The sequence below is a fragment of the Artibeus jamaicensis genome, unplaced genomic scaffold (genome assembly GCF_021234435.1).
Source record: "Artibeus jamaicensis isolate MK-2021 breed Jamaican fruit bat unplaced genomic scaffold, CSHL_Jam_final contig_64, whole genome shotgun sequence".
In the NCBI taxonomy this organism is placed as follows: Eukaryota; Metazoa; Chordata; class Mammalia; order Chiroptera; family Phyllostomidae; genus Artibeus; species Artibeus jamaicensis.
In genome coordinates, this window is record NW_026521911.1 from 13,099,554 (window position 1) to 13,302,954 (window position 203,401).

At 39.1% G+C, this 203,401-nt stretch overlaps 3 protein-coding genes, 2 long non-coding RNA genes and 2 pseudogenes across 8 annotated transcripts; 4 read left to right on the forward strand and 3 right to left on the reverse strand.

The window, feature by feature from the left end:
* Positions 1–4,825: 4,825 nt before the first annotated feature.
* On the reverse strand, positions 4,826–26,535 carry LOC119065555 (uncharacterized). The gene is made up of 5 exons (XR_008392572.1): positions 26,394–26,535; positions 25,867–25,916; positions 22,740–23,287; positions 8,250–8,385; positions 4,826–5,004 (listed from the first exon to the last, which is right to left on the reverse strand). It is a non-coding gene; the product is annotated as an uncharacterized LOC119065555 (long non-coding RNA).
* A 2,564-nt stretch (positions 26,536–29,099) lies between these two features.
* LOC119065544 (ATP synthase subunit g, mitochondrial-like) lies at positions 29,100–29,956 on the forward strand. The gene is made up of 2 exons (XM_053670735.1): positions 29,100–29,129; positions 29,627–29,956. Exons 1-2 carry the CDS (start codon positions 29,100–29,102, stop codon positions 29,954–29,956), a joined length of 360 nt encoding a protein of 119 aa, XP_053526710.1.
* A 37,019-nt stretch (positions 29,957–66,975) lies between these two features.
* Positions 66,976–68,082, forward strand: LOC119047380 (iron-sulfur cluster assembly 1 homolog, mitochondrial-like; annotated as a pseudogene).
* Positions 68,083–74,758: 6,676 nt separating this feature from the next.
* On the reverse strand, positions 74,759–85,402 carry LOC119047386 (uncharacterized). The gene is made up of 3 exons (XR_005082136.2): positions 85,321–85,402; positions 84,544–84,661; positions 74,759–74,812 (listed from the first exon to the last, which is right to left on the reverse strand). It is a non-coding gene; the product is annotated as an uncharacterized LOC119047386 (long non-coding RNA).
* On the forward strand, positions 85,284–118,958 carry EED (embryonic ectoderm development). Of its 3 annotated transcripts, XM_037142813.2 has the most exons (13): positions 85,469–85,816; positions 91,739–91,891; positions 94,298–94,390; positions 99,196–99,261; positions 100,533–100,658; positions 101,463–101,544; positions 104,354–104,445; positions 106,009–106,142; positions 108,894–108,999; positions 110,138–110,212; positions 117,270–117,428; positions 118,150–118,223; positions 118,621–118,957. In XM_037142813.2, exons 1-13 carry the CDS (start codon positions 85,703–85,705, stop codon positions 118,745–118,747), a joined length of 1,401 nt encoding a protein of 466 aa, XP_036998708.1. In that variant the 5' UTR covers positions 85,469–85,702; the 3' UTR covers positions 118,748–118,957. The 3 variants fall into 3 exon arrangements, with proteins under 3 accessions (XP_036998706.1, XP_036998708.1, XP_036998707.1); XM_037142811.2 differs by lacking the exon at positions 110,138–110,212 and having other exon boundaries at positions 85,284–85,816; positions 118,621–118,958; XM_037142812.2 differs by lacking the exons at positions 106,009–106,142; positions 108,894–108,999; positions 110,138–110,212 and having other exon boundaries at positions 85,603–85,816.
* Positions 118,959–141,916: 22,958 nt separating this feature from the next.
* Positions 141,917–180,117, forward strand: HIKESHI (heat shock protein nuclear import factor hikeshi). 2 transcript variants are annotated; one of them, XM_037142816.2, is made up of 5 exons: positions 141,917–142,152; positions 146,277–146,514; positions 174,556–174,707; positions 178,677–178,795; positions 180,038–180,117. In XM_037142816.2, the coding sequence occupies exons 1-5, from the start codon at positions 142,123–142,125 to the stop codon at positions 180,090–180,092; spliced, it is 594 nt and encodes a 197-aa protein (XP_036998711.1). In that variant the 5' UTR covers positions 141,917–142,122; the 3' UTR covers positions 180,093–180,117. The 2 variants fall into 2 exon arrangements, with proteins under 2 accessions (XP_036998711.1, XP_053526832.1); XM_053670857.1 differs by lacking the exon at positions 141,917–142,152 and adding an exon at positions 142,301–142,549.
* LOC119047393 (NADH dehydrogenase [ubiquinone] 1 alpha subcomplex subunit 3-like) lies at positions 156,580–159,030 on the reverse strand (annotated as a pseudogene).
* Positions 180,118–203,401: the final 23,284 nt, after the last annotated feature.

Consider the following 203,401-nt stretch of genomic DNA (forward strand, 5'->3'; position numbering starts at 1 on the left):
AGGGACTCTGAAGAGCTGATAAAGAAAGCTTAAATGAAAAAAAAAAAAAAAAAGAAAGCTTAAATAAGGCTGCAAGGGTAGAACGCTAGTTCAGTAGGACCAGTGCCCTTACAAGAAGAGAAAGAGACACCCAAGACATCTCTTCTCCTTGTGAGAACATAGTGAGAAGGCAGCTAACTGCAAGCCAGGAAGACAGCCATCACTAGAAACTGAGTTGGCCAGAACTTTGATGTTATCTCCAAAACTGTGAGAAAATAAATTTCTGTGGTTTAAGCCTCTCAGTTGTGATATTTTGTTGTGACAGCCCAAGCAGAATAATACAGAGACACAAAGAATGTATTCAAAAATGCCTCCATTCATTAAAAAAAAAAAAGTCCCAGGAGAACACTGAGAATTGTGGGAAAGCAATCCACCAAGAAATAATACAAGAAAATTTCCCCAAACCAAAGGAAGAGTCAGGACTTCACAGGACCTGCCAAGTGTCATGCCACGCAAATTTTTTTAAAATCTTTACTTAGACAAATAATAGACATATTTCAGAGCCAAAAAGACAAAGAGAAAAGCCTAAAGCTATTTAGAGATGAAAAACAGCTTACCTACAGGAGCAAAAATAAGATCCCCTTTCAGACTTCTGAAAGGTAACTGAATGCTGTGCAGCAATGAAGCAATAACTTCAAAAATTTGAAAGACAATGATTTTGAGTCTAGAATTATCTGCCATGCCAACCAAACAAGCATTCAAATGAGAGAATAAAATGAAGACATTTTCTATTTATGCTTTAGGTTGTCCAAAATGGGTAAACTTGCTACAATCCAGGCACTGGCAAGGGTCCAGGGCATCGGCACTGCCAAGCGCTGGGAGTGCTGGTTGCAAGTAAGCATCCAAAGTTTCCATGAGCTGCCTGAGCTGGTGTAGGCAGCGAGTGGGTTCATCAATGAGGATAGTTTTCAACAATAATCTAAAATCAATAATAAACAGTAATAAAATCTTCGTCTGCTTTTTATGGTCGCCATGAGCAGTGAAAACAATGTCAGTGATAAAATACTACTTCCTGCCAGGCAGCCCATTCCTCCTTTCCCCTCAACCCCTATCCCTGTATGCAAATGAATTTTCTTAAGTGTCTAAAAAAATTATGACAGAAACTTACAGTACTTACTAAACAAGAAAATAATTTACGGAAAGAAATGGTGGTATGCGAGTAAGGGTTTAACTTTTTACTAGTTACATGGTTTTTTTTTACAGACTATATTTATTTATAATCACTTGCTTGTATAGTTAAATTTTTTTTAATTTGAAAAAAGAAAAAAACATGGTAGGCAGCAGGATTTATTCCAGGAAGTCTGAAAAATGAAGTACAGTAACACTATGTAGCCATTCCCCATTATAGAGTTTAGGTTATGGAGTATGGGTTAGGTATTTTCAGAATGAAAGATCAGAACCCAGTGTCTGCCAAAGGTTTTTGGAGCAACTTCCGAGTAGGAGAGACAGCCTGGAACGTCCAATCTAAATGCCAGAATAATGGAATTTCTGGGACACTCTGATGGTTTATTATTACAAATAAACTACTTCAAACTGAGTCTGTCCATAAATCCCTAATACCACTCCATTTTGGATCTTGTTGAAACTGAACTCCTCCTGATATGATATCAGCTTAAAATCTAGCATACAGTGTGCTTTATTCTAACTCCCCCAAGTCCAAGGCCTTGCAGTCTTTGCTGCCCCTCAGATCTGCCAGGAGCCCTGATAGAGTACTTTGAACTTCTCAGGTGCCTCAGCAGCATCCCCAGGTACACCGTCTCCCCTTGCCTGAGGGAGTAGCTATTTGTCTGACTCTCAAGCAGTCCCTGGTTCCTACTGGCCTCCCCTACTTGCAGCTTGGTCACCTGCACCTGCCACACACCCCTCTATCCCTCCCACCCTCCCCTCCCCCATGCCACCCCTTGCGAGCAGCTGAGCCAGCCCTGCCTGGGCCACTGATACCAATCATGCTGAGGCCAGCACAGACAGTCACAGGCACAGGGTAGGCTGAGGCCATGGAAATGACATTGCTGTGTACAGAAAGGACGAGGGTGTGACTGAGCCAGAAAAAGAGGAAAGAGTTTGCCAGGAAACCAGACACAGGCTGAGTGGAAAAGAGAAGTTGGAACAGTACTCACAGACCGTCTTGGGGCCAGTAAAGGAAGTGGGAGAAAGGTAAGAACTTATTGTACCCAGTAGTTTTAGCTCTCAGTGTGAGAAAGGGTGCAAGGTAAATGCATGGATTGATCACGGACGAGGAAATGAAAGGCTCTAGCAGGCCCCAGGGTGTTCTGCGGGGAACAGGGAAAGAATGCGAGTCAGGGAGACCTGCTTCTCGCCCTGGCTATGTGGCATCAAGCAAGTCGTTAGCCTCCTGAGCATTGCCTGTAAGTTGAGGGTTCTTCTAAACATTAGATGAATTCAGATGAGTAAAGCTTTCAAGTCAGTGTTCAAGAAATCTGAATTTCTTCCTCCTCCCATCAAAATACAAATGGTAATGATGATGAAAACCCACCTGTAACCTCTGCTACCCACACACTCTGTTCTCGGTGTGAACAGTGGACACGCCAAGTAATAGCTAATTATGAGAGCTAACATTTATTGTGGGCGTGTTATTTGCAGGCCCTGTTCTGAGCCTTTTACGGTATTAACTCAATCCTCACACAACCCAATGGAGTAGACAATATTATTATTCCTAGTTAACAAGTGCGGAAAGTAAGGCCTAAAGAAATTAGGTGATTTGCCCAAGAGGTATAGCTAATAAGAGGCAGAACCGGGATAAAAATCCAGCTCTAACTGCAAAACCTATGCTCTTTTTCATTGCACTATGTTCTCTCCCAGTACTAAGGCAGAAAATAGAAAAAGAGTTAAACAAGTAGAAGTCCTATCAGAGGCTTCGATGGCAATGAGTGGGCAGGCTCCTATTATTCTGTCTCCCTGTGTGAGAGAGCAGCTGCTGTAGGAGGCTTCTTAAAGACCTCCCATTTGACAGTGGGACCCAGGGGAAATGCTGCTGCAGCATTAAAGACATAACCCCCTCCCAACTGCCAGAGATGGGTGGCGGCACCTGAGAGCAAGCCCATCATATATGTAAACAGTGCAAAGAAAGCTGTGAGCAGGGGCATGGGCTCATGTTATAAAGGTATCTTGCAATAAAGGATCTGGTAATAAGCCCAAACAGAATGGCGGTGAGTCGGCAGGCAGTCTGAAATAAGTAGGGTCAAAGTTCGTCCATGTGTGTACAATGCAGTCCACTCAGAAACCACGTGTTCCATCTGCTGCTGTAGACAGAAAGCCTTGGGGTGAGGAGAGACGCCTGAAGGAGATGCTGTCTGGGGGAGGTCAAAGCACCAAACAAGTAAAAGAAATGACTACTGTTGATTTAGTAGTGCCAACGATTTTAGAGGTTTTCATTAAGTTTATAGTACTCACCACCACTTCATGTATTTACTCACTCAGGTACTTACCCAGGAAACATTTAAAGAGTATTTAATATTGTATTGGCCTACTGGAATACAGGCCCACTATGTTCCAGACCTGTGCCAGGCGCTGGGACATGGTAAGGAATCCCCAGCTACTGACAGGGTAGTCAGGAGACAGTTGAAACAGGCTCTTCCAAACCATCAGGGTGAATTCTAAACCATTCAGGGTAAATGTCTTCTCTCAGTGAGGGCTTTCAGTGTAAACCATGGCTTTCCCTGAAAGGAGGTGATTGGGTCAGTGGGGAGTCAGGAAAATACCTCCTATGATGTACAAGCCAGAAAGGACCTTTGAGGATGGGTCCAACTCCCCCCCTGTAGAGAGAAGGAAACCATGAACCCGAGTTATAAAAAAAACTGCAAATCAAGACCGCATATAGTATCAGCTGAACAGCACTATCACAAATACCCCAGGAGTTTAAAGGAGAAGATAAGTATCACTGTGAATCAAGAAGGCTTCCTGGAAGAGGTGGGACTTAAGTTGGGCTTTCTTGGAAAAATAAGATGTGTGCATGTGTGCTTGTGTTTTTAGATAGTAATAAAATTTTTCCTTAGAGCTGTCTAAATTTTTTTTATCTGCTTAATCACCCGAAGTGCTTCAGCTGTGAAAATTTTTATTTGCTTGAGAAGATCTGCTATCAGATGTCATATGATTTCTTGCATAGGCTTTGGATTCTGACAGTCCTGGGGCTGAGTCCAGACTCTGCCATTTTCTAACTGTGTGACCCTGAGTTCCTCATCTGTTAATGAGGATAATAATGCCTACCATATGATTGCTGTGAGTATAGAGAAAGCAATGCATGTAAAGCATGTAGTATAGGCCATGACACTCAGGAAACACCTAGCATGGCTCCTTAAAGGTTGTGATAATGACTTACCTGCATGGACCTATACACATTAAGTTCCCATGAATTTTTTCAAACAGTTAGGACAGTGGCGAGCACCATGCTAGATGCTGGACACAGCCAAGTACCAGACAGACATTCTCCCTGCCTGCTCTGGGCAGTCTAGAAGAATGTCAGACACGCAGACACATGCCGGTGGTACAGTGGGAGGTGCACTGCTAACACGGATAGGCAGTGGTTATTGGTGGTCAGCTCTGGGCACACTGTGGACTTGAAGGCTCATACCAGGGCCTGTGGGGCCTGACCTCTCCAGGGCCCTACAGCTGCCCTGAGACCCAGCTGGAGGATGCTCCCACCAGCAAGTCATTATCACTTCTTGAGAACACTTAACTTGTTCTATATTATCTACAGTATAATTTCTATTTAAAAGCAGAAAAATCTGAGCAGAAAATAAAGTTCTCTCTTATCAGCCCAGTATCCAAAAGAAACTACAAGAAGCAGACAAAATGCATCCGAGCTTATGCGTCAGCACAATTCCCTGGCTCCTCTTTTCTTCCAGTGTGCATCTGAGATGGTCAGCATCCGAGGTGGCTCCCAACGACCCCCACCTCCTGCAGTTCACACTCTTCTGTAGTTTCCTCTTTCATTGCACTGTGGCTGGTCTTTGTGGCCAACAGAAAATGGCAAAAGTGACATCATTGCTCTTCTCTTTTTAATTTTAATTTTATTTTTCAACTACAGTTTACATTTGATATTATTTTGTATTAGTTTCAGATGTACAGCGTAGTGGTTAGACAATCATATACTTACCATAGCACTTCTAAGGTTAGGTTATAATCCTGAGTGCTCTCTCACGTACACTCTCTCTCTTTCAGATGACTTGCTTTGGGGAAAGTCATGACTTGAGCAGACCCATAGGGAGGCCCACATGGCAGGAACTGAAGCCTCCTGCCGACAGCAGTGTGAGTTAACTTGGAAGAGGATTCTCCCAGCCCCAGTCAAGACTTCAGAGACTACAATCCTGGCCAACAGTTTGAGCCCATGAAAGGTCCTGAGCCAGAATTACTGAGCTAGATCATTCCTAAATTTCCAACTGTCAGTGTATTTGTGAGACAGTAAGTGCTTGTTTTAAGCTACAAAGTTTTGGGGTATTTGAAGGCAATAGATGATTAATGCAGTGCCTCTCCTCTGTGCTTCAAGAGTTCTGTTCCTCCTCTGTCTTGCACTTACCACACCATGTTGTAATTACCTGTTTACATGTCTGCCTCTTCCTCAGACTGTGAGCTTAATGGAGATCTTGTTTTATTGTCTTTGCAACCTCATCACCTGGCCCATGGAAAATGGCCAAAAACTTTGTTAGGTAGAATAACTTGCATTTGTGTAGCACGTTAGAAGTGGCAAAGCAATGGAGCATTCATTCTCTCATAGCCTTCATGAGAACACTAGGATACAACTACTAACATCATTCTCATCTAGCAGGTAAAAAAATTGAAGCTCAGTGACTCACTTAAATATCTCACAGCTAGTAATTCATAAAATCAGTACTCAAATCCAAGTCATCCATTTCCTAGTCTATGCTCCTTCCAAATTGCTCTTCATTTAGCTTGGATGGTGGGAGGGTAGGACAGGGATGAGAGGAAAATTAATCTGGAGAATGGGGTGCTGTCCAATGATGGTGGAGTTCCATAGAAGGGGAGTTTCAAAGGCGTGGCTTGTTTATAAAAAGGCCGGGTCTCTGTGGGCCTTCTGTGCAACCCACATTCATTATTTCGTTTAATACACACACACACACACACACACAACCCTAAGCTAGGAAATCAATTATTTTTGTTCTCACTTTACAGGTAAGAAAACTAAGTCAAGATCTCTACTATGAGATTACATGGAGAGTTAGCAACAGGGGAGTGGGAGGGGGAGAAGGTACAGAGAATAAGTAGCAAAGACGGTGGGGAGAAAATAGACAGGGGGAGGGCAAGAATAGTGTGGGAAATGTAGAAGCTAAAGAACTTATGACACATGGACATGAACTAAAGGGGGAGAATGTGGGCAGGAGATGATGTGCAGGATAGAGGGGAATGAAGGGGGGAAAGGGGACAACTGTAATGGCATAATCAATAAAATGCATTATAAAGAAAAAAGTCTCTTCTATGTTAAGTGATGGAGCTGGGACTGAAGCAAATGTATTCAAACTCCTAGTTCAAGGCTCTTTTAAAAACTCAGACCACTTCTTTTTTCCAGAACCAGACAGTAGGGTTTTGAGAGCAGATAGAATTCCTGATTCCAGCAAGGGCCCACACAGCAAGATGTCACAGTCTTAGACAATGAGCAGCCATGACTAATGCAAGGATTCTATCTGTGTGGTTATGTCTCACCTCACCGTCATGCTGAGTTCTAGTCACTAATTCTAGGGCCCAAGGTCAAAGGTTTCATAACACTCCTTTTAGCAATAAAAGCAAATATGCTGTTGTAATTACAATCGGTTTCAGTTTGCACATCCTTAAAATGGGAAAAATAATTACATTGATGGTTAAATGTGATGATGTATGTAAACCGGCTGGCACAGAATAGGTGTTCACAAGCATGTAAATACTCTTCTCTCCTTTGCTCTCCCTTCTATTCCTATGAGGCATTTTCAGGACAGGAGCACACATCCTTTTGTGAGTCTTTCTTCTCCCCATAAGCTGAAGGCTTAGTAGTGGCAGTGGAAAGCGGAGGGAAAAGAGGAAATTTCTGAGAGCTCTGTGCAGTCTCCAGCCTGAAGGGAGCTCACAGTGGGATTTCTGCTTCATGTCAGCTGCACAGTGGGGCAGGAAGACCTCCATCCTCAGAGGGCAGGTATCATGCAGAGGAGAAGAAGCCCCAGCTGTTCTGTGGGTCCTAACGAAATGTGGCTCGGGGCTGTCTGACGCCTGGCCGCCCTGATAAAGTTTGGATAAACTTGGCCTGTTCACTTCCATGCAACAGACCTTTCCCCTTGAGAGCTCAGTGACCAGAAAAACATCCCAGAGGCCAATGATTTCTCATTCTCCAGGGATCTGGGCAGCAGACAGTTTCTGGGCTGAACATCAGGGACAAACCAATGAACTGTAAGGACCTTTGCACTGAGGGCTTCATCTGATCCCAGGAAATGAATTGCCAGTTCTGTGTGCTAGAAGACAGCTCCCTGCCAGTAAGAGGATCTGGGCTTTGTCTCTGTGTGCACCAGCATGTAGATGTGGCTGTCTGGCCTTTCATGGATGGCTGTGGAGATGGCTGGCCCCAGCTGTAAGAGTGAGCCTTACTCGTGTGGTCCTATCCAATGCAGTTCATAACAATTAAATAGCCAAGTGAGAACCTACCAGGTCAAGCCTTTGAGGAAGCAACTGATGTTGGGGAAAGGTCATGGGCTTTGAAGTTTGAGAGACTTTGGTTTAAATCCTAGCTCCACCACCTACTAACGATGACTTGGGAAAGATTCTTACCCTCTTTGGGCTTCAGTTTATTTATATGTAAAGTAATAGTAAGAGTTGTACCTGCTTTGCAGGGCTGAGATAAAAATTAAATAAATTTACTGTGTATAAAGGGTGTAGAACAATGCATGCTGCCTAATCAGGGCTCAGAAACCAATTTTCATTATCAGGTTCCATGGGGAGATGGAGAAGAGGTGAATAACAGACACAGTTAGGGAGATAGAACATGTAAAATTCAATATAATTCCTTCGATTTTTTTTCAACCGGCACATATTAGAGAACCTCCTACATGCTAGCAACTAGAGGGAAGATAGAAGAATAATGACCCCTGACCTAGAGGAACTCAGAGTTTTGCAACTGAGATTGATGAGTAAGCAAATAATTTCTACCAGGATTATAAGTGGTCTGAGATAAACAAGTTAAAATTCTATGGAAGCAGGGTGGAAGAAGTACTTACATTCTCTGAAGGAGTTAGAAGAGGCCTTGCTGAGGAAGCAACCTGGGGCTCCATTGGATGAGACTTAAAAGATGAACAAACAGAGGCTTAGCAGGTAAAACAGGGGTGGAAGGTCACTGCTGATGTCAGAGACAGTCTGTGGAAAAAAACCACGGAGACATGAAAGAGCTTTGTTAGGGGAATTGGCACTATGGAATAACTGGATATGAGATATGATAAAGGGCCATCAGTCTTGAGAGATACTAAAAACTCCTTGCTTGTTTGCTAAGGAGTTGGGGATTCATTCTGCAGGCAACAAAGGGGTTTTAAAACAAAAATAAGATGATTAATTTGTTTTCAGGAAAGGTAACTGGGTCGAGTATGGAATGCAAAGAAGAAAGAGTGGAAGCCAGGAGACTGGAAGCATGTAGAGATAAGAAGCTCATCTGGGTTACATAATCAGGAAGTTGGTGGTAATCAGAAAGAGAGGCTAGACCTGCTGGCTCCTGGTTTAAGGTTTTTGATTAGATTGCTCCTCCTTTCACATCTTGGAAACCTTCCTACTAAGCGAAACGTGACCTAAAATTACACCGCTCATGTGATCAGGAAAATAAAGCACACAAAATTGCAACCAGGTTTGAATTGGATTGAGGCACTTGTTGTTTATCTGTGCTCTACCACAGCATTAAGTATTTTTCTGAGCATCCACTCTGTGAAGTCTATTTCTAAGGAGAATGCAAGTCCTTACTGATTTGGGCCGATCATTCATCCATTTGTTCAATCAATCCACCATCCATCCACCCACAGAAATGCATTGGCAGTTGCTACATTCTTGTCTGGCTAAGTCCTGAAGATATAGAGAGAAAAGGCAACCTATACTGTCAGAGAGCTCACAGCCTCTTAGAGCAGGAGACAGAAAAACAGACAGGGACAACCCAATATGATGAGTGCTAATCCAATGAGAAGTCTGAGCTGTCACAGAAGAAAGGGACACTTGGTCAAGACTTGAAGGGGGAAGAAGAAGGTACAAAGGTACTCTAAGTAGAAGGAAGAGCTTATGCTGGTCAGGTTACATTGCAATGATGAGACTGATTAGAATTTGAGAAAACAAACATCTTCCTAGTCCTGAAGCCAAATACTTACTGTGCCTATTTTTATCTACATAAATCACATGAATCCAGATATAATTTATGGCTTCTCTCTGGTATCTCAGTATACAAGACTAAACCAGTTTCCACTTTCCCTAAAACTATCAAATAGGCAAAGTTTGCTCAACATTTTCTGACCTCCTCTTTCAGCACCTGCCTCAAGGTACCTGGACCTCTGCTGGCCTCAGTGCCCTAAGTTGTTCCTCCAACATACAAAAGCCAACTCAGCCCCTCCTGGGCACTGGCCCAGGTTCCCAGTCTCTGTTCATTCTCCCTCACTTCCCTATCAAGTCACAACAAATATCTACATATTTGTTCAAGTCTTGTGCATCAAATTCTGTCAGGTTTTTAGAGGGCTTTACATTGTTCCTAACTATATTACTTTGTTTAGAACTACGGACCAGCTTAGAGCATTACCCTGTCAGAGGTGTCTGCACTCAACATTCTTTTCCTCATCTTACTTGTCCTCTGTGAGGTGCATAACTTCATCATTTCTCCACTCGTGGTTTTCAGTGACATCCCGTTGTGTGGAGTCACCTCTCTACCTCTCTGGCAGCCCCATAGGTAAAGCTGAGTTTTAACTATCTCCCTATTTTGGTCTTCTCTCTAGACAAAAGCTTTGTATCCTACTCAGTTTTTCTCTCCCTAGTCCCTTCACATACTGGCAATAATAAACATCTGATGGATGAATTAATTACTAAAGGAATGGACTGAAGTCTCTGGAACAAACTTCTGCCAATAGAGTGACACTCTAGTGGCAGGAATGGCAGGTGTTTGGAGAACCAATGTTTGAGAGCTTCAGCATAGGCCTCTGCCATAGGCCAGCGCCTACTTTGCCTGTGTCTAAGTTTTGTTGAGAGAAGAGAAATGCCGCGCTTGGGACAAGAAGAAGTCAGTATCTTACACCTTAATTTTTCTGAGCCCCGTCTGGCCTAATTTCTCCAGGCCCATTTCTGAGGGCCTGTGCTACTTTGTGTGGTTCTTATTCATAAACTAGGATCTATTAATGACACACCAAGAGCTGATATTATACTTGACCTCAATTACGTTTTAACATTAATGCTGTGCAATTTCACAGAAGAGAAGAACTAAATTGAAGTTAATGCTCACTAAAAAGAAAATGAGTAGTCCCTGGTTTATTATTTTTAAAAATCCTGGCTTTCAGTCTAAATTTTTCTTGCTTTCTTTTTTTAAATTTTTTTGTATTAAGATCCAAAAATACTAAAAAGTCTGACTGACTAGCCATGTAAAACATATGCTGAGAGTCCTCAGCCAAAGACAAATATGAGAAAAGTCAAACAGTGTATAGAAAACAAATCAATGAATCACAGTGTTGGGTAAACTGCTGTTTGGCACAGACCCATGAACACAGACCAAGAAGTGTCTCTGCAAAGATGTGAGAAATATCTGTGGAAAATATCTCCAAAAACTGATCTGCATTTGCCCTGAAATCTTGTCTATATCTGACCTTTGTTCTGCAGGAATAATCCATAGTGGGTTTTTTTTAGTACATATTTGTTCATCGACTTGTCCATGGATCCTGGGTGAGGCTGGTCCCTGCAGGGTGAACTACACCCTACAGTGGCCTTGGTCATCGTTGTCATGCACGGCCAGCTGGAGCCAGGCTGACCCACAGCATGGGAAGCAAAGGTGATGGACTCTGGCTGCTTGGAGATATGGCACAGGGCCAGGATTAGGATTTGGGGCCTTGGGTCAAATAGCTGTACACCACATGTAACATTCTTTTAAAAGCCCAGTCCTTAGCATGCAACAGCCTATAGACTGTTTAGTCTAATATCCAACTTGACATTTAATTACCACAGCTTCTTTAGTTTTTGAAATTCCTTTTTTACTATTAAAAGCATCTTGTGAATATTAGGGATGAAAAAAGAGGAAGGGCTTAAGCTTAAGTGCCCCAAAATCTGTCCGATAACTACTTCTGTGTGCTAAGTTCTAGGTTCAATGGGAGCTACAAAAAAAAAAAAGAAAGAAAAGAATAGGCACAAATCCTCCTACTCTCAAAGAATGTAGAGTCTAAGAAGCAACATAAGACAGAGGTATTATATCTGTAAAGTTAGATAGAAGGAGCAAAGTAAAATGATAGCCAGCATTTATTAAATACTGTGAGTAAGGCACTATTTCAAATGCTATACATTTATTTCATTTACCCCTAACAAAAGCCATATCGGTACTACAAGTAGCTCCATTTTAAAGATGAGGAAGCTGAGGCATGGAGAAGTTTATAACTTGCCCAATATCACCAGTAAGGTACCAATAGGGATTTGAACTCAGGTGGTACAACTGCAGATTCTGTACGCTTAGCCACTGTGCTATTCTGCCTGCCAGGGACTTTCTGAGAGATGCATTTCAAAAGTGTTCTGGGAGCTCGCTGAGGGAGATATTCCCAGCACCCAAGGAGAAAGATTACTGGCAACTTGTGGAGAGGTGACATTTGCATTAAGCCTTGAAGGATGGAGAGGATTTGCACATACAAGTACTGATGGTGAGAAGATCAGTTCAGAGAAAAAGAGAGAAGTGTTTCCAAGTTGAAAACAGCATTAGTAAAACATGAAGCAGTAAACACAAAGGATCTAAGGAAACAGTCAAGATTGGTCTGGTTGCAGGGGTGTCCGACCCACAGCCCATAGGCCACATACAGCCCAACACAAAAGAGTAAATTTGCTTAAAACCTTTTTTCTTGCTCATCCGTTTTTGTTAGTGTTTGTGTATTTAATGTGTGGCCCAAGACAACTCCTCTTCTTCCAGTGTGTCCCAGAGATGTCAAAAGGTTGGACACCCCTGGTAGAGTGTACGAAAGCAAAGTAGTGAGGGCTGGGAGGGGTAAGCAGGAGCTAGACCTGAACGATTTGCTCATAAATCTGATCCTTGCTAATTCCCAGGTTAAACTCACTAACTTATCACCAAAATACACTCTCAGAGAGAAACTTTGACAATACAAAGGAACAGAAGAGAGAGTTTTTTTTTTTTAAGTCAATTTCCCCCAAGGACCTGCAAGTGCATGGGGACTTAATTCTGGTTCCAGTTTTCTGCTTGTCACGTGTGACTAATGTTCCAGATGTTGCAGGTCAGCAATACCCTGTCAAATCATCAGGTAAATAAGTGCAAACATCACATGAGATGGTAGTCAGATTGTTGGCAAGAATCCTTGATAATCGTGTAGCATTCCTGAGCTTCTCCAGAAATAATTGGGGTTTGAATTACTCTTACAGCTATGCAAGTAATATATAATTAGGGTGTAAAGTAAATCTATGTAATTATTTTAGAATTGGTAGGGTCTTTAGAAACCAAGTAGTCTATTATTTTGCAGAGGAAGCAAAAAAAAAATAGCTAAAAAGGTTAAGTGTAGTTATTTGAAGTCATCCAGCAAGTCAATAGTGAAAACATGCTTTGAACACAACATTTTTGGAAAATAAAACAAATGCTTTTATTGCACATTATAAAATCTGCTTATAGATGTATTCAGTGTTCTGCTCTTCCATCATTCTTTCATGAATCTTTAAATTTTGGTTAAAACACAATAGCCAAAGGGGAGACTTTAAAAGAAAATTGAACACAATTTTTTTAGACTTTTATTTATTTATTTTTAGGCAGAGAGGAAGGGAGAGAGAAAGAGGGAGAGAAACACTAATGTGTGGTTGCCTCTCATGTGTTCCCCACCAGGCACCTGACCTACAACCCATGTATGTGCCCTGAGTGAAAATCAAACCAGCGACCTTTGGTTCACAGGCCAGCACTCAATTCACTGAGCCACACCAGCCAGGGCTGAACACAATTTTTTATGTTCACTTAGAAAATGAGCTTTTAAAAAATACGCCATGCTGCAGAATAATTCGTTAGAGTTATTAAAATTAACAACAGCTGACACTGCTTGAGCGCAGTGGTGAGCGCTATGCTGAGCACTTAAAAATGCTTTATCTCAGATGTTAGGACAAGGACCCTCACAATGGTACCCTTATCCCCACTTTATGGTGGAGGAAACTTAAAGACATTTGATAACTTGCTCAAGGTTACACAGCTAGTGAATAGCAGTCTGGACTCACACCCAGGACCACCTGACACCAAATTCCACATTATTAACTATTACAGTACATGATCTTCATAGTGAGTAGTGAGTGAAACTTAACTTTTTACCAGCAAATATCAATTATCCAGCCAAACTGTAGAAGTAAGTCTTAATTTTCAAGAATTTCTACCCTTACTGAAAGCCTCTAGGTAGGTAACGCTTCTAACAGTGTTCCTGTGTGTCATAACCAACCATCCTTGCTGCACTTTTTCAAAATCTACTTAAATTTTTTAATTTTTAATTAAATTTATTGAGGTGACCTTGGTTAATAGGGTTATATAGGTTCCCAAAGCACATTCCTATGATGCATGATCTGTACATCACACTGTGTGCTATACGCCACCCAAAGTCAAATCATCTTCCATCACCATGTATTTGACTCCCTTAACTGTTTACTATCCCCCCGCCCTCTTCCATCTGTCTGTCTCCAAGTTTCAGTTTTATATCCCACATATGAATGAAATCATATGGTTCTTAGCTTTTTCTAGCTGACTGATTTCTCTTAACATAATATTTTCAAGGTCCATCCATGTGGTTGCAAATGGTAGCAGTCCATCTTTTCTTATGGCTAAGTCGTATTCCACAGTATATGTACTATGTCTTCTTTATGCGGTCCTCTATTGAAGGACTTTGTTGCACTTTGCTGGGAAAACAGACAGTCTTAGTTTATCACAAAGTCAAAATTTCAGTGACTGTTAATGACCAGTAGCAGCCACGGGCCTGCCTGGTGCTTGGCCATTAGACAGCTGCCCTGCCACGAGTGAAGCCTGCGTGGTTTGCCTGGGACCTGGGCGGGAGTCCAGGTCATGAGCTTCAGCGAGCCTAAGGCCCAGCCTTCTGCTCTGCCCAGTTTCACCTGTGGTTCCACTGACCATAGACCTCATTGGCAGCATTAAAGAAAATGCCTTTGGGTCTCTCGCTTCCTCCGTGTCCTCACTGTCACCAGCCTTCTTTACATCTCCATCAGTCATTTCTTGCCAAGACTACTCTAAAACCCCCACAGCCTTATGCATCTAACCTGACGCCTTCCTATCCATCCTCCCTCTGCTACCAGAATGACCTCTCTAAACTGATCCTGTCAGCCCTGGCCAGGTGGCTCCCTGGCCAGGTGGCTCAGTGGGTTGGAGCATCATCCCATACACCAAAATATTATGGGTTTGACTCCCAGACAGGGCACATACCTAGGTTGTGGGTTTTATCCACAGTCTGGGAGCATATGGGAGGCAACCAATCGATGTTTCCCTCCCTCTCTCCCTTTTTTTCTCTCTAAATTCAATAAACATATCCTTGGGTGAGGATTAAGAAAAAGCCTGATTATGTCAATCCTCTACTCTGAACTCTTTGTTGGCTTCATGTTGCTGACACAATAGAATTCACAGTTTGGCCTTTCCTTACCTTCTGGGGTTCAACAAATATTTGGTGAACTAGTGAATGCTCTCCTGTTTAGACATCTTTTTATCAAATATTTCCCCCACTTGCTCTTCAATGATTGGATTAATGAATGTCTACAACATGTTGAATTTTAACAATCACTATTTTTTTTACATGGTAATGAACATAGTTATGGACATAGAATCTAGAGACTTGAGTTTAGGTGCTGTTCTGGCCCTTTGTCTCTCTGTGGCTTTGGGAAAGTCATTTCTCTCTTTTGGGCCTCAGTTTCTCCATCTGTGTAAAAGAAGGTAGATTTAAACTATTGCTAAGGCTCTCACAGGCCATGTCTATGCTGGTTCCTGATCCTAGATTCCCCTTGAGGAAAAACCAAGAATGTTAACCTCTAGCCAGCCAAAGAGGTGCGTCCCAAAGCTAAGTCCTGTGCTAAGCAGATTGGAGACATCCTTGCTTTACCCACCTCACCACTTCAGCACTGTCTCCTGGAATCTCATGACCAGCCCTGCACTGAATCACTGCACTGGTATTTTCATCTTCAGTGTAATAGACCCTAGAACTGAGACAATGGAGCTCTTAGAGCCTTCAGCTATGATCTCATCGACTGATCAAGATTTTTCTTGGCTCAGCTCTGCAAAAGCCCCTACTTCAGGAAGTGCTGGTATTGACTCAGCATGCTCTAGGTCTAGAATTGGAACAGGAACTTGCATGGACCAGCGGGGACCTTGTAGGCTCCAGTAGTAGACAGAAAAAAAGCCAAACAACCCAGGAGAAGCCATCCTGAGGGCAAAGAGACTTCTGAAGGTGGAAGGCAGCGGGGCTGATATGAGAGGAAGAACTCCTTTCTTGAGAATCGTCTGTACACCAGGCACTTTCAGTCTGGGCTACAACTTCACAAGGCAGGAATTATCCTATTTCCCAAACTCAGAGAGATTAACTAACTTTTCCGAAGTAATCACATGACTACCTAGTAGCCGTGGAGTTTAAACTTTGGTCTCTAAACACCTGCATTCTTTCCTTCACGCACCAAGAGAAGCACCTGGGAGAGATTTAGGAAGTCTTGAGAGTAAAGCCAGATGCATAGGAAATAGTCACTGGATGCTTGTTTCAAGGAATCGGACTAAATACTAACAGAATAATACTGAATCCAAAATCACCAACACTAACCATAAGAAAAACTAGAATGACATTCAGGATCCTAAATAGCTTGAGGTCATAAATAAATGTTGTCTTTGGGGGTGCATGAAATGATGTTAATTCCTTGAACAGGCATGTGACTAATATGTGGGGTGTGGCATCAGGCATCTTATCCACACAGCTGTCTGGGCAGCTAATCTGTGGCTCAAGTCTCTAGCTGCTGTCTGCCCAGAGGCATGCTGAGCTCTAATCTCTGGTCTTCCAGTTAGCTTGACATTTTTGCTGAGTCTCGCTCACTCACTCCCAGCCTCAATTGTTCTGTGCCAATGCAGACTTCTTTTACAGTTGGCCTACTTAGAAACACAGGATGTTAGTGTTGGAAGGGAGCTACCTTAGGAGTTACCTAGTATAACCCCTTCATGTTACAAATGAGAACATGGGCCCCAGACAAGTTTTGGTGGTGTCTGAACGCAGGTGGGTTTGGGTGTGAGGCACTATGTATGAGTGAGACCTTGTCAGGAGGAGGAGGAGGAGGAGGAGGAGGAGGAGGAGGAAGCTGGGGTCAAGCCGTACTGGAGCTGGCAATACTAACTCCCCTGCAGGATTACACAGGTTGTGGTGAGCTCAGGGAACAGACCCAGCCTCCGGGGAGACTGGGTTGGGATAGGGAGGCAGAGTTTCAGGACGCCAGCCAAGCAGTCTGGAGTTCAGGGAAGGGCTTCTGTCCCCACAGGAAAATGCAGGGCTGGGCAGGGGAATTGGACTGAAGGTCAGCTGCGAGGACTAAGCCAATATACCCAAGCAGGCAATGGGGTGTAAAGAGAAAAGTCATAACTTAGAGTCTATCGGCATGTGCAGAGTTCACCAGAGACACAATAAAGTCCAGACTAGTGGCAGTATTCTCCACCCCCAAGGTGGGTTGTGGTTGATGCACTCCTCACCCTTTTTTGAAAGGCTCCAGCCTGTAGCTGGAGGGAGCAAGTGACCCTAGATCATAGCTGGGGAGCCAGGGAAGACATCACTGAAATATTCTATCCATTCTGCCTCCCAAGTGTCTCCTGAATGCTCCTTCCCTCCCTTTCTGTTGTCATCGTCCTGAACCCCGGTCACCACCCACACAAATTATTGCAACAGATTTTTGGTTCATCTCCTTTTCTCTCACTCTGCCTGCAATAATGCATTCTTCTCACTATCACCAGAGAGATTTTTATGATACGTGAGGGTGTCACTTGCTTTCTATAAATGTTGGATGCTTTACCATTCATTGCCTAGCAGCTTTTCTCAATGGGGCTTCCATGGGAGAATCAAGCTCTACAGAAAATTATTTGAGTGACTATTTTGTCAGTTCTTTCAAGGATGAAACATACCTGGCACCGCTCTAGGTATACAGAAGAGAAATTGATTTGCATATGAATGCCTGAAGTCAACAGGGCTTAAAACCGCATGTCTAAGCCCAGCATACTAGGTCCCACACATCCTTAGCCCCGACTTTCCTCTAGTCTCACCTTCTGCCCTTCCTACCATACATCTCATGCCCTTGCCACACCAAACCCTTCCCATTTCTTCATCATGCTTTTTTAAAATTTATCTTTTGTTTTCTCTATCACCATTTACTCCTTATAACCTCTTCCACTTCTATCCATCCCCCTTCCCCTGCAATCACCACACTGTTGTCCATGTCTGTGGTTTATTTTCATTTACTAATTTTTTTTTTAGAGAAAGGGAGGAAGGGAGGGAGAGAGAAAAAAACATCAATTTGTTGTTCCACTTATTTATGCATTGATTCTCACATGTGCCCTGACTGGGGATCAAACCTGTAACCTTGGCTTATCTGGATGAGGCTCTAACCAACTGAGCTACCTGACCAGGGCCCATCATGCTATTTTTTTCATGTCTTAGCATTCTTCCTTCTACCTGGCCTCCTCACTGATCTTGTATCCTCAGTCGTCCCTGAAGGTCTTGCTCAGATGTTACCTCCTCTTTGAAGTGGTACCTCCACAACATGTGAAGGTTGATTAAATTGTTCCTTCCTCTCTGTACCCATATTATTTGTGTGTGTGTGTGTGTGTGTGTACGAGCCACTGTATCACTCAGAATTGGAGGTTTACTTATATGTGTGATCTATACAATTTTGAGCACAGCAAGCAATATCCCCTCCCTGTCTCATGACCTAAATAGATGTTTCTCAAACTGAATGGTCCAAAACTCCCTGAATAATCAAAAAACAATGCCAATTCTGGAACACAGGACTCTAGACATTCCATCCATCATTATTTAGGTTTCTACATGACTGCAACTAGATCAAACATTAAATATGTCAGTGTCAGATACACAGGTATGCATGGTGATAGTGTGTGCTGGAAGAAACCGTCTTGAATTATTACAGACAAAATGAGGGGGTAAGAGCTGATAGGGCCACAGGGAAGGGAGACTGGAGCTAGAAAGATGTTTGGTAAGGTGTTGGAGCAGACTCCTTCAGGAGTTTGCATAGAACCAACTTTATAATTTTTTCTAGGAAACAAGAAAAAAATAAGGAGAAATATTTGGTAGTAGGCTTAAGTGAAGGACACATACATCAAGAACTGAAGTCTGAAATGACTCACTGAAGCTGAAATTTGGTTTAAAAAAAAGAACTTACATTTGCATCGTGCAGAACATCATCATTTACATGATCTCATCTAATTCTTAGAATAACCATGTGGCAGGGGTTGGGTTGGGGCTGGGACAGAAGTGGAGTGGTGTGAGTGAGTATGCGTGTGTGCACACTGTCATTGCAGTTGTTTCTTTACAGAGGAGGCGACTAGGGCTCAGAGAGGAGAAACGATATGTCAAACACACACTGTCCTGACACTGAACTAAAAGGCAGGCCTGCCTGCCTCAGGTCCAGAGCCACATTCACTCTATTTCAGAACAGGAGGCAGCGCCTCTGCTCTGAAAGCTGAAGGCCTTTATAAAGTCAAATAGGATGACATGTAGAGGTCGTTCTGAGTCATGACTCAGAGGGACTCTCCACAAACTCAAGACTTTTCTAGACGGTTGTAAAAATGAAGATAGAAAACCATTAGTCAGCCAACTTGCAGGGAGTAGCTGATACAGAGCAATTCTCCGCTTGAATTGGGCAAAAGTGTGACGTGACTAAAGAATCTGGGGCAGGACAGAAGAGCAGAGAATTTCTTTTTTTTTAAATTTGCCTGCGGCTCTGGGGGCTCTATAGGACAGCGAATGAGTCCTCGGCTGCTGCACTGTTTGGTCTGCTTAGAATGAAGAAAAAGTGTCGGGAAGGTGGAGAGGAAGAGCGGGGACCACAAGAGGTCACTCAGCTGGTCCTCTCCCTCTTAGATTTATCCATGAAACTTGGAAACTATGGGACTTTAGAATAAAAATCCACTGGCCAAAAAGAAAAACAAACAAACAAACAAACAAACAAACACACCACTCTGCATATGATTCCTTCTGATTCCTTCCATGTAGCATCTTTGGTACGCATTTCCTGTCACCTGGGGGCACAGAGTTGGTTTAAATAACTTCGTATTCCACTGTCTAGTGCTCTGAATATATACAACAAATTTCAGAAAATGACAGTAACTATTTCAGGTTTATCAAAAACATCTTTTAAATAATTCCACAGAGCAGATTTCTTGATTTCTTTTCCCTCTTCTTCAAAAGTTACCTAGATAGGTTTTTTTTTAATCCTCACTCATTTATTTATACTAATATTTATCGGACCCACGGTGGGCTAGGTGATGCTACATGTTAGGCCCTATGCTAGTACCCAAAAGTAAACCAGAGCCAGCCCACCCTCACAGAGGTGAGAGTTTAAGGTGACATGGACATGGAAAGAGACCATAGAGACTAATTCAACTACCTCACTTTAACAATGAGAAAAAGAAGGCCCAGAGAAGGGTAGCATCTCACTGAAAGTCACACTGTGAGTCCTTGGAAAAGCCAGATAAAGAAAATAGTTCTACTTTTCAATTAAGATTCTGATCTGAATTTATCCAGGAGACCAAAAAAAGCATTATCTTCCTTCCCTCCTTTCCCACCTCAGTAAATCTCTTTCTTGGCTTCTTGATTACTAGAGAAAGTAAATGTTTTCCTACCCTGTCTTTTCTGGAACTAAGCATGCTCTGTTAGTAATAACCAGTTTCCTCATTCTCTGGAACTCTGTCTTCTCTATCCTTTGTAAACCTCCCATCTCCACAGAGCCTCTCAGTCTTATAACCGCAGCCCTGGAACCAGAAAAACATGCTGCCCGTTTGATTTTTTTCCACAGGAAGCAGAATGTTAACTCTCTGTCAGAAAACACCATGAAGTTCAATTTCACTGTTGTCTAAAAGATTTACGCTGTAATAAATACTGATAGTATTTGTGTCAGTTAGTGTTCTGCAGAGGAACAAAACCAATAGGAGAGAGAGTGGTGGGGGAGAGAATGTGGGGAGTTGGCTCATGCAGTTACGCAGGCTGGCGAGTCCAAAGTCTTCAGCGCAGGCCAGCAGGCCGGAGACCCGGTGTGGAGCCAATGTTGCAGTTCATCTGCTGATGGCGTCCTCTCTTGCTAGGGGATGGTCTGCCTTTTGTTTATTCAAGCATTTGACTGATCGGAGGAGGCTCGTACATGTTCTGGAGGGCAATCCGCTTTATTCAAAGTCCACTGATTTAAATGCCAATCTCATCCGGAAATGCCCTCACAGAAATATCCAAGAATAACATTGGAACGAATATCTTGGTGCCATGGGCCCAGCCAAGTTGACACAAAATTAACCATTAAGATACCATAAGCTGAATTTTTTTGCAACCCCAAGAGTCATACCAGATTTCTGAGGTAGCCACATGGATGGATCTAGGTGCTGTGGGAACCATGGAGATACTGGAGATCAGCATCAGGGAAGAAGGAAGGAAGCCTGGCCGAGGGGGAAAAACCACCAGGAGGACAGCAACGGTACCACTGGAAAAGACCATAAGAAGAGGGTTTTCTCTCGGCAAACTTAGAGACTCCCTAGCCCTAATGCTTTTTCTACTGTTCTGTTTCATAGATAGAAAGGGGGAAAATTTAAAGACCGAAGACCAGACAGGTGAGACATTGCATTGCTCTTCCTTGGGATATGCTTGTGGACCAGATTTCAAACAACCAAACCTTTGGGGCTGAGATATTTCCCCTCGTGACTCCTCTGTGTGGGGGACAGAGGCAACTGGCTTCGTGCTACGGGGACTAAAGCCTGTGGCTGTAGAAGATCTGCGGAGGTTCTGACCCTCTGGGAAGCAGCAGCAACCTTAGAGCGCCAAACACACCCCACGAAGGGCTTCAGAAGGGAGGGTTTTTAAAAAATTAATCCTCACCCAAGGATATGTTCACTGATTTTTAGAGAGAGAGGAAGGAAGACAGAGACAGAGTGAAAGAGCCAGAGAAACATAGATGTGAGAGAGAAACATCAATCAGTTGCTTCCCACGGGGGCCCTGACTGGGGATCGAACCCACAACCTTTTGGTGTATAGGATGACACTCCAACAAACTAAGGCATACAGCTTGGGCCAAAAGGGAAGTGCTTACATACATTCAGCAAACATCTCTTGTGCTAGGCACTGTTCTACAAGCTGGAAATGCAGCAATGGACAAAACCCACACAAATCCCTGCTGTCCCGGAGTTTACATTCCACCGAGGGAGGCAGACAATGCGCAATATAATGACATGAAAGTCAGCATATAGTATGCTAATGACAAATGCTAAAAAGGAAACTAAAGCAGGGAAGGGGACTAGGAAATGCTGGGAAATGGATGTTGCCATTTCAAATAAGTTGGCCTTGGAAGTCCTCACTGAGAAGGTGACATTTGAGTGAAGACCAGAAGAGAGGATGAGAAATGCAGACTCATGGGGGAAGGGCATTCCAGGCAGAAGACCATTTTTGTGGGTTGAATTCTGTCCCCCAGAAGACGTATTGAACTCTTAATTCCTGGTGCCTGTGCAATATGCATGTCCTTATTTGAAAATAGGGACTGATAAGAGGACACAGACACAAAGATATATAAGGGAGACTGCCACGTGAGGACAGACAGAGATGGGAGTGAGGCAGCTGCACACTGGGACCGCCAAAGATTGACAGCCACCATCAGAAGCCTGGGAAGGAAAGGCAGGCTTCTTATGGGATTCAGAGGGAGCATGGTCCTTCTGACACCTTGATTTTTGAACTTTTGGCCTCTGGAACTGAGAGAAGATAAATTTTGTTGTTTTAATCTATCCACTTTATGGTACTTGGTTATAGCAGCCCTAGGAAAAGTGTATTTGTACATTCCTCCCATCAGCCCCGCTCTCCCACGGGCTCTCTGAAATGACCAATCTCTTTCACACATCTGTGCATCAGTACCTGCTGCCCTCCTTGCCTGGGTATACTTCCTCTTCCCCACATTTATCTCCTAATAATGCCTGCCTATCTGTCAAGCTCCACCTAGGGTTGCTTCTTCTAGGAAGCATTCCCTATTCTCCCTTCTTCCTCTTCTGTCCACATCACGCAAAATCACACCCTAACACACACACACTTGTGACTTGCAAGGAGGGCACCTAATGGAGGTGTGCTTCTCGTTCTCACTGCGTATCATTAGAACTGTAATTATTTGCTTTCTTACCTGCCTTTTTTACTAGACTGTAAACATCTCTGTGGCAGGGGCTGTATCTTTTATTTCTACATTCCTGGCCTACCCTAGTCCTCATCTAAAAAAAAATTAAAATTATTTTTTAAAGTAAGTCGATGAAAACAAACCTTTGAAGCAGGGGTATCATCTCTATTTCTTCAGTTGAGGAAACAGGCTCAAAAACTTGTGACTTCATTTAAGGTCATGCAATTAATACAGAGCAGAGGAGGAGCTCAAAACTGATCTTTAAGCTTCAAAGTTGGACATTTCTTCTGTAGCTTCACAGCCATCGCAATTTCTGAGCTAGAGATGCCCAAATTCCTCAAAAGTAAGATGAGAATCAAGCGTACTCATTTTCAAGGACAGTTGTGGGGGGTGAACTGAGATCAGCTTTGGCATCACTCAGGTGCTGTGACCGCTGGTTTGAAGCAGTTCTCTGCAGTGCTGGTGAGGATGAGGGTGCCTCTCTGTCCTTCCCTTTTGGCCCTAAAAGGTTTCATCCATTGGCCAAGGAGGAGATCACAAAAAGGAGTTGTCTTCCAGGACAGAAGAGGCCCACGGATTGTGCCAAGAATCTTAGAATCATATTGGCGTGAGCAGAGAGTAGATACAAAGTTCATCTTGATCTGAGGCCCTTTCAAAGCCTGACTCCATGCTGTGACCAAGAACCTGGCCCCTGGAATTGAAAAAGGTTTGTTTTTTTTTTTTCCTTTTAAATAGGTTTTTTAATCCTACCAGAATGATTTGAAAAGCAGCCCTCCTGGCACTAGGGATACTTGCCTCTGCCATTCTGAAGGGAAATGATCTACCCAGATGTGGGCCTGACCAGGCTCCCTTCTCTATCAAGATCAAGACCTAGGTAGAGCTCAGAAGGGTCGAAGACAGCACATCCATTAACCAGCCATTTTCACATACTGTTCATGCACAGCATTTGGAATTGTGTGCAACACAACAGGTTGAATAACACTGGTGGAGCAACACTGTGTCCTTTCAGGATAATAAACATGATGGGGAATTTGCTACAGGCTGAAACAGTTTAATAAATGGGGCTGATCCAGATGTGAAAATGCTATGTGGCTTGGAATAGACACTGAATTATGTGAAGTATGAATTTATCCCCTTCCTGAAATTCCTGGTATACAATTTATTAGTCTCTTCTTACTAATTAAGTATGGTGTTCTATATCCAACCTTGGACTTCTAGGTAAATTCTGACCATTCGTTCATTACACAACCATATATTGAGTACCTGCCAAATGCCAGGCCATGTGAAGAGTATACAGGATCTAGGTTCTGATTCTGAATGAGGGAGAGGAGATCATTTTATAAAAATTCAGAGGGCTTCTCCATTTAAATGTCTTTGTGGGGGAGTGAGAATGTCTCCCCTATCTGCATGTGGAGAAAATAATTTCACGTAGAATGGTTTAGTTCTGCTGTTCACTGGACTCATCACTTCCTCCGGGCGTAGTTCAGAATTGGGAAGGATAGAGCAGCAGAACACGTTGTTATGGAAACTCAACATTAACACACCTTGGCTCCTTTGTGTCACCCCTAAATCACCTTTATAACTAGTATACAGTTTCAGAACATGGAAGCTTCTTTTAATTTCCGCACTGCCAGTCATAAAGCATTTTGCAAGGCACATAGAGAAAGGAAGGGTCCTTTGTGTTTGAAGCTATAAATGCTGTTTCCTAAACCACGAGTATGGAATCGGGGTCCAGACAACCTTATCTTATTCTTTTGTGGAAGATTTCACTTTCAAATCCCTTTGGCATGTTATCTCACTTTTTATTGCCACATTTTTTAAACTCGTGGTTAAGCAATCCAAAAGGGCAGAAACGAATGAATTTACAAACACTTAGTTATGCCTGAAAGTAATCATGTAGGGTGGGAACAAATATCCCTATTGTTTGAATGGAAGCATTAAGGTTCAGAGGGTTTCCATCATGTGACTGAGGTCACATGGTTAGAAATGGCAGGTTAAAGAATGGAACCAGGCCTTTAGATTACAAATTTGGTGTCATCCTGTTATACCTCCACTGATCCCCAGTCTTTTCAAGCCTTTGCTATTTTACAAAACTATAAAGCTTTTCTTGAAAGCTTTGCTTTTTAAGAAAACAGCTTAAAAACAGATGATATTGATCTTAAAAGAAAAAAGAAGAGTTACAAGGCATTAAACCTAATGCAGGGCCCTTCTAAGCTTGGGGCCTTGTATGATCCAAAAAACCCATGAAGTTGGCCCTGGAATTAGAGTTAATGTATATAAAATACTTTGTACAGAATAGATATTCATTAAATTGTGGCTATAATAATTGTACTAGTTTTCAATTGCTGCTAAAAAAAATATTACAAACTCAGTGGCTTCAAACAACACAAATTTATCTCTCAGTGCTATAGGTTAAAAGTCTTGTGGGGTTAGTATCAAAGTGTCAGTAGGCCTCCATTCCTTCTGGAGGCCAGTTTCTAGGAGCAGCCTGCATTCTTTGGCTCATGGCCCCTTCCTTCATCTTCGAGGGCAGCAATGTAGTATGTTCCCAACTCTCTTGCTTCCTAACTCATGCTGCCTTTGACACATTTCCTTCTCTGACTCTGACCCATTTCCCGTTTGAAGTAACTTGTGATTATATTGGTCCCACCCAAATAATTCAGACAACCGCTCTAGCACAAGATGCTTAATCACATCTGCAAAGTCCTTTTTGCCATGTAAGGTAGCATATTCTGTAATGTTTCAAGAATTAGGACTTGCACGTCTTTGGAGAATCATACTTTAAGCTACTACAATAAAAATGTGATGACGGTGATCATGAAGGTGACAACAGTGTTCACCCTTTTTGATCCTTCCGCAATTTCAGGATAAAGTCCAAACTCTTTTGCAAGTCATGGCTGGCCTATTGTGATCTGACCTATGCCTACATTTCTAGCTTCAGCTCTTCTACTGCCCCACATTCACAGAACATTCCAGCAATTCTTCTGCTGCAACCTGCTTTCACTTGCTGACGACCCTCTTCACTACTGTTGCTACTGCACGGAACATGCTCTCTCATTTCCCCTCTTCGACATCCTTCCTCCCTCTCAATTCTCTTTTTTAAAGTATAGTTGTCATATAAGATGATATTAGTCATATTAATTTCAAGTGCACAATATAGTGATTTGACATTTTTATATCTTACTATGTGATCACCCCACTAATTCTAGTAATGTTTTTTAGCACTAAACCCAAGTTTTCTTCTTGCAGAACCATTAATCCACCACTTACCTGAGATCTTGAGTAAGTTATTTCTCTTCTGTAAGTCTCAGTTTTCATACCTAAAGAATGAAGTAATAAAATATTACATACGTTATTGTAAGAATCAAACGGCAGACTGCCTGGCAGATGTTGAGTGCTCACACATAAATCATCTATATTTATCATTATAAATACTTCTTGACCATTCCCTCTAATATGATATAAGAACTTCCTTCTTTGTCCCCTTTAGCAAGCAGTGCACAGAAGGTAGAAGCCTTTACTGAAATTGTCTGTTCATTCTGCTGTACTGACCATTCTCTAAGATCAGGACCTAATCATTCATGTCCATGTCCCTAATGCCCTAGCACAGGGTTTGTACCTGTAGGTTAGCATTTATTGAGGTTAAATAGGAAAATAACTCTTAGGAGGACACATGCTAATTCTATTCTCAGAATATTTCTGTAACACATTCTTTCCATTCTGATCTTCCTGCAGTACCAGTCTAAAAATATTCCATCTGCTTATTTAAATAAAAGTGCATCATTAACAAAACTGACCCTGTTGTGCCAAATTTCTTCTTGTCTTTCTTTGCTCTAGCCACTTCCTCCTTTTTTCTTTCTACTTCCTCCTCGTAAAAAGTCATCACTTTCTGTGTCATGATCCCATCTTTTTATTATTTCTTAAGAGTGACTGTCTTTTTCCCAAAATCTGAGTTGCTGCAAGCGTTGCAGAAAGCTGCATCATGTTGCCCATAACAGGGGAAGTCCCACCCTTCCCTTTGCACCTTGTACTGCAGCCTTTAGATCACCAGGATATCTGGACCTTGACCACAGAGTCAGCATGTGCTCCTTGTCCCCTGCAGGTTACAGCCAAGCTAAAGCCAGACTGAGAGCTAGAGCATCCCTGTCACACACTCAGAAACTATTATTAAACGTGAAGTCACTTGAGCCTGTGTGCTCCTTGAGCGCAGATTTGAGGAGGCCATGGGGCTATCGAAGGCATTCATGAAGCCATCCACTTGGCAGGCATCACAGAGATCCCAAACCCACCCTTTCACTTGGAGAAGAGACGCTGCACAGCTTAATGGAAAGAGTGCTAACTTTAGAGTCACGACTTGGCTCTGAGCCCAGTTCCTTCATTTACCTGGCTGGCTGCTCTTTTGGCAAGCCACCAATACTTGTAAGCCTCTCTATCCTCAACTTTAGGGTAACATTAGACCTGGTTCACTTATCTTACAGGGTAGATATAAATCTTTTTTTTAAGATTTTATTTATTTATCTTTAGAGGGAAAGGGTAGGAGAGAGGGAGAGAAACATCAATGTATGGTTGCCTTTCGTGCGTCCCCTGCTGGGAATTGGCCTGCAGGGAACTGGCCTGCAACCCAGGAATGTGCCCTGACCGGGAATTGAACCGCGATTGTCTGGTTCGCAGGCCCGTGCTCAATCCACTGAGCTACATCAGCCAGGGCGATATAAATCTTTTTAAAGAATGGAAAAATACTGGTACTTATTGGGCACTAACTATGCACCAAGCACTGGTAGGTGCATTTTCCCCTATTTTATACACGAGAAAACCAAGGTTCAGAGAGTTGTCACATAGTTATTCTGCTAATACACTGGGAGCCAGGATTCAAACACAGAGCTGTCTGATTAAAAAATCTCTGTGTGTTTGTTGTTGCTTTTCATTTAATTAAACCAGACCAATACTCATGAATTATGCATGTGAAAACGTTTGGAAATAAAAAGTAAAGTTTTGCACCACACAGGAAATACTATTTGATAGGTGAAGAAACTGAGGCCCAGAGCAGTGCAGTAACTTCCCTTAGAAGCTACTGGCGTATTTTGAATCCAGCAAGTACTCAGAGGGCTGGCGTGTGTGCAGGTCACTCAGGAGTTAGGGTGTGGCTGCATCCAGGCGAAAGAGGAAAATCCAACGTGGCGGGGGCATGTGTTTAAAACTGTTTTCACATATCTCCCACTTTGTGCTGACACAATCTCAGTGAACTGTTTGGGTCACAAGCGTTTCCACATTCCTTGTTGTGGACACAGGAGGCCCTCTGGGACTTGGCCCCGGCATAAATCCCCAGTCTCACTGTTGCCAGGCCTCCACCACCTACCACCAAACTTCCTCTTCTGTCATAATGAACTACTTGCAGTTCCTGGAACACACCCAGTGGGTTGTGCCTCAATGCTCTGGTCCCTTTGCCTGGATGGCACTTCCCCTTCTGAGAACTAGTGATCACCTATACTCCTTCATGAGGACTGCTTAAATGTTGTTTCCTGAATGAAGTCTCACCTAGAGCTAGCCTCCCCCCATCTCTCCTCACTTTAGCTAGAACCAACCATGCTCTCCTTTGGGCCTCTAATATCTGCTCTACATAGTTTTGTACCAATTTTACTTTTTTTATTGTACCAATTTATGCAATAAAAATGTCCATTGCAGTGCACTCTCCCTCCTGGGACCACGCCCATGCCTTTCTTCCCTCTTGGGAGTGCATCTCCTGAACACTTCAGGGTCCATGCGAGATTGTAACCTGGGGAGCAGCGGGCAGCAGTGGCTCGTCTGGGGCTGATCCCCTGAACTTCTCCCCAAGGCCCCCTTTTCTCTGACTTCTCAGTGAGCCAAAGCAGCTCTGCCTAGGCTCTCCTGTTGCTTTTTGTATCCCAAGTCCTACCTCGTTTCACTGCCACCAGCTTTCATAAATGTACTCTCAAAGTAAAAAAATGTTTATTGCAATAAAATTGTTTATTTACATGTCTTTGTTCAACTGATAACATGTTAAAATTAAAACTACCGCATTTCTCATTTTATTTTTAGTCTTTAGCCTGTAGTATGGTGAGCATTTGGTAGCAGAGCCTGGTACCTTGCTCACCCACCAGCTACTCCCAACTTGCTTATCTTTTGCCTGCCTCTTCTGTAAAGTCTGGAAAAAAGTAAATTCTTTCTCCAGTCTCCATTACAGTTATTAGGGACTGTGTGGGAGAAAAATGGTATGGTTGTATAAATATATATATGTGTATATATTTATATGTATATTTATATTTACATACAAACATAGATTCATGCAGGGGATTCAGCACAAACAATGCCCCTTTTTTGTGAGTTGATAGTCTATACCAAATGATTTATTACAAAATCACAAGCATGTAATTCTGTAACATAACAATATCATACTCAAGCACACCATATAGCATTTTAGGTGAAATGTTCAAATTGCTGTCCATCTCATGTGAGACATTCACATACCCCACCAACTACACTCAATGGCGTTACTTTGGCCGGATCCATTATACGTAGGAACGTAAATGCATAGAAAAATGTCTTGAAGAAAGACAGAAAACGTTAACAGTGATTACTTTTGGGATATGATATTGAGGCACGGAGAACATTGACTTCTTATACTTTGTAAATTTGTGCATTGTTTGAACAGTTGGAGTGTATTACTTTTATTATGTAGAAAATAGAAAATAAAACCTCACCAAAGAAGATATCCAAGTGGCAAGTAAGCATATGAAAAGACAATCCACCTTATATGTCACAAGGAAATTGTAAATTAAAACTACAGTGAGCCCTGGCTGCTGTGGCTCAGTGGACTGAGCACTGGCCTCTGAACCAGTCAGGGCACATACTTGGGTTGTGGGCCAGGTCCCAGGTTGGGTGAGTATGAAGGGCAACTGATCGATGTTTCTCTCACACATTGCTGTTTCTCTCCCTCTGTTTCTTCCTCCCTTCCCCTCTCTCTAAAAATAAATAAATAAAATAAAATAAATCTTTTTTTAAAAAGTGAGAGAATTTCCATCCTGCAACCCTGGCCCAGTTGGTCCATAACCTCACAGAGAAGGCTGCAGTGCTGGTAAATGCTGCTGTGACTTACTCAAAACCTGCACTGGCCACGTTTTGGCACTATGCTAAGGTTGAGCTGATTCCTCCAACTTCTGCTGTGATCCCAACAGCTACTCAGAGCTTGAAAAAAATAGTTGATAGTGCTCAAACTAGTAGCTTCAAACAGCTCACCTTTAATGAAGCTCTGCTGAATGGTTTGGTGGCCACTGAGGTGTGGGTGTGGTTTTACGTGGGCAAGATCATAGGCAAATGTAGCATCATTGGCTATAATGTTTGAAGATCGATCTTTAATATCTATTTCTTTTTGGTTTATTACTCGAATGTTCTTGGACAATGAGTGATCAGAAAGGTATTTGAATTTAAAAAAAAGATATATTTTAAAAAAACAGTGAAATACCATTACCTACTAGAATGGCAAAGATCCAAAACACTGACAACACGAAATTCTGGCAAGAATGTGAAGTAACAAGAAGGCTCGTCCATTGCTGGTGGGAATGCAAAGTGCTACAGTCACTTGGGAAGGCAATTTGGTGATTTCTTACAAAAATAAACAAGCTCTTACCATAGGAACCAGCAATCACAATCATTGGTGTTTACCCAAATGAATTGAAAATTCATTCTACATAAAAACCTGCACAATGATGTTTAAAACAGCTTTATTCATAATGGCAAAACTTGGAAGCAATGAAGACCTGTCTCAGTAAGTAAAAAGATAAACTGTGGCACACTCAGACAATGGCATATTATTTGGTGCTAAAAAGAAATGCACCCTCAAGCCATGAAATGACATGGAAGAAACTTAAATGCATAGGTGAAAAGGCTATATACTGTGTGATCTCAAATATGACATTCTGCAAAAGACAAAATTATAGAGACTTTAAAAAGATCACTGGTTGCCAGGGGTGAGTGGGGAGAAAAGAATGAATAGGCAGATCACAGAGGATTTTAGGTGGTGAAACTATAATTGTGAACACATGTCACATGTATTTGTCAAAACTCACAGAATGTATAACACCAAGAATGAATCCTAATATAAACTATGGACTTGGGTGATAATGATATATCAACATAAGCTTACGAACTCTTATAAATGTACCACTCTGGTGCAGAATGTGAGTAGCAGGAGAGGCCATGTGGTAGGTGAGAGGAACTCTCTGTACTTTCCACTCAATTTTTCTGTAAATCTAAAACTGCTCAAAAAAGTAAAATCTATTTTTAAAAAATAGAGGTTAAAACAAATGACACCAATTTGAGACTTAGCTCAACATATTTATTCAATTTTTATTATGCCCAACACAATGGCCTGGGTACTATGAAGGTACAGTGGTAATTAAAACATAGTTCCTGGTCTAAAAAACAAACAAACCATAGTTTGTGTTCTCAAAGAGCTTAAATATAACATGGTGAAGATATAAAACTATACCATACTGTAAAATAGAATTGCTAAAGAGCTACGAAAAGACACAAAGAACTGGTTATGAGACTTCAGAGAAAGGAACGATTTGCTCTGTTCTGATAAGTGGATGTTAGAATACTTAACCGAAGCAAGAACATGTCAGTTAGGCCTCCAAATGTAAATAAGATTCTGTAGGTCAGATATGGTGCAGCAGGAGAACAGGAAGAGCACCCTAGGCAGAGGAAACAGCATAGGCAAGACATGGAGGCATGAAAGTGTATACTGATGTGAGAAATGGTGGCTGCCTGTGTGTCTGCGAGGGATACAGTGGGAAATAAAATTGGAATGGAAAAGTGGGATAAGTGTTCAAGATCTTGTATACTCCATGCTAAGTTGTTTATGTTAATAAGACAAAAAGAGTCAGCACAGGTTGGCAAAGTCTGGTACACCGGTTTGCTTGTCCTGCAGCCAGGATGGGATAAAGAGGCACAGGCTTCAGTATTCAGGAAGGATGGGATCTGGCACAGAAGCCCTCGGGAGCCTGCAGTTGGAGCTCTCAGGATAGAACCAAGACTGGGGTGGCACCAGCAGCCAGCTAATAACTTCTACTGCTTTTGGGGGCTGAGCAGTTCTGCCCTCCCTGCTCAGCCTCTCCCTAGCTAGGCAAACCTTCCATAAGTAAAAATCAAGCTTTCTCATGCCTGGTGTCCTCATTTAGGGTCACCTTCTCTGGGCAGAGAGAAGAGATTTATGGAGATTTCTGGTTTTTTTGCTCTTTCTCCTTATTCCCTCTATTCTAGTGGTTGAGCACGGCACCTGTCACTTGATCCAACTCTCTCTGATCATCTGTAATACAGGCAAAGCATTGGTACTTTAGAATCTCTCTAAATTTTCCTGATTTTAGTCTTCTAAGCTCCTGACCTTATGGTATACTATCTTACTTTTTCTCTAATGTTCCATTTGTGTCCCTGGCTGATTCCCAGTTGTTTCAAAATGTACTGGCTTAATGGCTTGGCTCTGCATTTTTCTTTCATTGGAACCTCACCTGAGAAGCCTAAAAATAAAGGCTTGTCACCTAATATGGATAGAACTCATTGTTCCAAAGCTATTTGTAACCTAATCAGGAGTGCACAATTTACAAACATTAAACAAAATGCAAAAAGTAAGGTATAGTGAGAAGAAAACTAAAATCGAGATCTAGTTCTAGCAGTCACTAACTGGTTGAAGGACCCACCAGGTCTCTGACCCTCAACTATAAAATTGGAGGATTGTTAGAAATCATATAGAAATCTATATATTATTTCTAAGAGAACTTAGAATTCTGTGACTAAGGACTGCATTGAGGGAGACAGGGGGAGATCTATTTGGGTGGTGTTTGTTGGGTACATTTTCCAGGGAAAAAATGAATTAAAAATGAGCCTTAAAGATGGATTGGATTTTTGATTGAAAAAATTGCAAACGCTTGCTGAGTTGGAGGTAAAAATCATCAGCCAGTGAAGAGACAGTGATGAACAGAGTGGTTTATAGCACAGCAAACACACTTACCTGCACGCAGCGGCTGGGAAGCGGTGGGGGAGAATTGGATGGGCAGGTTACAAGGATGCTGGCTGCAAGGATGCTGGGCAGTAGAGGATCCTTGCAGAGGGAAGAGTGGTCTGGGAACTGTGGGCAGGATGGACAGGAGGGAGAATATGCTGGAAAGGAGATGAGATTGGGACTGTGGTCCAGGAGTGAGTTAGGTAATCCGGGCAAGGGTAGGTGAAGTGTGAATGAAGAGGAAGTAGAAAATCTAAGAAGAGGTTGAATAAAGAGGGAAAAAAAGAGGAAGCCATCTAAGTTCTCCCCCAAAGGTGGAAGGTATTTCTTTGGGGGATAGTTGGTCTGCTGGGGAATTTCATAGACTCATTTTTAGACCTGAACATGTCTGAATAGTTTTACTGGAAGTCCTCTAAGATGATCATATCTCTGTAGGCAGTTAGAAATGAAAATATGATTGTCAAGAGCAGATATGTAGGGTTTTTAATAATGCACACTAAGGCAATAGTTGAAACCATAAAAATAGATACTGTGTATGAAGAAGAATATTGCAAAGAGAAAGCTACACAGATAAATTTTTAGAAGAAAAAAGGAATAATAAGGAATAATTCCCAGATTCCAAGTTAGCTTTCATTGTATTATATCCATCTCTTAGAGTGTTCCTTTGACTTGTCTCACAAATCTATCTACCTATCTATCATATATATATATATGCATGAATGTTAGCAGTCTTTTCATCTCTACTTGTATTGGTAGATAGATTAGTGTATACTCATACTTACACTCAAAATCTCAATGGCTGAAAATTAGTTCTGATTTACTCTATCTTTTTCTCATTTCAATGTACATTTTATTGGCCAATACAATAGAGAAAACCACAGAGCCACATCAATCTTCAAAAGAGGTGGCAAGTGCAATACTCCTGTTTGCATTAACTGAGAATAGGAATATTTGTGAGCAGTTCTAGCAACAACCATGATAACAAAAATATTTCCTCAGACTCCTTCTATCTGCAACCATGCCTGCTCCACCCTTCTATCAGTATCATCCTTAAAATGTTTCTGGTATCAGCATTTTATAACCAGTGGCAATACAGCATAATTCCTGTGTAAACGTGTTTCAGCTTCTTTTCTGTTTTCTCCTTATTTTGATGCCAACTATTCCTTTGGTTCCATGGTTGGCTCTCTTTTTTCCTTTCTTTCCCTATTCTTGAAACTGAAGACTCAAGAAAATGCTACACCTACAATCAAAACAATCTTTGCCCCTCTTTCTCCTCCCTCTAGTTCCCACTTCTTTCTTTCTCAAGAATCAATTACTTCCCTTTAAGCCCTGTCACACTTCCTTCTTCTACTTTCCCACTTCCTTATCGCTCAGCATGTAAGGCCACCCCAGAGCAAAATACCCAGCTGACAAGTTATAGATATTACTCAACCCACTATTCATTCTGTTCAAGATTAATTAACTGGTTGCCCTTGAGTTTCATAGCTTGTACACATCCCAAAATTGTTGACTTGATTAATTCTAACCAGAATTCATCTTTTTTCCATCATAATCTCATAGAATATTGCTTGAATTTCTAATATGATTATCACAGTCTGCTCTACCTGAGGATTATTTTTGTATATGCTCCATCACTAAATCGTGACACCCTTATAGTTTAAGCTGTGATCTGCTTGCACATAATGTACAGTCAATCATTATTAACTCGATGATGAATTTTATTTTTTACTTAACTGACCATTGGGTTTGGTAACATTTGGGTATATCTTAATTCAGCAAATGGCACTTATTAGACTCTTGTTTATAAGAGTCTAATAAGGGAACAGAAAGGGAATATGCAGTATTTTTCTATTGATGACCTCTTTTCCTTTTACCTCTCATGTTAGACTGTAGTATTATTGCTTATTTACTATTCATACTGCACCTACCTCCCAAAGGGATATGAATAGATATGAGGCAATAAATTGACTTATTCACTCATTCATTCATTCATTCACTGATTTATTCAGTAGTTGCCTAATGAGTGCCTATTATGAGCTAGAGATGGGAAAAAAGTCTAGCAAGACAAGGTAGCCTCTTTCAAAATCTGGCAGCATGTGGGAGGCAGACAAGTAAACAATTGCTATAGTGCAGTAAATGCTATGGCACAGAAGTGTCAAAATCACACTGGAATTCCATGAGCGAAAGGATCCCTGGAATAGCTTTGAGATTAAAAGGAGATAGGTAGGGAATTTAGGTGAAACAAAGGCTTTGTGAAAAAGAAACAAACATGCCATGTGCAAAGACACCAAGATAGGAAAAAGTTACAAGCTCTAGGAACTGCTCAAGAAATTTGATATGACTGAAGCATAATATACAAGTTGAAGGATGGTGGATAAAGCTGGAAAAAATGACAGGTGTCAGATCTAAAAGAGGCTTGTGTGCTAAGCCAAGGCCTTTTAACTTCAAAGCTATGGCACATGCCTGAACTCTCCCAGTGAAATACAGTAGGCCATTCTGGGATATAGTTCCAGAAGCTGGGTCTGGTTATGAATAGGGTGAGACTCCCCCATGAGGTACAGGGAATGGAACTAAGATTATCCGAACATGAAAGCCCAGGGGCAAATCCAAGATTTATTCAAAGTTAAGAGGAAAAATCAGGAATAATGAATATGAAACATAAACCATAGGGCAGAGCGAAGAGGCTGAAACAGAGAGCCAGAGGTGTAATTTCTTTTTTTAAGATTTTTGTTGATTTATTTTTAGAGAGAGGAGGAGGGAGGGAAAAGGAGAGGGAGAGAAACACTGATGCTCATACGCCCCCAACTGCGGACCTGCCCTGCAACCCAGACATGTCCCCTGACTGGGAATCCAACCGGTGACCTTTCAGTTCATGGTCCAGCACTCAGTCCACTGAGCCACACCAGCCAGGGACAGAGGTATGAACTCTGAGAGCCTCCTTTCCTCTTTCCAGGCTCCTTAAGCCAGGTTTCTCAGTGGCAGAAGAATATTCGGAACTAGTTTGGACCTGAAGCCCTCCAAAGATTTAAGCAGAAGAGTGACAGGGACTCTCACTCTCTTCTTAATTCTAGGCGCACAGCATCTTGCTCTGTCCTATGAGCACTCCCCAGCACGCATCAGGACCAGACCAAATCCTCAAGAAGTATCTGGTGAATAGTATGCATTTGCTGCTAATTGGTAAGTACAAGAATGCTTTTGTTTAGTCTATTCATATGTTATATCAGTATAATGCCATGGGAAAATTAACTTCATACAAACCCACAAGAATTCACCCTTTTGTTTATTTTTAATAAATGTCAGCTGGAATCATATCATCTAACCAGCCATTCAAATGTAACACTAACCTCTTTTTCCAACAGTGTCCCAGGCATGCAAATTTAAATCATACGCATTAAAATCATATGCAAATTTAAATCATATGCATTGAGAAAAGAAACTCCCTTAGGAAGAACTAAGTAAAATATAAGGACAATATAACACAACAAATTTGGCCGTCGTGTGGTATAAATCGCTGTAAAAATAGGAACCCCAAAATGGACTGAGATGATTGTAAAACATGAGTTGAAACAACACAAAGCCACTCACAAGTCTCGCGTGGATGTGTGTGAGTTGCTAGTCATAACCGAGTTGGGTGGATACAAGTCATGATGACAATAGCAGAAGCTAGGGAGAAGCTTCACTGTTTGCCTGGTATTCTAAAACTGGGGGAAATGTGCACTTTGGCACAGTCCCTAAGGAGAGAAGGCTTTCTAAATAAATATCACTTGAACAGGGTGTGACCAGCTTGTACACATGTCACAATGGTGCCATCATGAGACAAGTCCATGTAATATAAAAAGGAAAGGAGGAAGTACAAAATGCTAAGAGCTGCAGAGCCTCCCAGATGGCATTTTTCCCAGCACAGGCATCAAACACACCTCGCAGGTATGTGCATCATAGGTTGTGTCAACAGGCATTTAAACCCACATAATGATTTCAGTTATTTATATGAACTTCCTGCCTAGGATTTCAGAATAAATTTTTTATATTTAACATCAGCAGAGAACAGAAAGCAACATTATTTTTCTGCAAAGATAACCCTTGTGGTGTCATAACAAGTAAGTGTTTGGCCCTGGCTGGTGTGGCTCAGTGGATTGAGCACTGGCTTGTGAACCAAAAGGTCACTGGTTTGATTCCCAGTCAGGGCACATGCCTAGGTTGTGGACCAGGTTCCTGGCTGCGGGTGCGTGAGAGGCAACCACACATTGATATTTCTCTCCCTCTCTCTCTCCCTCCCTCCTTTCCCCTCTCTCTAAAAATTAATAAATAAAATCTTTTTTTTTTTAATTAGTGTTTGGTTTTTGTTCTGGGTTCCTGGCACACAGCTCCTAGAGCCCTTGGAGTGATGAGTGTCTTTTGTATACTAATAAGATGACTGGTGGCCCTGTAGGTAACCTCAGGATGGGGGTGGTGACCAGAAAGACCAGGCCTTGATTAGAAGCCTAAAATTTTCAGGTTTACCCTCCCCACTTCCGCCTGCCCCCCACCCCCGGCCACCTCCAGACAGGGGAGAGAGGCTGAAGATTGAGTTCCATCACCAGTGGCGAGTGATTTAATTAATTGCACCTGTGTAATGAGCCCTCCATGAACACCCCCAAATTGTGGGTTTGGATAGCTTGCAGAATGGTGAACATGTTGAAAGTCTGGGCGGGTTGCATAGTCTCACTCCATGAAGACAGAGACTCCTGCACTCAGGACCCTTTCAGATTCAGTACTATGTACCTCTTCACCTGGCTGTTCATTTGTATCCTTTACAATAAACCAGTAAACATAAGTGACTTCCTGTGTTCTGTGAGCTGTCCTAGCAAGTTATTGAACCTGAAGGTAATGGGAATCCCTGATTTACAGCTGGTTGGTAAGAAGCACAGGTGGTCTAATACTTGTGTCTGATATCCAAAGTGAGGAGTCTCCTGGGACTGAGCGAGCCCTTAACACTGCGGAGTCTGCCCTGCCTGGTGTGACTCAGTGGACTGAGTGCTGGCCTGTGAACTAAAAGGTAACCAGTTCAAATACCAATCAGGACATATGCCGGGGTTGCGGGCCAGATCCCCTGTAGGGGGCGCTCAAGAAGCAACCACGCACTGTTGTTTCTCTCCCTCTCTCCCTCCCTTCCCCTCTCTAAAAATAAATAAATAAATAAATAAATTTTTAACAAGAATGAGTACTTTTCATGGGGGAAAGAGCATTCTAAGAAAAGGAAAAGTGTAAATTCTAAACTTAAGGTCTTTGAGTTTCCCAGTATAATTATTATTAATACATTAGTGCAGGGTGTCAAACTCATTTTCACCGGGGGCCACATAGGCCTCGCAATTGCCTTCAAAGGGCCAAATGTAGTTTTAGGACTGTATAAATGTACCTACTCCCTAACTAGGGGCAAGGAGCTCGGCGTTGCTGCCGGGTAGAAACAAGGCGCTGGGCCACATAAAACAAGGTGGAGGGCGTGAGTCGGCCCACGGGCCTTGTGTTTGCCACCTGCACATGAGTGGAAAAATGTTAGAAGACTCACTTATGAATAATATTTATATTTACTATAAATTTCTGGGGGAAATGACCTTAATCTTGTCCATCCATGGACAAACATTAGTATAGTAACTATTAGTATAGTTACTATATAGTATAGTAACTATTTTGTTTTTATGATTAGTTTCTTCTACAAATTACAAATCCTTTCAGGAGAAAGACATGTGACTCAGTTTGTAACCCCACAACTCGTACACAGTAGGTTTCTCAAATCATGGTGATGAATGAATGAATGATCGTCTCTGTGTCATGATCTTAATAATGCTATTTTCAAGCCAAGTGAATTAGAAAATACTTGGGAGCAAGCTCGCCTATCAATTTGACTTGCAAAGCATGAAAGTGATTACTACAATGAAGATTAACTTTAAAAAACATAAAGTGCTTACTTCTTTTTTGTCTGTGTTGTGCCCCTGTTTAGAAATATCCCAAATTTCTCCATGTACCATATTTTTCAAACTATAAGATGCACCCCCCCAATTGGGGGGAAATGGGGGTGCATTATAATCCAAATGTAGCTTTCCTGGTCACTGTAGGGAGGGGGCAGTGGAGTGGGGTCACAGTTTATTAAATATTTTACCACATTTTTTGCTTCAAAATCTTTTTCTCCTCTAAAACCTAGGTGTGTCTTATGGTCCAGTGTGTCTTTTAGTCCTAAAAATACAGTACTTGACAAGAATATATTGAGTTTCTGTTATATACCAGGGCTTCTATTTATAGATTTATTTTCAAAGAGAAATACATTAACTTCTTAGTTTTTAAATATATATATATATTTATAAGTTAATATTAGGGAAAGGAAGTTTGCACTTAATTAATACCAACCATATTCTTTCCATAAAGTATATTTACACATCTGACTATACAATATCATGTAATTTTTAGTCCTCACGTTAATCTAAAAAATAGTCTTCCCCTTCCCACCATTCTTTTTACAGGTAAGAAAACTGACATCGGAAGGTACAAGGTCCAGGTCACGTGCCTAAGGGGTGAAGCACTGGAATGTAAACAGAGCTTTGTGCCCCTTCAAAGCCCAGGCCCTTTCCCTCACATTGTACTACCTCTTCGGTTTGCCTTCATACGGCTAAGCAGGTGGTTACTAAAACATTTAATGAATCCATGGGCAAGACCAGGTCTGAATGACTAAAAAGTGACCTTTCAACAAACAGCCCACATGGCACACATCTAAACGTTTATTTTAAACTAATAGATTGGATCAGTGGCTTGGGAGTCATCCTGCAAAGCAAAAGGTCTCTTGGTTCGACTGCTGTGCAGGGCACATGCCTGAGTTGCAGGCCAGGTCCCTGGTTGGGGGCACACAAGAGGCAACCTATTGATGAGTCTCACACATCAATGTTTCTCTCCCTCTCTTTCTCTCTTCCTTCCCCCCTCTCTAAAAAGAATAAATAAAATCTCAAAAGTAATAGATTGCCCTGAAGATAACTGTGGTAACTTAACCAACTTTTCAGCACAAATTTGCTGCTCTTGGAAATACAGTTTATGGAGTCTCTGAGCACAAAATACGTAAAAGTTTATCAGTTTTATTAATGCAAATGATCCAGCTTGATAACTCAGTATGGATTTTTTTTTGTCTTCTTTTGTTTGACTGATTTTTTTTGGGGGGGCCATTTCTTCAATCCATTGCTTCTAAACAGCATGACCTAGAGTGTTGGCAATGAATGATTAATTTCGCCAATCCAAAGAACTAGCTTGGCTAAGAATACTAAATTGACAACAGAAAGTAAATCAGGATCGAATTCAAAATTAAATTCCCAGATTGTTAGGTTATGCTAAAACTAGGCCAAAAGTCTTCAGAAACTTATGGAGGTAATTCGCAAATATCATAAGTAGATACAGCAGTGGAGGAGGAGGATGGGAAGGAAAACTATCCTGTAACCATCTCAGGAATGAGAGGATTGTATGATGCACACCCTATTCTGTACAGGATATGAAGGTAGCACTGGCTGGGCTGAGGTCCTTAATTGGTTCTGGCAATTTGGATGGATTCAAAATGCTGGAGTGCATGTGGAGTGATTTCTTTGGACTCCTCTTCCTTAGAGACTGTTCTTTAAGCCCATCTCTTGGCTCCCTTTGGTATCCAGGAGCATGTCAGACACAAGTGCAAGGTTTCTGTATGTATGACATCATAACTCCCTACCTTGGGGAGTTAGCAGCAGGACGTATTAGAAGCCTAGGAAGGTCTTACCTCTCGGGAATGATCCAGATAGAGGCATTCTACCCAGGATTGGAAAGGCATCAGATGTTTCAACTCAGTTCCAGGACAGCAGCTGAAGATTAATGAACAGATAATCTCTTCAGTCAGACATTCAGTAAAACTCAAATGTTCCCTAACTTGGGAAGGCCACACAAGTTCCTTGACAAAGTTCTTTAAGAAACTCGGGAAATGGACCTAATAAAAATTTAACTATAGGAAGACTGTGAAAGCCGAAGGGCAGGATTATCCTATTTGGGAGACTAGTAGTCTTGGCTCCGCCTGCTCAGTCCTCCCCACTACTTTAGGGCAAGTAGCCTCAGCAAGCAGGTCAGTGTGGCTGAAGACAGGAGGCCCGAATGCAACTGGTCCGCGCTACATCCCACAGTCTGAGAGCATCCCTAGGAGCCACAGCAGGGAAAGGGAGCCAAGTCTGTGAAACGAAGAGAAGAGACGGGCACTCCAGCTTCTGGGCATTTCATGGAAATCTGGGATGGGAGAGGACTGCCTGGGAGGAAGGAACCTGGGTGGGGGCCAGGATTTCTGATTGTAGACTGGGTACCATTTTGCTTCCTTATAGTGACTTTGCATTGATTTGTTCTCATCCTTCGCATACTGAGTTGTTGTTACTGTTGTTTTTAATCAAATCTTATTTCTGATGGTGTCTGTTTTATCTACATTTACTCTTATGTGAGAAGGTTGAAAACAGTATAGCAAAATGGTTAATAATTTGGACTCTGGAGCTAAAAGAGTTCAAATCCTGACTCTTATCATTTACTAATTTATATGTCCTTGAGCAAGGTCCTTAACCCTAATTTTCTGAAGCCTTGATTTTCTCATCAGTAAAATGGGAATAATAAAATTTATGTCACAAAATTGTTATGAGGATTAAATGAGATAATGTATATAAAGTGCTCATATCATTATGTATAGTAATTCTCAATAAATGTTATTCTTTATTACTATTATTATTGTCTCTATAAAGTTAACAAAGTATAGTCATATGTATTTTCTCATTGGAAGTATTTAGTGTTGACATACAATGCAAGTAAGGATGCAAAAATGGATTGATAAGGGAAGAGAGAAATTGGTAAAGCAGAGGTTCTTCCCTTGTCCTTTCTCTGGTATCTAATATTACATGAACTTTATAAACCATCCCAAAGCTCTGGGTTCTGTGTGCTCTCCTCATCTCAACCTTCCAAGAGCTATCAGCTCCCCACTCTCAACTTCTTTGTTGGAAAGTCCCGCCACAGGGCCCATCACTGTTCCAGCACAGCCCTGTCTCCACTTCACTGAGTCATCGAATCTTTTTCTATTTTACTCAGGAAGCAGTTGAGCCCCTTGAGGGCAGCAAAAGCACAGCCCACGGTGCTCACTCCCTAAGCAGGGCCTCTCTCCAGAGGAAATGCCTAGTGCCATGGTGGCAAGCACAGGCAAATACCTCGAGGTCACCCACAGTGTTTCCGCCACTCCTCCTCCTTGCGGCCTCTCCTCCTCCTTGCGGCCTCTCCTGTATGTGGCTGGGAAAGTCCAGTTCAGTCATCTCTGAAAACCTTTGCTATGAGAGCTCAATCTTCCACTGGTTGCTTTTGGTGGGGAAAGGCACCTGAAATAACTGTCCCCACCCACACCCAATATTTCACACCCCTTTACTCAAACCCTCCAAAATGCTCTATCTCCTTGGAGAAAAATACACCATCCCCATCCCCACCCCCTGTCCTGTGTGGCTCAGTGGGTAGGGTGTCTGTCCAGAAATGTGAAAGGTCACAGTTCCATTCCAGGTCAGGGCACATGCCAAGATTTTGAGCCAGGTCCGGGTTGGGACTTACAAGAGGCAACCAACTAATGTTTCTCTCCCTCTCTTTTTCCCTCCCTTCCCCCATCCCTGAAATCCCCCAAACTAATCAGAATGACAGACTCAGCCAGCAGAAGGGTGTGCACACGGAACACTTATTTTTGGTGTGCTCTTCCAAAAAGGTCCTCTAGGCACTAGTCATCTATTGAAGATGATCACACCATCAGCGTACTTCCTCTCCCACACTCCTGAGAATAGCACAGGAAGAGACAGGCAGGTCTGGCTTGAACATTTGCTAAGCCACTTAAACAAGATTATTACAAACCTAATCAGTAGAATATGATCAATAACTAGCGTTAAATGAGCAGATAGATTTTAAATTTTCTAAAATTCCCCTAAATATTTTCTGTGCTACTAAAGTCCTTATCTTTTGAATGCCCTCCAGCTCGCTCATGTCTGGTAAAAAAAATTAGGAATCTTTCTATCTACAGCCTCCACCAGTGTTCTCTGATTCATTTGTGCTTCTGGCTCTAGCCTTGGAGCTCAGTTATGGGCTTCGCTTCTAGTTATACCATTCCCAGCTGCATGTTCAGCACCTTAACATTTCTATAATCCAGTCTACGTGTCAAACACTCAAACTCCTGACTGACGGGAAATCCAAATCTATACTTCAATTCCTGCAGCAGTTGTCTTTTTCTTCTTACTGAACCAGTGCACTGACCCTGGTTATCATGATTTCTTCCCTGCCACCCCCGACCCAAAAATGGAACTGACTTTAGGGTTGGTGCCCTGAGAAGATCTTCCCCTAGCCCTTCTTCAGTGCTTCACAAAATATTCATCCCTTCCCAGCGATGGCAGCTGCAATATGCTGAATAATTGCCCCAAAATATCCCCAGAACCCGAAAATGTTACCTTATTTGGAAAGAGGAGCTCTGCAGCTGTGATTCAGCTAAGGATCTTGAGATGGGCAGATTATGCTGGATGATCTGGGTGGGTCCAAAACGCAATCACAGCCTGGCCAGGATGGAGGCGTAGGTAGATACACGTTGCCTCCTTGCACAACCAGAAGAAGAACAACAACAAATTTAAAAACAAAAAATAACCAGAACTGCCAGAAAAATCAAATTGTATGGAAGGCCGACAACCAAGGAGTTGAAGAAGACACATTCATTTAGACTGGTAGGAGGGGCGGAGACAGGCAGCAGAGGTGGAGAGGACTCACAGCAAGGTGGCAGCTGGGGGACCAAGGCAGGCAAGGAGGTGGCTGCTGGACCAGTTCTCCCACATTTGTGTGCGGATAAACTGGAAGGAACAACTGGGGAGTGAGACAGACCATGTAACCCAGGGTTCCAGCCTGGGGAAATAAAGCCTCAAAACCTCTGACTGAAAAAACCTGTGGGGGTTGACACAGTGGGAGAAACTCCCAGCCTCACAGGAGAGTTCATTGAAGAGACCCACAGGGTCCTAAAACCAACACAATACCTAGGAATCACCCACCTGGGAATCATCACCAAAGGGGCCTAATTTGCTTGTGGGTAGCAAGGGAAGTGACTGAAAGCTGGCCCAGAGCTGAGTGAGTGGTATTGTTCCCTCTCAGACCCCTCCCCGACACACAGTGGCACAGCGCTTCGATGTGGGTTGCCCTGCCCTGGCAAATAACTAAGGCTCTAACCCTTACTACAGAATAGGTGTTCCAAGACAAAAAAAAAAAAAAAAAAAAAAAGGCCCAAATGAAAGAAGCTCCAGAAAAAATACAACTAAGCAATGAAGAGATAGCACTTATAAGATGCAGAGTTCAAAACACTGGTAATCAGGATGCTCACAGAAATGGTTTAGTATGGTCACAAACTAGAGGAAAAGTGAAGGCCATGAAAAGTGAAATAAAGAAAAATATACAGGGAATCAACAGGTAAAAAAATCAAGATTCAAATCAACAGTTTGGAGCAGAAGGAAGAAATAAACATTCAACTAGAACAGAGTGAAGAAACAAGAATTCAAAAAAAACGAGAAGAGGATAAGGAACCTCCAGGACAATTTAAAATATTCCAACATCCAAATCATAGGGGTGTCAGAAAGAGAACAGAAAGAGCAAGAAATTGAAAACTTATCTGAAAAAATAATGAAGGAGAACTTTCCTAATCTGGCAAAAGAAACAGACTTCCAGGAAGTTCAAGAATCTCAAAGAGTTCCAAAGAAGTTGGACCCAAGGAAGCACACAACAAGGAACATCATAATTAATTACCCAAGATTAAAATGAAGGAGAGAATCTTAAAAGCAGAAAGAGAAAAGGAGACAGTTACCTACAAAGAAGTTCCCAGAAGACTGTCAGTTGATTTCTCAAAAAAAACCCTTGCAGGCAAGAAGGGGCTAGAAAGAAGTATTCCAAGTCATGAAAGGCAAGGACCTACATCCCAGATTACTTTATCCAGCAAAGCTATCATTTAGAATGGAAGGGCAGATAAAGTGCTTCTCAAATAAGGTCAAGTTGAAGGAGTTCATCATCACCAAGTCTTTATCATATAAAATGTTAAAGGGACTTATCTAAGAAAAAGAAGTAGATAAAAAATACAAACAATAAAATGATGACAAACTCAGTTATCAACAACTGAACCTAAAAAAACAAAACAAAAAATGAACTAAGCCAACAACTAGAACAGCAACAGATTCACAGAAATAGAGATCTCACGGAGCCTTATCAGCAGGGAGGGGGAAGTGGGAGAATGGGGGAAAAGATACAGAAGATAAGAAGCAAAAATGGGGCCAAGGTGGAGACGTAGGTGGAGGAACCACCTTGCCTCTGTGCACAACCAAATCTAAGAACAACTATTTTTAACAACAATCACAACCAAGCCACACGGAAAATCGACAATACGGAGTCCAAAGACACCTAAATGCTCAGCTAAACCGGTAAGAGAAGCGAAACCAGCAGCGGAGCAGGTTAGCAAGAAAAAATTCCCGGGTGGTGCGCAGAGCGCAAGCAGCCGAAGGCGCTGATTGAGAGCTAGCTACGGGAGCGCACAGGGAAGAGGCACGGCGGGCTGTCTGCGGTTGGTCGGTGGGTCGCGCGTCTGCGTGCGGAGAAACCAGTGAGAAGGGAAGCCTGCGCAGGGTGGCAGGCTCGCACGATTCCGATCGGATAAACCAGATCGGGGCGAGTGCTGTGACTGGACGGGCTGGGCTAGTGGAGAGGACCGCCATTGCTCCTTCTCTGACCACGCCCCCACACACAGCGTCACAAACCAGCGACCTGGGTTGCCCCGTCCCGGTAAACAACTAAGGCTTGGCTCCGCTTACTTAACAGCACGAATAGACCAAAAGTGGCTCTAGGACAACTCAGAGCCCCAGAACCGATAGACCTAAGCGATGAAGAAATAGCCAGTCTTTCAGATGCACAGTTCAAAACACTGGTTATCAGGATCCTTACAGAACTGGTTGATTTTAGTCACAAATTAGAGAAACATATGGAGGCTAAACTAATTGAAATGAATGGTAATACAAAGGAAACCAATAGTAATGGAAAGAAAATTGGGACTCAAACCAAGGGAATGGACCAGAAGGAAGAAAAAAATGATCAAACAGAAAAGAATGAAGAAATAAGAATTCAGAAAAATGAGGAGAAGCTTAGGAACCTCCAGGACATCTTTAAACGTTCCAACATTCGAATTATAGGGGTACCAGAAGGGGGAAAGGCACAGCCACCAGTGGAAAACTTATTTGCACAAATAATAAAGGAAAATTTCCCCAATCTGGCAAAGGAAATAGACTTCCAGGAAATCCAGGAAGCTCAGAGAGTCCCAAAGAAGTTGGACCCAAGAAGAAACACACCCAGGCACATCATCATTACACTAGCCAAGATTAAAATGAAGGAGAGAATCCTAGAAGCAGCAAGAGCTAAGGGGACAGTCACCTACAAAGGAGTCCCCATCAGACTGTCAGCTGATTTCTCAAAAGAGACCTTACAGGCAAGAAGGGGCTGGAAAGAACTATTCTAAATCATGAAATCCAAAGACCTACCTCCAAGATTGGTCTATCCAGCAAAGCTTTCTTTCATTTAGAATGGAAGGACAGATAAAGTGCTTCTCAGATAAGGTCCAATTTAAGGAGTTCATCATCACCAAGCCCTTATTATATGAAATGTTAAAGGGACTTACCTAAGAAAAAGAAGATAAAAAAGATGAACAGTGAAAGGACAGCAAACTCACAGTTAGTAACAACCACACCTAAAACAAAAGCAAACCAAGAGGACAGCTAGATCAGGAGCAGAACCATAGAAATGAAGATCTCATGGAGGGTTAGCAACAGGGGAGTGGGAGGAGGAGAAGGGGGGAGAAGGTACAGAAAATAAGTAGCATAGACAGTAGATAGAAAATAGATGGGGGGAGGGTAAGAATAGTAGGGGAAATACAGAATCTAAAGAATTTGAGACACGTGTGCATGAACTAAAGGGGGAAATGGGGGGAGGGGTATGCAGGGTGGAGGGGAATGGAGGGGGGGAATAGAGCAAATGTAATCGCATAATCAATAAAAAATTTTTTAAAAAAAAGAAGCAAAAATGGTAGGTACAAAATAGACAGAGGGAGGCTAAGAATAATATGGGAAATGGAGAAGCCAAAGAACTTATAGGTATGACCCATGCACATGAACTAAGGTGGGGGAATGATGGTAGGACCGGGGTACAGGGCAGAGGGGAATAAATGGGAGAAAAAAAATGGGACAACTGTAATAACATAATCAATAAAGTATAGTTTTTAAAAAAGCAAAATACAATCACAAGTGTCCTCAAACAGAGAGCCAAAGGGAGATTTGACCCAGAGAGAATGTGATGCAAAGCTAGATAGAACAGAGAGATTGGAAGATGCTGGCCATGTGGATTAGAGCTGCACAGCCACAGCTCAGGAATGCTGGAAGCCATCAGACACTGGAAAAGGCGTGGAACAGATTCTCCCATAGAACCTTCTCCCAAGGGACAGTGGCCTTGCTGACACTTTGATATTACCCCAGTGATATTAATTTCAGGCTTCAGGCCACCAGGGCAGGGGCGGATGAACCTCTCTCTGGGTGGTTCTTTTAAAACACCCAGATTGTTGTGATTTTTTGTAGTAGCCACAGGAAACTAGTACAACAGCCATGCCTCACACATCTTTCTATGGTCTTTCACTCACTGTTGCATAGTCAGCTTGATTTCAAGTAACTCTAATTACCATCCCCCTCCCTCCTCTCTTTTCCAGGAAAGAAAGCCATTTTTGCAAACGGTGGCATAATGACATTTTTCAGAAGTTCTTTCGAAGATTTAGGCTTCTGATGTAATACTGTCTCTTCTCTCTTTTCTTTTACTCTCTCTCAGTAGTTAATGGCAAAGAAAGTATTATAAAACCTAGTATATTTGGTATTCTCTTAATCAAAACTCTATTTTAATTATCCAATACTTCCGAGATCTTCAGTACGATAATGGTCTTCATAAGGATCCCCTTAAGGCTTGCAAAACCCTGAAAAGTTTTAAGACACTGAAAGAAAGGTTAAATTTACCAATTTCTCTATATCTTTAGAAAAGGCATGGCTGTTTAACCTGTCTAGATCATTGAATTGTCTATAGGCTACATAGAGAGCATCTTAAAGCCGGGGGACTGACAGACTGGTGAGAAGTGGTTGGAGATTTCAATCAGATAATGGTAAAGGCCAAGGAATGGAAAGTCTGGGATGGAAAGGAACTGATTAGAGAAGTTTAAGAGTTGACACAGTGTAAGGGTTGGAGCTGTTGTGGGCAATATCAAGGTCCCCAGGGAGGACTCCAATAGGGACGGCAAAGGGCATTGGTGTCAGGAGGTCACAGAACTGGGAACTCTGCATTGGTTTGGTATTCTATATGTGTGCTGACTGTGTCTAGGATGCACAAGTTTAGGACAGAGAGGGGGAGACAGGCAAGAGGTACACTGTGAACAAGACAAAAAAATTCTCAGTAAAGGAAGACTAGTAATGTTGAAGGATGTCGAAGGATGCTGCAAGGACATATTGAAAGAAGTGTCTTGTTTGTTCGTTTGTTTGTTTTTAATGAGATGAAATGAATTAGAGGAGTGACACACGGGGAATTATAAAAACAGGCTGCTAAAATTGTGGTAAAGGAGTTACTATTGAACTTCAAAAAAGCGGTTATCCCATAATGACAAGGTTTAGAGAATACTAGAATACTAGAGGTTGTTCTCTAAACCTTTCCCCTTTCCTTTCCATTTTTAAAGTGGATTGAGCCTTCATTGTCTTGTGTGCAGATGGGTTTTCCTGATTTGAAATTTATTTCATTCCAGTCCTTCTGCAGTCCACCACCAGATAAACTTCCCTTAAATGCATGTCACTGCATCGCTCAAAATTCTCTCATCGGAAAGTCAAGAGCATTGCCCAAAAGAAAGTGACCCAAAACAGAGGGGTTTCCACAGAGGCAGGGCTTTCGGGGCTGAAACTGGGAAAGTCTTAGGAAAACCAGGAAGAGTTGGTCAACCAAGAGAATTCATTTCAAGGGAAAAGAAGTCTCTATTGTTACACAAAGATCCAGTCAGTTAAGAGAGACATCAGAATAGCTCCAAATACATATCACCAGTAAATGTAAGACCAAAATATAAACACGAGGAAATCAAAGAACCAAATCACAGACAACTGTAATATCTTAAAATTGCCTGGTTTCTCTACTAAAATTTCCAAAGCAAAAGCTGAAGCTCCAACCTAAACATCCAATTGTAGATGTAAGGATTGTTCACTGCACTATATGTCAATGTTCTTCTAAGAAAAAAAAAAAAAAACCCAAACAGAAAAACCAAACAAAAAAAGCTGGACCCCCAAAATCTGATATATCATCTAGAACCACATCGCTGCTATGAGTTGCAGGGTGACCAAATGTCTCAGTTACAGCATGAAAAGTCTCACGTCCCAGGTACCTCAGGTTGGTTGATTATCCACAACTTTACTAGCTTTTGTGGGAAGTGTAATAGAAAAGGGGAATTCTTTATTGACATAGCTTCTCCAGATTTTCCATCAATCTATTGGAATTGTTTAGATTTCATCTTCTGTGAACCAAAACAGTATTTCTATCAAGAGATCACTTATGATAATGTTAGGCTAGCTGGTTTATGAAATAGAAAAATATTCACCATAAAAACTCTAATCAAAATAAGGTTAATCTTGCAAAATTAAACACACTGTTACCATAAGATTCAGCACTCACACTCCTTGATATTTATTCAAATGAGTTGAAAACTCCTAGCTACACAAAAACCTACACATGAATATTTATGAAAGTTTCTTTATTCATAATTGCCAAAACTTAGGATCAAAACAAAATGCCCTTCAGTAGGTGATTGGATAAATAAACTGTGCTACATCAAGACCGTGGAATATTTACTATTAAGCAATAAAAACAGATGAGCTATCGAGCCACAAAAAAGACATGGAGGAATATTAAGTACACATTGCTAAGTGAAAGAAGCCAATCTGAAATGGCCACATATGCATGATTCCAACTAAATAACATTCTAGAAAACACAGAACTACAGAGACAATAAAGAAATCAGTAGTTGCTACGTGTTACAGGGAAGGGAGAAATGTATAAGTATAGGGAGATTTTTAGGGCAGCAAACTATTCTTTATGATACTATAATTGTTCATACATGCATTGTACTTTTGTCAAAGCCCATAAAATGTGCAACACAAAGAGAGAACCCTAAAGTAAGCTATGAACTTAAGCTAATGGTAAGATATCAATACTGGCATATCAATTGTAACAAATGTACCACTATGATGCAAGGTAAAATATAACAGGGGAAATGGGTAAGGATAGGGGTGAGGGAATATATGCAAACTTTCAGCTAAATCTATCTACAGACTAAAAATGGCTCAAAAAACTAGTCTATTAATCAAATTAAATACCAGTTTTTATCCCCAACAGAATATTAAACAAAAATATGAGAATTTTACAATTAAATTATCCATGAAATGAACAAATCAAATGATAAATATATTATTGCACTATATTAAAAGTGAAATAACATCAATATATCAACTGTCCTTTTTTTTTTTATTCTTATTGAATTTTAGAGAGAGAAGGGGAGAGAGAGAGAGAGAGAGGAACACTGATTTGTTGTTCCACTTATTTATTCATTCACTGGTTGACTCTTGTATGTGCCCTGACCCGGGATCAAGCCCACAAGTTTGGCAAGTCTGGACAGTGCTCTAACAAACTGAGCTACTCCTCCAGGGCTCAAATGTCTTTTAAAAAATAAAATTATGCCCTGGCTGGTGTAGCTCAGTGGATTGAGCGAGGGCCTGCCAACCAGACAGTTGCGGTTCAATTCCCAGTCAGGGCACATGCCTGGGTTGCAGGCCAGTTCCCTGCAGGCCAGTTCCCAGCAGGGGATGCACAAAAGGCAACCATACATTGATGTTTCTCTCCGTCTCTCCTTCCCTTCCCCTCTAAAGATAAATAAATAAAATATTTTATAAAAAAAAAATAAAAAATAAAATAAAATAAAATAAAATTATAAGGTAAACAGTAAGAAATTAGAGAAAAATAATGCAACCATATGACAATTAAAGGGTTGATAATTTTATTGTAAAATGAGCTATTATACTCTGATGAAATAAGCAAACATTCTAATAGAAAAATAGGCAATGAATATGAACAGAGGATTCACCAAAAATAATAAAAATGGCCAATTAACATTCAAAAGCATTCACACTGAAAAACAATCAAATAAATTAAGAAGAAATGCCCATGGGAGGGGGGATGGGAGGGAGGTGGGGAGACGGGGCGGAGGGGGGGGTTAGGATGGGAGAAATTGACAAAAGAAAACTGTACTTGAAAAATAACTAAATAAATTTTAAAAAATATTAAAAAAAAGAAGAAATGCCCACATTCACTTATCTAGAGGAACTGAGCACCTTCCTATAAAAGTTATCCTTGTATAAGTGACTATGACCTTTCATGGGGAAATTTATCAATGTACATCAAAATCCTTAAAATATGTATACTCTTTGACTAGCAATTCTACTCTCAGGAATTTATTCTTAGGAAATAATCCAGAGGAACTAGCAAATAAATAAAGGTACAGCAATGTATATTGCAGTCTCACTTATAATGGGAAAAAACAGAAATAATCTAAATGTAGGAGATTGATTAAATAAATGTTAGGATACTGTGCAATGAGATACTATAAAGCTAACACAATGGTAATGAAATATTTTATAATTCATTGACATGAAAAGATCTCTACAACATAATGTCAAATTATAAAGTTACAAGACAACCCGTGTCAGATGAGCTCTCAGATACAAGGGCAGTGTTAGATAGCGGGTTGAGGCCAAAGCCTCAAGATCAATCACCTGCGCTCGTTGCTGTGGGCTCAGACACTTACTGACTGTGGAAACTTGGGCACTTTATGTAATCTTCCCTACGCCTTAGTTCCTCATCTATAAATTCAAGGTAATAACAGTATCTGTTGTAATTTTTACAACACCCGTTAGAGATGTTGTAAAAATTCAATGAAATAACCAAAGTTATCAGTAATGGCAAAGAAAAGTTATGTGAAAAATTACTAAAATTTTAATAATAGTTGCCTCTAGATGGTGGATTTTAGTGTAATTTATGCCTTCTATACTTTTCTGTATTTAATTAAAATATATATGAATATATTAAAATGTTCTTACAGAAACAATAAGGTGATTTTTATTCATTATATGCAAAGAAAAATATTTTTGTATTGTTTGAAATTTTATAGTGAGAATGCATTTACTTATTATTTATGAAACTTTAAAAACCAGATTGCCAGAAAAAAACACAGATTGCCAGTGTATAAACTAAAATATCAAAAGCAATTAATATCTGGATGATAAAATTCTAGTTGACAGTTTCTTCAGTTCAATTTTTCTCCATTTTCTAAGTGCACAACAAAGATAACACTTGTATAATTAAAAAATTAAACAGAAAAATTATAATGTATTTTATTTATTAAGGTTGAAATAGTCCTACAGATTATGAAGTGAAAAAAGAGCTACAAAACAGAATGTTAAGATTTTAATGTTAAAATATGTATTTAGTAAGAAACAGTGAAAGCACACACACCAAAATGTTAATAGGGCTTATCTTTGAGTTATAGAATTATGGCTAATTTTTGTTTTACATTGTACTTTTTGTGTGTTTTCAAATATTCTCATTAATCATGAACTTTATAATGAGATTTTAAAATAAATGTTACATAAACTTAGAAAAGTTAGAAGTACATAAATGATAGAAGAAGAGATTCTTTGGGTTGGAACACATAGGCCTTCACATCTGAAAATCGAATAGCATGCTAGGATAATAATGTGGCTCCTATAACTGGATCGTAGGAGGGACCAGAGAAAAAATGCTTTCTGAATGTATATAGAAAAAATAAGGCTAGGGTAAGTGCCACCATGTCTGTGTAAGCTGTCTGCCATCCCAGGAACTTGTCCGAAATGCTGCTGTGAACTAGCAAAACTAAGAATTCACAATGCGGACATCTGTCTTCTCTAGGTTGTTGACAGGTCTCCTTCCTTCCTGTAGATCAAACACCTGTCCAGAGCCCTAGGTGAATGCCACAACTCTTGACATTTTCATCTCCTGACTCCTAAATTAAGTGAGGGCTTGCTCTACTCATCAAGATAGGCTTCATTTTAAAAAAGGTGTGTGCCTCACTTTTGGCTTGGCATTTCTTCACATTCCAGGCTTCTGCTGCTGAGACTGTTCTAGCCCAAGAAGTGAGTGCCAGCCAAGGCCAGATTCTGCTCCCACCGGGAGTATGAAGCTGCACCAATGTGCACCTAAGCGCTTTTGTAGTGTTAGGTCTCTCACAGGTACTTTTTCTGGTGCCAGAAATAGTTCTCCACCTCTGCCTATTGGTAATCACTACCTGAAGCTTTGAGCAAGATCCCCTCTCAGCAAGAGTCCCAGCCATGAAGTCTGGCCTCCTTAATTCTAGTCCCCTGTATGACCACACCAGGTACTAATCACACAGTTACATGGGACCTATCTGACCAGGGTCTTGAATCACGCATGTAGCTGCACAAGCTTCTCACCAAACACATGCAACAAGGGCAGCCAGTCCTGGCAAAGGCCCATTTTGTATTGCCAGCTCATGCTGGCCCCAAATCCTATCAGGTCTCTTGCTCCAGCAGCTGGGGTAGAAAATGTGAACTCCCCAAGGAAATATATTTGTCCTGACTTCAGAATATCCCAAGCACTAATAATAAATCAGAGAAGAGGTGAAAAAGATAAGACCATTACAGAAGCTAACCAAAGAAATATTACCAGAGATAACTGACAGGGGAAAAAAATCTCTCAGCTCGCTTCCATTTATTGTATGATGACTTCATTCCTCCAACAGAATTTCCTGCAGAATCAGTGTTTCTATAAAATATCCATCTTGTTCTGGATTCACTTCCAAATTCCTTTTTCTTTGCAATGAAGGATAGAAACCTTGAGCTCCCCCTGGAGGTAGGAGTACGCCTAGTAAAAGTCTCTGGACTGTGGCTCTTGACTGATCCCACCCAGTTCATCCCAGCATCAACATTAGTTAAGTTGGTTGCTGACTTAAACCCATTTCCAGTCAGCTTCTAGGTGGCCTGTCTGCAGCCTCCATGACACTTGACTTGGCAGTTCCATCGTATTTATATTTTAGCTACTCTAGGTTTGATAATACAAAGAGTCCCTGTGAGGGGGCTCCTCCTACAGGGCCTCTCACCCCTGCCGCCCCGCCCCCCACCTCGAATGAGAATAAGTTTACCAAGACCTTACCTGCTTGGGGAGAAAAGGTATCTGATCTCTCAAAGGAGAAGGGCCAAGAGCCTTTTCCTCAATGGGCTTTTATTGGGTTCATTTTGCACAGCAATACAGGAAAAGCTCATTAATCATTTTCAGGCAGTAAGGATCAAACAATAGATAACATACAAAGAACTCTGAGAGCCTATTTTGAGTCAGGGTCTGATAGCTAAAGGGCCATAAAACTTTGGGGAACCAAGTCACTTCCTGCTTGGACCCTTATCATTTAATTGAGAGCATTCTAAACAAAGCATGTTTCACAGGATTTTACACATTCTTTCTTAGGTCTGATTGCTCTAGGAAACTCGTCATTTCCAGCATAGGGCTGCACCCACCACTGGCATTGTTTCAGGCTTAAATCAGGCAGGGGAAACGAGGCAGCCAAGAGATTAGGAGACTTCTTGCAGATAAAATGAGGACTCAGGCTATGTCAAAGCCGAGGGGCGAGGGTCCATCATCTTCTCTTTCTATAGACTCCAAGTTCTTCCCTGGGTGCCCCCATAACTTAAGACAAGCCCCAGTACTTGTCTTAGGTCATCCCTCCCTTGAGAAATCTTACCCATCATTGGCTAACTGATCAAGCATTGGGGGCTAGTCAGGGTGAAATAAAAGGAACAGAGGGGGTGCCCCTGCCAGGGAGATAAACTTTGTCTCCTTAGTGGCTTATGGTCTGAAGGTCACTCACTCAGCCTTAACCATGGGGGGATTACAGCTCCTGAAACCAGGCAGGGCAGTTCCCAATAAGTCCCTTGTCCCGCTGCTTAAACGGCACAATCCATGTTCCCAGTTTTTTCTTCCATTTTCCCCTCTAATACCTATGATTCCTACTTGACATCTCATAACATGCTCCCTTCCTCCATTTCCTCATTATTGCTCTCTATATTACCTAGAATTATCTTCCTCCCCTCAGCCCTTACTTAGCTCTTTATGAAAATCTTTTCCATTCCTTTGAAACCTGAAGTCCCAAGTCAACTGCCCCACGCCCACCTCTGAAATCCTACTGAAGTCATTCACAAAGCACTTATGTATACTGCTTTCAATTTTAGTTATTCCTTTGTAGCTTATCTTCCTGGTTCTAACCAAATACCCAGCATGTCACGTCTAGCTTGCCCAAGATAATTACTAGATAAATGTTGAATTGAGATGTGGAAGGATGATTTCAAACCTCCCATTTTCTTTTTTTTTTTTTATTGATCTTAGAGAGAGGAAGGGAGAGAGAAACATTAATTTTTGTTCCACTTATTTATGCATTCACTGGCTGATTTTTTTGTTTGTGCCCTTACTGGGGATAGAACATACAACCTTGGTGATTATCTGGACATCACTCTAACCAAGTGAACTACCCAGTGAGGGCCTCAAATATCCCATTTTCAAAGAATAAAAATAACCACTGTGTTTTTTTAAGAAAGAAATTATGGAACTCTGCGCCTGACACCATTATAATTTTGTTAACCAGTGTCACCCCGATGAATATGATTAAAAGGAAAACGAAAACAAAAAAGAAAGAAAGAGGGGAGGAGGGAGAAACCAGAGAAAAATGACAAGAAGATAAATGTCATGAGACCCACAATGCGTTGGGGAAAGAGCACTGGACTGAGGAGCAGGAACCTGGACTCACAGCTCACTTGGCTGTTACTGAACTAAAGGACCACTAACCTCTGCCTAAAGAACCTAGACAGTGGGTTATGTGAAGTCTGAAGCTTGTTGCCATGGTAAAATTGTGTACCCATCTGCCCATTTGAGCACACTGACAGCTGATTAAACAAGATAGCATCCAAGGGCTCCTGCCACAGAGCCTAGCGTGAGATGTATGTTAATAAATGTTAGTTCCTCTCTTTTTCACACCTACCAAAAATGTGCTGCAACATTCTCAACTTTAAGAAAGGGAAAAGTTTGTCTTTATCCTTTGAGGACAGGTGCATATAGAAATATTTGTCTCATAATATAGCAATAGAGAACTATACAACTTGCTTAATCAAAAATATTGCAGAAACATTTGTTTTTCCCTCTGCATGTGTACTTTGTATAAGAACCTTATGGCAATCGTGTCTCTCAATAGGCTGAAAATGTCTTTTTATCATTTTTCCCTCTAAGTCTTGCCATACGACATTTCAGATATAAGTTTCCGTTCTAGCACCTGGAAGGAAACTGAAAAAGAGGTATGGCAAAAGAGATTCTTAGTCAACCACGTCATGGGGTGGAGGAGCAAGAAACTGCCCTCTACCTACAATGTTCTTTTGGCTAGTCTAATTATCAAATAGACATTAAACAGGTTAGCAAGAGAAAATAACCCAATTTACACACACATGTGTATGGGAAGCACATACATGAGAGTCAGACATCCTTACAGGAGGTTCAGAGATGGAAGAAGGGGTTGGGGTACATAGGACATCCTGAGCTAGGGACAAGGCAATGCCAGGTACTGTGGGGCCTCAAAGGGTCGTTGCAGAAGGACAAGAGCAGATGTTTAGGAAGCAGAAGTTTGCCCGGCCCGTGGATATGTCAAAAGAGGTTCTCTCTGATAATCTCTTATTAGAGACAAATCTCTTAATCCAAATGCTTCTAGGTAGTTAAGGGAGGGAGAGACGTTTCTCTTGAGCCCTTTAGATCAAAATGATCCCTATACTACAGAAGCACATCTTGGGGTGATTTGTTCTGAACTTCCACAACAGCCTGGGAAGATGATTTTTACAATGACATGACAAAGACCATTCTATACGGTAAACAAAAAAGAAGCGTAACTCCGGGAAGTCAATAAAATTGGAAAAGAATTTAAATAAGGTATCCCAGTGTGAAGGTCTAGGACGTGTCACCCCAAGATGTGCTTCTGTATGAAGCACAGATTGTTCTGAACTAAAAGAAAGGTCAAGAGAAAATTTGGCCCCTCCCTTTACCTCGAAGAACTTGACTTAGATTCTTGCCCATAAGAGAGTCTCAGAGATAACCTCTTTTAACCTATCTGTAGGGGAGGGCAAACTTCTTTTAACTAAAGGTCTGCTCCTGTCATTCCAGAAGGCACCTTTCTTCATCCCTAGCTCAGGATGTCTTATACATACCCACATTCCCTTTCTGCAATATGACTCCCCTGTATGTGGCATTCCATACTTATGTGTGTATTAAGAGTGGCTATTTTCTCTTGCTAATCTGTCTCTTATCTATTTGATTATTAGACCAGCCAGAAGACTTGAAGATAGAGGAAAATTTGTTCCTCCTCCACACTGGGAAAATAAACAGATTCCAAGGAATTAAAGTTTCTAGAACCTAGGACAGTTGCAGATGTTCAGATTAATACATGTAGTAACAATTCATTTATCAAGAACTATTTCAGACAGATGAAGAGTTCTATGTGTGGGCCTTTTCATGTTAACTAAAGTTTAGTTCTTCCTATTTACAAAAACCTCATTTAATACACCATTTAGTATAATGTCTTCCTGACTTATTTAAGAGATTTCCAAATGCCTCCTGCTCCTGGCCCCGCAAATGTGCGGTGTTCTTTTACAACTCTGTGCCTTTGTGGGTGCGGTTCCTGACTGGGTAAAGCCAGAGCCATTTGCAACTATGGCGCCATTTGCAACTCTGGCACCATTTGCCAAGCCTGCGACCTTGCTAAACAAGACTGTCATTTTACTCTTCTGAGCTTGTCACCAGAACTAGAAATTACTGGAAAGCAAGAACAGAATTAATGGCAGTCCCTACAAACACAGGCAGGAGACAACATTGGAACAAACTGCAGCCTCATGTTACAACATCCCAACAGCCCGGGGGCCACACAACAGCAATCCCAGACCCTTTTTTAATCTGATTATAATCTAATAAAAGATCAAAGCTCCTGCCCCTCAGGACTGGTGTATCTCTCCACACCATGCCCTTCTACTTTCTTGGAAAGTGAATAAAAACTTTATTCTCTATATTTTCTTCTTTTTGTGAATTCTTTCAGAGCCCGCATCACCGACCACCCTAACAGTTCCCTCCTCCTAAAGTCTTCCTCCTCCTCCCTCATCCTGTTACAGAACAGATGGTGGGGGTGTGAATGATATACTATTACCAAACAGACCCATCCTTGTGCTCTGGGGTTCTCCTCCCTCCCCCTGTCCTAGGTTCTCCTTGCCCACCACCAGGGAACGACATCTCTCAGTGCAAGAGATTGATGAAAAGGAAAGGGGTTATTTATTTAAAGTTATACAAACCTAGAGTATGACTTAACATCTTCATTAAAAATACTAAAGTCCTTCAGAAAACCCACAAACACAGTCCTTTCTAATCCTCTTTGCCTAGCACAGGGTACCATATCTCAGGAAAAGTAGAAGTCCATGACTCAGGCAGCCCCTCAGTTTCGGCACCATCAGCTGCATCGTCGCCATGATCTCCAGTTAATCCAAAACCATGTGGCACCTTCTCATGGTCCACCAGCAAGAGTCATTTCACCTTTTTTCTTCCAGGCAAAGTCTCTCCTGCTGTCTAAGCCAAATGGCAAAAGGAAGTACCCTAAAGCTGCACGGTCCCAACTTTCACCAAAGCTGAGTGGTCCCAAAAAGCCCCCATGGCTGATGAGTCTGGGTGTAAATCCCAGCACCAATCTTCCTCGGAAGCCCCATTTCTGACTCCTCCCACAATCAGTTACACCTGCCAGCATTCCGAATCTTCCAGCTTTACTGGGCTGCCATAGTAAATCTGAGCAGACACGACCTCATGGCATGGAGCCAATCATCTCCATGCTTTCACACAGATGCTGTAATCAGGGGGAGTTGCCTCCCAGTTACCTCTTGGGTGGAAGTTACTCCCACCTTCCTGGCTCAAATCAAGGCCACAGCTATTTAACATAGCCACGAAACCATTTAAAAGTTATAGGCATGTTAGATGACCAACTAGAGGTTATCTGCACAACCTCTTATCATTCAAAACAACTCACAATGGCCCTGCTCCATGCATCCCATCCCCCAGCTCAGACTTGTGGGGGTGAGAACATCATATATATTTCCTGGAAACCCTGAGTTCTGGATCCTATTAGAAATCCCCATCTGAGCCACCCCTCTTGGCTGCACCCTGTTATGATTTTTTAAAACCTATGTTAAATCTCAGTGAAGACATCCCTAACTCTAATCGGCAAAATAAGTTGCTTCCACCATCACCCAACAGTCTTGGCTCATAACTGTAGCATTTTCAAAACCACTGGGACCCTAGCTATGTGAGCGCCAGGTGCACCCACTGGGGGGGCATCCTGGGAAGGGAGGAGAAAATTGATTAGGGGCAGCAGTACTCAGTTATGAGAAGTTAGGGGCCTTTCTTTATTGAGCATCTAATACTATCACCTGTTGTTGTTTTTTTTACTATGAAGTGTTTTCTTCTGATGTTGTTCTGAGTATATTCTGAGAGGCTCTTAATAGAAACCAAATTGTGGAAGGGGATGGAAATATAGAAGAGGAGGGTGCTGAAAGAGGAGAGTGAAGATAAAGAATTCTCACTCTCAGAAGACTGCAAGAAATAAGGTCTAAGTCTACCCACTCCCACATTCTTCACTTAGTTATCCTCCTACAGTTCTTCAGATTTCAACTTCCTCAGGAAAGTGTGTCATGCTCTTTCCGATGAGAACAATCATAGGATATTAAACCTCCCATTCACAGCAGTTATCTATCGGTACATGGGGTTTTGTTAGATGTCTGTTTCCATGGCCAGACTTACAGGAGTGGGTTCTTACATCTAGTTTTGGTAATCACTGTACCACAGGTCTTAGCACAGTGCCTGGCACATATGAGATTTCAATATTTGTAGAACAAATTAATATCGTGGCATAAAAGATAATAGGGTGAAGGGAACTAAAATGAATTTAAAGGGGCTAGCAATACAATTAATAATCAGTGTGATATTGACAGGGGACTTGAAAGTTAGAAAATTTTAGTTTCAATAATAGCTGATAAGCTTAGTAATCAATGCACATAAAAGCTATTGTTCCAGGAACTGAAGGTATGTCCCATCCTGACTCCAGGAGTCCACAGGCAGTTCCACTTTGTGCCCCACGAGGACTGCAAGCAATTCAACATGGTGTCTGAGCCATGGTGCTCCAGAGGGAGATGCCCACCACTCAGGACACAGCTAAAGACCACCACCCAGAGAAAGAACGCTGTGGTTTTTTCATCCAATTAACTTTCTCTGAATTCCAAACCCCTTATCTACACTTTGTTCTCCTTATAAAAAGGGCCATTTAAAAATGGAATTTAAAACTGTTTGTTAGGGTACAAACCCATTGTTTTCTCATATCACTGGGTATGTGAATAAAGCATTCACAAAGATTCCATCTCTGTCTCTGCCTATTGGGCCTGGTAGGCAACAGGCAGCACGAACACCAGCTTTTCCCATTACAATGTGATTGCCAGAACGAACAAGACGTAAGAGGTTTTTTTCCTCCTGACACCATATATGGGAATGGCTTTTCTAAAACTACTTCCCCAATTCTCTGACACCAACTGAGTGTCCAACAATTCAATTCATTTGACACTAACTACATGGAGTTAGCATCAGATCCTGAAGTTAAACAGCTCTCTCACAAGACTCCCCCACTTAGACACCAATTACAAGTCCCAGGCCACTCTGGATTCTGACCCACCAGATGTAAATCAAGCATTCCCAAAACACTCCTCAGGTTCAGTATTTGCCAAAAATGGTTCCCAGACCTTAAGAAGGCACTTTACTTATTTTACTGGTTTATTATAAAAAATACCAGTGAACAGTTAGGTGAAGAGGTACACAAGGCAAGGTCTGGGAAGGTCCCCAGTGCAGCAGCTCCTGTCCCCATGGATTTGAGAGGGATGATACCCACTCAGCACCTCAATATGTTCATCATCTGGAAGCTCTCTGGACCCCGTCATTTAGGGGTTTTGATGGAGTTGCCCATTACATGAGCATCACTGATTTGCATCACTGGCCACTGGTCGTTAAACTCAATCTCCAACCTCTTTCCTTCCCCAGGACGTGGGGCTGAAAGTTCTACACTTCTAATCAAGGTTCAGCCTTTCTGTTGCCCAGCATCTGTCCTGAAGCGATCTACAGGCTTACCAAGAGTGGCCTCATTAAAAGACATTCCTATCACCCTCGTCACTCAGGAGATTCCAAGGGTTCTAGGAGCAAGGAGCAAAGACAATAACAAATGTTTCTATAACACCACAGAGCAGGAATGAATTTAAGGGTATAGATTTAAGGGTATATACAATGAATAAGTAGTTTGTAATGATGAGACCAACAACGCTGTTAACCAAGTTTTCAAAGGTAATAATATAACATTAGGTTACACTTGCATTCGTTGAAATTTATTTTCCATTATTTTCTTAAATAGGCAAATGAATGACATTAGCAGGCCTCTACTCCGTAATCACAGCGCTCTCCTCCCCACTTCATCTAGTCTCAATGCCATTTTACTCTGAGTCATATATTTGATAATTAGACATCACAGACACTCATGAGAATGTGTGACTGAATTAAATATTCTGGCACTGTGATAGCTTTCTTAGGCAGAAAGGAGTAAGATGTTCTTTAACAACATTCAGCTCCACAGGAAACTGCTTCTTCTCTTCTCACTTAATATAACACTTAACACTTAACAAAAAATACTTTTCAGTACAAATTGTAAATAAGTTGATAATATAAGGGAATAAATCAAGCCTTGTCAATATATGCAGTTCGGCTCAAAGTAGTTACTGACGGAGTAATAGACAGCAAATCATACATAGTCTATTGATTGAGACTTTCTTATTTTAAGTATTTTTATTGATTATGCTATTAGTTTTCCCAATTTTTCCCCCATTATCCCCCTCCACCCTGCCCCCCAACCCTCCAGCATCCCTCCATGTCCATGGGTTGTACATATAAGTTCTTTGAGTCCTCTTTTCCTATACCATTTTTTATCTCTCCCCATCTATTTTATGCCTACTAATTATGCTTCTTCTTCCCTGTACCTTTTCCTACCTATCCCCTCCCCTCCTCCTCCCCACTGAAATCCCTCTGTGTGATGTCCATTTCTCTGATTCTGTTCCTGATCTGGTTGTTTGTTTAGTTTTCATTTTCATTGTTTTTCTTTTCTTTTAGGTTCATTTGTTGATAGTTGTGAGTTTGTTGTCATTTATTGTTCATATTTTTTATCTATTTTCCTAGATAAGTTCCTTTAACATTTCACATAATAAGGGCTTGGTGATGATGAACTCCTTTAACTTGACCTTGTCTGGGAGGCATTTTATCTGCCCTTCCATTCTAAATGATAGCTTTGCTGGATAGAGTAATCTTGGATGTAGGTCCTTGCCTTTCATGACTTGGAATACTTCTTTCCAGCCCCTTCTTGCCTATAAGGTTTCTTTTGAGAAATCAGCTGAGAGACTTATGGGAACTCCTTTATAGGTAACTGTCTCCTTGTCTCTTGCTGTTCTTAGGATTTTCTTTGTCTTTAATCTTGGGTAACTTAATGATGATGTGCCTTGGTGTGTTCCTCTTTGGGCCCAACTTCTTTGGGACTCTTTGAGCTTTCTGGAAGTCTATTTCCTTTGCCAGACTGGGAAAGTTTTCCTTCATTATTTGTTCAAATAAGTTTTCAATTTCTTGCTGTTGCTTTTCTCCTTCTGGCACCCTTATAAGTTAAATATTGGAATGTTTCAGGTTGTCTCAGAGTCCTCAGCCTCTCTTCATTTTTTTTTGATTCTTGTTTCTTCATTCTAATCCAGTTGGATGTTTATTTCTTCCTCTTGTTCCAAATCATTGCTCTGAATCCTGGTTTCCTTCTTGTCACTGTTGGTTCCCTGAATGTTTTGCATTATTTCATTTTGGGTATCTTTCATTTGTTCTTTCATTTTTTTGACTAACCATGCCAGAAGAATTGGGTGGTCAGGTGAGGCTGTTTGAGTCCCAATCACATGCCATGGGATTATTCCTTAACACATTTGATTATTCCATTGGGTTATTCCATAATCCATTTAATCAGTTTCTTAATTTGCAGCACAGCAAACTCAAAGGTCTCATGAGTGAAGCTGGCAGGGCAGGGATCCAGGTGAACCAGACTGTGAGACATGAGATAAACTGCCTGTTCATGGACAGGCTAAGCAGCCCAAGGCACCAGCTGATTTTGTTTGGCCGGAAAGTAGCCACAGTGCTGCCATACCTTTGCTCTCTCAAGGCAAACCTGAAACCTCCTTCAATTTTGAAATGTCGATGCCAAATTCAAATTTTAAAATTTTGTGCAGGCCAAACAAGCATAAAAACTTAAGCAGACAGAATTCAGTGTGCTGGCCACCACTTTGTGATTTTTAATCTTTGGATATTTGATATGTTTGCTTTTAGTTTCCAATGTTTTACAAAAACACAAATGTTATTGACCCTATGCAGTAAGAACAAACACAGCTACAGTATTAACAGTGTTAGTAGAAAGAGACAAAAGTAAATGTAGTAAAAAAATTCAGTGCAGCATTTAATCCATTTGCACTTAAAGGTAACATTACTTTTAAAGTAACGTACCTAGGCTGCAAGTTCCATCCCCGGATGGAGCACATTCAAGAAGTAACTGATCTACGTTTCTCTCTCACATCAAAGTTTCTGTTTCTCTTCCTTTCCGTCTCTCTAAAATCATAAACATGTCATGTGATAAGGATTAAAAAAAAAAGACTGGGTGGTGCATATATCCAAAGGAATATGACTCAGCCATTAAAAACATGAAATCTTGCCACCTGCAACACCTGCAACAACACAGATGAACCTTGAGGGTCTTGTACCAGGTGAAGTAAGTCAGACAAAGAAAGGCAAATGCCATGTGATTTCACTTATAAGTGGAATTTAAAAGGCCAAAAAAAAAAATTTAACAAGCAGACCAGAAACAGACTCATAGATACAAAACATTTTGTACATACAAAATGCATTTTGTATGTACAAAATGTTTTGTATCTATGAGTCTAGCAACATGGTTGTTAGATGGGAAGGGTGTTGGGAGAAGGGGTGAAAAAGGTGAAGGAATTAAAAAGTACAAATTGGTAGTTACAGAACAGTCCATGAGGATATAAAGTGTAGCATAAGGAATAGAGTCCATTATATTGTTATAACTATGTATCATGTCAGGTGGGTACTAGATTTAGCAGGGTGATCATTTCATAATTATATAAATGTCTAATTATTATGTTGTACACCTGAAACCAATATAATATTGTAGTCAACTTAATCAACTTAAAAATAAAATTATTAAAAAATTGAAAACCATAAACATATCTATTATAGGATAAACTATTCAGTAATAATGGCAATTCTGAAGAACAAAGATCCAATCATGACTATATCTATGCCATAAATGATAATAAGAAGAATGAAAAGTGATTGTCAAAATGAAAGTCTTTAAGAGTGTGCAGTGTCAACAAAAGAAACGTGCAAACCTTTTGATAATTTTTTTTGATGCACCAAAAGATATTGTATGGGACAGGCTGAAGGATGTTAGGACACAAAATGGAACAGGAGAATGGGCCATAGGACTGATGATGAAGAATGAGCTTGACCCTGGCTGGGTAACTCATTTGGTTGGAGTGTTGTCCCCTACATCAAGGTTGCAGGTCAGATCCCCTGTCAGGGCACATACAAGAATCAACAGATGAATGCACAAATAAGTGGAAAAAACCAAATTGATGTTTCTCTCTCTCAAATTAATTAAAAATAAAAATAAAAAAAGAAATGAATTCTGCTTATGAATAAGTTAGCTTGGGGTACAGGTGTGGCACAGCTACCCGGCTGGGTGGAGGCTGGCATCGCTGTTGAGGACTTCCAGTACAGGCATTTCGTGTTGGTGAGCCATGGATTGGGTGTATGAACCAATGAACAGGTGGCATGTGGCAAAGTTGGCCCTTTGGTATGAAAATGGAAAGGCTTGGTTGGTGTTTTCTCATTGTTGCCTAGAACCACTGCTCTTCCAGCTCCCAGCGGAGGGATCTTTCCCTGCAGTTCTGGCCACCTTTTCCTGATCCAGTCCCTAAGTGATTCTAAATCGTCCAGTCGTCAGATGGTAATCCAGCACCGAGAGCATTAACTGGTACAACTTAACTGGGGTAAAATGTAACTTTGAAGCAGTGATTTAGCTCCCCTCTCCCTTCTCTCTCCCAAGGAAACGATCAGAAACAGATATAAACATATATGTGCATATATATGAAAAGACCAGAAATAATTTAAATGCCGAACAATTGGGATGTGCTTAAATACATTAGGGATTTATTTATTTAATACAATGTAATGTAATGCCACCATTAATATGATGTTTTAGGGAAAAGAGGAAAATATTCACCAGAGGGTATTATAAAAATTGTGTACAAAACTCTAGCATGGTATCAATTATATTTTCCAAGTATGTATGTATTCGTGTCTGTGTGTGCACAAAAAAGAACAGAAGAGCAAAAGACTGAAACATTAATCATGGTTATCTCTGGGTAGTAGAATTACAGGAGATCTTTTTCTCTGTGGTTTTCTTGTATTTTCCGATTTATCCAAAATGTACACGTGTTACTTTCATTATTTGAAACAAATTATATTTTTTAAAAGAAAGATCAAAAAGTGGTCTGGCTCTTCCTATTTTGTAGTTCCTTTTGACAAAAAAATTTCACCAAATTCCCCAAGGGCTGGCACAGAAGGCTATTTTCGTGGTACCAACTGTGCCAACTCAAAACATTACTCACAGAACCGGTGTGCAGACCCAAAGGGTCACTTCCCATCCTTTATGGGGCATATGCACAACAGGCCATGTGCAGTCTTCTTACTTTTTTTTCATTATTGTTCAAGGTTTTTTTAAATTATGGTATCCCTGGGGTCTCACAAGTAATGCCACAGACTTTGTTATCTTTTCCAGTATACCAGGCCAGGTACAAACAGAATTATTTTTTAAAGATTTTATTTACTTACTATTTTAGAGAGAAGGGGAAGGAGGGAGAAAGAGAGGGAAAGAAATATGAACGTGTGATAGGTACCTGGGTGTCTCTTGTACACCCCCATCTGGGGACCTGCTCCATGACTCAGGCATGTGCCCTGACTGGGAATTGAGCCAACAACCTTCAGTTCACAGGCTAGCGCTCAATCTACTAAGCCACACCAGCCAGGCCATAAACAGAATTATTGATGGCCTTCAGTAATATCCTAGAGTTTCTTGGAGAGGCTGGCAAAATAGACCTTGTTTGGAGATGAAACAGACCGTCAGTAGGTACACAGACTCTGTAGTCCCACAGACCTTAGTTAGAATCCTAACACTGAAATATACTAACTATGTGACCTTGGGAACATTACTTTCTTTCTTTGTGTCTCAATTTCCTCACATGTCAATTAGATCATAATAATATCTACCTTAAAATGTTTTATGATGATTAAAAATTATAATGTAAAGATACTTGACTTGTGGTGGTAAACACAATACAATATACAATACAATTACAGGAGAGAAAAAGATCTCCTGTAATTCTACTACCCAGAGATAACCATGATTAATGTTTCAGTCTTTTGCTCTTCTGTCCTTTTTTGTGCACACGCAGACATGCATACATACATACTTGGAAAATATAATTGATATCATGCTAGAGTTTTGTACACAATTTTTATAATACCCTCTGGTGAATATTTTCCTCTTTTCGCTAAAACATCATATTAATGGTGGCATTACACCATATCTCACACCATATACAATATACAGATGATGTATTATACAATTATATACCTGAAATCTATATAATTTTATTAACCAATGTCACCCTAATAAATTCAATTAAAAAAGAAAAAATGATCATTAACAATGAGTACTGGGCACAGTGCCTGACACATAGTAAGTCATCATCAACAATGTAAGCTTCTATATTACTATGATAAATACAATAAAGAGTTAAAATAAGCTTTATAGGGTATCTAAAAGGGCACAATCTCTCCTGGTTGAGATTACAAAAGGCTCTATAGAAGGAGAAAACTTAGATATTCTAAGATAAGGGGTGGAGGCATTTCAGTTGATGGCAATATCAGTGTGTAGAGGTGAGGGAGCCATAGAATACAGGTGCTACAGTTTTCCTGGGCATCATAGATAGATAGATAGATAGATAGATAGATAGATAGATAGATAGATAGATAGATAGATAGAAAGTCTTTAGGAGACAAGAATGCCAGGTAAAGAAGTTTAGATTTAGCTTATGAATAATAAAGACATATCATCTATTTACTATAATTTTTATCCCCAAGTAAGTTTATAATATCATACAGGGATCTCCTTTGGCAACTCACCTGAGCATACATAAATCACCCCTCAGCCCATCTCATGTTCCCCACATGCTCTAGTTGAAATATAGCTCCGGCCATGGCCAAGGCAAAGAACCTCCTGGCCAAAACATAAAATGGTCTTCTGAGGCAGAGGAAGAAACTAGAAATAATGGAGTAAGAAAACCATAACCCTTTCTTTTTATAGCTTTATAGACACTTTGAGGCATCAGGAAAGATGAAAGTTAGCAAGGCTATGCTTGGTCTTGGTGAGTAGGATCATTTCCAGGATAAACATTTAAATGACATAGAAAATACATGTAGAAAATAACAAAAGTTCAGGATGGGTAACAACCGATTTCAAGATTCCTATCAAGCTACAGTAATCAAAACAATGTTCTGACCAGAGCTTGTGGCAACAGTGGGCCCTCCTTGTCCATGGAGAGAGGTTCAGGTGGCCAAGCTCTGGGCCCAAGGCACCGGGACACCTGGACCCTGAGGATGTTGCTTCCAGCCACTGTCCAGGCTGTAAGCAGGAGGAAGCTGCAGCCCACCTGGGCCACCCTCACCCTGACACCTTCAGCAACAACTTCTTAAAGATGTGCCTGAACACGTATGTGTGAAAGTTGGCGTCTGAACCAGAGGTTGCAGTGGCCTTTCTTAAACTCCAGAATACACGAAGACAAGAGGGGATTCTGATGAAGCTGTCCGAGGTGGACTCAGAGTGTTCATGGGGAAGAAAGCACAGCTGACACTTTTCGGAACAGAAACACACTACATTGAAGACAGCTTAGCCAATGAGTCTGCGCTCAATATTACCCAACATCAAAGGAACTTGTGGCTGTGGAGAAAGCTTTACCAGTTGACTCCTCAGGCTACTCTGGCTGGAGCTGCAGGAAAGCTTGTGGAAGCCCTGGGCTCACTGAGGAAACCATGGGACTGTCACATGCTTGAGGTTCAGGCTGCATGGTTGTTTTGTGTGGGAAAATGAGACCAGTGTGCTAAAAAAAGCAGCAGACACTGTTCTATTGGTGAAAGAATAGACATACAGCCCTGGCTGGTGTAGCTCAGTGGATTGAGCACAGGCCTGTGAAGCAAAGGGTCGCTGGTTCGACTCCCTGTCAGGGCACATGCCTGGGTTGCAGGCCAGGTGCCCAGTAAGGGACACATGAGAGGCAACCACACATTGATGTTTCTCTCCCACTCTTTTTCCTTTCCTTCCCCTCTCTCTAAAAACAAATAAATAAAATTAAAAAAAAATTTTTAAAAGAATAGACATACGGGTCTATGAAATATAATAGAAAGCCCAGAAGTGGAACCACACATATATGGTGAGTTGATTTCTAACAAAGGTATCACAGCATTCAATGGGGAAAGTTTTTCCAACAAATGGTATTGTAATCACTAGATACACACATGAAAAAATTTAAACTTTAATCATTATCTCACACCATATATAAAGACCAAAATGTCACACAGAGAGACACAGGGAGGTCACCAGGAAGACAGGCATTATGCCGCCACTGTCCAGGAATAGCAGAGTGTCAGCAAACCACCAGACATTGCAGGGGGGAGGCAGGGAGCAAACTCTCCCTCACGGCCTGTAGAAGGAACCAACTCTGCCAACACCTTTATTTCAGACTGCTACCCTCCAGAATATGAGGCAATAAATTTTGGGGGTAGGAGGCAGGTTTAGGCAAAAAAAAAAAAAAAATTGACACAGACACTGGCCCACCATGTCCACAGCGTTATGGATGAGATACGAGACAAATTCACATGGACTACTGTGGAGGAAAAGGGACGGCACAGCCACTCTCTCAAGGGGAGAGAACCCCGACCCTTGCCATGACAGGCTTTTATTGGGTTCAATTTGCACAGGAATAAAGCTCAATCAATCATTGTTAAGAAGAAATGATTAAACAATAGATAACATTCAAAGAACTTTGAAGACTTATTCTCTGAGTCAGGATCACATAGTTAAAGGGCTATAGAACTTTGGGGAACAAACGCTCTTCCTGCTTGGTCCCTTATTATTTAAATTGAGGGTATTAGCAAAGTAGGCTTCAGAGGATTTTATGCATTCTTTCTTAGGCCTAATTGCCCTAGGGAACCGGCCCTTTCCAGCACAGGGCTGTACCCACCACTGGCATTGTTTTAGGCTTAAGGCATTGTTTCAGGCCTAAGTCAGACAGGGGAAGTAAGGCAGCCAAGAGATTAGGGTACTTCTTGCAGACAGAGTGAGGACTCAGGCTATGTCAAAGCCGAGGGGTGAGGGTCCATTATCTTCTTTTTCTATAGCCCCCAAGTCCTTCCCTGGGCCCCCCCCCCCCCCCATGATCATGCCTCTCTTAGGCCATCCCTTGAGGAATCTTACCCATCATTGGCTAACTGATCAAGCATTAGGAGCCAGGCAGGGTGAAGTAAAAGGAGCAGAGGTGGTGCCCCTGCCAGGGAGATAAGCTTTGTCTCCCTAGTGGCTTATGAACTGAAGGTCACTCACTCAGCCTTAGCCATGGGCGGGGGGGGGGTGGGGGGGGGGTTACAGCTTTTGAAACTAGGCAGGGCGGTTCCCAACAAAAAATCATATACATGTAAATGTAAAAGCTATAAAACTTTTAGAAGAAAAATGTTGTGATCTTGGGGTAGGATTTCACATAAACAGAAAAAAGAAGTCTACGGCCATACCCGATCTCATCTGATCTGGGTAGCTAAGCAGGGTCAGGCCTGGTTGGTACTTGGATGAGAGAAAAAAGAAGAAATTATTTTAATATGGAATCTCATCAAAATTCAAAACTTTTGCTATTTTAGAAACATCATTAAGAAAGTGAAAAGACAGTCATAGACTAGATAAAACATTTTATGTACTCATATAGCAACCAAAGGACTTGTATCCAGAACATACGAAGAACTCTTAAATCCTTACCCCACAAAAAATAAGCAAATAATCTAAAGGGAAAAAAGTAGACTGAAGACTTGAACAGATACTTCACCAGAGAAGATATATGGAGAATCAATAAGTAATCAACATTATGAGTCATCAGGTAACTGCACATTAAAATCATAATAAAATACCACCACACACCTACCTAAATGGCTAAAATGAAAAAGACTGACAATATCAAGTGCTGGGAAGGATGTAGGACAAATGGCACTCTCACATGTTGGTGGTGGTAACAAAAATATGATACAACCACTCGGAAAATGGTTTGATAACTTTTTTTAATATTCTTTAATTTTTTAATTGATTTTTAGAGAAAGAAGAAAGGAGAGAGAAAGAGAAAGAAACATCAATTTGTTGTTCCACTTATTTACACATTCATTGGTTTAATCTTGTATCTGCCCTGACCGAGGACCAGACCTGCAACCTTGGCCTATTGGGACAACACTCCAACCAACTGAATTACTAGGTCAGAGCTTTGATAGCTTCTTATAATTAAACATGCACTTGACATACAATCCAGAATGCCACTCCTATGCATTTACCCAAGAGAAATTAACATATGTCCACACAAAGACTTGTCCATGAATGTCCATAGCAGCTTTATTCATAATAGCCCCAAACTGCAAATAATCCAGTGGATCATCAACAGGTAAATAGGTAACCAAATTATTATATATCTACGCAATGAAATACCCAGAAACAAAAAGGAACAAACTACATATGCATGCAACATGGATGAATCTCCAGAGGTATGTATGTATAAAAGAGTACATACTATTTGACTCCATTTATATACAATTCTAGAAAATTTAAATTAATCTACAGGGGCAGAGAGTAAACCAGTGATTGCTGGGGATGGAGGTGGAGGGTACACCAAATGACTGCAAAGGGGCACTTAGGGAACACTCATTGAACTGTATACTTTAAATAAGTGCATTTTATTGTATATAAATTACACCTCAGTGTACTGTGAGAGATACTATATATACCACATACAGTGCTAAAGACACGTGGAACACACAGATGATAAAATATTACTGTTCCCTAGTTTTGCAATTGCAAATAATATCTTCAGTGCTTTCAGTAAAGAGAGAGTTGTTGTTACTATTTTTTACGCTGCCCTCTCCTACTTCACCTATCCAATATGCACTTACTGAGCTCCTACTGTGTGCTAGACGTTTAGCTCAATGTTAGGAGTACAGAGACAGTCAGACAACCTTCACAAGGTACCTGACCTCACAGAACCACAAGGCCAACTGCAAACCGTGATGACAACTTCTGTGATGAAACAATATACAGAATTTTAAAGGGCATTTGCGTGGTTGGCAATGATTTCCTGGAGCAAGTAACATCTAAGCTCCTATCTAAAGAGTGAGTTTTAGTTAACCCAAACACAGCTGTCAACTCAGAAATGCTCCCTTTCAGGGACTTCCAGTATGTTCACATATACTTTTTCAGACTAATGCTTCCCCAACTAATCAGTGTCTTAAAACAGGTGCCATTTACCCTTGTATTTAGTTTAATACCAGAAACACGTATGTGTGTGAACCAAAATCTTGGTATGTTTTATGACTGACACTCTTACCCAACTTTGTACATTATAGCTTGTTATACTATTTATAGCTTATATTTTAAACCTCATTTTATGTAGTTTTAATTATAGATTTATAAATTATTTATTGGAAAATAATCTGATACAATTAATTTCATTGTCAAATCAGGGAAAAGAGGGAAAGCAATAGTCTATGTATAAGATATGGTAAAAACTAATGTTTTTAAATCTATCTCTTCCTCTAAAAGAGAGTAGGGGTAGTTCTTAATGCAGAATGTTACCCACACCCTAAGGTGTTTGGAAATATGAGGGATGGTTTTGTGGTAATTATGATGATGGGAGAACTATTTGCATTCAGAGGTGAGGGCCAGAGATGCTAAATGCCCTGCAATGCTCAGGACAATCCCCCATATACAAAAGTTACTCCTCTCCCAATGCTAATAGCATCCCCTTTGAGAAATACCATTAGGTGGTCTCCAGTGGTCTTTCCAACTCCGGATGTTTGTTAGTGAGTCCTATTTATTCATTTGAACCAGCATTGCTTCACTTTAGTATTTTAAATGTCAATTTTATGTTTTATTTTTATTCATGAATTTTTTTTAGAGAGAGAGAGAGATATCAGTTTGTTGTCCCATGTATTCATGCTTTCATTGGTTGATTCCTGTATGTGCCCTGACCAGGGATCAAACCTGCAACCTTGGCATATCTGGACAGTGTTCCAGCCAACTGAGCTACTCAGCCAGGGCCTTAAATGTCAATCTTAATAAGCAGACAATATCCGCCAACTAGGTATCTGTGATGATAAATTTTATGTGTTAACTTTGCTGGGTCACAGTGATAAGATGTATGGGCAAACATTCTGGGTGTTTATGTGAAGGTGTTTTGGGTAAAATCAGCATTTAAATCAGTAGATGTTTAGTGAAGCAGATTGCCCTCCATGATATGTCTGGGCCTTATTCAATCAATGGAAGATCTTAATAGAATAAAAGATCGATCTTCCCTAAGAAAGAGAAATTCTGCCAGCAGCATTTGCCTTTAAATTTGAACTGTATGTTTTCATTCCAGCCTCTATAATTGAGTGAACCAATTCTTTAAAATAAATCTATCTAACCATACACCCTATTTGTTCTGTTTCTCCAGAGAACCCTGACTAGTACAGTAACCTTATTCTTGGCCCTAAGATTAGAAAACATGGGGTGCAGAAATGCAGTTAATGCATGTTATTACATTTACCCTGGATAAGGATTGCCATGATCTCATTAAGTGCACAACTTAAATTTTAAACGTGTCATGTACCTGAGTTTTACCATGCCACTGAGTGTTTTGCTGAGCCTGTTGTCCTCTGCACTTTTATTTTTAAATATATTTTTAGTTTTTCTTTCTTTATTTTTTCTTTTTCTTTTTTTCTTCTTTTTTCCTTTGCACTTTTAAGCTCATGTGCAATATAAAGAGCATAATCCATATGCTTCTGATTCATTTGCACTTCATTTACACAAAAATCCTCAAGATTTTTCAGTTATCACTCTGAGCCTTATCGATGCTTGAGCTAGCTTTATTAAGTCTTTGTTCCAAAAAAGAAAAGTCACTTTTGCTCTCTTAAAGAAATGAAATAAAGTAGGAATCCAAGCTAAAGTGAATTTAAAATACATGATTTCTAATTTAGTTCTTTACTCCCTTTTTCAAGCACATTTACTTTTACTTATTGCATCTTTATTTTGGGGAAAAAATGATCCGAAATCTACTCTAAGTTCTCTCTCAGATACACACACACACACACACACACAAACACACACTCACAGAGTCTTCAAACTTTCGTTTGAAGCAGGAAGTAATTTTTGTAAAAAATATATTAACTATATTTATTTTCTTGCCTTGGCTGTATGTAACCAAGGTTACATTGTGGTGAATTAGGGTCAAGGTCAGTAGATCAAAATGCAACTTTTTGGGGGATTGTGTTTGTGTGTGTGTTTATTTCCCTGTAAGTGCCTCATGTTGCTTTGCAAAGTCCGTGTAATTTAGTACATGTGATCACCCTTTCAACACAAAGATTTCCCTAATGTGGCCTTATTCCAGCAAAAACAGTGCCATCTGATCCAACGCACTAATGCTCCTGAGACACCATGCAATAACAAACCAATATGAACCCTGGGAAAAAGGAAAACCAAATATTGACAAAGAAATTAAAGTGCAGTTTTGCACTCTTAAGGGGCTGACCTCACAGCTCTAGGTTAAACTTAAGATCTCAGTACTTTCTGAGCACTGACTTTTAACTATATATAGGAGTAAACTTCTTATAGTTGAATAACAATCTGTCAAATACTAATTTAAAGATTATAATAAAAAACCCTCCTATTTCTCTGGCTTTGATAACTACAGTTTTATTTCAGAATTGGGCATTTACTAATAATATTCCAGCCTCTAAGATAATAACAGTTAATTAACCTGGCAATAATTGTAGTCTACTTTTTTCAGAGAAATAAGAACATAGTGTGAACCATGCATGAGACAAAACTTTGCCTTCAAACAACAATATACTTAATACTTGAAATCAAATTTAGATACAGAGGTGTTCTTTTGAGGGAATGAATGAAAATGGGCTATTTAAAATAAATTTATTTATCTGATTTCTTTTAAAATTATAATAACTTTTTTTCTCAACCCCAAAGTGATATATTACAAAAAATACAGAGAAGCAGAAAAGAAAGAAAGAATATATTCACAGCCCTAGCTAGGGAGCTCAGTTTGTTGGAGCTTCATCCAGATACTCCAGGGTGGTGGGTTCCACCCCTAGTGGGGCACACACAGGAACCAATCCAAGGATGCACGGACAAGTGGAACAACAAATTGGTTTCTCTTTTTCCCCCACCTGGCCCCATCCCCTCTCTCTCTCTCTAAGGTTTAAAAAGGAAAAAGAAAAAAGAATATACTCAGGTTCACTCACCCAGAGACACATATGTTAACAACACATTTTGAAGCCATATGGTTCAGGAGTGAAGAGCTCAGGTCCCAGAATCAGACTGTGTGCATTCAGAACTAGCTCCACAACTTACCACCTCTGTGAATTTGAACTTGTAATTTAACCTCTCTGTTTCAGCTCTCTCATCTGTAAAACAGACGTCCAAGGATGTTGTGAAGATTAAGTTAGATAAATTGATCAATGAGCCTAGCATAGAGCAACTCTTCAGTGACTGTTAACTCTTGTCAGTTCAACTTCCCAGATCCTTATTAGTGTTTTCAAGTAGAAACGTTGCTAGTTTTGATTTACACTTGAAAAGAGCACTGAGAGTCTTAGAAAACAGTCACATAATCAAAATGTTTTTTCTTATTTTTTAAAATACCGTGTAAGATGAAAATCATGGATAAAATATCCCTAAAATCGAGACTGGAGCCCTAGCTTGTGTGGATCAGTGGGTTGAGCACCGAAGTGTGAATCAAAAGGTCACTGGTTCAATTCCCAGCCAGGGTACATGCCTGGGTTGCAGACCAGGTCCCTGGTGGGGGGTGCACAAGAGGCAACCACACATTGATGTTTCTCTACCTCTCTCCCCCTCCCTTCTCCTCTCTTTAAAAAATAAGATCTTTTAAAAAAAAATATCAAGACTGGTGATTTTAAAGCAAGAACTAGCTTTTATTCTAAAAATCAAAATAAATTTATCATTCAATAATTTTTTACACACTGTGGAAGAAAAGGGGCCACGTACTAAAACCTGACAAGCTCAGGGGAGGCCTCCGTGGTGGCCTTATGAACTCAGAAACCCAAACCAAAGTAAGCACATAGGATGTTCAGAAATCAAAACTTTCTAACTAAAAGCAGGTCATGGCAGATAGTCATGTCCAAGGTCATTTTTCTCTAACAAAGATCAGTCTTTCCCTTAACTGAGCCCATCTATGATAACATACCTTTGGAATGTCAAATTTCCTTTTTCTGGACCCCTCAACGCACAGGCACCACACCTGGGGGAGGCTACGGATCCCTTTACTGTTATTGTTGTCATGTTCATTGTTGACTATTACTATCCTGTACACACCTAGGTAAAAGATGTGTCTATCATTTTACTTTTTATCCAGTCCTAGAGGTTGGCTTTCTCCTGCCTCCCTAATCTATCACCAAAGGATTTTATGTAATCCCCTTATGCCTCCTCTTTTTTTTTTTTTTTTTTTAAGATTTTATTTATTTATCTTTAGAGGGGAAGGGGAGGAGAGAGGGAGAGAAACATCAATGTATGGTTGCCTTTCGTGCGTCCCCTGCTGGGAACTGGCCTACAGGGAACTGGCCTGCAACCCAGACATGTGCCCTGACTGGGAATCGATCCGCGATCATGTGCTTCGCAGGCCCGCGCTCAATCCACTGAGCTACACCAGCCAGGGCATGCCTCCTCTTTTGATGGTAATGTATAAAATAAGGTGAAAACATGCTATTTTCTGGAGCATTATCTGACACCAGCCCACAGTGTCTGCAGCATTATGGATGAGATACGAGACAAATTCACGTGGACTACCGAGTCCTGTGGAGGAAAAGGGAGGTGAGGCCACTCTCTCAAGGGGAAATCGAGCCAACTCTTGCCTTGACAAGATTTTATTGGGTTCAATTTGCACAGGAATACAGGTAAAACTCATTAATCATTGTCAGGCAGTAGGGATCAAACAATACATAGCATACAAAGAACTACAAGGGCTTATTCTGAGCCAGGATCTGTTAGCTAAAGGGCTACAAAACTTTGGGGAACAAACTCATTTCCTGTTCAAATTCTTATCATTTAATTGAGAGCATTCTAAACAAAGCAGGTTTTATGGGATTTTATGCATTCTTTCTGAAGCCTGATCACCCTAGGGAACCGACCATTTCCCGTATAGGGCTGCACCCACCACTGGCATTGTTTCAGCCTTAAGGCATTGTTTCAGCCTTAAGGCATTGTTTCAGGCTTAAGTCAGACAGGGCAAGTAAGGCAGCCAACAGATTAGGGTACTTCTTGAAGACAGAATGAATACTCAGGCTATGTCAAAGCTGAGGGGCAAAGGTCCATCATCCCCTTTTTCTATAGCCCCCAAGTCATTCCCTGGGGCCCCCCATGATCATGCCTATCTTAGGTCGTCCCTCTCTTGAGGAATCTTACCCATCATTGGCTAACCAATCAAGCTTTGGGAGCCAGGGAGGGTGAAGTAAAAGGAGCGAAGGCAGTGTGCCCCTGCCAGGGAGATAAGCTTTGTCTCCTTAGTGGCTATGGTCTGAAGTTCACTCACTCAGCCTTAGCCATGGGGGAGTTACAGTTTTTGAAACCAGGCAGGGCACTTCCCAACAATTACCTCAACTTATTGAGGTTTTGCTTCCTGGCAATTTGCTTTCTGATGATAATATCAGTCTAGCTCAAATAAACTCATGGAAATTCTTACAGGTTTGGACAGTTCTTACATTGACCTACTACATTATGGGGGCTTTCTGAGCAATAGTTCCTGCATCGACAAAGTGTGGATAATATGGTATGAGCTACAGAGTTATTGAGAGGATAAAATGACATGCTGCATGGAAAGCACTTTGCACAGGAATGGACACGTGGAAAATATTCAATAAAATATACTTTATGGATAATCTTTGCATTCATTGTGACTCTGAGCAATCTTATGTCCAGGATGGAATCCATTATACAGCCTTGCTTTTACTCTTAGTGGTTTATCTACTTTGATAGCAAGAGCACTTTCTCTTTTTTTAAAGCTTTTTGTCCATTATTTAGTGACTTTATAAGGCAGCTAGAACTATTCCTTTTGTAACCAGAAAAGCTGGTGTTTGTGCTGCCTGTCATCTATCAGACACAATAAGCAGTGACAAGGGTGGAATCTTTGTAAGTACTTTATTCAGATGCCCAGTGATCTGAGAAGATGGTGGATTTGTACCCTAACAGACTGTCTTAAATTTTCATTTTAAAATAGCCCTTTTCATAAGGAGAACAAAGTGTAGATAAGGGGTTTGGAATTCAGAGAAAGTTAATTGGATGAAAAAACCACAGCGTTCTTTCTCTGGGTGGTGGTCTTTAGCTGTGTCCTGAGTGGTGGGCATCTCCCTCTGGAGCACCATGGCTCAGACACCATGTTGAATTGCTTGCAGTCCTCGTGGGGCACAAAGTGGAACTGCCTGTGGACTCCTGGAGTCAGGATGGGACATACCTTCAGTTCCTGGAACAATAGCTTTTACATACTTTTTTTAAATTTATTTTTTACTAAGCTTAGAGCTATTAAACTAAAACTTTCTAACTTTCTGTCCTCCATTAATTTGATTTAGCTCTGTCTTCCCTTCCAGATTACAAGTTACTAGAGGAGAGGCATGCTGTTTTCATTATTTTTTAAAGTTTTATTTTATTGTCATTCAAGAGAGAGGGGAAGGGGGGAGAGAGAAAAAGAGAGAGAGAGCGAAACATCCATGTAAGAGAGAAACACCAATTGGCTGCCTCCTGCATGCACCCCAACCAGGATCAAGCCTGCAACCTGGGCACGTGCCCTGACCGGGAATTGAACTGGTGACATTCCAGTTACACACGATGACAATCCAAGCAACTGAGCCATGCCAGCCAGAGCTCATTATTAAATTCTTTTTTAACCCTCAGCACCTAGAAAGCGCCTGGCACATACTACATAGTACATAAGAAATGTTTATTGAGTAGACAAATTCATAAGACATTTCTTATTTTGTCATCTAAACAAATGGTTCTCTAAGTGTGAACCTTAAATCAGCAACATGGGCATCACCTTGAATTTGTTCAAAATGCACATGCAACCTAGTATATCTGGGTATAAGGCACAGCAAACTATGTATGATCTACTGAGCTATTCACACGATTCTTATGCCTGTTACACTTTGAGAACCACTGATCGAGACAGTATTAACACCATTTTCTAAATCCAAAAAACACTACACTGAACAAAAGAAGCCAGAGATAAAAGAGCACAAGTGAATTATTCAAGACCAGAATAGTGGGAATGGCCAGTAGTTCACTTGGTTAGAGAGTCCCCCCAATACGCCAAAGCTGAGGGTTCAGTCCCAGTCAAGGCACATCTAAGAGTCAACCAATGAATGCATAAATAAGTGGAACAACAAATTGATGTTTTTCTCTCTCTTTCTAAAATCAATCACTCAATCAGTCAGTCAACACGAAACCAGACTAGTGGTTGTTTAGGTTGGGGAGAGGTCTGAACAGAAAAAAGCATGAGGGACATTTCTAAAGTATTGGAAAGTTTTATCTAAACCTTGATGGGATGTAGATTAGGGTGTATACCTATGTCAAAACGTATCAAAATGTATACTTAAGATCTGTGCATTTCACTATATGTAATAAAATACCAACAAAAAATAAAATAAAATAAATTAATGCCATTCTAATTATTTCTATATAAGTTTTATCAGCAAAAGGGATATTTTTGCATAACAATCTTAAAATGGCCCACAAGGTGCTACCTGACCTAATCCCGACTTACTTTCCTAGTATCACCTGTTACCAAGCCTCTGTCCCTTTGTATACCTTCACCAGCCCGAAGCCTGCAGTTTCCCAATGATACACATTCCTGTCCTGCTATAAGACCTTTGCTCGTGCTGTTTCTGCTCCCTAGAATGCTTCTCTTTCTTTCTCTTCACTTTAACTCCCATTCTTTTTTTTCAGTTCTAATTCTTCTGTTTGTTCCTCAAGGAAACCCTCCCAAATCTCACTTTATTATCTGTGTCCACGGAACCTTTTGTAGGGCTACTGTGTATGCTTGTGCAGAGGTTGCCTCTAAACAAGGGTTCCCAGCTGAGATGACAACAGCTGAAATCCAGTGTGTGCTCCACTCACAAAGTCTTGTACACAGAGCAGGGCTGAGCCAACCTGGAAGAAGGGCGGCCTGGTTCTGATTCATCAAAGGCATAGTCTACTTGCCAAATGCTGCTATTCTCGGTTGTTTCTGTCTTTGGGGACACTTTTTATTTTTTTATTTTTAAATTACTTATTGATTGATTGATTTTTAGAAAAGAGAGGAATGGGGGAGAGAGAAAGAGACAGAGGTAGAGAGAGACATTGATTTGTTGTTCCACTTATTTCTGCATTAATTAGTGTTTCTTGTATGTGCCCTGACCAGGGGTCAAACCGGCAACCTTGGCACATCAGAACAATGCTCTTACTGAGCTACCCAATCAGGGCATGCAGACACCTTTTAAAAATAGCACAAAGATACAATTTTGGCAAGCAATAGACCTGACCTTGTACTTCCCCTTCACAGTACTTATTACAATTGTAATTTTACCTATATTTATGTGATTGGTTAATGTTTGTTTCCCCCACTTAGACGGTAAGCTCTATGAGAGTAGGAGTCTGGTTTTGCTTATTATCAAGAATGCCCAGCTCCTAAAACAGTGCCTGGTACATAGTGGGTATTCAGTAAACATTTATTAAATGCATTAGACTTTTAAAAAAAGTTATTGATTCATTACAGAGAGGGAGAGGGAGAGAGAATCATTGATTTGTTGTCCCACTTATTTATGCATTGACTGGTTGATTCTTGTGTGTGCCCTGACAGGGAGTGGAATTTACAACCTTGTTAAATCTGGACGATGCTCTAACCAACTGAACTACCGGGCCAGGGCCTGCATGAGACTTTTTTTTTTTTTTTTTTTAAAGAGAGGGGAAGGGAAAGAGAAAGAGGAGGAGAGAAACATCAATGTGCAGGAGAACATCAATGGGTTGCTTTTCGCAGGCCCCCAACCGGGGACCTGCCCCGCAACCCAGATATGTGTCCTGACTAAGAATCAAACTGGTGACCTTTCAGTTTGTGGGATGACACCCAACCTGCTAAGCCACACCAGTCAGGGCAAGACATTTTTTAATGGTAGGAAAATATTAGGCTTTTTGAAGGTACAGACTATGTCTAATTTTCCCTTTTTATCTCCTCCTCCCCTTTGCAATTACCATACTGCTTTGCACATAAATGGCATTCAGTAAATTCCTCCTGATTGATTTAAAAATGTTCAAAGAAGCCATATGATGTTCCGTTCATACAAAACTGGATCTGGAAGCATATGATTACACACTGCATGAGTGATGATGAACAGCTGCTATTTATAAAGCCAAAAAGACAAAAAATGTTGAATGGATGAGAAATAGACTTCAATTGAAATGGGAAGGATTTAATTTAGCTTTTAAAACTCATTTCCTGACATGAAGCTTATAAGACTCTAGAAGATAATACCAAGGGAGGCTGGGAATTTTCCTTTCCTTTATAAATAAATGATCTTCAAAAAGTTTCCAAGATAGAACAACCATTTATTTGAAGGCTAAAGGGTATTCCTGACTAGGGTTCTCAACACTCTAATAGGAGATCGATTTAAAAAAATTTTTTGTTGTTTTTTTAAAGATTTTATTTATTTATTTTTTAGAGAGGGGAAGGGAGGGAGAAATAGAGGGAGAGAAACATCACTGTGTGGTTGCCTATCACACTCCCCCTACTGGGGCCCTGGCCTGCAACACAGGCATGTGCCCTAGACTGAGAATCAAACCCACAACACTTTGATCCCCAGGCTGGCACTCAGCCACTGAGCCACACCAGCCAGGAGGAAGGGGAATAATTTTACAGAAAAGTTGCAAAAATAGTAAAGAGACTTTACTATTAGTCTATACCTCCCACCTAATTCCCCTTTGTTAACATCTTACTTTATCATGGTACATTTGTCAAAATGAAGAAATTGAAATATACATAACTATTAACTAAACAGTGGACTTTATTTGGATTTCCCCAGTTTCTCCAATTATGTCCCCTTTCTATCCCAAATGAGATTTTTAAAATTTCAACAGTGTATGAAAAACAAACAGGAACAACAACAATAAAAATAAAGGACAAAAAAAATGAAAAATAAAAAGAAACCCAAAAAAGTAAAACAAGAAAAAAGGTCTATGAAAGATTATGTCTTTCATACACATTTGGTCTAAACTCAGAGGAGAATTACATAAATCTAGAGCTGACTGAATCCTTCATCTCAAGGTAGAAGTACAATATGTTGACTTTCCAAGAAAATTAAAATAACATCCCTAGCTCTGTCACTTTAAAGAGCTGTGTGTCTTTGAACTGTTTAATTACACTTAGCCTTGCTTCTGACATCTGTAAAATCAGGATGGTAAGACTTCTCCCACTGTGATGGCTCCTCAAATCCTTCACAGTAGAATTCAATGTTAAAAACTTAAGATTTTAAATAGGCAATTAGGCTTTTATAATTATTAAATTAATACCACAATGATAACCCTCTAAATTAAAAACCTGTGGTATTTTATATGTTAAATTAGTGACAAAGGCCCTGGCTTGTGTGGCTCAGTGGATCGAGTGCTGGCCTGCAAATCAAAAGGTCACCAGTTTGATTCCCAGTCAGGGCATATGCCTGGGTTGCAGGCAAGGCCGCCAGTAGGGGGTGCACAAGAGGCAACCACCCAATAATGTTTCTCTCCCTTTCTTTCTCCATCCTTTCTCCTCTGTCTAAAAATAAATGCAAAAATCTTTTTAAAAATTAGTTACAAAGTTGAACAATTTAAACAAACAAACAAATAAATAAACAAATTTACTGACAAAAACTGTCCTTGAAAAAACTTTAGTCAGACTCCCTTGAGTCCTCTTCTACAGGAGGCTTTGTCCTTGGGTCTTTGGTGCGCCTGGTCAAGTTGTAGCAAGAATTCTGCTAAGTCAGAGAGAATCCTCTATCCTTGATATCTGATCACCCTGGCTATTTGATCCAATTCCTTATGTCCCACCCTCAATATATGTCATGACCCTGGCAAGTTAGTTGAGGAAGAATTCCTCCCATCCTTGATGTCTCCAGTAGGAGACACCCCTCCAGCTAACCCCCCCATCCCACCCCATAGGAGTGTAAAGACTTCCCTTTGCCATCCCTGGTTTGATAGCTGGGTCTATGAAATAAACCAACAACAGGCAGATTAACAGGAGAGAAGGTATACAAATTTATTAATTTTTAATATTACATACATAGGGGCATCATAGGAGAAAAAAGTGAATACCCCCAAAAGCAGTGAGATTTGAGAGCTTATACCAACTCCACAGGGGAGGCGGAGAGGGGATATATGCCACAAAGGGAGAATAAACATTTTGGAAAGATGAATGGGCCCTTAGAATAGATAGAAAATATAACAGTCACAAACCATTGTATTTTGGATATGGTATGGACTTCTCATTTTCTGTGACAAAAGTCAGTCTTCCCTAGTTGATGAAACTCCTGGGAAGAGGATTAATGACAGTTGAATTTCTTTTGGAGGATCTGTCTTTAAGCAGATAAGGGGAGTTTATAGAAAACCTGTTTTGCAAGTGCCTTCAGCTCAAAACAATTAATATACCAAAGCAGCGTATTGTGGACGGCATGTCCTAAACTCCTTCACTCCCACTCTGCTCCTCGATTATAATCCCTTCCTGAACTTGCTGTATTCGGAGTTGAGCCCTAGCTCTCTCCTAAGGCAATAGTCCTGACACCTATTACAATTGCCTCGAATAAAGTTCCTCACTGTTTTTAACAAGTCTCAGAATAATTTTTAATATTAGTAATAATAAATGTTAACTAATTTCTATTTATTATCCCTGACTCATCAGAAAAATTTCAAAATATTCTTCCAAGTTTTAAAAAAGTCTTTAAAAATATTTTTGCTTTGTATGAATAACATACATGCTGAAAGGCATTACTCTTCCATGTGTCTTTTGCCCAAATGTTTAGCACTTTTCTAATTTTATGACTAGTAGTTCACTCCTACTTCTTAGCTCCCACTGATCCAAGACATGTAGATTAATTTGGTTTGGAAATACTTTAGCTGATTATCCTTTATTTGTACAGCTATATCTCACAAATATGCTTCTCAACAGAAAAGGGGAGAATGTTTATCTCTGCCCATGAAAATGTCATAGGAAAACAGATTCTTACTGAGAACAGTGGCTGACTCTGTAAGAGTCTCATCTATCACCAGCTGAAGAATGCTTAGCAATGCCTGGCACATTAGAACAATTCAACAAATAACTGCAACTAATAATATTTTTTTGCCCTGGCTGGTGAGGTTCAGTGGATTGAGTGCTCACCTACGAACCAAAAGGTCATGGGTTCAACTCCTGGTGAGGGCACAAGTGGTTGGGTTGTGGACAAGGTCCCTGTTTGGGGGTATGTGAGAGGCAACCATATATCTCTTGCACATTGCTGTTTCTCTCTTTCTTTCTCCCTTCCTCTATCTCTAAAAGTAAATAAACAAAATCTTTAAAAATAATTGTAATTTTAGCTTCCTTATTCTTCTTGAGTCTTCGTTGCAAAAGCTTGTTCTGTCCTGCCTTTGTTTTACATTTTCTCATTCCCAACTGAGTTCTTTCTTATCTCCAAAAGAGTGACTAGCATTCTGGAGATAATGAAAGAGATAATGATATTTCGTGTGTTAAGGCATCACGCAAAAGTAATTCTGTACAGTAGAATACAGGGGCAATATATACTGGTTATCCATTGGACAGTGTAATGAGGTCTAAAAGAGAAAATATTTATATCAAGTAGTTGCTCACGAAAGTTTAGGTTCCTTCCTATCCCATTTTTACTAATGAGGACAACGAGTCCCGGGCCCCCATCCCCAAATAAGTAGTTGTAACCAAATTCTAAAGAAAAAAGAAAGAGGGTCTCTGTGTAGTCATCACTGTTTTTCTTTTCCTGTTGCTCATTCGGTTTTGTGGCTTAATGACCCATGTAACAAATCCACCGGGCTCACCAATGTTTTGGGCTTCTGTCAAGTACCTAAACATGGTTAACATTTACAGAGATAAACATTTTGGTGAAGTTTAATAGTTTCGTTGCCTTACCCTAAAATTTTATTGTACCCGGTGTGCCAAAAAATCTTGTCCATCGTTTAAGTTTCATACGAAGCTGCAGATGACCATTGGTTTTGGGGCACTGGCGTTGTTCAGAGCCTTGATAATGCTTTAACAGCAAAAAAAAAAAAAAAAAAAATAGCACTTTGGGCTATAAATCATAGAGCATCTAGAATCATTACTTTAGGATATTCCTACTTTAAACCTTACTCAATACTGGCATCAACTGGATGAGGATAATCATTCATTGCAATAAATATTCATCAAGAATTTTGGATGCGTCCATAGAATATAATTTGGTAGCACTTGAAAGTGCTATCCAACCTGAGCTACTGATACCAGATGAAGACTACCTAGTTCTGCAAACAAGACTTCGAGGAGGAGGAGGAGCTTGAGGGAGGCGGGTCCGGGTAACCCAGCGCGAGAATACACCCAGGCGCATGCGTACTTTTTAGGTGGTAACTTCCATTTGCTAGTGGGGGAGGTAAGTGAAAAGCAGTCTACAATTTTTGAATTTCTGGTCTTAACCAGAAATTAAATTGTAAACAGTACTGCCGGTAACTTGAGAGCTTTATCCTCCGAGTTCAAAACTAAGGACATTTGGCATACACCGTTAATTCAAAAGATTACTTCTCGTATCTTCCCCGTCCCCTGGGACATAGGTGGTCTAGTCCATTCCACAGACTTTCGAGTCCTTGCAGCGGGTCGTTGATCGAAGGATTGGGCTAATTGCGACTGAAACGTCTTTGGAAGGAGGAAGGGGCTCACCTTCGAGTTCCGCCTCTTGTTTTTCAAGGCGATTGTGGGGAAGGGGGACGTAGAAAATACTGTCCTCGACAGCCAACGGATCACACCTCTCCGTGCAAACTGCCCGGAGGGCGGCGGGAAAAGGGCAAGACGGGAGTAAGAAGAGGAAAGGAGCCAGGAAGCCGCGCAGAAGGGCGCGCGCGCGCGCCCCTTTTTCAGCAGTGTGGCGGGGTCGCACGCACGCCCGCCTCGGCGGCTGGGCGCAGTTTGCGACAGTGGGGGAAGCGGTGGAGGTGGCGGCGGCAGTGGCAACTTTGCGGCAAGCTCCGGCCGGGCTTGCTTGACGGCGGTGTGGCGGAGGCCCCGCCCTAGGCGGCAGGAACCTGGAGGGAGGCGGAGGAATATGTCCGAGAGGGAAGTGTCTACAACCCCGGCGGGAACAGACATGCCTGCGGCCAAGAAGCAAAAGCTGAGCAGCGACGAGAACAGCAACCCAGACCTTTCTGGAGACGAGAATGTGAGTGGATCCCGGAGCAGTCCAGTCGGGAGGATGTAGTGAAAGTTTTCAATTCTTTTTAAACTGTAGGAGCGGGGGCGGGCGCGCGGGCTGTTGTGGGGGGAGGGAGAGGTGTCACGCTCAGGAAAACGCGGGCGTGGAAGAGAAAATCGAACTTGTTTCTATGGGGATTTTGAGCTGGGGCAGATACCAAGCAGAAACTTGACGGAGTGTGGCTTAAGAGATAGCGCTGAGAGTCTGAGGGTTTGCTCAGATCCTTTTGCGTGGATGGGGCGTGTTTGGGCCTTTGGGAGATTTGGGGAGAGTGCGGAGCTGAGATCCTAGTTGTTTAAAAGGAAGGCAAGTTAGAGGTTTTTCTAAGAAAGTTGTAAGGAGAGGTCAGCGTGTGATACGGACCTTTTTAAAGGAATTTAGAGACCGTGTCACTCCTAGACTCATACAGACAGCTGGATGGGAAGAGTAGATCTTAACTTACGGGTGTTTGGTGACTCTTAAAAGGGGGGTTTGTGTCTGCTCCTCCCCTGTCCGTAGAGATGGGGCTTGCTGGACAGTCAGCTTTTCTTAAGGAGGAGCAGAACTGAAAGGGTCATCTTCTGACTTGAAGGGGAAAACCACCCTTGAGGAAGGGGAAAACCACCCTTGAGGAAGGAATGAGAAGGGACAGTTAATCTTTTGTAAGTTTTTATTAAGATAAAGAGGACATCCTGGAAGATTTTAGGTTGGTAAAGGTAGGTGTGGGCTCATGGCCTCGCAAGTGTATTCTGTTTTGGAATTACATTAACAAAACAGCTGTGCAATGGATCTACTCTCAACTGTGTTTAGATGAGATGCCAGTAGTAACTGAACTGACCATTAATTTTCAGCTTCTTGTTTCAATATATCCAATAAGGTCAGCAAAGTGTCTTGACAGCCCATTCAAAGACAGTACTCTAAAACGCAAATCCCTTTTCATGCTTATATGGCAATAACATCTGAACTTCTTTCAAAAAACCTTTCAAGTGCTATAGAAGAGTGGTTGTGAGTTCTTCATTTTCTCACATTGGTTGGTTTTAGGAATAAATATATCATCTTACACATCCAGTTCTTAAGTTCTACACCTTCCTATATCACTGATTGAAGCATATATATGTGACCAAAATTTTCACTGAAGAGGTGGGGAAACTCGTTGTAAGTAGAAGAAAGATATTTAGGGGATTGTCAGTTTGGAATTTAGACATGAAATTTCTGGAAAGCTTAGTTGTTGAATGGTACTTTAAATCTTTTTCTGTTTGTTCTTCCCAATCTCATTACGTATATACTGTATGAAGAACATTTTTTACTTTTTCATTCCAGTCCTTAGACTGTGTTTTATTTCTGCCTTTTCTTAAATTTCTTTAGGCAGGTTAGGTTAGTAATAGGGGCACAGAATGGCTCCAAAGGGTAGGTTAAAAATCTTCACTCTACTACCTACTGGATGCTTGACCTTGAGCAAGGCTAGTTGCCTCAGTTTCTTATGTTTAAGAATGGAGATAATAATGGTGTTTACCTTCAGGAGCATTTGTTAAGTGTACATGCTTGAAAGAAGCTTGCCTCATAGTAAATACGGTTTCAGTGTTATTTAATTACTATTACTTATTTCATGATCACATAGTGTAAATTTATGTTTCTGAACCTTTCGTATACTAAATAATGCGGAAACGTAATGAAAATACCAATAATCTAAACTGAGGAAAATTTCAGGAGACCAAATAAGTTGAAAGCCTTCTTTCATTTTGCAGACTCTTAGGGAATATATTTGCACATAAAGCTATTCACAGCCAAATGATTGGGTTAAGCCATTGTTTTGGTCCCTCCATCCTGACGGGGACTTGAACCTTTTTTGTTTTCTTGGACACCTTAATCCTGTGAGGCCATCTTAGAATATCATTTTTTAATGTATAAAATACAGTGAAAAGGTTACAAACAAAATCAGTGATAAAAATTATAAAATATTATAATAATGTTGAGATTTGTTTTAATAAACTATTTAATTTTTTAAATTTATAAGTAATTTTTTAAATCAAATCAAAACATAAACACTTTTTTCTGTCACAACTACTCTTAGCCTTATTCTGTCTACCACACCTCTGGTTTTGCTGGGTTTCTCACTTATTTTTTTTTAATTGAGTTTATCGGGGTAACATTGGTTAATAAAACCATACGGGTTTCAAGTGTACAACTCAAATATCTCCATACTTCATTGTGAGACCATTGCCCAAAGCGAAATCTCTTTTTGTTCCCCTTTATCCCCCCTTTGCTCTCCCTACACCCCTCTGTCTTCCCTCTGGCTGTCACCACACTGTTATCCGTGTTCATTGTTAAATGTTTTTTGCTTAAGTGCTTCTTTTTTATTTTATTTTTTGATTTAATCTTTATTGTATTTTTCCTACCATTTAATCCCCTTATATCCTCCTCTACCCAGCAGTCACCTTGCTGTTGTCAATGTGCTTAAGTGCTTCTTTATTAGCACATTAAGTAACTAGATGTAGCAGCAGGCCTGAGAGTTATGATGGGCATAAACAATTTTTTGAGGTATACAACAACTATAAATTGATATAACAATGAATACCTAATTTCTATTGGTGAGAATAACACCTACAGTAGCATCAGCATGTATGTTACTTGCCCATAATAGAAGGAAGGACTAAATTTCAGATAAACTTGGTGAAAATTAAAATGCCTCTTTTTGGCCATTTCAATTCACAGGCCCTCTTAATTCATCCATGGACCCCAGATTTAGGACATAGGTTAAGAGAAAGCAGTAAAGGAAGGGAATAGAGAACCCGATAAAAATAAGTTTATAAAAAGCTAACAAGGAGTGGTTTTACTTTTGAGGGAGATGAATGATGACAAGAAGGCCAAAAGCAAGTGGAGAAAGGATGATGTTTTTTAGTTGGAATTAAAGTGGCCTGAGCAGCTGGTACTAAAGATTTTATTTGTTTATTTGTTTGTTTATTTATTTATTTAGTGACAAGGAAGGGAGGGAAAAAGAGGAAGAGAAATATCTATTGATTGCCACTTGCATGCCCCCAGCTGGGGACCTGGCCCAAAACCCAGGCATATGCCATGACTGAGAATCAAACTGGTCACCTTTCAGTTCCCCTGGCCAGCACTCAATTCACTGGGCCACACCAGCCAGGGTCTTTTTTTTTTTTTTTAAGGTTTTATTTATTCATTTTTTAGAGAGAGAGGGAGAGAAACATCCATGTGAGAAACACATCAATCAATCAGTTGCCTCTGGCTCACCCCCAACTGGGGACCTGACCCACAGCCCGGGCATGTGCCCTGACTGAGAATCAAACCTGTGACTTTTTCAGTTCACAGGCCAGCGCTCAACTCACTGAGCCACACCAGCCAGGGCATGCATACTTTTTTTTTTCCCCCATTATGTTTTAGAGAGAGAGGAAGGGAGAAATAGAAAAACATTGGTTTGTTGTTCTGCTTATTTATGCATTCATTGGTTGATTCTTGTGTGTGCCTGAACCTGGAATCAGACCTGCAACCTTGGCATATTAAGGCTTTAACCAACTGAGCTTCCTGGCCAGGGCAACGTGTTAAACATTGTTTTTTAAGATTTTATTTATTTACTTTCGGAGAATGGGAAAAAGGAGGGAGAGAAACATCAACACGTGAAAAATCCATATATCTCTCACACATCGATAGGTTGCTTCTCACACACCCCCAGATGGGGATCGGCGCAACCCAGGCATGTGCCCTGATTGGGAATCAAACTGGTGACCTTTAGGTTCATAGGCTGGCACTCAGTTCACTGAGCCACATCAGCCAGGGCTAAACATCTTACTTTACTAGTGTGAGGGAACTGGCAGGTGTTAAGTCAAACAATACAAATTTATAAGGATTAAAACAATGTTGAGGTGACATTGCAAATGGAGACAAAATCTTTTGTTTCAGAGGAGAAGGGAAGACATTTTGAAACTCTGCTTTAAAGACAGAATTAGCACTACCAGTTATCCACAACTTGAAAAAGATAAAAAGTTATTCAGGGGCAACTAACAGGGCTATAATCTGGTAGCATGGCAGAATGTACTAGAGATAATGCATAGTTTCCCATTGAAACCCAAAATTGTTTTTTGTACTAGATTTTAACTGTATAAATACAACTGAAATGTGGGGGGAAATTGGGAGAGAGGAAAACAGTAATTTCAGCCTAGGAATTGAACTTAAAAGTTTTACTTTTTTATATCTCTGTAAAGGCTGATTATACTTACATTAAAGTACAATTCAAGTTTTTATTGAGCACTTGCTGTGCAATCTCTCCACTTCATTCCTTTCTCTTTCACCCCAGATAATCAGTATATTCCATAATAACTGTATTTAAAACGCATGTTATTTTGGGAGGAACGATTTGCAGTTTTGCAAACCACCCCCAAGAACTACTGTATGATATCTTTTAGCTTTTAAGTGAAATTTTTATGTACTTTTTGGCATTCTGGTTGATTTTATCCTTTACAATATAAAACCAGCTTTAGAAAGCAATAATTTAGAAATATCTCCTAAGGCAGTGGTTCCTAGACTATGTTCTCATAGACATTAATATGCACTCCATGAAAAAAGATTTCCTATGGAATGTATTTAGAAACTACTGCCCTAAGGTGATAGGTTTAAATGAATCTCCTCCTAAGAACACATTGGAATATGTAATCAAAGGAAGTAGTGAAATCTTCTGAGATTAGTGGGCCAGTAATATATGCCTAGAACTGGAGATTAGATATGAATTAGTTCAATTTTCAAGGTTTTCTCTTGCCATTCCTCCATTTAGAAGGAACTTGCTCGATAGTTTCTGGAATTCTAACATACAGGGTGGGACAAAAGCAGGTTTACAGTTGAGTACTATGTAAAACATTTTATTCTTGTATCATTATTAATTATTGTATTTTCCATAAGAACAACTGTAAATCTGTTTGTTTTATTTTAATATTTTAGAGCTATGAGTCAAATTTCACTGTACAGTATAGTATATATAGAATTTTCTTTAGATTCTGAATGGTTTGTATTATAAATAAGCATAATCTGAATGATAACAGGATTTTCAGAAACTACATCTGAAGCAGGAAATAATAATACTACAGCTTCAGATGGCCACTCCCCTTCCCATAGGCGCAAAACTGAGTAACAATCAAGTAAATATATTGTAAATTATATTAAAATATGTTATAAATTATGAGACATGCAGTTAAGACAGGTTTAGGAGTCAAACCCCTGGGTTTGAACTCCAGCAGCCCTAACGTGCAAAAGACTTCTTAGGCTCTCTTTTTTGTTGTTGTTTTTCTTTTTATATTTAGTTCTCTTTGTTTTCTTATTTCCTCCTACTTAGGCTCCTTACACTTCTTATTTTATCTTTTAATCTTTTTGAAGATTTTATTTATTTTTAGCAAGAAGTGAAGGACGGAGAAAAAGAGGGAGAGAAACATAGATGTGTGGTTGCCTCTCACGTGTACCTTCAACTGGGGACCTGGCCTGCAACTCAGGCATGTGACCTGTCTGGGCATCAAACCAGCAGCCTTTGGATTTGCTGGGTGATGCTCAGTCCACAGAGCCACACCAGCCAGAGCGGCATCTCTTTCACTTCTTACCTAACGGTACCTTCTGTGAAGAGCTAAAAAGGACCAGTGTGTTGTTATTTAAAGACCGTGTTATTATTAGTGTTTCTTTTTATTAGCTTTTTTGTGTGTGTGTGCTTATATTTTTTCTGAAATATCAGATATCCACAGATAATAACATGTAGCTGGTTTGTTTTTTTCCTTTGGAGATAGGAATAAAACTTTCCACTACTTGAAGACCTAATTATTTTTTCAGTAGCTGCCCAGTAAAAAAAAAAAGTCATTTGCTGCTCAAGTACAGTATTACTGTTTTATGTAATTTTTTTCTCACTTATGCCTACAGGATGATGCTGTCAGTATAGAAAGTGGTACAAACACTGAACGTCCTGATACACCAACAAACACGCCAAATGCCCCTGGAAGAAAAAGTTGGGGAAAGGGAAAATGGAAGTCAAAGAAATGCAAATATTCTTTTAAATGTGTAAATAGTCTCAAGGTAATGTGCAGAATACCAATCCTGTTGGCTGAATACTAGGCTGCAGAATTATTTCTTAGTTAGTGGTAATGTTTTTATGCTCAAGGTACTCTGTCAAGTTAAAAACATTTTAAAATTACAGTACTTTGCAATTTTGATTTTGTGGTGTAGACTGAATACTGCATAGTTACAATTCATTCCACATTTGTTTAGCTTTTTGTTTTGTCTTACTGGGTAAAAACACAAGCCACTTTCGGGTACCTGCTACTGAAAACAACTCATTAACTTTAGCCAGCATAAATTGAAAGAGATGTCTTAGTTTCTGCAATTTAAAAAAAAAATAGCTTTTAAAAAAAATGTTTCTTAAAGATTTTGTTTATTTACTTAGAAGAGAAACATCAATGTGCAAGAGAGACATCCATCTATCTGTTGCCTGTCACATGCCCCCAACTGGGGAACCCAGGCATGTGCCTTGATTGAGAATCAAACTGGTGACCTTTTCGTTCACAGGCCAGCGTTCAGTATACTGAGCCACACTAGCTAGGGCTTATCTTTTGTTTTATTTGTAATTGTTTTAAAAGAAAACGGTATAAAATGTTTTAATTGTTTTTTAATTTTTTATTTATTGATTTTAGAGAAGGGAGAGAGAGGAAGACATCAATTTGTTCCACTTTTTTAAAAAAAGATTATATTTTTTAGAGAGAGGGGAAAGGAGGGAGAAAAACATCAATGTGTGGTTGCCTTTCACACACCCCCTACTGGGGACCTAGCCCCCAACCGAGGCATGTGCCCTGACTGGGAATCGAACCGGCAACCCTTTGGTTCGCAGTCCTGTGCTCAGTCCACTGAGCTATACCAGCCGGTTTCAAACATTGATCTATTTTATTGATTGGTTGCTTTTCTTATGCACCCAACCAGGGACCTGGTCCACAACCCAGGCATGTGCCCTGACTGAGAATGAAACCACAACCTTTTGGTTTCCTACACACCCATTCCACTGAGCCACACTAGTCAGGACTGTTGTTCCATTTATTTATGCTTAATTGCTGTTTCTTGATCCCTGAAGAGGGAACAAACCCACAACCTTGGCTTATCTGATGATGCTCTAACCAGCCAGGGCCTTTAAATTTTTTTTGACTATTCAGTATTTGCAGAAAACAGTAATTGGGGATATTTAAATTACTGCTTTCTCATTTATAAAAAGGATTATTGGTATTTATTTTAAATGTTTTTCTTTACATATATTCATTTTTGTATAAATATGGGGTTATTGTCCTTAAGCTGAGCACAAATTTGCATTATATTATCTTATGCATATGTAAGTTAGAATCTGTTCTAACATCTAAGTATACCTCCAGGTAAAGTCTTCAGAAAGCATAAGCAACTATGAGTATGTGCAAATTATTTGTCTGTAGCAAAATTTATTGTTCAGTGTGTGTCAGATTATACTCTCAAAGGGGATAAATCTCAGTATATATGTTTTGAAAGGTAAAGTGTCTATTATGGTTTCATGTTAAATTTTAGTTATAGCAATCTATTTTTAGGTAGTATGTCTGGAAGGTTGCTTTAAGTGTCAGTTAAATATTTTAATTAAATATTTCAAAGCTTAAAGCTATGGCTTCTCGAAGGGTAAGAAATGAAAGTTGTTAGACTTTTAAAGTGAAAACAGTACCTTTAAGTGAATATGAAAGTTACTGTTATGCCAAGAGATTGCCAGTAAAATCCTGAAACTGAAAAATAACTGAACTGAAGTGAGTAGTTGTTTTTTTCTACACCTCCTTATAGCCGCCTCCTGGTAGCTGAAGGTGTAGTCCATGGTCTTCTCTGGCCCCCACTATTCAATTACCAAACTTGTTTATTACAGAACTCGGGATTTTTTTCTTTTAGGACCCAAATTTAAGGTATTTAAAATTGTTTTTATAGCACGAATGGGAAGCAGTGATTTGAGTGGTGTCTGGTATGTTTCATTTTACAAGGGAAAAAATTAAACCTAATGAAGTTTAGCCAGTGCTAGAGAAGCCATAGCAACTCTTACTTAGGTCAGTTGTTAGTTTCCAATTTCAGGAAAATAAATTGTGTTCTTATGTCCTGAGAAATGCATCTGCCACAACAATTCAGTTTTGATTCAGAAAAATATGGTTGTATATAAGAAAATAGAAGGCAAATATCAATATATTTTTATAGATCAATGCTTGTTACCTAACTTCTGATTTAAGCCTTTGGCTATTATAAATTTTATCATATACTGATATTTTAAAATGTGAAAGTGGACAAATGGGTATTTTCAGAGTCAAAAGTCAGTTTATGTGTTCCATCACAAAACAGTGACTTCCATTTTTGAAAACTTGTAAGGGTGATGGTCAGTTTACTACCACTTTTTGGTTTCTAAAATATATTGATTTTTCTTATTTCATGGTTATTTTATAGGAAGATCATAGTCAGCCATTGTTTGGAGTCCAGTTCAACTGGCATAGTAAAGAAGGGGATCCACTAGTGTTTGCAACTGTGGGAAGCAACAGAGTGAGTATTAAGGGATCTGTTCGGCGTTTGGTTAGATTATTACAGTAGATTCTGGTGTTAATGTAAACACAATGATTTTTCTTTTTAGGTTACTTTTTTAAAAAAATTTTTAAGTTTAAAGCATCTTTTTTAAACATTTTATTTATTTATCTTTAGAGGGGAAGGGAAGGAGAAAGGGAAAGAAATATCAGTGTATAGTTGCCACTTGTGTGTCCCCTGCTGGGAACTGGCCTGCAACCCAGGCATGTACCCTGACTTGGAATCGAACTGCAATCCTACGTTTGGTTCACAGGCCTGTGTTCAGTCCACTGAGCAAGGGCTTAAATTTTTTTTATTGATTTGAGAGAGAGAGAGAGAAACACAACCACTTCATTTATGCATTCATTGGTTGATTTCTTGTATGTGCCCTGACTGGAGATTGAACCTGCAAACCTTAGCATATTGGGATGACACTGTAACCAGCTAACCTACCTGGCCAGGGCTTAACAGTAATGATTTTGAGATAAATCTAGTGTAGCTAGTTGGACATTATTATTCCTTTCTGTAAAAATGAAGCATTCTAGACATTGTCTAATTAAGTCTAGAATTCATGACTGAAAATACATCTTTATTTTACATACTATTTTCAATTTGTTCACAAAACAGGTTTCTATTTATACTTTGTGTTAATAATTTGTTTTTGAGTTGTTGAAAGAATTGACATTGCTCTTTTGGAAGTGATTGTAATAGTTTGTCATTCTAATTTGTACAAGAAGTCTGATTTCTTAATGCCTCTGTATAAATGCAAAGCATAAATCCAGTGAGTATACATAGTAGTTGTTGAAAGTACTTTAATTATTTGCAGTAAACATTTGATTTGTTTTATTTGAGGAAGCCAAGAGTAACTTGAACTGAAAAAAGTGCATGAAAAAAACTATGCCGGGCACTTTTTTCTTTAACCATGTACATTTATTTATTTAAATATTTTATTTATTTATTTTAAAGGGAGGGAGAAAAAGAGGGAGAGAAACATTGATCAGCTGTCTCTAGCACACACCCCAACCTGGGGACAGGACTCACAGTCCTGGCATATGCCCTGACTGGGAATTGAACCAGTGACCGGTCACTTTGCAGTATGGTGCCCAACCAACTGAGCCACACTGGTCAGGGTGCTAGGCATATTTTTAACGTAAATCATTATTTAACTCTTTATTTGAACCAGGGGCTTAGCATGTGGATTCTATGATTGATTTACTCATTTAATTTACTTCTAAATAAGTGAAGAACAGGAGACTCCCTAAGTGCTTTCTAGAGTGTCTCGGGTGTTTTCTATTAAAGGCAAAATTTGTTCTAAGTTTTTATTAGGTAACATTCTGGGTGTTCATCAGTATTCTAGTAGGAGTAAGGAGGAATAATGTAGAAATAGATTGGCATATTCAGAAAAGAAAGATGGGAGAATGGCCTAGTTTGAATATGGGTTGACAACAAATACAAGTTACTTCATCTACCTTAAGCTCAAGAGAGAAAGTGAGGTGAATCTGAGAAACGTTCCATAAGTTATTTTAGTTGAATAAAGTAAAATTTTATGCTGCTTTAGTATTGTGCTAAGGTTCTTAAAGAAATAAAAGAACGTAGCCAAGGCTGGTGTGGCTCAGTGGATTGAGTGCCAGCTTGTGAAACAAAAGGTCACCAGTTCAGTTCTCAGTCAGGGCATATGCCTGGGTCGGGAAGCATGTGAGAAGAAACTGTGTACCTCTTACACTGGTGCTTCTCTCCCTCTCTTTCTCCCTCCCTTCCCCTGTCTCTAAAAGAGTAAATAAATAAAACCTTTTAACAAAAAAAGAAATAAGAAAATGTGACCTTTAAAAAAAGATTTTACTTACTTTTTAGAGCAAGGGAAAGAGAGGGAGAGAAACGTCAGTGTGTGCTTTCCTTTTATAAGCCCTCCACTGGGGATTTGGCACACACCCCAGGCATGTGCCCTGACTTTGGTTCAGGCCAGCACTCAATCCACTGAGCCACATCAGCCAGGGCAAGAGAATGTGATTTTTGACATGCACTGTTTCCTTTTGTCTGTGGTGCATTTTTAATGCACAGTTTCTTTGTCTAATGGCCACTATAATGGGAAGGCATCTTTAGACCAAAAGAGGATGCAGAATTAGAAGATGGAGGCATAGGTGGAGACACCGTGCTTTCTCACACAACCAAGTTTAGAGACAACAAAATATTAGCAACAGAAAACACAGCCAGAACACAGAAAATTGAACTTTTCGGAAGTCTGATAACAACAAATTCTTCAGCCCGACCGGTAAGAGGGCCGAAGACAGCAGCTGGCGGAGCCGGGTTGCACAGGAAAACTTGGTCAGACAGACTCAGGCACGCGGATCCCAGACATGGGGTTGCAACAGGCAGACCCAGTGAGCGACCCAGTGAGCGACCGGTGTACCCAGTGAAGGTGCAGGGCAGTGGGTTGACTGTGGTCCCCTATTCGTGTGCAGATAGACCAGCGAGGGAGTGGGCGGTGAGACAGGACCGAGCAGGCCCCAACGGCGAGAGGCAGCAGAGGGGGCCGCCATTTCCCTGCTCTGACCCACTCCCACATACAGGTCTACAACCCAGCGACCTAGGGGGCCCCGCCCTGATGAATACTTAAGGCTCTGCCCCTCATACCTAATGGGTACGAACAGACCAAAAATGGCTCAAGAAGATCTCAAAGCCCCAGAGCCCATAACTCTAAACAATGAAGAAATAGCCAAACTTTCAGATGCACAGTTCCAAACACTGGTGATCAGGATGCTCACAGAACTGGTTGATTTTAGTCACAAATTAGAGGAACATATGAAGGCTAAACTAATTGAAATGAAGGGAATTGCACAGGAAACCAATAGTGATGAAAAGGAAACGGACTCAAATCAAGGGAGTGGACCAGAAGGAAGAAAAAATGGCCAAACAGAAAAAGATGAAGAAACAAGAATTCAAAAAAATGAGGAGAGACTTAGGAACCTCCAGGACATCTTTAAACACTCCAACATCCGAATTATAGGGGTACCAGAAGGGGAAAAGGAACAGCCACCAGTGGAAAACTTATTTGAATATATAATAAAGGAGAATTTCCCCAATCTGGCAAAGGAAATAGACTTCCAGGAAATCCAGGAAGCTCAGAGAGTCCCAAAGAAGTTGGACCCAAGAAGGAACACACCAAGGCACATCATCATTACATTAGCCAAGATTAAAATGAAGGAGAGAATCCTAGAAGCAGCAAGAGATAAGGGGACAGTCACCTACAAAGGAGTTCCCATCAGACTGTTAGCTGATTTCTCAAAAGAGACCTTACAGGCAAGAAGGGGCTGGAAAGAGGTATTCCAAGTCATGAAATCCAAAGACCTACAACCAAGATTACTCTATCCAGCAAAACTTTCATTTAGAATGGAAGGACAGATAAAGTGCTTCTCAGATAAGATCAAATTCAAGGAGTTCATCATCACTAAGCCCTTATTATATGAAATCTTAAAGGGACTTACCTAAGAAAAAGAAGATAAAAAAGATGAACAGTGAAAGGACAGCAAACACAGTTATTAAGAACCACACCTAAAACAAAATCAAACTAAAGGGACAGCTAGATCAGGAGCGGAAACATAGAAATGAAGATCTCATGGAGGGTTAGCAACAGGGAGTGGGAGGAGGAGAAGGGGGGAGAAGGTACAGAAAATAAGTAGCATAGATGGTAGGTAGAAAATAGATGGGGGCAGAATAGTATGGGAAATATAGAATCTAAAGAACTTAAGACGTGGTCATAAACTAAAGGGGGGGATGGTGGAGGTGGAGGGGTACAGGGTGGAGGGTAATGGGGGGGGAATAGAACAACTGTAATGGCATAATCAATAAAATCAAAGAAAAAAAAGAGGATGCAGAATTAATAGAATAAAACAGAATTTATTACAGGGTAATTTACTTATGGGAAGATTGGGCCTGAGTAGACAGACTGCCCAGTTTTGAACAATTCTCCACTAAAGACTCCTGTTTCTGTACTGTTTTTATAATACAACTCAGGTACTATTGACTGATAAGACAGAGGGGCAAGAATGCAGTAGCACCTGTGCCCATACTTCCTGACGGTCAGTACTGTCACCAGTTTGATATTCATCCTGGCCATTACTAACAAAAGTATTAGGGTTACATTTTAGGGAACACAGACAATCATTAACTGGAAAACTTTCATATGCTTATTACTAAGGACATTGAGGTTAGTCAAAGGTCATAGCATGAATGATAGAGATGGGTTTTGTTCATATCTACATCTATACACCTATATTTGTTTTCCTTTTTTAAAAAATTGAATTTATTGGGGTGACATTGGTTCACAAAATGTTTTTTCTTAGTGTTGATACTTCGTTCTCAATCAAAATTAGCTTGCTAACAGAGTTAGTATTACAGTATTTAATATATTTTGGAAATTATGTAATGCTTTAGACTTTATAATAATATCTTCCTTAAATTAAAGGAGCTATTTTCTCTTTCTTCTTGCTTTAAGAGGAAGAGAAAGGGAAGGAAAAAGGTGGAGGGAAACATCTATCAGTTGCCTCTTGTACATACCCTGACCAGGAACTGAATCCGCAATCTAGGCCTGAGCCCTAACAAGGTGTTCTTTTGCTTCGCAGGATTATGCCCAACCCGCTGAGTTACAGTAGTCAGTGCTTAAAGGAGCTATTTTAAAAAGAATAGTTTCTGTAGTATCTTAAAGACACAGTTGTAACTAAAATATGTTTAAAACCTAAACATGTGTTCCTGTGTTTGATATAAAATTTACTGTGTTTTGTTTTCATTAGGTTACTTTATATGAATGTCACTCACAAGGGGAAATCCGGCTATTGCAATCCTATGTAGATGCTGATGTATCCTTTCCTGAGTTTTCAATATCTTTGGGTAAAGAAATTGACTTTTCATAAGTACACTGAACCTTTTCTAAATTAATTAGTTCTCTAAAGTTACATTCTTTCTTAACCTTAACTAATGCTATTCCTTCACAACCATCCAGGAAATTTCTGGTATCTAGTTATGTAGTTTTCCTAATCTCTAGAAATGCATTGTAGGGTAGATATCAGGAAGGATGGTACAGTTGGCTAGAGTTGGGCGTTGGAAATCCAGTAATAGACAAATGTTGAACGAGTAGCTAAAAACCTCCTGGTTTCCTTTTGTTTTGTTCCCAGAATATAAGAGAAAGTTTATTCTGAAAGTTGCGGAGGTAGTAGAAGTGAGCCAGCTGGGCTGTATAGGCTCAGGAAGCAGGTACAGGAGCAGAAAAGGGCCCCTGGCTCTTAGGAAAGGGAACACACCTGGGAGGAAGAAGAGGGGGCAGGGATAGGCTTGGGCATACTTCTGGGGTGGGTTTGTTTGTTTGTTTGACCTTGTCTAGAATGTTATTTCAAAGTAGTTATGTTGATGAACTTGGGTTGATCAGAAGCTAGAACTGGAAGTCATATCAAGTATTTGATCCACAAAGCCTACAGGGAAAAAGATAAACATGTCCAATTTGTTTAGGAAACAAAATATTGCAAAACATGGGTTCATAAGGAAAAAGATTTAAAAAGCCAAAGGGTTAGAAAATAAAATGTTTCATCTAGATCTATTTGAAAATTTAGCAAACAAGAAAAGACAACGACTTTCTGTCTTTCCTAGGTAAATATGGAAAAAAGTGACCTGCAGGCAGGTCTCACTGAGGAAAAAGTGGAAAACTGAATAGTTAATCATTTTTGTCTAGAGACACATAGTTAGAAGTATTGGCATAAAGCAAGTGTCTGCAAAGAATAGCCCCTGGGGCCGGCCATCTGTTTGTTTTAATTGAGGTAATAGGCCAACTACCTGTTCTCATAAATCAGATTTTGTTTGGACACAGTCATGTCCATCTCTTACATATTGTCTTGCTGCTTTCAAAAACAGTTACGCAAACAGCTAAATAGTAATCAAAATTGAGCGGAAGACTGGTTTTGTTCAATCATTTGGTAGAGATTTTAAACCTGAAAGTCACCATTGTTTAAATCTAGTGTAAAGAATAAGAACTTCTGTGTCAAAACTTTAGCAGTTCTTTGGAGAATTCCATGTATTGTAATCGTTGACCTGTTTACTTATCCGAAACAAATTATATTTCTTAACCAGCATTTTGTAGGCTGATGAAAACTTTTACACTTGTGCGTGGACATATGATAGCAATACAAGCCATCCTCTGCTGGCTGTGGCTGGATCTAGAGGCATAATCAGGATAATTAATCCCATAACAATGCAGTGCATAAAGGTGGGTTTTATGGTTAAATTGTACATCTGCTTTCTTTTGAATGCAGATCTGTGAAAACATGTCATGTTGAATTTAAAACTAAAGGAATTAAATAGCTACAATTTCTCATTTAATTTGTACTTTGCTTATTTCATCCTTTAGATGAGTCTTAATCATTTAAAAATTGTTTATTGATTTGGAAGAGGGAGGAAGGAGGAAAGAAAGAGCAACATTAATTTGTTCCATTTATTTGTGTATTCATTGGTCGGTTCTTCTATGTGTCCTGACTGGGGATTGAACCTGCAATTTTGGGGAATGTGATGACGCTGTAACATGTGAGCTACCCTACCAGGGCTATTTGCATTAATTTCTTTCCTTCTGCCTTGCCTTATTCTGAGAAGCTCTAAATGAATAATAATAGAAGAGTGAGTCCATCTTTCAAGACACCCTAACTAGTGTTAAAAGGTTGGAAGTTGATACTAAGTGTTATGTGTCGCTTTAAAAGTTTTTCTACCCCAAGGACACAGAATTACCTGAGAATCTGTCAAATTTTTGCCTTTCCTCTGCTGATCCAATCATACTAGATTATCTGCATGTGGGATTTGAGCATCTTTTTATTTTTTTTCTTCAAGTTTGTTGGGTGATTTAATATGTAGCCAAGGTTGAGAACCATTACTTTAAGAGAAACTATTTTTTCATTCTCTTGACATTAATGAAAAACAATTTATAATTATTTTTCTTAGCAAAGATTTACTTACAGATCATCTATTTTACAATAGAATTTTATTTTTATATGAAAACTGATGTGTTTTAAATTTATTGTAGCACTATGTTGGCCATGGAAATGCTATTAATGAGCTGAAATTCCACCCAAGAGATCCAAATCTTCTTCTTTCAGTCAGTAAAGGTAAGAGAAGGGAATAATTATTTTTTGTTTTAAGGGGAAAATTGTTCTAAGGGGAAAAAGCCATATTTAAAATAATTTAGAACAGTAAGTTTTACTACAAAAAAAAATCACAGGCTACATTAGCATCCCCAAACCAGGAATTGGGAAAAGGGACCATAAAATGCACTGTGACAGTGTATAGAAATAAAATAATTGGTACTGAGGATTAGTTTTGTTACCCTTATTTGCTGTATTGCATTTATAAGATACGTTTGCAACTACCACTCTCTCCAGTAGTATAATAAGAAATAACGCACCTGAAAATACATATTACCTTTATATATAAAAGCTTTTGTTTTATAAAAGGATTTCCTTTAGAATTTCTTAAAAAGCAAAGTTCTGCAGAATACGCTCTTTGAGATATTTTTCATATTTTAAGCATTGCCTTTCTCTATATTCCTATATCAGCATTATAAGTTTATTCTAATTCAGACAAGCTTCTTAATTTTTTCTGAGCTCTCTGAAATGATTTGGGTTGTTATTGCTACATTCTGTTCTTGATTGTCCTTTATCTTTTACTTATGAATTATTACTCTAGTCAAGTTTCTTTATTTTTAATTACCGATTTTAGAGGGAGTGGAAGGTGGGGAGAGAAGCCTTGATTTGTTATCCACTTATACATGCATTCATCGGTTGATTCACAAGAATCACCACTGTGCCCCAACCAGGGATTGAACCCGCAGTCTTGGCATGTGGGATGACACTAACCAGCTGAGCTACTGGGCCGAGGTCTCATTTGTTTTCCAAAAGGCTTGTCAAATATATAACCCCTCCTCCCCAGTCTGCTCAAATTAAAACTCTTAGGAAAATACTTATTTTTTTTGGAAATTGACACCTAAGAACTGATAACTTTTTAAAAAAAAATTACTTATATTTAGAGAGGTGAAGGGAGTGAGAAAGGGAGAGAAACATCAGTCAGCTGCCTCTTGCACATGGCCCTCAAATCAGGCTTGTGCCCTGACCCAGGTGACCTTTCGCTTGGTGAGACGCCAAGCAACTGAACTACCCTGTTCAGGGCCTCATAACTTTCTCGATAACAGTAGTTGTGGTCAGGTGTTATTTTACAAGTAATAGAGGCTGTAATACCTCATTTGTTCTAAATATTCTAACTTTTTAACCCTGTTCTTCCTCCACTGCGTCAGTAAGAGCAGTTTTTAATCAAACAGCTTTTCAACTAAATAGGAGTTTTGCTGCACACAAAACCATCATGAAAGTGAAAGAACAACCTACAGAATAGGAGAAAAAAATTAAAGATTTTATTTATTTATTTTGAGAGAGAAGGGAAGGAAAGAAGAAAGAGGGAGGGAAATGTCAATGTGTGGTTGCCTCTCATGCTCCCCTTCTGGGAACCTGGTGTACAACCTAGGCATGTGCCATGACTGGGAGTTGAACCAGCAACCCTTTGGTTTGCAGACCAGCACTCAATCCACTTAGCCATACCAGCCAGGGCTAGAGAAAATATTCCTAAATTATATATCTAATAAGGGCTATTATAGGTAAACAATAATAGGACATTCAAATTAAAAAATGGGTAAAAATTTTGAATGAGATCTTTCAAAGAACCACACATATTTGGTGAGCACATGAAAAGGCATTCAGTATCTCATTAATCATCAGGGAAATACAAATCAAAAACACAATGAAATACTACCTCACACCTGCTAGAATGGTTATAACCAAAAAGATACAATAAAGTGTGTCCGATAGGATGTGGAAATACTCTCCTCCCCCATATTGCTTGTGGGAATGTAAATGTAGCTACATTGAAAAACAGTCTGGCAGTTCCTCAAATAGTTAAACATAGAATTACCATTCCTATGGGGCGAGGGGGTTATTTATAACAAATGCCTATGTAAAAATTTGTGCACGATTGGAATGAAATCATTTTTATGACAATGTTAAATTCCACTATGTACTAACATAATGTATCAAGGCATCAGCATAATATGTATATTCTAGTTAGTAATAAGTACATTATAATTATTAATTTGTACATTGTACAGTGTAATGTGTACATTGTAAGTAGTATAATATAAGGTCTGGCAACAGTAATACCCCTTATGAGCTTTTATGATTTTTATTACAAAATCATAAGCATACAACTGTAATATAACAATATCACACTCAAGCACACCATATGACATTTTAGGTGAAATGTTCAAATCGTTGCCCATTTCATGCAAGGCATTCATGTGCCCTACCAATCTCAGGGTCTAGTGTTACTTCTGCCAGACCCTGTATGTTAATATTCATGTACAATATGAACATTGTTATAGTTCAAGCTTTGCATGGCATTTATATTTATTATTACTGTACCCTATTTTGTTACTAGTATTTAGTGGAAAATAAGATTGCTTGAATTAGTTAAAACTTTTAGTTTTTTCTCACTGGGAGTGTGCTTTATTTAGATTTGGAATAGAATGCCAGCTGTCGTTTTATCAGTTTTTTGAGGACTTTAGTAAAGAATTTTAGTTGTTTTTTTTCTTTTTTATTGATTTTATTGACACCAGTTAACAAAATTATATAAGTTTCAGGCACACAATTCCATGACACACATTCTGTACACTGTTTTGTGTTCACCACCCCATGCAGTTATAATTTTTAAAAGGTCCATAATACTATGAAATTGTCATATGTGTAAGGATTCCATTCTTATCTTTACTATGCATAAGCCCAAACTTTTATAACTTTCACTTCTTTAAAGAGGTTTTGAATGTCCACAGTAAATGAATGATAAAAATTTATCTTAACTTTTTTATGTCTATACTAGATCATGCTTTACGATTATGGAATATCCAAACGGACACTCTGGTGGCAATATTTGGAGGTGTTGAAGGGCACAGAGATGAAGTTCTAAGTGCTGTAAGTTGAAAGCTGCAGGCAATGACTTTGAGGTGCACATAGTTGCGAACAATCTCCCCCCAACCCCAACCTTTCCCTCAAAAGAAAGCATATGGTTTCTTTTCATACAGCCAGCAGTCACGCCATTTATTTGTGATATGCAAGGTTTTTTCTCTTACAGGTGAAGGAATAAGCAAGTAAGGGTCTTTGTGTTTTACCTGTACTCATGCACTGTTTTATATGAGGGCCAGGTTCTCATGGAGGAATACCATGAATTTGTTTTTTTTCTTTCATTGATCTCAAATCACCACGTTAACTTTTGCTGTTTCTTAACTATTGAAGGAAAAGGTTAAATTAGTTAGCAATTAAGAAACTTCATCTTTTATTTGCAGGAAGTGTTTTATTGTGCTCACACTGAGTTTTAGGTAACTCTTGGTGGCATGGTGTTGTCAGATGATGTGTGTGTGTTTAATCAGGTTTCAGATTTTGACATTATAATTGGAAGTACTAAATGTTCCTATAGTGCAGTTTGTATGCTTTTGTGAAAGTCACGCCTACTTGAAGATACCCTGCCAACTGGGCTTTTGTAGAAGTCGAAGTAGTCTTTATTTGGCTCCATATGTGAAAAAGCCAAGACTAGCATTCTTCATTAAGAATTTTAAATTAGAGCTCCTGGCTTTAATGGTGCCTTATTGCTTTTGACAAGTGAGATAATTAGGAAAAGTAGTAGCATCCAGGCTTGTGAGTTCATTAGTTAATAAAATTATATAGGTTTCAGGTGTACAGTTCCATAATACATCATCTCTATATTGTATTATGTATTCACCCATCCAAAGTCATCTCCTTTCATCACCATATACTGTTTTTTTTCTTTTTTTATTATGAGAACAGGTGACGGTCTGTATTTCTTCTTTGTAATATAGAATTCAGTGTTAGAAGGAAAGATATATGAAATTTTCATTAACGCATGTACCATACTAAATTAAACAGCATATCTGTGTCACGGAGTCTTACACATGAAATGAGGTTGTTATAATAGATCATCTGTTAGGTGCCTATTAAGAATTTGTAAATTACAGATGATAAACTTATTTTCTTTTTTAGGCATTTTAAAAAGTCATTTAAAAGTGAGCTCTAAGATCAGTATAACTCAAATTTTTGACTTAGATGTACAGATGAAATTTTATTTAAGGACTCATGGTAGCTTCACAGACAGAAGTCAGTTTCGTTGCTTGATGGGGGTTGGGCAGAAAAAAGAAATAAAACTTCAGGTTTTGTGTCAGACCTCATTGTTCAGGTTATTTTCAAAATCAAGCAAAGGAAATATTTTAAAGTTCGTTGAGAGATAAAATGAAATTCAAACACTGCATTCTTTGCCTTATTGTATAAACTCATTCACTGTGGTGGTGACAAATCACATAAAACTAAATCTTAAAAGTAGTAAAAACTCTTACTTCCTACATAGGTGCAACCCAAAATGTTAGTGTTGTGGTTTCACAATACTCTACATCAGGTGAAAATTGAGTAGTGCAATTAGAAAAATAATTTAAATAGTTAACTTAAGCTTTTCTGTTTTACATACAGGATTATGATCTTTTGGGTGAGAAAATAATGTCCTGTGGTATGGATCACTCTCTTAAACTTTGGAGGATTAATTCAAAGAGAATGATTAATGCAATTAAGGAATCTTATGATTATAACCCAAATAAAACTAACAGGTAACATTTGTGGCATTGAAAACAAAGTAACATTTGTGGCGTTGAAAACAAGTATCTTTCTCATGCTGTTGAATTGATGAATTTTACCTTTTCCAAATTTGTTATGTAAGTCCCCAGCACTGAGTTGAAGAGCCCCCTTTTTAAAATACTTGACATACCATAAATTCACTGATTTAATCTAATGTATTTGTGGTTCATTTTTCAAAATCCCCTTTAAATTGTATCTTCTCTAATTTTGTAGCACATTATACTTATTATGTATTTAAGTTGTATGTTGTGGGCCTTTTAATTTATAAAAATGTTAAGCCTCTTAAAAATAACTGTGGAATAGAGCGAAGGACCCTTCAGAATTAATTAGCATTATTAGTCAACAGTGTAAAATTTAATTCAAGATAAATCTTGTTTCTTATTTTTTAATATCTTATTTATTTTTAGAGAGAGGGGAAGGGAAGGAGGAAGAGGGAGACAAACCTCAATGTGCAAGAGATAATGTCGATTAGTTGCCTCTCAAAAGTCCCCGCAGTTGTGGACCTGCCTGCAATCCAGGCATGTGCCCAGACCGCGAATTGAACTGGTGACTTTTTGGTTTTCAGGCTGATACCCAATCCCCTGAGCCACACCAGCCAGGGCAAACCTTATTTTTTAAATGGGGTTCTTAGCTTTAATTCGTGTTAATATAATGCTTCCCTTGTTTCATTAAATGGAAAAAATTCAAAAGTGGGCCCGTTGCTCCATGGGACCAAGAGGTGGGAACTTTGCTATTTTTTATATATACAGGGTCTAGCAGAAGTAATATCTGCTTGAGTGTCATCGATAAGATAATAATGTGGGTGTATTAATTTATAGTTTTAATTTGAACATTTCACCTAAAATGTCATATAGTGTGCTTGAGTGTAATACTGTTTTGTTACAGAATTGTGTGCTTAGGATTTTATAAAAAAAACATTTTGTAATAAAAAAAGGATGCTATTTGTGCCAGACCCTATGTATATAATTTTTTTTAATTTATTGATTTTTCAGAGAAAGAGGAATGGAGAGAGAAAAACATTAATTTGTTATTCCACTTAGTTATGCATTCATTGGTTGATTCTTGTTTGTACCCTGACCAGGGATCAAAGCAGCAACCTTGGTGTATTGGGATATGCTCTCACCAACTGAGCTACCCAGCCAGGACCTTCTTAATATAGTTTTGAAATGCTAATACTTTCACTATAACTGTCATTTGTCTGTATGTTAACATTGCTTGCATTTTTGTTTTTAGCAAAGAGCTGGAATTTATTTTTTGGTTATAAAGCCAGACTATTAATAGATGTTGGTTAAATTTGTAGCCGTCAGTAAATATTTCAATGCACTAACATTCATCAAACCTCAGTGGCCTCTAAGGATTCCTATAATTTTCAGATACCTATTTTAAAGCTCCAAGAATTAGTACAGTACTATATTTATGGCTTTATATTTTTTTGAATCTCTGGAATACATAGAAATTATATTTCACGGTTTATAGAAAATAACAGCTATGTTCTTCTCCTTGAGAAGTTTAACTATAGATTATAATATGTATTTGATTTAAAAACAATTAACATAATTATAGCAGAATTAAGAACTTACATCAGATCGTTAATAACATTTTAATGTTTTAATAAAGAAAAGATGCCAGAATTTGTACTAGAAGGAATGTTAGAAATGATTCAACATTCCTTTTTGTGTATACATGAGAAAAGTAAAGAGAGGACCTGTGACTTACCTAAGAGATAACTAATTCACGGCATGTCAATCTTCTAGAGTTATTTCGGTACAAAAAGTAAATTACTACATTAGAAATGTTGGGTATACTTTTCATTAACTATAGAATTGGTAGCAACTTGTAGTTAATGGTCTTCATGCACATTTAAAAATTTTTTATTTATTGATTTTTATTTATAGAGAGGGGAAGGGTGAGAAAGCAATATCGGTTTGTTGTTTCACTTATTTATGCATTTATTGCTTGGTTCTTGTATGTGCCCTGACCAGGGATCGAATCGAAACCTTGACATATTGATGCTTTAACCAGCTAAACTACCTGGCCAGGGCTTCACACAAACGTTTTAAAGGGAAAAAATAGCACCATACTTTGTTTTCCTAAATACAGGCAAAGTCCTAACTAATAAATGTCAAATTTCTCTCAGTAACCATTTCCAGAAATTATTGCTCAACGCAGGACTCTCATGTAATCTTAATTTTAGCAGACTTTGGAATATATCATTGTTCCTAGAAAAATGACTATCTTGAAATAATGCAGATGTGTTGACTTTCATAGACTAATATGAAAGGACTGAGTAGGTGTTTTCTGTGAAAAACTTTCAGTTCTATAATCAGATGTCTTTGCTTATCATCAGTTAAATAGCCAGAAGTGATTAAATGTGGCCTATATATATCATACGTAATAAGGTAGGAAGCTGCAAATAATTTTTATTGTATTTTTTTCCATTACCGTTTATCCCCCTTACACCCTGGAGCTCCATTCTTTGTAAATGAAATTTCATTAGGTAAAAACAAAATTGAATTAACAGCTGATAATATAATAAAATATAGAAACAAAAAGGAGTAAGACTTTAGCTCTGAATGAACAGAGAAGAAGGTAATCAGTTTTCTAGGAACAAAGAAAAATCAAGTCATATATTTTATTTTTCAAAATTTTATAACTCCAAAAATAAAAATTAGTGTAATTCTACTATACTTTTTTTCTCTTAACTTTTGACATTTCCATTTCAGGCCATTTATTTCTCAGAAAATTCACTTTCCTGACTTTTCTACCAGAGACATACATAGGAATTATGTTGATTGTGTGCGATGGTTAGGTGATTTGATACTTTCCAAGGTATGGTAATTGCTGTTAAGCTGTACTTCCATTGTTCGTGTGAGTTGGATCTTTTTAGGGAGCACGGTTTTTTTATGCATTTTGGTAAATTGGATGGCAGATGGGAAATTGCTCTTTTGTTTTTTTCTTTTTAAGTCTCATATTTTGATAGGGTTGGAAAGTTGCTGGCTTAAAACATCCCAATGAATTACTGTAATTTGTGCTCCAATAAAATGAAAAATGTTAATTTGTATGATGATAACTGTTGTGATTCCCAGTGATATTGTAAAATAACCAATATTTAAAGCCATACTATTAGGATTTTTTTTTTAATGTTTGTGTCCATTTCAGCAAACTTTTACATATAAACCACAGACAGCTGGAGTTGGCTCATGGGCTGTATAGTTTGCCAACCCATTCTCTAGAATGTTGATATGTGTATATATTTAATTTTTGCTGCTAACTTAGAGAAGTTGTTGGTGATATCATCTGAACATTTAGGATTGTCAAATTTGGAGAAATTGCTATCCAGTTTCTTTTCTTGTGTGGATTTTAGGGCACTTCACATTTTCTTGGGCAGAGCCTTATTTTTTTTTTTTTTCTTAACCTTGCAGATAGTTTTACCTGTTCTTTTTTTTTTTTTACCTTTTAATCTTTAAATTAGATTCACAGGAAGTTTCCAAGATAGTGCAGAGAGGCCCCATATTGCCCTTCCTCCAATGGTTTTATAATTATAACACAATATCATATCTAGGAAATTGACATTGTATAATGTGTATGTCATTTTATCACATGTGATTTTGTCATGTCAAGAATGTTACAGCATGGGGCCTTTTAAGATTGCGGTGTTTTTTTTTCACTCATTATAATGCCATCCAAGTTGTTGTGTGTATCAGTACTTCTCCGTTTTTATTGCTCAGTAGTATTCCATGGTATGAGATGTACCCGTTTATTTAGCCATTCATCTATTGTGGGACATTTTGGTCCTTTCTAGATTGGGGCTACCACAAATAAAGCTGCCAATGAACAATTGTGTACAGGTTTTGTGTGGACTTACTTGTAAGTTTTCATTTCTCTGGGATAAATGCCTAGAAGGGCAATTGCTGGGTCATGGTTAAGTTTATTTAGTTTTTTAAGAAACTGCCAAACTATTTTCCAGAGTGGCCGTCCCATTTTACATTCCCACCAGAAATGTAAGAGAGCTCGAGTGTCTCGGAATCTTCGCCGGCATTTGGTATTGTCACTATTTTTTATTTTAGCTGTTCTGATAGGTGTGTAGTGATATCTCATCGTGGTCTTAATTTGCATTTCCCTGATGGCTAGTGATGTTGAACATCTTTCATGTGCTTATTTACCATCCATATATCCTTTTCGATGATGTCTCTTCATATCTTTTGCTCATTTTCTAATTGGATTGGTTTTTGTTTTTATTTTTACTGTTGAGTTTTGAGAATTCTTAATATATTCTAAATATGAATCCTGTGTCAGATATGTAGTTTCCAAATATTTTCTTCCAGTCTGTAGCTTGTCTTTTCATCCTCTTAACAAGGTCTTTTGCAGAGCACGTTTCTAATTTTGATGAAGTTCAATTTATTGATTTAAAAAAAATTGTTATTTTATGGATCATGCTTTTAATGTTATGTTTAAATGCTCTTTACCAAGCCAAAGATCTTAAAGATTTTCTCCTGTGTTTTCTTCAAAAACTCTTTAAACTGTTAATTTTGTATTAAATATATGATCCATTTAAAGTTAATTTTCATATGAAGTTTAGGTAGAAGTTTATTTTTGTCTATAGATACCCAATTGTTTTAACACCATTTATTGAAAGAATGTTCTTTCACCCTTTAATTGCTTTGTACCTTTGTCAAAATTGTTTGGCCATATTTGTGTGAGGCTGCTTCCGGTTTTTCTTTTTCATTCCAGTACTCCACCAGTACTACACACAGGTTTGATTACTCTAGCTCTGTAATAAGTCTTGGAACGGGTAGAGTGATTTCTTCCATTTTATTATTCTTTTTCACAATTATTTTAGTTATTCTAGTTGCTTTGCCTTTCCATAAAAATTTTAGAATAATCTTGTCTACATTTATTAAAAATCTTGCAGGAGTTATTTGCGGGGAGGGAGGCTTTTGATAAATCTATATGTCAATTTGGTGGGGAGTTAGTATCTTTATTCTGCTTAGTCTTCTAATCCATGGACATGGTATCTCCATTTATTTAGGTGTTTGATTTTTATGATCAGCATTTTGTAGTTTTAGCATACAAATTCTGTACCTGCTTTGTTAGATTTAGACCTAAGTATTTTTCCTTTTTTTGAGTAATTATAAATGGTATTTCTATTTCCATGTGTTCATAGTTACCATATATTAATACAGATGATTTTTGCATATTAGTCTTGAGTCCTGTGACCTATTAGTCCTTATTCTAGGAGTGTGGTGGCGTTAATTACTTGGGAATTTCTACATAGAAATTCTTATCATCTGCAAATAGGGACAGTTTTATTTTTCTTTCTGATCTGGATGCCATTTCCTTCTCTGGCCTTACTCTACTGACATACTTCCAATACTAGGTTGATTAGTAGTGTTAAGAGTAGACATCCTTGACTTATTTCTGATATTAAGGGGAAAAATTTAGTCTTTCACAATTATATGTATTAGCTGTTTGTCTTTTGTAGATATTCCCTATCAAGTTGAGAACTGTCCCCTTTTTAATTTTTTGAGTTTTATTATGAGTGGGTGTTGAATTTTGTTAAATGCTTTTTCTTCATTAGTTCATATGATCATGTAGTTTCTTCAGCCTATTAATGTAGTAGATTTCATTGATTGGTCATTGATTATTGATATAGCCTTATATCCCTGGAATAAGTTTATTTGGTCATGCTGCACAATTATTTTTTAAGTTGCTGAATTCTCTTTGCTAATATTTTGTAAAAGATTTCTGTGCCTGTATTCATGAGGTTTTTATGATGCTGATCTCAAGTTTCCTTTCTATATTGTTTTTGTCTAGTTTTGGTATCAAGAATACTATTTTCGTAAAATTAATTGCAAATCTACACTTGTATTTTCTTGAAGAAATTGGTGTTAATTCTTTAAATGGTTAATAGAATTCTCCAATTAAATCATCTAGGCCTAGAAAATTTTGAAGGGGAATTTTAAAATCACAAATTTAATTTCCTTAATAGTTAAAAGTCTATTCAAATGAACTATTTCATATTGATAAGTTATGGTAGTCTTTTTAAAATCTCCTTTTGTTTGCTATGGGTATACTTGTATTTTGCTAGTTTCTTAAGGTGGGAGCTTAGGTTATGGACTTACTTTTCATAGGTTATTTTCCATCAGTACTGCTTTGGCTGTTATTTCAGAAATTTTCACGTGTAGTGTATTGTTTAGTTACTAGGCAATCTCTATCTTTGTTGATTTTCTACTTGTTTTATTATTGAGAGACTGCTGTTGAAGTCTCCAGCTGTAATTGTGGATTTTTCCCATTCGGTTCTTGATATCTCGCAGCTCTGTTGGTTGGTGTTTATACACTTACTACTGCTATGTCTTGGTGGCTTGACCCTTTTATCATTATCTAAAGTCCATCTTAGTCATTTTTACTTTTGATTGATGTTTGCATGGTATATCCGTTTCCAACTTTTTACTTTTAATGTATATATATCATTATATCTGAAGTGAGTTTCTTGTAGGCAGTGTATAGTTGGGTCATGTTTTTTAAATCCACACTGTCTAACTTTTAGTTGCTGTATTTAGACCATTTACATTTGAGCTTTAACATATCAATTATCACATTGTCTGCCATTTTAATTTTGCTGGTTTTTTTCTCCTAACTTCGTATAGGTTGTGTAAACATAATTCCTTTTTGACTCGCTTATATTTTTTAGTATATTTCTTATATTTCTTTGTTTAGCTTTTTTGGTGTTTGCCCTAGATGTTACTGTATATATGATATACATGTGGCACATATATTTGACCATTGAACATCATGACAGTTTCACTCAGGTGTGTCCAACCTTTTGGTGTCTCTGGGCCACACTGGAAGAAGAAGAGTTGTCCTGAGCCTCACATTAAATACACAAACACTAACAAAAACTGATGAGCAAAAAAAAAAAAAGGGGGTGGGGGTTAAGTAAATCTATGATTTTGTGTTGGGCTGCATTCATAGCCATCCTGGGCTACACATGGCCCATAAGCCATAGGTGGGACACCAGGGGAAGGATTCTGGCCCCCACACAGTCAGAAATCTGTGTATAACTACAGTTGGCCCTCAGAAAAGTCCATGCTTTGGTGGACCTGCACAGTTCAAACTCCTGTTGTTCAAGGGTCAACTGTAAATCAGTTTACTTAACTTTGTATCAGTATTTTACCCTTTTGGGTGAGGTGTGGAAACCTTACTTTACTTTGTCTTCTATTTATGTAATTGTCTTAAATATTTCCTTTACAATGAAGAACTGCATCAAATAGTATCACAATTTTTGCTTCAGCCATCAAATACAACTCGAGGGAAAAGTGAATATTGTATTTACTCATTTTGCTTTTTTTTGTTTTTTCTTCCTGATGTTTGATGTTTCAAGATCCCTTATATCATCTCTGTTATGTTCACAAAACTTCCTGGAGCCATTCTTTTAGGGTGGGTCTGCTGGTGACAAGTTCTCTTAATTTTTCATAGTTTGAGGATGTTTTCGGTTTCCCTTAATTCCTTAAAGGTACATTTGCTGTATGTGGGGTTTTGTGTTGCAGTTCTTAACCATTTGAAAAATGTTGTGCCCCCTCTTTCTGGTCTCCCTGGTTTCTAATGAGAAACCTGCCGTCCCTGGAGTGGTCCTTTCTTTCTTAACTGCTTTCGGGATTTCTTTCTTTGTATTTATTTAGTTTTTTGTAAGTTTGTGACATGTCTTAATACAGATTTCTTTGACGTTATCTTTTTGGGGTTCATTGAACTTCCTGAATCTGTAGTGAGTTTATTTCTTGTTTATAAATTGCTCATTGAAGCATTTTTATTATGGCTACTTTAAAATCCTTGTCAGATACTTCATTAAAGTTGAGATGTTCATGTTTCTTTTAATTAACTAATTTGATTATTTTATTTTTATTTGAGAGTACACTTACTAAAGGTGGGGACAGTGAAAAAAGGAAGGGTTTAGGGTAGAAGAAACAATAGGAGGGAGCCTGGGTGGGGTTGCTTTGTCTCTAGAAATGTTAAAGAAGTGAGCCAAGGTGAGTCTGCTACTGACGCACTGAAAAGGCAGAGAAAAGAGGCCTTGGAGACAAGTTCCTGGGTTTTGCTGTCCACTGTTCCCCTGGGTGCAAATCCCATGGGGGCCCCAAAAGAAGGGCATGGGTACACTCCAAGGAGGGCACTGAGATTTGTTTTTAGGTATGACAAGTGACTTTTTATTAAGATCTTGATATTTTGGATATTATGTTACAAACTCTGGATCTTGCTTAGATCTTCTACAGCAGGCCTGCTCTGATAAATTTCAGCTGTGGAAGAGGAGCATTGCCGCATGATTGGTAGGTAGCAAGGGAAGTTTAGGTTTCCCACTCCGTTGACTTGGCAATGATATTTCATTACTGATGGATTGTGAGTTCAGGTTTTCCACTGCACCTCAGGTGACACTAGCAGAAGGGGCTGACAAGACTCATTACTGCTTCTTAGGTGGTCTCCACTGACACTGCAGGTGGTAGGTGGTTGTGAATGTCCTGTCTCTTCTAGGCCTCCTCTGATACCACCCCAGCCAGAGAACGAGTCAGGGTTACTATGTACTAAGATGCTTAGTTACCACCCGAGAAGGGGTTCCCACTGGGCCTTTGCTGGTTCATATGGGGGCAGGTCCACTGTTTTTTTTCTGTGGAATTTAGCCTATAGTAGAGCATTTGTCTGAAAACACTCTTTCTTGCTAGGTTGCCATTTTTTGTTCTCTTGTAGAAACCAGGCTGTTGGGGTGAAGGATAGTTTTGTTTGTCACTTCACTTGTTAGAATTGTTGAGTTGCTGACTTTTCTAGCATCAAGAGACACATAAATGAGGGAAAAGAAAACCAAGGAACTCAGTTTCCTGCATGTTCTAGGATTCCTCATGTCTGCCTCCTTTCTACCTTTCAGACTTTCAAGTTGTACTCAGTTGGACAAATAGAGAAACAGTATATCTGTTCTGTCATTTCAGAAGTAAAAATGCTATAAAACTTCTGCTCCTAGAACTTAGATGATAAGAAAGGATTTCTGCATTTTAGGTGGGAGGCTAAATAAACTCAGTGAACTATTGGTTGCCCAAAAAGTCCTTACGATTTTTCTGTAAAATAAAGACACATTTTTCATTTTTACCAATAACTATATAGATTTGGATATTTTGAGTATGTCAGGTGTCTCCTGCTATTGGCTTCCGGTGGGTAGAGGCCAGGGGCCCTGCTAAATAAACATGGTCCAATGCATAAGACAGCCCCATGGCAAAGAATTATTTGGCCAAAATGGCAGTAGTACAAAAAAACTTGGCAAATCACTTTTGACACATTGAATCAGTCACATCACCTTCTTCATACACTGTACAAATCTTTTTTTCGTGCTTCAGTTGCATCTTTACCTTTCTTGAAATAATAAATCATGCAGTGAAAGTGTTGCTTATTCCATCTTCACTATTAAGTTGGCTGCACAAAAATCTGCCAACTATGATAAGTTTTTTTTTTTAAGTGCATGCTGACATGACAGCTGTCACAATATAGTCTAACAAAATGTAGACAACTAAGCACTATTAGAGCCATCGTATGGAAAAAAACATAATGGACTTTTTGGGCAAACCAGTATATTGGTGGTTCTCACATCTGGCTCTGCATTGGAATCATTAAGGGACATTGTAAAAATAGATTCCTAGACCTTAGACACCACAAATTGTAAATCTGACACAAGGACCTAGGAATGTGTAAGTTTTAAAAGTTCTCTAGGTGATTTGAAATGCACCCATCTGTTAGCATGGATAAATGCTCTCTGTCTCCCTGTGCTTTAGTTCTCCATGGAAAGACTACTACTAGCATCCTTTACCCATGTAGTCAGTAAGAAGCACTTGAATAGTAGCCATTTTACACTTCTGCTTCAGCCTCCTATCTCAGAGATTCTGAATCAGTAGGCTGGGGCCAAGACGAGTTGAGAAAACTACAGGCTATCAACCTGGTTATACACTTAGGAGTATTCAGACCAAGTGATTTGTCTAGTGCTTTACAGTAAGGAACTTGTAAATATGTAGCCCTGGGGTTTTATATAATCTTAAAAAAAGGCAGAGAAGACAAAAAGCATGCTGACCCCACCCTAATCCTCCTCTAGCCCTACTGTTCAGCTGTTTAAATGCCAGTCAGTACCTCAGGATTGCCACATGTGATTATGTAGGCTGTTTCCTGTGGAACTTCAGGAGGCAGTCTTCACCTATACCAGCACTTTTTAGTCCTGGCACCTGTTGAGGCACTTTGTGAGGTGGTCAGCAGCATCTCTGGCCTGTGTTCAGTAGAGACCAGAGACATTGCCAGGTGTCTCTTAACTGGTAAGCCTTGGACTTACCCTGTAATCTGAGTAGTGCTCCCTGTTTTTGCAAGTTACCTTCCATTATGTTCTTTACCACTTGCTGCTTAAGTACAGTGTGTGCAAAGATTCGAAGTTAGAGATGATAGGGAAGATATAACTCAGTCTATTTCAGTTCCATGCCCATATCATGTCTTAATGTTAAATCACTGCTTTTACTCCTTTTATATAATCTGATCTCTAAGGTACTTTCTGTGAATCCATTAGCTTTCCTGTTGCGTACCTACCAGGTAGCATGGACACTGGGGATGAGGGATTAATAGTTAACCAGATAAAGGGAACCATGTGGGGTTAGAAGTGACGTGAGCAGTTTGGTAGGGAAAGATGAAACTAGTGAAGCAAGCAGAGCCACATTGAAAAGCCATGCAGTCTAATACAGTGTTTGTCATTTTACCTCTCCTATAAAACACTTCGAGTCTCTGGATGCTAAAGTGTCTAGAGCCGAATTTGGTTTGTTTTGGAAGAGAAATTGTGACTTCCAAAATGAATAACCCCCAGACAATATAATGCTTTTGTATTGTCAGAAATATGTTGGTAGTCAGACTTTTTGTCCTTAAATGTGGACATTGACTATAAATAGAAATGAATGTATATCACTGTACTTAGTAGATGGATAACCAGATTCTATGAGCTGTCAATTCTACAATGATAATAGAGAAAAGGCTTTGTTTCAATATTTATAGTTCAGTTCTACAAATAATATTTTTTCTCACCTCTTTTTTTAAAGTCTTGTGAAAATGCCATTGTGTGCTGGAAACCTGGCAAAATGGAAGATGATATAGATAAAATTAAGCCCAGTGAGTCTAATGTGACTATTCTTGGGCGATTTGATTACAGCCAGTGTGACATTTGGTACATGAGGTTTTCTATGGATTTCTGGCAAAAGGTAACATTTTTACATTTTGAAATTATTTGACTTAAAGCCATGGTAACTTTAATTTTCTCTGTTGTGCATTCTGTTTCTTTTAAGAAACTACCTTGATGTTTTGGATTAATTGCTTTGGCCTTTGATGTTATTCTGTCCTTGTGATGCTGAACATTATCTGCGGTGCTTATAAATGAGATTTGCAGATGTCAGTGGTGGCAGTTAGGTGCTTATTTTCTATATCTGTGACTGAGATTTCATGTTTGGTGATTAGAGTTAATATTTTTATGTGGCTTTTTCCCAGAAGAACTTAAAATAAAAAATAAATAAATAAAAAAACATGGGAAGAGACAAAATACTGGTTATCCAAAATTTTAAATAAATTTGGCATTAGGATTTTGTGTTAATGAATTACCTGGGTATTTTGCTATAGCTTTTTTATAGCTTTTGCTGTAATTCTTTAAGGCAGAAAAAAAGAATACATATGTATAGTATAAATTGTAAAGCCCTTTATAAATTTGCAACATGCCTTCTTATTTACTCAAGATGCCTCTTTGAAGCATAAGTCACTTATTTTGCACTTACAAATCAGAAATGTAAAGTGCAAAGAAATAATCCAGTGTATAGCCAGAGGCTAGGTCTAACGTTTTCCCCAAATAAGAAAGATGTCTTAGAATTGCTTAAAATCTTTAAAGCTTATTTTAATTTTAATTACTTGGTGTTTTAAAAAATGTTTATACAGATGCTTGCATTGGGCAATCAGGTTGGCAAACTTTATGTTTGGGATTTAGAAGTAGAAGATCCTCATAAAGCCAAGTAAGTATTTAAAAGTTCCTCTTTATAATTTCTGTCTTCATAGTTATGCCAAATAATAGAGAAAGTAATTTACACTTGCAATGTCATCTTTAACTCATTTGTAACATTTACATCTCAGAGTGTTTTTAAGTATTTTTTATTCTAATGATCATTTTTCATGAGTGCCTTGATCACAAGTTATTTCTTTTTATATAAGTTGTATGGTGTCTCTTGAATTTAAAATATACCCAAATTTTATGAAATTTGAGATTGAGATCTTAGTGAAGTGTATTCTGGTTTTAAATGCTTTCTGTATAATTTGGAACATCTTTTTATTTTCTAATTCATTGTTTTAAGTCAGATACTGATAACATTACATATGTATGATATTTAACCTGTTGTCGTGTTTTTTCCCTAGATGTACAACACTGACTCATCAAAAATGTGCTGCTGCAATTCGACAAACCAGTTTTAGCAGGGATAGCAGCATTCTTATAGCTGTTTGTGATGATGCTAGTATTTGGCGATGGGACCGACTTCGATAAAGTGCTTCTCCTAATCAAATTAGAGTGTGTTTTCTATGTACAATAGAATTAACGTATCTCGCTAGTAACGGCACATAGAGCATCTAGAGTTGTCTTTCAGCGTTCAATCAGGCTGAGCTGAATGTAGTGATGTTTACATTGTTTACACTTTGTACTGTCTCCTGCTCAGACTCTACTGCTTTTAATAAAAATTTATTTTTATAAAGCCATGTGTTATTTTAGTTTATTTTCATTGTGATGAAAAGAAATGTTTAAAGTAATAAAATTATGCCTTATCTTTTTGTAACAATCATTTTTTGTAATGTGCTTAACTGGAGAAACCTATACTGTTTAAAGTAATAATTATGTTTAAAATTTTATAGAGTTGTAACAGTAATGTTTTAATAATCTCTCTTTATAGTTAAAAGGTCTTGCTTTCAATTTACAACTTGCTCATTAGTAATTTTAGTGGAAATAGTATCATTAGAGCACAGGAGTGTAAGGTGTGGAAGCTTAAATGGTAGTGGGTTGAAGAATTAAAGAAATTGAAAGTATGTTCATACAGTGAGTTACTGTTCCCTTTTCTGCCCTCTGTTGGTTAAGAGAAATAGATTGAAGAGGTCATAGGGTTAGACTAGTTGGCTATTTTGTCCCAAATATATAGGATGTTTTGCTTATTTATGGACAAGAAACAGTAGCAAGAATGAAATTGAGATATAAAGTCCAGAAAAATCTTAGAAGAGTTAGGACCAAGATGACATGTGAAGGGGTTAACCTGAAGCAGAGGGAATGAAGACAGCCTGGGTGATCGTGGAGGTAAATAGGTAAGATGAGGGGAGCCGACGTGACATAGGAAACGGTGAATTTTTGAAGTTTTTAGAATCATGTGTGTTTTCCTATAAAATTTTCCCTACCATAATTTAATACCTTCCTGGATATTTGCTTTACAGCCTAGTACGCAAGTGTTTGTGTATCTCTCTGATTATTAAGTTCATTTATCGGAATTAGTTACGAAGTGAAAGGGTATTTTCTGGCCCCTGTTGCTCAGCAGGAGTGTTGTCTCATAACTAAAGTCAGGCATGTACAAGAGCAACCAATCAATGCTTATCTTTCTCATGGATGTTTCTCATCCTTCCTCTCTCTCTAAAGGCAGGAAAAAATGTATTCAACTGAGGGGATGTGGGAGTATCTTTTAGGTATATCTTACTGATTATGCTATTACCATTGTCCCATTTCCTCCCTTTTAGTCCCTTCCACCCTCTACCCCCTCTGCCTCCAGTATTCCTCACCCCTTAGGTCATGTCTATGGGTCATACATGTAAGTTCTCCGGCTTCTCTGTTTCCTATACTATTCTCAACCTCCTGTCTACTTTGTACCTACCAATTATGCTTCTTATGCCCTGTACTTTTCCCCCTATTCTCCCTCTGCTTGCTGAGAACCCTCCATGTGATCTCCATTTTTGTGATTCTGTTCCTGTTTTATTTGCTTAGTTTTTCTTTTTTCTTTTTTTATAGGTTCAATTGTTTTTAGCAGTGAGTTTGTTGTCATTTTACTGTTTATATCTTAATCATCTTTTTCTTAGATAAAGTTTCTTTAACATTTCATATAGTAAGGGCTTGGTTATGATGAACTCCTTTAACTTGACCTCGTCTGGGTAGCACTTTATCTGCCCTTCCATTCTAAACAATAGCTTTGCTAGGTAGAATAATCTTGGATGTAGGTCCTTGCCTTTCATGACTTGGAATACTTCTTTCCAGCACCTTCTTGCCTGTAAGGATTCTTTTGAGAAATCAGCTGAGAGGGGAATTCCTTTGTAGGCAACACTCTCCTTTTCTCTTGCTGCTTTTAAAATTCTCTCCTTTAGTATTGGCTAATGTAATTATGATGTGCCTTGGTGCATGCTTCCTTGGATCCAACTTTTTTGGGACTCTGAGCTTGCTGCACTTGCTAGAAGTCTGTTTTCCTTGGGGAGATTGGGCAAGTTCTCCTTCATTATTTGTCCAAATAAGTTTTCAATTTGTTCCTCTTCCTCTTCTCACACCCCTGTGATTCAGATGTTGGAACATTTAAAGTTGTTCTGGAGGTTCCTAAGCCTCTTCTCATTTTTTTTTTAATTGTTTCTTCATTCTATTCAAGTTGAATGTTCATTTCTTCTTTCTCCAAATTGTTGATATGAGTTCAGGTTTTCTTCCTGTTACTGTTGGTTCCCTGTACATTTTCCTTTATTTCACTTTGCATAGCCTTCACTTTTTCCTCTATTTTGCCACCATACTCAATCATTTCTATGAGCATTCTGATTACCAATATTTTGAACTGTGCATCTGATAGGTTGGCTACCTCTTCATTGGTTAGTTGTATTTTTGGAGCTTTGATCTGTTCTTTCATTTGGGCCACATTTTTTAGTCTGGGGCACCTGTTTTGTGGTAAGGGGTAGAGATATTCACCAGGGCTTCACTGCTTTGCTGTATTTAGTGCTGTATGTGGGGGAGGGGACAATGCCACTTGCTTAGCTCTAGCCCCACCAAAGAAGTATCTTTAGTAAGGTTGTGCTGATTCACTTCTTCCAACAGTGTATGTTAATGCCTATTTCAGTTACATTTTTAGTTTCTGTGTAGATCAGAGGTCAGCAAACTTAAGCAGCTAAATATTTTAGGTTTTGTGAACCATATAATCTGCTTCATGTCAGCTCTGCTACTGGAACATAAAAGTAGTGACAATATGTAAAAGAATGGGCCTGGCCGTGTTCCAATAAAACATTATAAAAACAAGGATAATAGCTATTAAAGAACCCTTAAGGATACCCCCAAAATTGCTGAAACTTTAGATCGTCTAAATAGCTCATAGTGATCACCACACAGACAAGCTGCTCTGACAGTTGAAGCAATGTATAATAGACAGAGACTACTAAAGACCAAATTTTGGAATTAATCAGATGCTATAAAAGAACCTTACTGGTTTGTGGCAGTTCTTCCACTAAGATTGGTTTTGTTTGACAATGTTCCAGCACCTAGAACATTGCCTTGCACGTAGTAGGCACTCAAATATTTGAATGAATGAAACAAAACATGGCAATACAAAAATGAGCATGCAGTGAGAGTCTACCAAGACTGAAAAAGACTTAAAAAACAACTTGTAGAAATGAAAAATATAATTGTAGAAATAAACTCCGTGGATTGGTCAGATGATTAGATACAATTAACAGAATTAGTGAATTGGAAGAGATCCTGATAATTACTCCAGTGTGGCATAGAGAATCAAATGGAGGATATGAGGTTTATTTTATTTATTTATTTATTTTTTTTAGGGCTACATGTTTTTATTTTAAATTTTATTGATTATGCCATTACAGTTCTATTTCCCCCCTTCATTCCCCTCCACCCTGCACACCCCTCCCCCACCATTCTCCCCCTTTAGTTTATGACCACTTGTCTCAAGTTCTTTAGATTCTATATTTCCCATACTATTCTTGCCCCCTCCCCATTTTCTACCTACCATCTGTGCTACTTATTTTCTGTACCTTCTCCCCCCTTCTCCTCCCACTCCCCTGTTGCTAACCCTCCATGTGATCTCCGTTTCTGTGGTTTTGTTCCTCTTCTAGTTGTTTGCTTGGTTTTTATTTTAGGTGTGGTTCTTAATAACTAAGTTTGCTGTCCTTTCACTGTTCATCTTTTTTATCTTTTTCTTAGGTAAGTCCCTTTAACATTTCATATAATAAGGGCTTGGTGATGATGAACTCCTTGAATTTGATCTTATCTGAGAAGCACTTTATCTGCCCTTCCATTCTACATAAAAGCTTTGCTGGATAGATCAATCTTGTATGTAGGTCTTTGGATTTCATGACTTAGAATACTTCTTTCCAGCCCCTTCTTGCCTGTAAGGTCTCTTTTGAGAAATCCACTGACAGTCTGATGGGAACTCCTTTGTAGGTGACTGTCCCCTTATCTCTTGCTGCTTCTAGAATTCTCTCCATTTTCATCTTGGTTAATGTAATTATGATGTGCCTTGGTGTGTTCCTTCTTGGGTCCAACTTCTTTGGGACTCTCTGAGTTTCCTGGATTTCCTGGAAGTCTATTTCCTTTGCCAGATTGGGGAAATTCTCCTTTATTATTGTTCAAATAAGTTTTCCACTGGTGGCTGTTCCTCTTCCCCTTCTGGTATCCCTATAATTCGGATGTTGGAACATTTAAAGATGTCCTGAAGTTTCCTAAGTCTCTCCTCATTGTTTTGAATTCTTGTTTCTTCATTCTTTTCTGTTTGGTCATTTTTTTCCTCCTTCTGGTCCACTCCTTTGATTTGAGTCCCAGTTTCCATTACTATTGGTTTTCTGTGCATTTCTCTTCATTTCAATTAGTTTAGCCTTCATATGTTCCTCTAATTTGTGACTAAAATCAACCAGTTCTGTGAGCATCCTGATCACCAGTGTTTTGAACTGTGCATCTGATAGTTTGGCTATTTCTTTGTCGCTTAGAATTATGGGCTCTGTGGCTCTGAGTTGTTCTTGAACCATGTTTTGATCTGTTCGTGCCTGTTAAGTATGAGGAGCGGAGCCTTAGGTGTTCCAGGGCGGGGCCGCCCAGTTCACCGGGTTGTGACACTGTATGTGGGGGCGGGGTCAGAGAGGGACAATGGCGGTCCTCTCTGCCACTTCCTGCCACTGGGGCCTGCACGGTCTGTCTCACTGCTCGCTCCTTCACCGGTTTATTTGTGTGTGAATGTGTGACCGTGGTCAGCCCTCAGTGGGTCCACCGTCTTGCACCCTCAATGGTCCACCAGCTTCTCCACACTTGGGATTGGCCCACAGCTGCCTGCCCGCCTAGGTCTCACGCCCAGGTTGGTCTGGTGGATCTTTCTTGCCCGACTCTGCTCTGCTGCTGGCTCTGCCCCTCTTGCAGGTTTGGCTGAAGGGTTTGTTGTTGTCAGACTTCCGTATAGTTCAATTTTCTGTGGTTTGGCTGCGTTTTTGTTGCTAAAACTTTGTTGTTTTTAAACTTGGTTGTGCGAGAAGGCACAGTGCTTCCACCTACACCTCCATCTTGGCAGAAGTCCAGGATATGAGGTTTTGGAACAATAAGGGTAAGATGATAATACAGGTGTAATGATACATTTGGAGAACCAGGAAATAAGGGAAGGCAATATTAGAGAATTACTTTACTTGCTACCATGATAACAGTGCTACCTGGGCATGTGTGATAGAGCTAGAGATGGTTGGTGGTCCTGGCATCTTGAGGTCATGTCTCCCTCCTTTGACTGCAGTCGTAGTCACTAATGTGCCAATCACTTCAGTCTCACCCTGATATGTATCATGTCCAGAGAAAAAAACAGTTTATTTCAAGTTGGACCAAGGGCTAACTGATACCATATCCCTAATAAATATTGCCTTTTGTGGTGAGACAAGGTGTTTACCAGAACAGCAGAATTTTTAAAGGCCACCCTATAATTTGTAGGACATAACATGTGGAAGTCTCAGGATGGTTCTTGTTTCTTGAACAATGGGAACCATTGGCATCCCTGTATTATGGGTCCACCCAGTACCTAATGCTTAATCTGAACTTTCTCTGCCAGTCTTTTACAGTGAGTATTCCAGTGCTTTGAGTGAGCCTTGAGTTTTCCATCTAATTCCATATCATGGAGCCCACTTTTTTTCCTGAATTACAGTTGCACTTCAGATAGTGAGGACACTTCTGAAAGTGTACAGTTAGCTCATTGGGACCTCCAACCCTAAATTGCACAACAAATTCTGTTCAGCGGAGGCGTTAAGCACTGTTAATTTTTCTGTGCAGGCCAAGATCATTATTACTCCCAAGGGAGCTAGAGTCATGATATAAGCCAGAGTTCAGTTTCTAAGGGACCCAGGGTTCTCACCTATGGATTTCAGAACGAAGTCTGGAGCCTCCTGTGCTTCATGAACCCCACAGCCAGCTCTTTAGGAAAGAAGAGTGGATTAATTCAAGAGGAACAGGATGCTATCGGTCCAATTTCTAGTCATGAAGAGGGTCAGCTTCATAATTTGCAGGGCCCAGTGCAGAATGAAAATGCAAGCTCCTTGTTTAAAAAGCAGGGAAAGGCAGCATTAAAAAGTACTGAAATAAGGCTTTTTCCCTTCTGTGATTTCTTTTGCAACTTGTCACGATATTTTCAAATTTGCTTTTTAATGTCATTGTAGGTAAAGTCAAATTTTAAGTTATTAGCACAAATTTTGATTTTTGTCTTCATATTGTATAATTACAATGTTCAATGCAAACCTAAAAAATAACTACCATGTGGAATCACTGAATTACATAATTGGTATTTCGTGCCTCATACATTCATGTGTATTTTGTTCTTTTTTAATTTTTTAAATATATTTTATTGATTATGCTATTACAGTTGTCCCATTCCCCCCTCCCTTTATTCTTCTGCATCCTGAACACCCCCTCCCACCTGCCTTTCCCTTCTTTTCTTTGGTTCTACAGTTCCTATTCTATCCTTAACCTCCCCTGTCTATTTTCTGTGTACCATTTATGTTACTTATTCTCTGTACTTTTCCTCCCTCACTCCCCTCTTTCTCCCCCTCTGACAACCCTACATGTGATCTCCATTTCTGTGATTCTGTTCCTGTTCTTTTTGCTTAGTTTGTTTTCATTTTTGTTTTTTAGGTTCAGTTGTTAATAGCTGAGTTTTTTGTCATTTTACTGTTCATATTTTTAATCTTATTTTTCTTAAATAAGTTCCTTATCTAAGAAAAATTTCATATAATAAGGGTTGGGTGATGATGAACTCCTTTAACTTGGCCTTTTCTGGGAAGCCCTTTATCTGCCCTTCTATTATAAATGATAGCTTTGCTGGATAGAGTCATCTTGGATGTAGGTCCTTGCCTTTCTTGACTTTGAATACTTCCATCTAACACTGCCTTGCCTGCAAGGTTTTTTAGGAGATATCAGCTGATGTCTATTGGGAACTCCTTTGTAAAGAAGTAGTAACTCTTTTTCTCGTTGCTTTTAAGATTCTCTCATCTTTAATCTTGGCTAATATAATTACAATGTGTCTTGGTGTGTTCCTCCTTGGGTCCAACTTCTTTGGGACTCTGAGCTTTCGGACTTCCTAAAAGTCTATTTCCTTTGCCAGGTTGGGGAAGTTCCCCTTCATTATTTTTTCACATAAGTTTTCAATTTCTTGGTCTTCCTCCTCTTCTTCTGGCACCCATATATTTCAGATGTTGGAACATTTAAAGATGTCCTGAAGGTTCCCAAGCCTCTCCTCATTTTTTAAAAATTATTATTTCTTCATTCTGTTATGGTTGAATGTTTGTTTCTTCATTTTGTTCCAAACCATTGATTTGAGTCCTGGTTTTCTTCTCAAAACTGTTGGTTCCATATAGATTTTTCTTTATTTCACATAGTGCAAACTTCATTGCTGCCTGGGTCTTTTTTATGCTGTTTAGGTACCCATGAGTTCCTGGAGCATCCTGATTACCAGTGTTTTGAACTGTACATCTGATAGGTTGGCTATCTCTTTATCACTTAGTTGTATTTTTTCTGGAGCTTTGAGTTGTTCTTCCATTTGGGCCATTTTTTTGTCTTGATGTGCCTGTTTTGTAGTAAGGGGTGGAGCCTTAGGTGTTCACCAGGGCAAGGCAACCCACGTGGCTGCCTTGTGATGCTATATGTGGGGGAGGGGTCCAGGAGGGAACAGTTCGGCTTGCTCTGCTCTCTGCCAACTTTCAGTCCCTTCCTCTTCTACCCACAAGCAAATTGGGCCCTTCTGATGCTGATTCCCCAGGTGCGTGGGCTTGTGTACATTCTAGGACCCTGTGGGTCTTCCCAACAAACTCTCCTGTGAGGCTAGGAGTTTCTCCCACTGCCATCTCAACCCCAACAGGTGTTTTCAATCAGAGGCTTTGAGGATTTATTTCCCCATGCTGGGACCCTGGGTTGTGCAGTCTGTCTGGCTCCCCAGTTGTTCCTCCTGGTTTATCTGCATGAGAATGTGGGACCACACAGTCTGTTAGCTGCTGCTTCGCTGCAAGTCCTCTCTGCTAGGCTGCCTGTCTCTGCCCCTCCTATGGGTCTGGATTAATGTTTCTTTAACCCTTTGGTTGTCGGACTTCCATACAGTTCAATTTTCTGTCAGTTCTGGTTGTTCTTGTTTTTAAATTTGTTGTTGCCCTTCTTTTGGTTGTGCAAGGAGGCACAGTGTGTCTAGCTATGCCTCCATCTTGTCCAGAAGTCCCTGTTTTGTTCTTTTCAATACCATGGTAATGCTGGACAAAAGTAACTCAACGTTTTACCTCACTTTTAAAAAAATTTTTAAATGGTTTTAAAAAGATTTTGCTTATTTTTAGAGATGGGGAGGGAGAGAGGAAGAGAGGGTGAGAAACACTGGTCGATGTTTGCTTCTCGTACACATCCCAATGGGAACTGAACCTGCAACCCAGGCATGTGCCCTGACTGGGAATCAAACTGGTGACCTTTTGTTTATTGGGATGACACCAACCAGGTCACACCAATCAGGGCTGTTTTGCTTCTTGATATCACACATTCTACCAACGTTCTCTGCATTTGACTTACTGATGTCTAAGGACAAAGCGAAAGGAAAAAGTGTCGCTTGCTTTGCCTTTCCTGTTCCTTTCTCACTATCTTAAGTGAAAGTGGTTTGCTAATACAAAGAAGTAATGTAAGCAAGGATGAGGTTTCTTGGTTGGTTCAGTTTCTTAGTGTCCTGTCCAAACCAAGTTCTGGTTCAAACGCAAAGCAATGCTTTAGGGCTGTCAGCACCCTTGCCTACTTCTGTTCCAGGTTTGACACACTTGTTTTGAGTCTTACTGAAAATTCCACACCTTTTGAGTCCATTAGAATTCCGTGCTCACAGGGAATTGCAAATGCTGTGTGTGAATAGGGAGGCAAAGCCAGCAGGCATGCATACTGTACTTATCCCCTCTGTGCACACATGCTCATCGGACTTTTCCTAACAAAAATTCAAAAATAAAATCATTAAGAATGTCGAGTTACAAACAGCAGAGCATTAAACCAAGCATGGAGTCTTTCTGAAATTAGCGCCCTGTACTGTGCCATCGGCTACAAGCCCATGAAGCTGACCCTGTCTGCGCCTGACCTGAGAGGTCTTGTGCCTTCCTTTCCCCAGCAGCTCCCACCTGGCACTGACACCTCTGTTGATAGGTTATTTCTTTCCTAAACTATTTAGTCTTATCGTTTCTTTGAGGCTCTGTCTTGGTTTCTTTGGTCCACTTAAGGAAAATGAACACAGCAATTCATCTCCCCACACTTTCCTCCCAAAGAAATATAATTTAGTATTTGTTTGAACAAATAGGAAATAGGGAGACACTGGGAGCCACATTGTACTCTATCGGGAGGGGACTTGAGTCTGAAGAGTTCATTGAGGCAGAGAAAATACATGGTTGCTGTTGTATGGGGTGATTGATAAGTACAGTGAATTCTCAGGCCACTCAGAAGGGGCAAAAAAATGGCTAAGAAAAGGCTTTGTGGTTTGGGGCTTTGGAAAAGGACTAGATAGAAGTTAGGTGATTTTAAAGTTGCTTTTTAAGCTAATGCCTGAGAAGAGTGGAAGTCTAAAGAATTAATGGTTGCTGTGTCCAGAAATGCTTAGAGAATTAAAGTGCTCATTGAGGCAAAAGGGAGAGTCATTTGGTTTAACTGCATCTTCACATTTGGATGAGGTATCATCCAGAACAGTAATTTTCTATAATATATTTTATTGATTATGCCATTACGGTTGTCCCATTCCCCCCCCCCTTCGTTCCCCTCCACCCTACACACACCCTCTCACCCACATTCCCCACCTTTAGTTCATGTCCATGTGTCATAAGTTCTTTAGCTTCTACATTTCCCACACTACTCTTGCCCTCCCCTTGTCTATTTTCTCCCCACCATCTATCTGTGCTACTTATTCTCTGTCCCTTCTCCCCCTCTACTCCTCCTCCTCCCACTCCCCTATTTTTAACCTTCCATATGATCTCCATTTCTGTGGCTCTGCTCCTGTTTTAGGTGTCCACTTAGTTTGCTTTTGTTTTAGGTATGGTTGTTAATAACTGAGTTTGCTGTCCTTTCACTGTTCATATTTTTTATCTTCTTTTTCTTAGATAAGTTCCTTTAACATTTCCTATAATAAGGGCTTGGTGATGATGAACTGCTTCAACTTGGCCTTATATGAGAAACACTTTATCTATCCTTCCATTCTAAATGAAAGCTTTGCTGGATAGAGCAATCTTAGATGTAGGTCCTTGCCTTTCATGACTTGGAATACTTCTTTCCAGCCCCTAGTTTGATGGGACGTCCTTTGTAGGTGACTGTCCTCTTATCTCTTGCAGCTTCTAGAATTTTCTCCTGCATTTTAATTTTGGGTAATGTAATTATGATGTGCCTTGGTGTGTTCCTCCTTGGGTCCACCTTCTTTGGGACTCTCTGAGCTCCCTGGACTTCTTGGAAGTCTATTTCTTTTGCCAGAATGGGGAAGTTCTCCTTTATTATTTGTTCAAGTAAGTTTCCCACTTGTTGCTGTTCCTCTTCACCTTCTGGTACCCCTATAATTCAGATGTTGAGATATTGAAAGATGTCCTGGAGGTTCCTAAGCCTTTCCTCATGTATTTGAATTCTCGTTTCTTTATTCTTTTATGTTTGGTTGTTTCTTCCTTCTGGTCTATTTCATTGACTTGAGTCCCAGTTTTCTTCCCATCACTATTGGTTCCCTGTGCATTTTTCTTCATTTCACTTAGTGTAGCCTTCATTTTTTCATCTAATTTGACCAAAATCAACCAGTTCTGTGAGCATCCTAATCACCAGTGTTTTGAACTGTGCATGTGATAGGTTGGCTGTCTCTTGGTCGCTTAAATGTATGGGCTCTGGGGCTTTGAGTTCTTCTTCCATTTGTGCCATAACTTTTTGCTCAGGTCGCGCCTGTTATGCAGAACAGTAATTTTTTAAATTAAAAAAGAAAAAGAAATGCTACCCAAACTAAGGAATAGACTACATATATTATATGCCAATCTCACACATATACATAAACAAAATGTTCCATGAAACAATACACTTATGTTTGACGTAATCTGAAATTTTGTGGGTTTTTTTTTTTTTGTATGGGTAATGCAATGTAACTCACTAAGTTGATTTCACAACCCAGTAATGAATCTCAACTGGCAATCTGAAACACACTGGTCTAGGGGAAATTAGTCTAGATGGCTTTTACCAAGGACTCACACTGTCAGAAATACAGTATACATAAAAAATGCTACATGGTCTCTTTAACCACAGGACATAACTCTAACACTGTAAAGTGTGTAATTTCTCCACTTTCATTTATCACCCATGGATTTCCCCTGTTGTGATTTGTAGAAGATGACTATCATTTCGAAATTGAACTGGTGGGTTTCAAAAAGATTCTTGGTATTTTGTGGTTGTTTTCTGATGCAGAGCAAAACTTCAGGTGAATGAAAACAGACTCATTTCACCTCTTGCTCCATTTACCCCTGTCTGGCGTGAAGTGTAAAAAGTTGCATGATTTCTGTTATTTTGTGTAATGAGTGAGGGAGTGTGTATTTTTGTTTAATTTTAAAACCATTAAATTGTGAATTGTCAGAAAAATCACTGGTTGTTAGAAGTGCATCATACTGTGTTGGCCATTTTTTTCTTTTAATTTGGTACAAAATTACTTTTTAAACAGCTGAAAGTTTGTATTAAAAACATTTGGTTTATCTTTCTGAAAGACTGGGAACCAAAGCTTAATGATCCCAATTCTGAGTGAGCGTTCTTCATGGTTTTCCTCAAATCCCTGAATAAAACTGCCTGCAGCCGTATTTGTAACTCTTGAAGGTCAAAACCCTTTGTGAAGCGCTCTCCAAAATGATAATTTCTTGTCCCTTCCATTAAACGTGAGCTCCACGTAGCCCAAAGAGAATCATTTATAATTTCATTGGCCAGGTGTGCAAAATACTGCATTACTTAGGTCCCTGTATAAACTTGTGTCATGCAATGGTTCCCAAATGTGGGTCTGTGGAAAAAGAATCATTTAGGGAACATAAGACAGAGATCTCTGAATCCCAACCTAAGAGATCTGAATTCAGGTGTTTTGTTCTTTTAAAAAGTTTGCCCAGATGCTTCCAAAAGATTAAATTTATCTTAGCCCAGCCCAACCCAACATTCCAGTCATTTGAAATTTTCTCACTGTGGCTCATTAGTGTGCCTGCCGAACTCATGGTCAAGGGCACTTACTGGTGGGAGTGGTGGAGAATAGTTAGTAGTTCTGCTGTCTTTTGGATCACCTCTGTGCCTGGGAGTTAGCATTGTTTCTGGGAGTTAGCATTGTTTCCATCCCAGGTCCTGTATCTGGGCCTGATTCAGCTTCTTGCCAGGACTCCTTTCTATGGCTTTGCTCTCTAGTCTTTTGGGCCACAACCAAGATCAGGCCATAGAAGAGAGACAGCTGCAAATAGAGACTGTGCAAGGTTTCACGGTCGCACATAGAGTAGAGTCACTTCTTCTGGCCAGGGCCCCTCCTTGGTGGATGCCCCTGTGTTTTTCCTTCTGGCAGCCTTGGGACTAGTTCCTGGCTTCTGATGCTAGTGGTGGATAAACGGCTCTTGAAGACTTTATTTTTTTAATCCCTTTGGTTTGCAGGCCAGGGCTCAATCCACTGAGCCATACCAGCCAGGGCTGAAGCTCAGTATTTAACACACTGCTTCATAGTAGGTATTTAATGAAATGTTGAATGAGCAAAAAATAAGCTAAGAAATTTTTGCTTAAATGAACTTTTGATGAGGTTCAGGCAGTATGGACTGTGCACGTGTGTGTACAGAGGTGAATACTACTAGGCCTACTCCCTTATGTAGAGCTGTCCTGGGAAAACAAAAGGAAGATTTGTAACTCGTTGGCCTTAATATCCTTAGGCACCAGCTTGCACAGAGCCTGGCTTCTTACATTTTCTTTAACAGTGTTTTCCAAATTTTAGTGTACGTTAGAATCATCTGGAGGTCTTGTTAAATCACACGATTGCTATGCCCCATCCCAGAATATCTGATTCAGTAGGTTTGGGTGGGGGTCAGAGAATTTGCATTTCAACAAGTTCTTAGGTCCCTTGGTGCTGCTGACCCAGGGACCACACATTGAGAACCACTGAATTTTTAATAGTTGTAGCTATACTTAAGTACTGTTTTACTTCCTATCATGTACTGTGCTAAGTTCCTTATATGTTATTTTATTTATTATTAAAGAACTCCAGGAAGTAAAAATTATTATCCCCATTTAACAGATGAGGAATCTGAGGACTAAGGTTTTATAATAACTTATCCAAAAATAAAGATTAAAAAATAAAAATAAAATAACATTCGGTGTCGTAAGTGGCAGGGCTGAGATTTAAACTGATTTCTAACTTCAGGGTCCATGTTGACAACCATAGTAATACACAACATAGTATGGGTGTCTTAAGTACCTGACAACATGCAGAACAGTAAGTCCTTGGATGAATGCCCAGTCATATCCATCCCCAAGCAACCACCAAATGTCAGCTCTAGGAGAAAAGGGGTCCTGAACATCTTTATTTCTTGTGTTATCTCGGGAACCTAGGAGACAGCTCACACACCATAGGGGTACAATAAATAGGTAATTGTTAGAAAGTAATGCATATTTAAAGTGGTGGGGGGAACCCCCTTTGTGAATGACGTAACTAAGTAGGAACATGTTCACATATATAGACTGAGTGTTCAGATTAAGTGGGGAAGGTGGCTAAATATTTTACTCCAGCTGAAGACCTCTGAGCTAGCAATGCTCCTACATACATGGAATTACATAGGCCAGTATTTCTCAAAGTTGGTTCCTGGACCAGCAGCATCAGCATCACCTGGGGCGTTGTTTAGGGCTGCTAGACTTCGCAAATAAAATATAAGGTGCCAAATTAAATTTGAATTTCAAAGAAGTAATGGAATACTTGGACCATACTTATAATTAAAAATGATTTATCATTTAGTTGAAATTCAAATTTAAGACCTATGGGGCTTTCTTTGTTTTTATTTGACAACCCTAACTTCTTGGAAATTAATATTCGTGGGCCTCTCCCTAGACCTGCTGAACCAGACACTCAGGTGAGGCCCAGTCATCAGTGTTTCAACGTGCCATACCAGCGATTCTGATGAGCCTTAAGAGTTTGAAAACCACTGCATTAGGGAATGCCTCGTGTACCGGAAGCAGGGCTTAGCCCAACCTGGCCAGCTGTTAAAGTTTTTGGAACACGGCCACACCCGTTCCTTTACTTACTCTTTTATTTATATACTTACTAAGTTTCCTGTCCTCTCAGAGCTTATATTTTCATTATGGGTTGTGTTAATTCTATCTTTAGCTACAAAGGAAGGAATATGAGGGGAGGACCCCCCAAAAAAACCCCCAGAATTTATTTATAAAATATTGGCCCTGGCTGGTGTGGCTCAGTGGATTGAGTGCCAGCCTGCAAACCAAAGGGTCACTGGTTAAATTCCCAGGCAGGGCACATGCCTGGGTTGTAGGCCAGGTCCCCAGTAGAGGGTGAGTGAGAGGCAACCACATACTGATGTTTCTCTTTTTCTCCCTCCCTTCCTCTCTGTCTAAAAATAAATAAATAAAATCTTTTTAAAAACTGTGTATTTATTCTTACTTGTTTAAACTTCAGTCACCTTCAAAGTACTCTCCATTTCATGCAATACACCTATCAAGATGTTTTTTTTTCCACTGCTCAAAATGGTTTTTGAACTCATTGATTTTGATGCCTTTTAGTGCTCCTGCCATTTTTTTTTGTTTCACCTCTTCCACATTGGCAAAACATTTTCCTTTGAGGACTTTTTTTCATCCAGGGAAACAAAGAAAAAGTTGCTTGGGGCAAGATCAAGGGAGTAAGAAGGGTGGGGCATGGTTTTTTGGTCAAAAACTGATGAACAGTCAATGTGGGGCACCTTAAGGGCAGATGCACTTGTTAATCACTCAGCATAAAATGGGCAAACACATTAAAAGTCTTTAAAAAATTCATTGAAGCTGAACGCAGCCTCTCACAACAATGCCAGCTAGTACACTGATACAGATAGGTTCCTAGAACACTCACCTAGTGGGGAAACCTGTACTGTAAGGGCCCCGCCCTCCTCCAGAAGATAATTCTGTTTTCTGGGGGTGCCCCCCCATACATATATTACCTTGCTCAACTGGAAGTGCAGAGGCTCCATGCCTGGTTGATTCCAGTCCTTGGTGTTATAAGGGCATGACAGAACAGAGACCTTATGGCTCAGAAAGCCTAAAATAAATGTCTTGTCTTTTACGCAAAACATTTGCTTGACCCTGACCTGAAGGGAATTTCCTCTGATGACTGAAGCGTGTTCTCAACCTTCTCTAACAGGCACTAGAAGATGGGACATGATGCAGGGAGGTTCTGAAAATGGAAAAGTCCCTTTCCCCAAGCTCCCCATGGGCACTGCTGGGGGCTCTGGCTCCAAATAAGGAAGATGGAGGGGAAGACAGCAAAGGGGAGGCCAAGGATAAAGGGAAGTTCCTAGAGCCCAGAACACCTGGTCTGTGTGCACCTCCCCGCTGGAGAGTCAGAAGAATTCTGTGACGCAGAACATTTATACGACAAATGCGTGGAGATCTATCGTATGCTGGGTACTGAGGGGCAAAGACAGAGTTCTACTCTTGAAGGGCTCACAGCCAAGAGTAGTCAGACTCCCTAATTATATCTTTATCCTATCAAGTCACAATTATAGATGCACTTAATAAATGATTATTGAGACAATATACTTTCATTTATTCATTCAATAAAGAACTATTAAATATTTGCTAGGGGATACATGTTGGACCAGGCATTGCTAATATAATGGTGAACAAAACAGACATTCCCTGCCTTCTTGGAACTTATATTTTATTTTATTTTTTTTTAAGATTTTATTTATTTATCTTTAGAGGGGAAGGGAAGTAGAGAGAAGGAGAGAAATATCAATGTATGGTTGCCTCTTGTGAGTCCCCTGCTGGGAACTGGCCTGCAAGCCAGTCATATGCCCTGACTGGGAATCAAACGGCGAGACTTTGGTTTGCAGGCCCGTGCTCAATCCACTGAGCTACACCAGCCAGGGCCGGAACTTATATTTTAGTGAGCATTGTTTATGACAACATCAGCTTTAAGTAGCAACAGCCAATTAAAATTGGTTTAAGCAATAGATAAATATATTATTTTGTGTAACCATTAACTACCGAGGTAGAATAGGCTCCAGGGCTGGTTGTTACAATGGCACAAGACATTATAAAGAGTCAAGTTATTTTCATGTCTTAGCTCTGCCTTCCTGGTTGTACAGGCTTTTTTCTCAGGCTGTTCTCTTTGAAGTTTCAAGGTGGTTGCCACAACTCCAGGTGTCACTTTCAGATATGTCAGTGTAGAGAGAGAGAAAGTGATCATTTCTTTAGGTAACTTACAATTTTTTTTATTTTTCAATTATAGTTGATGTACATTATTATCTTAATTTTGATGTACATCCTAGTGATTAGACAGTACATAACTTAAGTGATCATCCACCCTGCACTACCCCTCCCTGCAGCCTTCCCCCTCTCCTTAGTCCATGTCCATGGGTCATATGTTTAAGTTCTTTGGCTTCTGCATTTTCTATACTGTTCTTAACCTCCACCTGTCTATTTTGTACCTACCATTTATGCTTCTTATTCCCTGTACCTTGTTCTCCATTCTCCTTCCTGACCACCCCTGCCCCCTGCACTGATAACCCTCCATGTGATCCTCATTTCTGTAATTCTGTTCCTGTTCTATTGTTGCTTAGTTTTTGGTTTTGTTCTATTTTGTTTTAGGTTCAGTTGTTGATAGTTGTGAGTTTGTTGTCATTTTACTTTTCATGGTTTTGATCATCTTCTTTTTCTTAAATAAGTTCCTTTAACATTTCATATAATAAGGGCTTGGTGATGATGAACTCCTTGAACTTAACCTTATCTGAGAAGCACTTTATCTGCCTTTCCATTCTAAGCACTTTATCTGCCCTTCCAGCTTTGCTGGATAGAGTAATCTTGGATATAGGTTCTTGCCTTTCAGGACTTTGAATACTTCTTTCCAGCCCCTTCCTTGCCTGTAAGGTTTCTTTGGAAAAATCAGTTGAGAATCTTATGGGAATTCCTGTGTAGGTAAGTCTTCTTTTCTATTGTTGTTTTTAAGATTCTCTTTTTATCTTTAATCTTGGATAATGTAATTATGATGTGTCTTGGTGTGTTCTTCCTTGGGTCCAACTTCTTTGGGACTCTCTGAGCTTCCTGGATTTCCTGGAAGTCTATTTCCTTTGCCAGATTGGGGAAGTTCTTCAATATTTTTTCAAGTAAGTTTTCAATTTCTTGGTCTTCCTCTTCTTCTGGCACCCATATGATTCAAATGTTGGAACATTTAAAGTTGTCCTGGAGGTTCCTAAGCCTCTTTTCATCTTTTTGAATTCTTGTTTCTTCATTCTGTTCCAGTTGAATGTTTATTTCTTCCTTATGCTCCAAATCATTGATTTGAGTCCAGGTTTTCTTACTGTCAGTGTTGGTTCCCTGTACATTTTCCTTTATTTCACTTTGTAAGGCCTTTGCTTTTTTCTCTATTTTGTGACTATACTCAACCATTTCTGTGAGCATCCTGATTACCTGTGTTTTGAACTGTGCATCTGACAGGTTGGCTATCTCTTCATCACTTAGTTGTATTTTCCTAGAGCTTTGACCTGTTCTTTCATTTGGGCCATATTTTTTTTGGTCTTGGTGTGCATGTTACATAGTAAGGGGCAGAGCCTCAGGTATTCACCAGGGCAGGGTGACCCACTTGGCTGCATAGTGGCACTATGTGTAGAGGAGGGGTCTGAGAGGGAACAATACTGCTCTTTTGGCTCTTGTCCGGCTTTCAGTCACTTTCTCTGCTAACCACAAGCAAATTGGTTTCTTCTGGTGCTGATTCCTAGGTGGGTGGGCTTGTGTACATTCTAGGACCCTATGAATCTCTCCAAGGAACTCTCCTGTGAGGCCGGAAGTTTCTCCTGACACCACAACCCTCACAGATTTTTATAGCCAGAGATTTTGAGTCTTTGTTTTCCTCTGCTGGGACCCTAGGCTGTGTGGTCTGTCTCAGTTGTTCCTCCTGGCTTCTCTGCATGCAAATGTGGGACCGCCCAGTCCTACAGCTGCTGTCTTTCCACAAGTCCTCTCCTCCCAGCTGCCCATCTCTGCCCCTCCTATTGGTCTAGATCAATGTTTCTTTAACTTCTTGGTTGTCCAACTTCCACACAGTTCAATTTCCTGGAAGTTCTTTTAGTTATTTTTCATTTTTAAATTTGTTGTCCAACTTTTGGTTGTGCAAGGAGGCAAAGTGTATCTAGCTATGCCTTTATCTTGGTTAGAAGTCTGTTTTGCAGTTTCGATGGTATAAATTTTACACTTTTTTTGGTTAAATTTATCCCTATATATTTTACTCTTTTTGATGCTATTGTAAATGAAATTGTCTTCTTAGTTTTGTTTATTAATTATTCATTGCAAATGTTTAAAAATACAATAAATACAATTGAATTTTGTATATTGATCTTGTATTCTGCAATGTTGCTGAACTTCTTCGTTAGTTCTAATTTATTTTTTTACTGGATCCCTTAGGATTTTCTTTTTTTTTTTCATTTTTATGTATTTATTTTTAGAGAGGGATGGTGGAGGGAGGAAGAGAGGGAGAAAAACATCAATGTGTGTTTGCCTCTTGTGTGCCCCCAACTGCGTGCCTTGACCAGGAATGGAACTGGCAATCCTCTGGTATACAGGTTGGCACTCAGTTCGCTGAACCACACCATCCAGGGCAGGATTTTCTATATAAAAGATTATGTCACAAATAGGTAGTTTTACTTCTTAATTTCACATCTGGATACCTTTTATTTCCTTTTCTTGCCTAATTGCTTTGACTGGAAGCTCCAGAATAATATAAAATAGAAGTGGCTACAGTAGGCATCTTTGTTTTATTCCTGATCTTAGGAGGAAAGCATCTAGTCTTATGCTATTAAGTATAATGTTAGTTGTGAGATTTTTGTAGGTACTCTTTAAAAGGTTAAGAAAGCTTCAGGCTATTTCTAGTTTATTAAATGCTTTTTGGTCATGAAAATGTGGTGTTTTTTTTGTTTTGGTTTTTTTTTTAATTTTTACATGATTCTTAAAAAGTTACTCTCTTATGAATAAGTTAGTGAAATATGGCCCTCTTTGCATGGATGATATAGAAAAAGCCATATTCCACCTCTAAGTGGAAGTTTTAGAAAAAGCCATTCTCCCTTCAGGTAGATACAGTGTCACATCTGTGTATTTGACTTGGTGAGCCAAGTGCTCCTCTCTCCTGGGTGGCTCACATCCTGGACCTAATTTGTATATGATGGTATTGCCCCATGATCTTTTTCCAGTACCTGGGGCCTCTCCTGTTCATATTTTTCTCCCGGAGATTTCATGCCAATGGGCGAGGTGTGGATGAGGGACAGATATAAAATCTTACATAGATTTTAAGCAATCAATCTGTTTTCAGTCTATTGACATGCATCTGCCTTTTTGGCTCCTGGTATCTCCAATTCCTGAGCTTCTCTAATATTTACTTTCTTTCTGCATAGGTACCTGAGTTCAAACTTCATATGCTGTGCTGTTATTTTTTTTCTCCATCCACTTTCCATTGTTATCTTTGAGACTTGGAGTTATAAATATCTCCTAGTCAAAGAAGATGGAGTTTGTGCTTCTATTTTTTCTTCTCCTACTTTTGGAAAGAAAAATTTACCCTAGAAGAAGAGAAGAAATATTTTTGCACTCTTGAAATCAGAATTCAATGCCTTCTTTCTAGAAGTGTGGAGACCTAATACTCAAAATGATATAATTTTTTTTCATCTCTAGGCTAGTTAATGAAAGAGCTAAAACAAGTTCAGCACTTGATTCCCTGGCCAAAATTGAACTATAATTTGTTCTTTCTCCATAAAAGCATATTATTTGAGAGCTGGCAGGTAACTTTGAAGTACTAGGCCATTTCCTTCCCTCCCACCTCCAAGTTCTCCATGCATCTCCTTAGCAGTGGTTAAAATGTAAATGGGAATGAGAGAATTCACTATTCCATGTTTGTCTATTCTTATTTCAAAGAGCTCTGATTATTGAAAAGATTTTTTCCCCTTGAAACATTTTTCTTTGCTTTCATACATTGTATCTAGTTCTGCCCTCTTTAGGATACTAAACTCATTGCCCTAGAATTAGCCAGTTCACCAGCAAAATGGAGGGAAAAACTCAAATCTCACATAACAAAGATTGGACAATTAATAAACAGCAACTGTAGTTTATAAAAAAAGATTCTAGGCTAGTCAGCTCTCAATCTATTAAATAAGATTGCTGTATAAGAGAAGGAATGACTAATTATCAGGTCATTGAAAGCTTCCTGAAGGAAACATTTGAACCAATTGCATGGATGTGTAAGAAATTGCCAAGTGAATATTACAGGTAGATGAAACAAGTTGCACAAGCAGAGAAAGGTTGAAAAGTATGTGTTGCTTAGAAAATCAATATGTTTAGGATATATAAAGGAAAAAAAAAAAAACCCTTGTCTTCATCCGTGCTTCTACTTTACTCTCACTACTGCCACATTCACAATACTTGTGACACCAGATGTGAGGGAGGGGGATTTCCCATACCAAGCAATTCTGTGGTGCCAGCTAGATGTTCTGTAATTTAATTCAGTTCAAACACTATCTACCTGGAGACAGTATGGGATATCACAGGTTAAGGGGTCAGTCCCATTGGACTGCCCCCACCTCAGATGTCAAGTGCGAGTAGTAGGTCCCCAGGTTATCCACAACTTCTATCCAACAGAGCTACAAATTGGTGGTTCCTGTGACCTTGTCCTGTGTGAATTCAATTATTTATTAGAACAACTCATAGAGCTCAGGGAAACACATTTACCAGTTTATTTAAGGTTATGATAAAGAATGCAGATGATTAGCTGGATGAAGAAAAGATACACAGGGCAAGGTCTGCCAGGGGCCCAAGGGCAGGGGCTTCTGTCCATTTGGAATTTGGGGGGCATCACCCTTCTGGTTCATGGATATGTTCACCAGACTGGAATCTGTACAAACTCCATATTGCTGGGATTTTATGGAGGCTTCCTTATATAAGCACGATTAATTAACGCTATTTCCAGCCCCTTCCCCCTCTCTGGACAATGTGGGGTGGTGCTGAAAATTCTAATCTTTTAATTATGGCTTGGTCTTTTGGTGACGAGGCTCCATGTGGGATCTATTCAGGACACCACCCAGAGTCACATTATTAGAACAAAAGATGCTCCTAGTGCTCTTATCATTGGGAATTTACAAGTAGTTCAGGAGCCCTGTGTTAGAAACAGGGACAGAGTTCTTTTCTCTTTTCTTTCTTTTTCTTTTTTAAGAGAGAGGCAGAAGGGAGAGAGTGAGGGAGAGAAACATCAATTGGCTGCCTTCCACACGTACCCTGACCAGTACCAAACCCCAAACCTAGGCATGTATCCTGTCCAGGAATAGAATCAGCGACCTTTTGCTTTTGCAGGACAACACCCAACCAACTGACCTACACCAGTGAGGGTTGTATTTATTTATTTATTTATTATTTCGTAGGGTACAAGGTGGGTATGAAGACCTGGAAAATTAGTCAGGAAAGGTAATAATACTAAATGCTAATGCTTTATTAAGTTATATTCTGGCTACCATTTTGACTTTACATGTAAAACCTTCCTAACAGCCTTAGATGCAGATACTATTATTATAGCATTTTACAGATGGGGAAATGAAGGCATGAAGTATTAGGTTAACTAGTCTAAGATTACATAGCTAATAAATGTTAAATAATAAATGAGTTCTGAATCCAGGCAGTTTGTTCCTCATGAAATGGTCTCATCCCAAATAACCTTTTTATTCTGGTTTGGGACTTCATTATTTTGAATTAGTTAATTTAATTTTTTTCCCATCACCATTTATCCCCCACCCATAGCCTCTTCCATCTATCTCTACCTACTCCCCTGGTTCTGGGACTTCTTAAGTAGAAAGTTGGAGTCATGGGTGGAAAGAACCTTTTGTATCTATTCATCTTTGGCTTGGCTACCTCAAAGGAGTATCTGAAATAAGGTAGGTGGTCAAAGTTTACAGAGCCAGAACGGAGGCCAGAGGACTGTTCTAAACACTGACCTTCCCCATATAACCGGGGCTGGGAGGACAGACATGCTGATGGCTGGTAGACTAAGCTCAGATATTTCAAGTTGGGCAGACCCTCCCAAAGGCAATATCCTGCCTGCTATATAAGAGAAAAGAGAATTATGCTTTGAAAGGGAGAATGAGTACTGGTGGCAATCAGTACTCATGATTCTGTGATACCAGCTGGATGTTCTATAATTTAATTCAGTTCAAACACTATCTACCTGGAGACAGCATGGGATATCACAGGTTAAGGGGTCAGCCCCATTAACCTGTCATCAGTACTTGATGCCAGTTGTTTTGGCTATTGTTTTTTACTTTTTATGAGCATTTTCTGAAAATGCATATAAAAAAAAAACTTTTTACAATAAAACTCCTATTAATTAAGCCCTGCCAGGCTCTATTTTAAGTGTTTTGTGTATATGTTAATTCATTTAATCCTCACAGCAATCCCGGAGAGGCACAAGTAATCTTATTTTACAAATGGGGACATTTAAAGCCTAAATATTTACCTTGCTTAAAGTTTTACTATAAATAAGTAGGAGAACTGGGGGAAGCTGGAAAGAACTACAGAAGTTATCAATAAGTACAAAACAGCTGGTTAACAATTAGAGCTGAGTTATTGCATAGCAGAAAAAAATACGATTTTGGGTCGGGACTGGGATTCGGGCTCCAATACTTAAGTGCTGTGTGAAGATTTGGGACTGGTCATTCTGGGCAATTTCCTCGCCTACAAAATGGAGATAATAATGCCTACTTTAAAAGGTTTTTGTAAGGCTCTAGTAAAGAGATGATTGTAAACCGCACTGCGAGAAACACCTCCCATCGGTATTATATTACGAAATTTGGAATCTGGACGGTCAACTCCGATGGGTAAAAACCTCCTGGGGGCCTCCCCGGAAGCCCGCGCAGGGCCCTCTGGGACATGTAGTCTTGCCTTGGTGCCGGCCAGCCATTCTCTTCTAACTGGGGCAGCCAGGTGTAAGCCCCGGAAGTACTTGATGCCTGAGAAGCGCGCTGGTTGGGCAGGGTGGATCAGTAGTCAGGGCTAGAAGGCGTTCCTGCCGCTGGCATGGATCCTCTGTAGCGGCTTGGCTTGCGCTCTCCTGCTCGTTTGGAAGGTCTTTGGGCTCCGGTAGTGTAGTAGTCCCAGGACTTCTAGTCCCTGGCTTCGGTACCCGCCGGCTGAGCGGAGCAGACGCCGCCGCCATGTTTGGCTGCTTGGTGGCGGGGAGGCTGGTGAGGATGGGGCCGGGTGATACCAGGCAGGGGGCAGGACACCAAGGGCGAGGCTCCAGGAAGGGGAAGGTGCTCGGGACCCAGTGGTGCGGAGACAACCCCCCAGGTCTACTTTCCGGCTTAGTGTGGAGTGGCGAGTGGACGCTGAGTGTTCATTGTTTTGACCCCCGGCTTGGTCATTTGAGTAGTCACATATTAGCTGCCGTTTATCGAGTGGGGAATGCACGCCTTTTGTCCAGTCTCGTCATTTTAGCCTTCTATCTAGTGCTTATTTGGCAACCCAAATTTAACCCTCACAATTTGTGAGGTGGTTATTATTCGATCCATTTTGCAGCTGAGAAATTGAAGCCCAGTCGGCAGTATAAGCCCTCGCCTAAGCTCATAGAGTGAATTAGAGGTAAATTTGGAATTTTAATCGAGGCTGTAGCGTCGATTAAAGCGTCACTTGCTGGGGTATTAGAATTCAGTAAGACTAGTACCGGGAATTTTTCAGGAATAATCTGGAAGGTGTACGGTATTTTGCTTGAATCACCTAGAGATTCATTTCAAACCGCACTCCTTGCACCTGGAGTTCTTTTTCTTACTCTCGTCACCCTGCTTTGTTAAATGTTAAGATTTTCATACGTTTTTGATAATGTATTCTGCATATGGTTATAAGGAATCACAAAGATAGATTGGAGATGACTGGCCTCAGAAAGTTTTTTTGTCTCTTTAGTGATTGGGTGTTTCTTTTGGTGATGGTGATAATTGGTACCGTATTTTGCAGTGTATGATGCAAAGTACACTTTTTGGGGGGCCCAAGCTTTTGATGGAAAATAAGGATGGACGTTATACGTGGGTAGTACTAATTCCGTATCTATATAAATGTTTTTAATTCTTTTGTTTATGCTTATGGGTTAAAAGTGTAACTCTAGAAAGCAATAGCAACATCCTCATGCAAAATAATACCCTGGAATACGACAGTTGGTTTTGTTTATAAACATAAGTAAATAGGTAATTTAATAAAAAAATTAAAACGAAAGGGTTTTTTTTCCCTGAAAGTTTGGGCCAAAAAGGTGGGTGCACACTATGCATGGGAGCCCATAATTCACAGCAAAATATGGTAATACTAGTGAGACAACTTTGGATTGTCCTTGCTTTGATTAAAAAAAAAAAAGAAAGGACCAGCCAGAGATGAGTGTGAGACTTGGAAGAATTAGTGTCATTAGTGAATGACTTTTAAAAAAATGTGTGTTTTCTTAAAAGAATTAAAAGGCCGTATGTCCATGTATCTTTCATGTCAACTAATTTGGAAGTTTTTGTTATAGCAATACCTGTTTATTTACCTAATATTTCTGTAATGAATATCCAGTAGAAGTTATTTTAAGGTTTTTGGGGGATTGTAAACTATAATTCTGGAGTATTAGAACATGTTCAAATGTAGGGCAAATAAATGCAGCAATACCTGCGTTACGTTAGTTATGTTATCAGTTATGTTATTCTTTTGTTACAAAAATTCACTTATCTAAGTGTTCCTTCCTTGAAAAAAATTTTGAAATAAAAGAGATACCCTTTCTGTATTTTTTTCAAAGTTTGCCCTGCCCTATACATAGAAGTAAAAAGGAGGGGCCTAAGTTTCTCCTTTTCCTTTATTTATTTGTTTATTTTTAGAGAGGGGGAAGGGAGGAAGAATGGGAGAGATACATTGGTTGGCTGCCTCTTGCATATACCCCAATCAGGGACTGACTCACAACTCAGGCATGTGCTCTGACTGGAAATTGAACTGGCAGCTTTTAAGTTCAGATACTAGCACTCAAATCCACTGAGCCATGCCAGCCAGGGTTTTTAAAAAAAATTTTTTTTAAAAACTGATTTTGGAGTGGGGAGAGAAGCACCAATTTGTTGTTTCACTTACTTATGCATTCATTGATAGCTTCTTATATGTGTCCTGACCAGGGATTGAACCCACAACCTTGATATGTGGGGATGGTGCTCTAACCAACTGAATTATTGGGCTATGGCAAGAGATACATACCACCTGTTTGCTTAAGGTTGATGATTAGAGTGTTGTAATCCAGACTTAACAGAATGTCTGGTACCTTATACAGAGTTGACATTTAAGAAATATTTACTTTGCCAAATTATTTTAGGACTTGTATCATAATTTCATACGCCTTTTAATATGTGCATGTCACAACCTGGTGAAATTGAATTTAATACTGATACAGGCAGTTTGGTTTATACTTAACGTTCGTCCTGTGTTTCTCTGTATTTAAACCAGAGGGTTTTAATTGTGTCGGAAAACTTAGAAGAGGGAACCAAAGCTTGACTTTAAGAACACTCATCCTTGGTCTCTTGGGAATAAATTTAGGGCAATTGATATTTATCATTGACACATATGTACAATATTATAGCAGTATATTGGTGACTAGAAAGGCAATAGCAATTAAAAAGCTAAAAACCTCAGGGAAGGTAAACTCTTAGCCTGTTGACCATAGTGCACTCAAATTGATACTTCTTTTTGCTGGATGTTTATAGGAATTAGCAATTTTCTTAAATTTTTTGTAAAAATGAATTTGTGAAAGATTTCTTAGACTTCAAAACAAAATACGATATCATTCTATAAATTGATGTTCAATTCTAGGGCAGAAAAATAGATTAGCAAATGATTTGAGTAAACTTTAAAAATACCCAGTTAGCACATTCAAGGTAGAATTTTTATATTTTATATACAGTTTGTTTTTGTTATTTGGAATAGTTTTGCTCTGTAAAGTTTGTGTGAGCACTAAATGGGTAAATACTGAATTATTGCCCTTAGGGGAAATACAGGGTTAGGGTCCTGCAAGCATCTGGTCTCAATTTTATCAGTTTTGTTTTATGTGTTTGTGTTTAAAGACATCTTATCTAATATGTATTATTGATTTGTTAACATTGGACTCTGCCAGTAGCACTATAACTCATGTCTGAATGAAACTTATGTAACACTTATTTTCTCAGTAAGGCACCTACCAGTCTTGTTGGGTTTAGAAGCATTATTTCAGCCTGGCCATTTAAAACAGTCAAGTCAAGTCACCAACAAAAATGCAAACAAACATGGCACTAAATCGACTGTGAAAAGGACATTTGTTTACAGTATGAACGCTGAAACCAGAAGGCACAATATAGTTTTGTTCCTCAGCTGGGAACATGTCCATCAGGCAACTCAAATTTTTTGCAGCTTTAAAAGTGCAACAAGTAATGGTTTTGGGGTTATAAATATATTTTAGTGAGTAGGCAAATAAGCAAGTGTGGAATCTCCAAATAATGAAGATTGAGTAAATACCTCTGGGTTGCTTACCCATTTTAATTACCTGAGGTTCTTTACCTTCAAATTAGAGGATCACAGCTTAGTAGTATATTTTTAATAAACTTTCATTAAAAATTTATTATTTAAAAAAAAATCCCCCCTGCGGATGTATTTCTTGGTTTTAGAGAGAGAGAGAGGAGGGAGAGAGAGAGAGAACATGGATCAGTTGTCTCCTATAGGCCTGACCACCCCAACAGACCAGGGGTTGAACTTGCAACCTAGTTATGTTCCCTGACCAGGAATCAATGGAACTTCAACCTTTTGGTGTGTGGGATGATGCTCCAGCCAACTGAGCCATCTGGCCAGGGTGAACAATCTTTCATTTTTATAACATTTTGAAGCTGTAGTGATTTACTTTTATAGGTAGAATCCTTCCAAGGGACTTCCGAGATATTTAGTTACATTTTTAAAAGATTACATTAATGAAATTATTTTTAATGCCAAGTATTTTTTGATTCCTTATTTTTAAAAATATTTCTAAGTTTTCAATTACAGTTGACATACAATATTATATTAGTTTTAGATGTACAACATAGGATAGCATATATAGTTATTAGAATATTATAGACTATATGCCCTTTGCTGTACTTTATATACCATGTTTTCATAGGATTCACTATTAATATTAGCATTCTCTCTGATATATTTGGTAATTCTATAATTAGAGTCTCATATTAATCCCAAGTTTTACTTGGTATAATGACTATAATTGACTGCTTGGTAACAGCTTATATCAATACTATAAGGGTTATAAAAACTCATCAAACTATTGCACTGAGACAAGTTTCTTATTTTCTAGGTGCAAACAGTTGCACAGCAAGTGGCAGAAGATAAATTTGTTTTTGACTTGCCTGATTATGAAAATATCAACCACGTTGTGGTTTTTATGCTGGGAACAGTCCCATTTCCTGAGGGAATGGGAGGATCTGTCTACTTTTCCTATCCTGATTCAAATGGAATGCCAGTATGGCAACTCCTAGGATTTCTCACGAATGGGAAACCAAGTGCCATCTTCAAAATTTCAGGTCTTAAATCTGGTAAGAATAATGTATTGAAATAGTTTCATAATTAAACTGTTTTCTTAAACAACATACCATAGAATATGACTTTTTAAATACTTCATTATATATTTTCAGGTTGCTAAAGTAATATATAACATATTTTTAAAAAGGTGATCCTGAAACATTTGAAAAATAGTAAGTGAAAGGCCTTAGCTCCTCACACTCCCATTCTCTGTCCCTGGAAAGAGTCACTCACTGTTCTCTTTGTGTGGTATATACTGTTATGAAGGAATTTTTCTGAATTAATGGGTGTTTTAATAAAGAGGGGAATCTTGGCATAATTGTAACATGCACATCTGTGTTTTAACTAAACAGATAAACCAAATAGACTCATACAGGAAATAAAATGAGAGTCATTTTTTTTATGAGGACGTTTAAACAGTTAGATTTGATTACCCCTTCAGTGTTCTTCTGCTGGTTGTATTGCTGTTGCATATTTTAGACCTCAGAGGGACATAATCCTTGCTTTGATGCTTTTGAGTTATTTTGTGAAGAAATGTGAAAATAAAACTAGGTATCATTTACTCCCATTGAATCTCTGGTTTCTTTGAAAATCTAGATGAAAACAGACATAGAGATTCTTAGAATATAAATGTACATTCTCCTAGAGATTGTCTAGCCTGATGGGGACTCCTTTGTAGGTGATTGTCCCCTTAGCTCTTGCTGCTTCCAGGATTCTTTCCTTCATTTTAATTTTGGCTAATGTAATTATGATATGCCTTGGTGTGTTTCTTCTTGAGTCCAACTTTTTGATACTCTCTGGGCTTCTTGGATTTCTTGGAAGTCTATTTCCTTTGCCAGATTGGGGAAATTTTCTTTTATTATTTGTTCAAATAGTTTTTCCACTGGTGGTTGTGTCTTTCCCCCTTCTGGTACCCCTATAATTCGGATATTGGAGCGTTTAAAGATGTCCTGGAGGTTCCTAAGCTTCTCCTCATTTTTCTGAATTCTTATTTCTTCATCCTTTCTGTTTGATCATTTTTTTCTTCCTTCTGGTCCACTCCATTGATTTGAGTCCCAGTTTTTTTTCATCTCTATGGGTTTCCTGTGGAATTCCATTCATTTCCCTTAATTTAGCCTTCATATGTTTCTCTAATTTGTGGCTATAATCCACCAGATCTGTGAGGAAGCTGATGACCAGTGTTTTAAACTGTGCGTCTGAGAGTTTTGCTATTTCTTCGTCACTTAGATTTATCTCTGGGGCTTTGAGTTCTCCCTGCGACATTTTTGGTCTGTTCTGGCCCTTTAAGTGGGAGAAGCGGCGCCTTGGAGTCCCGGGTCGCTGGGTTGTGACGCTGTATGTGGGGGCGTGGTCAGAGCGGGGAAATGGTGGCGCCGCCGCCGCCCACTCCCTCACTCGCGCGCAACCAGGCAACCACAGTCAACTCGCTGCCACCGCCTCCCCACTGTCTCCTCTGTAGTCGCTCACCCGGTGGGTTGCTCGGTTGCTTACTAGGTCCAATCCTGGGTTTGGAACCCGTGCGACTGGATTCGCGCGTCTGGATTCCGCGCCCGGGTCCGACCGAGCCCTCCTTTGTACCTCCTCACCAGACGCCGGTTTCGCCCCTTCCGGTCGGGCTGAAGAATTTGTTGTTAGCGGACTTCCGAAAAGTTCAGTTTTCCGTGTTCTGGTTGTGTTTTCTGATGCTAATATTTAGTTGTCCCTAAACTTGGTTGTGTGAGGAGGCACGGCACATCCACCTAAACCTCCATCTTGGCGGAAGTCTACATATTGTTTAGTATTAGCTCTGAACAAACTTTAGGGGAATTAACAAAATAATCTCAAGTTACTTTTTTTCCTTCTTTGTGGCTGTGCCTAGAAATACTAAATAGTCTATAAGTAGAAAAAAACAGACAATTCATTACATTCTTGTGAGATTACTCGTTATATATGAAGAGAGTAATAAAGGAACCACAGAGAGAAGATAAGTCATTTGTAACTGAGCAGCAATTAGTCAGTTTAGCAGATATATCAAGAGCATGAATAGAGACAGAAAATCCAATAGAGTACTATCCTCAAAGTGCAAAGGAAAAATAAAATAATTCTGAAAACTGTCATTTTAAGGATTTTATTTATTTACTTTTAGAAAGAGGGGAAAGGAGGGAGAGAGAAATCCATCAGCTGCCTCTTGCACACCCCCAAGTGGGGATCTGACCTCAACCCTGGCATGTGCCCTGCCTGGGAATCAACTGGTGACCTTTCGGTTCACAGGTGGGCGCTCAATCCACTGGGCCATACCAGCCACAGCAAGAAAACTCATTTTTGAAATAAAGGAAAAATAAATGTATTTTCTAATGGAGATAAAGAGAGTTTACTGCTCATAGACTACTACTGAAAGAATTACTAAAGGCATTTGTACTTATAGGAGGAAATTGAACCCAGGATGTAGAAGAGGATGCAAGACACAAAGATAGCAAAGAAATTGGTAGACATGTAGACAGACCTGGACAACCTGATCTTTTATAAAACAATAAATGCACAGAATTAAATACTTTACTAGAAAACAGCACATATGACAGAAGGGGCAGTGACCTGAGTTAAAGCTTTTTGAGGTGCTTTCATGTAGAAAGAGCAATAATATTGTAGTTCTGTTAAAATTTTAAGGAGAACTAAAAAAAGTGAAATAGCATAATATTAAAGCCAAAATAAGCTGATGGAAATAATTTCAACTATGTCAATTATTAAAATAAATGCAAAGAGACTAAATTTACCAGAGAAAAGATGGAGACCATAGGGTGGGGTGATTTTATTTTTTTTAAGGCAGCAAGCGAATAATTACAGTGGTACCTTGGTACTTGTCGTTAATTTGTTCTGGACCTTGTGATGAGTGCCTAAACCAATGAGTACCGAACAATCAACAAATGATGAAGTATTTTCTCTTGGCGGTAGGAGGGCAGCAGCCCTCATAATTATGGCATTATGAGACATACAAGCCCAAGCAAGTGCGATCAATCCTGAGCAGAGTCCCAAGCAAGCACCATGTGCCGAAACATTTTTTTTTCTCATCAAAATGTTTAAGTAGCCATGGCTGGTGTGGCTCAGTGGATCAAGTACCCGCCTGAAAACCAAAGACTCATCAGTTCAATTCCCAGTCAGGGCACATGCCTGGGTTGCAGGCCAGCTCCCTGGTGAGGGGCGAGGGAGAGGCAACCACCCCTCACGAGAGGGGAAGAGGATGTTTCTTTTCCTCTCTTTCTCCCTCCCTTCCCCTCCATCTAAAAATAAATAAATAGAATGTTTGAAAAAATGCACAGGTACAGGATTTGGTGAGTTCTGAAGTTGATGAGTATGATGAGTACTGAGATATGACTGGATATTGTTCTTTATGAGTAATCGGTCTAAAACATTATAATATAAAGAATCAAATCTATATGTATATTGATTATATACATTAATCTTAAGAAAACTTAGAATAAGGCAAAAACCATTATGAAGAATTAAGAGATTTATTCACTAGGAATGAGAATTCACCAGGAAGATTTAAGTATTTCTGGGAAAAGGTGAATGTCATGAGTTTGTCTACATATAACATAACTTCAAATATATAAAAAAATTGACATAATGATAAATGGACAGCCCTAATGTTAATATTTTAATAAGCCTTTTGATAATTAACATATCAAGTAGATCATTAATAAAGAAGGAAGGTTTGAATAAAAGAATTAATAGGCTTGAGCTAATGGACATTTATGAAACCCTGCAACTGATAGGTTGTGCATAATGGGGGAAAAGGAGTTTACAGTTTGTATGTAAAATAATACAATAATTAATTAATAATATAAGAATAAAGACTTTAACGTATTCAAAACTATAAGTGTACTTTTGTCCCACTCCATATTCTTTATTTTTAGAGAGAGAGTGGTAGAGAAGGAGAAAGAGGGAGAGAAATAATGATCAGTTACCTCTCACACACCCCCAACTGGGGACCTGGCCAGCATCCCAGGGATGTGTCCTAACTGGTAATTCAACCAGTGACCTTTGGTTCACAGGCTGGCACTCAGCCCATTGAGCCACACCAGCCAGGACTATGTACATTTTTAATACACAGAATATTAATGAAATTTCACCACATACCAAGTCACAAAGTAAGCTGTAGCAAATACCAGTCAGTCATACAATGCACAGTGTGATGTAATTATAAATCAAAAGATAAAACATTGTCATGTTTAGAAATTTAAAAATATTTACAAATAATTCATGGGTCATAGAAGAAATGGTCATGGAAAATAAACTTCTACAGAAACCAAACAGAAGAAACCCCTTCAGAATCAAACCTTCTGAATGCTGGTTAAGGGAATACTAAAGAGATTGATTCATAGGCTGAACTGTATATGTAAATATGGAAAAAGAGATTGAAACGAGTGAGCTAAGTATTTAACTTACGCAGCCTAAAGAAACTAGAAGAAAATAACAGTGCTAAGTGTAGGAATTAATGAAAGAAAGCAAAGAAACAACAACGGGCTTAAATAAAAATGTGATTCTTTGAAAAGACTAATAAAATGATGAGTCACCCAAAAAATGTATTGAGGAAAAAGAAGGTACAAATAATATTAAAAATACAAAGATGAGGATATAACTATAAATATAGTAGAGGTTAATTTTTATGAGGAATTTTATGCCAATACATTTGACAATGACAAAGTAACAGATGAGATTGACTACTTTTTAAGAAAAATATACTAAACACTGAATAAACAGTAAATTAAAATCTTGAATAGTGTGATTAATGAAGTTAAAATCAGTAATTGAAAATATACCTCTCCCTTCCACAAGCAGCTATCAGGCTCAGACTATTTATAAAGTTCAAGTAAATCTTTATGAAACAGATTGTTCTTATCTTTTATAAACTGTCAGAAAATAGGACAAGAGGCAAAGTTACCCAGTTTGTATTCTGAAGCTAATATGACCTTCATATCAAAAAGGACAAAGGCAGCACTAGCTGGTGTGGCTGAGTGGATTGAGCGCTGGCCTGGGAATCAAAGGGCTGCTGGTGTGATTCCCAGTCAGGGCACACACCTGGGGTGTGGGCCAGGTCCCCAGTAGGGGGCACGTGAGAGGCAACCACACACTGATGTTTCCTTCTCTTTCTCCCTCTCTTCCCCTCTCTATAGTAAATAGATAAAATCTTTTTTAAAAAAAAGGACAAAGGCAATGTGAGAGGAAATTTTGCTTAAGCCAATTTTATTTATTTTGACTTTTTACATCTATTTACATAAAAAAGTTATAAGGTAAATTTAACAAAGTATCTTGTTTTGAAAAACTTTACTATAGAAAATTCAAGCATATATAAAAGCAGATGAAATGGAATATTACACCTGTCTCTAATCATCCAGCTTCATAAATGCCCTATTCATTGATAATGTTATTTCATTTATATTTTCACACACTTCTTCCTTATGTTATTTAGAAGGGGATTCCAGAATCACAACATGTAGTAGGTAAATATATTAGTATGTTTATAAAAGAGCTGGTCTTTTTAAATAACAAATGCAATACTGTTACCACATCTAAAAGCAAACAATAATTCCTTAATATTGATTATCTAATCGGTGTTTAGATTTCCAGTGGTCTCAGAGGTTTTATTTTTATATATTTTAAACTTTCAGTACTTTCAGTCAGCCTCTGTAAGGTCCTTGCATTGATTGTAACTGGCTGATAGCTCTCTATCGTTTATAAAAAAGATGCAATATATTCTCTGATTTATCTTTTCAGTAAATTAGTTGGATTTAAAGATTTGATCAGATTTTACTTTGATTTAAAAACTTTTTGGGAAGGTTATTATATGTAGAGGTGTATTTTTTAGTGTCTACATTAATTCAATAGGGGCTCAAAATAATAACATTCGAAACATTCAAATGTTCTCATTTCAGTTACTAGCTGTAAAGAGACTTGTATATCTAATATTTGGTTACACAGGGGAAGAGTAATTAAGGAAAGGTGGGATAAATGCATGATTCTTTCTCTTCATATACCAGTGTTTAAACAAGTGAGTTGATTTCTGACCTTCAGAAGCAATGAATATTTTAAAAATAATTATGAAATTATGGATATATATATGTTGTATATTTATTTATATTGAGGTATTTTTACCATTGGTATACCATCGGGGTCCATTGGACCTAATTTTCACTTTTCATTTTCTTTCATAGGCAGATATTGATATTTCATGACTTATCTTTTCTGAAGAAATCTTCTAAAGAAAAGAGAAAATTAACTTTTTAAAACAGTTTAATAGCTTTTTTGAATTATAATTGAACAAAGAGCACATATTTAAAGTGTGTAGAGTTTGAATATTTTGATATATTGTGTACACCTGGAAAACCATCACCACAATCCAGAGAGATGAATTTGTCTGTGTCTCCCAAGTGTTTCCTGGGGCTCTTTTGTAATTCCCTCTCCTGTGTCTGCCTTCACCCTGAGCAACTGTTGATCTGCTTTCTGTCATGATAAAGTACTTAGCTTTTTCTAGAGCTTTATATAAATAAAATACAGTATGTATTCTTTTTTACCTGGCTTCTTTCACTCAGCATAATTATTTTAGAGTCATGTTGTATTGTGTATCAGTAATTCACTCCTTTTTATTGTTGGGTAGAATTGTTGTTGGATCTACTACAACTTGTTTATCCATTTACATGTTAATGGACATTTAGATTATTTACAGTTTGGGCTCATAAAACAAAGCTACTAGAAACATTCGTGCTCAGAATTTTGTATGAAGATATGCTTTCATTTCTCTTGGGTAAATACCCGGGAGGGCAGTGGCTGGATCATACGGTACTTTCACGTACAACTTAAGGAACTGCCAAACTATTTTGTAGCATGGTTGTTTGATTTTACATTTTAACCAGCCAGTGTATGTGAGTTCTAAGTTCCTCTTTGTCCTTCCCAACACTTGGTTTGTTAACTTTAGGTGTTTAACTAGGTGTGTAGTAGAATCCCATTGTGTTTTAAATGTGCATTTCCCTAATGACTAGTAATATTGAGCTTTTTAAAATATGCTTACTTGCTCTCTCCATAGCTTCCTTGATGTAGTGTCTGTTCAGATCTTTTGCCTGTTTTTTTTAAATTGGATTGTGTTCTTATTATTGAGTTTTGAGAGTTCTATACATATTCTCAAAACAACTTATTTATAAGATACATGAATTGAAAATATTTTTTCTAGTCTTTTTTAAAATGATGTATTTATTTTTAGACAGAGGGGAAGGTGAGAGAAAGAGAGTGAGAGAGACATTAATGTGTTGATGTTTCCTGCATCCCCTACTTGGGGACCTGGCCCACAACTCAGGCATGTGCCCTGACTGGCAATTGAAACAGCATCCCTTTGGTTCGCAGGCTGGTGGTGCTCAATCCACTGGGCCACACCATCCAGGCCTTTTTTGTAGTACTTTTATCTTTTAACAGTGTCTTTTGTAGGACAGAAGTTTTTAATTTTGATGAAGTCCAGGGTTTCAGTTTGTTCTTTTCTGGGTTGTGCCCTTGGTGTTTTAAGAAATCTGCCTAATGCAAGGTCACAAAGGTTTTCTCATAGAAAGTTTTTACTTTTAGATTTTACATTTATACCTGGAATACAATTTGAATTTTTAGTGCAAGGTATGGATTGAAGTTCAATTTTATTTTAGTTTTTTGCAAATGAATATTAAACTGTTGCAGTATCATTTGTTGAAAAGATGACACATTTTTCTCCATCTCATCAAGCATGTTCACTTGATATTCACTTGGAGGCTCTTAAACTGCTCTGTGTAGATGTAAAATATAAACATATACAAGTAAGTATTTATGAGTATTTATTGTAAACATACACAAATGGATATTTATATAAGAATTTAGGTACTGATTTAAAAAGGAAAGAAAGAAATGGAAATAAATACAGCAGTTGTTTTTAAAACACTAAATCCGTAGTTGAAAACATGCTAGTAGATTACCTGGATACTGGAAAATATAGTAATAAGCAGTACAGGAAGAGGAGCAGTACAACTACTTTGGGGAGAGAGAGATGTTTTTACTTTGGATTTAAGGATCCTATGGAACATGATAGTAGTGCCTTAAATATGAAGTGGTTGATTTGTTTTTATAGCAATGGGCCAGTAGTCAGCTGTTAACATAGTTGGAAAATACAGGCTTATTTTGTACATAGCCTTATATGCATTGATTAAGGTTAATACTGGCTGCCAGCTGGTAGACCAGGACCCATTGGTTGTTTTTGGAGATGGACCAATGAAGTCAATTTAATGGTCCCCACCTTACCCTTCCTCGCTTTGCCCTAGCTCTACCAACATTCTGAGTTGGGAAAGGGGTACAACATCTCTCTATTATTTATGATCATCACTATATGTTCTGCAGTAGATGCTTTGGGAATAGTGAAAGGTGTTTTTTCCTATCCTTTTTGCATTGTCTTGTCTGTCTTTTTCCTTTTTTCTCATGACACCAAAAAGGTTAGGAGTTGTAGAGGGTGGGCATTCTGAGATCATAAGAAGATTCATCCAATCTAGAGAAAATTCATTAATCAAAAATGAATTAATCAGCACTGGCTGGTGTGGCTCAGTAGATTAGTGCTGGCCTATGTGTCAGAGAAATTTAATCTTTTTCGTTTAGAAAAGAAAGTCTGCTAACTTTCAGGCAGTATATATATACCTCTTTCAAACAGTTTTATATTACTTGGTAATCTAAAATTTATTAATACCTCTGGATGGGAATTTGGGTTGTTTCCATATTTTTTATCATTTTACTAGCAATGCTATAATAAATATTCTTACACATATCTCCGTACATATTTGTTAGCGCTGTAGTTCTGTAGTAGAAACTCCTGGAAGTGGAACTGAATTCCCGAATTATTACGGCCTTTTAAAACAAATGGTGCAGGAGGCCTGGAGAAAGGTCCTGAATGTGGATCATCAGTCATGATTGTTATGGCAGTTTTCAGAAAGTCCTAACAAAGGTACAGTGTACTTAGTACTTTATAAAACCCTAATAGAGCATATTCTTTTTTTCAAAAGATTTTATTTATTTTTAGAGAGGGGGGAAAGGGAGGGAGAAACAGAGGGACAGAAACATCAACACGTTGCTTCCCACATGCCCCCAACTGGTGACTTGGCCTGCAACCCAGGCATGTGCCCTGACTGGGAATCAAACCAGCAACATTTTGGTTCGCAGACTGTTACTCAATCCACTGAGCCATACCAGCCAGGGCTAATTGAACATGCTCTTGCCAAGTATGTTAACAGAGTAAGCCATTGAGTATTAGAATGGAAGCCTCTAAAAATAACTTAATCTAATTCTTAATTTTACTGTTGAGACTCTTGAGATCTAGAAAGTTTTAGAGTGTTTTCCTAAAAGAGAGCAGGGGTTAGGATCTGGATACTTCATTTTAGTTTAGTATTCTAAATTAGATTTTTTCTTTTTCCAAAGTAAGTTTAAGGCCCTGGCTGGTGTGGTTCAATGGACTGAGAGCTGGCCTGTGAACTGAGGGGTTGCAGGTTCAATTCCTGGTCAGGGCACATACCTGAATTGTGGGCCAGGTCCCCAGGTAGGGGCATGCTGGAGGCAACCTATGTTTCTTTCTCACATTGATATTTCTCTCCCTCCCCTTTTCTCTCCCTTCCCCTCTCTCTACCAAAACAAACAAACAAAAACAACACAATGAGTTTAAGGCGAAAACTACATTCAAATTGCTTTCACATTGTTCTATGTGTATACCTCCCATTTTTACTTAATATTATTTCATATGGGTTATGAAATTTTGATTTGTTTAAAAGGTATTAAATTTTAGTTATCTCTCCTTTCCTTCCTTTACTATTAATAGGAAATAGATGAGATTTTAATTTCTTTAAAAGGAAAAGGAATTTATTTAATGACATGAGCTTCATACTGTCCTTTTTATTATTAGTATAGTATAGTATTTTGTTGATAAATTATTTTTTGATTACCTGTTCTTTGCCAGGTATTTGGTGTTTCCTCCCCAAATCTCTAAACATACTTTATCTTTCCAGTTGTTTGTTGCTAGTAGATAGAAGTACAATTGATTTTTTTTGTTTGTTTTGTTTTCACATTTTTATTGGGGCCCATATCAAAGGAAGTGTTTGCAGTTTCTTTAGCCCCTCCAAGCTTGGGCCCTGGGTGCCCTGGGGGTGGCTGGGCACACTGGGCATGTTCCCGTCATCTTGGATGGGCACTGGGTAGTTGTAGGGTATGACCTGGTTGATCATGGCAACATACCTGGTGTAGGGGCTGAAGGTGGCAGAATTACAATGAGGCCCCTGATGGTGAAGGAAACAACCAGTATTGGCTTCTTGGCCCAGGCATTCTTGAGAAAGGTGGCAAGTCTGCTGGCTGTCCTGGTCTTGGCAGTGGCAGTGGCTACAATTGATATTTTTAGTATTTTATGTTTTGTATTTTAAATAAGTAATATTTTAAAATATATTGATTATGCTATTTTGATTATGATTATTTTATTGATTATACTATTACAGTTGTCCCATTTTTTCTCCCTTTTATTCCCTTCTGCTCTGCAACCCCTCCCACCATCGATCCTTCACCTTAGTTTATGTCCATGGGTCATACATATAAGTTCTTCAGCTTCTCCATTTCCCATATTATTCTTAACCTCCCTCTGTCTATTGTGTACCTACGATTTATGCTTCTTATTCCCTGGGCCTTTTCCCCCACCTCCCCCTCCCCATTGATAAACTTCCATGTGATCTCTATTTCTGTGAATCTGTTCCTGTTCTAGTTGTTTGCTTAATTCTTTTTTGTTTTTAGATTCAGTTGTTGATAGTTGTGAGTTTGTGGTAATTTTATTGTCCATTTTTTGGATCATCTTTTTCTTAGATAAGTCCCTTTAACATTTCATATAATAAGGGCTTGGTGATGATGAACTCCTTGGACTTGACCTTATCTGGGAGCACTTTATCTGCCCTCCCATTTCTAATGATAGCTTTGCTGGATAGAGCCATTTTGGATGTAGATCCTTGCCTTTCATGACTTTGAATATTTCTTACCAGCTCCTTTTTGCCTGTAAGGGTTCTTTTGAGAAATCAGCTGATGGTCTAATGGGAACTCCTTTGTAGGTAACTGTCTCCTTTTCTCTTATTGTTTTTAAGATTCTGTCCTTATCTTTAATCTTGGCTAATGTAATTATGATGCGCCTTGGTGTGTGCTTCCTTGGGTCCAACTTCTTTGGGACTCTGAGCTTCCTGAACTTCTTAGAAGTCTTATTTCCTTTGGCAGATGGGGAAGTTTTCCTTCATTATTTTTTTCAGAGAAATTTTCAATTTCTTGCTTTTTCTCTTCTTCTTCTGGTATCCCTGTGATTCAGATATTGGAATGTTTAAAGATATCTTGGAGGTTCCTAAGTCTTTTCTCATTTTTTTGACTTCTTGTTTCTCCATTCTGTTCCAGTTGAATGTTTATTTCTTCCTTCTGATCCAAACCATTGATTTGAATCCCGTTTCCTTCCCATCACTGTTGGGAGAAACAGTGTTTTGTTGGTTCCCTGTATATTTTCCTTTAATTCACTTTTTCATAGTCCTCACTTTTTCCTCTGTTTTGACATAATACTCAACCATTTCTGTGAGCATCCTGATTACCAGTGTTTTGAACTGTGCATCTGATAGGTTGGCTATCTCTTCATCCCTTAGTTCTGTTTTTGGAGCTCTGATCTGTTCTTTCATTTGGGCCATATTTTTTTGTCCCAGCACACCTGTTACCATAGTAGGGAGCGGAGCTTTAGGTAATTGCCAGGGTGACACATCCCACATTGCTGTGTTGCAGTGGTGTATGTGGGAGAGGAGTCTGAGAGGGAACAGTGCTGCTTTATTGGCTCTTGGCTGGCTTTCACTCACTTTCTGTGCTACCCACAAGCAAATTGGCCCCTTCTGGTGCTGATTCCTAGGGTGGGTGAGTTTGTATATATTGTAGAACCCTGTCATTCTCTCTAGTGAACTCTCCTATGAGGTTGGGAGTTTCTCCCGCCATTACAAGCCCCTTAGGTTTTTAGTTAGGTTTTGAAGCTTTATTTACCCGCATTGGAACCCTGGGTTGCGTGGTCTGTCTCGCTCCCCAGTTGTTCCTCTTGGTTTATTCACACACAAAAGTGGGACCACCCAGTTTGCCAGCCATCTCCTTCCCCAGAGTCCTCTCTGCAGGCTGCCTGTCTCTGTCCCTCTCACCAGTCTGGATGAATGTTTCTTTAACTCCTTGGTTTTTAGACTTCCATACAATTCAATTTTATGGCAGTGCTGGTTATGTTTTGTTTTAAATTGGTTGTTGTCCTTTTGGTTGTGCAAGGAGGCAAAGTGGCCAGAAGTCTGAATTGATTTTTTTAGACTTCTTAGAGCAGTTTTAGATTTACAAACACAATTGAGAGAAAGGCGCATACTTTATACTTCTGTTCCCACACATGCATAGCTTCTTTTATTATCAACATCATTTATCAGAGTGGCACATTTTTTTGCCAAGGGTGAATGAATCTACATTGACACATTGTAATTACCCATAGTCCAGGTTAAAGGTTCACTCTTGCTGTTGTAGAGTCTGTGGGTTTGGACAAATGTATAATGTATGCATAATTATAGTATCGTAGAGTATTATCACTGTCCTAACAGCCCTCTGTGCTCTTCCTGTTCACTGCCTCACCCTATCCTTACTCCCAGCAACCACTGATTTTTTTGTTTTGACTCCATAGTTTTGCCATTTCCTGAATGTCCTGTAGTTGGCATCATGCAATATGAAGGCTTTTCAGATTGGCTATTTTCACTTAGTAAAATGCATTTAAGGTTCTTCCATATCTTTTCATAGCTTGAAAACTCATTTCATTTTACAGTTTAATATTTTAATGTCTGGATATACCAATTTATCTATTCACATACTAAGGGAGATCTTTGTTGCTTTCAAGTTTTGACAGTTATAAATAGGGCTGCTCTAAAGATCCATGCGAAGGTTTTTGTGTGCGTAGATGTTTTTCAGCTCCTCTGGGTAAATACCAAGTAGTACTATTGGTGGATCATATGGTAAGGGTATGTTTAGTTTTGTAAGAAACTGCCAAAGTGGCTGTACCATTTTGCATTCCTGCCAGCAATGTGTGAGAGTTCCTGTCACTCCACATACTTGTCAGCATTTGGTGTTGTCAAACAGTTGGTTTTTGTGTATTGACTGTATCCGGAAGGATGAAGAAAAGGTAACAGCAGGTGGGGAAAAGTAGGTTTACAGTTGTGAGTACATGAATGCATTGTTTATTCTTGTATTATTATTTATTAATTGTGTTTTTTCCATAAGAACAACTGTAAACAACTGTTATTCCTCTGTATGTAGAATATCTTGCTAAACCCCCTTATTCTAGTAGCTTCTTAGGATCGTCTATAATCATAATATCTGTGGAAAAGACTTTACTTCTTTCCTTCAAATTTTTATGCCTTTTATTTTACTTTTTTATAAAGATTTTGTTTATTTTTAGAGAGAGGGGGAGAAAGGTACAAAGAAAGAGAAACATCGGTGAGTGAGAGAAACATCAGTAGGCTGCCCCTCACACACCCCAAACCCAGGAGCTGGCCTGCAGTTCGGATGTGTGCTCCCTGATCTAGAATGAACCGGTGACCTTACAATTTGCAGATGACACCCAACCCACTGAGCCACACCAGTGAGGGCTCTTTTATTTCTTTTTATTGAATTGTTTTGGCCTTCTTCAAGTACCATGCTGAATACAATTAATAAAAGACATAGCAATTGTTTTCTCTTTCTCTATTTTATGAGTGGGCAAAATTGATGAATTGGCCCTTTCATCAGTATGAAATGCCTTTTATTCTGGTAACGCTCCTGACTTGAAGTCTGCTTTGTCTAATTTTTATATAGCTTTTGCAGCAGTCTTATGACTAGTGGCCACCGTATATACTTAGGTGCTGCCTCTTTGTTTTTTTTTAACATCTTCTTACAGTCTCTGCCTTTTAAATGAAGTGCTTAGTCCATAAATGTTTGATGTTATCAATATAGTAATTTTAAAATTACCTTTTGACTTCTGGCCAAGATGGAGGTGTAGGTGGAAACAGTGTACCAAAGTCCGACAACAATGAATCATTCATCTAGGCTGGTGGGAGGGGGGGAGTTGGTGGCTGGGGGAGAGGGGTCCTAGCAGGAAAAGGAGGTGGTTAGAGTGCAGGGACGAAACAAGCAGACTCAGTAAGGCTTGCGAGGCAGCTGGCTGACCGTGGACACACATTCACGCACAGATAAACCAGGCAAAAAACCATACAGTGAGACAGACCCTGCAACCCAGGGCCCCAGCGCCAGGAAATAAAGCCTAAAAGCACCAATTGGAAAAACTTACGGGGGTTGAGGTGCTAGAAGAGGCTTCTAGCCTCACAGGAGAGTTTGTTGGAGAGACTCACAGGGTCCTAGAACACACACAAGCCTACCCACCTGGGAACCAGCACCAGAAGGGCCCAGTGTGCTTGTGGGAAGAGGCAGAGGGGACTGAAATCCGAGGAAGAGAGAGAGAAGAACAAGTGCCATTGCTTCCTCTCTGACCCCGCCCCCACATCTAGCATCACAACCCAGCAACTGATAGCCCCACCCTGGTGAACACATAAGCCTCTGCCCCTGGTACCTAACAGGAGCAAACAGACCAGAGCATTATGGCTCAAGCAGAAGAACAGCTCAAAGCCCCAGAGCCAATATTTCTAAGCTTCAAAGAGATAGCTAAGCTATTAGATGCAGAATTCAAAACACTGATGATCAGGATGCTCACAGAACTGGTTGGTTTTAGTCACAAATTAGATGAAAAAATGAAGGCTACATTAAGTGAAATGAAGCAAAAAGCACAGGGAAGCAATAGTGATGGAAAGGAAACTGGGTCTCAAATCAATGGAGTGGACCAGAAGGAAGGAAAAAAAAACCAAACAAAAGAATGAAGAAACAAATTCAAATACATGAGGAAAGGCTTAGGAACCTCCAAGACATTTTTAAACGTTCCAACATCCAAATTATAGGGATGCCACAGAAGGGGAAGAGGAACAGCAACAAGTGAAGGAGAACTTCCCCAACCTGGCAAAGGAACTAGACTTCCAGGAAATCCAGGAAGCTCAGAGAGTCCCAAAGAAGGTGGACCCAAGGAGGAACACATCAAGACACATCGTAATTACATTAGCCAAAATTAAAATGAAGGAGAGAATCCTAGAAACAGCAAGAGATAAGGGGACAGTCACCTATAAAAGAGTTCCCATCAGACTGTCAGCGGACTTCTCAAAAGAGACCTTACAGGCAAGAAGGGGCTGGAAAGAAGTATTCCAAGTCATGAAATCCAAAAGACCTACATCCAAGATTGCTCTATCCAGCAAAGCTTTTATTTAGAATGGAGGGGCAGATAAAGCACTTCTCAGATAAGGTTGCTTATCTGGTCAGGTTAAAGAAGCTCATTATCACCAAGCCCTTATTATTTGAAAAGGTTAAAGGGACTTATCTAAGAAAAAGATCAGGCCCTTGGGCATGGGTCTGCAAACCACAGGATCATGGTTTGATTCCCAGTCAGGGCATGTGCCTGGGTTGCAGGCCAGTTCCCAGCAGGGGACTCAGGAGAGGCAACCATACATTGATGTTTCTTTCCTTCCTTTCCTCTCTAAAGATAGATAAATAAAATCTTTTAAAAAAAGCAATCTGAAAAAAATGATAAAAATATAAACAGTGAAAGGACAGCAAACACAATTATTAACAACCACACCTAAAAAAGAAAAGCAAACAACTAGAACAGGAACAGAACCACAGAAATGGAGATCACATGGATTAGCAACAGGTCAGTGGTAGGATAGAGGGGGGAAAAGGTACAGAGAATAAGTAGCATAGATGGTAGGTAGAAAAGACGGGTAGGGTAAGAATAGTATGGGAAATGTAGAAGCTAAAGAACTTGGGACACATGGACATGAACTAAAGGGGGGGAATGTGGGTGGGAGGGGGTGTGCAGGGTGGAGGAGAATGAAGGGGGGAATGGGACAACTGTAATGGCATAATCAATAAAATATATTTTTAAAAAATTACCTTTTTGAAAAAAATTTTTTACTTTTTTAGGGGGCTGCTTTTGGATTAGTTTTTTATTTTCTTCTGTTAGATTCTTAGTTTTCTACCTTTGCATTAGCTTTTTAGTTCCTTGGACTTATGGTAGATTATGCTACATTGTTAACTTTCCACAATGTACTGTGAATTAATATTAACAAACATCTTTGTTTGCAATTATGACCCTGGATTTGGTCATTTTTATAGGGCTTCATCTTCAGTTTTCCTTGCTATGTCAATCTACTTAGTGAAATTCTGAATATAATAACAAAAACCTTAGGGCAAAAAAATCACATCTTGGTCACTTATTTTGGATTAAAGACACTTATCTTTTGATCTTCATACCAGTGTTAAACAATGTAACTCTTAGTAGCAGGTGAAAGAGTTAGATATGGACAATAGGAAGCCAAGAGGACTATTACAAATATCTGCTATGTTCCTCAAAGTTCAGAATTTTCACATTCTTCAGCACACAGACAAAAATTGTTTATTCACCTTTGCTTGGACTTTATTTGGACTGAAGAAGCATTTTATAATCAGCTTCAGGTTTTACTGGGAATTTTCTCAATAGATTAAATTTTTAATTGTCTCAGTGATGTTCTTTGGGAGATAGGCTGCTTTTTTGATGTTTGTCCATGTCATTAACACTTAGGTATCTATAATTAGAATTAGAAGTCTATTTACCACAAACATTTAAGTATTTCTAGTTCTATGGTACTAGTATGGTCAGATTTTGAAGTACTTTTTGAAATTACTTTCAATGTTTTACCTAACTTCTGAAAGTGATATCTATTCTTAGTAATATCATTAAACTGTAAGATGCATGAGAATACTCAAAATTCATATAGCAGGTCATCCAAGTGCTACTTATAATCACTTAAACATCTGATAAAACCTGTAACACCTATGAATTATGAGATGTCATGTAATGTTAACTTCAAGAAGTTTTGGTTCATGGTGTATAAAGATCATGAGTACAATATCTTTTAAATTAAGGTTTGATATTTTGATTCTGAAATTGGAAGATGGAAGCAGCTTCTTACCAAAAATATGTAACAGTTTATATTATATACATTTATATGCATATGTGTGTCAAAGGTAAATATTTGTAGAGTTCATATACTATTCAAAGAGTTTGTTAAAGCCGCACAACATATTTTTTCGTATACACAAAGTTCAACTTAAAACCTTCCTTTTCTCTGTAGGTTAAATAATTGTAAAGTGTTTCAAGAGCCAATGAGGAAATGGCTTAATGCCTCAGTCAGGGAGAATTCCAGTAACATCTGCATGGAGAACTTATGTGGAGATGGGAAACAGAAGAGGCCGAGATTGGAAGAGCAGGTGGGGGAGCAGGACGTTAGGTCAGATAAAATAAAAACACTTGTGTGGAACTTAACAGATATTTTTTATTGTATGTGTAGCACTTTAATATGTGATTATACTGAAGAATAAGAAATAGTTGATCAAATTACCTGTGCTCTAAAGAAGAGGGATGATACATATTCATGTCAATAATGTAATCAGTGTGGCAGAGCTTTGTAGACTATTCTTGTTCCGAGAAAAGACTAGTTAGTATTTTATGGTTCAAGCCTGCCAGTAAGTTTTACCTTAATAAGTTTTACCTTTTTTTTTTTTGGCCAACCTACTGTGAGGTTGTGTTTGGAATGAAATTCTAAAAGAATCAGTTCTGCTATTTAAAATGATTATTATTTTTTGCATTAGGAATTTAAAACAACTTTGAAATAATTTTATAATTAGAGAAAAATGCTAAGAATAGTATAAAGAATGTCTTACATTGTTCTCTCACATTCATTAGTTTTTCTCTGTTATTTAGTCTTTGGAGTTGTGTATTTTTTCTCCCTGAAACTTTTGAGAATTACTTGTAGACATCATGCCCCTTGACTTTTAAATACATTAGAATGTATTTCCTAGAACAAGTGTGTTCTCCTATACAGGGACAGTGTAATGACCACATTCAACAAATTTAATACCATATTCTTGTGTAATATACAGTGTGAATTAAAGTTTTTTGCCAGTTTTCCCAGTAATGCCTTTTATAACAATCCCCTCTCTCCCTTCATCTAGAATCCAGTCAGGATCATGCAGTACATTTGATTGTCATATTTCTTTAGTCTTCAGTCTGCCATAGTTGCCCAGTCTTTCTTTGTATTTCATGATACTGATGAAAAAAAGCTTAGCACCAAAGGGGAATTTTTAAGGAATGTTAAAATTAAAGTTTCTTTTAAATCATTGTTTGAATTTCTTTTTTATAAATCTCTTCTTTTTGGACTTGCTGCCATATTTTAATGTACTGCTTTGGCTTTCTCTGCATATGAGTATATGGTTCCTTTTGTTTCATTTCACTTAGTTGCCAGGGAGATACTGGGTTGGCCAAAAAGTTTGTTTTTGTCCTGTAAGATGGCTCTAGTAACACTTAGTTGTCTTTAACTTTATTGAAAACAATTCTGTTAGATTGCATTGTGATAGCTGTCATATCAGCGTGCATTAAAAAAACTTATCAGCCCTGGCTGGTATGGCTCAGTGGATTGAGTACTAGACTAAAAACCAAAGGCCTTCTGGTTCAATTCCCAGTCAGGGCACATGCCTGGGTTTCGGGCCAGGTCTTTACTGGGGGGCGCGTGAGAGGCAACCACACATTGATGTGTTTCTTCCTCTCTTTCTGTGCCCTTCCCCTTTCTCTAAAAATAAATTAATTAGTTAAAAATCTTTTGAAAAAACATCAAAATTAGTGAATTTTTGTGTAGCCATTTTAATATTGAAGTTGGAAAAAGTAAGCAACATTTTTTTGCATATTATGCTTTATTTTTTCAAGAAAGGTAAAAACGCAACTGAAACTCAATGATTTGCAGTGTATAGAGAAGGTGCTCTGACTGAATGTGTCAAAAGTAGTTCGTGAAGTTTCATGCCATAGATTGCTGGACAGTGCTACATGGTGAGGTAGACCAGTTGAAGTTGATAGCGATGAAATTGGGACGTTAACTGGAACAGTCAGTGTTCTACCATATGGCAGATAGCCAACATACCAGAAATATCCAAATCAATAAAGTTATTGGTGAAAAAAAATGTGTCTTTTATTTTATGGGAAAAAGTAAAAGCACTTTTGAGGCCAACCCAATACTTTTAAATTTACTTGAGTTTTCATTTCAAAAACAGGTTGAGCTTGTTAAGGGGATTAGAAAGGACAAAACAAAGCTCAAGGTATTACTATTACTTCATTGATACTAAGTAGAGCTAGTGAGCCAGAATGGGAACCTTTTACTTCCTGACGTTTCTTGACTTGCTTTCTTGAATGAGTTATTGTGAAGTAAGTAATGAATTACAATCAATTAAGAGATTGTACCATAGAATTTGGAATAAACAGGCAGGATGATGAACTATAATGAGCATCAATTTTGGGGCTTGGCAGACCTCTTGAATCTGGATGATGCCTGTTGCTGGCTAGGTAGTCTCGACCAAGTTATTTGTACCTTAGAGAAGAATTCAGGCAAAATGTACACACAATGCAAGTGTTTCTGCAAGCATTAGAGGTAATGAATGCAAACAGAATAGTTCCTTGCATATAGTTGGTACTCATGGTTATTATGGTTTTACCAAATCATGGGAGACAGCTCTAGGAGGGATCTTAAAAATCACCCTGATAATGAATCTGCAGGAAGGTTCTCTGTTACTGCCCTGTTAGAGTGTAAATTCCTTGAGGATAGGGACTGTTTGTGTATTTTATGTTCTTTAGAGTATATAGAACACAGTGATGGATTCTAGATACTTGGAAAATATGGCTTGTGTAAATACATTTCAGACATCCAAATTCTAGACATATTACAATGTCAAGTAAACTAATCGTGTGATTTTAAATATTGTTGCTAAACCTTTGAGAGTCACAAAGCTCTTAGAATTTGAAAAGTGTAATTTCTGGCTTGTCAAGGCTATCAATAGAAGTAAGAAAAGAGGTTTTAGAAATATAGTGTGAGGCAAAAGTAGGCTTATGGTTGTGAGTATGTGAAACATTTTATTCTTGTATTATTACTTATTAATTATTGTATTATCTTCTATATGAACAGCCGTAAATTTACTTTTGCCCTATCCTGCATATGTAATTTCTAAATATTTATAATATATTCAATACTAAGAATGCTTTTAAGCAGACACAATTAAGCTGTTTTTATATAGCTTTTTAGTATATCTATATTCAAGTGCCTCTACAGAGTGAGTGACTTATTTTTGGCATAACTGTTTTGATTAGCCTTCCTCTCTTTGCTGCAGTGAACACTTACAATGTCTTAATGAGTGGACTTGCTTTTTAGTTCCTTTTTGGGGGGCACTTAAAACTCTTAGAACAATTGATACTTACTGAGTTTTATTCTTTTGTGGAGGTCTTCCAAAGAACAAAGAGAACATTTACTTACATTTTTTATTTTATTTTTTGACATATTTTATTGATTATGCTATTACAGTTGTTCCATTTTTTTCTCCCTTTATTCTCCTCTGCCCTGCACCACCCCTCCCACCACCATTCCCCCACCTTAGTTCATGTCTGTGAGTTGTACATATAAGTTCTTTGGCTTTTTCATTTCCCATACTGTTCTTAACCTTCCTGTCTATTTTATAGCTATATTTTTTATATAAGCACAATATAATAGGTACTTACATATTTTAAAAACTCATTTTATCTTACCAATTACTATATGGGTCCATTGGACAATTTTATTTATAATCCTAAGGTGTACTTGGGGATATGAGCGATCTTATTTTCCTATATTTTGCTCTTTCATCCAAGGAATTATTTTATCATTACTCATCAATTATTCTTAACTGTGAGAAAAAAAAGGTTGAAATCATAAGAAATAGGATGGATGGTGAATTTACTTAGAGCAGAAGTTGGCCAACATTTTAGGCTGTGTGGTCCACATATGGTCTCTGTGTCGTGATCTTTAAACAACCCTTTAAATATATAAAAACCTTCCTTATTCTTAGCTCTCAGCGTACAGAACATATTCAGTTAATGTTGGTATTGTACAAAAGTAGTTCTTGGGTCAGATGTAGCCTGTGTACCATAGTTTGCCATTGCATTTTCCCATAGTTTTCATATTGTGTTGTCCAAAGGGTTATGTCATCTTTCACGAAATATAAAAGGAGACTAGGGACACCGTCTCAATCGTATGCTTTTCACTTTATTGAACAGAATTGGGAATTCAAAATTTTTCATATTTTGTTTATAATGACTAAGAAAAGAAAATTGACAGAAGAACAAGTTTCACCATCATTGCATGAATCAGAAAATAAATACAACGGGGAGAATAGCAGCTTTGTGGGCTCTAATGATGATGAAGTTGACCACAGAGAAGCAAAGTCTCAGATCGTGGATCTTCAGGTGATAATCTCTTAGGAAAATTTTCTCAAACTAAAAAAAAAAACAAAACAAAAGATGATTGAACAGTACATTTCTAAGGACCAAAAGAAAATGGTATGCTGTTTCATCATTCAACAAAGAGGAAGTAATCATCAATGTTTTGTGACAAAATCTTGGACATGTGGTAAAAGGATGTATTCTTTTAAGTTTGTGCTGTAAAATTGACTGGATACAGTGTGTAAGTGGATATTAATGAAAGTTGGTAATTATATGACAACAATAGGTGCATAAATGAAAATTAATTGGATGATTCTAAATAGTGTTCATAAATCTAAAAGTGACAATGTTTTACAAATTATAGGCCAAAGAAGATGGCCTATAAAAGTTTGGTTATATTTGCACTATGGAATACAGCTTGGCTATAAAAAAGAAGGCAACTTTACCCTTTATGACAGCATGGATAGACCTGGAGAACATTATGCTAAGTGAAGTAGGCCAGTCAGAGAAAGACAAATATCATATGGTTTCACTCATATATGGAATCTAACGAACAAACTGAACTAACAAGCAAAATAGAGAAAAACTCATTGAGAGCAGTTGACAACTCTGGGTGGAGGGATGGTTAGGGGGTGGAGGGATCAAGCAAAAAAAGAAAAAGCACTCAAGGACTTGGAAAGTAGTGTGGTGATTGTGGGGTGGGGAGGGGGTAGAAGTGGGAGAATGTATAAGGGGGACAAATGGTAATGGGAAAAATGCAATAAAAAAGGTTTAAAGAACGCTAAGAAAAGAAACAAAAGTTTTTCAGGGTTTCGGGGTTTCAGGTATTGCATGTTGATAATGAAATGCAATTGCCAGAAAAAGAACCAGAAGTGATGATAAGCTAGAATCTATTTTAGAGATGTTTAAACTCAGGAGTCAGATTTTTAACATGGATGTATTCTACATTTAGCCATGACAGTTGCTGAACAGTTGTTTTCAGAGAACTTAGCTCATTTTGGCTACGTATAACTTGAACACTAGGGAAATGTGGACTGAATATTTGGGTTCACTTATTAAAAATTCTAATAAATTATTTTTTACTCTCTTTAGTCTTCTGAACTTTCTTTTATTAAAATATGTGTGTATATGAATATATTGATGCATCATAGTAATTATGACTGAATGTCAATAAGAATTATAGGCTTGCCCCCACCTCACACATTTAAACACTCATTTATTTTTAAAATTAAAACCCATCATTCTTTGGGATGGATTGTGTTGTATTGGGGTATTTTCCCCAGCAGTTAACATAGTTAATATGTGGCTCTTATGAAGAGTTTAATATTTGTTGTTTTCATTTTTATTCTAGAAAACATTTAATGGGATAGGTAAATATGGGAGTAGACTGGGGTATTTTAAATCAGCAAAACTGGGGCAGGATGTTTTGAGATCATCTACTTCAACTGCCTCATTTTACAGATGAGAAAACAAGCAGTATAAAGACCAGTTAGTATCAAGACAGAAATAAAACCCAAGTGTCTGGGCTGTTAGCTTCATGGTTTTGTTGGTTTTGTTTTTAAATCTTGTGTTGTTCTTTGGAAAATGTGTATGTAGTTAAAAAGAGTCCCTTTAGACTCAGAGGGTAAATGATCATGGCCGCTTTTTTTGTTGTTGTTGTTACCAGCAGTAAAGGACTAACTAGTTTCCTGCAGGTTTCCTTTCTCTGAGTTGTGCCTTGTATTAGGCTCTTGACTGGCACTGAGGAATGACACTTTGAGTCAAGATTTGAGTCAAATCTTGAGTACAAGATTTGCTGTTGCTTTTATTAGAATGTTATGAAGAATTTTATCTAATGTGTTATTTCTAAAGACCAGCTCACATGTTTTCCTTTCTCAGCTGTTTTAGTTTTTTGGGGTTTTTTTTTGACAGAACTACTCAGTGTAACTAACTGATTGTCTGGTCAAAGTTTTTTCTTGTTTTTTTTTGTTTTTTTGTTTTTTTAACTCTGGCTGTCGTGAATTCAGATCCAAAATTAAACATGTAAATTTGTATATTATGTTCCAGGGTTTTCTTCCCAGTATTTTATTTTATGGTTTGTAAATAGGAACCTTTGTACTTGGAGTGTATCAAGTACTGTGTCAAGCCCATTTTAAGAATAAGACTCACTAAGGGAATGATATAATTGCACAGTGGATCTCTTGACAATATAAAGATTGCTGAAGACTGTTGAGTCAATTGTTTTTTCTTAAGTTGTCTTAGTCCCTGAGAGCTTTAAAGGGAAAAAATCAGAATATTTACTTAGTCCCATCTTTTACAATGGGTCTTATTTAGTTTTACTTAGGAGCCTTACTCATTTGCCAAGAGTTTGTGTGTGATAAAAGATGGAGGTTGGGGATGACAAGACTCTGGGCAGATGACTCCTTGTACAGTTATAAATAAGACAATAAAAGGTTATATCAAGCTACTTTTGCTTGATTGAGATCATTGGAGTCTGTAATGCAGACAGGTAGCAATGTATTTTCCGAATTTAGCATAATCCTGGACTTGAAACAATTGGTGGAATAAGGAACACAAGAAGTTCATCCCTCTATAAAAGCAACAACAACAACAACAAAAAGTGGCCAAAACTCTCTGAATCTACTTTTTCATGACTCTGGAAACTAACCAAAAGGTCATAGCATCCAGGGGAACATTTAGTCCAGAAAAATCACTGACTCTTGGTTAGAACAGTGAACTTCATGGCATTTTAATTTAGTCTGGTGCCATCCCCTGCTCTTCAGCTTAGTGGTAGCCTTGTAAGTAACAGCCCATGTTCTTGGTACTGATACTAGTATAGAGGGAGCAGAATGGACCTCATCCACAGTGAACTGTAATGGATTTGATTCGATCTGTCTGGTGGCTCCCTGGAAGACTTACACAGAAGACTTACCTGTATCTCACCTAACTTGAAATTCTTCCTGTGCTAAAGTGACTACACTGGGAGTGTTTGTCAAAAATATTTACAAGCAGATGTACTAAGTCATTGCTATGTGAGGAAGGGATAGCAGTTGAGGCAAAAAAAACCCAAAACACCAAAACAACAACAACAACAAAAAACACTAACCAGAAGCTTGGGAGGAAAGGGAATAAGGGCTTTGAAATTCTCTGACCCGGGAATCTAAAAGACTACACACTTGACCAGGGCTGTGCATGTGCTTGGAAAAGAACTGAAAAAGTCTTGTGATCTCACCTCTGGCTGACCTTGTGGCTCAGCATAAGCAGGAAGCGAAGGCAAAGGCAGAGCTGTGAACTGCGTGTCTAAGAGTTGAAGGCGTGTCTCAACATGTGGAGCCCATCTGCAAAGACTTTTGGTTCCAGGCTTTTAAGGAAATCTCTTTCCAATCATTGTATGACCACTAAGCTAATAGAATGAGGACTTCAGTGGTCACACATATGAAAAAATTCAAACTACAGTATTTGGAAAAGTCATTAAACAAGGAAACGACTACAAAAAACAGTAATGATAAACCCTGAAGAAGGAAAAATGATCGCTAGGGTTGCCACATTATAATATTTGACACTCAGTTTTCAAAAAAAAAGTATGCAAGAAACAAGAAAGGCTATTTCACAGGAGAAAGGAAAATAAACTTCCCCTAGGATGCACAGACATTGGACTTAATAGATGGACTTTAAGTAAACTGTCTCATATACTCAGCGAAAGGAAACCAGGAGAATGAGGTATTGCCAAATAGAGAGTATCATAGAGAAATTATAAAAAGGAGCTAAATGTAAGTTACGTAGCTGAAAAGCATAAGTGAAAAAACCACTAGAGTGTTTTAATAGCAGATTTGAGTAGGCAGAGGAAAGAATCAGTGAAGACAGGCCAATTGAAATGTCTAGTTTGAAGGGCAGAAAGAAAAAGGTAAAGAAAAATGAACAGAGCTGTATCAGCATATGTACAAAGGGAGTCCCAGAAGGAGAGAAAACAGAAGAGGTGGAGAGGATATTGAAGAAATAATGCCCTAAAACTTTGTAAATTTGATGAAAATCATTAATCTACTTATTTAACAAGCTCAGTGAACTCCCAAGTAGGATAAACTCCAAGTGAAGACATAATCAAACTGCCAGAGACAAACTGCATCATGACAACAGCAAGAGAAGCAACTCATCACATAAAGGGATCCTTAAGATTATAGCTCATTTCTTACCAGAAATGTATTAAACCTATCCCTATAAGAAATGCTAAAGGAGTCCTTCAGGCTGAAAAGAGAGAGTATGAAACAGTAATTCACAATCACAGTAGGAAAAGACACAGGTAAAGGTAACTACATAGGTAATTATAAAGGTCAGTATTACACATTTCATTTGTAGTAATTTCTCTTTTTTTTACCTCATATAAAAGACAACTTCATAAAACAAAAGCTGTAAGCCTATGTTTATGGGCATATTATATATAAAGGTATAATTTATGACAATAACAATGTAAGGAACGAGTTATCTGCAAGCAACATTTTTGTATACTATCGGAAGTAAATTGGTATTAATCCAAATTAGGATGTTATAAATTAAGATGCTAATTGTAATTTCCAGTGCAGACACTAACAAAACAAAAAATATGTAGTAAAAGAAATGGTATAATAGCAAGTTTGTGTTTAACGTGATATTAAACTTAACAATTAAAAGGCAGAGGTTTGCCGGTGCTGAAAGAAAAACCCTCGGGTGCATCCTTGCCCTGGAACTGTGCCAGGGGCAGCTGTCACTCAAAGGCATGGGAAAAAAAAAGGCAGAGGTTTGCGGAATGGATAAATAAACAACGATCTAACGACTGATGCAAATGTACAAATTGTACAAGTAAAGGATAAAAAAAAAAGGTATATGCAAACAGAAACCAAAAGGGAGCTGGAGTAAGTTGTAAAATTAAGACTAAATAGACTTAAGATGAACATTGTTAATGGGAGATACAAGGGCATTGCATAATGATAAAACGGTCTTGTCCGTAGGAGGAAATATAACTTATAAACTGTGTGCACATAACAACAGAGCCTCCAAATACATAAAGCAGAAACTGACAGGAAGAAAGTTCAGCAATAAAAGTTGGAAACTTCAATACCCTACTTTCAATAAAGAACAAGTAGATAGAAAATTGTCAGGGAAATAGAAGACTTGAACAACACTATAAGCTAACTAAACAGACTTAAATAGAACATTCTACCTAGCAACAGAAGAATACACATTTTAAGTGTATGTGGACCATTTCCTTGTATAGGCCTTATATTAGGCCACAAAACAAGTTCCAGTATATTTTAAAGTATTAAAATCATACAATGTGGTTTTCTAACCACATTGATAGAAATTAGAAATAATAGTTAAATGAGAAAATTCACAAAGGTGTGGAAATTAAAACAACTTAAAAATACTGAAAATATCTGAGTCTTAGTGATGTGTGTGTACAGTTTTTAAGCACAATATATATAAATTGATAAGTTTTTATTCATGTGCTTGGAAATTTAAGAAGAGTTTTGGTAGTTGCAGTGAGTTCTAGTTGTAGGAATGTGTATTGTTCCAGAGTTTTATTCTTTATTATTTGTTTAAATATTTTACACTCATAAGAAATACTAGATAATCCCCAAATGTATCTGTTGTATGATTTTCCCCCCTTATCAGACCTTTTCTGATTATGTTTTATGTGGATTAATAAAATTGGCCTATATTTTCTGTGTATAAGTTAGCTGACACAGGATCAGATGCATACTTGATATATTTTAAAGGGTAAAATATAAAGGGGAAAGGTTATCAAATATGTTTCGTGAATAAGTGACAAATTTCTTTATTGCTTTTGATTCCAGATCATCAGGTGTTAAAGGTGGGATGATCCATGATATTTAGTAAAATACACTATGTTGTTTATTAGTAATAATGGCAGTTTAAAGATCTTTAGTGGAATAACCAGAAAATGTTAAAGCTAATTAACATTTATCTGAAACTCTTAAAACGTATTTTCCCCTGAGAGAGTTAGCATTGAGAATCTTATTTCTAATTAATGCTCATTTGTTTCTCTCTCATTCTATGTATTTCTAATAGAAATTTAATCTGAATATTTTCCCCACCACTAAAAGTTAACATTTTTTAAAACTTTTACTGTTGACATTATTACAGATGTCCTCATTTCCCCAACTTTGCCCACCTCCACACAACTCCCCCGACCCTCCCTCTGGCCATCACCACACTGCTGTCTGTCTGCTTGTCATGCGTACGTGTTCCTTGGCTAACCCCGCCACCCTCTTTCATCCAGTCCCCCTCCTTGCTCTTTTCTGACAGCTGTCAGTCTGTTCCATGTACACATGCCTTTGTTTCTATTTTGTTTCTCAAAATGAAAAAAGTTCATTTTGTTCATTAGATAAGTTTTTCAATAAGCTGCAGTAAATTTTAACGTTTTAGAAAGGTAACAGCTATTTTTTTAGTAGGGAAAATTTCAGTTGTCTTACTCCGTATTAGGTAAAAGACTAGATGGGTTTTTACATTTATCTGAAAAGACAGGTTTTCATGTAGCAGAACTATTCTGAGCATGTAGATAAGAGGTTCTTCACATATTTACAAAGCTATTTGTATGGGATACAAGTTAAACTTGAAACATATGGCACATGTCAATTTCTTTCAGGAGAAGGAAGCCAACACCCTTTTGGAGCCATGAATATTGTCCGAACGCCATCTGTTGCTCAGATTGGAATCTCAGTGGAATTATTGGACAGTCTGGCTCAGCAGACACCCGTAGGTAATGCTGCTGTATCCTCAGTTGACTCATTCACTCAGGTAACGTAATGCACATTTGATTACCTTCTAAAATACTTAAAAAGTTATATTCTATACTTTAAAAATTGGTGTAGAAAACATGTAAAAATATAGGTAAACACACAGGATGGGCAAAAGTAGGTTTATGGTTGTTTGTATGGAAAATAATACAATAATTAATGAAGAAGAAACTGTGTTTTGTGTACTCACAGCTATAAACCTTATTTTGCTCCATCCTGTATGTGACATAAGTTATTGGCTTCCATGGACATTTTTAGCTGGTCTGCTTTCTTTGTAGGTATTTTAAAATTTGTAAGTGCTTTTATGAGACTTATGTTTGTATAGTGATAAATATGGGCTTAATTATAAGTTTTTCTCTTTCCCTTCCACAATTACTATGTTAGATAGTGGGTATGTAGTTGTGAACCTGTTAAGCAAGATCCTTGTGCTCATGGAACTTAAATGGTTCTAACCCTGTAAGTGCTATAATCCTGTAAGGGTTGACTTAAGGCTGTATAGCGGAAGCCTGAGAAGGGGAGGAGGGGCTAGGCAAAGGTGGAGCTAGTGCAAAGGCCCTGCAGCAGAAATCTGTTAGGTTTGAGGAATAACGTGAAGGTGCCTGTGGCCGGAATAGTGTGAGCAAAGGTGAGACACGGCAGATGAGGCTGGAGATAATGGGGGAGGTGGCTGCAGGACAAATCATATGGGACCTCGTTGCCTTTTTTAAGGACTTTGGTTTATATTCTGTTTGGAGGAGAAAATCATAAAGAGTTTTGAGCAGAAGAGTAATATGATTTAACTTAAATTTTGAAAGGATCACTTTTGCATGGATTTCTATTTTCATTTGTACTTTATGCCCAAACTTTTTCCATGTATAAATTCCCATTCAATATATTTAAACATAGCCATTTAAAATTTGTCTTTCTAAAGCATCTCTTTTGGAAATATTTTTGTTGTTGTTGTTTTAATGTTGACTGATTATTTGTCTGTTGCACAGCTGTCGTCAAGGTATTTTACAAAAATACCTTGGAAGATTTTACAAAATCTTCCATTACAAAATCATAAGCATGTAATTCTGTACTATAACAATATCACACTCAGGCACACCATACGACATTTTAGGTGAAATGTTCAAATTAAAACTGAATTGTTAACCCCATATTATTCTACCAACTACACTCAAGCAGGTGTTACATTTGCTGGACCCTGTTTATCATGTTGTCACATATGCTTAGGTTTGTTTCTGGGCTCTCTCTTTTATTCCAGTTATTTGCCTGTCCCTTTGTCAGTAAAAGTCTTAATGCTTGATAGGCCAGGTCCCTTCTCCTAGTCATCAAAATAGGCCTAGGTATTCTTCAGAATAATTTTAATATCATGTTGAGTTCCATGAAAAAAACCTTGTTGGAATTTAGTTGGAAGTAACACTGGATTATAGGTTTGGGCAGAATCGCTACCATTATCACATTAGGTTTCCTACCTGTGAACATGTTTTATCTTTCCACTGAGCATGGCATTAAGTCCTTTCGTGTGTTTTCTTTTCAAGAGTGTTAGAATAGTTTCCACAAGTGTTATCAGCTTGTTTAAACCACGCCCCCCCCCATATTTTAAAGACTTTGTTTCTATTCTGAATTGGATCTTTTAAAATTTAACATATAAGGTTTTTTGTTGCTAGCGTGGAGGGTTGCTGTTGATGCCCTCCCTCCTTGCCCCCACCTCTTGCTGATACTGATCCTTCAGCACTGTTACTGGACTGTGATATTACTGGGTTGGCCGAAATAATTTTTTTAAAGATTTTATTTATTTACCTATAGAGAGGAAGGAAAGGAGAGAGGGAGAGAAATATCAATGTGTGGTTGCTTCTCGTGTGTCCCCTGCTCGGAACTGGCCTGCAACCCAGGCATGTGCTACAACCCAGGCATGTGCCCTGACTGGGAATTGAACCATGATCCTCTGGTTCACAGGCCCGTGCTCAATCCACTGAGCTGCAGTAGTCAGGGCTGTTTGTTTTTTTTTGTAAGATGGCTGTAGTTGGCTTGGTTGTCTTTAACTTTACTGAAAACAGTTTTGTTACATTGTATTGTGACAGCTGTCATTATCAAAGTACATTTATTTATTTATTTATTTTTAAGATTTTATTTATCTTTGAGAGAGGAAGGGAAGGAGAGGAGGAGAGAAACATCAATGTGTGGTTGCCTTTCGTGCGTCCCCTGCTGGGAACTGACCTGCAGGGAACTGGCCTACAACCCAGGCATATGCCCTGACTGGGAATCGAACCGCGATTGTGTGGTTCACAGGCCCATGCTCAATCCACTGAGCTATTCCAGCCAGGGCTCAAAGTACATTTAAAAAGAAACTTATTGCCGTGGGTAGTGTGGCCCAGTGCATTGAGTGCCGGGCTTGGGAACCAGAAGGTCACCAGTTCGATTCTCAGTTGGGGTACATGCCTGGGTTGTGGGCTGGGTCCCCAGTTGGAGGCATGTGAGAGGCAACCAACTGATGTTTTTTTCACACATTAATATCTTTCTCTCTCTTTATCCGTCTTTCCCCTGTCTCTAAAGGTAAATAAATAAAATCTTTAAAAAATAAAAATAACAAAAAATATTAAAATAGGTGAATTTTGTGCAGCCATTTTAATATTGAAGATGGAAGAAAATAAGCAACATTTTTGGTGTATTATCCTTCATTATTTCAAGAAAAGTAAAAACACAACTGAAACACAAAAAAAGGTTAGTACAGTGTATGCAGAAGGTGCTGTGACTGATTGAACCGTGTCAGAAATGGTTTGTGAAGTTTCATGCTGGAGAGATCTCGCTGGTCTATGCTCTATGGTCAGGTAGACTAGTTGGAAGTCAGTAGCGATCAAATTGAGACGTTCATTGAGAACAATCAACATTCTACCACATGCAAGATAGCTGCCATAATCAAAATACCCAAATCAATAAAGTTATTGGTGAAAACGAAAAACATGTCTTTCATCTTATGGAAAAAACTAAATAAATTTTTTGGCCAGCCCAATAGTTCAAGTGTTTTAATAGTGGATTCTCTTGAATTAAAGTACCTTGATAGTATTCAACAGAAACCCTAATGAGATACTTCCTCTCGTGTTAGAAAAGAGACAGCAGGAGACTTACTGGCTGGTTTTGTGTTCCGGAGAAAGTGATGTTAGGAAGATTATTTTTGAGTGAATTGAAGGTAGTTTTGTCTCCAGTAGTTCATTTACTTTTGGGCTTAATGCCTAAACCAGATGTGAAGGATGTGTGGATTTGCCCGTTTGAAGGTCAGTGAGAAGGAACAGGTGAGGAAATAGAAGTGGAATAGTGTTGCCTTTCTGTTCTTTATATTTGATGGCAAGTAACTGGTTGTTCCTTTATTTAAGTTTTGTCTTGTAAGAAAAACATTTCTTAGACATGGTAACTGCTTTATATGAGAAGAAAATAGGTTGGTTTGAGGAGGGTGATTTTTGAGGAGATGAACATAGTTGATACAGAGATAGAGATAAAAGAAGATACTTTGAAGGAAAAACATTTTTCCCCCCAAATAAATCATTAGGAACATAAAATATTTGGTAATAGAAATTCTTTGAGATACGAAGAAAGTACTAAAGGCAGATTGTTAGTATTTTTGTGCCATAATGTCATTTTATGACCTCCCTTAACTTTCACCATTAAATTGTCTCAGAACTCAGTTCTTAAAACTGAGTTAATGCAGGAATATCTTAACGTTTTTATTTGTTTTTAGAGAGATGGGAAGGGAGGGAGAAGGAGAGGGAGAGAAACACATTAATTGGTTGCCTCTTGCTTCTCCCCAACTGGAGACCTGGCCTGCAACCCAGGCATGTGACCTGACCTGAAATCTAATGGCAATCTTTTGATTTGCAGGCCAGCACTCAATCCACTGAGCCACACCAGCCAGGGCATTATATTTAAAATATTAAGGTCTAAATGGAATATTTAGTAAAATACACTAATCTATTCATTATTAACTTTTCAGTTCACACAAAAGATGTTGGACAACTTCTACAATTTTGCTTCATCATTTGCTCTCTCTCAGGCCCAGATGACACCAAGTCCATCTGAAATGTTCATTCCAGCAAATGTGGTTCTGAAATGGTATGGGGCAGTTTTGTGTCTAATATTTTTGTAACCATATATGTTTTTTGCCTGTGAACATGTTTCTTCTTTGACATTTAAACATATTTTTATTGTGAACACTATACATTGCAGTTTGCATGCCATTAAAAAGTATATACTACAGAATTCAGATTAGAAATGGTTATTACCCTAAATATTCTCATATAGTAGCCATTTTGAATTTATAAAGACAGGACAATACAATTGTCTGTGTTTTAGAGACCACAATTAAGGAGTGTAAATTATATATATATAGTGTGTGTGTATATATATAATACAATTATATATATATTTTAAAGGTTTTATAGTTTATATATACTATGCAACTATATATATTTTAAAGGTTTTATTTATTTATGTTTAGGGGGAAAGGAGGGAGAACGAGAGGGAGAGAAACATCAATGTGTGGTTGCATCTTGCATGCCCCCTACTGGGGACCTGGCCTACAACCCGGGCGTGTACCCTGAGTGGGAAATGAACCAGTGACCCCTTGCTTCACAGGCCAGCACTCAAGTCTACTAAGCCACACCAGCCAGGGCAGTTTTTTATATTTTGGATTATAAGTACCATTTATGAGGCTTGAAATATCAATTGAAACTTTAATTTTTGTAAGTTTAGAATGATTTGACTTAAAGAAAATATGCATAAGGCATCAGGGTGGTTTATACTGCACCCTGTACATGAATGATTAATGATTATATTTCCCCAGTTTCCCATGTTTTCATTTTTGTAGGTGTTTCTTTTAACTTTGACTATCCTGCTGGTGGGGGTGGGGATGCACAGGGAATGTTTATTGAGAAGACATAGCATGGTAAAGCATGAATAGCATTGAAATATATTAGAGTTGAGCTTTGCTACAGTGTAGCTGTATAACCTTGAATCTGTTACTGTCATGTACTTAGCTGTGAAATGAGGAAACAAGAGTTAGATTTGATTTTTTTTTTCCTTTAGGTCCCTTGTAGCTCTTAGATTTGAAGAAGATAAACAATTAGTAAAATTTACTATGGTTTGTGCTTTTTGATATGAGCCAGTTATACTTAAATCACTATGTTTGCTATCTTTTTATAAATTAATAATTAAACTTTCAGATTAACTTTTTAGCTTTTTAGGTTCTTAGCTTTTTCAAAATGGCATGTAAAATTGTTTCCTTTTTTATAAATCATTTGGAAAATTATGAAAGATTTTAATTTTCTTGTAAATTTGGTTTTCTTTCTTTTGTAGGTATGAGAACTTTCAAAGACGACTGGCACAGAACCCTCTTTTTTGGAAAACATAATTCGAATAAAATAATTTTTAATGGATTCTGAAATTTGTCATGTTTTGAAGATAAATGACTATTTAAAAGCATGAAATTAAAAGGGTCATGAAAGCTACGTTTAGAAACTGCTTAGTGACTTTGAAGCATAACTAAAATCTTTATAAAAAATTAAAGACATTGAAAATGAAAATATGTTTCTCATTCATGACTATTTCCCCTTAAGCTTAAAATATTCAGAGACAAAGCATTTTGTTTTGGCTATGATTCATTTTTTACTTAAAAATAAAGCATATTTACAATGAAAGTGTTCCAAATGGCATTGATAGTGTTTCCAAATGGCATTGCATTTATAATCTTTTATTTTTATATTAGTTTGTTAGAATAGTTAAAATCAACTGTGTCAAAATTTGGGGGAATTTAAAAAAATATCAAATATATACTTTTACATATGGAAAAATAATTTTCAGTTAATATTGTTTAGGATTACAGGTTTTATTTTTTTCACTTAATACAGGCTGGCTGTCAGTTTTTTATATCTGCAAATTCATACCTAGGTATTTACAAAATTGCCGTGGTTAATACTGATGAGGTTTTATTTAATACAGGTAGTCTTGTTAGACATTTTTGTTAAGAATATAGGATTCATTATCTTGTGTATGGAGATAAAGCTGTTATGTCATTCAAAAGGGAACTCAGACTCATTTGCACTGGTGGCTTCCATTGACCAAAACCACCAGGATCTCACCTGTAACCAAAGCTACGTTTGTTAGCTTGCTTTACCAAACGAGTGCATATATAAGAACCATGTGGTGACTCCAAAGGAAGGGTACATATAGGAGTCTGGGACCTGGAGTTAGTTTTGGATTATCTTAGTAGAGATTGCTGAAAATTTGGACAGTAGAGAGTTGCTGGTACAGTCACTCTCTCTAAGAACATTTGAACCTATGCAGAATTAGTGTTAGATCAGTTTGTGGTCTTTAAACACATGCATCTGATTGAGCTGGTGTTAAGAATTTGAGGTTAGGTAATTTTTTGCATTGTTAAAGTTTGGTAGACTTATTATAACTTTATTGCAAGTTGCACATTTTTGCAAATTGTGCTTTCTCTTTCAATTTTCAGTTCCCTCCTGGTCTTTCTTCAGCCTAAGTCAGAGGATAGACCATTATCTTCTGGAGTTATGATCAGTTCAGATTTGTACTGCGATTTACTGCGTGTCAAGTACTCCATGGTATCATTAGTTTCAAGCCTTTATGCTAACAATAGTTGATCATTGATGAATCATGTGACATGACAGTGGCTACCCAGCAGGAGTTAAGACTGCACAAAATGTGCCAGCCAACTGTAATAAAATCAGTAGAAGCAGAATGATTGTGTTTATTAGAATGCAAAGCGAGACCCCAGTCACAAAAACATGTCCTACAGTCTGATTTTCCCTTAGCCTAGTCAGAGACTGTTCCATGTGTCCAGGTATCTTGATAGAGTTGCAGCAGGAAGTGTTAAATACAAACTGCCACGTGGCTTGCCGAGAGGAAATAAAATGCTATGTGATTGTCCATAACAGTTATAGGTGGTGAACGTAAACGAGTTTGTTGGGCTTGCACAGCAATGAGTCAAAACTGGAACCACTTGCTGTAGCACAGGACGAGTCCTAAATTTGGACATCCTTTTCTAGTTGTATTATTCTTGCTGTTGTAGGTAGCCTTGCATAGTATGCATCAAGAGAGTCCTCCTTAGTAGCCAATATACGCTTCATTTTGAAAGTTTCTGGTTATCCTTTTCAAGAAAACACTACACTGAAGAGAAAGGGGCTTTAACTATCTGAACGCCTCTTCATTAGTTCAAGTATGTAAGATGTATCTAAGTTTAGGAGGTAGATGAAAGCCTGGTGTTGACATAAGTAATCCCTGGTCAGTTACATATACTATTAGGAGTATAAATATATTTTATAGCAGGGATGAGCCAATAATCGTTTCCTTACGGTTGGGCACATTCTGCAGTTGAGTTCCTGCATGGATGTCTGGGAAATCTTAGGAGAAAATGACGAGTTCCAGCGTTGCCCCTTCTGGGGAGCTCGGTGCTGGATCAGTGCCGTAATGATCGTAACATAAGCATTTTGCTGACTTGGAGAAAAGTTCCAGTTTTTACAAGAAGGAAAATTGGGACAAATAATGTGAGGAAGATTCAAATATCAGATGGGCTCTTTGGGGAGGGAATTGATCTCAGGAATTTAAAGGAATGAATATTAAATCTTTTAATATTCTGTCAAGTGGAACTTGACAGATTCAGAATTGCTATGGTCTGAGGAAACTGCTGAACGTTTTTGCATTTCCTTTAACATTTTATTCATTTGTTTTTAGAGAGAGGGGCAGGGAAGGAGAAAGGAAGAGGAACATCAATGTGTGGTTGCCTCTTATGTGACCCCAACTGTGTACCCGGTCCACAACCCAGGCATGTGCCCTGACTGGGAATCAAAGCAATGACCCTTTGGTTCACAGGCCAGCGCTCAGTCCACTGAGCCACACCAGCCAGGGCAAACTTTTTGTTTCTTAAAGTAACCAATAAAGACCATAGAGGATTAAGAATACAATGAAAAAGATGTAAGAGTATACTAAGAAAACTTGGATGATCTTCAGGAAGTGCCAAACCATAATAAGCAAAAGAAGGAAAAGGAGCAAAGGTAAAAAAATTAACCTTTTTTTTTTGGTTTGGTCAGTAGCTGTCTACTTTTTGTTGTCATCTGCTTGACTTGAGGGTCTTGGTGAATGCTCTTCATCCAAAGATATTGGCTTCTGAAGGATTCCTAAGAATCGTAGGTTTAAAGACTCCTGATGGAGTGGTGGTCCAGCTGCCTGGACAAAATATTTGTGATTTAGGTGGGAAAATGAATCCAGAATCAGTATCTTGGAGTTTTATTGCCATGGCAGTTGCATAGTGTCTGTTAGGCTAATTTTTGATTGAGGGCGGTTTTTCTCTGATGTCTCTTCCAGAAGACAGTTTGCTGAAGATTGAGGATGTTACAGACAGTAATGTTTTTGTAGAACGGAGGAGAGTGGAATCCACTGTTGAGGTATAGCACAATTAATTTGTATTATTACAAGTGATAATTACTGCGAGACTCAAAACATATTATGGACAGTGATTGTCCTTTACTCTGTAAAGTATATCTTTTTGTTGACAATTATTGTATCAGTCTATACATGAACATGAACTTGTTTCTTTTTACCAGAAATGTACACTGTCATTTGCTATGGTCTGAATGTGTTATGTCCCCACAAAACTCATACACTGAAATTCTAATGCCCAGTGTGATGATATTAGGAGGTGGGGCCCTCGGGCAGTGATTAGGTCATGAGGGTAAGCTCTCATGAATGAAATTAGTTCCTTTGAGAGAGCTACCTTGCCTCTTAAACAATGTGAGGATACATAAAGAAGTCTATGATAGATGGACGAGGGCCCTCACCTGACCATCCTGGCACCTTAATCTTGGACTTCAGCCTCCAAAACTGCGAGAAACTAATTTCTGTTGATATAAACTAGTCAGTCTGGTATTTTGTTATAGAATCTTGAATAGACTAAGATACATTGAAACATTTTTATTAACAAATTTTACAGGCTGACAGTGACCAGAGGGGAGAGGGGAGGGAATTTCAGGGGAAAAGGGGGAAGGATTTACAGGAACTAGTATAAAGGACACATGGAAAAAAAATAAGGGAGGTGGAAATGGGAGGGAAGTGAGGAGCACTGGGGTGGGGGGGGGTGGGCTGGGATGGGAGTAAAAGACAGAAAACTGTACTTGAACAACAAATAAATACATTTTTAAAACCCCAAATTTTACTTGTGCATAGTTTATCTGAAGAATTCTGAACTACTGATTTGCCAAGAACTTTTAAGTTTATGTTTTTGAAGAGCTCTTATAATAGTTTTGAATTAATTGAACTTTGGAAAATGCCAAACAAACTTAATTTTCCCTATTCTTTCATACAGAGAAGGAAGCCCAAAGAGTTTAGACAGAGAAAGACATCTTAACATTTTTATATGTCTGAATTTCTAAGGAAAAGACAAAATTGTGAGTTGTCAGAGGAGATAAGAACATAAGTAAAAATGTACAAAGGCAGGAAGTAGTCTCAGCCAGTATCTATGTTCGGTATACTAGGGAAAATAATGACAGCATTTACCATCTGTGCCCAATAGATCCATATAAAAAAATGTTTCTAAGTTACTTTTTTAAATAACTTACTGCAAAAAAAAAAAAAAAAAAAGAAAAGATAGTAAGGAACTTTTTTAGAATTTAAAATAAATAGCAAACCCAAATGTGTGTTCATATTTTCACAGTTGTGATGATATATATATACACCCAATAAGGGCATTGTCTTCTGAATGTAACTGCATCAATTGTCATGTGTGAACCTGGAGCAGATCCTTGTAAATGCTTTTTCTAGGTTTCAGATACAGTGCTAATAGGTTTTGCCTTATTACTTTCTGGTTCTTGTATTTGCATCATCAAGATGCAATATAGGAATAACTGAAGAAACAACAACTGTCTTAACTCCATAGTTAAGACGTTTTCACTTCTAGGTTTACAATCACCAATTAAAGCGATCAAATAATTTTGCATTTCTGCGCCTTCTATTTTCATAACTTGCATACACACCTGCTTTCAGCTTTTGCCTATATATTTTTTAAAAGGCCTTATTGAGATGTAATTCACATACCATCAGAATTACTCTGTACAATTCTGTTTTTTAATACAATCACAGGTTTCTGCAACCATCACCACAATCTAATTTTAGAATATTTTTATCCTCCTTAAAAGAAGCCCTGTACTCATTAGTAGTTAATCCCCAGCCCTCAGCAGTTCAACCCCACCCCCAGCCCTAAGCAATTATCTACTTTTTGTCTCTGGATTTGCATTTTGGGGTATTATATAAATGGAATACAGTATGTGTTCTTCTGTGACTGGCTTTCTTCACTTTCCACGATTTATCCATGTCACAGCATGTGTCAATGCCCATTCCTTTTTATATCTGATGATATTTCATGTATGAATATACTGCATGTTATATATCAGTTGATGCACACTGGGCTATTTCCACTTTTTAGCTATAATAAGTTAATGCTGCTATGCATGCTTATGCACACATTTTTATTTGGATTTATGCTTCATTTCTCTTGGGTATTACTGAAAAGGGGAGTTGAGTATGTGGTTACTCTACATTTAATTTTTTGAAGAACTGCTAAACTATTTTCCAAAACAGTTGCACCATTTTACATTTTTATTAGTTTATGAGGGTTTCAATGTCTCCACCTACTTGCCAACATTAGTTACTGTCTCTTGATTGTAGCCATTCCAGTGGGTATGAAGTGGTATTTAATTCTGGTCTTGATTAGCAACTTTCTAATGACTAATGATATTGAATATCTTTTCATGGACTTATTGGCCATTTGTTTATGTTCTTTAGAAAACTGTCTATTCAAATCCTTTGCCCATTTTTTAGTTGGATTTTGTTTTTTTTAAAATGTATTTTATTGATTATGCCATTATAGTTGTCCTATTTCCCCTTTCATTCCCCTCCACCCTGCACATTCCCACACCATCCCCCCTTTAGTTTATGTCCATGTGTCACAAGTTCTTTTTTTGTTTGTTTGTTTCATTAAATTGTGCTTTATTCAATAACTTTCATCAAATATTTCTTCTTTTTTCTTTTTTAAAATATAGTTTATTAATTATGCCATTACAGTTGTTCTATTTCCCCCCTTCATTCCCCTGCACCCTGCACACCCCTCCCCCACCATTCCCCCCCTTTAGTTTATGACCATGTGTCTCAAGTTCTTTAGATTCTATATTTCCCCTACTATTCTTGCCCTCCCCCTATCTATTTTCTACCTACTGTCTATGCTACTTATTCTCTGTACCTTCTCCCCCCTTCTCCTCCTCCCACTCCCCTGTTGCTAACCCTCCATGAGATCTTTATTTCTATGTTTCCACTCCTGATCTAGCTGTCCGCTTAGTTTGCTTTTGTTTTAGGTGTGGTTGTTCATAACTGTGAGTTTACTGTCCTTTCACTGTTCATATTTTTTATCTTCTTTTTTAGATAAGTCCCTGTAACATTTCATATAATAAGGGCTTGGTGATGATGAACTCCTTCAACTTGACCTTATCTAAGAAGCTCTTTATCTGCCTTTCCATTCTAAATGACAGCTTTGCTGGGTAGAGCAATCTTGGATGTAGGTCTTTGGATTTCATGACTTGGAATACTTCTTTGCAACCCCTTCTTGCCTGTAAGGTCTCTTTTGAGAAATCAGCTGACAGTCTGCTGGGAACTCCTTCGTAGATGACTGTCCCCTTATCTCTTGCTGCTTCTAGAATTCTCTCCTTAATTTTAATCTTGGCTAATATAATTATGATGTGCCTTGGTGTGTTCCTTCTTGGGTCCAACTTCTTTGGGACTCTCTGAGCTTCCTGGATTTCCCGGAAGTCTGTTTCCTTTGCCATATTGGGGAAGTTCTCCTTTATTATTTGTTTAAATATGTTTTCCACTTGTTGCTCTTCCTCTTCCCCTTCTGGTACTCCTATAATTCGGATGTTGGAACCTTGAAAGATGTCCTGGAGGTTCCTAAGCCTCTGCTCATTTTTTTGCATTCTTGTTTCTTCATTCTTTTCTGTTTGGTTGTTTCTTCCTTCCTTCTGGTCCCCTCCCTTAATTTGAGTCCCAGTTTCCTTTCCATCACTATTGGTTTCCTGTGCATTTCCCTTCATTTCTATTAGTTTAGCTTTCATATGTTCCTCTAATTTGTGACTAAAATCAACCAGTTCTGTGAGCATCCTGATCACCAGTGTCTTGAACTGTGCATCTGATAGGTTGGCTATCTCTTTGTTGCTTAGAAGTATTGGCTCTGGGGCTTTGAGCTGTTCTGCTTGAGCCATAATGTTTTTGTCTGTTCGCGCCTGTTACATATGAGGAGTGGAGCCTTAGGTGTTACCAGGGCAGGGTGACCCTGGTTGCTGGGTTGTGATGCTGCATGTGGGGGCGGGGTCAGAGAAGGGAAATGGCGTTTTTTCCGTTCTCTCTGGATTTCTGTCTCCTCTGCTGCTTCCTACGAGCAAACTGGGACCCCTGGTGCCAGCTCCCAAGTGTGTGGGCTTGTGCACCCTCCAGGACCCTGTGGGTCTCTCCAACAAACTCTCTGTGAGCCTGGGAGCTTCTCCCAGTACCTCGACCCCCAACAGTTTTTCCGATTGGTGCTCTTAGGCTTCAATTCTCATTGCTGGGGCCCTAGCTTGCGTGCTCTGTCTCACTGCTTGCTCCTTCACCTGGTTTATCTGCGCGCGAATGTGTGGCCGTGGTCAGCCAGCTGTCTTGCGCCCCCACTGGGTCTGCCCATTGCCACCCCACACCTGAGATCTGCTGACCACCGCCTGTGTGCCTGGGTCAGTCTGGCCGATTTTTCCTGCGTGACCCACTCCACCAGCTGCTGACTCTACCTCTCTTACCAGTCTGGCTGAACGGTTCATTGTTCTTAGACTTCTGTACAGTTCAATTTTCTGTGTTTTGGTTGAGTTTTTGTTACTAAATATTGTTGTCTTTAAACTTGGTTGTGCGAGGAGGTACAGTGTTTCCACCTATGCCTCCATCTTGACCAGAAGTTCCAGATTTTGTCTTTTTATTGTTGAATTGTAAGAGTTCATGTATATTCTGGATACAAGTTACTTATTAAATAGATTGATGGTTTGCAAATATTTTCTACTGTTCTATAGGTTGTCTCCATTTTGTTGGTGAGAGTTATTTGCAGCACAAAAGTTTTTAACTTTGGTGTAGTCCAATTCATCTAAGATGGGTTCACTGGTGAAATCTACCAAACGTATAAGGAAGGAATTATATTGATTATCTACAATCTCTAGCAGAAGATAGAAACAGAAGAAATACTTCCCAACTAATTCTGAGGCCAGCATCATCCAGACACCAAAACCAGACAAAGGCATTACAAGAAAGTAAACCATAGATCAATCTCTCTCATGAACACAGATGCAAAATTTTTAAATAAAATACTAGCAAATTGAATCAAATGCTACAACCAAGTCAGATTTATCCCAGTTATGTAAGGCTGGTTCAACAGCTGAAAACCAGGGAATGTAACCCATCACATCAACAGGATGAAGAAGAAAAACCACATGTTGTAGCAATAGACAGAAAAAGCATTTGACAAAATCCAACAGTCATTCATAGTAAAGAGTTTCATCAAACTAGGAATAGAGGGGAATAGCCTCAGCCTGAAAGAGCATCTACAAAAATTCTATAGCCAACATCATACATAATTGTAAGAAACTAGAAGTTTTTCTGCTAAGATCTGCAACAAGGCTAGGATATCTTACCATTCCTTTTCAGTATTGTGCTGAAGTCCTAGTTAGTGCAACAAGAAAAGGAAATAAATAGCAGTAGGTTGGGAAGGAAGAAACGAAATTGCAGATGACATGATTACATATAGAAAATCTGAAAGAACGGACAAATTGGAACTACTAAGTGATCATAACAAGTTGGCATGATACAAGGTTAGTACACAAGAGTCAGTTTTTTTCCTATATATTAGTGAGCAAATGGAATTTGAAATTAAAAACATTTCTACTTACATTAACATCCCAAAGTGAAATACTTAGGTAGAATTCTAAGAAAATAATGTATAATATCTGTATGAGAAAAACTGGAAGACTCTGAGGAAAGAAATCAACTAAATAAATGGAGAGAGATTCCATGTTCGTGGATAGAAAGATGCAATTTTTTAAAAAGATTTTATTTATTTATCTTTAGAGGGGAAGGGAAGGAGAGTGGGAGAGAAATACCAATGTATGGTTGCCTCTTGTGTTTCCCCCTCTGGGAACTGGCCTGCAACCCAGGCCTGTGCCCTGACTGGGAATTGAACCGCAATACTCTGGTTTGTAGGCCCGTGCTCAATCCACTGAGCTACACCAGCCAGGGCAGAAAGAGGCAATTTTGACAAGATTTTATGCAATCCCATTAAAATCCTGGCAGGTTTGTGGATATCAACAGACTGGTTCTAAATTTCATATGGAGAGGCAAAAGACCCAGGAGAGCTCATTCACTATTGAAGGAAAAGAACAAAGTTGGAGGCCTGGTAGTGCCCGATTTCAAGACTTACTCTAAAGTTACAATAATTAAAGCAGTGTGGTTTTGGCAAAAGAATAGACAAATAGATCAGTGAAACAGACTAGAGAGCCCAGAAATAGACTCATAAATACAGCCAATGGATTTTTAACAAAGTGGCAAATGCAATGCAGTGGAGCCAACATAGTCTCTCCAAATCATGCTAGAACTAAACGTCAACATGTAAAAAAAAAAAATCTACACATAGACTTATGTCCTTCACAAAAACCAGCCTAAAATAGATTATAGACCTAAATATAAAATGCAAAACTATAAACTTCTAGAAGGTAACATAGGAAAAAATCTCGACCTTGTGTTTAGCAATGACTTTAGATACATCCAAATTAAGATCCATGAAAGAAATACTTGATAAACTGTTAGCAGCCATTGAGTAGGGTTCTTTTCCAAATAGGTTCTTTTCTTTGTATACACACTAGACTTTTACACTGTTTTTACTAACAGATTAAACAAGTGTTCCAAAGATACATGGGGAAGAGGCGTTTGGCCTTTGGCCTAGTTAACTTTCTCCCCTGCCCTGCTCGAGCAGAGGAAGACCTCACTGCTAAAGCCATCAGGTGACAGCATTTCAGGAGAGATTCTCCAAGTTCCTTTTTCTTTTGGACAAGAGACTTTTCAGCGCACAGAATTAAGAAGTTTTAGCCCCCGGTGTCTTTGGGGGGTCTCATAAATTCTCCCATATGATATACTCCCTGGATACATGCATGTGTTCTTTCTGTCCCCCTCCATTTGCCTCTGAATGGAGGAAGGTTGTGTAAAGTGGGGGAGTCCATTGAGTGCTTCCCAGGTGCAGCTGCTTTTCTCCAAAATACCTCACATTTGTGTGCTATTATGAGGATTAGTTTTCGGGCCAGGACTACTCAATCTAATGTCCACTGGAAATGTCTGATCTTCCTTTGGACATTTGCCCTTTTTCTCTCATTTTGAACACCCCTTGCATTAAGTGCACATGGCTCTGTGTAATCCACATGACTGACAACGCTAGGGTGTAAGTGCTTCTCTGTGTTCTCAGATTTACTCCCTGATAAGCAGATGGGAGGGTGGGTAGCCTCATTTTATGTCACCACTCTAGTCTGATGCTTAGTTGTTTTACAAACTTGTAAGCAGATAGGGCCACAGATACTGACTTGGGCTAATGTGAGGAGGGAGTTATTGGAAGAGTATCAGGGAGTTCACAGAATCATGGGAGCTGGGAGAATCAAAATTGGAAATGGGCAGGAATCAAGGGGGTTGTGGAGGGCTGGGTGTTAGGAACTCTGGCAATCGTCAGAAAGCTGGATAGTGAGGGACACATGCTGTCCTACAACGCGTACATTCCAGACTTCCCTGTTTTCTTTGTGTTACTGGATTAACAGTCTGGGCTCAAGAAAGTGCTGAGGGCTGAGCTTGAGTCACATTCTGGCCCCTGGTCCAGCTGAATTGAGGAGGATGAATATCTGTTTTCTCCAGTTTTGGTAATGGAGTGTGGTCACCAGGATTTATTGCCCCACCAGGATTATACAGATGCTGGATGTGTAAATTCCAAAACGAAATCTGAATGCTCTCGGGGCAGCCAAAATAAAAAATGCCAACCAGAGCTGTTTTCAATGGCCCAGAAGAAATGCAGGAGAAAGGGATTTAGAAATAAGAATGGGAAGAAATAAGTGGGGGTGGGGGGCATAAAAATAAATGGGAGTAGGTAAAAAAGAGCATGAAACATTTCTTCAAGAAAGAAAAGTTGGCAACATTCAATTCATGGCTTTTTTAAAAAGATTTATTTATTTTTTAGAGGAGAAGGGAAGGAGAAGGAGAGAAACACCAATGTGTGGTTGCTTCTCACATGCCCCCAACTGGGGACCTGGCCCCACAACCTCAGTGTGTGCCCTGACTGGGAATTGAACTGGCAACTTTTTGGTTTACAAGCCTGCACTCAATCCACTGAGCTACACCAGCCAGGGCTAATTTATGGCTTTTTTTTATGTGTGCGTCTAACATGATCTTTAAAGCTCTCTTAAGGCTCATCTTGGTGACTTAGAAGTGTAGTCATCCTTTTCACCACCAGATGGTGCTTCAAGATACAGTGTAGGATCCTGGGGAAGTTCCCAAACACCTGCTCTTTACAAAGTGCTTTTGCACAACAATCACTCAGGAAATATTGAGCTCCTAGTGGAGACGAGAAATGTGAGGCCAGATGAGGGACACCTAACCTCCCTGTACAGACAGGGTGAGCAAGCTTTCCTAATAACAGCCGAGGCTTGGGCACAAGGACATGTTAGTACATTAGAAAGGGAATTCCAACGTAAAGAACCATCAAAGAGAGGCTTGAAGAAAGCACAGTGTCTTTTAGGAATCGGAGGTGGTAGTTTGGGAATGGAGATGTAGAAAATATTCTAAATGGAGGAAATAGGATGAACAAAAGGTGTGAAATATGTATGCATAAGTTTAGACTCAACTGTGGCTATTTGTTTAGCTTATCTAGTTCATCTGAATTTTGCCTTCTAAGATCTGAACTTGGAAAAATGAGCTGTCTGTTTAGAATAACTACTCTGATTCTATCTGCTGGAATTCTCAGTTTTCTGTAGCCAGTTCTTGTTCTTCAGCTTCCCCATTATTTTGTCCTTTTTTTTTCTGTGCTGGAGCAGTATTGAAAGACTCATTGCAAACAGGCGTCACATCCAAATACTCTGAACCCCAAATGTTTCTGGAACACCTGCGCTGTCTATGTAGAATAAGAAAAAGCCTGTACTCTGTAGAACTGGTGTATTCATCCTGTTTGCATTTTATTCTGTGGTTTAAGCAATTGTTATTGTGTCCTTGTGATACATCAGAGACTGCTGGCACTTTGCATGTAGGCATGTAGCTCATGCTGGTGGGGGCTTGCTGAGGCCGGCTGTTGCTCTTTGATTTAGGAAGATCCAAAACATGAGTCAAGACAAGTCATTCATATGGAAAGTCCATTGTTAACAGCAGGGATGGGCCCATAAGTTGGGGGGCGGGCAGAACCTCTGGTAATCACAAAGGCAGTGTGAGCTAGGGTGATGGAGCATCAGATATGGTACCTGCCTGTCAGCTCTGTGGCTCTGTGTGGTGAGGGTTCAGATGAGGAACAGTGGTCTCTTCTGCAGTTCTCTCTGGGAGAAATCTGCCCCACAGCTCTGGCCTTGATGCTGGACACTTCAGGTCCTCCCCATATGCCACTGGTGCCTTTCAAACTGCTACCCTGGTGCTGGAGCTCAGAAGGAGTGAGTCTGAGTAAGTCTGTGTGTGGGCCCTTTAAGAGGAACTGCTTGGGGCTCCAGAAGTTTCTTCCACAGAATCAATCCCACTGGTTTTTACATCCAGAAGTTATGGGGACTTGTCTCCTTGGCACTGGAACCCTGGGCTGGGAGGCCTGCTGTGGGGCTGGGAGCCCTTGCTCCCAAAACATCCCTCCTTTTATCCATTACATGTGAGTGTGGGCCCAGCCTGTTCTGCATCTTCAGGTGTCCACATCGTCACCCCTCCTACCAGTCTGGATGGATGTGGTTTGTTTAATTCTGTAGTTGTTGGATTTCCACTTAATTTGTTTTCTGATGGTTCTGAGTAATGGTTGTTCTATAGTTTAGTTGTTATTTTGATGTGGTTATTGAGAAGGTGAACTGTGTTTACCTACACCTCCATCTTGACTGGAAGTTAAGATTTATTTTCTTTAATTGAGAATGCATATTTTATTGTGCCCTTTCTTTACCTGTTGAGGTGATTACACTTGCCCACATTTCTTTATTCTGGTAATGTTGTGAATTATAGTGTAAGAATTTTTAAATTTTAAACTATCCTTTTATTCCTGGAATAAACCCCTGTTGGTTATGATATATTTTGTATTTTTGAAATTATGTATTATTGTGATGAATAATTGATTATATTGTATATAATAATATAGTTATTATATACAATTGTATTATGTATAATTAAGTGATGAATTAAAAGTTTACATAAAATAATAAGCTATGTATGGCTTTATTAAGAGAATTGAATACTGGTGAACCCCAACCTATCAGTTTTTGCTCCTGTATTTTGAAGCTCTGTTATTAAGAATATAAATGTCATAGTAGAATAACTAGGATTTTTATGTTCTCTTCATGATCACTTTGAAATAACCCTCTTTATCTTGGGAACATTCTTTGCTTTGAAATCTAATTTGATATTAATGTAATCACTCCAGTTCTCTCTCGGTTGGTGTTAGCATGGTTTGTTTTTTGTCATGCCTTTAGTTTAGCCTTTTAAAAATATTCAGCATATGTGGCAATGGTAAATGTTTCCATCAGTCTGGTAACTTTTCAGCCATTGTTTCTCAAATGACTGCATCTGACTCTCTCTTTGCTCTATTCTCAGAACTTCATTTGTCTCATGTTGCTCTTGCTCTGTTAGGTTCTCTTCACCCCTTCTCCTGTTATCCAGACAGGCTCGGTTTGGATAATTTCTTCAAGTCAGTTAGTACTGACATATGCTGTTTTCAGCCTGCTCTTAAAATCCCCCAGTGAGTTATATTTTAGTTTACTTATGAACTACTTATTTAAGCTTACCTCCCCCAGAACTCTGGGTTACTTCTTTTTAAAAGTTCTCATTAAGATAGATTTTATGTACAATGCACTGAACTCATTTAAAAAGTATACTTTGATGAGTTTTCACTGTGGTATAACCTGTGAAATTACCAGCACACTCAAGATAGAGAATATTTCCCTGATCCCCTAAAAATTTCTCCTTCCCCTTTCCCATTCATCTCTTCTTTGGATCTTGAGTCCAGCCAACCACTGATTTGCTTGAGTCACTCTAAATTGGTTTTCATTTTCTAGAATTTTGTGTGAACAGAGTCACATAGTATGCTTCTTTGTGTTTGGTTTCTCCCAGTCAGTATAATGATGTTCAGGTTCATCCCTATCATTGCCTGTATCAGTAAGTGCATCTGTTACCACTAGTGATAGTGTCGCATTGTGTGGATGTACATGGGTCTTTTGCATTTTTGGCTCTTGTGAATATTTGTGTATAACACTTTGTGTGAATGTATTTTTATTTTTCTCAGTTGAATACTTAGAACTGGAGTGGGTAGGTCTTATAGGATTGTAGATGTATATTTAGCTTTATAAGATTTTTAAAAATACATATTTTGTATACCAGTTGTCAGATACTGGTATTGTGAATATTTTTGTGTTGTGTGTTAGTCATTTCAATTTCATTTTTTAAAACTCTCACCTGAGGATATGTTTATTGATTTGAGAGAGAGAGAGAGAGAAGTATCGATCAGTTGCCTCCTGTGTGTGCCCCGTGTGATTGGGAACTGAACCCACGACCTTTTGACCTTTTGGTGTATGAAATGACACTCCGACAAATTGGGCCACCCAGCCAGGGCTCCTTTTCATCTCTCTTTTGTTTTTTTATGATTTTATTTACTTATTTTTAGACAGAAAGAAAGGGATGGAGAGAGGGAGAGAAACATCAAATGTGGTTGCCTCTTGTGCTCCCGCTACTGGGGACCTGACCCGCAGCCCAGTGACTGGGAATCAAACCAGCCCCTGTGACCCTTTGGTTCACAGGCCAGCACTCAATCCTCTGAGCCACACCAGCCAGGGCTTCTTTTCATCTCATAATGGTGTCATTTTATGAGTGAAAAATTTAAATTTTGATAGTCTTATTTATCAAATTTTTAACTTTTATGCTTTTTGTCTCCTAAGAAATATTTGCTTAACCCCAAGATTACAAGATTTTTTTCTTATATTTTATTCTAGAAGTTTTAGTTTTTACTTTTAGATTTAGATCTATGATTCATTTTAAGTTAACCTTCATGTATTGTGTGAGGTGAGTTGGTTGACCACTTTATCATATATTGCCTCAAGTCATTTACATTTCAGTTTTTTGAGTATGTTTATCAGTAGACTCCAGTTAACAAAATAGTCAAGAGGTATTTTTTTCTGTTGAATATACATTTTGTTTTGCCTATGCAGAATGGTATAATACAATATAATGGTAAAACTGGGTAACTGCAGGTTTAGATTTTTGGAGCCAAAAAAAATTTCATTTAGAGACTTTTGGCCAAGATGGAGGCGTAGGTGGGAATACCATACCTCCTCGCACAACCAAATTTAAGGACAATGAAGATTTATAAATAAAAACACAACCAAAACAGGCAGAAAATTGAACTGTATGGAAGTCCAACAACAACAAACCATTCATCCTGACCCGTAAGAGGGGCGGAGAAGGGCTGCGGCAGAGAAAAGCGGTGGCTGCCGGCCTGTCCCAGGTGCCCAGGCAGCGGTTGGCAGATCCCAGGTGTGGGGTGGCAATGGGCAGACCCAGTGAGGGTGCAAGGCAGCTGGCTGACCATGATCACACATTCACATGCAGATAAACCAGGCAAAAAAAAAAAACAAAAAAAAAAACGAACAGTGAGACAGACCGTGCAACCCAGGGCCCCAGCAACAGGAATTAAAGCCTAAAAGCACCGATTGGAAAAACTTTCGGGGGTCGAGCCTCACAGGAGAGTTTGTTGGAGAGACCCACAGGGTCCTGGAATGTACACAAGCCCACACACCTGGGAACCAGCACCAGAAGGGCCCAATTTGCTTGTGGGAAGTGGCAGAGGGGACCAAAATCTGAGAGAGAGAGGAACCAGTGCCATTGCTCTCCCTCTGACCCCACCCCCACACACAGCATCACAACCCAGTGACTGGGTTGCCCCGCCCTGGTGAACACATAAGCCTCCACCCCTCATACATAGCAGGTGTGAACAGACAAAAACATTATGGCTCAAGCAGAACAGCTCAAAGCCCCAGAGCCAATACTTCTAAGCAACAAAGAGATAGCCAACCTATCAGATGCACAGTTCAAAACATCGGTGACCAGGATGCTCACAGAACTGGTTGAATTTAGTCACAAATTAGATGAAAAAATGAAGGCTAAACGAAGTGAAATGAAGGAAAATGCACAGGGAACCAATAGTGATGGAAAGAAAACTGAAACTCAAATCAATGGAGTGGATCAGAAGGAAGAAAGAAACAACCAAACAGACAAGAATGAAGAAACAAGAATGCAAAAAAATGAGCAGAGGCTTAGGAACCTCCAGGACATCTTTAAATGTTCCAACATCTGAATTATAGGGGTACCAGAAGGGGAAGAGGAAGAGCAACGAGTGGAAAACTTATTTGAACAAATAATAAAGGAGAACGTCCCCAATCTGGCAAAGGAAATAGACTTCCAGGAAGTTCAGAGAGTCCCAAAGAAGTTGGACCCAAGGAGGAACATACCAAGGCACACCATAATTACATTAGCCAAGATTAAAATGAAGGAGAGAATTCTAGAAGCAGCAAGAGATAAGGGGACAGTCACCTACAAAGGAGTTCCCATCAGACTGTCAGCTGATTTCTCAAAAGAGACCTTACAGGCAAGAAGGGGCTGGAAAGCATTCCAAGTCATGAAATCCAAAGACCTACATCCAAGATTGCTCTATCCAGCATCCAGCAAAGCTGTCATTTAGAATGGAAAGGCAGATAAAGAGCTTCTTAGATAAGGTCAAGCTGAAGGAATTCATCATCACAAAATCCTTATTATATGAAATGTTATAGGGACTTATCTAAGAAAAAGAAGATAAAAAATATGAACAGTGAAAGGACAGCAAACTCACAGTTATTAACAACCAACCTAAACTAAGAGGACAGCTAGATCAGGGGTGGAGCCATAGAAATAAAGATCACATGGAGGGTTAGCAACAGGGGAGTGGGAGGAGGAGAAGGGGGCAGAAGGTAGAGAGAATAAGTAGCATGGATGGTAGGTAGAAAATAGACAGGGGGAGTGCAAGAATAGTATGGGAAATGTAGAAGCTAAAGAACTTATGAATCATGGACATGAACTAAAAGGGGGGAGTGGGGGGAGTGGGTGTGCAGGGTGGAGAGGAATGAAAGGGGGAAATGGGACAACTGTAATGGCATAATCAATAAAATATATTTAAAATTTTTCATTTTAACTTTTCCCATTGTTTCTTTAAGTAAACTAGAATTCCCTCTATTAACACTTATTAACATGATTCCTATTTTATCAATAAAAACTAAGACTCAGAAACATTAATTTTTCAATCATACACAGTATGTTAATATCAGGTCTGAACACAGGTCTTCACATGCCATTTCACATTGTGTCTTTTCTGTTTCTTCCATCAAAAGTTTATAAACACGGGCCTGCGAACCCAAAGATCGTGGTTTGATTCCCCGTCAGGGCACATGCCTGGGTTGCAGGCCAGTTCCCAGCAGGGGCCAGTTCCCAGCAGGGGAGGCACCAGAAGCAACCATATATTGATATTTCTCTCCTTCTTTCCTTCCCTTCCCTTCTAAAGATAAATAAATACAAATTTTTAAAAAAGTTTATAAACAGACCTGGTTGGCGTGGCTCAGCAGCTGAGTGCTGGCCTGTGAATCTAAAGGTCTACAGGTTCAATTCCCAGTCAGGGCACATGCCTGGGTTGTGGGCCAGGTCCCCAGTGGGGGGTGCACAGGAGGCAACCACACATTGATGTTTCTCTCTTTTTCTCCATCCCTTCTCCTCTGTCTAAAAATAAATAAATAAATAAAATTTTAAAGTTTATAAACATGTTACTCTCAATGACATTCATCACAGCCAGTCTTCCCATGGCCAGCACTTATCCTTTTAATTATTTGGTAGCTTCACCTCATGTCTCTCAGAAATGTCTCTGATTATGATTGTCATCTAACACATGAATTCTTCACACCAGGTAATGAGATATGAACTTCATTTTAATACAGTAGAGGAGAGTGCAATAATCCCTCAGTGATCTGGTCATCCTCGTATTTCAAGACCTTCAGAAACCATCTACCCCTTCCAAATAGATCCCGGACCTCTTTGCTTAGCTACACGCCAGTCATCTCAGAAGTAACCTTCCTCCTGTTGTACCCCCATTACATCGTCTTCATGCCTCTAACACGAGGTAATATATCGCTGCAAGAGTTGCAATGTACTAGCACTTGATCTATGTGAATTCAAGCTTAAGTATAGCTGCAAAAGAATAATTTTAACCACCAGTCCTATATCAGGGTTCAGAGAAACAGATCTCTGTGAATGATAGAAAATACCAGATTTATTATGGCCATTAGCCCTTACATAATTGTAGGAGCTGGTTAAGCAGTCTGTGTCTGGTGTTGGGCTTAAAGTCAGCTGGGTCAGCAGTCAGGAAGGAAAGGTGGTTACAACATGGGGGAGATTAAGGAAAGATTGGAACTGATGAGGGCAAGCTGGAATCCACAAGGACAAACCAGAACCTGTGAGGACAAATTAAAACCTGCTTCTGTCTCTCATTACTGCCAACCTCAGTGATATGAGTGACTTTCAGGATAAGGTGGTGCCTATGGCCACTGTGCTAGACATGCACCCAGTAGAGGATTCAGAGCAGCTGAAGGCAATCTGGTGGGAGCTGGAGAGAGAGCTACAGGTCCAGCTGCTGGCCCTTTGCTTACACCATGAGCCAGCAGACCAGTGTCTGACCCTATAGTGATCTTCAGAGCATAATAATGTCTTCTGCGAATTCTGCCTTCCAAATCTCACGCACATATCTCTTTGAACTAACTGGAATCTAGACTCATACAGGGAAGAGAATTCTGGGAAAAGCAGATCTATCTTAGCTGAGTTGACATGGAACAAAACTACAAGTCTACTTCTGCATAAGCCCTTGAGTAAGCACGGGGTTGAAGATAGGCATCTGGTCTAGTTTTCAGTCTATCTCAGTTCCCAAGTACCTCTCACAGTGCTCAGTGCAATTCTACCATGTGGCTGAATTTTTCTAATAAGATTCATTTCTTCATCGCAAGCCAACTGCTTCATTACATGCTCACCTGAAGAAAACAATCTGATCCAACGCTGGAGGGAAAGACCGGCTGCTTCGGGTCTCTGAACCAAGAAATGGTATGTGGGTCTCCAACAGAGTGTCTTTCCCAGAAGATATTTATTTCTACAGTAATTTTTCCCAAATCCAATTTTCAAGTTACACTTTGACTTTGGAACCCAATCCTGGTTTTAGAGCTTTCTTCAATAAATATTTGTTAAACGGTGAATGAATTGGGTACCTCTCATGTGTAAAAGTTTTCTCTTAGCAAATAGCAAAGTGCTTCACATAAGTGAGATCTCCAATAGATGTGGGTTAAAATATTTATTGCAAATATTTACTCTGGTTTCTAAGTGCCCTTATGATGAGCCACTAGGTACACTTTGAGGCCTAGTAAAGTGACCGCTCATTCACTGTGGGTTTTGCAAGGCACGTTGAACTTCTAGAAAAGTATATGTACCTTGAGGTATTTAGGAAAACTTTGGCCCAATTTGTTCCTCTCAGTACTTGCATAAATTCCTGCGCTCTGCCTGTGCCTCTCTCTCTGTCTTTGGTAAATTATCATTAGTACATTATTAAACTAATACAGGCTCTTGGTAAATGGTAAATAAAGGAGGAAAGTGAACATAAAAGTTCTCTGAACTCTTCCACCTCCAGGCAGCATTTCACACTCTCCAAAAATAACCACTGCTAACATTTTGGTGTATCTTTCCTCAATATTCTATGTATTTACAAACATATGTGAATATGAATGTATATTCCATATATATATATATATTTGAAACAAATAGGATCATATTACTCTCATTCTGCAACATGCTTTCACTTAATATATTTTGAAACTTTTAAAATATCAGCATATAAGCCCTGGCTGGTGTGGCTCAGTGGATTGAGCGTTGGCCTATGAACCAACGGGTGGCCGGTAGATTCCTGGTCAGGGCACATGCCTGGGTTGCAGGCCAGGTCTCCAGTTGCGGGCATCCAAGAGGCAACTGGTAGATGTTTGATGTTTCTCTCACACATCGAAGTTTCTCTCCCTCTCTAAAAATAAATAATTTTAAAAAAAGTCAGCACATATATAGCTTTCTTTTAAGCAAACTCTTAAATATGTATTCCAAAGTATGAATTTACAATTTAACGACTTCTCTTTGAGGATTATCCTAGGTTATTCTGATTTAGCATTACAAACAATGTTGCATATGTGTATATCTTTGTACATATCATGCAGGTATATCTGAAGAGCAAATGCTTAGCAGGGGAATTGCATGGTTGCCCTGAGCTTTATTATCAACTGAAGGGTATGTATTTTCAGGATATATAATGTTTATAGTTCATTGGAAGTTGCTAGTAAACACAAGGTCACATGGATCTCCACAGCCTCTTTTGTCAAGAGACCTTTGACAAAAGGTCTCTTTGAAAGAAAGGTCTTTGTCTTTATTGTTAGTAGATCCTTTTGCCATCTACATTTCACTGGTAATTAGCAGTCATCCATGACCTTCTCCTGAAATTGAAGACAGCTTTTCTAGAGACTAAAAGGGTCATCGCCATATTTAACTCAAAATTTAATCTAAGAAACTAATATATTTTCACAATTCTGTGATTATCTTAAAATAGAGCAATGATGCTAATATTGCCACCAAAAATTGGCTGGCCTGACAGCAGTTTGCCCATTGCTTGCTGCTGATCGATGCGACAATGTTTATTCTCTCCCATTTCCCCAAAGGATCTGAGACGGCCTTCTCGGCAAGAGCAAGTGCTTCAAAATGAAACACCGTCAACAGAATATAGGACCAAAGGCAGGCAGTAAAAGGGAGAGTGGGAGGAAATTATTTTTCCAAGAAACTAGCTTAAGAAAGGCCCAAAACTTATTTCTGACCTTCCCAGCAGACAAGATAGAGAAAGAGGCTGAGTTATAGACCTTGCCATGTTCTAACACAGAGAGTCTCAGTCCTATTAGACACAACGAGGTTTTTTTATATAACAAATATTTTGTAATACCTTGTTATTACCCTGAACTGAGTTTATGGATAATATGGCTTATCTACCTATACTATTTAGAAATGAATATAAACTCATCAGCCTGGCATAATAGAGAAGTTATAGGTAAGTAAAATAATACATATTTTAATATGTACATGTCTGGGCCTGACTGTGCTGGAGGGGGAGTGGGCTCGCCGCGTCCTTATAGGAAGAATCCCAGTGAATGCAGCCTGTGCTGGCTGCTCAGCTGCCACCAGCCTCACTGTGATGAGACAGTTTCTGAAATTCTTTTCTTTAAGATTTTATTTATTTATCTTTAGAGGGGAAGGGAAGGAGAGAAGGAGAGAAATATCAATGCATGGTTGCCTCTCATGCGTCCCATGCTGGGAACCGGCCTGCAAGCCAGGCATGTGCCCTGACTGGGAATCCAACCGCGATCCTTTGGTTTGCAGGACTGCGCTCAATCCACTGAGCTACACCAGCCAGGGTGAGTTTCTTAAATTCTTAATAAAAATAATGTACTATTGCCCCAATTTACTTGGAATTTAATTCTTAGGAAATGAAATGATATTAAGTTGAGCAAATACTTCTTTGTTTTTGCATAAAGTAGACTTTTTTCTAGGCTTATAAGCAGTCTTTTTTTCTTAAATGCTTATAAACAGTCTTTTTTCTTAGAAGCCTGATCAGATGTGAGAAATGGTACAAAATGTATGGCAACCTTCACTGGGTAGAACTGTTCTGAACACTGCAGGCTGCTGAAGACCCCTCATTTCTGTTCACACTTAATACCAGCAGTTTGTCCCTCTCACCATCACTGTGACCACCAAGGACTTTGGAAATCTACCTGGCATTATCTGTTCAAATCAGCATTTCCTATGACCAGTAATCTACTTCCAGTTATATACACATCAGAAATGAGTATATATATATATATATATATATGCATCAGAACTTTTGTTCAGGAATATTTGCAGAGCAATGCAAATTAAAACCACAATGGGATATCACCTGACACCTGTCAGGATGGCTACCATCAATAAATCAACACACAGTAAGTGCTGGTGAGGATGTGGAGGAAAAAGAACCCTCATGGACTGTCGGTGGGAACGCAGACTGGTGCAGCCACCACGGAAAAAAACAGTGTGGCATTTCCTCAGAAAATTAAAAATGGAACTGCCTTATGTCCCAGCGATATAACTTCTGGGAATACATCTGAAGAAACCTGAAACACTGATTCGAAAGAATGTGTGCTCCCCTATGTGTGCCCAATGCAGCACTACTGACAACAGCTAAGATTTGGAAGCAACCCAAGTGTCCATCAGTAGATGAGTGGAGGAAAAAGCTGTGGTCCATTTATCAGTGGAATACTACTCAGCCATAAAAGAGAAGGAAATCTTACCTTTTGGGACAGCATGGATGAGACCTAGAGGGTATTAAGCTAAGTGAAATAAGCCAGTCAGTGAAAGGCAAATACCATATGATTTCACTTATATGTGGAAGCTAATGAACAAAATAAACAAGGTAGAAACAGATTCATAGGTACAGAGAACAGACTGACAGATGTCAGAGGGGAGGGGAGCTAGAGGGCTGGGTGGAATAGGTGAAGGGATTAAGTAAAACAACAAACAAACCCTCATAGACACAGCAGCCTGGTTATTACCAGAGGTAAAGGGGGGTAGGGGCAGGTAGAAGAGGGCAAACGGGGATTAAATGGGTGATGGAAGGAGACCAGACTCAGGATGTGAATACAGTACAATATACAGATGATGTGTTACAGAGTTTTCCACTTGGAACCTATATATATATAATATTGTTAACCAGTGTAACCCCAATAAATTCAACAAAAAAGAACGTAGCAGCTTTTTAAATCCTTGCCTAAGGATATGTTTTTATGGATTTTAGAGATGGGCGAGGGTGTGCGGGAGGAGAGAAAGAGAGAGGGGGAGGGGAGAGAGGGAAATATCAATGGCTTGACTCCTGTATGTGCCCCGACCAGGGATCGAACCAGCAACCTTTTGGTGTGTGGGATGATGCTCCAACCAACTGAGCCACTCGGCCGGGGAGCAAAACTATTCTTCATAGTCCCAAGTGGAAATAATTCAAATGTACCCTCAACAATAGAATGGGTTTAAAAAATTGTGGCATAGTCACAGGAATAATACGCATATGAACAAACTGTTACTACAGAAACCATGGAAGACTCTCACAAACATAATGTCGAGTGACAGAGCCACACACAAACGAGTACATACTATGTAATTCTAAAAGTTCAAACACAGGCAAAATGAGTTTATAGTATTTGGCGTAATGCCTGGAGAGGGACTGAGATGCGT

Bases quoted from the DNA above. Each gene is read 5' to 3' on its own strand.
- HIKESHI (XM_037142816.2), top strand. From the start codon at position 142,123: ATGTTTGGCTGCTTGGTGGCGGGGAGGCTG. The intron at 142,153-146,276 runs GTGAGGATGGGG...CTTATTTTCTAG, and splicing joins GCTTGGTGGCGGGGAGGCTG to GTGCAAACAGTTGCACAGCA. The intron at 178,796-180,037 runs GTATGGGGCAGT...TTTCTTTTGTAG, and splicing joins GCAAATGTGGTTCTGAAATG to GTATGAGAACTTTCAAAGAC.
- LOC119065544 (XM_053670735.1), top strand. From the start codon at position 29,100: ATGGCGTTACTTTGGCCGGATCCATTATAC. The intron at 29,130-29,626 runs GTAGGAACGTAA...AAAAAGTGAGAG, and splicing joins TTTGGCCGGATCCATTATAC to AATTTCCATCCTGCAACCCT.
- EED (XM_037142813.2), top strand. From the start codon at position 85,703: ATGTCCGAGAGGGAAGTGTCTACAACCCCGGCGGGAACAGACATGCCT. The intron at 99,262-100,532 runs GTATCCTTTCCT...AGCATTTTGTAG, and splicing joins AATCCTATGTAGATGCTGAT to GCTGATGAAAACTTTTACAC. The intron at 110,213-117,269 runs GTATTGTCACTA...CTTTTTTTAAAG, and splicing joins GGAATCTTCGCCGGCATTTG to TCTTGTGAAAATGCCATTGT.